Source organism: Ailuropoda melanoleuca, chromosome 5 (genome assembly GCF_002007445.2).
Source record: "Ailuropoda melanoleuca isolate Jingjing chromosome 5, ASM200744v2, whole genome shotgun sequence".
NCBI classification, from domain to species: Eukaryota; Metazoa; Chordata; class Mammalia; order Carnivora; family Ursidae; genus Ailuropoda; species Ailuropoda melanoleuca.
Window position 1 is genome coordinate 42,761,175 of NC_048222.1, and position 268,267 is coordinate 43,029,441.

The 268,267-nt window shown below is 42.2% G+C and overlaps 3 protein-coding genes across 11 annotated transcripts in view; 2 read left to right on the top strand and 1 right to left on the bottom strand.

Moving 5' to 3' along the window:
• RBPMS2 (RNA binding protein, mRNA processing factor 2) overlaps positions 1 to 18,265 on the top strand; it is a 25,864-nt gene extending 7,599 nt beyond the window's left edge. The window contains exons 1-8 of one of the 6 annotated variants that reach the window (XM_019794134.2): positions 4,293 to 4,769; positions 8,158 to 8,235; positions 9,031 to 9,069; positions 9,761 to 9,823; positions 10,355 to 10,505; positions 10,949 to 11,100; positions 16,777 to 16,846; positions 17,117 to 18,265. In XM_019794134.2, coding sequence (XP_019649693.1) covers positions 4,662 to 4,769; positions 8,158 to 8,235; positions 9,031 to 9,069; positions 9,761 to 9,823; positions 10,355 to 10,505; positions 10,949 to 11,100; positions 16,777 to 16,839 — 654 coding nt within the window. In that variant the 5' untranslated portion in view covers positions 4,293 to 4,661 and the 3' untranslated portion in view covers positions 16,840 to 16,846; positions 17,117 to 18,265. Of the gene's footprint in view, positions 1 to 4,272; positions 4,770 to 4,863; positions 5,040 to 8,157; positions 8,236 to 9,030; positions 9,070 to 9,760; positions 9,824 to 10,354; positions 10,506 to 10,948; positions 11,101 to 11,210; positions 15,082 to 16,629; positions 16,666 to 16,776; positions 16,847 to 17,116 lie in introns of those variants that run through there. The other 5 variants (XM_034660828.1, XM_019794133.2, XM_034660829.1 and 2 more) reach the window with 5 other exon arrangements.
• A 28,345-nt stretch (positions 18,266 to 46,610) lies between these two features.
• Positions 46,611 to 62,073, top strand: OAZ2 (ornithine decarboxylase antizyme 2). The gene is given in 6 exon segments (NM_001291460.1): positions 46,611 to 46,638; positions 46,718 to 46,893; positions 58,290 to 58,447; positions 59,719 to 59,894; positions 60,696 to 60,781; positions 61,038 to 62,073. Coding segments are annotated over 5 exon segments (570 nt in total). The 5' UTR covers positions 46,611 to 46,638; positions 46,718 to 46,873; the 3' UTR covers positions 61,169 to 62,073.
• Positions 49,060 to 241,962, bottom strand: ZNF609 (zinc finger protein 609). 4 transcript variants are annotated; one of them, XM_034660832.1, is made up of 9 exons: positions 241,089 to 241,962; positions 117,288 to 117,513; positions 75,109 to 75,196; positions 72,069 to 74,409; positions 70,971 to 71,337; positions 69,360 to 69,535; positions 68,901 to 69,117; positions 68,355 to 68,418; positions 49,060 to 49,313 (listed from the first exon to the last, which is right to left on the bottom strand). In XM_034660832.1, the coding sequence occupies exons 1-8, from the start codon at positions 241,833 to 241,835 to the stop codon at positions 68,360 to 68,362; spliced, it is 4,221 nt and encodes a 1,406-aa protein (XP_034516723.1). In that variant the 5' UTR covers positions 241,836 to 241,962; the 3' UTR covers positions 49,060 to 49,313; positions 68,355 to 68,359. The 4 variants fall into 4 exon arrangements, with proteins under 4 accessions (XP_034516723.1, XP_034516721.1, XP_034516722.1 ...); XM_034660830.1 differs by having other exon boundaries at positions 49,061 to 49,313; positions 68,355 to 68,433; XM_034660831.1 differs by lacking the exon at positions 49,060 to 49,313 and adding an exon at positions 61,571 to 68,037.
• Between the last annotated feature and the right edge of the window lie 26,305 nt (positions 241,963 to 268,267).

A 268,267-nucleotide genomic window follows, 5' to 3' on the forward strand; every position in this document is an offset into this window, starting at 1 on the left:
AATGGGGTGCTTAAGCTCTGAGCTGATAGAGGACAGTGCCCAAGCCCTATCCTGAGACTCCATCACCTTCTCCTGCTTCCTTGGTATCTTAACGAGATGGAGCGAGCGTGAAGGGCCCTGCGGCTAGTGCATCCTTCCTCTTTATAGTTGAAGCCCCAAAGGAAGGCTGCAAAGCCACCTGCCAGGCTGGTGGCCCGGCTGGGATTTCTACCCAGGCTCCCTGACGGTTGGTTTGAGGCTCTTTTTCTTTCGTTTCCATGTCAGATCAGCAGGTGCTTAGTGAACAGGAGGCTGAGCCCGAGTCCCATGTCTTCATTCTCAGTGGGATTTCATCCCCTTGGAGCAGCTAGAGCGGAGCTGGGTGTGATGGTGGCTGCTGCAAGCTTAGAAAGGACCTTTGGGGGTGCCTGGGTGGCTCAGTCCGTTAAGTGACGACCCTTGATTCCAGCTCAGGCCGTGGTCTCAGGGTCCTGGGATCGAGCCCCTCAGCAGGCTCTGCACCCACTGCAGTCTGCTTGTCCCTCTCCGTCCCCTGCTTGCTCTCGCTGTCTCTTTCTCTCTCTTTCAAGTAAATAAATACATAAATATTTTTAAAAGAAAAAGGACCTTTAGTATCTTTTTTTTTCTTTTAAAGATTTTATTTATATTTGAGAGAGAAAGCATGTGCAGAGGAAGAGGGGGAAGCGGCTCCCCACTGAGCAGGAAGCCCGAGGCAGGACTTGATCCCAGGACCCTGAGATCATGACCTGCGACGAAGGCAGACGCTTAACCAACTGAGCCACCCAGGCACCGCAGGACCTTTAGTATCTTTGTATCAGGAAAGCCATAAGCTGGATGCAATGCAGGCTGCGTTTCATAAACTCCCAGGGTCTGGCTGGTGGGGGTGGTGGTGGTGGATGGGGTGGCCTGGGCTTCCATTTGGACTTGGGGCTTCTAGGGCCACATGTGCCCAGCTGCCCTGTCTGAGGCATGTGTGTGGCCCTGTTCCGGCCCCAGCCTGCAAGTCAGCAGGGCACAAGGCTGTTCCCACTTAGCTGCTGGGAATCGGCAGTCTGTCAGTCTTCCTTTGACTTTCCTGGAAAGAATTCTGTTAAGGACAAACCATGGGATCATCCAGTAGGACACTCCCCCACCCCACCCCGCCCCAGATCAACCTTTTGCGAGGGGCTGTTTCTGCCCTCTTAGCTCACAGACTAAAGGCCACTTGTTTTCAGGTTGCCCAAGGCTGACCTGACTTCTGAGTAAGGGTGTGTGAGATCGAAGTCTGCAAAGGAACATTGACTCACGAGCACCTGGGGACACGGGGGCTGCTTCTTGACATGCTGGTGACCACGAGCAACTCACTGGACCCCAGGCCTTGGTTTCCTCGTCTAAAAATAAGGTTTCTTCCAGCTCAAATAGCCTGCATTTCAGTTGCTTCTGAGGGCTGGGAGTCAGGGAAGGATGTGGGAGGGGCTTATGAGAGGCTTGTTTTTCCCTTTTTGGACTTCCCTCCTCCCCCCACTCCGTTCCCTGAGTCGTGTTTTCCATCCAGAGGACACCAGAGCTCACACTAAGCTGCGAGTAGGTGGGGATTCAGAGCGAGCCCATCACTTGAGTAGTTTGATGGAATGGACAGTCGAAATAGTTTTTCCTTTCCAGACTGAATTCCAGCTTCAGAGATGCCACAGGATTGCTGCAAAGAATCCATTTTCAAATGTCATTTTTATCTCTTTGGTAGGATGTATCTATTGCCCAGAGTCAAGTTTCCCTGGGTGTGTCCTTCCCTGGTCCAGCCCTGTGAGGCAGGATTTGCCTGTAAGGCAGGAGTCTGTCTCCTAGAGCAGAGTGTTCCTGGTGGACCCGAAGGGTTTATTTGTAGGTGGGGTGGTGAAGAGGTCAGGGGTGGCCCTGATGTTTTCCTCCCTCAGCATCCTTTGTGGAGAAAGGTCTGTCCTTTGGGCGGTTGGTCCCTGAAGTCCAGACAGGGTGCTGTCTTGGAAATTACAAGGCTGGAGTTTAGAAGAAGGCTGTGGCTGTCCTTCAGAGTTAAAGGGTAGAGGGTCCATGAGTATTCCACTGCTTCTGAGAGCGGTATTTACCCGTTCTGTCTCATAATAAAAGCTGGGACTTACAGAGCCTGTCCTCTCAGCCACAGTACCCTGCTGTGGCCCTTAACTGCGAAGCTGAACTTTTAATGCTTGGAGTGAAGGGAGTCTTGTGTCAGGACGGCTGGGGCGAGTTGGAGCTGCGGGGCCCTTAGCGTCAGGCCTGTCCCTCTCATTGCAGAGGAGGGCACACACATGGTGAGGGCAGAGTGGCCAGGCCCCAGCCCGAGTGTGGGGTCCTCTTTATTGGAGGAGGGTCCCCACTGACTGCTGTCCCAGTCTTGTGCCACCTGGAAGCGTTGCTCAGCTGTTTTCTTTCCTCTGTAGAGAACACCCATCCCCTCCTTGTCCCCCGACAGCCCCCTTCCCTTAACTCCCATATGGCCTCCGTGTGAGCTGGGTCCTCTGTGTGCCCTGGGGAGGAGGGAGACCTCTGAGCAGCCACTGTCTAGAGAGCTGGTCTGGGTTAGGGGCACTGAATGACAGGTCTGCTTGGAGGGGGGGAGTGTTCAGGACCAAGAGAGATGTCCGCCTGGACTGAGAAAAACGATGAGTCCTGCCTAGAGGGCTTTCCTACAGAGGTCTGGACTTGTTCTAAGGCTAATGCCTTGTGCGTCGCTGTCCCCTCGCTCCTGAAGCCTTTTGTTTGATTTCCTTTTTTCTGAACATCTGTAAACGTCAGTTTGTCTGAAGGAAGAACATCAGACACACAGATATGAATGAGGTGGTCAGAGTCGCTTCTTCCTAGTTCTCTTTAGAAGGTAATCTTCCTCCGTGCTGGAGAGGGCTACAGAGGGCCACAGAGGGGGAGAGACCTCCAGTATGAGGCCTGAAGGAGATAGCCAGGGACTCCTGGGAGCCTGTCATGTGGGGGTTAGAAAGTGGAATGAGAGGCTCCTTTTAGGGGATATTCCCTCCACAGGGGCCTCAAGAATAATGCTGGGGGTGAGGGAGGCCGCTGAGAGATTGCCTTTCTCTGCCCCTCCCCTGGAGCGCTGGGAGCGGAGGAGGTGAGGGCTCTTTCCCCCAGCACTGTAGGGTCCATAGCGCGGAGCTAGACGACCTCAGGAAGTCTGACCTCCAGTGATAGCCTGTGGCCTGGACCTAGATGAGACCGGACCTCCTTGACCCTTGGCTCCCAGCAACTCGGGGGAAGGACAGGCAGCAGGACTTACCTAAGGAAAGAGCAGCCTCAGGAGCCCCCAAAGCCAGATGGGAGACACAGTCATGCCAAAGGCCATTCAGTTCCTCTAGGCAGGCGTGGGGCTGGCTGGGACCACCAGCAAGGCCAGGTCTGCTCCTGAGTATCAAGAAGGCCGCAATGCCATGTCTGCAGTGTCCCTTATGGGCACACCTCTTCAGCCAAGTTCCATGTCAACATGGTACTTCTAGCAGGTTCCACCAGAAGAGCTGTTCCTCAACATGTTTCTTCTTTCACGGACTTCTAAAGATTCTCCATACTTTCTCCACTTCTCCCTTAATACTCTCCCTACCCTGTTCCAAACTTACTTTCCAACTGGACTGAGGGTGTGCGTGTGGTCCAGCACCATCTACCAGTACTTGCCATAAAGATGACCACTTTAGAAGGACTGTTGTTGCCTTCACGTTTTGGGATGGGGAGATCATCCCTTGCGTTGTCTGGATACTTCTGGAGAAAGGGTGAGTGTATGGAAGGAGAAGGGCCCAGGCAACAAGGTTGGTGCCTTCTAGCAGCCTGGGATTGTGTGAACCACCCCTTCTGTTTTCTTCAAATAGTTTAAGATGTTTTTGTGTTGAATTCCTGTCCTGAACTCATAGAGTAGGCAGGACATGGGTTCTTTGTTAGTCTTTCTAGCTTGGCGTCAGCCCACACTTAGTGCCTGAATCCTTGTCTGTACCCAACCTCTTCCTTTTTCTTTTTTTTTTTTTTAAAGATTTTTTAATTTCTTTATTTGACAGAGATAGAGACAGCCAGCGAGAGAGGGAACACAAGCAGGGGGAGTGGGAGAGGAAGAAGCAGGCTCATAGCGGAGGAGCCTGACGTGGGGCTTGATCCCATAACACCGGGATCAGGCCCTGAGCCGAAGGCAGATGCTTAACCGCTGTGCCACCCAGGCGCCCCCCCAACCTCTTTCTTGAATGTTGCACCCCATTACCATGAGGCTGGCGTCGGTGGTGGCACAGAAGGAGGGGTGTCCAGGGCCAGCCTGGGACACAGGACTAGTAGGTGAGGCCTTGGAGAAGGCCCTGTGTATGTTTCTGTCGCTGCAGTCCCCTAAAGGATCTGACTGTGCCGTCAGCTTGCTCTGTCACCTTCTTATTCTGAGCCTTGGTTCCCTCATCTGCAGAGTGAAGGTGTTGAACTAGCTGGCCTCCGTGGTGCCTTCCGCCTTGGCCGTCCCCTACCTAGGGAAGAGGGACACTAAAGAACCCTGTGACTACCTAAGGTCGACGCACCTGCATTCCCAGCTCCAGACTGACTTGGACCCAATCCAGACTCGCGAGGCAGCTTTATAAAGAAATGGCTCGTGGCGGCTGATAGGGAGGTTCTGTGCCGGTCAGTGCCGTGATTACAGGAACCCTCAGTGAACCAGCATGTCATGGAGCCTCTCCTACGTGCTGGGCAGAGAGGAAAGTGAGCTCTTCATCCTGGAGGTAGATGGTATCTGCCTCGTACAGACGAAGGACCTGAGATCTGGAGAGGTGAACCCACTTCCCGAGCCAGGCGTGAAGCTGGGATGCAAGCTCTGGTGTGGCCGACAAGCACCTGCTCTCTCCCCCACGTATGGTGTCACTGGGCCAGTTCTGTCCCTGGCTGGGAGTCTCTCGTTTGGAGGACTGAGCTGCACAGAGACGGGGGTAGGGAGGGGGGTGGTTCAGATGCGGAGGCCTGACTCCAGGTGCAGTCGGGGACAGGGAAGCTGTGAGACTTGGCTCCTGTCTCTGGGGTTTTGTAGAGTCCAGCTGAAGGGGGTAAGTTTAGACTGTGGGAACAACAGAAGGCAGGGCAGCCTGGCCCCGTAAGACTTCAGAGGAAGGAAAGGGGAGTGAGGAAACAGGGGGACCCGAAAGTTGAGTGCCTGTCAGTTGGGAACCAGGAACGGGTGCGCTGAGGTGCGGCCCAAGCAGCTGCCTCGAGACAGGCCCATGGGGGCACTTGTTGGGGCCAGAGTAGTCGGGGTGGGGGCAGGACCGGGTAGAGTTAGAAGCGGGGCAGGGGTCGGGGGGCCTCTGTAGCCTCTTGTCCTTTCCACGTGCAGCTGAGCAGCCAACTAGGCTTACACTTCCTTCCACCTCCGGTTTGCTGGTTCCTTCCTGCTCTTCCCACATCATCACTCCAGCGTCCTAAACAAGTACCTGGGGAAGGGACTGCCGACCGAACGGACACGTGGCAGCTCTTTACCTATCCGTGGGGCTAATGAGGCCACCTCGGTGCCACTCCTTCTGTCCCCACAGCAAGATGGATTGCTGGTGGCACAGACGGCTAAGTCAGCATGTCCGGGTCTTACCCAGCATGGCTCCCTTGTGAGCTAAGCCGCATGAGCCCTTTCTGGACCTCAGTTTCTCTATCTGACAAGGCATCATCTGTCAGGGAGACTAGGATCGAGTGAGGACAAGGGAAGTATTCAGGCTGGGATTCCTGCTACCTGGCAGATGGGGACCCACCACCTGATCCATAACTGTCTGACCTCAGCTTGCTTCCTGCGAGCTGGCCAGAGACAGGATGGCTGCCAGATCGTAGCATTTTGGACACTTCAGAACCTAAAAGATGGAAACAGAGGAAAAGGGTCATCTGGCCCAGAGGGAAGGCTGGAAACAGGGATCCGAGCTGGGAATGAGGGAAAGCTCCCCCATACTCACCCTCAACCCCACCCCCAGCCCAAGCAGGAAATTTTGTGCTGAGAACTTGCTATTTAAGGGGGCCTCTGGGGAGGTCTGGCCAGAAAGGAGCCATTTGAGGAAGGGTTTAAAATTAGCCTGGGTGAAACGGGTGGCCCCTGGGGAGAACTGAGGCAGAGGTTTCCGTGGGGCGGCTCCGGCTCTGTGTCTTTGACCAAAACCACATCCCGGGGAGGAGGGAGTAGGACTGATCCAGGTCCGTCCAGCACGGCCCTGGCTGGGCTTGCACTCTTTCAGTCCATCTTTGAGGGGTGGGCTAGGTGCCCAAGTCCTGGCACCCAAAAGGATCCTGGACAAGTAGCCAGGAGACCTGGGTTTTGAGTCCCAGGTCCGCTGCCTTTTAAGAACAAGCCATGTGACCTGAGCACATCACTTCTGTTTGAGGGTTTACATGTAAATTAAAGGCCCTTTCATCAAAGGCCGGAAGGGGGTAGAGGACCCTTGTTCTCTGGAGTCTGGGAGCTGGGTTTACTGTACCTGGGCTTGGGCTGTCCAGTTCTTCCCAGGTTCCTCTGGAAGCAGGGTCGTGCCCGGGAACTGCAGAACTGCGTACACAGGGAAGTGAAACGTGCAGAACCTTCACCTGGGGCCTGGAAACAGAGGCGTGTGTGGGGAGGGAGAGGCAGGACCAGAGGGGGAAGATGCATCCTGAATGGGGAGGGCTTCTGCCTGGCCTGCTTCTTGTGCGAGAAACCTATGGGGAGAAGAAGCTTGTCCTTACCCATTCTTTATCAGCTGCGGGCTGGGGGTCATTCTTGGTGTGGGCGGGGCTGGTGACACTGGTTACAGCCACTCTCTGGGCTGGTTTCCTTGGCCATTCCTGGCGCTGCTGTTGAGATCTATGTATGGGTGTGTCTGTCTGTCTGTCTGCCTGCATTGGGTGTAACTTTGCCTGGCTGCTCAGGTTCCTGATTCAGGCCATGGGAAGGGCTGTTGCCTGTGTTCAGGAGGCCAGCACTGGAGCGTGGAGGAGATTCTTTGGTGCCTCTGGAGAAGGGGACGTGGCCACTGTAGGGCATCTAAATGCTATCAGGAATGGCCACATGGGGGTGGGGACAGCAGAGGCCCCTGAGCTTTCTCTTACAGTGGCAGGTATGAGTTGAGAAGACCTATGCTTGGCTTGGTGATATGAGATGCAACTTGAAATCAGGAGTCAAGTGTATCGGGAAGCTCTGTGCATTTGGGTTTTTCATGCCTCAGCCACAGTTTTAATAGGTAGTTTTAGCAGACTTACAAATGCTGGAAAATCCTCCCTCCCCATTCTAATTATTGGCCGATCTGGCCTTGCTGCTCAAGCATCTGGTACCAGCAAAGTGTAACCAGCAGTGGTGACTTAGAGCATCTGCCAAGCCTCTCAGGGGACCCCCCCCACCCGCAGTTCAGGGGGTCAGGTTTGGTTGGAGTCAGAGGATGGACACCTGGGGTCTAGGTCTGGCTTTACCACCAACTTGTAACCATGTTGAGGGCCAGGCTCATAACCGAAAGCATGTCTGCCTTGCTTGAGGCTGATAAGATCCTACTCGTTCTTCAAAACCCAGCAGAACTGTTCCATCTCTGACTCCTTAGCCAGGTCCCTTATTCAGTAAGCACTTAGTACAGCACCACGCTAAGAACGGGGCCTGGAGGCAAGAATACAACATAGGCCCTGCCATTGAAGAGCCTCTGTCTAGTGTAGGAAGCACTAGGAGAGGGATATGAACATGCCAGGCCCTCTGTTGAAATCACTCCAGGGTGTAGCGTGGCCTCAGACTTGGGATCCGTTTACATCCCTGCGTCTTCTCTAGACCGGGCAGAGCCTCTCAACCAGGGCTCCATTGGTACCTTCTGAAAACTGTATACATTTTGGCTTGTCTAATTTTGGGGGTGAGACACCGGAGCTTTCTTGAAGTCTCAGGGATCCTTGATCTGTGTGCTTATCACGCAGGGCTCTGTCCTCTGGCCGCTGTTCAGTCCGTGTACAGAGACACTCCGCAGGTGCTTGTTGAATCACCTGTGGGATGAACGCAGAGAGCAAAGTGTACAGAAAGGACTTTGAAAAGTGAAATGCTATGAAACTCCCAAGTGTTCATTTGCCTCGGCCTCCAAAGGAAGCCCAGGATATACGGAATTCCTCCTTCGTCTCTGGAAGGGTTCCTGTTCCTTCCTGAAGGAAGAGCCGTTACCCCTGTCTGCTGTGGTCTCTGTCCCCCAGGTCCGGACACTCTTCGTCAGTGGCCTCCCTGTGGACATTAAACCCAGAGAACTCTACCTGCTCTTCCGGCCATTCAAGGTGAGTCTAGACCCAGCCACCTGGGGGCAGAGCCTAGGCCGGAGGAGAAGTATCAGGAATGACTCCAACCTGGATAGGGCAGCAGAAAGCCAGAGGACAGTGTATCAGAAACTGTGATCGCGGGGCGCCTGGGTGGCTCAGCCGTTAAGCATCTACCTTTGGCTCAGGTCATGATCTCAGGGTCCTGGGATCGAGCCCCGCATCGGACTCCCTGCTCAGGGGGAAGCCTGCTTCTCCCTCTCGCACTCCCCTTGCTTGTGTTCCCTCTCTCGCTGTGTCTCTCTGTCAAATAAATAAAATCTTTAAAAAAAAAAAAAAAAGAAAAACTGATCGTAGCCCTGGCTCCCTGTCCTGGTGCTTCTCGTCCACGTGTTGCTGTCTTCCGATTACCTGGCCCTTTCTGAGCCTCTCTTTCCTCATCTGTAAAGTGGAAACGAGAGAGAACCCCAGTAGACTTGGCCATATAAGGAATCTTTGCAATTCAGTGTAGACTTTTCAGTTTAAGTTTTGAGAAAACTTTACAAGGTAAGGTCTGTGCTTCCAGATTACAAGTGAGCGGAGCAAGCGGGAATTTACGCATGAAATGATGAATGCTGCCGCGTGATGCCCGCCCCGCGTGCTAGACCATGTGATAGGGAACACAAGGGCAGAGGGCGCACATCAGTAGTGGAGGTCAGGGTGGTGGACGTGGGGCGGGGGAGTGTGAGAACGGTGCAGCCGGGCACTGGAGAAGGGGGGCTGGGATAGCACAACAAGGCTTCTGACCTTGCCCGTCATGACCGCCTCTCTCTGCAGGGCTATGAAGGGTCCCTGATCAAGCTCACATCGAGACAGGTAATTTCTCTCCAGAGTTTGTTTTCCTCCCAGCCCAGACCAATTGCTGAACTTGGACCTGAGCCTGCTGCCTTTTTCCTCATCTTAAGGCATCTGGCAGCTGAGACCTGCTCCCTCTCATCCCGTTTCTGTTTGGGGCTGGTGTAAGAGCGGCCTCCACAGCTCCCCTGTCCTTACCAGTCGTCTCCTGGGCCTCCCCCTCTGGCTTTTAAGAAGCCACAGCCTGGCCCCAGGGCTGAAGAGCACAGACATGGTGGCTGTGCTTTGGTTCCTGATGGCCCTGTGGGGGCCATTTGGGTTCTGGAGTGAACTTGCCAGAATGAAGTTAGAGAAGTTTTCAACCTATTGCCCCTTGACTGAACCTGGAGCCTTCTCATGTCCTTGATTCATTGGTGTCCCCTTTCTTGCTGGAGAAAACACTGGAACTTACTCTTAATTACCTGTATGCATTTTAAAAAAAGATTTACCAAAAGCGTGATGTTTGTGTAATGTGGTGGGATAAAGCTGTGTGGGCACCCTTTCCCACAAGTGGAACCTGGATGGGAGACTCGCTGCATGAGAAACTTCTGTTTCAGCTAAAATAGGGAGGATATAGACAAGAAGTTGTTGTTTTGTTTTGTTTTGTTTTGTTTTTGAGGGGGAGATGGAATGTTGGGAGAGATGCAAGGGTGTCCTCTCTTTTTCCTACTAGCCTGTTGGTTTTGTGATCTTTGACAGCCGAGCAGGAGCAGAAGCAGCCAAGAATGCGTTGAACGTGAGTAGACAAACAGGGCTTTCTCTGACCCACAGACCTCTAGGCAACGAGTATTCCTGTTCTACCTCCTGCAAACCTTCCCCCACTCCATGCCCCCCAAAAAAGGGCCTACAGGATTTCGCAGCCATTCTGGGGCCAAGTCCCTGGCTGCACTGTGTCAAATGCCACTACTCACAAGGTCCAAGCAATGTGTCTTCTGTCTTGTCCCCTGCATGGGTTCTTTTAGGCAAGAGCATTTCCTTTTTTTTTTTTAAGATTTATTTATTTGAGAGGGAGCACAAGCAGTGGGGGAGGACCAGAGGGATACGGAGACAGGCAGATTCCCTGCAGAGCAGGGAGCCCGACTCAGGGCTTGGTCCCAGGACCCTGAGATCGCAACCTGAGCCGAAATCAAGAGTCAGACGTTCAACCAACTGCATCACCCAGGGGCCCCCTAGGCGAGCTCTTTTCTGGGGCCCTTCTGTACCTATTGCAGTGGACAGTCTGGGTCCTACAAAGTCTTTTCCTTCCATTCCTTCCTTTCTTTTGTAGGGTATTCGCTTTGATCCTGAGAACCCACAGACCCTGAGGCTAGAGTTTGCCAAAGCCAACACCAAGATGGCCAAGAACAAGCTAATGGCTACACCCAATCCCACCAACGCTCACCCCGCCCTAGGAGCACACTTCATCGCACGGGACCCCTGTGAGTGGTGCTCAGAGCTGTCGTTTGTTGTCCTTTTACTTGGCCCAAGCTGGGGGCCCGAGTGAAGTTGCATACAGAGGGAACACATCGAATTGTCACTGAGGGAGTCGGTCCTTCCCAGGAGACTTCTTCTATCCACAGCCACTTGTCTCTAGGGTTCCTTCTTCCCCCGTAGCCTTTGCTGGACTGCAGACAGACTGAGCTCCTGAGCTGTCTGTTCTCTTGGTTGAGATGGGCAGAGGCCCATCTGAGGGCTTCTTGAAGCAGATAGGATGCGCACCGTGCCAGGTCGAGTTAACAGGGCTTGTTCCCCTGGTCTTAGGGTCCTCGAGGGAAGTCTGGCCTCAGCGGGGAGCTTAGATAGGTCCCCTTCTCTGTTTGGAATGGGGTAGTGGAGGGAGAGACCCATGCTCTGACAGTGGGGCTGTTGTCTCCCATTGCAGATGACCTTATGGGGGCTGCTCTGATCCCTGCGTCCCCAGAGGCCTGGGCCCCCTATCCTCTGTACACCACAGAGCTAACCCCAGCCATCTCACCTGCGGCACTCACGTACCCAGCTGCCACTGCCGCCGCCGCCGCTGCCCTCCATGCGCAGGTAAGCCCCTCCGGGGAGAGGCGTGTAGGGGACGAAGGAGGCTCTGAGCTGGGCCAAGCATGCCTCCAGAGCCGCAGCGGGACTGCTGTCTTCCATGACCTTGTCTTTAGGGTTTGGGATCAGACAGGGGAGGGAGAGGATTAGCCAAGAGGCCACATCAAGGACCCGTGGCAGACCGCGAGTACTGAGAGAGACCCAGCGTGGTCCCACCACCCCCTGAACACCTGCAGGCAGGCACCGCACCGCGTCCTGCCCGTGGTGACAGAGCCCTGATCCCGGTCCCAACCTGCTTGTGGCCTCTGGAGCCAGGCCGCCTGCCTCTGCCTCTCTGGTCTTCATAAACTTCAGAAAGCTTTTGGAGATTCTGTGTCTTGACTTTTTTACTGCCTGGAAGAATGAGAACGATATTCTCTGCCTCAGGGTTGTTGTGAGAATGACACGTTAGCAGCACGTGAAGTGTTAGCATGGCAGCTGGAACGTCCTGAGGGCTCCGTGAGTGTGTGCAGGAAGGAGGGAACAGTCCCTGCTTGCGGAGAGTTGGGGAGGGTGGTGCTGGGCCAGGAGGGCCCCCGGCACTGCGGGGCTTTGTGCTTGCCAAGTGCCGTGGCAGATGCCCGAGAGGCCAGCGAACCATGGTCCGTTCTGGTCTGTCACCAGCAGGACACACTGCTGGGCGTCTGGACCGGTCGCCACCAGCAGCACAGGGAGGCTGAGGAGTGACGGCAAGCCCACTCTGGCGTGTGGTCAGTAGACTGAGCAAGAGCTGAGCCTTGGGAAGAGCATCGGGGCCAGGCGCTCGGCTGTTGACGGAGGTGGCCTGGCCAGGACAGTAGGGCAGGAGGAGGAACTGGACATGAGAAGCCAGGAAGAGAGCGTTCACAGGAACCAGAAGCTGAGGTGGGAGGGGCTGGGGGCTCCTCCCAAGGGAGGACTGAGTGCATGTCTGTCTCCGGTCGTCTGAAGGGCTTAGTGACATCTGGGTCCTCCCGGTCCTGAGGTGGAAGGTGCGGACTCCCCGGCTGCTACCCTCGCGGGCTGTTTCCTTCAGTGGGGGAATTCTCCTTGGCCACAGCCACTTTAGATGATACTGAGGGCAGAGGCGTGGTTAAACTTGGCGCTGTTCCCGGCTATGCACCACGAACAGCTGGAAAATCGATCAGGGGATAGGAAGGTGGTCAAGATCCTTCCCTAGAGGGAAATGTTTGAGTATTTACCACAAACCAGGTTCTGTGGTGAGCAAAGAATGGTGAGCCGGGAAGACAGTCCTTGTCCTCTGTGAGCTGGCAGCATGTGGAAGGCTGGCAGGAGTGCTCCCGGCCAAGCAGGGACTTTCACGGCAGCAGCCCTGCGAGGCCTTGCTGGCCTCCTTGCCTCCAATCCCAGCTTTGCCACCATTGAGTTACCTGATCTTCTGCAGGTGACCTCGCCCCTGGGCCTCCGTGTGTGTCCTCGTCTGTAAAAGGAGAGGCAAGACCAGATCAGGTGCAGAAGGTCTGCCCCATCTGCTCTGAGATGCTCGGCCATGACGATGGTGAGGCAGAGGTTGGGAGCCAGAGACGTATGTCAGGTTAATAAGGAGAGGCGCCTCTGCCCTTTTTTGGGGTGGCCCCCCAGCTGGCTGGGAGTGTCACGCTACAACCTGTCCTTAAACTCCACACTGCAGGGCTACGTGCCCTCCGATTGTTGTCTTCCTTTCCAGCTTCCTCTCACCCTGTCCATGCCCAGGGGCTCCAACTCCAGTCTGGCTGCCTCAGTCCAAATCCTGGCTCTTTGAACACTTGTGTGACCTTGGGCAAGTTACTTAACCTCTCTGTGTCTCCATTTCTTTGGAATGGTGATAATCATACGTCCTTTATCAGTGTTTGTTTTTGGCCTGTTACTACAGAGGGAGAGCTAGAAAGGTGTCTGTTATCAGTTATATTTACTGTCATTCTTGTGTAGTGCCCCCTCGTTTCTCCCTGAGGCTGGAGGCCTCGTTGGGTCTCAATTCCTGCCTCGGGCCTCCCTGGGAAGGGGATGAAGGCCACCACAAAGGATAATGGCATTTTTCAGGACGCAGGCTAATGACAGGGGATTGGATCAGGTAGTAACTAGTTGTGTCCCTGCTACTCGACTGCTCTGGACATCTGTCTCCACAGCAGTAAACCACCCTGTCCGGACCAGATGCACTCGTAAGCACGAGAACATTTTCCAAGTAGTAGTGTTTGTGTTTTTACCTTCCAAGAGCCCCCTCCTTGTCCCCTGACAGTGCTGCCCAGAAGTGGAAGCTGAAAGACCTTAATAAAGAAAGTGGACGCTGTTGATCCCAAAGGCGGTATTCTGAGTGCGGAGGAACAACAGCATTGACTTTCTGTGCTTGTGGGCAAGGAGGTGACTTGGAGAGAAGGTAGTAGCAAAAGGGGGTGCAAAGCAGTCCTTCCTTTCTCTATCCCAGCATGCGCACCCCGACTGCATGCCCCCCGCCACCAGCCCAGCCTCTGCTGAGGCATCCGTGTGGGGCCACAGGGCCCAGACCTGCAGGAAGGGGCTTGGAGATGGCTCAGTCCCACTCTGGGCATGAGGCCATCTTGTTCGACCTTCGGGTTCTCTTCATAGAAGCTTCCCCTTTAAGAGGGTGAGGCATGCAAGAGGTATGGGTGGCGGGGGCACTCTGGGATCCGGAACATGCCTAAAAGCAGGGGTTCTCTGTGTCCCTTGCATCCCAGGGTCCTCCCAGACTGGACTTCATTTTCCACTTTCACCTGAGGATGTGGGGTCTTTGACCGTGGCTCTTTTCCCCTCTTCCACTGGCTCACCGCTTACTAGTGATCTTAATGTTACATGAACTCCCTTGCCTCTATTTTCTGATCTGTATAACGGACATGATAAGGTTCTCTCTTCCCTTTGCTTATTATCCTGTTCCCCCAAAAATGGCTACTTTGATCCTTAGGCTTGGTAGGGTGCGTGTATAAGATCCGTAAATGTGGATCTTTTATAATAAAAGTTATACATTTGATCTTTTTAAAGCTTACGTATCAGCCCGTTTCCTGTCGGTAAGTGTAGAGTTACTTTCCGGCTGTGTGGCAGACCCACCGTTGCGTGTGCGTGCGTGTGCTGCTCCCTGTCGATGGTGCGTTAGGTTGTAGCGCAGGTGCCGCGCTGCAGTGGACGCCCTTGTCCGCCCTGCGTGCCTGTCCTGCTGGTTTTCCTTATCATACATTCCTAGAACCATGACAAGGTCAAAGTGTAGGCATGCCAACCGGAGCGTTCCTTTAATTGACTTTCTGATGAGTGAGGCGCCCATATTTCTTGGCTGCTCCTATTTCTTCTCATGTGGAGTGATTGCTCTGTCCACCTCCTGGTTGTATGTTCTCAGTCTGTCCCAAGATCTGAGAGACGACAGAGTTCATGTGCCCCCATGCCCCTTGGTTTTGATGCTGCCCCTCTTGGAGCCGGGTCATTCTAGATGCCCATGGGCCTGTCCATGTGGGGTGGCTTCTCAGGACCCGCAGAACCCCTGTGAACACCTGGAGGCCCTGATCGCTGTGCCTTAGGTGGCCTCTTGTTCTGAGCTGGGGCAGGAGGGGGGACGGGCCTTCTGTAGAGCCCGTGCCAGCCTCTCCCGGCTGTCTGAGGAAGTGCACAGGCGGCCCCTCAAGTATGTTCTGTCCGCTTGGAGGGCTCATCCATCCCAAGCTCAGAAATGGGGGCTTTCTTCTACTTCCTCCCCGGGGAGGTGGTGGCTCATCTCAGGCTGGGGGGAGCTGCCGCTTTGGAGGCTGAGTTGCAGCGCCTAGTGGGGAGAGTGGGGGCCCCCACGAAGCAGGCTTGCCAGTGGAGCCCCTTAAGCAACTGCGGGAAGCCTCGGCCTCCCCTGTTACGAGAGAGTCAGAGGCCTCCGAGTCTTTCCCATGCTAACCGACGCTCGCACCTTGTGCAGCCCTGCAAGGCACCCAGCTGGCCGGACTTCTTGCTGCAGGGCTGCAGCAGTCTGAGGCCGGGTGAGGGGCGGTGGTCGCGGTGAGGTGGGGGGGGTGGGGTGCAGTTGCTGGCTGGATCGGGCTACAGGCTTGGCTGGTAGCCACCGTGCTGGTTTCCTCAAGTGTCCTTCTCTTGTGGGGTGAGCTCTGTGTCCAGCCACCCTTCCAGGAGAGTACATCCCACAGCTCAGCCAGGGGGAGGAGAGGCGTCCTCCCCCTCGGCTGGAGGGGAGGGAACTGCTTCCAGATGTTGTCGAGGCAGGAGAGAAGATAGTGGCCTCTGGTGAGAAGAAGCGCTTGACCTTTTTCTGTGAGGTATGGTGCTTAAGGTGGTTCTAGCGGCCCGGGGTCTGCTGTGTCCTGTTGAGAGTGGTGCCACATCCTCGGAGCCCAGGGAAGACTCTGGTGTTGGTCAGGTGGCCTAGGACCTGCTCCTGCTGTCTGCCAAGTGTCCTGCGTTTTAGGGTCACCAGCCTCTGACTTGCCGCTGAGCCTGTGGTGACCAGAGTCCCGGGGTATACAAAACACCTGTAATTTGAAGGAGACACGGGAGTTCGCAGGAAGCTTCCACCAGCCCCCGGATGACCTGGCATTGCTTGTTATCTTCTTGCTTAGAGGGGGGATTCCAGGCAGCCAAGTGGGAAACTGAGTCCACTGTTGTAGCGTCAAGAGTGTGGTCTGTGTGGCCAGCTGCTACTTTTTTCTACGCTGGCTCCTGTGTGCTGTCCCTTCCTTTCCTGAGGGGACCCCAGGCCCCCCTCTCTGGGCACTCTGCCCCTTGCCCCCGACGTGTCTTGTGATGCCATGTTTGCCCACCACTCCGAGGCAGCCAGGGGTCAGGCCAGGGCAGGCATGCTGTCTGAAACTGGGGCAGGTGGCCTCCCTGCAATCTTGGCGTGGCACCCAGTGCAGCTCACCGCCCAGGTGACGGGCCCATGGAGAGGCTGTACCTAGAAGGGGAGGGGGCAGATCATTTCCTGACCGTCTCTGGGAATCCTGCTCTGGGGTTGCTGCTCCGTAGGGCCTGGGCCATGCAATAGCTGCCAGGGCCTTACTGGAGGGTTCAGCTGGCAGGTTACAAATCTCTAGACTGGGGAGGCTGATAATGGAGGGAACAGAGGGATGGAAAGGGATGGAAGCATCCGCTGGGTCACAGCCCTGGCTTCCTTGGAGAATCCTACAAGGATAGGACCAGCATCTGGGAGTCATACCCCTTGGAGGCCAGGGCAGCTTCGGTTTCTAAGATGTCTGTACGCTGTATCTCACCTAATCCTCACCGACGCCCACAAGGATCCTCTCCGTCATCTCTGTCCTGGATGTGGATGGGGGCGCTGAGACAGAAGGAAGCCGAGCGACACTGTATTAGGTTCATTCTCCCAACGTCAGGCATCCTGCGCTCTCCCAGTTCAGGGGGAGAGGCGGGTCGCTGGCGCCAGTGCCCCTGCTGCCGAGACTCCCTTGGTTCACCCCGGTGGGCTTAGCAGAGTGTAAAACCCCTTCGTAGTGGTTCTCTCGCTTGAACCTCGACCCTGTGGAGGAGGCCGGTCAGGTGGCGCTGTCCCGTTTTCAGGATGAAGAAACTGATGCCTAGAGGTGAGTAGCTGGCCCGGCGTCTGCCAGTCAGTGACAGAAGCAGGACTGCAGCAGGGACGCGGACGGCTCCCCAGGCACGAGAAGGGACTGCACAGCTAGCTGCTGATGTTGGCTTCTCTTGCAGGTGCGCTGGTACCCTTCCTCTGACACCACCCAGCAAGGATGGAAATATCGTCAATTCTGTTAGTTCTTCAGTAAGTGCTGGCCCAGAGGCCCAGGAGGAAGAGGGTCCGAGACCCTGGCTTCCCGCGGGGCCACGGTTCCTCCCTGTGCCCGAGCCTGGCAGCTCCCTGGAGCTAGGCACCCACCTGAGCTGGTGCGCGAGGCACTCTGGCTGGTTTCTCCCCTTCTCCTCCCACCGTCACCCCCTGCCGTCCGTCTTGCAGCCTGTCATGAGGGCCAGGCCTGGGTTCTGCTCCAGTCCCAGCCCTCTGCTCACGGCCACCTCTCTCCCCTCCCTCCAGGTCTTGCCACCGCAGCTTGAAGCCCCTGCCCCGCTGGGGAGGAAGCCGCTCTGAGCTTCCACTGCCCCCAGGCGGCCTGTGGAGAGCTGCTGCTTCCTTCCAAAGACTGTGAATTTTAAGCCTGACTCAGTGGACTGCTTCCTGTTTCCTTTCTTCCCTTCCTCAGCCCTGTCCTTCCCCAAAGCCCCTCACCAAGGCCTCCCGGGAGGATTCGGGGGCCTTCTTGTGGGGATACCCAGCCCCGGCCCGGAGGTCTCGCTGGGACTGAGCAAGGCCTGACCTCCGGTCCAGACTTGCTGCTTCCATAGCTCCACCTCAGAGAAACGAGGCATTTAATTTTGCATGTTTTCTGGCATGAATTAAGACACTTAAACTGTGTATATGTGAGTGTACAGTTTGTTCTCACATTGTGTCACCATAGCAACAGGTCCCGGCCACCAATGGTTCATCATTCCCAGTCCCTCTCTCCACACCCTCCCCTCCAGCCCCCTGCTTCAGCGAGGGCCGAGCCCCGCAGCTCGCGCCACCCCGCACCCAGGGCCCCCCACCACCCCCACACGCTTCCAGGCCGAACAGCAGCCACCACCTGACAGAGGTAGTGTTTTCTTTTTCATTTCAAATCCGGGTCCTCCGCTTCCTCCTCCTAGAGGGGCCGACAACTGCTAAGCAAATCCTCTCTGCCTGGTTTGCTTGCCTCTGCACAGTGCACCCCCCTGCCTGTGCTCCTCATTCTTCCTGAACTTCAGAACCAACCAAAAAGCGAGAGTATTTTTGTACCCGTGTAACAAAATATTTATGCATCATAAAGGATTTTTCGTGTGCGTGTGCAATTAATTATTAAAGAGCCTTTGTTCGCCTTGTCAGATAAGTTTAATGTTTAGTTTGAGGCATGAAGAAGAAGAGGGTTTCCATTCTCCAGCAATGAGCCTTTGTGTCAGGCGTTAGTTTCAGAAAAATGAAGGAAAAAAAATTGTGCAATTTTTTTTGTTTTGTTTCGTGAGCACATCAGGGCTTTGCCTTCGGCCACAGCTGTGGCTGTCTTGACATTTTCAGACTTAGGAGACGAGGTGGCTGTTGTAATTGCTGATCCTGTGAGAATGTGAAGTTGGATAATATATGAAATGCAAAATAAAAAGCCATCCAAAGTAACTGCTCTCTGACCTTTGCTTCCATGGGACACAGATGGCCGCCGGGAGGGCACAACTAAAGGGTAGACGTTTCGAGCTGGGGGAAGGAGGTGAAGTGGGCCCGGGCCCTAGGGCTCGAGTAGCCTCTCCTTCCTTCCCTTGTTGTCTAACTTCAGTCCTGGAGGAAAGGGGACTTGCCAAGGACCCCAGGGTGGGGGCATATTTGCTGGCTATTCATTCAACTCCGTCCTTATCCCAGTTCTGAGGATATGGGTGGAGATTTTCCGCACCCAGAGGAAACACCCAAGTGGGACCTTTGTTTTCTCTGGGTGCTGTGCCCCAGGTGGCTGACCCTCCCTGGCCTGTGGCCTTTTCAGGCCTTCTGGCAGAAAAGGACGGTGGTGTGAGAGGATGGGCTCCTCCAGGAAGTTGTCTTTGGTGTATATCTTATACACCTCCACCTGTGAAGTGGTGGTTTTGGAATGCTCTCCAGCTCCTGGAGGGTTGGAGCACTGTCCTCCTGGCTTTGCTATTTGTCTTCTCCGTCTACACCCCACCCCCCACCTCATACCCTTCACAGCTTGGCTCGAAGCTGTGCCTAGAAAGGGAGGGCAGAAGAGGCCCCACAGGCCCCCAGCTGCACGTTTCATTCCAGTCTTGCTCTGAGCAAAACGGGAGCAGCTGTGGCTGGCCCTGGTCTCCCTGTCTCCTCCCTGCCTCACCTTTTCTGAATCCCAGCTCTGCACTGGGGGATTTGGGTCTGAGGTGTTCTGATGAGTGTCAGCTGTTAAAGGTTATGGGGTGACACATGCACCCCGAGCTGGTATCTGCACGCGAAGGGAGAACACGCCCTAGGTGTTGTGAGGGAGGAGGAGCCTGGCAGGGTGGCAGGGGGACGGTTACGGGGACCCCAGAGGGAGGTCTGGGTGGGAGGAGGGGAATTGGTGGCTGTGCTCACACCAGCACAGCAGCCTGAGGAGGGGGCTCATGCTTTTCTGTCTGTACCCCTTACCTCCCTGTGGCATCTGGACCAGCCAGGCATTGCTCCCCAGCCCAGCCAGGCATTGCTCCCCATCCCGAAGCCCCTCCTACTGCTGGTGGGGAGCCGCTCCAAGCCCCACCCGCCCACCCCCAGGGCCAAGCTGATGCCTGACCTACTTCAGCTGTGTCAGGAACCACTGGGTCTTCCTGAGGTGGTGAATTATTTAGCTGGGGCGCTGGGCCTTTCCGAGAGGGGCTAGGAAAGCTGCTCCATAATTTAAAGGCCCCCGCTCCTCTGGCTTCCCTGGAGGGCCTCCTTCACGCCTTATTGAGCAGGGCCCAGGCCTGGGTCTGAGAGGAGGAGCCAGGAAGGAGAGGGGGCCCTGAGGCCATCCCAGAGGGGCTCTCCAGCTGGACCAGGGCCTCTCCTCAGGGTGAGAGGCCTTCACAGAAAGTCCTGTCTGGACTGAACCGTGAAGCTGTGAACCCGAATAGTTAAAAGGCTTCCTGGCAAGGACAGTAAGACGGGTCAGAAGGAGCCAGGTCCTGTCACCCATGCTGGGCTTCTTCCAAAAAGCACCTTACTCCTTCCCAGAGGGGTTTAATCCTGATCTGAATACAGGTGAAAGGCTTCGCTCCTTTCCGAAAGGATTTTAGGCATCTGGGAACAACCTTCTTTGGCTTGGTGTTGGGGGGGTGCCCCTCCCAGCAGCACCAAGATCATCTCTGTGGCAAAGGAGGCCGTCTTCACAAGTGCACGCTTCCCCCTGCCCCCCACGCTCCCTTTCACACACGAGTGAGGCCTGAGTAAATGGACGCTTGTCGAGGCACTGGGGAGCCCAGGCTACCCCCTCTGCCTGGCCACAGCTGGCTCAGGATTTCCTGGGACAAAGATGGTACTCGGCCATTCTTGGGCATTGCTGTCTAAACAAGGATGTGGCTTAATTTGGAGCCTTTGCAGGAGATTAGATTCCCTCACCCACCTTTGGAACTTGCAGGCTGTGTGGACTGACATTGAGCTTCCTTGAGAATCAGCACAGGGTAAAGGTTTAGGCTCCATGGGGTCCCAGAAGTCTCAGGCAGGAAGGGGACTCACCGGTCCCTTGCCCTTTCCACCCTGCCTTGCCTGTCATGCATGTGCCCTGCCCAGCTCCATTTTCTGAGGTCTGGAAATAAAGCTTTTTTGATCTTGAGGTGCTCTCTGTCAGAATGCAAATATCCCTGAGTAATAGGGCAAAGCCCCTCAGAGTAGGGTTAGAGAAAGGGGACCCTGAAAGGGGAAAGTAAACATGGAGGAAGAAAGACTCCTACAAAGTGTCGGGAGGAAGAAGCAAAAACTTCTCCACCCAGCTATAGCCTGCCCTGCCTACCTTTTCCTCCGTGCAAAGCCTTCCCCCAATCATGGGCCACCTCCAGGAGAGCTGGTCCTGTTGGCTGATGTTTTCCCTCAGCAACGGAGGAGGGGGTGTAGGAGCTGAGGGCCCGCCTGCGTGAGCGGGGGAGAGACTGGACAGATCACTGTCCAGTCAGTATTCCAGAGCTGACAGGAAGGGGGCCTGAGCTCCTGAGGTGCTTTCCCTGGGTCTCCTTGACCATCACCCAGCCCACCCACACTCTCTGCTCAGTGCGGACAACATTCACAGGCTCCCTCCTTCTCTGGCTTCTGAATGGGTTGAGTGAGTGGGAGCCCCTGCTGGCATTGGGAGGGAGGTCAGTGAGTAAGGTCAGGTGCCCCTTGGCCATGGTCTTCATGACCTTAGAGCAAACCGCTTGGCCTGGTTTTCTGAGGGGCCCTTGACCATCAGAATCAGAATGTTAGCATGGAGAGTATTTAGTCCAGTCTCCGATTTTACAGATGAGAAAACTGAAACACAGAGAGATGAAGTGGTTTGCTCTAAGGTTATAAAAACAACGGCTAAGGCATGCTTCACTCGTATCTCCTGACTCCCAGCCCAGCTCCTTCCACCACCCCACGTGGCCATTCTAGAAACACACACACACACCCTTTAGCCCAGAGAGGCAGCAGCCCCGGGATGGCGGTAGGCTTGGAAGTCTATCCCGGCAGTTCCAGAAGCCAGGACTAGATCCCAGGTTTCCTGTCATGCCACACTCTGCTTTCTGCCCGGGTGTCTTGGTCTCGGTATGGCCTGATCTCTTTCTAGGATACTGGGTGCTGCTCCTAGATTAAGGGACAGAGAGACCTATCTACCGTCAGCCCAGCCCCATGCTGTCTTTCTTTTGACTTAAGGGGTAAGATTGTTGGGCCTGTAGGATCCATCTGGCTTTCTGCCTGTGTAAGAACCAAGATAGTGTATTTCCATTTCTGCCTGTGGTAGAGAAAATGCAACACAATTTAGTAAGACGAGTCTCAGATAAGGAATGGCTATATCATTCCATGAAAGCCTGTCTTCTCCCTTCTGAATGTGTAAAAATTCTTTATGCTTCTGTGCCGTTCTCTCAGTATTAGAAGGGCTAATGATAACAGGAATGTGCCTAAAGCATAGGAGGCACTCTAGGCACTCGGTGACACTTGGCTCTGGTTGTCTTTAGAAGAGCGCTGGCTCACCTTTCTCTCATCCTTAACAAGTAATGGAATTGAAGTGATTCTAATTTGATCCCCAGGGGATCAAGGGTCCTCAAAAGGTTTTTAACTCCACATTCTGCCTGGAGGAATGTGAAGGAAGGAGAGGGCAGAGGCCCAGGAATCCCAGAGGACATCTGCAGGCCTCCAGAGCTAGGGAAGGATCTGAGAGTTCTGACCACAGCAGCAGTCATACTTAACAGTGTTGAGTCACCTACGCCTTTCCGGTTTACAGAACACGTTCGCAGACACCATCTCCGGTGATCCTCAGAAAAGCCCTGTGATATAAGCAAGAAAAGCATTATTACCTACTTTTTACGGCTATGGAAATTCAGGTTAGAAGGGTCCCACAGAGGGGCGCCCGGATGGCTCAATCGGTTAAGCGTCTGACTCTTGATTTCCGCCCAGGTCATGATCTCGGGGTCCTGGGATCAAGCCCCACATCGGGGCTCCATGCCTAGTGGGGAGTCTGCTTCTCTCCCTCTGCCCCTCCCCCTGCTTTCTCTCTTTCTCTCTCTCTCAAATGAATAAATCTAAAAAGAAAAAAAGAGGGGGGGTCCCACGGAAAGCAAAAGGCTCAAGACCCAATTTTCTGGCATCCCTGTCCAGAGTTAAGTGCTTCTCTGTAATTGTGGGCCACAGGGTCCCACAAAGGCCAGGGCTCCTGGGAGACTCTGGAAGAGCCTCATGGGAACCAGAAAAGCCCCACTTGGGCACCAAGAAGAGCCAGTGGTTACCCACACCTTTCTAGTTACCTGGTTAAGAAAGAGGCTAACCAAAGGAGCAAAAAACAGTGGCTCCAACCATTACAGTATGTACGAAGGAAAAACCCCTGAATAAGGGTGGTCAGAGCCCAGAAATCACTGGAGGTAGACTTGTTCCCTAATTTGGCTAGAGCAGGGTTACATGCACGTATAGCAGCTCCCCGTAGCTGACTTGGGTGATCTGGTTGGCTTTGTAAGCGACTGCATCTTTGCAATGCCGCCAGAATGAGTAGTTTTTATCACTCAAGATGAATGATTTGAGTTTGTGGCTTTCCATAACTTAAAATCACGGGGCTAGGAGAGCAGGTGGGGGCTACGTCCACAGCCCGTAGTCACCAAGCACTCTTGTCTGATTTCTGCAGTTGCTCTGGAATGCGGTCTGGGGAACAACCATCTCCATTGCATGGACAGGAAGTTCAGGTCTGGAGAGGTGCCAAAGTTGTATTTGGCTCCTGTCAATGAGGGGAGGGACCACACCCTCTTACCCATTCATTCTCTCTCCGCTATTCCCTACATAGCCTGTGTTTGGTGCTCAGGTGGAGACAAAGCACAGTTCCCGTTCTGGGGGTGCAACTGTAGACCTGGACTGTGGATCTGCTTACGTCCATAGTAACCAGGAGGGGAAGATTTCGCAGTTGGTGGCTCCAGGGTGCCTGGGTGGCTCAGTTTATTAAACATCCAACTCTTGAATTTGGCTCAGGTCATGATCTCAGGGTTGTGAGATCAAGCCGGTATCAGGCTCCACGCAGGGCTGGAGCCTGCTTAAGTCCCTCTCTCCCTCTCCCTCTGCTCCCCTGCGCCCCCCAATAAAGAAAGTAGTCAACATTTCCCAGTGGCTCAGTTTCCCTTTTCCCCCTGGACGCCGCCCTCCTGTTCTCCTCTGCCTCCCCTCCCCTGAGTCCAGACCCTGCTCTGGAGCCCTGCTTTGTGGTTCTGTGCTCGGCTTCTCAGAACAGCCACGTGGATGGTTTAAGATGTGGGCGTGGAGGGAGAGGCCCCCATTTCCCACCCCAGCGTAAGTCCTCAGCTTCCAGAGCAGGACAACATAGACTTCAGCCCCTGGTAAGGGCGGCCTCTCCTAATAGAGGCTTCTCAGCTGTGCCACCTTCTCTTCTCCAGGCCCAGGTTCTCATCCCTGGAACTGACGGAGTGTGCCTCCTGGAAAGCGGCTTGGGTTTCAGGAAAGAGATGGAGAGAGAAGCACCATGAAGGGGATTTTCCCCAAAGATCAATTCCCCCAAATTTCTTTGCATATACTCTTCATGGATGTATATATTTATTTTTTAAGGTTTTTATTTTTTTTTAAAGATTTTATTTATTTATTCGACAGAGATAGAGACAGCCATCTAGAGAGGGAACACAAGCAGGGGGAGTGGGAGAGGAAGAAGCAGGCTCATAGCAGAGGAGCCTGATATGGGGCTCGATCCCATAATGCCGGGATCACGCCCTGAGCCGAAGGCAGACGCTTAACCGCTGTGCCATCCAGGCACCCCTATTTATTTTTTAAAAAGATTTTATTTATTTGACAGAGCGAGAGAGCACAGGCACGGGTGGGGGGGAGCAGAGGGAGAGGGAGAAGCAGGCTCCCCCTAACCAGGACCCTGGGATCATGACCTGAGCTGAAGGTAGACACTTTACCGAATGAGCCACCCAGCACCCCATTGTTTTTTAAAGTAATTTCTACACCCAACATAGGGCTTGAACTCATGACCCTGAGATGAGGAGTCATGTGCACTTCTGATTAAGCCAGCCAGGCGCCCCTATGGACATATATATTCAAATCTCTCCTGTCCACAGCCACAGATGAATCATGCCCAAATACTACTTTCACAGTTTGAAAGGACTGCCTTTCATGGTTCTCTAGAGCCTATGAGCTGATTGTCAAACTCAGGCATTCAGCACCCACCTCTATCTGGCTTCTGGCCCTTTCTTTACTGTGCATTCAAGTCAAGACATTTGCTGACCACTGTGCAGGCTCTGAGATACTCAGAGAGAGAGGTTTTTCCCTCTGAAATTGAGATAACTTGGGGATTCAGTGCGACCTCACCCAAGGTCTCATTTCCTGATGTATCTCTAGGTGTGTTCTGGGACTCCAGTGAGTCCCTTTCTCGATCTTGGGCTCTTTCCCTGTCCTCCCTCCTCCACATCCTCCGTTGCTCCCTTGTCCATGTCCACTCCTGTTTACATCTCAGGCGTCTTGTCTTGGCCCAGTGGCTCCCGAGGCCACGTTTCTGCTCACAGAAGACAGCACTAGGCAGGTGGCCTCTAATGAGGCCTCCCTCTTCCCAGGAGCCAGGTGGGTGGAGTGAGGCTCTGGCGCCCTCTGGTGGTCAAAAATGTTCACAAGCCTCACACAGATGTTTTTCCCTTTTGATCTCCCAGGAGGAACTCTGCCTGTGGCTACTTCCGGGTCCATATGTTCTGGGTGCCTCTGTTCGGCTAATGCCCTCAGGGGCAGAGTCGGCGGGCAATCACAAATATTTAGGGAGCATTATTAACATTGGAGCTCCTGGATGGTTCAGTCCGCAGAGCTTGGGACTCTTGATCTTGGGGTCGTGAGTTCAAGCCCCATGTTGGGAATAGAGTTTACTTAAAAAAAAAATTAAATTAAAAAAAATGCATTAATTTAGGGAGCACCTACTGTATTTGTACATAGTTTGTATTGTAGATAGCCAGTTGCTGTGCTGGCATTGGGGATATGAAAGTAAATATTTGGTCCTGAGAAACTTGATCCAGCCCCGTGCTTGCGTTCACAGGTGGAGAAGCCTTGGCCCTAAGAAGCAAAGAGATGTGCCCAAATTCACTCAATTATGCAAAATTGACATAAAACTCAGGTGTCCTGACTCACTGTTTCACAAAAGATCAAGTCAGTTACCTGTATGCCCTTCTGGCTCACAGATTAAACCCCTAAGATGTCCCTAGGAATGTGCCAGGAATGGCACAGATCTTTATAACTACCACTGACATTTTCAAAGCATATGTGTTTAATTTCTCATGTCTGGGAATGGCAGGGATAGAGCTCCTTGGAGGCTCAAATGTGGACGGCTCCTTTTCAGGGCGCTATTCCCAAATGTCACCCCATCAGTTAGCCCTGCCAGGTGTTGATATCATCTGTGTAAACCTGACTGGTCTCCACCCACACTGGAAGTTTCTTTGGGGCACAGGTCATGCCATCATCACTCACCAGCGTAGTCTAGGGCACCTGGTGGTGCCCAATACATGTCTGCTCAGTGGCTACTTCACTTTTGAGACAATATTGCAGACAAGTCTCTTCTCTCTGGACATGTGTCCTCAAGAGAATGCCATCTCAACAGACCCCTCCTGCCCTATGAAAGCAGTTGGAGTTCTCCAAAGGTGCAATGGGCTGCCTTAATAGGCAATGATGTTCTTATCTCCCAGGGTCTTCAAGCATAAGCTGGATGATGCTTAGTGGGGATATTCTGAGGTAAGTCAAGCCATGGATGACTGGCCCCATCCTGCTGTCTTTTGATCCTGCTCTCCATGAAATGTCCACCTTAGTCAGGAGCTGTGGACTCCCAGCCTGCAGGGTGAGGGGGTGGCACTGAGGGGGGCAGCCTGGGGGACTGCCGCCAGGAGGGCTCAGGCCTGCTGAAAGGGACCGTGCTTCTCAGCCCCAGAGGCTGCTGCTCTGCAGGGTGGTGGCCTCGTATGGCTTCATGTTTTGATTTTTCGAGAGAAATCGGATATTCAGATTTTAATATGCAAATTCCTGATCTTGGATGTTGGCCACTAACCCAAAAATCTAAAAACTGTTGCATGGACTAAACCATGCCCAGGTGTTGTTGGTTTGCAATTCAAAGATTTCTTTCTAGTTTTCACTTTGGGCAGTGAGTCCAGGGACAAAAACTCCCCGCAAGTGCTCAATTGCACTCAACTCATATGTTACGTCTCCCTCCTCTCCCTCCTATGTTTCTTTCTTTTTCTACAGAAGCAATTTTGGCCGTCTTCTCCTCACCCACGTCAATCCCAGATCTGTCCCATGAGAATTCGGCTTCCTTTTGACAGGAAGCTGTATCGGCAATGCCTCGAGAGGCCACCAGGGGGCAGGGTCGGGGGGCAGAGAACCTTTGGTTTTGACTGGCGGAAGCGTGAGGTTTGTATTCACCCTTCGCCAGTGGTGCCGATTTCAACCCTGAATCGGGGTTCTGGAGTTCAGGAACGTGTCTGGGGTCGGTCCCTGAGGGTATAGTGTGGCTCGCCATTCCCTGCATCACCTCTGGAGTGCGACTTTCTACCTGGACTCCCTTGCCTCGTCCCACCGCCCGCCTCGCAGGTCCTGAAACCACCCAGCGTTCACTGATGTCGGGGCATGCGCCTAAACCCACTCCCCACAGACCTTTCGAGAGCCTTCAGTGGCTCATCATTACCCACAGCTTTGCAGAAGTGGAGTGTCAAGACGCTGATCGCTATTAAGTGGAAAGGAGTGGGATGGGAGGAGCTGTTCAGTCATCTCAATTGTAATCCTCAGGGCAAGAATGTTATTCCGACTACAGACATCAAGTAGGACTCCTAAATTCAAACTGTCCTTGCTAGATAGTGTGGGGGATATAAAAACTTAAAATATGGTTTCCATCCTCAAAGAAACTTCAGTCCTTCAACAAGGACTAGTCTGTGCTTCCTAACGCCTCACCTCAGCTCCCTTCATTTCCACAATTTCTGGCCTCCGGCTTTACAAAAGAAAAGTGTGTTAACCATCAGTGCTGCTCACACATGCTCCCTGTTCTCCTTCTTTGCTTTTAGAAGTCAGGTGTTGGGGCTCCTGCGTGGCACAGTGGGTTGGGCCTCTAACTCTTGATTTTAGCTCAGATGATCTCAGGATTGCGGGATAGAGCAGGGGTTCTGTTTTGAGTTCTCACTCCCTCTCCCTCTGCCCCTCTCACTCATGCGCTCTCTCTCTCTCTCAAAAGAAATACATATATCTTCTAAAAAAAAAAAAAAAGGGGAGCAGTCCTAAGGGGAAAATACATAGCCATCCAAGCCTCACTCAATAGAAAAATCTAAAATGCAGTTTTTATATTCTCACCTCAAGAAGCTGGAACAGCAACAGAGGGACAGGCCTAATCCACTCACGAGGAAGCAGTTAACCAAAATTAGAGCAGAAATAAATGAATTAGAAACCAGAAGTACAGTAGAGCAAATCAACAGGACTAGAAGCTGGTTCTTTGAGAGAATCCATAAAATTGATAGACCACTGGCAAGACTTATCCAAAAGAAAAGAGAAAGGACCGAAATTAATAAAATTATTAATGAAAAAGGAGAGGTCACGACCAACAACATTGAAATTGGAAGGATTATTAGAAATTTTTATCAACAGCTATATGCCAAAAAACTAAGCAATCTGGAAGAGATGGAGGCCTTCCTGGAAACCTATAAACTACCAAGACTGAAACAGGAAGAAATAGATTTCTTAAATAGGCCAATTAACTATGAAGAAATTGAGTCAGTGATAAACAACCTTCCAAATAATAAAACTCCAGGCCCAGACGGTTTTCCTGGGGAATTCTACCAAACATTCAAAGAAGAAATAATACCTATTCTCCTAAAGCTATTTCAAAAAATAGAAACAGAAGGAAAGCTACCAAACTCATTCTATGAGGCTAATATTACCTTGATCCCCAAACCAGGCAAAGACCCCCTCAAAAAGGAGAATTACAGACCGATTTCTCTAATGAATATGGATGCCAAAATCCTCAACAAGATCCTTGCTAATAGAATCCAACAGTACATTAAAAGGATTATCCATCATGACCAAGTGGGATTCATACCTGGGATGCAAGCATGGTTCAACACTCGCAAATCAATCAATGTGATACATCATATCAACAAGAAAAGACTCAAGAACCATATGATCCTCTCAATTGATGCAGAAAAAGCATTTGACAAAATACAGCATCCTTTCCTGATTAAAACCCTTCAGAGTGTAGGAATAGAGGGTACATTTCTCAATCTCATAAAAGCCATCTATGAAAAGCCTACTGCAAGCATTATTCTCAATGGGGAAAAGCTGGAAGCCTTTCCCTTAAGATCAGGAACACGACAAGGATGCCCACTCTCGCCACTATTATTCAACATAGTACTAGAAGTCCTTGCAACAGCAATCAGAAGACAAAAAGGGATCAAAGGTATCCAAATCGGCAAAGAAGAAGTCAAACTGTCTCTCTTTGCAGATGACATGATACTCTATATGGAAAACCCAAAGGAATCCACTCCCAAACTATTAGAAGTTATAGAACAATTCAGTAAGGTGGCAGGATACAAAATCAATGCCCAGAAATCAGTTGCATTTCTATACACGAATAACGAGACTGAAGAAAGAGAAATTAGGGAATCCATCCCATTTACAATAACACCAAAAACCATACGTTACCTTGGAATTAACTTAACCAGAGACGTAAAGGACCTATATCCTAGAAACTATAGATCACTTTTGAAAGATATTGAGGAAGACATAAAAAGATGGAAAAATATTCCATGCTCATGGATTGGAAGAATTAACATAGTTAAAATGTCCATACTACCCAGAGCAATCTACACTTTCAATGCTATCCCGATCAAAATACCGAGGACATTTTTCAAAGAACTGGAACAAATAGTCCTTAAATTTGTATGGAAACAGAAAAGGCCCAGAATCTCCAAGGAACTGTTGAAAAGGAAAAACAAAGCTGGGGGCATCACAATGCCGGATTTCGAGCTGTACTACAAAGCTGTGATCACAAAGACAGCATGGTACTGGCACAAAAACAGACACATCGACCAATGGAACAGAATAGAGAACCCAGAAATGGACCCTCGGCTCTTTGGGCAACTAATCTTTGATAAAGCAGGAAAAAACATCCGGTGGAAAAAAGACAGTCTCTTCAATAAATGGTGCTGGGAAAATTGGACAGCTACATGCAAAAGAATGAAACTTGACCACTCTCTCACACCATACACAAAAATAAACTCCAAATGGATGAAAGACCTCAATGTGAGACAGGAATCCATCAAAATTCTAGAGGAGAACATAGGCAACAACTTCTATGACATCGGCCAGAGCAACCTTTTTCACGACACATCGCCAAAGGCAAGAGAAATAAAAGATAAAATGAACTTATGGGACTTTATCAGGATAAAGAGCTTCTGCACAGCCAAGGAAACAGTCAAAAAAACTAAGAGACAGCCCACGGAATGGGAGAATATATTTGCAAAGGACACCACAGATAAAGGACTGGTATCCAAGATCTACAAAGAACTTCTCAAACTCAATACACGAGAAACAAATAAACAAATCATAAAATGGGCAGAAGATATGAACAGACACTTTTCCAATGAAGACATACAAATGGCTAACAGACACATGAAAAAATGTTCAAAATCATTAGCCATCAGGGAAATTCAAATCAAAACCACACTGAGATACCACCTTACGCCAGTTAGAATGGCAAAGATAGACAAGGCAAGAAACAACAATTGTTGGAGAGGATGTGGAGAAAGGGGATCCCTCCTACATTGTTGGTGGGAATGCAAGTTGGTACAGCCACTCTGGAAAACAGTGTGGAGGTCCCTTAAAAAGTTAAAAATTGAACTACCCTATGACCCAGCCATTGCACTACTGGGTGTTTACCCCAAAGATACAGACATAGTGAAGAGAAGGGCCATATGCACCCCAATGTTCATAGCAGCATTGTCCACAAAAGCTAAATCGTGGAAGGAGCTGAGATGCCCTTCAACAGATGACTGGATTAAGAAGCTGTGGTCCATATATACAATGGAATATTACTCAGCTATAAGAAAGAACGAATTCTCAACATTTGCTGCAACATGGACAGCACTGGAGGAGATAATGCTAAGTGAAATAAGTCAAGCAGAGAAAGACAATTATCATATGATTTCTCTCATCTATGGAACGTAAGAACTAGGATGATCGGTAGGGGAAGAAAGGGATAAGAAAAGGGGGGTAATCAGAAGGGGGAATGAAACATGAGAGACTATGGACTATGAGAAACAAACTGAGGATTTCAGAGGGGAGGGGGGTGGGGTAATGGGATAGACTGGAGATGGGTGGTAAGGAGGGCACGTATTGCATGGTACACTGGGTGTTATACGCAACTAATGGAGCATCGAACTTAACATTGGAATCCGGGGATGTACTGTATGGTGACTAACATAATATAATAAAAAATCATTAAAAAAAAAAGGTGAGATGTGTGGCTTGCTTTGGCCCGTATGAGCAAAAATGTGTCTTCTGGGTGGAAGCATTTAAGAGCCAGTGTATGATTCTGCTTCTTACCTTCTCTCTGCCGTGGCAACTGATGACATTTCAGATGGTGGAGTCTGGATCCCCGAGTGACGATGGCATGAATCAGAACCCCCAGCTGACCTGCGATGGACACATATTGTGAGTTGGGGGGGAAGAATCTTTGTTGGTTTAAAGCAATTGAGATTTTAAGGTTGCTTATTACTACAGCCTAACTTAACCTACTATTATACAAACGGCTTATCTTTTCCCCATCCTAAGTCTTATTTTGGTGTGTTGCCTTGGTGTGTAAAAATCTGTGGGGCTCCAAAGAAACAATTTAAAGTACTGATTTCAATATTGAGAAAGTGAATGACTCAAGGTGTCTGGGTAATGAATCGTTTCGCAAATCAAAAATTTCCAATATTTTGCTTTCAACCATTGAAGGAGGTGAAACAAATTCAGTCGTTTACTGGTTGGATGATTAGGTGGTATTGAGTGACTCTGCCTGAACTTCTTCCATTCCCACGTACTTATTTATGTGAATGAGATTTCTCAGCATTATAATCTATAAAAACAGGATGTAAGGATAAAATTGATGTTGATTTCAGTCTCATTTCAGCATGTATGCAACTATCTCAGTATGAGTTGTATTTCTTACAAATTTTGCTCCTTGGAGTGCCTGGCTGGCTCAGTTGGTAAAGCTCTTGATTTCTTGATCTTGGTTGTGAGTTCAAGCCTCACGCTGGGTGTAGAGCTTACTTTAAAAATATTTTTACTGGGACACCTCAGTGGCTCAGTTGGTTCAGCCATCTGCCTTTGGCTCAGTTCATGATCCCAGGGTCCTGGGATCAAACCCTGAATCAGGCTCCCTGCTTGGCGTGGAGCCTGCGTCTCCCTCTCCCTGCGCCCCTCCCCCTCCACTTGTGCTCTGACTCTCGCTTTCTTTCCCTCAAATAAATAAAATCTTTAAAATATATATATTTTTACTCCTTATGTTTAATAATGCTCTATCAAGATTTGCAATATATTTATGTTGTTTTGACAAACAGTGAACAAATATTAATCGTAATGATAAGTCAATCCAGAAGAAAAATTTAAACTCTGGAGCCTTTTGGCCACAAAACGTAAGAATACAATTTTAATTTATATATATATATGTATATATATTTATATGTGTATATACATTTATGACAGAGAAGTATTGTTTGATGATCAATAAGAGATTTTCAACCATAAACTATATATTACATTAGGATAGCGTTATGTGGGAGAAGTAGAGAGAAAATTCTTCAAGGAGAATTCATTCACATTCACATTCCAAGAGCAAAACAGTGATGTAAATTTTCCTCTATTAAAGAAGAGCTTGCTTATGTATTTTGCAAATGGTTGATGATATCAGATCCCTGTGATTCCAGTTTTATTTTAAAATGTCAGTGCGTCCATTACACCGGAAATCATATCCTTTTCAACTGCAGTTGACCCTTAAACACCATGGGTTTGAATTGTGAGGGTCCACTTATATGTGGATTTTTTAAAAGATTTTTTTTTAAATATTTATTTGAGAGAGAGTACAAGCAAGGGGAGGGGCAGAAGGAGAGGGAGAAGCAGACCCCGCTGAGCGTGGAGCCCCTGGGGCTCAATCCCAGTACCCTGAGATCATGACCTGAGCTGAAGGCAGATGCTTAACTAACTGAGCCACCCAGGTACTCCAAGATTTTAAAGTAATCTCTACACCCAACATGGGGCTCAAATTCACAACCCCGAGATCAAGAGTTGCCTGCTGTACTGACTGAGCCAGCCAGACGCTCCTGGATTTTTTTTTTTTTTTTACAGTACTGTACTGTATTTGTAAATGTGTTTTTTTTCTTGCGGTTTTCTAGTAACATTTTCTTTTCTCTAGCTTTATTGTAAGAATACAGTATGTAATACATATAATATATGAAATACGTGTTAATGGACTATGTTATTGGTAAGGCGCCCAATCAACAGTAGGCTATCCGTAGTTCAGTTTTGGGGGAGTCAGAAGTTATACGTGGGTTTTTGACCGTGCAGGAGTTGGCACTCCTAACACCCGCATTGTTCAACGGTCAACTGTATTTAAACCTAGTTGGAAAAAAAAATCTAAATTTCAAGAGAATACATAGTTTTTAAAAAGCTGCTTTATTGAAGGGTGCATAAATTAAAATTTTGTTTAGGGTGTTCATGGGCTAAATTTTTGAAAGACTACTGCCTTGGGGGATGGTCTGGATTTGGCTTGGTAGCGGAGGCGGAGAAAGGCATTCTGGGTAGGAAGAAGAGAAAAGGTGTGGGCACAGAAACTGAGGGATGGGGAACTGTGAGTAGAGCCCATCATGGAGATAAGCATGAAAGGTGAGTTGGGGCGAGACTAACAGTTACCAGGCTAAAGCATCTCTGCTCTGAATTTTAATTCTGCAAGTTACGCATGATTATATTCTCCTTGTAAAATATTCAAGCTTTAGGGGTAGGCTTGGGACCATCGCCTCCATTTCTGGCCCCCTCCCCACCTCCCCAGAGGTGACCTTGGTTTTCCGTTTGGTGTTAGCTCCTTCCCCAGTGCTTCCGTGCATTCATGAGAGAACACCTAGGTAAGGAGTTGCAGGTTTTTCACAAGGTCATTAGCAGCGAGGGGTTGGGGGATGGGCTGCGATTGCTCTAATACATGACTTTTTTTATGGCTTACGACTGGAATTTGCTCACTGAGAAAAGGAGAATTGTAATTTGGGGGTGAGGGAAAGAGAGGAGGTTAATTTTGGCACAAAGCCTGTGACAGTGTTGTCAGAGGCTGGCATTAAGCATCACGTCACTGGAAAGTGGAGGGGATTATGCAGAAAAGGTGGTGGGAGGACACCAAATCCCATCTTTATTTGCTCTCAGATATACCTGGCTGGGTAGAAATATTCTCTCTAGAAACAGGTGGCCCTCATGGTTTCTTTTATGTCTCCACTTTTGATAGAGACAAGGGCCCAGAAAATGATGTAATGATCGTGCAAGTGTGCTGAGCTTCAGTGTTGAGGACAATGGGGGTGGTAGGGACTGTGGCAAAATGGACGACATCCCAAGCCCTTTCTACGGAAACAGCCATTACTCAGCCTACTCAGTGCTGTCTGGGGGAAACATGGCATCAGTGTCAACCATATCTTCTTCAAGAGACTGTAGAAAGAAATTGGGATTTTTTTGTGTGAAATCTTTCAGTATTGGTTCAAAAATTTCTTAAGTGCTGTGCTGGTCAAATGAGGCAGGATGCATTTGACCTGTGGGCTGCTAGTTTGTGATCTTTGTTTTAAGGCTTCTTGCCTAAAGGCAGAGCACTGGACCATCAAGTAATCTCTTGGCATGCCACCTGGCTCCAAGATTTGTGTTTATGAACTGTAGGCTTCTTAGGGAGATGCTGTGGGAATGGTTGACTTCACTGCCCATGTCTGGTTCCCACCTGCTGTCCAACATCCAGCTCGTAGTAGAGCTCTGCTAGGAAGTTGAGAACTCTGCAGAAGATTCTAGAAGCATCCTCATAAACCCAGGGAAGTCAGCCAATGTAGATTCACTAGAAGTTAAGTGGAGTTGGTCCTAAGGCCTCCAGTGTCCTCCTCTCAGGAGTTGGGGCAGGGTTCTTATGCCTCTCCCAGGGCAGAGCCCATGGGAATATAGACTGGTGACTATTTCTCAAAGGGCTTTATCCTGTGACTAAAGCCAAGCAAGGCAGTCAGACACAAATGAAAAAGCACACGCCTGCGCATAAACACACACAGACACAAAAACACACACTGTCCCCAGCACTTCCAAGACCTTTTCCCACGCAGTCCCAAGGCTGCCGGAAGGGCAGCTGGTCGTGGGAACGGACTTGAGGTCCCCTCCCCCAATGGAAGCTCTACCCTGCTCCCTTTACTCCCAGCCATGCGATCCTGGTTCCCTCCACCCGCTTACTACTTCCAGGGAAGGAAATAGCTGAACAATGCAGCAGATCAGAGACTGGGCACTGAGCCAAGGGCCCTGGGTTCCAACTTCTGGCTGCTCTACTCCCCTTGCACTCCCCTCCCTCTCCCTCTGTGTCAGCTGAAGGTTGCCTTCCTCAGACCTTCCCTCTTACCTTCTCACCGTCCCTAGGAAACCAGATGGCTAACAGGACCTTGCGGCCCTTTCCTGGGTGTGCCCTTTCCCCTCTGTGTGGTAGTCAGGGATGTCCCTCCTTCCATGAGAGTATGATTTCTAGTATGAGGGGCAGAAGCTAGGCTGTGAGGGAGATTTTGACCAGTGGGACTGGGCGTGAAGGAAGGGTCATTTTTCTTTAAGTTTTTCTCCAGAGGTGAAAGCAAGTCTTGGCAATGGAGAGAGTGTTGGAACAAGAGCCCCCCCACTCAGAGTCCTCATTCTGTCTTCGGGACAGAACCATCTCCATCCTGGCAGGAGGGGATACATGTGCTTGCAGGCCTGGGGGACCATTCTGAGAGGAACAGAAAGGAATCACTAGTCATTTCCAGTTTCTTGGGGCTGGGAAGTTGGTGGGAACCACTACTTTTGTTTTTCCTGTTGGTCTAAAATAATATTCTGCTTGGGTCCGGAACCCCACGCCCCAGGCAGTACTTGCTCCTTGCTCATTCTCCGTTCTAGTGCTTTCTACTGCCTTGCCTTCCGCCAGGCATTTCCTGCCCTGGGAGCCAAGGGGCAGGGTTCCTCACGAATTTTTGCCACCTCTCAAAGCCCAGTCTCCCCTCTCTTCCCCAGATCCGGATTCAGGGAGTAGGGAGTGGGTTGGAAACCGGAGTCTGTGAGGGCAACTCGCTGGGTAGGTGATAGCGGGCCGATCCTCAGACCCTTTCTCCTGCCACACCCTGGGTGGTGCCAGGACACGGGTGAGAGGACTTTTCAATCCCAGTCTCTTTCCCCTTCAGTGATTTCTGTGTCTGTGTAGCTTGACCTTGGCAAAGGGGCCGCTTGGAAGCCTGAAGTCTTGAGAGCTGAAAAGAGTGTTCTTTCCAAACTCAGACTGTAGCTGAGAAACTCAGGCACAAAGAGCTCGGGTGTCTTGCTCAAGATCAACAACCAGGAAAAGGGGGAGAACCGGGACTCTCAGGTTTTCTGACTCGTAGGCCTGAAACCTTCTACAGTTTCCAAAGGCAGTGTTGGCGTAACCCTGGGGGGGAACAGAAGACAAAATGTCAGTCACTTGGAGTCCTAATCTTGCTTGAGCCCTTTTAAAACCTTTATGTTTGTCTTCTTTTTTAGTACCTCAGGCTCTATTTTCACCTTGAAAAGTGGTATTTGAATTGTCTTTTGTTCTTAGCAAAGAAGCTGATGCTAATTCTTCTAAACCTCTGCACCAGAGGCCGAGCAACCCACTTTTGCACTAATTACGCCAGCTGCGTTTGCTTCCAGTTGTTTCGTGTATGTTAGGTCATGTCTCTCCAACTCTGCCATGAGTTTTCCTGCTTCACAAAGTATTCACTGAATTTTACCACAATTAAAAAGTAATCACCAAGGGGCGCCTGGGTGGCACAGTGGTTAAGCGTCTGCCTTCGGCTCAGGGCGTGATCCCGGCGTTGTGGGATCGAGCCCCACATCAGGCTCCTCCGCTATGAGCCTGCTTCTTCCTCTCCCACTCCCCCTGCGTGTTCCATCTCTCGCTGGCTGTCTCTGTCTCTGTCAAATAAATAAATAAAATCTTTAAAAAAAAAAAAAGTAATCACCAAGTGCCCACTGTAGCCCGGGCTCTTTGCTTCTCACCCTTCAAGAGCTTCCAGTCTGAAGGAGGCATGACACTGTGAGGAAACAAGGGACTAAGGATGGCAGATGTGACGGTTGCAGTGAAGGGAATGCCCGGGGCTCCCCGAGGAGGTGGCATTTCAGGTGAGAGCTCCAGGATGGGGAGCCAGCCTTATGAAGAGCTGGCGAAAGCGTGGTCTGGGCCAAGAGCAGAGTAAGTGCCCTGAGCTTGTCTTGTTTGAGACCCTGAAAAGAAGCCAGAGTTGCTCCAGGAAAGGGTGTGGGAAGCAGCTGGAGGGGATTGAAGGTTCAGGTCCTGAGAGTCTTGTATGCAGGAGTGGTGAGGAATTCAGATTTTATTACAAGTGAGTTAGGAAGCCACTGGAGGGTTTAAAGTACAGAAACCACATGATCTATATTCTGATTTTTATCTATCTATCTATCTATCTATCTATCTATCTATCTATCTATCTATTTATCTATCTACTTTTTGGGATAAATAGCTAGTATATTTGTCTCTGAGCAGGAATAAGCTCATTTCTAGCACATGGTAGGTACGTTGTGTTTGGGCTCAACATGATTGTTTTTATTATGTTCAGTTAGCCAACATGTAGTAAGTACCTCATTAGTTTTGGATGTAGCGTTCAGCGACTCATCAGTTGCGTATATCACCCAGGGCTCATCACAACACATGCCCTCCTAATACCCATCACCCGGTTATGCCATCCCCCCATCCCCCCATCCCCCTCCCCTCGAAAGCCTTGGTTTGTCTCCGGGAGTCCAGAGTCTCTCATGGTTTGTCTCCCTCTCTGATTTCTTCCCATTCAGTTTTCCCTCCCTTCCCCTGTGGACCTCTGCACTATTCCTTATGTTCCACGTGAGTGAAACCATATGATAATTGTCTTTCTCGGCTTGACTTATTTCACTTAGCATAATCCCCTCCAGTTCCATCCATGTCGATGCAAATGTTGGGTAATCATCCTTTCTGATGGCTGAATAATATTGTATATATGGACCACCTCTTCTTTATCCATTCATCTGTCAACGGACACCTGGGCTCTTTCCATAGTTTAGCTATTGTGGACATTGCTGCTCTAAACATTGGGGTGCAGGTGCCCCTTCGGATTGCTGCATTTGTATCTTTGGTGTAAATACCTAGTACTGCCATTTCTGGGTGGTAAGGTAGCTGTATTTTTAACATCTCGAGGAACCTCCATACTGTTTTCCAGAGTGGCTGTACCAGCTTGCATTCCCACCAACGGCGTAAAAGGGTTTGTGCTTTCTGTGTGTTTGGTTTTCTGGGTTTACTGCATTGTAACTGACATGCAGCACTGTTCTAGTTGAAGGTATACAGAGTAATGATGTGGGTGACGTACATTGTGAAATGGTTGTCGGAGTAAATTGAGTTCACATCTGTCATCTCATAGAGATTTAAAAAAACACAAAAAACAATACAGATATCTATAGATATAGATACATATAGATGTATTTTTTTTTCTCCTTGTGATGAGAGCTCTTGGGGTCTGCTCTCCGTCCTCTACAACTTCCTATACACCCCGCAGCGGTGTTGATTAGAGCCACCATGTTGTACGTCACACCCCTAGAACTTATTTATCTTATAATTGAAAGCTGGTGCTTTTTGACCACCCTCTTCCAATTCCCCCTCTGCCCACCTACCTATATTTTATTTTATTTTATTTATTTATTTTTAAAGATTTTATTTATTTATTTGACAGAGGTAGAGATAGCCAGCGAGAGAGGAAACACAAGCAGGGGGAATGGGAGAGGAAGAAGCAGGCTCATAGCGGAGGAGCCTGATGTGGGGCTCGATCCCATAATGCCGGGATCACACCCTGAGCCGAAGGCAGACGCTTAACCACTGTGCCACCCAGGCGCCCCTACCTATATTTTAAAAAATACTTTAAATATGAATTGTCCTGGCTGTATTGAGGGGAATGGATTAGAATAGGGTGAGAAAGGAGACAGGAGGTTGTTTGGAGGCTGCAGTGATCGGAGCAAGTGACGGTGGTGGGTTGGATCAGGGCAGAAAAGATGGAGAAGAAATATGCCCCTTTTGAGACAGAAGTGGCAGGACTTGTTATGATGGGTTGGATAACAAGAGGGGAGGGGCGAAGGAAAGAGAGGAATTGTAATGACACGTAGGTAGCTGCCTGAGCAACCTCGATGGTGGTGGGGCCATTTGTGAAGATGGGTAACCTGGACAACCTGGGGGAGGACCAGGTTTAAGGGGGCAGGTGGAATCAGGGGTTTGGGCATGGGAGGTTAGAGCCATTTAATAGAGATGTCAGATTGTCATGCTTGCCATATATCATGTCATATGGTCTCTATATTACCATCCCCAAAGGGCTACATGTTACATTTGGTGGACAATTCTTTTAAATTTATTTTAATCTACAGATTTTTCCCTCCCCACTTCTCCATCACCCCCTGTTTGGTGAAGAAATAAGTTTTTTTTAAGATTTTATTTATTTATTTGAGAGATGGAGAGCATAGAAGGAGAGTGAAAGGGAGAAGCAGATTCCCTGCTGGGCCAGGAAGCCTGATGTGGGGCTGGATCCCAGGACCCTGGGATCACAATCTGAGCTTCAGGCAGATATTTAACCAACTGATCCACCCAGGCACTCCAGAGAGATTTTTTGTTCTTTAGAAATGTCCTACATTCAGGCCGCCTGGGTCTGTCAAGCCTCCAACTCGTGATTTTGGCTCAGGTTGTGATCTCACGGGGTGATGGAGTTGAGCCCTGTGTTGAGCCCTGTGTCGGGCTCTGAGCTCAGTGGGGATTCTGCTTGAGATTCTCTCCCTCTCCTTCTCCTCCTCCCACTATTCATGCACTCTTTCATGCGCTCTCTCTCTGTAAAATAAATAAATACTTTTTTTTTTAATTTGCTACATTCAGGATTTTGCTGATTGCATTCCTATGGTAACATTTAACTGGTTCCTCTGTCTCCTTTCATTTTCTGTAAACTGTAGATAGATATGAAGGCTTGTTCTGATTCAGGTTCCAGTTTTTGTCAAGAATACTTCATAGATAGTGCTGTATCCTTCCATCAGGAGGCCCCTAACCTTCAAATGTCTTTCCTTTGTAACATTACAGATATTGGTGATCTTGATTTCAGTGAGGGTTTACAAAATGATGATGTTCTATTATTACTTCTTCTATTACCTAATTGGTTACCTTGAGGTGTGTTTTAATGAAAATCGGATTGAATGCTTGTTTCTTACTCTTAGCAGTTTTCAGAGTAAGTATCTCACATCAGCAATTTTGTTAACCCAAAGTGCAGTTCATATAAGAAAGACAAGTTAAATGCTTGACTTGATTCTCTTCCTGTATTTACCAATTTTCAGAAAAATGAGTTGGTTCCTTTGAATTCTCCAAAGGTGATCAATGAAGGTTTTTTCCTTTTATTTCTTTTCTCTCTTTTTATTTTATTATTTGCGAGAGAGAGAGAGAAAGAGAGAGAGAGCATGTGTACGCGACAGCAAGCCCGAGCAGGGGGGAGTGGCAGAGGGAGAGGGAGAAGCAGACTCCCCCTGAGCAGGGAGCCCTATGCAGCGCCCTATCCCAGGACCCTGAGATCACAACCTGAGCCAAAGGCAAATGCTTAACCAACCGAGCCACCCAGGTGCCCCTCTTTTTATTTATTTTTATTTTTTTAATTTTTGTTTTTTCTCCCCCTTCCTTTCTTTTCATGCATCAGTAAGCACTCATGAATTTTATCATTATAAATTAGTTTTTATTAGATTTTTTCTGGAGAGCAGATTTTTATTCAGAGAGAATTGGGACTGAATTTGCATTTCTGGCACATCTTCTAGATGCTGGGCTAGGTGCTTTCACATACATTATTTAATCCCCATGGTAGTCTTGGAGGGCGGGTGCTGTGGCCACCCCTGTTTTTCACAGAGGAGAGACAGGCCCTTAGTAGCCATATGACTGTTCTAAACTCCTACAGCCGGGCAGAGGCCAGGCTCAGATTTGTCTGAGCCACGTGATGCCATGTAGCTTTTTAAAATGAGATCCTACAGGGGCACTTGGGTGGCTCAGTCGTTAAGCGTCTGCCTTCGGCTCAGGGCGTGATCTCAGCGCTGGGAGCCTGCTTCTTCCTCTCCCACTCCCCCTGCTTGTGTTTCCTCTCTTGCTGGCTGTCTCTCTCTCTCTGTCAAATAAGTAAATAAAATCTTAAAAATAAATAAATAAAATAAAATGAGATCCTACAGACACTGGTTCCCTAAATAGGGTCCACTCATCACTCCTTTAGCCTCCTTCATACCTCTTGTCATATATTCTCCTCATACTTAAGTGTTTTTTTTTCCCTTGAGTTTGTCACTGTTGTATTTGCAAAAGCAGTGCCTAGGGACTAGAATACTCTTCTACCCTGTAACCTAATGCATAGCTTTTTTTTTTTCAATTTCTTTTTTTAAAGTAAGCTCCGTATCCAACATGGGGCTTGAACCCACAACCCCAAAATCAAGAGTTGCCTGCTCTACTAACTGAGCCAGCAAGGCGCCCCACTCATAGCTTTTGTGTTGTTATTGTTAAATACATTTTTATTATATTTACATATATAATTATACCTCAATGCCAACTTACCACATTATATATATTCTTCTCGAATTGTACATTTTATTGAGGTAATTGTAGAATCACAGGCAGTTGTAGGAAATAATACAGAGAGATCCCTTATACACTTTGTCCAGTTTCTTTCTTTCCTTCTTTTCTTCCTTCCTTCTTTCTTTCCTTCCTTTTCTTTTTTCTTTTCTTTTTCTTTTTTTTCTTTATTTTCTCCTCCCCTTCCCCTCCCCTTCCCCTCCCCTTCATTTGTCAGCACAGGGAGAGGGAGAAGCAGGCCCCTGCTGAGCAGAGAGCCTGATGCGGGACTTGAGCCCAGGACCCTGGCATCATGACCTGAGTCGAAGGCAGACGCTTATCCGACTGAGCCACCCAGGTGCCCGCTACACTTTGTCCAGTGTCTTTCCAGTGGTAAAATTTTGCAAACCTAACTGTAGTATCACAACCAGGATGTGGACAGTGATGCAGTCTGCCTTTCGTATTCAGGTTATGCCAGTTTTCTTGTTCTTCTGTGTGTGCGCGTGCGTGTGTGTGCGCGTGTGTGCGCGCGCGTGTGTGTGCGCGCGTGTGTGCGTGCGTGCACACGTGTGCGCGTGTGTTTGGTTTTACACCATTCCAGCACATGTATAGGTTCAGGTGTCCGCCCCTAGTGTCAAGATGCTGAGCAGTTCCTTTTCTTTTTTTCCTTTTTTAAGATTTTATTTTTTTATTTGTTGGAGAGAGAGAGCACGAGCAGGGAGAGCAGCAGGCAGAGGGAGAAGCAGGCTCCCCGCTGCGCAGGGAGCCCGATGCAGGACTCGGTCCCAAGACCCTGAGATCATGGCCTGAGCTGAAGGCAGATGCTTAGCCGACTGAGCCCCCCAGGCGCCCCGATGCTGAGCAGTTCTGTCACCACCAGCATCCCTCCGTGTTGCCCTTTTATAACCGTGCCCACCCTCCCACCTCCCCCACCCCATCCCAAACGGCTGCCAGTCACTCATTTGTCCTCTATTTCTAAAATATTGTCATTTCCAAATGTTAACAAGTGGAATCATACAGCGCAGAACCTTTTTCAGTCAGCATACTTCCCAAGAGATTCACCCAAGCCGTTACACAGATCAGTCCACAGCTCAGCCTTTCTCGGGGCTGACGAGAAGCCCGTGGTGTGGATGTGGCACATTGTGTTTAATCACTCCCCTGCTGAAGGACATCTGGGCTGATTCCAATTTTTGGTAATAATGAATAAAGCTGCAATGAGCATACGTGCACAAGATGTTTTCATTTCCCTGGAACAAGCGCCCAGGAGTGCAATTCCTGGGTCATCGGGTAGTTGTGCAGGTAGCTTTTTTTTTTTTTTAAGGTTTTATTTATTTTAGAGGGAGAGAGAGAGCAGCAACGGGTGAGGGGCAGAGGGAGAAGTGGAGAGAGAATCCCAAGCAGGCTCTGCACTGAGCATGGAGCCCGACACACGGCTTGTTCTCACGACCCCGAGATCATGACCTGAGCTGAAATCAAGAGTCAGAAACTCAACTGACTGAGCCACCCAGGTGCCCTTACCCAGTTAGTTTTCTAAGAAATTGCCAAATTGTTTTCCAGAATGGCTGTGATGTTAGTTTTCAAGGATTGGAGTGCATGCTCGTGTGCTGATGGGAAAGATTAGATTGGAGGAGCCAGGTTCTTGAAAAGTGGAGAGAGGGCGGGCCCCATGGCTCTTGTGGTGGGCTTGTGAAGCAGGGGACACTGCTCAGAGTACAAGGCAGGGAGAGGCACCGGAGGATGCCGAGGCAGATAGGTCTGCAGGTTATGTTAGGACTGAGAGGAAGCTCCCCTTTGCTTCTATTTCCTCAGCAACAAAAGAGGCTAGGGCATTGCTATACATCCAGTCACCATGTTGTACGCCCAAGCGAATAGAATGTTATATGCCAATTATATCTCAATACAGCTGGAAAAAAAAACACTTAACCTATGTCATCAGTGAAGATGAGAGGGGAAGAGGTTTTATAGAGAGAGAATCGGTATACAAGTTGTCTTGAAGAGTGGAAAAGCAAACTTATTGGAGAAGAGTTGTAGGCATTCCCAGGCATTGTTGAAAATCTGTTTGAGGTTAGGATCGTGAACATAAAATGAAAGTAATCTGCCTGGAGGTGTGGTTTTGCTCTAGCAGAAGCACTGGGAAGGCAGATGGTGGATTTAGCCAGATAGGGGTTTTGCCAGGCCAGCATAACTGGAGGAAAGAGGGCAAGAGAGTGGTTATAGTAATGGATGATGGAAATGAAGGTAATAAAGAAGGAACATGAAAAATGGGTCTAATGAGAATTGAGACATTAGTGAAGACAGGGGATCAGAACTCATGATAAAGGTCAAAGAACTGTTGAGGGAGACTTAATTAAGGAAAAGGTTGTGGCTGGAGAGTCTCCACCTTGGAATGACTTCTAGTGGGGTCAAAGTTGAGGGTGTGACCACAGCAGTAAGCAGCTGCTGTGGACTGTGAAAAGTATCGCTGGAGATGAGGTGGTCAGGGAAGTGATGGAGAGGCCATCACATGGATGTGGAGCTCACCAAATATAACAAAATATAGGCCAGCGGGCCAAGAGCTAAGTGATGGGCTGTGAGCGACCAGGAGGTTGATTGATAACATTAAACAAGATCGTATGTCCAGATGGTGAAGCTTCAAAGGAACAGGGCTTTTGGAGGAGGAGTGGGGGAAGCACTGGTTTAGAAATGGCGTACGGGGTAGGAGAGGAATATATTTACCCACTTCCTGACTCTGAGATACAGGAGAATAAGAGGAAAATAGCATTCACTTAAGAGGGCTGCTAAAGACTAAGGGGATAGCAAAGTTTCAGGTAAGGCAAGGAGGTGAAGGCAGCATCCTGAAAAAAGGCTGAGGATATGGAAGAATTTGCATTCACAGGTTGCAGAGGGCACAGAAGGACGTGGCTGAGGGCAGGCAGCTAGGAGCATCTGGCCAGTGGGAGGACAAGGATGGAGGTGATACCAAATGAGAAGGAACTCAAACCTGTGGTGATGGCTGAGGTAAACAGGGATAGGGGAATGACAGGATACAGTGCTGTTCAGAACTTTCCATGTTGATGGAACATCTGCACTGTAACCACCAGCCACATGTGATTATTAAGCACATGAAATGTGGTGACTGGGATTGAGAGGCTAAATTTTTAGCCTTATCATTTTAATTAATTCAAGTTTAAATAGCCACATGTGGCTAGTGGCTATCATATTAGACAGCTCAAGTTAGAGCAGGTGGCTTCCCGCTTTTGTGGTATTTTCACTTGCTGGCCAGGTGGCCATCAGGATGGTCACTCCTACAAACAGCAAGACCAAAGCACAGAATCAGGCAATTTGGGGTCCAAATTTTTTTTTTAAGATTTTATTTATTTATTTGTCAGAGAGAAAGAGCACGAGCGAGAGAGCACAAGCAGGGGGTAGGAGGCAGAGGGAGAAGCAGGCTTTCCCCACTGAGCAAGGAGCCTGATGCGGGACTTGATCCCAGGGCCCTGGGATCATGACCTGAGCTGAAGGCAGATGCTTCACTGACTGAGCCACCCAGGCATCTCCGGGGTCCAAATTCTAACTCTACCCTAACTAGCTTTGAATTAGAGCAAATAAATTAACTTGCTTGGTATGCATAGGCCTTCAGTAAATATTAGTTGGCAAAATCTCCCCGAGGTTTCCTTTCCTCTGTGCAATCGGAGGGGGGAGCTATTGTAAAAATTAGTGCTTTAGCATGATGTCCAATAAATACTCCGTTATTGACATGGCGAGTTCTTAGTATTTGCTGATTGGTCAAAAACTGTCCTTCAGGCCAAAAGGTTGCTTGTTCAGGGATGGGCTGGCAGAAATGAGCCATCCCAGTTCCCTTTGAGTTCCAGGTCTCTTGGATTACAAGATGGGGTAGGTCAGGGCTGGGTTTCATTGTTCAGTTCTGCTTTGTATTGGGGTAAGAACTTTCCTGACCTGAACTTGGAAGTGCAGGTAGGGATAGCCAAGGAGACAAGGTTGAAGATCTAAAGTGAGCCATGATATGGGAGCCTCTAGTCATAATCTGGGCAGTCCCCCCCCCCCTTTTAAGAGTTTATTTATTTGAGAGAGAGAGCACTATAGCGTGAGTGTGTGCTGTTGGCGGTTGGGGGGGGGCAGGGGATGGCGCAGAGGGAGAGAGAGAAGCAGAATTTCCGCTGAGCAGGACTCCAGGATCATGACGTGAACTGAAGGCAGATGCTTAACGGGCTGAACCACCCAGGCACCCTACAATTTGGGCAGTTCTGGTATCATTTACCACTTTGATTTTTCCTGAAACTCCTTCGTTTCATAGCTCCAACCTTTCTTCCATCCCTGTATCCCCATCACCTAAAAACCAAAAGCATCTTGTTTGTGAAGTAGAGTAATGGTGTCCTGAGAGTCTAATGGGAGACACTTGTGGTTTGGGGCTATAATGAACTAGGAGTCATAGTAACCTCTGATTTGGAGTGATTGTGATCACCCTTTCTGTGAAGCCATCCATAATTCCCTAGCTATTATCTCTGTGGTCTCAGGTTGAATATTTACTTCCCTCAGCCTCTCAGTGTCTCTCTGACTAGATTGTGACATCTGAGGCAAGAATTTTGCCTAATTGATCGAGTTTTCATCATTGAGTATTGAGCGCATGTCTGGAGCACATAGTAAGGAGCTGCTCAATAATTGTTGAATAAGTGAATGAATGGGATTTGAGGTGATGGCACCCCAGTGTGAGCTAAGATGATGTGACCTCTCTTGTTTGCGGTCTGGCTTGACTATGAACAGATTGTGTTGAGGTGCCCGTGTCTGTGGCTTGCAATGACTGTGATCTGAGAGGTCTGTGCACAGTGATTGTGACCTGTTGTCACTAACCTGTGAGAAGGACCAGCAGGGATAGTGAATGGAGGTGACTGTGAACCTTGCATGACTGATCTCAAGCGGCTGTGAACAAGTTAGCCACGGTGCCTTCCCCCACTGCTGTCAGGTGGCTGTGATTCTGACCCACAGAGATTTGGCTTCAGATGACCACCAGCTAGTGTCAGACTTTGACCATTGACCTGAGATGTCTGTCAGGTGCAGAGACTGTGGATCTCAGGGGGCAGCTGAGGTTACTGATCTCCGTTATGAGCTGAGGTGACTGAGATCTGTGAACCCGGGCTCAGTCTGGGAATGGCGCTAATATGTATGTACTACTCTTGGATTTGATTTTGTTTTGTATAATAAAATATCCTCCCAGGGCCTACAGATGACACACCTCTGCTTGGCCCCACGCAAACGAGGGGTAGGGACGATGACTAGATTGGGTCAATGCTCAGAACACTCTACTTGAAATACAACGAAACTTCGTGCCGCACAGCTAAGGCCACCGCCACGACCACAGCTACCCGCAAAGGCCGCTTCTCATCCAAACCCCGGCAGCCCCTCCCCCCAGCCCCTGGTGCGCCTGCGCGGAGGCGGGGCCGGGCTTTGCCCTTTGTTGTGGGCCCCAGTTTCCCAGGACACCGTGCGGCGCTGGGGTGGGGCTATGCAGATGAGGCACCGGGGGCGAGGCGGTTGCGGCGGCGGCGGCGGCGTCGGCGGCGGCCGGGGAGGGTCAGTTGGAGGCAGGCGCTCGCTGAGGCAGGAGGAGGGTTCTGGGCCCGCGGCCTGACAGGGACTTAGCCCGCAGAGATCGGCCCCGCGCGCGCGCGACCCCACACCCACCCTCTCATTCACCTACCCACTCCCTGCGCCGCCTCCTCCCACCCTGAGCAGAGCCGCCGAGGATGATAAACACCCAGGACAGGTAACGGCCCGGCCCAGGCTCCCCGCCCCCATCCTCCCCTCATCTGCTCCAGAGGGTCTTCCCCAACCCCCGGCCGGTTCCAGCCCCCACAGCGGGACTTATCGGTTCCCCCCCCCCTCCCGGGTCCTTTCCCCAGTTCAGCCACCCTAGTCCGAGTCCCCAGCCCCGCAGCAGGGCCTCCTTCCGCCCCTTAGCCCTCCAGTCCGGCCCATCCCCCTCATCCGGGCCTCCTGCTCCCGCAAAGCCCCCCTCAAACCAGGACCCAGTCTTCCAGTCAAGTCCCCATTTCCTTTTAGTCCTGTCGGACGGTGCCCCTTTCCCCAAACTGGGCTTTTCCCTCATCCAGATTCCCCAGATTATTTCCCATTTTCCCCAGATCTTTCTGCCTACCCCTTTAAGTCACTTAACCCTTCCCTTTGAATCTCTTCCCTTGAAACTGCATCCTCCAACCAAACCCCTCTCTTATCACTGCCGCCCCTCCCCCAGTCAGGCTCCAGCCTTCAGCTCTCAACTGGACTCATTACCCTTCCCCTCCCCCGTTTTCTCAGGCCTAATAGTTTTTATGGTGATTCCCAGCCGTCACTTTGGTCCCTTACTCCTGCTTCATCTTTTCCCATCTTTCCTTCCTCGACACCCCTTTCCCATTTAGGCCTCGTTTTCCTTGTCTCCCAACCTTCTTCCTTTTATTTCTCAAACACTTTGGACTTGACTCCTGTTTGCCATCCTATTCCCCCCCAACACTCTTCTGAACACTGCTACCCTCTTAAACACTTTCTCTCAGCTGGAACTCCTCTTTACTCTTATTTTTCCCTTCTTAATTGAATCCCATCTTTAGATCATTAGATCTCAGAACTCAGCCCACCCTGCTTCTGTTGATGGCCTCTTCTTATTCCCTGTACTTCCCTCTCTTTCCCAGTGCCTAAAAATCAGGCCCCATACTCTGGATACTGGGCCTTTGCAAGTTTCCTTCCTCAAAACCTGACCCCAGTCTTCCCATTAATTGAAGAGAAAGGCTGCACATCTTTCTGAAACAGCACCAGTGGTTTTATAAACTTGCCTCCTACATACTTCCCCTTGCCCAAACTAGGCAGAATTGATCACTCAGCTTCCTTCTCTCTACCTCTCTTCTTTTTCCCAAGGCAGCCCTTGTCATCCATCTCTTCTTCAAACATACCTGGTGTTTCTGCCCCAAACTCTGTGAAACTGTTCCATAATCCTGATTCCTCACAATTTTTAACACTAGTTGCTTTTTCTACATCAGAATAGCTTCCATTTACAACTTGGGTCGAATTTTCTTCCTCATTTCCCCCCCTAGACTTGTTGCTGTCCCTTCCAAAATAAGCCTGAAGCTCCTTTAGTTCTGCACACCAGACCCTTTGTCCACAGATTTGGCCTTATGGCCTCTGCTCCACACTTGGGCCTCATTGTTTTGCAAGCAGATCTGTTCCCTGTAGATCCTCCTTAAATTGTGCTGTGGTCTGTCCAGAGCTAGACTGTAGTTCCTTTTACAAACATATCCTTCCTTATTGCTTTTTTTTTCCCTCCATGGGGCTCTACCTGCCATTCAGGTTCCTCTTCTCCCTAAGATAGTCTCTGACTTGCCATTTCCCAGTCCTTCAGCAGCACCATCTTTAAATATTCCAGCTGGGTTTTTAGCTTTTCTTGTATCTCAGTGTTTCTCAACCTTGGCTGCACATTTGAAAAATCAATCACCTGAACCCCACCTTGAAAGATCTGGTGTAATTGGCCTAGGGTGGGGCCTGGTTATTAGTATATATTTTTGAAGCTCTCTGGGTAATTCTTTGTAATGTGCAGTCAGGGCTAAGAACCATTTGCCTTCTTTCCCCTCCCCCCAACCCCCCCAAGACCTTTCCCATCATATTTCTTTAGTGTCAGGTCTTTCTCTACTGAAAAGGGCCTTGTTTCCTTCAGGGATTTCTTAGTCTTTCTTCCTCAGGTGCTGTCCAGAAATACCCGATATAGCCACAACTGCCTCTTAAATTCTCCTACCTTGAGTTACTCCGTTCTCAGCCATTAGCCATTTTCATTCTCAGACTCTTATCAAGCCCCCACACCTCTGTTTCTTGCCTATATGCAGAAAGAAAATTAACTCCTTGTTTTCTTATTTGTTATGGTTGTATTTGACCCATTACCCCCACCTTTCAAAGCTTCTTTACCTACAATCCCATTCTGTTTTCCTTTTCTGAGACCGGCAGTATCCATGTCCCTTTTCAGTCCCTGCTTTTGTTACATCTTCTCTCTCCGGCCCCTCTGGAGCTGAGGAGGTGGAGATGATGAATAGTTGGATGGTGCTGGATGCCAAAGGTGTTGCTTGTGGTAAAGCTGTGTGTGATGAGGATAAGATAGCAGGTATGAGAGAGGGCAGGATGAAGTGCAGGGGTGGAGGGAAGCAAAGGAACCTGTGGGAAAATACACAAAAAGGGTATATGAGATGGATTTCCTTTTCTATTCTATGTTTTTGTCTCCACAGTGGGGTTTGGAAGGTGGTGTGGTCTCAGCAGGCATTCTCTGGAGCTCTCTGGACTGAGCTTGTTAGGTGCCAAATCTTTTGCAGGCTGAGCCTTGAGAATTGGGCACTTGGAACCAACACATAAGGGTCTTCATTGACCATGAGGTTGTGAGACCTGAGTTCCAGTTCTGACTTAGTGTGCTTCATTGTAAAAAGAGGGGGTTGGGTTTGCTTAATTTAAGATTCCTTCCAGCTTCCTAAGTGGCAAAACAGGCTTGCTCTCTCTCAAGGGCCCTTGCTTAGTGTGTTGGTAATTTGAGGGGCTTGGCCGTATGAAAGGCAGGTGGAGGGAGGAGCCAGCTGGCCTGCCTGGGCCTGGGCAGGAGCAAGGCCTTGGATCAGGCTCCTCCACTTTGGCCTGGGGGTAGGGCGGGGTGGTGTGGTGTGGTGTGTGCAGGGTGTCTGGTTTCTTTGCGTTATGGCAATCGTGTTTCCATAACATGTTTCCCAGCCTCCTCTGGCCTGCCCCTAACTTTCTAAAAGGATCCTGGTAGAGCCCTAACTAGGGATTCCGATAAGAGCCGGATGTTCTTCCCAGTCTGTGTGCTTGGTGTTGTGTATCCGCAGATGGGAGGGGGAGCTGGCTAGGAGTTTCGCTTTCATTGGGTGGGGGATGGGCTCTCTAGCTTCCCTGGCTCTAGTGAAATAGTCTAGAGGTGGAGGCTTGGTTTCCTGGAAGAAATAGTTGCAGAGGAGCCGGTAGTATGTTTTGAAAACACAGCTCTTCCTTTCCAGTTTTGTTCTGATTAGTACCTCCAGATTGTCAAATTCCTGATTGGGGGGAGGCCAGGGAAGAAGACGACACAGGAACAAGCACGTTTATTATGGTTTTTGAACATGAGGCTGAAGTCCAAGGAAATCAAACTCCATGGCCTTTCTCTCCCTGGATTTGTGGGGACAGGAAGACAGTCTGTGTCTAGCGCTGGCTTAGTACTTTGTGACAGTACATTATGTGGGGAAGACCTTGCCCTGGGTTTAGATCCATATAATAATCTTTGATGGGCTTTGAGAAGCATTTGGTTCTACAGGTGTTTCCTCTTGGGGGTGGACAGAGTACAGGAGTACATCCGAGCTACCCTGAGTATCTTCAGAGAGCTGTTCCCTGGTGATGGAATTTCTTTCTTTCCCCCCAAAGATACAGTTTTGGTTATTCCTTATTTATTGGCACTGTGGCTTGTCGGGTGTGGGATAGTAGGGAGAGCAAGTTTTCCTACCATGTACCTTCAAGGTCATTCCACAGAGAGAGATAGAGACTCCTAGTATAGTTGGGAATCCCCCCAAATTGGAGGTATGCTTCAGAAAGCAGTGTGGACTAATAATAGTAATTCCTCACTCTGCCAAGAAATCCAAATTTAGCCTTAGAGCTGCTCAGAAGTATAAAAAGGGGGACTGAGGAGTGGGGTAGAGGATGTTACATATGTGCATTTCTGGAAAAAAAAAGAATAATTCATCCCTTTTTGAAACAGTATGCGGTGCTGATTCAAGTTGGTGCCGTGACTCGGAAGGCTGTGAAGCCTAATTGAGAGCTATAAACCAGAAATAGCCAAGTCGGTGAGCGAGACTTTTGTTGCTTGAAGTGAATAAAACAGGTTGTTTTCTGTTAGCAGCATAATACAATGATTTGTATAAGATAAGCCTTAAGAAAATTTCCCAGGCTTTTTGATACTATATTAACAATGAAGTAATTCTGTCCTGGGAAGAGAGGCTGGAACTGGGTGATGAGTTTACTATACAAACTAGATCAGGGTACTTAAAATGTAAAATTAAGGTCTAATTTTGAAGCATGAGTACCTTGCTATCCACCGCTGTAGCGTATGTGTTTCTGCCTACCTTCGGCAGAAGATGTACCAATATCAGTTGTGCGATAAGATAAACAGACCTCAGAGGCGGTATTCTAGCTGCCACCACAAGTGTGTTTCTTGTGGAGAATCAACCAAAACCCAGTTTTGCTTTCAGTCTGTGATTCAGAGTGGTGATGTCATTTTCTTTATAATTGTGCTTAGCAAGTAGACTCCCTTTGGCACACAGAACAGCCCTAGCGAAATGACTTATGCCTGGCATCTGACCAGGGTCCCTTTCTCATATGGGAAGGGAATTAGCAGCTGGAAATCAGCCTCTACGGTCCCACTAGACTGGAGATGGCCATCACCTCCTACCTTTCTTCTTATTTCTTCTTAGCTAAATGTGATGGCAGCCCTGGATTGGTCCCTCTTTGCGTAGGGATTAGTCATCAGAGACCTTTCTAGTCTCATTAACAGCAGCCTGTGTGAGGGAAGTCTGGGCCTAGAGAGTGTTCTATGAGGTAGAGCCTGAGACACGAATGGATCAGAAGAGGCTGAGAGAGGGGGATAAATGTAGAATGCTTGGGGATGTGGTTTTTATGTCTTTTCATTTGATAGCACAAGGTAAGTAAGCCAGGCCATCTGACTCTCCCCTGACAGGTAATGGAAACCAGAGAGAAAGGATGCAAGGTCAGGCCACCGATTCAAGTGAAATGTGATCAAAAGTATATCAAGGAGATTATGAATTCACATATTTGTTAGATGTAGCTGAATGGAAGTCAGCCACAGAATTATATTAAATCTCTATGTAGCAGGCCATCCCCTGCTTTGAGCACACTAAATATAAAAATCAAAACTGACATTAAGTCAACTGAAAGTGATTCTTTTTTTCTTCTAAAGATTTTTATTTATTATTTATTTGAGAGACAGAGAGTGAACAAGAGAGAGCACAAGCTGGAGGAGGGGGAGAGGGAGAGAGCAGAGAGTCCGATGCAGGGGTTGATCCCAGGACCCTGGGATCATGACCCAAGCCAAAGGTAGTTGCCTAACCAACTGAGCCACCCAGGCGCCCCTCAAAGTGATTCTTTAACAGGAGATCCTTTACTCTATCAAGAGATTTAAAGGTACTTCCTTTAAATAGTAGCATCCTAGAGATTTAAAAATGGATTTGAATGATAAAAATGTGATTTACCCGCAACATTCCCCAGGAATACATCTGCATACACTGCCTGTCTGTAGCCAGTGTATGAAATTATAACTTGCTAAGGACATTTCAGTAACAGTTTCACAGAATGCTTTAAATTAGAGGCAGCAGGATGTGACGTGTCGGTAGCACTCATATGTATCCTGAGGAGTGTTTCCAGGGGCATGTCTGATAACAGCTGAGAAAATAAAAGGCACTAACAGATAGGCTCTAATCTCCCATCTCTCTTCTGAACTGACTTGGATATTTGACACCCTCATTTCTAGCATGGTATGTTTTTTTTCTTCTCCAAAGCAAGACCAGCCCAGCTGGATGTTTGGGTTCAGTCTGATAGATTTGATGATTCTTAATGAGCCTGATCTTTTCAGGCTCTAGACTGAGCTTCTTAAATCATCTTTTTGGTGGTAAAGATTAAACCATGCCTGCCCCCCAGTGGAGTGAGCAGGATGTGAGGAAGGAGTGGAAAAAGCTAGGCATTGGAGCCAGTAGAAACACAACTGAACTGAATATGAAACATAATCTGGTTTGGATCTTGTGACAGAAGAACCTGTGTTTAGAAGCCACTTTCACTGTGCAAAAGTTCCTGCAAGAGTCCCTGTTCTCTGATGAGATTGGTGGCATATTTTGTCACAATACCATTTGGAAGACTAAAGTCAATAAAAGAACAGAAGACTTTTTTTTAAAAATTTATTTTTAAGTAATCTCTGCACCCAGTGTGCGGCTCGAACTCATGACCCTGAGATCGAGAGTCACATGCTCTACCAAGTGAGCCAGCCAGATACCCCTGTTCTTTCTTTTTTTAATTGAGAAAATACGACATACTGTGTTGTATTAGTTTTAGGCATACAACATAGTGATTCAGTATTTATATACATTACAAAATGGTACCATGTGTCACCATGCAAAGTTGTTACAATATTATTGACTGTATTCCCTGTGTTCTACATTACATGTCTTACTTATTTTGTAAATGGAGGATTGTACCTCTTACTCCTCTTCACCTATTTCATCCTCTGGCAACCATCAGTTTGTTCTCTGTATCTGTAAGTCTGTTTCTGTTTTGTTTGTTTTGTTCCTTTAGATTCCACACCTAAGTGAAATCATAAAGTATTGGTCTTTCTCCGACTTATTTCACTTAGCGTAATGCCCTCTAGGTTTATTCATGTTTTCACAAATGGCAAGATTTCATTCTTTTTTATGGCCAAGTAGTATACCTATGTGCATATATACCGCAATCCTTATCCGTTCATATATGGATGGACAGTTAAGTTGCTTCTGTGTCTTGGCAGTCATAAATAATGCTGTGATGAACATAAGGGTGTGTATATCTTCTTGAATTAGTGTTTTCATTTTTTTTCAGATAAATACCTAGAAGTGGAATTGCTGGATTGTATGGTAGTTCTATTTTTAATTTTTTGAGGAACCTCCATACTGTTTTCCACAGTGGCTGCACCAGTTTGCATTCCCAACAATAGTGCACAAGGGTTCCTTTTTCTCCACATCCTCACCAACACTTGTTGTTTCTTACCTTTTTTTTTAAGAGAAGGGGAGGAGGTTGAGAGAGCAGAGGGAGAGGGAGAGAGAGAGTCTTGGGGCCCAGCCTCATGACCCTGAGATCATGACGTGAGCCGAAACCAAAAAAGTTGACTGCTCAACCGACTGAATCACCACCAACCTTGTTATTTCTTGTCATTTTGATACTAGCCATTGTGACAGGTATGAGGTGATATGTATCACTATGGTTTTGATTTGCCTTTCCCTGATGATTAGTGATGTTCAGCATCTTTTCACATGCCTGTTGGCTATTTATATGTCTTCTTTGACATATGTTATATGACAAATGTCTTTTGAGATCCTCTGCCCCCCCCTTTTAAAGATTTGTTTATTTTAGGGGCGCCTGGGTGGCTCAGTCGTTAAGCGTCTGCCTTCGGCTCAGGGCGTGATCCCAGCGTTCTGGGATCGAGCCCCACATCAGGCTCCTCTGCTGGAAGCCTGCTTCTTCCTCTCCCACTCCCCCTGCTTGTGTTCCCTCTCTCGCTGGCTGTCTCTCTCTGTGTCAAATAAATAAAATCTTAAAAAAAAAAAAGATTTGTTTATTTTAGAGAGAGAGCATGAGTGGGGGTAGGAGCAGACGGAAAGGTAGAGAAATCCTCAAGCGGACTCCCCACCTAGCACAGAGCCCGATGCGGGTGGGTCTCTATCCCAGGACCCTGAGCTGAAATCAAAGAGTCAGATGCTCAAACAACTGAGCCACACAGGTGCCCCTCCTCTGCCTGTTTTTTGATCAGATTGTTTTTTGATATTGAGTTGTATGAGCTGTTGGGTTTTTTGTTTTTTTATTTTAGATTTTATTATTATTTTTTTAATCTCTACACCCACCATGGGGCTCAGACTCAATGACCCTGAGATTAAGAGTTGCATGCTTCGCCGACTCAGCCAGCCAGGCACCCTTGTATGAGTTCTTTACATATTTTGGATGTTAATCCCTTATTGGGTATATCATTTGCAAATATCTTCTTCCATTCATTTGGTTGCCTTTTTGTTCAGTTTCCTTTGCAAGCTTTTTAGTTCTGTGTAGTCCCATTTGTTTGTTTTGTTTTCCTTGCCTAAGGAGAAAGACCCAAAAAAGATAGTGCTAAGACTGATGAAGTGCTTACCGCTATGTTTTCTAGGTGTTTTGTGGTTTCAGGTTTTACATATAAGTCTCTAATCCATCTTGAATTTAGTTTTGTGTATTGCATGAGAAAGTGGTCCAGTTTTGTTCTTTTGCATATAGCTGTCCAGTTTTCCCAACACCATTTTTTGAAGAGACTGTAATTTCCCCCATTGTATATTCTTGCCTCCTTTGTCGTAGATTAATTGAACATACATGTATGGGTTTATTTCTGGGCTATCTATTATATTCCATTGATCTATGTGTCTCTTTTTGTGCCAGTACTATACTGTTTTGCTTACTATAATTTTGTAGAATACTTTAAAATCTGAGAGTGTGACACATATATATATATATGATATGGATATGATATATGATGGATGATGAAGATAATTTCTTGATTTCTACTAAGTTTATCCTAAACCCTAGCTGTTTCTCTTAGGGAACTGGAAGTGGATCCCAGGGTGGGGACCCAAAACGCCCTCCCACCCTAACTCACACAGCTCTCGTGTAGACTTTGTTGGGGAGGAGGAGGAGTTTCTAGGACGCTTGTGTATAAGAGTAGGGAAGTAAATGATTTGTTACCATGCAGTACACTTCTTGCATTTACTTCAAGAGGAGTGAGCACATAGGTTAGTGCTGGACACAGGGCAGGCCCTAGGAATTATTTCTAGGAAGATGTAGCGGATTCTGGATCAAAAAAAGGAAAATCCACCTTACTCTGATCTTTCCAATAGGTTCGCCCATTGCTTTTGCTCTTTGCAAGTAAAAATTAGCTCAGAATGAAGATAGTGGTTGGAATGCCCATCGGGTTGAATGTAGCTCTCTCATCCAAAGACCAGGGAGGAATAATTTCCTTGGAAGTAGGAGTCTGAGGTTAGCACCAGAAGTCTAGAACTGCAGGGGGACCTGGTTGTTTTGTGAACCCATGTAATTCTGGTATACAAGGCTGTATCTCATCTGTCTACCCCAGAGAAGTCTGCCGAGTTCTTGGGTAGCTCCACTGACCAACATTTTGCAAGCCAGCTTTCTTCAGTGACCCAGCCTTCCTGATGTTTCTGCAAGAACCTCAACAGAGGCCCGAGGTGGTCGCTAGGGAATGGGAACAGAACCATTTCATGTGTGTGTGTGTGTGGGGGTGTATATACATTTGCTTAGGGAAGCCCCCCCTTAATTTTTTCTGGCCTGGACACTATTATTCTGTCCCTTAACACATTGGAACAGGAGGATGATAATAGTTTATTGTCCCTAGTAGAAAATAAGTCCCTCCTTGAAAACAACATAGTCCTCAGTCATGCCCCTTCTGCTGGTTTGTGTTGACGAGGCTAAGAGTGGGGGAGGATGAGGGTGGCCTGAGGCTTCCAGAGGAGGCAGGAGGAGGTGGGGCACGTGTTTTTTACCCCCAGGTACTGATGCTGCGCCAGGCCCACCGACACTGCCCTGGGAACTCCCATCTCCCAGTGAAATTTTTCTTTCTTTTTTTAAGGATTTATTTATTTATTTATTAGAGTATGTGTGCGTGTGCATGAGCGTGAGTCAGGGGAGGGGCAGAGGAAGAGACTCTCAGGCAGACTCCCCACTGAGTGTCAAACCGGACACGGGGCTTGATATCAGGACCCTGAGATCATGACCTAAGCTGAAATCCAGGAGTCGGATGCTTAACTGACTGAGCCACCCAGGCACCATGCAATGAAATTTCTAAGTGTAATTTCAGGCCCCTGGTTGAAATCCTTGAGAGAAAGAGGAGTTGAGCTAGAGCAGTGATGGGTTTGGACTTCCTGTCTCTGCTGGAATGCTCACACAAGTCTCTCAGTACTGAGGATCTTAGTTGGATGCCCCTTTGGTTATTGTACCATTGCCATGTTAGGTGTGAGTTCAGTTTTATCACTCTGAGCCCAAGTGAAGAACTCAAATCTGGCATGCCATGCCACATAAAGCAGAAAGTGTGAAGAATGGTGCCTTGCATCGTATTACAACTGGCTTTCAGGGAAGGAAAAAAAAAAAGCCATGATTTATGTCATTTGCTTATTTCTGTGGTGTAAATATTTCCCCTATGGCCCATTTAAGCTACCAACGTGACATCATTAAACACATAGTTGGGAAGATAGGGGCACAGTTGTGCGAGTGGGCTCTAGCATACCCCTGCAGTGTCCTCCCATATGTTCTCCATTGCATTCCAGCTCCTGGAGGCTGGGGTGTTGGGGTCATGGGACAGGCCTATTGCCAGCGCGTGGTGTACATGCACAGACCGTCTACTGCTTTCTCTGCTCCCTTGTGAAGTGAGCTACAGCTCAACCTAAGGAAACACTCATTCAGATTCAAAGAAAGCAGAGGAGCTGATTTGGAGCCCTGTTGGGTCCATCTGAAAATCATGGCATCAGTAAGGGCACACACCTGGAGGTGACAGCTCCTTTAGGAGCCTTTCACCCTCTGTAATCCATCGATTATTGGCTTCCTCACTCAGTTTCCAGCATATATTCCTTCTCCCTGATACACATGTGCCTGAGTGTCCATTCTGATCACATCAGTATTACCTAAACTCCCATGCCCAGGTCAGATTCTAGCAAAGAAGGGCAAGGAAGCCCAACATTTGGTGGCATACCAGGGACAAACTCAGACCATAATACTCTGTACTATAGTGCACTTCTTCTCTGAGAGCCAAATCCCTGGATTTAATTCAGTTCTTGACCCTGGAGACATTTGGGTTATTGATTTCTTGTCCAGGTCTTTTGTTTAGATTGGGGAGGAAGCTATTCCTGGAAAAGTGGCCTGGGGAGTTCCTCAGGGACATGGTATTCAGCCCTCATGATCTCGAGGCCCATTTGCCTCTCTAGCCAGAAGTGACTGTGTAGGTTTTGAGATTGCCACATAGGTTGTTGAAGTACTTAGAATAAGGAAGGGGACTTGCAGACAGGACGCCAAGGCCTTGAAGGCAAACCAGGATCTGGTTCCTCTCGGGGTTTGCCAGCGTCCCAGGGATTTGTTTGATGTTGAGCAGGTAATCCTCTGGTCAGATATGTCCAGCTGGATTCCCGCTGCTTTCTGGTGGGTACGTTTGAAGAGCACAGAAGTAGGTCTGGAAGCTGAAGTGAAAGGATTTGGGGGGCGGGGCAGTGGTGTAGCTTAGAGCACTTTTTTAGGGAGAGCCAGGGCAGGGGTTGGAGTGGGATGTTGTGTTAAATTTTTAAGTCTTGGTGTTTACTGTCTCACCTTCTCTGTCTTTTGCAGTAGTATTTTGCCTTTGAGTAACTGTCCCCAGCTCCAGTGCTGCAGGCACATTGTTCCGGGGCCTCTGTGGTGCTCCTGATGCCCCTCACCCACTGTCGAAGATCCCCGGTGGGCGAGGGGGCGGCAGGGATCCTTCTGTCTCAGCTCTAATATACAAGGTAAGGACGACTCTGGGGCGGAAGGCGTGTAGCAGAGCTGAGAGTCCACTCAGCTGCTGCTTGAGGCAGTAGTCGCCTTCTTTAGTCTTCTCTTGGGTCAGGCCAGTAGGGGAGTCAGGAAGGACTGTCACCTGAGGCGGCTGCTCTGTGGCTTTGGGGAGTACTAGGAGGAGATCTGCATTAAGCAAACACTGCCATCTTCTTAGCTTGGTGGTCAGCACTTCAGTGCTGGTTCAGGGTCCTGAGTGGGAAGGAGAACGCATGAATGGGAAGGGTGCAGGGTGCAAGAACTCTTTTTGGTGTGACTCCTTAGTTTCTCTTGAGAAATATCAAGCAGTGAGGAGGAGGAGCAGTTTTCCGTGACTATTAGGCATTCTGATTTCCATCCCTCACTGGCCTGATTGGGGGCAGGCTGGGTAGTGTGGTGGGGGTGAGGGGCAGGAGAAGGGGCTTTGCATCTCCATCATCTGTCATCCTGGCAACATAGAGTACATCCCAGGAGCTTTAGAGAACGCTGGCCATCTGCCCTAAGAATGATCCGGGCTGGGGCAGCCAGTCCTTTGCTGCCCTTTAATCTCCTGTGATTGAGGCCCAGAAAAAGTTGGCTAGCTTTTCCCCAAGATTGGCATTGAGGGGGTGGCAGGGTGGCTCAGTTCTGGGCTCTTGAGGCTGTGCCCGGGGGAGACAACGTGGACCTGCAGTGTACTTGGAAGCAGGCTTTGGTTGTGCTGGGCCTCAGTCAGGCCCTCGCATATATATATATCCTCATTTGTTTCTAATGTTTCTTTTTCAGAGAGAGAAGGGAAAGAACTTTGTGTTGGGGGGGACACACGAGTTTAGAGTCAGGGTGAACTGGTTTAATGTCAGCTCTGCCATTTACTAGCTATGGAGCCTCGGGTCAGTTGCTTAATTGTTCTGGGCCCCTAGTGTCTCAGATTTAAAATGGGGGTATTAATAACTACCTCAGATGCTTCTGGTGGTGACTAAAAAATGGGAAAGCACTTTGCACAGTACTTGGCATCTAGTGGACACTTGGTAAATATTTCCCTTCCCATCATGCTGACTTGTAGCTATCATCAGCTTCTCTTTATGCCTGACGAGTGATGGATGGCTCCATTTAGCCAGCATGCAGCTCTGCATTTTCAGTGTGTCCTTCATCCCATACTACGCTGAGATTGGCTCAAGAGGACTCCCAGGACCGCCTAGGTTAGGGAGCCTGTGATGTGGCCAGAGCTGTAGTGACCTGGTCCTCTGACCTGATCTCCTCCCAGGACGAGAAGCTCACTGTGACCCAGGACCTCCCTGTGAACGATGGAAAACCTCACATTGTCCACTTCCAGTATGAGGTCACCGAGGTGAAAGTCTCTTCCTGGGATGCAGTCCTGTCCAGCCAGAGCCTGTTTGTAGAAATCCCAGATGGATTATTAGCTGATGGGAGCAAAGAAGGGTAAGGAGCAGGTGCTGGGGAAGGGGAAGGAGGGCCCGTTCCAGAGAAGGGCATATGGTTGTTGGGGCCAGCAGATGAACAGAGAGTCTGCCTTCTTCCCTAGCTCTAGGTTTCCCAAGCAGATACCAGTTTGTAACAGGTTATTTTTAGCCAGTAAAACAGGCCTGCTGTAGGTTATAATTAAAGGAGATCATTATCACATTAACCAAATCCCTGTCATTTAATCACCCCATGGTTCACTCTTCTCCGCAGTCATTAAATCCCCCTTGAGCCGCCATACAATGATACAGTTCAAAAGGGCAGGAATCTCTGAGCTACAGTGGGATTTCACTGGATCGGGCAAGGCCCTGCAAGGCAGCCCCGTGTGTAAGAAACAATCTTAAAGATGGAGTTCTCTTGAGTTGCCCCTTTCTCTTGAGGAAATCCTTTTAGGCAGTGTCAGGGCCCAGAGTCTGTCTCAGTGACCGTGGTCATCAAATTTTGCAACTTTGGAAGACCCCTGAAAAACCACGTTCTCTTCCTAGGCCCCATACTCTCCTGTGAACTGCATTAGTGAAGTTGGTTAGTGTTAATTTCAGAAGAACCCTTATTCCAGGACGAGATAATTCAGTAACATTTTTCTTTGGGATTGTGGCTTTTTTCTGAACTCAGGGCTATCGAAATAGGAAGCTTCTCCCTGGAGGTTCCCTATTTATATTGCTGGCTGTAAGCCTCAGAGAAGGCTTTCTTGAGGGTGGGTGGCTGGGTGGGAAGTCTAGAGAGGTGGTAGTGGGCCTGAGTTGTTTTCTTTGCCTCTGGCAGATTGTTAGCACTGCTAGAGTTTGCTGAAGAGAAGATGAAAGTGAACTATGTCTTCATCTGCTTCAGGAAGGGCCGGGAAGACAGAGGTGAGGAATCAAAGTAGCCTGAGACCTACTGTCCAGAGAGTGGGGAAGTAGTGAGGGGGGAGGAGGGGCTCCCTATTCACTGAAGTAGGGCTCTTGAGTTTGCCATATAAGCCGTGGGAAATCATAGGGGTGGGAGGGCCTGAAGGGTTTTTAGTAAAGGCCTAGTGCTTATTTATTCCATCTTTTTTTTTTTTTTCCCTTGATTTGAACCTACTCTCATGTTTCTTATCAGAATCCTTTTTACACTCTTCTGCAGCTCCACTCCTGAAGACCTTCAGCTTCCTGGGCTTTGAGATTGTGCGTCCAGGCCATCCCTGTGTTCCCTCTCGGCCAGATGTGATGTTCATGGTTTACCCCCTGGACCAGAACTTGTCCGATGAGGACTAATGGTCATAGAGGATGCTTTGCCCAAGAGCCACAGTGGGGGAAGAGGGGAAGTTAGGCAGCCCTGGGACAGAGGAGGGGGCTCCTTGCTGTCTAGGGAAGGACGCTGAGGGGCTCAGGGTGAGGGTTGCCTATTATGTTCTCGGAGTTGACTCGTTGAAATTGTTTTCCATAAAGAACAGTATAAACATATTATTCACATGTAATCACCAATAGTAAATGAAGATGTTTATGAACTGGCATTAGAAGCTTTTTAAACTGCGCTGTGTGATGTGCTCTATCTAGCCTAGGGGAGGACATTGCCTAGAGGGGGAGGGACTGTCTGGGTCCAGGGGCAAGGCCTGGAGGGCTGGTGGGCAGCACTGTCAGGCTCAGGTTCCCCTGCTGTTGGGCTTTCTTTTTTGGTTTTTAAGACTTGTGTATTTTCTTTCCTTGCTTTTAACCCAGGGACTCCTGAGTATAGGCTTTTTGGCCCCTGGGCTGTGTCCTTGTTTTTCGACACTCCACCTGGGCTCCTCTGTGTGCATTTGTGTCTGGCCTGGAAAAACCAGGTCTGACCCCCTCCTTCTTTACAGCTTAGTGTTATTCTGGCATTTGGTTAAGCTGGCTTAATCTGTTTAATGTTATCAGTGCATTTTAAATAGGGGCATTGAAGTTCACTCCCGCCACCAGGGCTTTCTTTGGGGTGCCTGGGCCTTAAAACACTAGCTAAACTTCCAATTCTCAAATCACAGCCAGGAGTCCTTGCTCCTGGCTGCAGGCCCAGGCCCCAAGGTGTCTCCTTCCTAGGGTCACAGAGAGCAGAGAGGAAGAGGAGGAGCAGAGAGGAAGAGGAGTAGCAACTCAGGGCCTGGGGGTCGTGTGGGAATCTGTTCTTAGGGACTGGATGCCTCTGCCTGGCTGAGTATAGTGCTGATTGCCCCCCCCCCCGCCCCCGCCACCAAAAGGTTCTGAGTAGTGCCTGAGCCCCTGCCCCACAGGGCTTAGGGGTGGGACTGAACGTGTAGAAGTGGCCTGCCCTTTTCTGTTTTCAAAGAACAGCTTGTTCTAAGCGGGGAGGAAGGGGGAGAGATCTAGATTGGGTGAGAGGGGGGTGGGGGTGTCAGGGAGGCAAGTGTGTTGTGTTACTGTGTCAATAAACTGATTTAAAGTTGTGGTTGGTCTGTTTTTCATTCCTGTACCAGGACCGGCTTTCTACCACTACTCTTTTGAGTCTAGAGCCTAACGCTAGCGGGTGTGATTACGCGCATCTCAGGACAAAAGCTGTGGTGCATCAGGACAGATAAACCGGCTGAAGCCTTTGGGGCTGCATTACAGTGCAAAACACGGTTGCTAGGAGTCTGGGACAAACTGCCAGTACCCCCTAGGGAGGTATGTACACATCAGCTTCATCCAAGATAGAGGCCCTACCCAGGATCCAAGCTCAGTGTTTCCTTCTGTATAGAAGGCTGGGTCCAGAAGCTGAGTTCTGACTTTTGCATGGAGGTGCCTGACCTTCTCATTCCCGGAGGTGTTTGGAGGAAGCAGCACACACCTTCCCTAGGACAGTGTGGCTGCCATTCCCCTTGCACTCCCAGCTGATTGATGAGCTCTCAGTGGCACTGTAGGGAGCTAGAACTTTTTTTTTTTTCTTCTTTTTAAACTAGGCTTCACACCCGACATGATGCTTGAACTCAAAACCCTGAGATCGGGAGTACGTTCTGCCTGGGCCAGTCAGGTGCCCCTTAAGAAGTTCTCCTTTTTAATTTAAGGGCTTACAATAGCATTTTTCCCCTTTTGCTTCTGTTTTCCCGAGTGCTGGGCAGGTTCTTCTTCCTACAGCTTTGGAACGATTGCTCTGTTGAGCTGTGCTTGTCCTTAGTTTTTCTGTCTTTGGCCCATTTCCACAGTATTGTGTGTGGAGCTTATTTGTGTTTTCACACCGGGCCGTGTTATTAAAAGTGTAACACCTCCACCTTCCACATTATTCGAAGGTCTGGGCCTAGACATTTGGCGGGAACAGGAAGGACTCGAAGACCCCTAGAGGGTCTCCCAGCCTTTTAAAGGCAGGGACTGGAAAACGGCCACTACTGTGAGACAGCTACAGTAGAGGTCCACGTGAATGTGGACAATAGCCAAGTTAATGTAGGCAGTTTGGGATCAGGGTAAACTCAAGCCCAGGGACTCTACAAGACAAGACTGGGATAAAGAACCAAGACAAAATGCAGTCCTTTACTAGCCCTTCAAACAAGCAGAGGGGACAGGAAACACGGCTGATGTTCTGCTGCCATCTGCTGGTGGATCCCCTTTAATACAGCTAGAAGTAGAAGGGCAGAATTGGAAACCCAGGTGCTCAGTTAAGATTTCCCTTTCAAAAAGGAAAATTTTGCCAGATAAGACTGCTGGCAGGAAAGAAATCTGGTACCCAAAAGCTGCACTCCAATTAAAAAAGTAACTTAGAAAGTGTAATATTTTGAGAGGTGATGGATAGGGAGGTTATGTGAAAGGCAAACTAAGTCTAAATTTAAGAACAGGGACATTAAAAACTTTATTCAATAAATACAACAAATAATTTAAAAATATACTTCAATTCCAAAGCCAATTAAGAAAAGGAAGTAGAGAAAGGGGAAAAAAGGGGGAGCAGGAGATCAGAGGAAAAAGACAGTTCAAGAGACAGAACAATGGTTTGGTTGGGCTCTGTGTCAGAATGTACCACCCTTTAAAGTTCTGATCAAATGCTCGACTCCTAAACCCTTAGCCCTTGTTCTAATGGGGTAGCCACAGGAGTCTACCAGCCAGGAATGATTCTCTGGAATCTGGATCAGAGCACTCTGGAGGCTGGACTTTAGGGGGAGTATTAGGGGACAGTTCTCACTCATTCCTAAAAACCATCCGTTCTAACTCCCAGGCAGGTTTAAATAGTGCAAACTCTTAAGCAGAGAGCTCCCAGCTGCATAGTTTCACAAGTAAGTGTCCAAAGCCAGGGCCTCCGGGAGACAGGTCCCGGGTTCCAGGGTACCAAGGGGCCCAAAGCCACTTTGGTGAATGGGATCTAAGGGGGAAGACAGGAGAGGCTGGGGCACAGGATCAAGCCTCTGGCTAAGCCAGTGGCCAAGCCGGAAAACACTGCTGGGCAAGAAAGGGCTGCAGGGCAGGTAGTCTGGACACTGGATTCAACAGTTTGCCATGGGAAGGTGGAGCAGAGGATGCATATGGAGCAGGACCAGGAAGATAGGAAGGCTGAGGGAAAACAGAAAAGTGGGGAGGAAGGAGGAAGGAGGAGGCAGCTCAGCAGCAAACTCCAGGAGAAATAACCAGCAGCCCTCACAGATTTGTGATTGTCTCTTAAAAAGATTTATTTTCTCTTCTTGCCTGAATGTACAAAGGCAAAAAGAGTACAGTTTGTATATATATATATTTATATATATATATATAAAAAACAAGGAACTTGGTAATGTACACTTTACAGAAGGGAAGAATCAGGAAGACTGAAATTAAATCCAACAGAGCAACGCCAATGGAACAAAAGCTATGAACAGCAACACTGCCCCTCCAGCCCGGGCCTCCAGCTCGCCCCAACCTGCTCCCGATGGGGGGGCTGAGCACCAAGGCAAGCGGGTGGGCTGGGGCAAGAGGGGCTGGGGGCAGGGCCTGGGAGGGGCTTGATCCCAGGAGGGGCCCATGGCAGAGGATCATCAGAAAGCTTCCTGGGATGCTCTAGTAGTAAAACAAATGACAAAGGCCCAAAATCATGGGGCCAACTAGCTGCCCAGTTGAATCACAGGGGCAGGAGAGGAGACACTGGGATGGTGACAGGGTACATAGTATAATATGCGACATGGGTGACCTCAAAGCCTGTGTACAGTAACTCTAGCCCTTCTACGGTCTCACCCTCCCAACCCCCAAGCCATATCTTCTCACCCTCGCCTTGGAGCCTGGAGAGAAGATTCAAGAATCACCGTTTCATTTCATGGGGTGCCCTCTTAACCCTTCTTTCTGCATGTGGTCTTTTGACCTGGAGACGTGTGGAGGGGGTGAGGTAAGAGAAGGGAGCTTCATACATGTACACATACATGTACAGGCAGGGAAGGGGGATGAAGGAGACCAGCACACCTTAAATGAGGAAGCAGACGTGAGCCCTAAAGAGTAGCTCTCCAAGCTGAGGCTGTCCTAGCTGGGGGTGAGGCTCCTGCCCTCTAGCTTCTCGTGTGGAGTGAGGTCTTTGAAGAGGCCTGGGCAGGGCTGGCTCACAGTAAGCCTCGGTCTGGGGGTCGTGGCCTTAACAGCACACTTTGCCAGCCTTTCCTCATGGGGTGGGATCCTAGCTGAGGGTCTCATTTCTCTGAGCAGGTCACAGGTGCCACAGGTACCCCCACCTGGCGGCCGCCTCCCTATACGGAGTGGCTGGAGGTGGACAGCAGGTCCTTCCCTTGGCACTGGTCAAGGATCTGTTTTCCTCCACTGCTGCTGCTGCTTCCTGTTGTTTCAGGGAGGGAAGGCTGGACCTGGTGGGGAGCGGGGACCAGGGAAAAGGCAGTGCTATTCTGCCGCTGTTGCTTTCACCTGCTCTTCTGGGCAGCTCAGCTCCTACTTTTCTACAGAGCCTTGGATATAAGGATCAGAGAGCCAAATGTTTTCTAAAGAAAAGAAAAAGCTGTCCCCTTCTGCAGAACCCAAGACTGCCCTGCTAATACAGAAGTTCCTCTTCTCTGTGTTACAGAACAAAGTGGAAAGGGCAGGAATGTGGGGCCAGGCCTGCCCAACGGGAAAGAAAATTACTGCAACAGTTTCTTTACAATATGTACAGAGCACGCTGTAAGCCAGCGCCACAGATACAAAACACACAACAATATTTAAAAACAAACAGGAACAGAGATGGGCCCTTGGCTCCACCCCACAGGAGCCTGGCAGGGCATAATCAGGCTGAAATTCAGAGTCATCCTCTTGGTGGGGGTGACTCAGGTTAGGTGGGGTGAAGGCGTCCAAACCAACTACTTCCATGGATAAAAGGGAAGTCACTGCCCAGAGCACTGCTCTCCGGGTTAGCAGGAGGCAGAAGGAATGAAGGGGGCAAGGGAGGCTGCTTGGGGGCCTGCTAAGTGATCTAAAACAGTGGGTTTTGGGAGAGGCCTCAGAATCCAATTTGAATAAAAACAATGACATGAAAACCTGAAGAAAGGTCTATAGGTCAGAGGAGCTCCTCTTGGGCAAATGACCTCAAGCCATTCAGTGTAGGGCACCCGGGTTCTTGGAAAATAGCCTATGCTGGGCATTGTGCTTATTGTCCTCCACCCCCATGCCCCAAACTGAGAGCCAAGTCCTTGCTCTTAAACGGTCACTTTGGCACTCTGGTCACAAATACCCCTCTCTAGCCTAGGCTGGTGTGTGTCAGTCTTTCTCAATCCAGAAGTTCAAGGAAAGACAGCCAAGAACAAAGGCATGATACCTCAAAAGCAAAAGAAGAGCTGAAGCTCCCCATACCTTGGGGAAGAAGTGACTCCGATAAAGCTACCCAATCATCGTCACTTTCCCAGGGCCAAGAGCATAAAGCTGGACTGGCAGACTGCATTTCTACGGAGAGCGGAGCAATGTCTGCTGCCGCACAGCACAGCTCCACTGAGCGCACTGCATGTGCTACCCCAGGGTCTAAGGAACACCAAACTTCCCAGGGCCAGTGGCCCCTAAAACAAGAACATGTGTTACAAAGAAACACAGCTTATATTGGCACACACGGGGTTATAGACTGAGCTAGAGAAAATCATATACTTGTATACAGAGCAACTGGGCTGTATATAGTTGTGGCCCTAAATGAGGAGGATACTCAGATGGCTGAATGGACAGGACATCTCTAAGAACTGCTGGGTGCTCCCAGGGCCTGCCCCCTGGGCCTTGCCCTAAGGTGACCTGGCAGACTCCAAAGTTCCCCATGCTGGGGGAATACTATTTTACTTGCCTGAGTCGTAAGAGCCAAGCAGTGGAAAAGAAAAGGAGCAATCAGCATGGGCATCCCCCTGGCAAAGGCACCAAGGGGTCAGGAGGAAAGAGAGACAAGGGCAAGGAGTTGGGGGCTAAGAAGCAGCAGGACTTAGTGGGGGTGCAGGTTCTATTTCACAGACTCCATTCATGCTCCAGCTCCAGGTTACTCCCAGTATCCCTGGGGAGCCCTGTGCCAGTGTTGGGACCCCGGCCCTCTGCCTGATGGGCAGCCCAAGGCCACGGTGGGGCAAATGCCTTGGTCTTCCTTTCCAGGCTAGGCTCTGAGCATTTATATGTGCTCACGTGAGAGGGGAGAAGTCTTCATGTTTGAAGACCTTGTTTTCACAAGTACAGAGAAAACAGCCCCCAATTTCTTTCCTGAGATTCTAATTCCTCCACATGCTGCCAGTTCCCAGGGCCCAAACTGCTGGGGAGATGCAGGAATCTGGTGATTGTGGTAATGACGGTGAGAGGGGTATGGCTGCTGTGCTGTCTTCAGACCTTACCCAGTGCTTGGGAGTCCCTCCCTCGGGGTGAGGGTGAGGGGTGCTGGCACTGCTCCGGCAGCTGACCAGGGCCTTGGGGAACAGAGCAGTGACTTCTCTGGGCTGAGGCCACGTTCCCCTGGCTGCTCCCCGTGCCTTCATCTCCACATGGGCCACAACAGTCACGACTGTGGCCAAGAGAATAAATATTTTTGCTAAGTACCAGCTCTCCAGCTCCTGAGGAAGAGGGAGGGTCGGGGAGTCCGGGGATCTGGTGGAGGTGAGATAGCCAAGGGTCTGCCTTCGGTCATGGCAGGAACGGCAAACAGATGATCAACACCATTTAACTGATGTCTAAATGGCACCTCCAGCACCTCCTTGGGTGAGCCAGTCCGGGCCCGTGAAGCTGACTTTATCCGGGCACTTGGTGTTCTGCAAGGGAAACATGGACAGATAACCAGGCACTCAGCCTGCTGCTGTAACAACCACCAGGTGGCGCTCCGACAAAAAGAACTGCAGGGGAGGCCAGTCCTGGCCCCATGGGGACACTGGTGTTGGGCAGCTCTCGTCCGAGGTGCTCGGCTTAACCGGAGACTGGGAGACTCGCACAAGAGGTTTGGCCAGGGTTCCACCATTTCCAGACCACTGACCCCACACAGCTTTCCCTCACCTAGTCCCCACAGGGTTCTGTGATCCAGGTATCAACTATCCCTGCTCTATGTGTTGTCCCGAATTAAAAAGTGACTTACCATTCTCACCTCCGCGGGGGTGGGTAGAGTGAGGGAGTTGAGCCTTGCTGGCTGGCAACAATGGCTGTAGAAGAAAGCCCTGAGTGAGGAGGAGGACATGTTTAGTGTAATACTCCCAGAACTCTTTGATTAAACACTCTCTATCAGCTTGGGAGGAGTTTCTCCGTAAATTCCTAGCTCTGCTGAGTTCTGGGGTGCTGACAGAAAAAAAAATCTGATTCTTGGCCAGATATAGTGGCTGCAGACAGTATAGATAGCAAGGCTCTATTTTTCAGCTGCTTGTTTCTCTTTGGCTATGGGAACACCTGGTCCTTACTCTTTTGACTATCAAAGCCAATTTTCTACAGGAATTTTAGTCCCTAAGCTCCAGGGAAGGGAATAAATGTCATATGCTTTAATGCCTGTCTGCAGGGGGCTAAATCCTAAGATCCTGGACAGATTAGAAGCTCAACAAGAAAAAAAAGGATTCTTGCTGGGGGTCCCATTGCTGTGCAATGCTACTACGCTACTGGGATGAGTCAAAAAGAGGTAGGGAAGGAGGCTTACCTGCTGCGTAGGGTAAGTTGTACTGTGCTGGGAGCAACGAGTACCCCAAGTGGTGGTGGTGGTGGTGTGTGGACATCAGGCGCTGAGAAGGGGAGGTGCGGGGCCGATCTACACTCCTTTCTCCCCCGCCTGCTCCCCCGACGCTGCTACAGCTGCCACCACCCCCAACAACCCCACAACCTCCCCGATCTCTCTCCTGAGATGTTTTATCAGTTATCTAGAAAAAAAGCAGACACAAAAGCACTACTGTGAGACTGAGACACACACACACACGACAGCAATATGCTCCGAGCCCACATTATGACTCCTTACAAACGCGGGGCACCCAAGAACTGTGGAGGTGCCCAGTGACGCCAATGCCAAGTCGGCCAGGCTGCACTGTAGTTAAGACCCGAACTTGCCCGCCCGCCTTCCTCCAGACCCTGGATCTGGGTTTTGGTAGCAGCCAGTGCCACTTACCGTGGGCGACTTGCTCTTGTAGTGACTGGCATGCTGCTGCAAGATGTCCAGAGCTTTGGACTCTGAGCTGGATTTGCAACTGACACTGGGGCTGGCTCGCGCCTTGTCAGCATCTTCACCCCCTGAGACCTTGCTGCCATATGGGGAGAAAGAGTAGCTGGAAGGTAGGTAGGAACCTGGGGAGGGAAAAATAAAGCAGTCAAAGAGATGAGAGAAGCAGGAGAAACTGTTTCAGTGAACCCAGTTAGGCGGGCATCAGCTTTCCGAGGCACAGGTGGAGAGAATTCCCACCATGGTGTCCTCAGGCTGAAACGATTAGTTTGCCCTTTCTTTACTGAGCTCTAGAGGCAAAGCTAGGTAAGAGAGTTTAGGAACACAGCCCTCAACTTCTGAGGAATCCACTTCCCTAGAGCCTCAGCCTCAGAGATCACCTTGGAGAGGCATTACGGTAAAGTGGAAAGATCAGATCGGAGGATTTGGAGTCACATGACCTTGGGTTCAAATCTCCCTCTCAAGACTTAATAGCTGGGTAGCCTTGAGCAAATTAACAACCCTTCTGAGCTTCAGTTTCCTTCCCATCAAGAGGAAGATGCCAATACTATTCCACAGGGAAGATTAAATAAGAGAATGTACATAAATCACCAAATACAGTGTGTGGCCCACAGCAGGCTCTCGTCACGGCGAAGTGTTACTTCTATGTGGATGGACGGGGTGATGGGGAGAAAGGAGCGCCGCACGGTGGGGCAACTTCCTATTTCTGTTTGAAAAGTTTACTTGTGCTATTTAGAGTTTGCCTTACGACGTTTGACCAGGATATCAAGACTAGACTGCTCTCCGATAGGGAGGTGGGAGCTCTGAGGACTGAAGGAAGGCTCTTCTGCCCCAGAAGCATCCCACGTGGCTCTTCGGACCACAGAAACTGGCGAGTGCCGTTGAGCGGGAGCATGGTCTTATAACAAGTTAAAAACACTTACGTCCCTACTTTGTGCCCCTCCCCAAGAATGCACAGATGGCAGTGTCAAGAGCTTATCTTTCCCAGGCTGAACGTATTCTACTGGACTTTCCACCATTCTGATTTCAAGCAGTTCTTCCCCTCTCCCACTGTCTTCCAACCTTCCAGCTGAACATGATCTTGTAAATGAATGCATGATTGTCCTGGTTTGAATTATTTGTTCCATGTGTCTCTCCTGGTACAATTAAGTTGTAAGCCCCTTGAGAGGGAACTAGTCTTCTCGGTTTCTTTTGTATCCCCCCAAAGTGCCTAACCCATGGCAAAATGCAGGGTATGTGTTTAAAAAAATCCCAGCGGAGGGAAGATGGTGGTGGTAGAGAGGGAGTTTTGCCTTCAGTTATCCAAGAAAACTGACTACAGAGGCAAGACTCTAGATGGAGCAAGGGAGGGAGAGGCGGTCCCACAGAGTGTAGTCAGGGGTCATTTAAGGAGCTCGGGGCTAGACTGACCGCTCACAGAATGTCACGTTCAAAACAGGACAGTCCTCTGTCTGGGCCTCATCAAGCCTGAGGGCTGCGCAAAAACACTCCGGCCCTGCAACGTGTGCTTCATCTCCCTTCCTGGTTGATGGAGCCCAAGTGGGAAGGCGGGGGCCGTACCTGGGTAGTTCTGCATCATCACGGCAGGCAGGCCCCGGTAGCTGGGGTGGTTGGGGTCATAGGATTGGCTGTAGGAGTAGCCGTGCATGTAAGGGATGTAGGACTGGTGCTGGGTGAGGGGGGAGGACACAGGCACATGGACACTTGGTCGAGGCTCCTTGCTCCCGAGGCGGGATTCCTCAGATGCGGGCAGCTTGCAGTCACTACTTGTGCTTTCCTTCCCGTCCTCCTTGGAGACAGAGTCCTTACTCCGACTCCTTTCTTCCTTCAGTTTGCGGTCCCGCTCCTCTTTCCACCGCTCATCCTCTGACTTAATGTCCGAGTACTTGGCAGGATAGACATACGTCCACATCCGGGGCTCTGCTTCCTAAAAATCACAGGAGTACTGAGTTTTGTACAGATAAGAGAGAGATTTCAAGCCCAAAAATGCTGGAAAGAACCCAAATGTCCCTCAATAGACTGATGATACATATTTTCATATATTCATAAAGTAGAATACTAAAAATTAGTGAAAATAATTACATTGCATAGGACAAGAAAAAAAAAGGCATGACATACTGGTTCCATTTTATTATTTTTTTAAAAGATTTTATCTTTAAGTAATCTCTACACCCAACGTGGGGCTCAAACTTACAACCCTGAGATCAAGAGTCGTACACTCCACTGACCGAGCCAGCCACGGTCCCCACTATAAAATCTCTTAGAAAGTAACTCAGTCTGAGTAACCCCCTCTGGAAAATGGGAGAGATCACCATGAACTCACTCCACAGGAACCAAACAGTGGAAGAAACACTGGACTAGGGATCGAGATAACCTGGGTTCCAGTCCTGGCTCTGCTAGTGAAGTTGCAAGTTACCCTAGACGAATCAAGCTGACTTACCTGGGCCTCTCCTGTCAAATGGGAAAAACACCTTTTACTGATGTAAATGTGCTTCTTAAAAACACAAACACGATTTACAAAGATAAAGAACCCTTAAAATTAGAGACCTCTCCTGCCAATCTGTATTCTGCTGACCCCCTACCTAAGGAGAGCCCTGATTTGTGAGGAAGCGAGAAAGGCTATCAAATAGTATTTCTATTTCCTCCCAGAACAGTTACCTGTCGGTACCAGAGTATTGGATCCACCTCTGCCTGACGGCCACACTCAGCACCTGTCTTAGCCTCAGAGGCCTCCTTGCCTAGGTGGCTGGCCTCACCCAGCTTCACTTTAAGTCCTTCCGGGGCCTGGCTGGAGAGTTTGGAGGAGTCGTCTAACTTGGGAATAATGACTGACTTGGCAGGGTCAGCCCCTGGCTCCTTGGCCTTCCCGGGTCCCGACTTGACCAGGTCCGTCAGGCTGGGAGCCTTGGTGAGAGTTGGTGGAATCGACGGCTTTTGCTTCCATTCTTCCTTGAGTGCTGCCTCCCGCTCCTTCAGGCCCAACTCCGCCTTCTTGTCCAGTCCCCGCTGCTGCTGCTCCAGGCTCTGCCGTTTCTGCTGTTCCTCGTACTGCTGCCGGTAAGCCGTGTTCGTGCTCAGGAGGTGGGTGTGGTAGGTCTGGTCACTGTAGCCATATGGGGGCACGTAGGCATACTGGTTGTAGTACAGGGACTGCATGTACATGTTGGGACGCTGCTGGATGACGGAAGGCTGCTGACTGGAACTGCTCAGCTCTGGTTTCTTTTCCTCACAGACATCGTTCTTCACTTTCCCCTCTATGCTCTCAGGCTCCTCATCCTTTTTTGTCTTCAGAGCCTGGCTCTCCACTCCTGCCTGGCTGTTGGGGTTCAGAGCCCCTGGGCTGGACTGTGCATAACTCGGAGAGTAGTAACTCTCAAAGCCTTGGTAATATGGTGAGTCTTTGCTCTGCGGCTGAGGGGGGAAAAGCGTTTTCTTAGCCCCTTCCTTAACCAACTGTTCAGGGTCCTTTGATTTGACGCTGTCCACTTTGCCCTCCCCATCCTCCCCAGCATCCGATATGTCAGAGTACGCAGGGCTGTTGGTTTTGACTGAGTTGGCTTCAGCTCCATTCTGGGTCACCACATGTAAGGGAGTCAGGGGCTGGGTAGGGGTAGTGCTATCTATGCGGCTACTGCCGCCAATTGAAGGGCTGGGGGCATTGTCCGTGAAGCTGTAGATCTTGTCAGCTTCTGCCTTGATGCTAGCCAGTCGGCTTTGGTGGGGGTCTGATGAGCCATTCAGGAGCCCCTCCATCTTCATCCCATCTCCTGATGATTCCCTGAATGGGCTTTTGCCTTCTTCTGCTCGACACACCTTCCCAGGGGTCAGAGGGCTTTCGAGTTCCTTTGAAGACTCCTTCTTTTTTTTGTCTTTCTTTTTCTTGTCCTTGGCTGGAGTCAAGGCAGGGTTGACTGTGAAAGGTTCTCCCATCACAGTGGGCTTGGGCTGAATAGGCTTCAGCTGGGGGCTGTTGGGCATGGCTTGGACCACTGTGGTGGTCAAGCCTGAGGAGGAGCCTGGGCTTGCTGCTGTGAAGGTGGCAGTCTGGAAGGTGTAGATTTGCTGCGGGGGGATGGCAGGGGCAATAGGCCGCGCTGATTTTAAGCTTTTGGAAGGAATCTTTTCAGGCTTCAAACTAGAGGGCTTTTTACATTTTTCTTTTTCCATACACTTCCTTTCCAAAGAATCAAAGGCATCATTGCTTGTTTCATCCATTACTGAGGGTCCATCATCAGAGCCATCATTCGATAAGGCCCCGAGGTCTGTGTCCCCTTCCCCACTCAGCTTTTTCTTACAGAGGCCTTTTGTGCTGAATTTGCTTGAAGGAGAAGGGCTGTGGGGCTCTACGAGCCGAACTTTGGGGGTAGCTGAGCGGGCAGGGGACAAGGAACCTTTTTGGGAGACAGGTGCCCCATTGCAGCTCCCAAGGTCTGTGTGGAGGGTGGGCTCCTCTCCGTACTCACTGTCTCCATCTGCTTCCGGCTTGCTGTCATCATCTGTGTGGGCATGGGCTTGGTGGTACTTAAGTCCATTGATGTGCTTATACTTTTTGTTGCAGTTTGGGTGGGGGCAGTCAATCAGGACTGGGGAGGGACAATTTCTGTCTAGAACAGTGGGTTCCACCTTGGTCCCAGGGAGGGGACCGGAGGCTGAGCCCATGGAATTCGTACGGACACGCTTGCTCCCTTTGGAGTCCTCTGAACTAGAATTTAGCTCCATGTCTGAAAGCGGTTTGTTTTTCCGCTTATTAGCTGAGGATGGGCTGGCCTTGACATCCTCAGAGGTGCTACTGGCAGGTGGGCGATGCTCTGAAGAATTCTGGCTGCCCCGACGGCCTTTGCTATTGGCTCCTGCCCGGGTTTTGCTGCTGCTGCTGGTCCCTTTGCTGTCAGAGGCCGTGGCTGTCTCATTGACAGGTGTGTTGCTGTTGGGACGCATACGTTTGCCTCTACCCCGGCCATTGCGCATTTCCAAGTCACTGGTGGGGGAGTCGCAGAACCTTGGCAAAGGGCAAACACAACAGGATGTTATTTAAGAAGAGAAAACAACTTCAAACCAGTTTAGCTGCCTCCAGAAGAGCTGTCCAGATGGTAACTATCGGTTTCAATGAATATGATTTGTTAAAGGAACTTCTGAAAGCGTGGGAACTGCATTAAGGGGTGAGCTCCTAGGATGCTATCTGCATGCTAGCTGTACATCATTCCCCAACATCTGGGTTCCCCAAACCCTGGCAAACTGGGTATAAACAAGCTGTAAAGTGCCATTCACTGAAATGTCAACTGGAAAAGGTCCTTGTGAAACCCACATTGTCTAGTGTTCATAAAACTGAAAATGTTCTTGAGTTTCAACTCCTCGGAGATGGCTACCATCAAAAAGCATCATCAACGATTGTTTGTTTACCCACAGGAGACTCGATGGACTTGATCTCAAGGTGACTACTGGAGAGCCAGAATTCAGTAACTCCAGACAAAGGCCTAAATAGGATCTCCTTCCATCCCTATCCAACCCGTCAACACGTAATTCACTTATTCCTCTTGAATGCCAGAGCAGTAGAGTGCCTTCCCTTATCCCGACACCATCATATTCTTTAAAAGCTGGGTATCTTCAAAGGTCTCCAGCTCTAACAGGATGAAGGCATAAGGGATCACTGATTAGGGTGGCTCAGACAAATACAGACGGAAAGCTGTAAAATGCTTACCTGGGGGGTGCCCAATCATGCCGTGTACAGTCAAGAAGTGTACCCACGTATGTCTTGTTCCTCCATGTCACATTCACCACCAACATCCCTGGAAGACAAGAAGAGTCAGATATAGACAAGAGAAATCTTGCTGGCCACTGAGACGAGTTATTTTTCATTTGAGGAGGATTCTGGCTCCTGTAGGAGGGTTTAGGGGGTGCTCTGGGTCCCTATGAGACACATAGGATTGGGCCGAATATCACTATGGGAACTGCCTATTCAGCTCAATAGATTTTTAAGATTTAGTGCCATACTGACATCAGATTTCTCTTTTAAAGAATAAAACATCACAGTTAAAAAGCACTATTTACTATATTTTCAAACTTTCTATTGATGGGATCATGCTGGGGTATAACTTATCTTTCCCATTAACATTACAAATTTGAGATGTGTCTATGTTGACATGAAAAGCTTAACTTTCTTTTTTTTTTTTTTTTTAAGATTTTATTTATTTATTTGACAGAGAAATCACCAGTGAGAGAGGGAGATGAAGAAGCAGGCTCCCAGCCAAGGAGCCTGATGTGGGGCTCGATCCCAGAACGCCGGGACCCCGCCCTGAGCTGAAGGCAGACGCTTAATGACTGTGCCACCCAGGTGCCCCTAATCAATTTATTTTAACTGTGCTCACCTATGTGTGATTTGACCACAATTTACAAATTCTACTGATGGATAATTAGGATATTTTGAACATTTCACTCGTAAACGATATCACAGTGAACATTCCTGTCCTGTTCATATTACTTAAAAATGCTTTTGGGGCGCCTGGGTGGCACAGCAGTTAAGCATCTGCCTTGGGCTCAGGGCGTGATCCCGGCGTTATGGGATCGAGCCCCACATCAGGCTCTTCTGCTACGAGCCTGCTTCTTCCTCTCCCACTCCTCCTGCTTGTGTTCCCTCTCTCGCTGGCTGTCTCTATCTCTGTCAAATAAAAAAAATAATAAAATCTTTAAAAACAAAATGCTTTTGGATGGATAATATAGTCATACTCCAAAATTGAAAAGCTAGCAAACAAATCCTCCAGAGAGATTTTATTCATTTATAATCAAATATACCTTCTTCCTCAAATGGTAGCAAAATATACTGTATTTTTCATCTAAGCATATATTTTGGATCATTCTATATCAGTACACATAGAACATTTCATTTCAATGGCTGCATTTGAATGATTTCAAATTGTACCATAATTTATTTAATCAGTCCCCCGGTAATGGACATTTAGGTTGCTTCACTATTCTGCTATTCCAAATAATGCTAAGTGAATAACCTTGTACAAATATTTTATCTTACTTGTACGAGTATGCCGTAAGATAAATTCCTATAAGTAAAATTGTTAATCATAGAGCACTTGTATTTGGATTTTTGATGAATACTGCCAAACTGCCATCAAAGAAGATATACTAATTTATACACCCATCAGTAGTGCATGAGAACACCAGCTGTCCTTTTCCTTTGGCAATACAGTGTTCTCAAACTTGTTGATCTCTGCCAACCTGATAGGAGAAAAAGAATGTTTATGTAGTTTTAATTTAATGTTTCTTATCATGAGTTTGTACATCATATCATTTTAAGACATCATTATGAGATGTATTTCCTAAGTGAATTGTCTGTTCAAATCCTTTGCTCATTTTTCTACTGAATTATGTAGTCTTTTTCTTATTTGTACCTCGTAATATAACTAGAGTAAGCCTTCTGTCTGTTGTACAAATCAGGTATTTCCCCCTGGTTTGTCATTTGCTAATGGTGGTTAATGCTCTGTAGACATTCTTTACCTTAAAAAAAAAAAAGATTTTATTTATTTGAGAGAGACAGACATAGTGACAGAGAGCACAAGCAGGGAGGAGGGAGAAGCAGGCTCCCCACTGAACACAAAGCCCAACGTGGGGCTCGACCCCAGGATCATGACCTTTGAGCTGAAGGCAGACGCTTAACCAACTGAGCCACCCAGGCACCCCTATTTATTTACCTTTTTAAAGAAGGTTTATTTAAGTAATCTCTATACCCAATGTGGGGCTCAAACTCATGACTCTGAGATCAAGAGTTGCATGCAGTACTGACTGAGCCAGCCAGGTGCCCTGAAATGATTTCCTTTTATGTTGTTAAAACATTTATCAATCTTTTACGGCTTCAGAGTTTTCTGTTCTATTTCAAAAGGCTTTCCTTATTCCATCACTTCATTAATAGTTTTTTCTTATGGTTTCTTTTAGTACTTTTACAGTTTGATTCTTTATCTTTAAATCTTTGATCCATCTGGAATTCAATCTGGTAAAAACTTTTTTTTTTTTTTAAAGTAATCTCCTCATCCAACATGGGGCTCGAACTCATGACCCGGAGATCAAGAGTCAGATGCTCTACCGACTGAGTCAGCCAGGCACCCCTAAAACAACTTTTAAATTTTGTTTTTGTGGCTTATTTATCCTCTAAATATTTTTGGTTAGTTCACATTTTAGTGAAGTCAAATACATTGAGCTTTTTCTTTATGGCTTATGCTTTTTATGTCTTTTTTTTTTTTTAAGATTTTATTTATTTACTTAGGAGAATGAGACTGAGAGAGAGAGTACAAGCAGGGCAGAGGGAGAGGGACAAGCAAATTCCCTGCTGAGCAGGGAGCCGGATGGGGGACTTGATCCTAGGGTCCTGGGATCATGACCTAGGCTGAAGGTAGATGCAGAAACGGACTGAGCCACCCAGGCGGCTATGCTTTTTTATGTCTTATCACAAAGTCATAAACATTATACTGTGAGATACTTTAAAGTTATTAACAAGCTATAAATCATTTTTACATTTTTAATGGTAGAAAAAATGAAAAGGAGAACATTATGTTATGTGAAATTATATGTTATGTGATATGAATAAAGTTTTATTAGAATCATAGCCACACTTACTCATTTATGCATTGTCTGTGCCTGATTTCATGCCACAAGGCAGAGTTGAGTATGCAACAGAGAGGCTGTATGGCCTGCAAAGCCTAAAATATTTATGCCTGACCCTTTATGAACAAGTATGCTAGCTCATTTTAGATCTTTTTTCCTTTCAGATATAAGCATTTAAAGGTATGAATTTCCCTCATAGACTATGTCAGTGGCATTCCACAAGCTCTGATACGTTTTCATGATCATTCAGGTCAAAACATTTTCTAGTTTCCCTGGTGATTTCCTTTTTGATCCTGGGTTATTTAGAAAAGTGTTGTCAAATTTTCAACTATCTGGGGATTTTCCCAATATCTTTTTGTTATTCATTTCTAATATAATTTGTGGCACAGAACATACTCTATATGATGTCAAACCTTTCAAATTTGGAGAATTTATAGTCTGAAATATGATCTATCTTGAAGAATATTCCATGTGCACCTGAAAAGAATATTTTAAAATGTGTACTCTGCAGTTTTAGGGTGTTCTATAAATGACTGATGTTACTCAAATCTACTATACTGCCACTAATTTTCTGCCACCTTATCAATTACTTGCCCCCTGTTTTTGCTTACTGGAATTTCTATTTCTCTAGAAGCTGGATGTTCTAGATTAATCTTCTTTTTTAATCTCTTACTCCTGTTTTCCATTCCTTTGTCTATATTCTAAGGGATTTCTTTCATTTTCTAAATTAAATTCTGAAATTTCCATTTACTGTTGTATTTTTTAATTAAAAAATGATATCCTGGGGCGCCTGGGTGGCACAGCGGTTAAGCGTCTGCCTTCGGCTCTGGGCGTGATTCCGGCGTTATGGGATCGAGCCCCACATCAGGCTCCTCCGCTAGGAGCCTGCTTCTTCCTCTCCCACCCCCCCTGCTTGTGTTCCCTCTTCTCGCTGGCTGTCTCTCTCTCTGTCAAATAAATAAATAAAATCTTAAAAAAAAAAAGGTATCCTGTTCCTGTTCCGTATCTTATCCCTCTAAAGATATTTAATTATAGCTGACTCTTGAACAACACAGGTTTGAAGTGCATCGGTCCTCTTATGCATGGATTTATTTATTTTTTTAAGATTTATTCATTTATTTGAGAGAGAGCGCACACGTGCTCTCTCAAGCGTGGGAATGAGCAGAGAGAATCTCAAGCAGACTGCCTGCTGAGCATGGAGCCCAACACAGGGCTTGATCTCACGACCCTGAGATCATGACTTGAGCTGAAACCAAGGGTTGGACAAAACCAAGAGTCCTATGCTTAACTGACTAACCGACCGAGCCACCCAGGTGCTCGCAGATTTTTTTTGTTTAAATAAATGCAGTACAGGGGCGCCTGGGTGGCTCAGTTGTTAAGCGTCTGCCTTCAGCTCAGGGCATGATCCCAGAGTCCTGGGATCGAGCCCCGCATCAGGCTTCCTGCTCTGCTGGGAGCCTGCTTCCTCTCCCGCTCCCCCTGCTGATGGGCCCTCTCTCGCTGGCTGTCTCTCTCTGTCAAATAAATAAATAAAATCGTTAAAAAAACAAAACAAATGCAGTACAGTACTGTAAATGTATTTTCTCTTATGATTTTTTTAAAAGATTTTATTTATTTATTCGACAGAGATAGAGCCAGCCAGCGAGAGAGGGAACACAAGCAGGGGGAGTGGGAGAGGAAGAAGCAGGCTCCCAGCGGAGGAGCCTGGTGTGGGGGCTCGATCCCATAACGCCGGGATCACACCCCGAGCCGAAGGCANTTTTGTGGGCTATATATGATCTCTGTTGCAGTCTTTTTTTTTTTTTTTTTTTTTTTTTGTTAAATAAATTCCAAGGGGCCTGGGTGGCTCATTCAGTTAAGCATCTGACTCTTGGTCAGGTCATGATCTTGGGTCACGGGATGGGGCCCTTTGTCAGTCTCCATGCTTGGCATGCACTCTGCTTGCCCCTCTCCCTCCCCCACTTGCTCCTGCGTGTGAGTTCTTTCTCAAATAAATAAGTAAATAAAATAAATAAATAAAAATAAATTCCAGTATAATTAATATACTGTGTTATATTAGTTTCAGGTGTACAATATAGGGATTCAACAATTCTATTCATTACTTGCTGCTCATCATGGTAAGCGTACTCCTTATTTCTTGGCTCTCCTTCCTCCCAACCTCAGATAAAAAACAGACAACTAAAAAACCAAGCTTTGTTTTTTCAGGTCTCTTAAATCAGTACTCGTACATCTGCTTTCTAGTTTCCGAAGTTCTATTGATTATACTTGTTTGTAGTAGTATTGTCTGGTTTTTTTTTTTTAAAGATTTGAGAGAGAGAGACAGCGCGTGTGTGAGCAGAGTGCACACAAGTGGAAGGAGGGTCAGAGGGGGAGGGAGAATCTCCAGCAGACTCCCCCTGCAGGTTTGATCCCAGGACCCTGAGATCATGACCCAGGCTGAAGTCGGACACTTAACTGATTGAGCCACCCAGGTGCCCCAGTCTTACCTGTTTTTAAAAGCAACCTGTGAGTTTATACCTTAAAAACAAAATCCCTTTACTGACATTTGAATGAATTATAAAGGCAGAAACTGGGAGGTAAATATGTACTTTAAATCTACCATGTTTAACTGAAATAATGCATTTACTTTTATTTATCTGGTATATTTCAAATGTACAAACTACCTAGACAGGTTTCTAATTAGAATCTAATTCAAGAAAATTATCACCTATTATATATTCATTTATTGTCTCCCTGCCATTCTTTCAATCTCTTTTATCCCCTAGGACTCATAGATGATATGCATTAGAGCCTCTCAAGCCATTATCTCTATTTAAGTTGATCTCTCATGTATTTTTTCTTTGTGTTTGATTCTCCCAATTTATAATTTGTTCCTAGAATTTATCTAAGGTATTGAGTTAAAAAAATTTCAATGATTATAATACAAATTTCAAAGATCATCATTTCCAAAATTTTAAACTGGTTAATTTTTCATATCTACATGGCATTATTTAATTTCTGGCTCTTTGGTTCATAGTGTTATTTTTTTGTTGTTGTTGAAGATTTTATTTATTTATTTGACAAAGAGAGAGAGAGAAAGAGAGAGAGAGAGAGCGAGAGAGCACAAGCAGGGGGAGCAGCAGGCAGAGGAAGAGGGAGAAGCAGGCTGCCCGCTGAGCAGGGAGCCCAATGTGGGGCTTGATCCCAGGACCTTGGGATCATGACCTGAGCTTAAGGCAGATGATTAACTGACTGAGCTACCTAGGCACCCTTCATAGTTTCATTGTAATAGACATTATTATTGTTTCTCTTTAAAAATTCTAACTGGACTTACTATAGTCTTTTTTTTTTTTTTTAGATTTATTTATTTATTTGACAGAGAGAGAGAGAGAGAGACAGCCAGCGAGAGAGGGAACACAGGCAGGGGGAGTCGGAGAGGAAGAAGCAGGCTCCCAGCAGAGAAGCCTGATGTGGGGCTCGATCCCAGAACTCCAGGATCATGCCCTGAGCTGAAGGCAGGCGCTTAACGACTGTGCCACCCAGGCGCCCCTGGACTTACTATAGTCTCTTTTTAAAAAAGATTTTATTTATTTATTTGAGAGAGAGCACGAGCACAGGGAGCAGCAGGCAGAGGGAGAGGGAGAAGCAGGCTCCTGCTGAGCAGGGAGCCTGATGCGGGACTTGATCCCAGGACCCTGGGATCATGACCTAAGCCAAAGGCAGATGCTTAACTGACTGAGCCACCCAGGTGCCCCAGACTTATTACAGTCTTTATTTAACTGTACCATACGATAATTTCATTAGGTGTTCATTCAATTCCTGGTGGTTAAATTTTTAAAATTACTTTTTACATTTTGAGATAATTATAATTCACATGCAGTTATAAGAAATAACAGAAACCCCACTGTGCCCCTACGCAGTTTCCCCTAATGGCAACATTTGCAAAACTATAGTATGATATCCCAACTAGAAGTCTAATGTTGACACATGAAGATACAAAATACGTCCATCAAAACCAGGATACCTCCTGTTGCCCTTTTACAGCTTCACTCACTTTCCTCTCGCATTCATCCCTCCTTAATTCCTGGCAACTACTAATCTGTTAACCATTTCTATAATTTTGTCATTTTAACAATGTTATATAAATGGAATCACATAGCATATAACCCTTTGGGACTGTCTCCCCTCCTCCCCACGCCTCCCTTTACCAGCATATAATTACCTGGAGATTCATCCAAGTTGCTGCCTGTATCAACAGTTCAATCTTTTTTATTGGTGGGTGGTATTCCCTAGTATGGATGTACCAGTTTATTTTACCATTTACCTGCTGAATCTGAAGGACATCTGGGTTGTTTCCAGTTTTTGGCTATTATGAATAAAGCTGCTATAAACATTTGTGTACAGGCTTTTAGTGAACCTGAGTTTTCATCTCTCTTGAGATAAATACCCCAGGAGTGCAATTACTGGATATTATAGTTGAATATTAAGTTTTTTAAGAAACTGCCAAACTGTTTTCCAGAGTAGCTGTACTTTTTTACATTCCCACCAGCAATGCATGAGAGATCCAGTTTCACTGAATCTTTGCCAGTATTTGGCATTAACTTTTAATTTTAGCCATTCTAACAGTTGTGTAGTAATGTCTCATATTGTAGTTTTAATTTGCATTTCTGTAATGGCTCATGATGCTGAACATCTTTTTATGTGCTTATTTGCCATCTGCATATACTCTTTGGTGAAGTATCTGTTCATGTCTTTAGCCCATTTTCTGATTGGTTTGTTTTCTGTTGTTAAGTTTCAAGAGTTCTTTATATATTCTGGATACTAGTCCTTTGTTGGGCATTTTCTTCTATTCTCTAGCTTGACTTTTCACCTCTTAACAAGGTCTTTCACAGACCAAACATTTTTAATTTTGATGAAATACAATTTATCCATTTCCCCTTTTATGACTGTGCTCTTGGCGTCAAGTCTAAGAACTCTTTGCCTAACTCTACTCTTTGCCTACTGAAGATTTTCTATCAGGTTTATGTTTTCTGTTTAAGTCCTTGATCCATTCCAGAGTTAGTTTTTTGTATGAGATCCTTTTCCCTTTGTTTTGGCCACGATGTCCGCTTTTTCCAACACCAGTTGTTGAAAAGGCCATCTTTCATCCCAAGAACTGCTTCTGCACCTTTGCCAAAATCAGCTCTGTATATTTGTGTGCCCTTTCTGGGTTCTCTGTTTTGTTCCACTGGTCTGTGTCTATCCGTCTGCCAATATCACAGCCTTGATTACTGTGGCTATAAAATAAGTCTTGAAATCAGGTAGTCTGATTCCTCCTACTTTATTCTTCTTTTTCAAAACTGTTTTAGCTATTTTCATTCCTTTGACCTTCCCATGTAAATTTTAGAATAATCTTGTCTACGTCTAACAAAATATCTTGCTAGAATTTTGACAGGAATTAACATTAAACCTGGCTATCGATTTGGGAAAATTTGACATCTTTACTATGTACTCATCATTCATTTAGATCTTCTTTGGTTTCTTTTATCAGCATTGTATAGTTTCAGCACATAAATCTTGTTGGTATTTCGTTAGATTTACATCTAAGGATTTCACTTAAAAAAAAAAAAAAGCTTTTATTTATTTTAGAGCTAGGGAACGCACAAATAGGGGAAGGAGCAGAGGGAGAGGGACAAGCATACTCCACGCGCAGTGCAGAGCCTGACATGGCACTTGATCCCAGGATCCTGAGATCATGACCTGAGCAAAAATCAAGAGTTGGATGCTTAACCAACTGAGCCACCCAGGTGCCCCACAGATTTCAGTTTTTTGTTTTTTAAGATTTTATTTACTTATTTGACAGAGAGAGAGAGAGACAGCCAGTGAGAGAGGGAACACAAGCAGGAGGAGTGGGAGAGGAAGAAGCAGGCTCCCAGAGGAGGAGCCTGATGCGGGGCTTGATCCCAGAACGCCGGGTCACGCCCTGAGCTGAAGGCAGACACTTAACGACTGAGCCACCCAGGCGCCCCAGATTTCAGTTTTTTGAGCTATTGTGAATGGTATTATATTTTTAATTTCAGTGTCCATATGTTCGTAGATAGCACATAGACCTAGAATTGATTTTTATATATTTATCCTATATTCTACAACCTAGCTGAACTCACTCATTAGTTCTAAATTTTTTATATACTCACTGAGATTTTCTATTTTGACAATCAGGGGAACGTGCAAATAAGCACACTTGTATTTCTTCCTTTCTGATCTGCATGCCTTTTATTACCTTTTCTTGCCTTGTTGCGCTAGCTAGAACTTCCAGCACTATGTTGAATAAGGGTAGTGAGAACAGACATCCTTGCCTTGTTCCTGTTCTTACTGGGGTAAACATTCAGTCTTTCATTATGAAGTATAATGTTTGGCTCCATGTTGGGGATACAACGCAAAAAGAAAACCCAGAGAATTTACCATCGTGTTGTTTCACAGGATTTGAGGTCTCTAGATGGTCTGCCTTCTTTTCCCCACCATCATAATCTTTTTTTTTTTTTTTTAAGATTTTTATTTGTTTGTCAGAGTGAGAGAGAGCGAGCGTGCGTGTAAGCATAAGCAGGGAGAAGGGCAAAGGGAAAGGGAGAAGCAGGCTCCCCAATGAGCAAAGAGCCCAATATGGGAACGTGGGATCATGACCTGAGTCGAAGTCAGATGCTTAACTGACTGAACCACCCAGGCGCTCCCTCAACAGGTCTTTTAATGGCCTGTGCCATTAGAAGAAATTTAGGATATCACAGTTCTAATCATTATACCAGAAGGCAGCTTGACATACTTCTTCACCACTCTTTAGGCTTCCCTTCTCCCCCATTCAATTAACTTTCGGAAGTCTTCTTTCATGAGGCTGGTGAGGGGATGGCATCTCCCCTGGCTTCAAGTTCTATCTCTTTATAGGGCATTTTAGTATCTAGTTACTGCTCAAAATCTCATCTCTCAGGTACCATTCTCTATCTCCTGGAGGCCAGCGGGCCCACCGTTTCAGCTTCACCCAGTGACTTGCTCTCCTATATTTGGTCCATGAAGGTGGTTATTTTGTTTTTGAGCCCAAATATGTTGATTTCCACTTTATATGTTTTATTTCTTGTTATGTGTCTGGAAAACAGGGGATATGTCAAAAGTTTGAACACAGTAAATTATCTTGATTGGAAGTCCCAAAGTACATTTTCTATGTAATTTATCTATAGCATAAGTCTGGGGACTCTAGAATTAGCCTTTTCTTTGTCTTTGGTCATACACTAATAAAATACTATTTCACCCAGCACTCCCAGGGTATATCTATAGTAATTCACCTATATTCATTTTCTTCTTTGATGTGGAATGCTGTCTAAAGATCAAGGGACTTGGAATTAGAAAACATTAGTCCAAATCCTCACTCTGTTACAGTGTAACCTTCCTTGGTCAAGTCACTTAACCTCCATGACCCTCAGATTTTTAATCAATACTCCAGGATTAAAATGGAAATAAATGATAAGATTGTCAAATTAGATAACTAGCCCACAGTAGGCTTTCAATAAGTGAAAGAGAATGCTTTAGACAAAACCACAGAACATCAGTACTTGAACCCTGAACTCTTGAGCACGGCTTTGAGTAAAGATCTTATTTTGTCCCTGTTTTCTTCAAATCCAATTTTAGGATGCTTGATCGTAAAACCAGATCAGACAACGGAGTTGGTAGAAGAAGGAAAAAAAATGGATTATCTTACCAGAAAGTCTCACTACTGAAATTAGGGCAGAAAAGAGCTTTGGTTTAGCTAATTCAAACATTTATTGCACGTCTATTATGTGCTAGGTGTTTTCATACTCATCATCTTATCAAATATTCACAGCCTTGTTCACTTTTTTGAACAAGGCAGGCCATATAGAGAAAGCACAATCCTTCCAACAATCCTGGTCAGTGATTGTTATAGCTACTTTTTGCAAACAAGGAAATGAGAGCCAAGAAAGGTTAAGTAATTTTTCAAAGATCTCATTATTTATTAGTGGTCAAGGTATCTATCTGTACAGTTATCCGTAATGGATTCTGATTCTTTTTACATAATTTCCTTAAAATGTCCCTTTATTTTCATCTTAGATAGAAGACATACAGGATTGCGGGGGGCCATCCAGAGAGGAAAAGGACAGAATTCCTACCCCTTTCCAGGGCCCTGACATCTTAAAGGGAAATGGCAAACCCCTTAAGAAAGCAATTAGGCTAAATTCTCTATGACCATTAGCAAAATGAATTCAAATGGATGTCTCCTCCCAGTGATGGGCTCCTCTGATTACTGCATTACCAATTTGAATAGGAAAAGAGTCCGTTTATTTCTAGACAATGTAAGACAGACTTAGAGATAGGCACCTCATTAATAAGGGCAGACGAGCACAGCTGTATATAGAAAGCAGCCATACAATTTGAAGATGAATGTTACTCCTGTGCTCTTGAAACAGCTGGGCAGGAACACATGTTTATAAATCTGTCTTCTTCCTTTGGTATAATCTGCAAACCTTAGCAATAATGAATGAGTTGAAAAGAAGACAGGTCAGACAGAGTGCTGGAAATGGGAGAGGGGAAGCGGAAAAATTCTAATATGGAAAAACAAAATGGAGGCTTGTTTAAATGTCAAAGCAAACACATTTTTCTGAAGTGTAACTGTCTTCCTACGAGGTTCCGAGTTGAGACAGCTGGAAGAATAAGAGGACAGGAAGGAAAAAGCAGAAAATAACACTTAACAGACTTAGTTTCTCTATTAGGGCAGCATGTAGGCTGAAGAGAAAGAGAAAAATTGGTTTCCATTTTAGAAAGTTGTTTTTTTTTTTTAAACCAGATCTGCACTTTATTGAGGTTTTGGTGTGTTTTTTGTTTTTTTTTAAAGGTAATCTCTACACCCAACATGGGCCTTAAACCAACGACCGCGAGATCAAGAGTAACACGCTCTACCGACTGAGCCAGCCAGGCACCTCTGAAAACTTCCTATTTTAAATCAGTGTTCACAAAATAAGGAAAGGTTTGGCATATTTAAAGATAGTAATGCTAAAAATAGTAGTAATAAATAGTGCTTTGTTTGTTTCTCTAGGTGGTTAGTTTCCAAGGGTCTTACAGACGATCTCATTAAATATTATTGAATTTTAAAGTGCTGCGTATTCTCTCTCCTTACAGGTGATGGATACTGGAGCAAAGTAAAGGGGAAATGACTTAGTATGAGGCAGCAGTCAGGTTCTGCCAGCTCTCAGGAGGAGTGGTGTTGAGAAAAAATCCAATCCCAGAGCAGCACTGCTTTGTTTCAGAGGATAATTCAAAGCCTCAAAACAGTTGCACAGCCAAGACTGATCCAAGCACAATAGTGGGAAGAGTAAATTTTTACCTCTGGGGCCCTCATTTTTACTACTTCTGCCAGCACCCTGTTTCTCTCAGGGATCTAGGACCTTCATGCTCACATGACTCTCTTTGGGTTTTGGGTTTTTTTTTTCCCCACACATTTTAAAAACGATTTTATTTATTTGAGAGTGAGAGCGTGCAGGGGGAGGGAGCAGAGGGGAAAGTCAGAGGGAGAGAATCTCAAGCAGATTCCCTACTGAGTGCAGAGCCCAATGCAGCTGATCGCAGGACTCCGAGATCATGTCCTGAGCCTGAGCCGAAGGCAGATGCTCAACTGACAGCCACCCAGGTGCCCCTGACATTACCTTTCAAAAAGCACACACTCTTTGACCCAACAAATCCTCTTATAGGTATTTAACCATAAATATTCTCAGTGTAAAATATGAATGAGGTATTTGCTGCAGCAGTGTTTAATAGCAAAAAATGGGAACCAAACTAAATGTCCTTCAATGAAGGAACAATTAAATCCATTTTTGTACGTCCACACAATGGAATACTATGCAGCTGTTAAAAAGACCGAAGCAACTACAAATAAATTGCTATGGAACAAATTCTAAGATACACAGGTGAGTGAAAAAGAAGCAAGATATAGAACAGTAACCATAATATGTTACCATCTGTGTAAAAAAAAAAAGTTTATAAATAGGTATTTATAAGTGCATAGAAGGTCTCTAGAAGGATAAATAAACTAGCAATAGCAGTCCTGCGCAGGGAGGGAAACTGGGTGGCTGGGACTCAGGCAAGGGAAACTTGTTTTTCACTGCATACTCATTTTACCTTTGAATTTTACACCATATGCATGTCTTATGTATTTAAAAAAAATAACAGTTATGAATTTTAGTAGGAGACTTTCAAAGATGTTCTAAAAATTCTTTTAGGAGCACGTGGGTGGTTCAGTCGGTTCAGTGTCCAACTCTTGATTTCGGCTCAGGTCATGATCTCAGGGTTGTGAGATCCAGCCCCGCTCAATTCTCTCTCTCCCTCTGCCCCAACCCCTTCTCTAAAAAACAAACACCAACCAACCAGCCAAACAAAAAACTCTTTGTAGGCAAAAGTGCAGGCAAAACTGGACTTGAAAAGGGCATACAAGTGGCAGGATAGACACTATTTCTAAAAAAACCTGTCTCGTTTCCTCTATATGGGTAACTTCTCTTTACTCAATTCAGAGTATCAGAGTGAATGTGGCAGTTTTAAAATATGTCCACAAATTCTTTGATATTTCTCCCTTCAAAAAGGTGAGGCCTAATTCTCCTCACCTTGAATGTGGGTTACCTAGCAACTTGCTTCTAATAAACAGAATGTGGTGGAAGTAGGTGATAAAAGGGATTGTGGTCTCCTCCTGGCTTTTTCTCTTGGATTACCTCTCTTGGGGAAGACAGCCGCTGTGATGTGAGGACACTCCAGCAGGCCACCCTATGGAGAGGTCCATGAGCCTAGAAACTGAGGCCTCCTGCTAATAACCATGTGAGTGAGCCAACTTGGAAGAGGACCCTCCAGGGTTAGATAGGCTTTCAGATGATGACAACCCCGGGTACCATCTTGACTGGAACCTCACGAGACCCCCTGAGACAGAACCAGTCACCTAAGCCACCCCTGAACTCTTGAACCATGGAAACTATAGGAGATAATATTTATTTATGCTTTGGGGGTAATTTGTTACTTTATAATAGACAACCTAGAGCAGTGTCTTACCCTGAGTAGACAAAGAATTCATTTAATTTATTACTTCCTGTAGCAAATATTTACTGAGCCTCTATTATTTGCCAGGCATTATGCTAAGTATTGAAGTTACAAAAAACAGCTACAAAGATACTGAGGTCCATTCCTGGGCTAGGAGCAAATATTTATTAAAAGCCTACTCTGTGGAATTCACTGGACAAGGTACTGAAGAACAAAGGTTAGTAAGGCCAGCTGCCTGTCCTCAGCATAGGGACTGATAAAGGGAAAGGGCAGGGAGAAGAGCTCACAAGTTACTGAATGCTCCAACAGGCTTGAGTTTTCAAATGGAAACATTAGCATTTGCCTATGTGCTTTTTTAAAATTTTGTTTTATTTACTTGAGAGAGATATAGCAAGGGAGAGCACGAGGAGGTGAGAGAGGGAGAGGCAAGCAGGCTCCCCGCTGAGCAGGGAGCCCGACATAGGGCTTGATGCTAGGACCCCAGGATCATGACCTGAGCCAAAGGCAGACACTTAACCAACTGAGCCACCCAGGTGCCCGGCCTATATGCTATTTAAATCTTATTTCAATCCCAATTTTCAATCCTGGTTGATGCTGGCAACTATTCCCTGGATAAAAGGCAGGTTAGCATGCATGTCTCTCTCTCTCTTTTTCACATTATTGGTTCACTCAACAAATGAACACCTACCTACTCTGGGCCAGTCACTGTTCTGAAGTGATGAGATACAGGAATGCACAAAACTGACAGTCCTTGCTCTTACATGCAACTTATATTCAGATGATGGGAGACAGACAATAAATAAATGAACAAGTAAATATATGTTAGATGGTGGTAAGCCCCATGCAGAAAAATAAAACAGAAGCAGACGAAAAGCGAATGTGAGGGGCGGGGATGTCGCTCTTTTATAAAGGAGGTCACAAGAAAAGCCTTATTGAGAAGGTGACATTCAAGCTAAGACACTTGACAGAGGGGAGAGCATGAGCTGTGTGGAGATTAGAATGAAGAACATTTTAGGCAGAGGAAAATACAGGCCCTGAAATGGGAATGTGCCTGGCATGTTTTGAGGAACTGCAAAGTAGATATGCGGCTACAGGGGAGTCAGAGAAAGAGACGAAGTCAGGGACACGAGGGCAGGCCAGATCATGTAGGTCAGGGGTTGAGGGACACAAACAGGCAGCAGACTGGATTTGGCACCAGGGCTGTAGCTTCCTGACCCCTAGCTCTGTGCAAGGCAAATAATGGAAGCCAGAGGGAGATAGTATATATGCCCAGACTTCGGCCTCAGCACGTATTCTCCCACCAAAACAAAGCTATACGTTGAGAGCTGAGATACTGTATTGATATTAGGCACTCAGAAGTTGTTAAACAGGGGCGCCTGGGTGGCACAGCGGTTAAGCGTCTGCCTTTGGCTCAGGGCGTGATCCTGGCGTTATGGGATCGAGCCCCACATCAGGCTCTTCTGCTATGAGCCTGCTTCTTCCTCTCCCACTCCCCCTGCTTGTGTTCCCTCTCTTGCTGGCTGTCTCTATCTCTGTCAAATAAATAAATAAAATCTTTAAAAAAAAAAAAAGCAGTCTAATACTTGATGCTAAATAAATACTTGTTAATTGTTTGATTGGTGCACGAATCCATTAAGTTATAGATAGAATATAAGATAAAAACTTTTCATTGGTGTGTGCTGGGTTGCTTAATTTACCCTCCCCCAACAACTGTTACTTATCTACTGTTTTCTAAATATGGTGAGAACAAAGGTTATGGTTTTCAGCCTCTTTTTGTTAGTCACTTGAGTCATGTTACACAATTCCCGTGCCCCTTCTTCCCAGTAGCCATTCTTTATGTTTAATATACACATTTTTGTTTATATACATTCATATAAAATGTGTATTACTGTTTTGATCTCATGTATTCTAATTTACATATATAGGATTATGTTACAGACTTCATTCTGCTTTTTTTTTCAACTGGGCACTATGCTGTTAAGAATCATCTATATTGGGGGCGCCTGGGTGGCTCAGTCATTCAGCATTTGCCTTCGGGCTCAGGTCATGATCCCAGGGTTCTGGGATCGAGCCCCGCATTGGGCTCCCTGCTCAGCGGGAAGCCTGCTTCTCCCTTTCCCACTTCCCCCCCTTGTGTTCCCAACACCTCTTGCTGTCTCTCTCTGTCAAACAAATAAATAAAATCTTAAAAAAAAAAAAAAAAGATCAGAGGGGAGAGGGGTGGGGAATTGGGATAGGCTGGTGATGGGTATTAAGGAGGGCACGTATTGCATGGAACACTGGGTGTTACACGCAAACAATGAATCATGGAACACTACATCAAAAACTAATGATATACTACTGTATGGTGACTAACATAACATAATTAAAAAGTTAAAAAAAAAAAAAAAGAACCATCTATATTGGGGCACCTGGTTGGCTCACTTGGTTAAGCGTCTGCCTTTGGCTCGGGTTCTGATCTCAGGGTCCTGGGATCAAGTCCCCCATTGGGCTCCCTACTCAGCAGGGGGTCTGCTTCTCCCTCCCCTCTGCCCCTCCCTCTGCTAGTGCTCTCTAACAAATAAGATCTTTAAACAAAAGAATAATCTATATCTAACCCATGAGGTTATTTATAATGTCTATACCTATCATTTAATAATCAATATATAAAGAGTTCCTATTAATTAGGGGCTATGGTAGAAGCCATGGTCCCTACCCTATCCTCATGTATATTACAATCCAGTTGGAACAGATAAACACACACAAAAATAACATGCTATCAGGTAGTGATGGATAAAGACAGAGTAAAGTTCAGTTGAGTAGCTGAGTGAACTATACCTTGCCATAACATGATATATTTAGTAGAAGAGGAAAGACAGGAAGGATGTGGCATCTAGATTTAAATGAACTGATATGAAGTTGTAAAATAAAGTTTTAAACATTTCTAGACTTTCCTCTAGATGGTGCTAGAGCAACCATATTATCTTTATAACTGAAGTTTCCTTCAACATTATATAAAGGGTAAGAGGTAATTTATGCTCATTAGCAACTTAATAGCTCCTCTACCAATTTTATTGCCCTTTCTTTCCCAGTCTTGGGCAGTGAGAAATCCTGGACATTGCTAAGAAATTAAAACCACAGACAACTCAAACCCCAGTGGTTTCTCATCCAATCTACAAAGAGCTATAAATTCAAAGCAATGTGCTATTTGTGTGTGTTGGGAAGCAGAGGAATGGGATTGAATAATTTTCAGTCTCTACTTCCAGGAAGTTTATAACCTACAATGAAGTAAAATGGGCAAAACTCTTAATGTAAAGCAGAAGACATCATTACCAGCAACGCTTACCACTACTAATCCAACACATAACAGGGATGCATAGAATAGGTAATGAATATTCTAACCTGCTCAAGGAAATAAGGGTGTGTTTGGGGACTAGCAGTGAGTTTTTAAAGATTAGCTTCAAATAAAATTGTTGGATATCCATATAACAGCCACTCTAGATTCTGTCTGTTATATATTATTAGGTATCTGGACCAAATGGAATTCCTGTTTAGGAACAGCCATGCTGTTCATTCTGTACAGACTTTCAGTATCTTAGGTAATATGACATAACAACAGAGAGATGTGAACGGAACTTTAAGATTTCATGTTATGAGGTGTTTGGTGTTTTTTTTTTTTTAAGATTTATTTATTTTAGAGAGAGAGAGTGTATGTGCATGCAAGAGCACGCGGAGGGGAAGAGGGAGAGGGAGAGAATCTCAAGTGACTCAGTACTGGGTGAGGAGCTGGACTGGGCCTTGATCCTATGACCCTGAGATCATGACCTGAGCTGAAATAAAGAGTCGAGCACTCAACCAATTGAGCCACCCAGGCACCCCATTTTGGTTTGTTTTTTAAAAATACTCTGGGGGTGCCTGGGTGGCTCAGTTGTTAAGCGTCTGCCGCCTTCGGCTCAGGTCATGATCCCAGGGTCCTGGGATCGAGCCCCGCATCGGGCTCCCTGATCAGCGGGAAGCCTGCTTCTCCCTCTCCCACTCCCCCTGCCTGTGTTCCCTTTCTCGCTGTCTCTGTCAAATAAATAAATAAATAAAATCTTTAATAAAAATAAAGATTAAAATAAATAAATAAAAAATAAATAAAAATACTCTGAATAACTGCCCTTCCAGTACATAGAGATGGTGATGACAGCAATGGTTAATGGGAGCAAGATATGAGAGAGTTAACACATGTGAATAGAACAAAACAGCTTCTACCTCCCCCTCAAGAGGAGAGCATCTCCAGAAAACAACAGTGTTGGTATCTGGAAAACACCTGTGACAAACTTCTACCTGTGGCTCCTCCATCAGCTACTACTGCCAGGACAGCTTACAAAACTTTAGGTCATCTCATACCCTTGCTATGTCAAGAATGCTTTCTCCCTGTATAGTCCTCTTGACAGCTCTCTCAGTCTTTGCCCTCCAATGCTAGTGATGAATGGGCTCGGAATGGCCCCACCGAACAGAGGCTGAGCAAAGGCTCACTGCTCCTAATTAATAATAGCATAATATTAGGCATCAATTTCAGTTACCTGGTTTCTTAGTAAAAACTAGCCTAGTAAAAACTAGGCCAATAAAGAGTTGGTGTGGACTGCTCAACTGCTTTATGCAGAGTCGCCCTTTTGGGAAAAGCTGAAAACTGAGCTCTATAAATTTAGCCAAAAGTGATCTCTTTCAGTTCTCAATTATATGGCATCTGCCGAATGTATTATTAATAGGGCTCTTCACACACGCTATTTGGTGGGATAGTTATTTGCCTATATTTACTTGAAAATACTTCAGTTGTAAGATTTCCTGAAAATGAACTCCCATATACAAAGCAAATGTGAAAAAACAATGCTACAAATCTCAAAAAACAAAGCTGTTTATTTGGCATTGCGTGGCAAAAATGTGACAGGGTATAAATTTCTTTTCATTCCAGCGCATTGGAAAGTAAACAGGACTAGCCTTAGGCAAAGTTGTTCAAGATGTTCTCTGACTTAGTAAAGGTTTACATTTTAATGTAACCAAATCGGTCGATCTTTTTCTTTGTGATTTCTTCCATTACTTTTATGGTTAGCCTTGTCATCTAGAAATCTGGAATTTATGTATTATTTTAATTAAGTGGCTTTATAAAAATGAAACAAATGTGTACCTCTTTAATAAGTCTTAAATTTCTATATGTATATGTACATATGTTTATACATACAAACATACATGCATATGCATAAACTTTTCTATTATGGAAATTATTATTTTTTAACTTTTTAAAATTAAAGTATAATTGACAAAATTGTAAGATATTTAAAGTGTACAATGTGATGATTTCAGATATGTATATATTTGTATAAACTTAGATTAACAAACATGGGTCTCAAAATCAACTTTTTTCCTTCACAGAGAGTCTCCCCAATACTTATTACTAAAAGATCCTTCCCATTTCCATTGGTTTGCTTATAAATAAGGGTCTGTTTCTAGACACCCAAATTGGTTCTACTGGGCCATTACCAAACAATATTTTTAGTTTTTATTAGTTTTAAGTAAATGGCAAAAGATTTCCCTCTTACCAACCCCAATACATATATTGGACTAAATGAGTATTCTACCATGTTAGCTATTTTCAATATCAGGTGAAGATGTAAATCCTGTAAGGTTTTTCCTCAAAGTTCCATAGTCTCCTTTGTCAATGTTCTGTGTAATGGTCTCTCTCCCTTTACAGATGCCAACTCCTCAGCCTCCTCCTTGCAGGAGGTTGAGATGCTAAAGACAAGGTACTGGAGTTTGCAGAGGATCTCTTTCTCTTTAACACATGGTTGTCCTACTCTAATACAGGTATCTTTTGCTTACAGATTTTTTTTTCCTGTGGATTTTCTATACCTCCTCTAAACTTAATCTAGCTTCAATCCTCTAAGCCCCAAGACTTCCAGATACAAATTTTAAGCTGTCTATTGTGACTGAACTTGATTTAAAAAAAATTTTTTAATTTTTAAAAGATTTTATGTATTTGACACAGAGAGAGAGAGAGAGCACAAAGCAGGGGGAATGGCAGGCAGAGGGAGAAGTAGGCTCCCCATGGAGCAGGGAGCCAGGTGTGGGGCTTGATTCCAGGACCCTGGGATCATGACCGGAGCTGCAGGCAGATGCTTAACCAACTAAGCCACCCAGGCGCCCCTGAACTTATTTGATTTAGAAATTAATGATTTACTTTTTGTAATTTCTTATCTGGTATCTCAAAATGTATCCCTGTGCTTGCTATATTATTTCTATTTCTAAATAAATGTTCTGATTTAAAATATGATATTAATAACTATACTTTGAAATTTTAACAGCTGTCTCAAAGTAGGTAAGCAGGGGAGGAAGACTTACTTTCTATTGTCTACCCTTTTTGCATCTTTTGAATGTTGTGCCATTTCATGTATGCATGTAAACAATAAAAAGTGGCACCTGGTCCTCTCCAACTGCCCCCTGCCCCCATAATATTGCTGTATTAGAACAGATAACATCTATATTTTTCTCTTTTCCCTACATAAATATTTAGCAGGTACTCAGTAACTAATGAACAGAATGAATAATCCCAATACTGGCTTAACCCATCACACAGGGTCTAGATAGGAACCAACTTTCATCTCTGGCTGATGAGCCAGCTGACAGAAGAACAGGAACTCCTCAACTACTTACTCTTCCTTCTTTGAAGGAAGATTCTCAAAGAATCTTTGAAAGAATCAGTTGGTTTCTGATTCTCAACCCTGTGTGGTTCAACAAATTTCTAGCAGCGTGGGTATGGCTGTGTGTGTGTGTGTGTGTGCGTGCGCGCACGCGTGTGCTGGGGGTTCAGGGAAGTTCAGCAATAATGAGTTTATGTTAATAAAATGTAATGTAAAGATCTAGAATTTTTAAAGAAACCACAAATAAACTAAGCTGAATCCTATATTTCTGATGCTTTGTTTAAAGTTACAACAATTCTACCTTTTCAAAACTCATCTAAGGGTTAACACTGACTGTAAAAACTAAACCCACTATACATATTTTACTTCACTGGGCTCACATTTAAAAGCAAATGTCTGAATTTGTCTGACAGTCAATTTGAACTGGAGTCAATTCAAATTCTTGCCTTTTATTTGTGTTCTTGCTGCCAGACAAAATTTGTTGCAGAATTTGCAATAAGCATCCATCTTCCTCTTCCATTTATAAGATGAACCATCAGGAACATCCTAGACCTTAACTGTTACCATACACTGAGTCTGCCCACTCAGTTGAGACTTAGGCTCTAATATAATCCCACTAAAGTTGTGGAGGAAGTCTCCAAGTCCTAATGATATAAACGATGCTCAGTCCCAGACATAACAGGTTAAATCTTTTGTTGCTTTTTCTGACTTTTTTTGTTGGGGGGGAGGTGGTGGGATGGGAATGTACAGTATTTATCCTTGATGGTTTTCAAGATAATAGTTACTACTTACTGGGATGAAAAGTACAGCATAGGGAATACAGTTAATAATATTATAATAATGTATGATGACAGATGGTAACTGCACTTATCGTGGTGAGCACAACATAATGTACAGAATTGTCAAATCATTATATTGTACACCTGAAATATAACACTGCATGTCAACTATACTTCAATAGAAAAAAGCATTGCTTTTAATTAAAAAGTTCCATTTATTGTGTTGAAGAGTCTTCCATATATATTTTTTAAAGATTTTTAAATTTATTTTTTATTTTTTAAAGATTTTATTTATTTATCTGACAGAGAGAGAGACAGCCAGTGAGAGAGGGAACACAAGCAGAGGGAGCGGGAGAGGAAGAAGCAGGCTCCCAGCGGAGGAGCCTGATGCAGGGCTCCATCCCAGAACGCCAGGATCACGCCCTGGGCCGAAGGCAGACGCTTAACGACTGAGCCACCCAGGCGCCCCTATTTTTTTTAAAGATTTTTATTTATTTATTTGACAGAGAGAGAGCAAGTCACAAGCAAGGGGGGAGGCAGAGGGAGAAACCTGGGGTCAAGACCCAAGCCGAAGGCAGACACTTGACCAACTGAGCCACCGAGGTGCCCCCCCCTTTTTAATTGAAAAATTTTCTAGAGTTTTCCATGGGTTAAAAATGGCGCGTTCTTTGTGTCCTCAGACCTCTCCTCATCTTGTTGGCACTCACTCCCCAGGTAATCCTGCCCAGTCTGATGACATTAAGCACCATCTGCTGACAACTCTCCATTTTCCATCTCCAACCTAGACCTCTCCCAGCAATTCCAGACTCACTCATACCCAACTGCCTGCTTGACACCTGGTTGGCTGACGGACATTTCAAACTCAGCATGTCTTTTTTTTAAAAAAAGATTTTTATCAATTTATCACACACACACACACACACACACACACACACACACACACACACACACACAGAGTGGGGGGGAGGGGCAAAGGGGAAAGCAGTCTCCCCACTGAGCAGGGAACGCAATGCAGGACTCGATCCCAGGACCCTGAGATCATGACCTAAGCCAAAGGCAGATGCTTAACAGACTGAGCCACCCAGGTGCCCCAAGTCTTCCATATATTATCTCATATGTAATCCTCTCAACAATCTCCAAAGTATTATCATTCCCACTTTACAGATGAAGAAATACAAGGTTAGAGCAATCTGTTCCTATGTTACACAGCTAAATAAGATACAAAGATAGGATCTGAATCTAAATTAGTCTGACTCTAAAGCCTGTATTTTTAACTGTTGTCTCACAAGATGAGGATACACTTTCTTGGTTCTCAGCAGCCCACATTTCCAGGTGTAAAACACTAAATGGTCTGTGTACTGCACTTGAGAATAAAATTGTGGACTAGAGTGGAAGACATCAACGCTTGTAGGTTTATTTTTGGCTGAGAAGCAGGTTATTGATTTTATGTTTGACCTCTCTCTACCAGAAAAGAAATAGAATCAGCAATAAAGCTGCATACTGGTGGCAAAGGGGAAGACATACAGAGCAGAAGAGGCAAGACGCAAAAAGAAAATGTCAAAGTAAAAAGCAGCAAGAGGAAAGAAACTGGAAAAAGAGCTAGGGGACAGAAACTCAACAGTGCAAAGCTGCAAGGTTATTATGAGACACATAATGTGTTTCCCTTTGTGAGTATTTTATTGATGATATGAAAAACAAAGCTCAATTCTTACAGTGCTGGAAAATTTCAGAAGTGTCTTTAAGTCACAAAAAAAAGGGGAATGTAACTTGATTAAATCAACCAGGGTACATCCTTAATATAGAATGTGGGGTTTTTAACAATGTTACAGGAGACAATTTAATATTATAGGAGAATGTTCATTATATATTCATCCATAAACAAAGAAGATTACAAATATACAGAGACAGGTCCCAATATGTTAAAACTAAAACCAAAAAAAAATGTATGTATAATATAATAAAATCATAACAGTAGTTATCTCTTCTTTGTGATTTATGATTTCTTTTTCTGTTTCCCAGATTGTCAATAAAAAGTTACCAATTTTTTTGAGAACTATAATTACTATCTATTTTCAAAAGTTCTTCACCACCTCAAACAGAAACTCTGTAACCATTAAGCAATAACTCCCTGTTCTCTCTGCTTCCTAGCTCCTAGTAACTCTATTCTACTTTTTGTCTCTATAAATATGCCTATTCTAGATACCTCTTCTAAGTGGAATCATATAGTATTTGTTCTTTTGTGTCTGGCTTATTTCACTTAGCATAATGTCTTCATGGTTTATCCACATTGTAGCATGTGTCAAAATTTCATTCCTTTTCACTGCTGAATATATTCCATTGAAAGTATATACTACATTTTGTTTATTCATCTGTTGATAAACATTGGGTTGTTTCCATCTTTTGGCTACCGTAAATAATTGTGCTACAAATATTACATTCGTGCACAAGTTTTATTTGAACACCTGTTTTCAATTATTTGGGGTATCTATCTAGGAATGACATTGCTAGATCATATGTTAATTCTATGCTGAACTTTTTGAGGAATGACCACACTGTTTTCCACAATGGCTATGGCACTTTATGCTCCCATCTATAATCCACAAGGGTTCCAATTTCTTCACATCCTCTCCAACACTTGTTATTGTCCTTTTCTTTTCCTTTTTTGTGATAATAGCCATCCTAGTAGGTGTAAAGTATCTTACTGTGGTTTTAATTTGCATTTTCCTTGTGATTAATAATGCTGAGCATCTTTTCACGTACTTATTGGTCATTTGTATATCTTCTTTGGCAAAATGTCTATTCAAGTCCTCTGCTCTTTTTTTTTTTTTAAACTCTTATTTATTTGAGAGAGTGAGTGAGAGAGAGCAAGAGCAAGGGGAGGGGCAGAAGGAGAGAGAGAAGCAAGCTCCTTGCTAAGCAGGGAAGCGGACTTGGGGCTTGATCCCAGGACTCTAGGATCGTGACCTGAGCCGTAGGCAGACACTTAACCGACTGAGCCACCCAGGCGCCCCTCCTCTGCTGTTCTGAATTGGGTTGTTTGGTATTTTTGTTGTTGGGTTGTAGGAGTTCTTTATATATATTCTGGACATTAATCCCTTATCAGATATATGATTTGCAAATATTTTCTCTCATTCTGTTAGTTGTCTTTTTAACTTTCTTGATAGTATCTTTTGATGAATAAAAGTTTTTAATTTCAATGGAATCAAATTTAACTATTTATTTTATTGCCCGTACTTCTGGTGTCATATCCAAGAAACCAGGCATTTTTAACTCAGTAAAAAACATAATTTAAAAAAAATCAGGTGAAAAAAATAGTTGCTAGTAGTGGGATAAAAAAAATGCAGAAGGAAATTATAGCTTACTGCCTCTCATCATGAATTCAAAACACAGTACAAAAAAAGCTCAAAATGAAGACTTTTAAGCACCCACATTCCTCCTCTTACTAGAATGTGACCTAGTAGAGGATCTCTTAGTCTAAAGATACATATAAAAGCTTCTCTACTTCAAACTTTCAACTTAATAACTTTCATAACAAAAACAAATTTACCCACTGGATCAAGAACTCATCAACTTTGGGGGCACCTGCGTGGCTTAGTCGCTAAGCGTCTGCCTTCGGCCCAGGGCGTGATCCCAGGGTCCTGGGATCGAGCCCCACATAGGGCTCCCTGCTCTGCTGGGAGCCTGCTTCTTACTCTCCCACTTCCCCTACTTGTGGTCCCTCTCTCACTGGCTGTCTCTCTCTCTGTTAAATAAATAAATAAAATCTTAAAAAAAAAAAAGGAAACAAAACTCATCAATTTTGCCCACCATTTACAGATGACATATCAGATCATTTACACAGTTAAAAAGCAAGTGGACTTAGGGGCGCCTGGGTGGCTCAGCGGTTAAAGCGTCTGCCTTCGGCTCAGGGCGTGATCCCGGCGTTATGGGATCGAGCCCCACGTCAGGCTCCTCTGCTATGAGCCTGCTTCTTTCTCTCCCACTCCCCCTGTTTGTGTTCCCTCTCTCGCTGGCTGTCTCTATCTCTGTCGAATAAATAAAAAATCTTAAAAAAAAAAAAACAAAAAACAAAACAAGTGGACTTAGCAAGAGCCTTTTGGTACCAAACCATTTCGTATGTTCTATGCAATTTACAACTGACTCCTAAGACTCACATCTCAAGTCAGAAGCCATGGTAAAGGGATTTATTCCTGGGTGTGTAAACATCAGCTCTATCATCTGTTATTTTTAAAAGACCCTTTTCTTTTCTTTTTAAAATATTTTATTTATTTGATAGAGAAAGAGAGGGAGAGGAGAGAAAGAGTACGAGCAGGGGGAGAGGGAGAAGCAGGCTCCACATAGAGCAGGGAGCCAGACACGGAGCTCAATCCCGGGACCGCAGGATCATGACCTGAGCCAAAGGCAGACACTTAAAAGACTGAGCCACCCAGGTGACCCTAAAAGACCCTTTTTTCTTTTTTTCCCCTTCTTTTTTAAAAAAAGCTTGTCACCTTAAAAAAAATTCCCTTGGAAGCTGTATTTCCTTAGTGTGGTTGGAAAAACAAAAAGAGCTAAGCTAATGTCCAGCGCTAATGGGAGTAGTTAACAAGAAACACTAATGATTGTTGCTAACACTCTACACTGATGCCCAAGTGTGGTACAATTTAGTCCTTTCTCTGAATATACCTTCAGTTGTCCTCTTCTCTTTGCTTTCCTAGTAAAGTCCTCTTTATTACTCCCCATACTTCCTATATGGGCCAAAGAGCTTTTTAGCCACCACTCAATGATAAAGAACCTGTTAACTTGGGGCGCCTGGGTGGCACAGCAGTTAAGCGTCTGCCTTCGGCTCAGGGCGTGATCCGGCGTTATGGGTTCGAGCCCCACATCAGGCTCCTCTGCTATGAGCCTGCTTCTTCCTCTCCCACTCCCCCTGCTTGTGTTCCCTGTCTCGCTAGCTGTCTCTATCTCTGTCAAATAAATAAATAAAATCTTAAAAAAAAAAAAAAAGAACCTGTTAACAGGGCTCTGCAGAGCACGAATCTCTTTCTAAATGAGAATGACAGACATGTCTATCAACTGGTATTGGGAATGTGGGCAAGAAGGAGGAGGGTGCATCTGCAACAAACAGCTCAACTCCCAGCCAATACGGATTTTAGGTTTTCTAGTCCTCTGTAGAGACGGGTGGAGCAAAGTAAGTCACAGTTTCTGGAAACCTGGAAGCATAGCTGCATCTTGGGCTGGAGCAGTACACCATAGGAAATTGGTAGACTGAGAGGAAAGTTACAAGAGGATGCCTATGAAGAAGGCTGGTTTGAAACTATTACCTCTGTGGAAATTCTAACTGGTGGAACACAGAAATTGTTTACTTCTCATAGCTGATCTCTGATATACTGTCTAATGTTTAATCTTGTCCTGTGATTAGAGATTAGGCAAATTTTGAGCACTGCTTATTCCAGGGCTAAAGTTCAAACCAGAGGTGTAGGAAAAGGGTGAATATAATTAGAAATTCATGCAAGGTAGTCACCTTCAGAAATGAAAAGACCAAGGAAAATTAGGGCCATCTGTGGTTCATCTACTACCTAAGATTTTTTCCCCTAAATCGGTTGTATTCTGAAAACTATTCTTTTTTTATGGGTTTACCAGTAGTAATATCAGGAACTTTGATAAAGAGTGCCATATTTTAGGTAAAACTCTAGTCCGAAATTTGTCTACTGCCATGAAAATTATTAGAATGCTTCACTATGCTATAAATTCTTAGGTCCTACCAAACCTCAAGCAGGCAGAACCTCAAATCAGCTTAACAGCAATACCCCCAGGTTTTTTTGTTTTTTTTTCCAATCTCACTTATCCTGGCAATCCATTCATTTGCAAGTCGGGGATCTGACTGTAGGGAAGGATCAAATCATGTATGAGTCTTCCAAAACCAGAACCCAAAGGCAGAAGAGTGTGGTTATTATTCCCTTAGAGATGATACTTCTAAAGAGAATCTATATTTCCCAGGAGCCCTTTATTAATACTCGAAGTATAAATCTCTGAGATTATCCCATAAAGCAATTTGGAATAAAGTCTTTAGCCGAAATGTTTGAAGTTTATGGAAGTTCCCCAACTTAGTGCACATGGGATGCACCCCCAGATGATTAAAAATACTGACATCTGGTTCCCACCTGCAGACACTGTGATTTAACTTAACTGGACAAGACCTGGGCATCAGGTCTTTAAATCCCTGCTCCCACATTCTAATGTGAGAAAAATTTGGGAACAACCGTGTCTTCAAATTTCTTCTGCCTTCAGTTCTGGGATTGACAGGAAACAAAAATCCTAAGTCCTTTTTTCTGGGATTTTTTGGGGCTGAATGAACCAAGAAAGCACAAGGTAACACCCACCATCCTGGAACCATTTTCACATGACCATGGTATTTTCTCTCCACAGAATTTCAGGCAAAAGTATAATAGAGGGCCAGCTGAAACCACTGTCAAGCAAGTACCAATTTGGGGAGTTGGTTAGGTGATCTGTTACTGCTAAAACTATAAGCAGGCGAAGAACTGGTATAGGGTGGAGATAAAAGGCCAAAGTGCGACATCTATCAAATGTAAGTCACTCCACCCACAGACCGTGGGGGAGGTTGGGGAGGAACAGCAAAGATCTAATACAATTCTTCCTCCCATCTGTAAGTTCCCACACCATGGAAACTTTGCCTAAGTGCAACAAAGCCTGACTCACCACACCCTGAAATCTCACATCCTCCCTTTCTTCTTGCTGAGGTAACCACACACTGTACCCACAGTGCGAGGCAGCTCAGCAGAGGTCATCACGCCCTCAGCTGTCCCGCTGGAGTCACTCTCTGAAAGCTACTGGAAATAAGAAGGATGGTATCATCTCAATGGGACAGCTTTGAAGAAATACTTGCCTGAGGCTGAGATGGAATCACACTTGTCCACAGTTTTACTGCTTTATGGCCTAACAGGAGGAGGAACCCGGATAAGAACATGGCTAGGGGCTAGTCTACATGAGGCACTTTTCCTTTCAGCCTTCTTCAGCTAGAGGCTGATAGAAGCGGCTAACTGCTGAAGCCTCTTTTTTTTTCTGGTAACCTCCACTTGGCATTTTCAAGGTTTGTTAACAGAGCAGAACCAAACCACATTGTAGTTCTCAGTGCCAAAAAGAGGGGAGATAGTAATGTAGAGAGAGGAATGGCTGAGATCAGAGGGTGGATGATCTTCTGCCCAGTGACTTTGGGAAGCAGTGTCTCATTATTATAAACAGTTCTGGATTTCCTTCCTCTCTCTAACCTGTGACAGTAGTTATTTTGAAATTTTCAATGGCTTTTGTTTTGGGTTGAATTGTGTCCCCCACCCCCCAGTTGGTTGAATTGAAGTCCTAACCCCTAATAGCTCAGAATGTGATCTGATTTGGAAACAGGGTCTTTACTAAGGCAATCAAGTTAAAATGAGGTCATTTAAGCGGGCTCTAATCCAATATGACTGGTGTCCTAATAAAAGGGAAATTTAGACACACTGACAGACACACAGAGGGAAGAAGAGATGTGAAGGCACACAGGGAGAAGATAGCCATGTGACTGGAGTGATGACATCTGTAAGCCAAGGGATGCCAAGGATTGCTGGCAAACACCAGAAGCTAGAGGCAAGGAAACATTCTTCCCTAAAACATCAGAGAGAGCACAGCCCTGCTAACACCTTGATTTCTGACTTCTAGCCTCCAGAACTGTGAGACAATAAATTTGTTTTAAACTACCCGGTTTTTGGTACTTTGTTATAGTAGCCTTAGGAAATACAGCCTCCAAAGCAGACCTGGTATTGATTAAATCAGTCAGATTTTACTTCAATTAGCCTTAGTGAATTACTGCTGCTAGCCAAGATTATAGTCTAGGTCAGTGGCTCTCAAATAGGGTGGGTGGAACACAGTAGTGATGGTAGCAAATCATAATTCCTTGGGAAGTTGTTTCATAATAAATACCTAAGCTCTATACTGAGCCCGCTGATTCAGAACACAAGGAGTAAGGGATAGTCAACATATCTTGTAAACAAGCTCCCCAAGTGACAGCATTGACTTGCTCTGATCTCATGCACCACTACGCCACCCTCAACTGAGTAACACAAGCTTAAATGAAAGAATAAAATTTTGGGTTTTCCCCAAATTTATCTGTAGATCTAATGTAATCCCAATCAAAATCTCATCAGTTTTTCATAAAAACTCACAAACTGATCCTAATATTTATATGAAAATGCAAAAGGCCAAGAATACCCAAGGCAATCTTGAAGAAGTACAAGAGAGCTGAAGAACTTACAGTACCAGACACCAAGCCTCGTAAAGCTATAGTTATTAAGACAGTGTAGTACTGGGACGCCTGGGTGGCTCAGTTGGTAAAGCGTCTACCTTCAGCTCAGGTCATGATCCCAGGGTCCTGGGATCAAGTCCTGAGTCGGGCTCCTTGCTCAGAGGGGAGCCTGCTTCTCCCACTGCCTGCCACTCCCCCTGCTTGTGCTCTCTGACAAATGAATAAGTAAAATATTTAAAAAAAAAAGTGTAGTACTAACACAAGACTAGACAAATGGTAGAGTGGAGCAGAGGACAGGGTCCAGCAATAAATGCACACCTATGTCACCTGACATGACAACTGTGAACTGCAATGCAGGAGGGTGGGGGTGAGGAGGATGGCCTTTTCAATAAGGTGCTGGGTCAGTTAGGTAACCATATGAAAAAAGTAGAATCTTGACTCCCAACTCATACCCTAAACAAAAATCAAACTCAGAATAGACTGTAGATCTACATATGAAAATTTAAAAAAATAAAGTTCTCAGAAAAAATACATAGGAGAATATCTTCATTACCTTGGAAAAGGCAAAATTTCCTTAAACAGGGCACAATGCACTTACTATAAAAGAAAAAAGATAAACTAGACTTTATAAAAATGAAGAACTTCCATTCACGAAGTTACCATTAAGAGAAAGGGCAAGATACAAAATAGGAGAAGACATTAACAATACATATATATCTGATGAAGGACTCATAATCAGAATATACAAAAAATTCCTGCAAATTTGTAAAAAACACATACAACCCAATCCAAAGTTAAAAGGATTGAACATGCACTTCAAAAAAGATTTCCAAATGGCCAATAAGCACATGAAAAGATATCTTGCTCAATTTCATGATCTTCATGGAAATGCAAATTAGTATCACACATACACCAAACGCGATGGCTAAAATGAAAAAGACAAGTAAGGTCAAGTGTTGATAAGGATGCAAAGCAACCAGGAGTCTAACCGGAAGAAGGAGTATAAATTGCTTCAAACACTTTTGAAAACTGGCAATATCTACTGGAGCTGACCATATGTGTACCTAAGACTCAGGAATTCCATTCCTAAGTATATACAGACTAGGACGGTGTACATATATTCCCCAAAAGTCACATGCAACAATTTTTTCAGCAGCAGTTTGCACTATAGCCCCAAACTGCAAACAATCCAATTGCTCATCAACAACTAAATAGTGTTACATTTACATAATGAAATACTGTAAATTAATGAGAATAAACAAAGTACCACTACATGTAATAACATGGATAAATTTCACTGGCATAATATTGAACAGCTAGACATAAAAAAGTATACACTGTAATGATTTTATTTATATAATGTTCAAAATGGAGAACACTGTGATACTGGCAATCAGAACTGATTTTTTTTGAAGGGGTTAGCTACTGGAAGGGAAGAATGAAGGGGCTTCTGGGGTTGTGGTAATAATGCATTTCTTCACCTAGGTACTAATACCACAAAGTGGGCTCACTTTGAAAATTTGATGACCTTCATGCTTATGATTTGTGCCCATACTTATAGTTCTATTATTGTTCGGTAAGACCTATTAACATAAAAACAAAAACACCTGGGTTTGTGACTCCTGTGTATCAGTACCAGGATCAGCTGAGATGCAAGTTAGTTCTATACTTTGGGCGGTCTGCCCAAACTCCAGGGGAGCAGACCAGTCTAGTATCTAATGCAACTGCGCGTGGGGGTAGGTGGGGGAGGGTTTCCACTTTCTTCATCCATTCTTACTCCATACTGATACTGGATTCTGGGAGATTTTTTAATAGAATAATTCTAAGAAGCAGGCTAAAAGCTGAAAAGCAGAGGGGAGCTTGGTAAATGGGAATATGCACAGTATTTCAATGTACTGAATGATACAAGAAAATTTTCAAAAGATGGGCATAATCAGAGTGAAGGAGAAGGCAGGCTGTTCACTGACACAGTTCAGAGTTAAAAAGTTTCATTTGATTTTGAGTTCAATGGGGGTAGAAAAGTATTTGATAGCAGTCTTTTAGGCTTTTAAAAGACATACTAAACAGAAAATAGAGTACAGCTTGTGGGAGGGGGAACTACTCAATTTTTCACCATAGCCTTTTGTCACAGAGCTTGTTGCTATGGAGAAGGCCATGAAGGCAGCAACTAGGAGAAATAAAGGATCTGGCAGGAGTAAGTACAGTGAGAGTGGATTAAACAAAAATTCCTTGAGCAATTAGCAAGTAGCAGGGCCTATAAATGACACACTTTCCATTTTTTTCCTAACCCCTACCCTTCTAAAAGTACAGGGGCTTGGTTTGCCACTATAATTTAACTCAAATACAGAGAAGGCTGAATGGGCCTAACAAAGCCTAAGCCTGGCAGACAAAACACAGGCCATTTAGCAATGCTGCCTCATGCCAGGGGGAATGAGCTACCTACCCACCCCTATCCTGGGGAAATGATCTCCAGCTGCCTAAATTATAAAGTTGATGCCCTATGATTTCTTTGTTCGGTAAAGCCTGAGGGAGATAGGATAATGAAGTATCAGAAGAGGTGCAGAACAGCCTCTTGTTTCATAAAGCAGTGAGGGACAGAGAGAGAGGAGAGAAAGAGGGAGTTCTTACTGGTATCATTAAGAGGCAGCAGCAGCGACCTGGGAGCAAAGCTCTGCCTGAACTGGTCTGAAAACTACTGCTGTGGGAGAAAAGGCTGGTTGCCAAGTTTGTTAATAGCTTCTGCCCATCATTGTTACAGCAGCTTTATCAACCAGGGCAGGGCCAGGACCTGTTTTTAGCAGTGTAAGCACCAAGACCAGAGGGTTCAACAACATCTTCCAGCAGATCTCACCACAACCAATGATTAACAAAGACAGTTCTCTTGTCTGTCCCACACAAATGATCACAGAACTGTAAATATCACAGCTGGAAGGACCACAGAGATATGTAGTCCAACCTCCTCATTTTACAGATGAGGACACTATGGCCCAGGCCAGTTAAATGACCTTATCTCTTTTACCTCTTGGAATCATACGCCAAAGCTAAATTAACTGGGGCTAGTCATCAGTCCCAGTTTCTAACAGACTGTATTTATTGCCTAGGTATCACTTATTGGGTTCATACATAAGTATCAGGAACTAAATTATTTGTTAAAGGATGACATTAATAACAAAATAGGTCTGTCTCTGAACCCATCTTAGAGTAACAACTGAAATATCAAAAGAATCTCATCTGAAGCAACCTTGTTTACCTGCCAAGTCCACAGTCTGGCCAACTGTACCACTCACTATGCTTTGCTGGGGTGAAGGAGGTGGTGGGTGTCAGTGCACAAAAGGACATCTCTCTCCCTTGGAGATTAGTTTATTTTGCAGTTTGTGAAATGAAACTAAAAAAAGTCTGTAACTGAAATTTTTTTCTTAGGCTTCAGGATTTAAGTATATGACAGTGGGCAGATAACATAATCCACAACGGTATATAGACACATAACTGACCTAAAGCATTCCCTGGGAGTAAGCTGCTAGGTGGGAAAAATGTGTTGGCTGATGTTTTGGGTGGGGGAGGGGTGGGAGAAAGTAAGTATTGATTTCCCTAATGTTTCCTTTGTGTGGCTGCTGTTGCCATGTGGTGGTCTGTTGCTATGAAGATTTGTGGTGCCAGACAATGGCTGCTAGACTCTTTATGACTGTGGTATTGGCAGAGCTGTTTCTCCGGGAGGCAGGCTAGTAAGCAACTGGCTAAACAGTGGAGAAAGCTTGGTCACTGTGCACCATCTCCTTCCCCAGGTAAGTCCTGCGTGAGGCAAGACTGAAGGGGAGGGTTGTTAACTATAGCCAAGGAAAAAGAAAAACCAGAAGCTGAGAACTAGTGTAACTTTCCAGTATAAATATCTAAAATTAGATACTCCACAGTTCACACACATACTTTCCTACATCAGAATCACACAGAATATATCAAGGGTAACTACCAAGGTTATCATTTCCATGAAAGAAGATTAACGGACAGCCCCTCCTTTTTAGGGAGAAGGATAAAGACTCGCAGCTGGGATCTGCAATCAGATGAGGATGAAGAACTGCTGAGGCAGGTTCTCAGTGGAGCTACCACAGGCAAACGAACCTCCTGCTAAGCAAAACCACTGCCTATTACTCTGATAATGAGAAAGCTGCAACCCACAGACCAGAGCAAAAGGCTCATTCACAGAGTTTGAAGCAGGGCCAAATGTTCTCCCAGGTAACGGCGGCCAGAGTCATAGAAATCACCTTGGGTCTGTGCAAATGTCAGCTACTTACCCACCCTCTTCATCCTCCCATACATTTACTCTTCTTTCTATCTCACAGTATATTTTTACACTGTATAGTATAGTAGTATATATAATGTAAAGCTCGTCTAGCCCCTATGCTGTCCAATACAGTAAACCACTAGTGACATGGGACCATTTAAACGTAATAATCCTCAGTATCATGTGCCCCATTTTAGGGTATTCAGTATCACAGGTGACTAGACTACCATTTTGGACAGCATATTTCCATCAAAAAAGTTTTACTAAACAGTGCAGATCTAGTCCAAGCTCCCATAAATTAGAAATCTAACGCCAGGATAAGTTAAGAGAATTACCCCAGATGACACAAACTAGCTAACGGTACAATCTGCTCTGGGATCCAACTCCCTTGACACTAGTTCAGATATCTGTTCTGTACTGCTATGCCAGTTATTTTCAAACAGTTCCTGACACTCTTAGTTGTTGAACAAAAATGTGGAGATAGGGATGCATAGCCTTTCTATGTCTGCTTGTGCATATATATGACAAACCTTTAATGGACACAAAAATTGAAACTCCCTCCTCCCCACCAAATCTTTAAGCTGGAATTCAGCTTCGAAGATGGACCAAACTTATAGCTTTTCATGACATACAAGGGAGTTGTACTCACATTAGCTTCAAAAATATGGTCTTATAGCCCTGTAACTTCTGTCTTTCTGATTTTTTTTTTTTTGTCTTTCTGATATTCTGGTAAAAGACCAATTTCACAGATGTTAATAAGAGCAACTGGAGTGGGAAGGTGAACCCAGATAAATGATATCAAAGCTTTTTTTTAGCAGAAGAATCCCTTTCAAATATAGTATTACAAAGGAGCCTAACATATAAATCACCCCAAAGTAGAACTATTCTGGGTTGCATCTGGTGGGGTAGCAGAGGTAGAGCCCAGGGCCTGCCCACTCAGCACCCCATACTCCTCTTATGACTGCTTCTGAGGTTCCTCCATCCTTTCAAGTTCCTCAGAAAATAACTTCAAACCATTTCCTTTGAAGATACCTAAGGTTCTATCTCTGACTTTTATAATTTCAAAAGATTGGTGGTAGAAGACATAAGAAAGAAAGGAAGGGAGGAAAGGGAGAGAGAGAAAGGAGGGAAGGGAGGAAGGCAGGAAGGAAGAAAGAATGAGGGAGGGAAGGATTACAAAATCCCTCATTATTTTTAGCCAATATATACCAAATGAACCCAAGAGAGGTTACCAAAAAATTACATTTTTACGTACATACCTGAAATGCATAGGCACAAGGCACAGGCAATTTCATTAATCAAATATTTACTGGTTATTTTACTTTTTGCATAAAGACTGAACTAGTTCTTGGGGGGAAAATGATATGTAAAATGCAATTTCTGGCTTCAGCTATCTTACAGTCTAATAAAGGAGAAGAGACACATAGGAATCCTAGGTGGAAACTAACAAGGACTGGCTTATATTTATGTTACTGTAGTCCTAAAAGGGCAGGAGAGAGACGGTGGAGCAGAAAAAATGTTACAAGTAATGGCAGAAGACCCCCAAAATTTGACAAAAGACAAAATTACAGATTCAAGAAGCTAAGGAAATAAGGCCCCAAACAGGATAAACACAAAGAAATCCACAGCAGACACATCATACATCATAATCAAACTGCAGAAAATGACAGAAAAACTTTGAAAACAAATAGAGGAAAGTGACACATTACTTACAGGGGAACAACGACTTAAGTGACTATGTATTTCTCAGAAACGATGGAGGTTGTAAGTGGAAACAGAGCATTTTTAAAGTATAAGAAGAAAAGAAATGTAAACCTAGATGTCTGTATCCAGAAAATATCTTTTAGAATTAAGGTGAGACAAAGACATTCTCAGAGAATTAATAGCCAGTGAACCTGCTTCAAAAGAATTACAAAGAGATTTTTCAGACAGAAGGAAAATAACAGAGGTGATTGGAACATCAGGAATGAAGAAAGAACAACAGAAATGTTAAGTATATGGGTAAATATAATAAATTGTTTTCTTGAGTCTTTAAAATATATACCACATGACTGAAAGGAAAAAATTTTTAAAGATTGTCCGATGGGGTTTTCAATGTATTAGATGTAATACATAAGACCAGGAGTTTACAAACTTTTTAAAGAAAAGACCAGATTGTAAATATTTTTTACTTTGTAGGCCATATGATCTCTTTTGTAGATACTCTGCCACTCTAGCACAAAGTGGCTGAAAATACGTGAAGTGAGTGTGCCTAGGTTCCAATTAAACTTTGTGTATGGACAATAAAATTTGGATTTCATATAATCTTCACATCTCATAATATTCTTGTTTTGATTTTACCAGTTCTTGGCAATGAGCATAAGACAATTACAACATAAAGAAGGGAGGGTAAAGAAGCTTAAATAGTGGTAAGATTTCTACATTCTACCTGAGGTGGCAAAAAAATTCAAATTTTAAGTAGATTATGGAAAGTTGAATACATATAGTATAATCCCCAGAGTAACCACTAAAAAACTATACAAAAAGATGAAGAATAGGTGGCTCAGTGGGTTAAATGTCCGACTCTTGATCTCACCTCAGGTCTTGATCTCAGAATCCTGACTTCAAGGCCAATGTTGGCTTCCACACTGGGTGTGGAGCCTACTTAAAAAAAAAAAAAAAAAAAAAAAAAAAAAAAAAAANAAGAAGAGTCAGAAATAACTCTAGGGAGGTTTAAGCCTAGAAAAAAGGTAGGATGGTAACACAGGTAATGAAAGTAGGTGTGATAAAAAGAAATAGTGAAGAGGGAAAGAGAAGCAAAATTTCAGAATAAAGATTATTCTTTTTCGACATTCTGAATTTAAGAAATCAGCTTCTGGTGATGTATGAAATGGGATTAGGCAAAAGGTCAAGTCTAGAGATAAAGATCTGGGGACTGTTCATGCAAGGGAGACAGATGAAAAGCTATGAATATAAAAGACTGCACTTACTAAAAGAAGCCTGCTGAAGCAATGACTTCTGGGAGTTATGACGTATGAAGGTTATGCAAAAAAGAGCAGCAGAGCAGGCTGCTTCCTCTTCTTCCTTAATATGACTGTATTTTGTGTGGGTAAATAATGTATCCGGTTAAAACATGACGTTTCCTTGTCTCCCTTGCAGAAGGGGTAGCCAATGAGATGTAGGCAGAAGTCTTATATCCGGTTTCTGGGAAAGCTTGTCAAAGGTGAACAGATTAGGTGGCAAGCTGAAGCTACTTTACGCTTCTCCTCCATTTTCAAGACTGGAAAGTAAATGTGATGTCTAGAGCTACATTAGCAATTTTGCAATGAAGAGGTAACTTTAAGGAACCTGGAGCACTGATTACATTAGAAGTCATCATACCAGCCTTGGACTGCCTACCTTCAGAATCTTTTTATATTAAATTATTAATACTTCATCTTCTGTTCCTAGCAGCCAATTTCCATTTAACTCAATGTTTTCTCAACTTTCACCACTATGGCATAATAGTATGTGAAAAAAATATATTGTGGATAAGGCTGTTTGTCTGGGGGAAAGGAGTGGGACACCAGTTGCCACAGTCTCTCCCTAAAGGCCAAAAGAACAGAACTGACAAATATTTCAGCATCCTAAAACCCTTCTGGAACTTCTGACTAAATAAAAACAAGGAGGAAGAGTGATTGACACAAAACAGAGAATAACCAGTCAAAAAGAGAAATGAGATTTTTGAGAGGTGTGATAATGACAAGAGAGGTGAGTTTCAAGAGTAGAGAAATAGTAGAGCTTCTAAAAGTCTAGGGCAGACTGAGAAAAGACCTTTGGAAAATAGATGATCATTGGTATGAGATCGTTTCAGTCAAATGGTGGCAGAAGAAATCTGATGGCAAGACGGTACATGACACTGAGTAGGTAAAAAGAGATTGTAAACAGCAATAGCAAGTAGTGAAGAAAAGAAAAGAGGTCAATAGTTTTTTCAAAAGGGTAGCAAGGATTAGGAAAATACTCTAACTGTTGCAGAGGGAGTTCAAGCAGAAGGGGAAAGCATGAAGATGAAGAAGAGCAGATAAAATTCATGGTATAAAGTCTTAAAGAATCTTCAGAATAAGGAGAGAAAAGGGAAATAATAGGACAAAAAAATCATTTTAAGAAAGAGGAGGGAAGCTGGGAGGGTTTATAGGCAGGTGTCTTTGATCCTATTTGCTTAAGAGCATGAAGAGAGAATGAATTGGGCAAATGAATCTTGAAAATGAGGTTAAGTAGTGGGAAATGTGAACGTAGTAAGGGTGATAAGGGATTGCTAAGCAGTACTGCGAGCTCAGCTTATGTCAGCCAGCATATACTTGCATCAAAAGCAACTGGGTTTTGTGAATTCTTCCACTTGTCAGAGTAGGATCAGAAGTTGAAAAATGTGGGTGGAGATCTTCTGAATGGGAGACTGGCAGGTGAGTAGTTTCATTTTTCTGAGAAAACAACTCTATATAACAAGTGTATAATGAAATTTCATCATTGATATTAATATTTTTTAGTTTTGCTATACGAACCTGTTCATTTTCAAGGTGCAATAGTCAACTAGTATACGGCTGTCCTGTTTTTCACTCCAGTGCTCTTTCCACTATACCACAGATTCTTCCAGAAAGCACACTTGATAAAGTAGTGCTACACTTAGTGTGGCTACTTAAAAAAGGAAAACCTATAGCATCTCCCGGAATTCTTAAAGACAGCCTTGCCTTTCTTAAAAACACCACAGAAGCCAGGAAGCAATTTTGCCTCAGCAAAAGAATATGGTCTGCCTTAAGGATTCTTATATATTGTTTCCAAGACCCTGAGTTAAAGTAAGCCCTGAGAACTAGGAATGGATTTGGGACCTGTTATTTCGATTTTTTGTTTGTTTGTTTTAAAGTAGGTTCCATGCCCAGCATAGAGGCCAATGTGGGGTTTGAACTCACGACGCTGAGACCAAGACCTGAGCTGAGACCAAGAGTTGGACACTTAACTAACTGACCCACCCAGGTGCCCCTGTTATTTTTATTTGAACTGAGGTGGGACAAAATGAAATCAGGTGGAATCAGACCTCTGCGTAAGTGCTAAGTCTCAAAAAAACCCAAAGAAAACATTCCAAGTTACACTTGGGTCTTAAAAGTCCTAAGATGGAGCCTAGGCAAGGAGGATCTTTGCAGTGCTGGCTGAATTATGAGCAGCGTAAAAAGAGATGGAATCTGCAGGAATTTAAAAATGTCTCCAAGGCAAGGTCTGCACTGAGAGATAGGGAAGAAAGAAGCACACTGCAGGACAGGTAGGCAAAGAAACCAGGAAGAATTGAGGTCTTGACCCCTACAACTGTTCTCAGCAAGGTGGCTCAGTTCTACAAGGACCTCGTGATCTTCCATTTCCCTCAGAGGCCAAGCATTCACAGCTTCTCTCTAAGCTCTAAGGATTTTTCCATTTGAAGATAGTAGTTTGCCGGGCAAAGAGACAGACAGAAGTACAAAGAGTCGGGTGGCAGACAAAAAGCCTAGAAGGCTGAAGGATTTTTTTTTCTAAAGTATCTGTATATAGTTCTTATTATTAACTTGAGGACTGACTCAGTATGCTAGATCTTAGAGATCTGCAGAGAATGATCTTTGCAGGAAATCTCTGTCACCTGAAGATGAAAAGGAATGTAAACCAACTCTGATCCCAATTCAGACCTTTGCCAACTGATGGTTCAGGTGAAGGCCCTCTGGGAGGGTGAGAAAGCAGAGTACAGTGTATAATTGCAGAACAGTTCTCTTCCCCTTGTGATGAATGAAAAAGAAAGAGGAGAGGTACTAAGCCCTGAAACACAATATAGTAAGTGGGAAAAAATATGGTATTAAAAGTAGGAGACCTAAAAATCTTACAGATATAAATAGAGTGATCTCACTACCTGGTGACAATATTTATTCTGAGTTTCAGAGAAGGTCTAGAATTTTGTAAAGTATTTGATATGGTTTCTAAGTTCAAACAATACTACAATATCCATCAGATATATGTTAACATAGATCTAGAAATGACAAGGACTAGATATAAGCATTCATTCACTCAAACATTTTTGAGGGCCTACTATAGATGCCAAATGTTAACTATTAGATATACTGAATGTTGAGCAAAAGAGAGTCTCTGAGCTCAAAGAATTCTAAGACAGTGGAAGAGATAGATGGTATTAGAAAAATAGAATTATATAACATTATGAACTGTGATAACTATTGTGAAATAAAATGCAGGGTGCATTCCAAATGTGCAACAGGGGAACTTGGTAATAAGCTGCCGGTACAACCAGAGAGGTTTTCAGAGGAAATAATTAAAAAAAATTTTTTTGTGTGTGCTAATATCCCCTTGACAGGAGGGAGAACAGGGATGCTTAGATTAAAAAAGTATCCATTGTTCTCAGGAGAGTGAAAGGGTTAGCCTCACTTTCCTGCAAAGTTTTCATCAGGTTCACATATGTGAAAAGCATCCTGCCCTTGGAGAAAAGTCACCATCATAAAGATGGATAGAATAAATAGGCAGGAAACTGATGTCTTCTATCTTCAACATATTGAGGTAACAGGCCCCGAAGGTTGCTTGGTGTCACAGAGCTGTGGTCTGGACATGTTTGTCATTCCAACAGACTCTGTGGCTGTTTAGATATTTGGCCATAGGCAGATGACATTTTTAAAATTAGAGATAGGGGCGCCTGGGTGGTGCAGTCATTAAGCGCCTGCCTTCGGCTCAGGGCGTGATCCTGGCATTCTGGGATCAAGCCCCACATCAGGCTTCTCTGCTAGGAGCCTGCTTCTTCCTTTTCCACTCCCCCTGCTTGTGTTCCCCCTCTCTCGCTGTCTCTCTCTGTCGAATAAATACATGAAATCTTTAAAAAAATAAATAAATAAAATTAGAGATAGTCACTTGTGATTTCCAGATTGTATACTGAATACACACACCCAGAATCAACCTCTAGGGTCAACTTCTTTCTCCATTGTCTCTGCATTGGTTTCTAACACAACAGGATTTTTAAAAAAAATTTTATTTATTTTTTTGCATTATGGTCTCAGGCACACAATAAAACCTCATCAGCAATGTTATTCTGAAAGCTGAAGCTTTACTATATTGCTGTTTAACAATGAGAAAGCTAAAAACACAGAATTCTTAACATGTATCACCTCAATGCCTACTGCATGGTAGACTTTAAATAAATACTGAATCACAACAAAACATTCAGAGGAACAGACTTTGATTTGAATGACCACAATGAAACGCCTGAATTTCCATGGGCAAACTGACAAAATAGCTTATGATAATTAGAGATAATGAGCTGTGTTCCTCTGGGCCTCTAAACTCCAGAGTGGGGATGCTTTGAAAGTCTGGTTACTGATGCAGAGACCTGATGGGACCCTGAGGCCCAGCCTCTCTAAACCACACATACTTTAACAAGAACTTGGATTCTCCATAAAAAGAATGTATATGCTGCAATCGAATTGCCACAGATGGTACCAAGGGATCAGAAATACCTGGTTAAGTCCCTTTACACCCCTATTTTTTCAGGTTTATGAACTTCCAAAATAGAAGAGATTCTGTTCTCAGGGGCAAATGCAACGTACAAGAAGTCTGGATGGTAGCCTCGGGCAGAAGCACCCTACAGTGAGCCAACTGCTTAGTGGATGCCTGAGAACAAGACCATGTAAACATTTCCCCTGTTGCCTAGGCCTATAAAATCTGTACTAAGTGACAGATGCATGAAGTGGCGTGGGTGGTTGGGCAATGAGGCAACCAGTGGGAAGGAGCTGGCTGCACCTCCAGGTGTTAAAAAAGGCAAGAGTTGCATATTCAATGAGCCAACACTAAGTCAATTTAAGAGTGACTGTTTTCCATTTCCTTGACTCCCACAGCTGTCCTTTCATTACTTTTTTCTCTTCAGGTCTGACCCAAAAGTTCATTTACATTCAAATTCTCCCATATAAAATGATAAAGAGGAATATGGAGAGTATAGACACAGCTTTAATTACCTGGCTAGCACTTACCAAACAACTGCTTAAATACCAGGGTCAACATTGTTGAATGATATGAAGGGGAGATAATTAATTTTAACAAGTGGCAATCTCGAGAAGCTGGGCGATTTTACTAAGAAGTTTGCTGCGATCCTCTGGATAGGTATCACAAGCAGACTATGGTCACTTGAGACTCCTAATAAATACTTGGTGTTATTTACAACGATAAGCCCATGTTGGCAGAAGCAGGTTGAGAAGGGATGGGACAGTCACGCATAGCACTTACCATCTTCTGTTTCCTGCCACACAATGCCCTCGAGGTTGACGCTTGTCCCAGGTTCACAGGGGCCCAGGCACTCAGGCTCTGTAGCTAGAGCCACATCACATGTGTTGACCCCAACTGATCGGGTACGAACCATGATCTGCTCACAGGGGGATGAGATGTCATTACTGACCACTGGTACCAAAAGGTGCAGTGGCAGCACCGCTGGTGTAGAGACAGGGGACTCCATCTGTGAGGGAAGAAAAGGAGTAGCTGAGTTGCAGAGAGAACATTTAGAGGAAATACCTTCTCTATATTTAATCTAGTCTTACATTCTTTCCTGCCAGTGTGGAAGGCTCTAAAATATAAGACTTTGGTCCTTCCTTTCAGGTTCCAGCTCGTGATGCCACTACAAATCTAGTGGTTTATATGAGGGCACCCTGTGGTAGGAGAAGCTCTATTTCTTATTAATGATCTTCCTTAACTAAAAGTGTATTTCAAAATACTGTCTCGAAACTGTGCTTAACTAAAAGTATATTTAAAAATACTGTCTCGAAGAAAGAGAAATTAAGGAGTTGATCCCATTTACAATTGCACCCAAAACCATAAGATACCTAGGAATAAATCTAACCAAGAGACAAAGGAGCTGTACTCAGAAAACTATAGAATACTCATAAAGAAATTAAGACACAAAGAAATGGAAAAATGTTCCATGCACATGGATTGGAAGAACAAATACTGCAAAAATGTCTATGCTACCTAGAGCAATCTACACATTTAACGCAATCCCTATCAAAATACTATCAACTTTATTTTCACAGAAATGGAACAAATAATCCTAAAATCTGTATGGAACCAGAAAAGACCCCGAATAGCCAGAGGAATGTTGAAAAAGAAAACCAAACCTGGTGGCATCACAATTCCGGACTTCAACCTCTATTACAAAGCTGTAATCATCAAGAGAGTATGGTACTGGCACAAAAACAGACACATAGATCAATGGAACAGAATAAAGAACTCAGAAATGGACTCTCAACTCTATGGTCAACTAATCTTCGACAAAGCAGGAAAGAATATCCAACGGTAAAAAGTCTCTTCAACAAATGGTGTTGGAAAAATTGGACAGCCACATGCAGAAGAATGAAACTGGACTGTTTCCTAACACCATACACAAAAACAGACTCAAAATGGATGAAAGACCTGAATGTGAGACAGGAATCCATCAAAATCCTTGAGGAGAACACAGGCAGCAACCTCTTTGACCTCGGTCGCAGCAACTCCTTCCTGGATACATCGCCAAAGGCAAGGGAAAGCAAAGGCAAAAATGAACTACTGGGACTTCATAAAGATAAAAAGCTTTTGCACAGCAAAGGAAACAGTCAACAAAAGCAAAAGACAACTGACAGAATGGGAGAAGATATTGCAAATGACATATCAGATAAAGGGCTAGTATCCAAAATCTATAAAGAACTTATCAAACTCAACACCCAAGGAACAAATAATCCAATCAAGAAATGGGCAAAAGACAGGAACAGACATTTCTGCAAAGAAGACATAAAGATGGCCAATAGACACATGAAGAAGTGCTCAACATCACTCGGCATCAGGGGAATACAAATCAAAACCACAATGAGATGCCACCTCACACCAGTCAGAATGGCTAAAATTAACAAGTCAGGAAACAACAGATGTTGGCGAGAATACGGAGAAAGCGGAACCCTCCTACACTGTTGGTGGGAATGCAAGCTGGTGCAGCCACTCTGGAAAACAGTATGGAGGTTCCTTAAAAAGTTGAAAATAGAGCTACCCTATAACCCAGCAATTGCACAACTGGGTATTTAACCCAAGGATACAAAAGTAGTGATCTGAAGGGGCCCCTGCACCCCAATGTTTATAGCAGCAATGTCCACAATAGCCAAACTATGGAAAGAGCCGAGATGTCCATCGACAGAAGAATGGATAAAGAAGATGTGATGTACACACACAAACACACACACACGAATATTATGCAGCCATCAAAATGAAATCTTACCATTTGCAATGACATGGGTACTAGACATAATACTAGAGGGTATTATGCTAAGTGAAATAAGTTAATTGGAGAAAGACAATTATCATATGATCTCACTGATATGTGGAATTTGAGAAACAAGGCAGAGGATCATAGGGGAAGGGAGGAAAAAATGAAACAAGAAGAAACCAGAGGGAGACAAACACATAAGAGACTCTTAATCTCAGGAAACAAACTGAGAATTGCTGGAATAGAGGGCGTTGGGAGGGATGGGGTGGCTGGGTGATGGACATTCGGGAGGGTATGTGTTGTGGTGAGTTCTGTGCATTGTGTAAGACTGATGAATCACAGACCTGTACCCCTGGAACAAATAATACATTATATGTTAATAATAAAAAGAAAAGAAAAGTTAAAAAAAATCCTGTCTCATTTAAAAATCTCTAGTGATAGAGAACCAGGTCCAGATTTCAACAGTATTAAAGCAAACAGACTGATGAAAAGAAAAGCCTTCTAAGGCATGTTCTACTGCCACCACTGTGTTTCCCACTAATCTATCATTTGACAAATAATACATGTATAACATCCAAGAATATGGATAGCTATAAAGAAGGGGAGAAAGTATCCAGATCCTAGAAATGTCACTTCAAGAAGACTAGAGCTTTAATTCATCTTTAGCTAAAAGGACATCTACTTAAAAGTTACAGGAGGGCTCAGAGCAACCTGATAGGGGTTTCTAACCCTTAGAGATTACAACAGCTACCGGTTAATTAGAATAGCATTTTGGAGCATGAATCCAACATCAAATTAACTTTAAGAAACAGCAGGTGCTGTTACTATCTAGAAGCCAACTCATGGCAGTCTGCAGATGAAGTTGATTACACACACAGAGACAGAAATAGGTGAACACAAGAACCAGCAATCTACCTCTAAAACTAGAACCTCTCACAAGAATGCAATTACCTAGAAACCAAAAATTCAACATATCCAGAATTAAAAATTGTAATAAAGAGGGTAATAATACCTTAACTCTTTGAATCCTAGCATTTATCAGACTGATGAAAGTACTGAGTCTACAGTGCCCAGATCCTAACTGAACAGTGTCCTGCATATGCAAAAGCACTCAATTCACACACTGACTAGTCTTCCCTGAAGATTAAGTATGATACCAATCAACAGACCCAGAAAATGAGAGTCAAGGACAGTGACTTTCTTCTCCTTGTGAAAGACTTTTTATTTTTTTATTTTTTATTATTTTTTTTAAAGATTTTATTTATTTGACAGAGATAGAGACAGCCAGCGAGAGAGGGAACACAAGCAGGGGGAGTGGGAGAGGAAGAAACAGGCTCATAGCGGAGGAGCCTGATGTGGGCCTCGATCCCACAACAACGGGATCACACCCTGAGCCGAAGGCAGACGCTTAACCGCTGTGCCACCCAGGCGCCCCTGTGAAAGACTTTTTAAAAAGATTTATTTATTTTGAGAGAGCGTGAGCAAGCACAAGTGAGTGGGGGAGGGGCAGAGGGAAAAATTCTCAAGTAGACTCCCCCCTCACCAAGCCCAGAGCCCTACCCCGAGATCATGACCTAAACTGAAATCAAGAGTCAAACACTCAACTGACTGAGATACCCAGGTGCCCCACAAAAGATTTTTTTAGTCCAGTTTGAATGTATTCCTTCAATGGACCTACATCCAGAGAGCCACATATGCACCCATAATCCAAGCTGCTGGACAGTTCTCCAACAGAACTCTGGTTTTACTGAATGACCACCGCTCAACCTATAATCCACCCCCCTCCTCTTAACACATACATTCCCCCGCTCTGTCACACACACTCCTGGTCTCAGATACTACTCTAGAAGCTGAGATCTGGGTATTGCCTCTACTCAACTCAGTTAGCTCTCACTTCTTGGCTTAGAAGTCACTGCTATTTGTGAATCATCACTGTCAGAGTCCACTGAATGCTAGAACACGGATTCTGATGAATTCTGGTCCCTGAGAGGCTGCCAAAACATTATCCTTACCTGCTTGTTGTCACGCACCCACCTTCCCCTGCTCCCCCAACCCTGTACTTCTCTAACTCCACCTCTTTCATAAAATGAAAGTCAAAGCCTGTATAATGAATTTTCTGCATCAGGGTCAATGCCAAAAGGCATCTTTGCTTTCTTTTTGCACTTCTGAAAATCAGGCATTGATCATTTAATTTGGCAACCTTCTTGGGATGTGGTAATCCCTGAAACACCTGTAAAATTTCTATGCACAAATTTGAAGGTAAAAACACAGAAAAAGTAAGCTCAACTCTCTACTACCCCTGTGTATGGCTGGAATCTGGGTCTAACCATCAAGCCCTTTCAGGAATGCTTCAAGAAGGTAGCTCATAACTCTTTATTTATTTTTTTTTAAGATTTTATTTATTTATTCTACAGAGATAGAGACAGCCAGCGAGAGAGGGAACACAAGCAGGGGGAGTGGGAGAGGAAGAAGCAGGCTCATAGCGGAGGAGCCTGATGTGGGGCTCGATCCCATAACGCTGGGATCACGCCCTGAGCCGAAGGCAGACGCCTAACCGCTGTGCCACCCAGGCGCCCCAGCTCATAACTCTTTAGAAAGAAAATTTCCTGGAGATTTTACCCTCAAGAATTACTAAAAAAAAATATTAGAGACAGAGTACACAGATCATCTTTACCCTAGGCCTCATGTCTGTTTTTCTTTTTTTTTTTCTCCTGGGGAAGAACTGAGACAAAAACAATTTCATAGTCAGTATGTGCATTTCCTTTGCTTGTAGTTTGTTGTCTTTTCTATATCATCCTTCTCCTAGCAAGAGAAATTCCTGCAAGGTCCTCTTTCTTGGACACAGATTAGCCTGAATCTTTTAGGTCACTCCTCTGAACTTTCTGACTGTCTTGCTTAAGCATGTCCTGTTGTTAATCTGTTCCATCACTGAGGTAGCAATCCTAAACACAGAAGGAGGTAAGTCCCCAGGGAGTCTCACACACACACACACACACACACACACACACACTCTCTCTCTCTCTCTCTCTCTCTCTCTCTCTCTCTCTCTCTCTCTCTTTTTCTCTCTCTCTCAGCCATCAAGGGCAGCTGTATTCTAGAAGTGGTTTCATTTCCTGCTAGGTTATTCAGTGCCTCTGGGAGGCCAAGAAGAAGGGAAGTGTTACTACTAACACTGTAAATAAAGCCAAGCCCCCAGTTCCGTACTGACAGATCCAGAAAACATCTAAGATGTAAGTAGGAGACACCCTTGTTGCATTCAGTTTGCCAGATTAAACCCTGCTACAGAATACATGTAGAGAAGGGACTTAGCAGAAATGATTAGTTAGAAAAACAGAATATACAAAGAGCCGATTAACATGTATATGCACCAAACTACTCTTACTAATCAGAGGTACTAAGTACAATTCAGATCTCTGTGTGAAGATGAATTTATTTAGTCAGTTAGTTAATTAAAAGAGATTTTGGTGGGTAGGAAGAAGTAAAGAAATCCACCTATGGTTTGGAACTATTCAGTTTCCTACTTTGCAACAGAAATCAGAGGAGAAATCACAGAGCAGCACAATAATGTTTAATTACAGCTCTTGCTCTGCTAATTACCGTTTGGTCACATCTATAATCTACATTAAGCCATAGCGCATAATAAGCAGCTCTGTGATATTCATCTAATAACCTAGGTGGCTTTATGGGATTTCATATTCTACTATTCACTGGAACAAGCACAGCTTCATTTACCACTCTCCAGGAGAGGATAAAAATCAGAAAAGGACTTACTTTGCCACCTTTCCCATATACCTAGGATACAAGGAGCAGGAATTGTCAGGAGACTGGAGCCAGCAGGGAAAATCGAGTAACAGGCATATAAAAAGTTAAGGTCATTAAATACCTTAACAGCTACAACAACAATAAAAGCCGGGCCAATTCTCCACCTCTGAAATGCTAAAGTGCTGGTGGGGGTGGGGGGGGGGCGGCTCCTGGGACTCAGTGAATGGGGAGATAAACAACAAAACAAAAGAAAAACCTGAAAAGAGAGAATTTAAAGATGGAAATATCTTAAGTTTCCCAACAGTCATGCCCTTTATCTTTTAATGATACTTCTTTTCAATTCACCTTTAGATATTACTCTTAATAGCACCTATTAGAGATCTAAGTGCTGATAGGCAGGTGATGCAGAAATGAGAACTGGAAAGAATAAAGAAAGGCCAGAGCCATTAATCTCCCCTCAAGAAGTAATTATACACTGACTTCAGCTGCCTCCCACACATGAGAGGAACTGATGGTACAAAAATTTCAAGGCTGCAACATAATTTCGGGGGTAGAAAATACAGCAAAGAAATATTTGGGACAGATCTTTCCCCCTGCCCTTCACAAATATGAGTCTGATACCTTCACCTTCACAATCAAAAGGCAGAGAGAAAGATGGTTCCACTGATACCCGCGGTAACTCTAAGAAACTCCCTTTATCCAAGACTGAAAGATAATTGGAGATAATGGTTAATAAATGTTCAGATTTATCCAGAATGATTGAATAAGATTATATGGAAAGTAGAATGTCATCAAATATACTGAATACTATGTTAATAATATGTTCTCTTTGGTAATTCCAAAGGTCCTTCAAGATTTTATAGTGACTCAGCATCAGCAATACAAACAATAATATAGATTCCTGATTCATGGATAAACATCTAAGTACTCCCCTAAAAAACTTGGTTTACAACATTTTTATTGTGGTTTTGTTTTGTTTTTGGGAGAGCACGCAAATGTGGGGGAGAGGGAGAGAATCTTGAACAGGCTCCACACCCAGCATGGAGCCCAACATGGGGCTCAATCTCAAGACCCTGAGATCATGCCTGAGTGGAAATCAAGAATCCAATGCTTAACCAACTGAGCTACTCAGGTGCCCCTATGGTGGGTTATTAAAAAGAACTGGTATTTTTAAAATTCCACTTATCAGATTTATTTTTTTTAGATAGTATGGTGGGGAGGGGCAGAGGGAGAGGATCCCAAGCAGACTGCATGGTGAGCAGGGAGCCTGACAGGGCAATGGGGGCGGAGGGGCGCTTGATCCCATGACTGCAAGATCATGACCTGAGATGAAATCAAGAGTCAGATGCTCAACTGCTGAGCCACCCAGGCAACCCCTATTTATCAATTTATTATGTTATTTGTCTCTCAAATTAAAATACAGAGAAAAAAAATCCTCAGCTATTTGAACTGCCTCCTGTTGACTGACACTTTGAGATAAAATAAATTTACTGTATTTTTTTAATAATTAAAAGATTATCTCTGCTTATCCTGGAAGATCAGTAACTGCTTATTTGCAAGAGCCTAGAAGGTAGAAATCACAAAGTAACTGAGGACGGAAAGAGAAATCTGAATTCCTCCTTTCCACAAAGCTCTTAATAGAATATAATAGAACATTCCAAGTAAATCACAAAACAACACAACATTTAAAAATTAGTGAAGGAGGAAATCATCTCCTTTCAAACACTCTTTGACCCAGACTGTTGGAAGGAAGAAGGAAAAAGAAAGCATAGACTGCGGGTCTGCTGAGCTTCCAGATTTCACTTGAGCTTGCTTTGAAAAAGAATTTGATTGTAGGGGCGCCTGGGTGGCTCAGTCGTTAAGTGTCTGCCTTCGGCTCAGGGCGTGATCCCGGCGTTCTAGGATCAAGCCCCACGTCAGGCTCTTCGCTAGGAGCCTGCTTCTTCCTCTCCCGCTCCCTCTGCTTGTGTTCCCTCTCTCACTGGCTGTCTCTCTCTCTGTCGAATGAATAAATAAAATCTTTAAAAAAAAAAAAAAGAATTTGACTGTAACTCTGGTTAATTTCCAAGACATCTTGTAGCAGAAGGCAAGGAGGGAAAAGTGAAGAAGAGTGAAGAAAGACAAGGTAGCTGGCACCACAACCAGTTCTTTGAAGCTGCATATTCTGCTATTCACAGACAACTTAGTTTAGCACTCAATTTTAACCAATCAGCCTGGCCGAGGTCAGCAGTGAAGGCTGCTCCAGTTTGTACTAGAAAATGCAAGTGCAAGTGAACATATAATTTGAAGACTGCAAGACTAGCCATAGGGAGGTCTCCTGCAATGATCCCTATAGAATCTCAGGCTCAAACCCAAAAGACCTCTTCTGGTAAAGAAGACATAGCAGATTGAATGACCCTAAAATTCAAGCCTAACTTCCCAGTGTGTGGGAATGGATATATTATGCTGGAAATTTAACAAAGGAAGAAAATCTCATAAATGAAATCAATGCATAACACAAATCACATGGCAGTGTCCATTACAGTGGCAAAGGTTTTTTGTTGAGAGAAGCATCTATTCTGCTCTTCTAAGTCTTCTCACAGCATAATCTTATGCCTGCCTGCTTGAAATTCACCACATTTTTCCTTCAGCAAAGCTATTAACTTTGCAGCTGATGAGTGATGATAGGGACCTAAGTACTACCTCTATTTCTTTTTCTTCCACAGAAGGTTGATGATCCCTCCCATTCCTGTATTGTTCCAAGGGAAGCACTAGAATTAGCTTTTCAAGAATAAAGAATGAGAAAAATTCATTCTTTGGCTGCAACTACTTCCTCTCCTAAACACAATTCTTCCTTCCTTTCTCATTTCCTTAAAAGTCAGGGCTGGAGCTTGTCATCTTTACTCCATTCTCTAACCCCATAGGATATAAAAACAAACAAGAAAATAAACAAAAAATAAGGGGCGCCTGGGTGGTTCAGATGGTTGAGTGTCTGCCTTCAGCTCAGGTCATGATGTCTGGGTCTTGGAATCGAGCCCCACGTCAGGGTGCCTGCTCAGCGGAGAGATTGCTTCTCCCTCTCCTGCTGCCTCTCCCCACTGCTCGTGCTCTGTCTCAAATGAATACATAAAATCTTAAAACAAAACTAAACAAACAAAAATAACCCACAGACAAAATAAGGTGAATACAACAGAAAGCTAAAGTCTTTTTTTCTGAATCATTCAGAATCACAGATGTCAGCAGAAAAGTCTTAATTTGGATGGACCAAATTGTACTAAAGAACCTATCATCATTCATAGTGATGGTCCTATGAGAAAACATGAGAATTCTAAATTAAGACATCACAAACCACATCTTGTGCTCTAGTAGCTTGGGAAGGAGAAATGGGAATGATTCTCCCTGCTTCAAGTCAGCTGTTCTTAAACATTTGGTCTTGGGAAACCTTTATAGTCTTAAAAATAGAGAACCTTACAGAGCTTTTATTTATGTAGGCTTTATCAACTAGCATTTACTGTATTAGAAATTAGAAGTGAAAGATTCTAATATGTACTAATTAACTTATTTAAAACAGCTAATGATTGAGGGCTGCCTGGGTGGCTCAGTGGGGAGCTGGCTTGAGATTCTTTTTCCCTCCCTCTCTGCTCCTCCCCCTGGCTTGTGCGCTCTCTCAAATAAATAAATAAATAAATAAATAAATAAAATCTAAAAAAAAAAAGGAATCACCAATGACTTTGAAATGACAAAATTAGAGACACACAGATGTGTTCTGGTGGGAGGTAGAGGGTAAGAGTACCGTTAGAAAGGGCAACACAAGGGATCCTTATAGCAATGGAGAGGTACTGTATTTTGGCTGTGTGGTAAACAAACCAAGCCTACACATGTGATCGAATCGCACAGAATTAAATACACACACACACACACAGAGAAACATACACAAGTGAGCACAAGTAAAATGGGAGAAATCTTAACAAGATAGGTGGATGGCATTGATGTCAATATTCCCTTTGCAATACTGTACTGTAGCTCTGCAAGGTGTTACCATTAGGGGAAACTAGGTAAAGGGTACATGAGATCTCTCTGAATTATTTATTACAACTGTTAATTATCTCAAAATAAAAAGATTAACAAAAAATTGAAGACCCAACGAGCTCTGATGTGGAATATATGTACTGATATTCACTATACTAGAACTTAAAAAGAAAAAAATGGATATGCATTAACTTGCTTAAAATGAAACTTAAAAACTTATTATGTACAAAAGTATGTAATATTTTAAATAAAAATAGCTATAATTTTTCAAAAGAAAGGGAAAAAAGAGCAGTGGCATTTACATTTTGTAAATCTCTTCAATGGCTGATTTAATAGAAGACTGCTAGATTTTTTTTTTTTTAAAGATTTTATTTATTTATTTGACAGAGACAGCCAGCGAGAGAGGGAACACAAGCAGGGGGAGTGGGAGAGGAAGAAGCAGGCTCCTAGCGGAGGAGCCTGATGTGGGGCTCGATCCCAGAACGCTGGGATCACGCCCTGAGCCGAAGGCAGATGCTTAACGACTGTGCCACCCAGGCGCCACAAGACTGCTAGATTATTATGTCTGTTTCTGCATTCAATCTGTTGGTGAAATGTGTTGAACTATATAAAGAAAACTGGCCTCACACAGATTTTATATAGTATTCTTTTCAAATAATTGTGGCTATTCTCTGATATGACACCAAAACTGAACAAATGATAGTTCTTAAAGGTTAGTGGCAATGTGGAATCTGAAAGTATATCGATGAATTTTTTTGTACTCTGTTACATTATAATCCATTGGTCTGTCTAGTACTTTGAATGCTTCTTCTACCCATGCATGATTTTTAACATATATTAATCATTTGGAAAATACTGGTTCACTGAGTTGTACAGCTCTTTCAAATACTGACACATTCCATTAATATACAAAAGTCATATTTGCGGATATTGCCTCTGAGCTCATCAGAAAATCCTTTATGTATTGGCAGGCTGTCAAACTAATGGGGGGGGGGACACAAATTTTCTAAAATTACAATGTTTGCTTGAAAGGTCATATTTTATCATTAATAACAAATAGTGTCGATTGTTTTCCTTGGAGTCACAGGCTCATTTCATTTACTTTTAAGAAAATGTCTGCCAAATACCCAACTCTGAATACCTATACTTTTAGTGGTACTTTCAAGTAAAAATGACATTCCATATAAAAAAAACTGGCAAGGTCAACTTGCAACTTAGTTGCAAAAGTGCCTTACCTAGAGAAAAATACCATACTTTGGCATGCAGCAGAAATACTTTATGTGTACGTACCATTTTGTCACATAGAATATAAAATGACATGTACTCAAAAGGTGAGATTTTAATATATATATAAAGATAAACTGGCTTTTTAAAGACAGCTTTTTTCAACATTTTGACTCCTTCACTCGTTTCTCCCACCCCTATTCCCTGCTTCTGGCAACTGCTAATTTCTGTTTTGAGCTTCTTTTAAAAAAGATTCCACATATAAGAGAGATCATGTGGTGTTTGTCTTTCTTTGTCTGACTTATTTCACTTAGCACAAGGCCCTTGAGGTCCATTCACGTGGTCACAGATGGCAAGATTTCCCCCACTTTTTTTTTAAAGGCTGATTTTTTGTTTTTTATTTAAGTATAGTTGACATAGGAAAATGGTAAGATTTAATTTTTTTTGTGGCCAAATAATATTCCACTGTATATATACACCATGTCTTCTTTATCCATTCCCCCACTGATGGACTCTTAGGTTGTTTCCTTATCTTGGCCACTGTAAGTAACGCTGCAGTAAACATGGGGGTACTTATAACTTTCATGATTTTATTTTCTTCAGATAAATACCTAGATTAAAACTGCTGGATCATATTGTAGTTCTATTTTTACTTTTTTGAGGAACTTCCATATATTTTTCATAGTGGCTGCACCAATCTATTTTCCCACCAACAGTGAACTTTTTTCCACTTCCTAACCAGTATTTGTTATTTCTTGTCATTTTGGTAATAGCCATTCTCACAGGTGTGAAGTGATAAGTTCACTGTAGGTTTTGATTTGTATTTCCCTGATTAATGATGCTGAACACCTTTATACACACACACACACACACGTTGCCCATCTGTATGTCTTCTTTGAAAAAATGTCTATTTAGATCTTCTGCCCAGTTTTTAAGAGGATTCTTTCTGTCTCTTTTTCTTTCCTTCCTTCCTTTTTTTTTGCTATTGAGTTGTATGAATTCTTCTTACATTTTAGATATTAGCCTCTTATCAGATATATATGCTTTGTAAATATTTTCTCCTATTCAACAGGTTGTCTTTCATTTTGTTGATAGTTTCCTTTGCTGTCTAGTTTTTTTATTTAATGTCATTCTACTTGTTTATTTTTCCTTATGTTGCTTTTGCTTTTGGTGTCAGATTTAAAAAAAATCATTGCCAAGACTTACGTCAAAGAGTTTACTGCCTATGTTGTCATCTAGGAGTTTTAAGGTTTCAGGTTTTACATTCAAGTCTTAAATCCATTTGGGGTTAATTTTTGTGAATGTTGTAAGATGGTGTTCAAGTTTCATTCTTTTACAAATGGCTGTCCAATCTTCCCAACACCATTTACTGAAGAGACTGTTCTTTCCCCATTGTATGTTCTTGGCTCCTTTGTCATAAATTAATTGACCGTACATGCTTGGGTTTATATCGGGGCTCTCTATTCTGTTCCCTGTTCCAATGATCTATTGTTTCTACGGCAATACCATTCTGTTTTAATTACTGTAGCTTTTTAATGGCGTTTAAAATCAGGGAGCATGATGCCTCCAGCTTTGTTCCTTCTTTTTCAAGATTGCTTTGGCTGTTGGGGTCTCTTGTGGTTCCACACAAATTTTAGGATCGTTTGTTCTAGTTCCATGAGAAATGCCATTGGAATTTTGATAGTGATTACACTGAATTTGTAGACTACTTTAGGTAGTATGAATATTTTAATGATACTGAGTCTGCCAAACCATGAACATGGAATATTTTTCCATTTGTTTGTCTTGTCTTTAATTTTTTCATTAATGTCTTGTAGTTTTTAACATATAGGTCTCTCACCCCCTTGGTTAAATTTAGTCCTAGCAGGGCACCTGAGTGGCTCAGTCGCTAAGCATCTGCCTTTGGCTCAGGGCGTGATCCCGGAGTCCTGGGATCGAGCCCCACATCAGGCTCCTCTGCTGGGACCCTGCTTCTTCCTCTCCCACTCCCCCTGCCCGTGTTCCCTCTCTCACTGGCTGTCTCTCTGTCAAAGAAATCTTAAAAATAAAATCTTAAAAAAAAAAATTAGTCCTAGCTATTTTATGCTTTCTGATGCAACTGTAAATGGGATTGTTTTCTTAAATTTCTCTTTCTGATATTTTGTCATTAGTGTATAGAAATGCAACAGGCTTTTGTATTGATTTTGTATCCTGCAAGTTTACTGAATTCATTTATTAGTTCCAACAATTTTTTAATGGAGTCTTCAGGGTTTTCTATATATATTATGTCATTTGCAAATAGTGACAGGTTTTTTTGTTTGTTTGTTTGTTTTTTTTCACTTCTTCCTTTCCAATCTGGATGTCTTTTATTTCTTTTTCTTAAATAATTGCTCTGGCTAGGACTTCCAATGCTATGTTGAATAAAAGAGGCAAGAGTGGGCATCCCTGTCTTGTTCCTGATCTTGGGAAAAAGCTTTAAGCTTTTCACCATTGAGTATGATGTTAGCTAAGGACTTGGCATATATGGCCTTTATTATGTTGAAGTACATTCCCTCTCTACCCACTTCATTGAGAGTTTTTATCATAATCGGATATTGAATTTTGTCATATGCTTTTCCTGCATCTATTGAGATGATCATATAATCTTCACCCTTCTTTTTTGTTAATGTGTTGTATAACATTGACTGATTTGTGGATGTTGAAATATCTTTTTTTTTTCTTCAAAGATTTTATTTATTTATTTGACAGAGATAGAGACAGCCAGCGAAGAGAGGGAACACAAGCAGGGGGAGTGGGAGAGGAAGAAGCAGGCTCACAGCGGAGGAGCCTGACGTGGGGCTCGATCCCTTAACGCCGGGATCACGCCCTGAGCCGAAGGCAGACGCCCAACCGCTGCGCCACCCAGGCGCCCCAATGTTGAAATATCTTTGCATCCCTGGAATAAATCCCACTTGATCATGGTGTATGATACTTTTGAATTGTTGAATTCAGTTTGCTAAAATTTCGTTGAGGATTTTTGTACTCGTGTTTATCAGGGATAATGGCACATAATTTTCTTTTCTTATGGTGTCCTTGTCTGCTTTGGCATCAAGGTAATGCTGGCCTCATAGAATGAGTCTGAAAGAGTTCCCTCCTCTTCTAAAAACAGTAAAGGTAGTGGATTAATCATATATAAAGCTAGTATAAAGGCTAAAAGACAAAAGTAGGAAACATAACTGTGATTATAATAATTAGTTAAGGGATACCCAAGATAAAAAGATGTAAATGTGACATCAACAACAAAACCTGGGTGGGGGAGAGTAAAAATATTAAGCTCTGGAATGGGATCAACTTAAAATACACTGTTATGGGGTGCCTGGGTGGCTCAGTCGATTGAGCATCTGCCTTCGGCTTGGGAAATGATCCCAGGGTGCTGGGATCAAGCCCTGCATCAGGCTCCCTGCTCAGCAGGGAGTCTGCTTCTCCCTCTCCTGCTCCCCCTGTTTGTGCTCTTTCTCTGCCAAATAAGTAAATAAAATCTTTTAAAAAAATAGATGTTATAGGGGCGCCTGGGTGGCACAGTGGTTGAGCCTCTGCCTTCAGCTCAGGGCGTGATCCCGACGTTATGGGATCGAGCCCCACATCAGGCTCCTCTGCTATGAGCCTGCTTCTTCCTCTCACTCCCCCTCCTTGTGTTCCCTCTCTCGCTGGCTGTCTCTATCTCTGTCGAATAAATAAATAAAATCTTAAAAAAAAATAGATGTTATAGATATAGGTTGTTATGTATGTAGGCCTCACAGTAACTGCAAAACAAAACCTATAGTAAACACAAAAGAGAAAGAGTATACCAGATCATATGTTAGACCACAAAACAAGTCTTAATAATTTAAGAGTATACCACTAAGTATACCACTAAAGAAATTTAACAAACCACAAAGAAAGAGAGTAAAAGAAAGGAACAGAGAGGAACTACAGTAACAGCCACAAAACAAATAACAAATGGCAATAAGTACCTATCAATAATTACTTTATTCTAAATTATTTTTATTTACTTTTTTAAAATTGAAGTATAGCTGACACACAATGGTATTAATTATTAAGTATCAATGATTACTATAAATGTAAGTAGACTAAATTTTCCAATCAAAAGACATACAGAAGCATTCAGGATGAAAAAATAAGACTCATCTATATGCTACCTACAAGAGACTCACTTTAAATGTAAGAATACACGCAGACTGTAAGTGAAGGGCTGGAAAAGATATTCTATGCAAATAGGAACCAAATGAAAGCTGGAGTGGTTATAACTCATACCAGACAAAACAGTCTTTTTTCTTTTTTTCTTAAATAAACTCTATACTCAACATGGGACTTGAACTTACAATCCCGAGATCAAGAGTCACAGCACCCCCAGAAAAAACAGACTTTAAAACAAAGAGACAAAGATGGGCATTACATGACAACCAGGTCAATCCAGCAAGAGGATATAATATTTGTAAATATTTATGCCAACAGAGGAGCACCTAACTATATAAAGCAAATATTAACAGACCTAGAGGGGGAAATAGCAAGACAGGAACAGTAGAGGAGTTTACTACCCCACTTACATCAGTGGATAGATCATTCCAACAGAAAATCAATAAGGAAATATCAACCTTAAGTAACACTTTAGACCAGATGGAGTTAACAGATATATACAGAACATTCCATCCAAAAGCAACAGAATACATATTTTTTTCAAGTGCATATGGAACATTTTCCAGGAGAGATCGTATGTTAGACCACAAAACAAGTCTTAATAATTTAAGAGGACTAAAATTATATCAAGCATCCTTCCAACCACAATGGTATGAAACCAGAAACCAACTATAATAAGAAAACTGGAAAATTCACAAATGTGTGGAGATTAAACAACATGAACCACCAATGGGTTAAAGAAAGAAAAAATGAAAAGAGAAAAAATACCTTGAGACAAATGAAAATATAAATATACCAAAATTTGTAGGATTCCACAAAAGCATTAAGAGGGAAGTTCATAGTAATAAAAACATCTACCATAAGAAATAAAAGTCTTAAATAAACCACTTACCTAAGAACTAAAAACTTGAAGGAATTAGAAAAAGAGCAAATGAAGTACAAAGTTAGTAGAGGAAGTAGATTAGAGCAGAAATAAATAAAGACTAAAAAGACCCATGAAATGAAGAGGTAATTCTTTGAAAAGATATACAAAATTGACAAGATTTTAGCTAGATTCACAAGAGAGAGACACACAGAGAGACAGAAAGGGAGAGAATTCAAATAAAATCAGAAATTAAAGAGGACATATTACAACTGACATCACAGAAATACAAAAGGTCATAAGAGACTTCTAAGGTAATTATACGCCAACAAACTGAACAATCTAGAAGAAACGGACAAATTCTTAGAAACACATAACTTATCCAGACTGAGTCATGACGGAGTAACAAGTGTGCACAGACCAATTCCTAGTAAGGGAACTGAGCCAGTAATCAAACACCCTGTAATGAACAAGTCCAGGACCGCACACCTCCAATGATGAGTTCTACCAAACATTCAGAACTTAATACCAAACCTCAAACTCTTCCAAAATTTTTACTTTTACTCTGAGGGACAGCAGTTAAGAATGTGATGGCTAGTAGTACAATTTGGTGCCATTTATCTGATTTGTGCCAAGATACTAGCCATTTTACCCACCACTGCTTTTGCAGTTAGCAGTGCCCGTCAGAGTTTGTCAACAGAGTGAAAAGGGCAAATAATGTCTTTTACTATCATTATGAAAATAATTCTGACCTAGAGAATCTCTGAAAAGCTCTCAGAGATATCTACAGGTCAGAGGATCATATTTTGAGAACAAATCAGGTTTCATGTTCTGGGACTGAAGAAGTAATCAGCTTTTCCAGAACCATATGCCCATCTGATTCCTGAAGAAAACTGGGATTCTGGTAGCCAGGAAGTTGAGGGAGACTGTGATTAGTGGGCAAAGTGTCTGCCACAATGGGGCAGTTTGGAAGTAACGGTGAAGGAAAAAGAGACGTGAAGGCAGGGAACACTATTAGGAAGAGGGGAGTAGGAAAGAATGCTCCTAGGATCCACAGACTATGCATTTTGTAAGTAACGTATGTTTACAAGTTAGGTAATAATAAATTTCAGTGGTTGGGCAATGAGTATTTTAAACATTCGGGAGAATGAAGAGCTCAGCTAATGGTTTAGAAAATGGACAAATGAATGATGGTCATTAGAGAGGAAACTGACCTTACCCTTATGGGAGGAGGGAAAATCAGTCTCTCTAGTGACTATTTGTTTTCAAATTACCAAGGATAAGACTTCTTTGAAAATACAGCTTAGTAGTTCAGAAGTTAAACACACCATTATCTAAAAGAAATTTTAAAATGGGTCTTCAATTAAACAGGAGCCATCATTTCCTAAACAAGTCTTCCTTGTCTATGCTATTTAAACTAAAGGTATTAGAGTTCTAAAACTTCAAAGTGGTATGAAGGGTATTGTGCCGTATGGATTAACTCCTGATTATGGACACCTTAGCACTGTTGAACCAAGTGGGAAATGGCCATCTGCTTAGAAAGGGTTCATAGCCTAAGTGTCTCCCAGGTAATTTTATGCCCTAGAAGGTCACAGAATAGTGGGTGATTTTGTATAACAATGGGTAATTTCAATGAGACATCATTCATTCTAAAGAAAGCACCTTAAACAACAAAGCTGATTTGGGTTCCTAAAGAGCATGTTTATACCATAGCATCTCATTTTCTATCACGTATATGTTCCTAAAAGAATATGCACAGAAAAATCACAGCATCATATTGTGGAAGAATCTTAAAGATCATCTAACTAACCACTCAAGGGTGAAATATTTTCCATAATGGGTAGTCATAAAAACCTTGTTCAAACTCCATCCCCACCCATGTGGGAGGAGAAAATAACCCTTACTCTACTAGGGTGGTTTAAAAGATTAAATTCTTTAATAGGGCAAGTGCCTAGCAAAAGGTATATAGTATTTTGGCAATCTCATTATTAGTTACTATTATAATATAATTATATTTATATTATATATATTTATATTATTATATAATTATAAATATATATGATTATAATAATAAGTCATTATTATTCTAATAGTCAAGTCACCCTTGGAAGCTCATACTGAATTTCATATTTATTAAAACTCCCTAGATCTTTTCTACTCAAACTTTGAAAGACTTCTTTCATTACTGACCCCTAGTTTCCTTTCCCAGAAGCAACCAATGTAATGCATATGTATTTGCTTGCTTATATGTAACTTTTATTTTTTTAGACAAATGACAGTGTACTATATATACTGTTTTATACCTTGTAACAAAAATGTAGATAATGATTTTAAACGTTTTTAAATTTTAAATGTTCATCTTCCTAAAAGGCATACTGGTTGAAATCTCAGCTCTATTTTTTTTAAAAGATTTATTTGAGAGAGACAGAGAGCAGAGCAAGCCAGAGAAAGCATGAGTTGGGGAGACGGGAGAGGAACAGGGAGAAGCAGACTCCCTGCTAAGCAGGGAGCCCGATGTGGGGCTGGATCCCAGGACCCTGGGATCATGACCTGAGCCGAAGACAGATGCTTAACTGACTGAGCCACCCAGGCTCCCCTCTCAGCTCTATTATTTAATAGCCGGGTAACCACAGACACAATATGCAATCTTTCTATTTTATTCTTTAAAATAAAAACATTAAGAGTACCTGTATTTCATACGGCCATTGTAGCAATTAACTAAATGTGAAGTGCTTACTTAACAGTGCCCAAGACACAGTAAAAGTTCAATAAATATTAGCCACTGCTGCTGATAGTAATAACAATATCTTGTTAATTTGTCTCTTAGTCTCTAATGACATTGTCAATTTCTACTCAGACATGCAGTGCTTAAGCTCTCCATATGTAGTGGTTTGTCATGGTACAGTTTTGACTTTTTGTCATGCTTTCCCTTCCTTCTTCTGGTAGAGGAATTTCTCTTTTCTGTGAGAAATGCACTCCCCTAACCTCATTCCACTATAGCAGTGGGCTGAACTCTACACAAAATACATGAAGTAAGTTCTCCACAGACCATAGAAATTCTTTCTTCCTCTGGTACCTTAAGCTGGAAGGACTAAATTAAAACTGGAGCTGCCAATATCCATTTCTACTAATACATAACAAAGGCTTGACTAAGAATAAAGCCAATTCAGGGGAAAGGAGAATAGGGAAATGAGGAAAGACAGAATCCTTTTTTTTTTTTTTTTTAAGATTGTATTTATTTATTTGAGAGACAGAAAGAGAGAAAGAGAGAAAGGAAGAGGGAGAACATAGAGGGAGAGTGAGAGAGAGAAGCTGACTCCTGGCTGGGCAGAGAGCTGGATGCAGGGCTCAATCCCAGGACCCTGAGATGATGATCCCAGCTGAAGGCAGACGCCCAACCAACTGAGCCACCCAGAAGCCCCTAGAATCCTGATGACATTATTTGAGTCCTTGCTGGAAACTAATCAACTCCATTTGTGGGAACATATAAATTCCTTGTTTGCTTAAACTAGCTTGAGCAAGGTTTCCACCACAATTGAAAAAGTCCTAACAACTATACATCACCTACAAACTTATATACCTAATTTATATTTAGTCATGGAACTTATAATAAAAATGTTGAACAAAACTAGACCAAAGGCAGTGTTGTGGTACACCACCTCCAACCTAGCTGACAAACACCTAGTAATCAATACTCTTTAAATATAGCTTTTCAGCCAGCTATAAAGTCACCCAACTATATCACCATCCAGTCCACATTTCATCAACATGTCATCAAATATCATAAAAGTCTTCTTCAAATTCCCTGAAGAAATCAAGGTACTCCAATCTATCTACCTACCCAACAACTGTATTGGGAACAGAGAGAGAGAGAGAAAATTTACAGTACCTTGTTTAAGGACTTAATTTGGTTTCTAATAAGCAAAAGTTTTCTGGATTCCTTTCTTCATTCAGAAATATTAAATAATTACCATGGTGTCAGGACAGTATTATGTCAAGTGATAAATCTTGTGGGGGGAGGGACAGCGGGAGAGGGAGAAGCAGACGATGGGCTCGATTCCAGGACCCTAAGATCATGACCTGAGCCGAAGTCAGACACTTAACCGACAGAGCCACCCAGGTGTCCCTTAAAGCACTCTGTATGTATTCCTCAAAACCATCCACTGTGGTAATTAATATAGTAATATAGTATCTCCTTTTAAAAAAGTAAATGAAAATTTATTTTTACTCAAGTATAATTAACAAAGTGTTAGATTAGTTTCAGATGGACAATATGATTCAACAATTTCACACATTCTCGGTGCTCATCAAGATAAATATACTCTTTTTTTTTTTTTAAGATTTTATTTATTTGACAGAGAGAGACACAGCGAGAGAGGGAACACAAGCAGGGGAGTGGAAGAGGGAGAAGCAGGCTTCCTGCTGAGCAGGGAGCCCGATGCGGGGCTTGATCCCAGGACCCTGAGATCATGACCTGAGCCGAAGGCAGACGCTTAACGACTGAGCCACCCAGGTGCCCCATTATACTCTTAATCCCCTTCACCTATTTCACTCCCACTCACCTCTCCTCTGGCAACCATCAGTTTGTTCTCTATATTTAAAAGTTTGTTTTTTTGTCTCTTTTTTTCTTTGTTCATTTTGTTTCATAAATCCCACATACGAGTGAAATTACATGGCATTTGTCTTTCTCTGACTTATTTCACTTAGCATAACATCCTCTAGGTCTATCTCCATTGTTGTAAATGGCAAGATTCCATTCTGTTTTATAGCTGAGTAATATTCCATTGTACATAAATGTGTGTGTGTATATATATGTCTGTATATACACATATACCACATCTTTATTGATTCATTTATTGATGGACACTTGGGTTGCTTCTCTATCTTGGCTATTGTAAATAATGCTGCACTAAACGCAGGGGTGCATCTCTTTGACTTAGCATTTTCATTTTCCTTCAGTAAATACCCAGTAGTGGGATTATTCAATCATACAGTAATTCTATTTTTAAGTTTTCAAGGAACCTCCATACAGTTTATGACAGTGGCTTCTCCACTTTGCATTCTCACCAAAAGTGCATGGGGTTCCTTTTTTACCACATCCTCGTTAAGTAGCCTTATTACTGGTATCCTTGTCTAATATTTGTTGTTTCTTGTGTTTTTAATTTTAGCTATTCTGACAGGTGTAAAGTGATATTTCATTGTGGTTTTAATAGTACCTTCTCTTAAAGATGAAATGTACTAAGGCTAAACAGGTTAGGTAACTTGGCCAATGTCATACAGCTACTAAGTGATAAAACTGGGATTCAAACTCGAGCAGTTTGGTTCTAGAACTCATGCAGTAATAAAGAAGTGAGAATCAAAACTGGATGGTGTCACAAGAAGTCAAGTGAAAAGGGAGTTTCAAGAAGAAAATGGGCTAGTGTTAAACAATCTTAGTAAGAAGTTGAAATTGCAGCAAGGGTAAAGCACAGAAGCTAAGAAGCTAAACTGACTGCACTGGGTAAAGAAAAGCATGAAGTGGTGAAGAGAAGATAATTAGAATTTATTACGAGTCTATTGTGTGCCAGGATTTCTACATATGTTAGCTCATTAAATGTCCTAATTTCCCTAAGAAGTAGATGATAGCTTTGTTTGACAGAAAACAAACAGAGCCCTGGGAAGGTTAACTGATTTTTTCATAATTACTCAATTATTCAGTGGCAGGGCCAGGAGTTGAATCAAGGTATGTCTAACTCTGAAACTTATACTCTTCCCCTTTAAATTATGCTACTCCAAAGAAGCTTAGGCATGACCAGGAAGAAGAGTACAAATGACTCACAAACTATCTATTTAACACTTTGTTCTAGGATTTTGCTAAAGATTAATGTATAAGTTTAATGATCTATAATTTTGAAAATCTGGATATTTGCCTGTCCAATGTTCTCCTTCTGGTTTTCTCCCATTTGCCAGGATTCCCTAAACAACAGGATCACTGACTCCACATGCAAATTTTTTCAGTATTTTCCAATATGATTAATTTGGATTTGGACACTTCCACTCCGTCAAAACTCAAGATGCTCTGTCACAGAGGAAAAAGGATACTTGCTCCTTCGTAGTCCTCTGGTAAAGCAAACGTACCTTTTGTAAAAAGAACAAAGATTGTTCAAGAGTTTTAATCTGTTTTTGGATCTGGGTTTGCACATTAGTTCTGGTAAATCCTTAGTTCCATATTTTGATTTCTGCTTAAAGTTGCATAATATGTTTCTGATTTTTCAGTATAAATATCCTCTGAAGTGAGACTGAAACATGTCATAACGCATTCATGCCTTGCTAAACTATATTTCATTTTTTAACAACTACTCCTTAGCTCAGCTCTTCTAAATAAGACCAACAAAACCCCAAACACTAAATAACAACACTACATGAAATTTAGAATTTTGTAGAACATGCTTAACATATGAGGCTCACGAAATCCTATAGAAATTGAGAGGGGCAATTCATCTTTCAAGGGATAGAAAGATTCTTTTTTTTTTTTTTAAAGATTTTATTTATGTATTCGACAGAGATAGAGACAGCCAGCAAGAGAGGGAACACAAGCAGGGGGAGTGGGAGAGGGAGAAGCAGGCTCATAGCGGAGGAGCCTGATGTGGGGCTCGATCCCATAACGCCGGGATCACGCCCTGAGCCAAAGGCAGACACTTAACCACTGTGCCACCCAGGAGCCCCAAGGGATAGAAAGATTCTTAAATACCATAACTTAGTAAGACATCAGAGTACTCTAATATTGGAAAGAACTCTGTCCTTAAAAACGTCTTTAACCAAGGTAGTGCATTAGTCAAAGCCAACAATGTTAGAGTAACTATATTCTAGTTAAAGGTTTTTATTGCCTTTACTACTAAACATGGTCCTTATTCTAATACAAATCCATTCACCCAAGTAATAAAATGGAGAATCACACAACTCTATAAGGCTCAGAAAAACAGATGTATCCTGCATTTGTAGAGTTAATACGAAGTTTATGTCCTTTCTTGCAAAACTTCATTCTAGATGAGAGGACAGACTGGTAAAAACATAATCACAATAAAGATGAACAAAGGGGTGTAAGTACCCTCCGCAGGTAGTGACTGCCAGAGGGAACAGAGAAGACTTCATACTGGAGTGGACCTAGGGCATAAGTAAGAGTTTCCCAAGAAAAGAACGCACACTCCATGCAGAAGGAACAACCACTCAAAGGTGCATAAACAAGAACAAATATATTAAAAGAACTACAAGTTGCTATATTTGGTTGGAATAAAGACTGCAGGGAGAGTAAAATTTGGATTTAACTTTCCAGATATTAATAAACTACTAAGGAATTAAAACAAGGGAATGATGTTATCAGAGCTGTATATTTAAAGGTAAAATTAAGGGGCACCTGGGTGGCTCAGTCATTAGGCGTCTGCCTTCAGCTCAGGTCATGATCCCAGGGTCCTGGGATTGAGCCCCATATCGGGCTCCTTGCTCAGTGGGAAGCCTGCTTCTCCCTCTCCCGCTCCCCCTGCTGGTGTTCCCTCTCTCGCTGTGTCTCTCTCTCTGTCCAATAAATAAATAAAATCTTTAAAAAAAAAAATTAAAGGTAAAATTAATGGAAGGCAGTAGACTAAAAGAGATTGAAAAGGAGGGCTCCTAGCTAGATGCCTGCTGCAATAAACCCAGTTAGTCGGAAGGAGGGGAATGACAGGAAGGATTCAAGAGACATCCGGGATGTATGAGCAACCTGACTTCATGAGACATCAGACATATAGGTAATCTTAAAAGAGTCAGGCATGATTAGAATTTCAGGTTCAGACAGTTGAGAGATTATTCCACAAATATTTACTGAGCACCTAATACATGCCAGGCACTATTCTAAGCACTCAGGATATGCTATAAACCAAACAGACGAAAATCCCAGTCTCTGGAGCTTAAATTCAAGTGGATGGTATCTTATATCTGAAAAAGAAAGAAAAAAGAGGAGAGACAAACAGGTTTTTAGTTTTGATTTGGAGAGAGGCTGAAGAAAGATGAATGAGATTAGTCTTTTTGGTTTTCTTTTAAATTTTCCTCAGTTGCCAGTACTCTAAGAAAAGAAGTAGGTTGGTTTTCAATGCACAATCTGAGGGACATCAGAATAATATATAAATACAAATGAAAACAATATAACTTTCCACCTATCTGACTAGCACAGATAAAAAAGTTGAACAAATACTCAAGTTGGCAAGAGTAGGGAAAAAACCACGCATTCTGTTGTAGTTGGTAGGAATATAAATTGGCAGAAACTCGGTGGAGGGCACTTTGGCACTATGTACAAAATGTAAATTGCACATGCTCTTTGGTCCAAAATTCTGTTTCTCTAATTTATATAAAGACGATAACAGGACAGGCACACAAAGATGTATGACAGGGCGCCTGGGTGGCTCAGTCAGTTAATTGTCTGCCTTCAGCTCGGGTCATGATCTCAGGGTCCCAGGACTGAACCCCACATCAGGCTCCCTGCTCAGTGGGGAGTCTGCTTCTCCCTCTGCCTTCCTCCTCCCCTGCTCAGGCTCATTCTCTCTTTCAAATACATAAGTAAAATCTTAAAAAAGAAAATATGTATGACATACAGTTTGTTTCAGTGTTGTTTTTAATAGCTAAACAGAAAAGGCCCAGAAACAATGCAAGCGTCCACCACAGCACAGACCTCTATCAAGGACAGATATCCACAGCATACTTTTGAGTGAACACAAGGTTACAACACAGCATGTACTAGATGAGCCCATAAATGTTAAATTGATGTCTACATTAAGTATATATGATTCTTTAACAGTAGGTAGATGAGAAATTAGAAATGGAAGTTGAGATCTGGAAGGATGTTCTTGCAGTCATCTCTGAGTAGTAAGAATCTAAATGATTTTTAGTTTCTCTTTTATATTTTTCAGTATTTGATTTCTCATTATATTCAGAATTTGGAGTTTTTAAAAAAGCTATTTTATTTTAAAGGAAAAGGGAGAGGTGTTTACATATGTGAAGGTTTAGGTTTATTATTATTTTTTAAAGATTTTATTTATTTGCTTAGAGAGAGAGAGTACACAAGCCAGAGGAGGGCCGGCGGGGGAGGGGGGGAGTGGGTGGAGAAAGAATCTCCAGCAGAGAGGGGCTTGATCCCACAACCCCAAGATCATGACCCGAGCCAAAACCAAGACTGGGATGCTCAACTGACTGAGCCACCCAAGAGCCCCAGGTTCAGGTTTATTATAAGACAAGGGGCTGGGGCTGATGAGGAGATGGGCAGGTAGGTGAAAAGAGCAGCAACAGTGGGGCACATAAGTAGAAGGGGAAGGCAGAAAGGTAAGGAGATTAGGTCAGTACATCCACTGTAGAGGTCACTGGGCAACAGGACTGGTCCCAAACAGCTGGGTGGCTCCTAAGAGCTGGGGAAACAGGCAGTTCTATGCAAACATCTCTATGACCTTCGTAGGCAGATATTCATAACCGAGAAACTACCTATTTTCACTTGATTCTAGATGTTGAGAACTGACCGGCATCTTTCATGCCTGTGCAAATATGTAAAATCTTTGTTGGGAAATAAACAACAATCCCAAACCTCTCTCCGTGGCAACCAGAATCCTACCTGGAACAAGGCCAGAAAAAGCCATGTCTCCAGCACTTCTGAGAAAACTGTGGTTGCTGTTTATCAAATTAAAATGCAAAGCAGCTCACTCCAGTGTCACTGAGAACTGTCAGAAAGGGATTATGGTTCCCACCCCAACGATGCAGGTCAGCTAAACAATACCCATCTTCTGTGCTGGGAAGGAGGGAGAAGGAGAAAGATTAGGCCTGTTTCCAAATAGCAGTCCCGCCTGCTTGTTACCGTGGTAACCTCCTTTCCCTGAGCTGCTCTCATTTGTCTCTCTCTGCCTGACCTTCATGTTGCTCTGACAGTAACTGAGGAGGAAAAGGTGCCCGTCTGCCAGCTCAGCACTCAAGTTGAGGGCACTGAGCAAGAAAAAGAGGCACTCAAAGTCCATCTCATTCTAGACTCTGAACGGTGACCTTAGAGCGATTGGAGTCCTGAAAGAGATTACTGGTAGCCCCTGTCATTCCATCCTTCCTCCCCTGCTCTCAGGCCACCTCACTTCTCTGATATACCGTTTTAGTGTGAGGATTCTGAGTCACAGTCAAGTGGGTAGGTGAGGAGTCACAGAGAAAAGAAAAAACAAGGCATGACAGGCTGAAGAATAGAGGTAATAAAATATTAACTCAAAAATGCCTGAGAAGATTATCAGCATAACAGTTAAGTATAGCTTTTAGTTTCCTCTCTCTTCAGGATTCATGCCATATGTTCAGTCAGTGGAGGTGTGAGAGCAATTAAGGTACTTAAGACACAGCTAGGGGAAGGGCCCAAATACTCAGTGTTTTTTACTGTTTTTCTTCAAGCCACAGATACAAAAAATTCAATCATTTAACAAATAATTATTCAGTACCCTCTATCTGTAGGTCCTTTGCTAGACACTGGGTATGGAGTGGTAAAAGAAAGAGACTGGTAAATAAATAGGAATTGGAAACCTACTAAGGACTAGACAGGGCAAGTGATAAGAGAACATGTGAGCTGTCTACAGTAGTCAGGGATGGAATCTCTGAAGAGGTTGGATTTAAGCTGAGACCTGAAAGATGAGCAGATATCGAGAACCTGGGGATAAGCAATAAAGGCAGAGGAAATGATATATGCAAACCCCTAAGGAGGAAAAAACTTACCATATATTTGAAGCCCATATTTCATTTTATATTACCAGAAACATCCACAGAAAAATGCCTGAGTCTGCTGATTCTAGAAGCTTAGGAGGCCCAAGGAATGGGCCTAGAATAGCTAGCCAGATATTATCCACTAAGTTCACAGATGACTGAGTTATGATGATATCAGTCATGAAATGATATGGTCTACGGACAGAACTCTTATCCAATGGTTTAGAAAAATAAGGACTACACAACTGGAGTCAGTTCTCTACCAAAAGCAGTCACTGTCTCTCCAAAAGACACGCTGTGTAAGAGTGGGGCTGATTTCCATTAGTTTATCTTAAATGGCATCCCAAACCCACTACAAACCCATTACAGACTTTACCCTAAACCTGGTTAAACTGATTTATGTTGGAGTAATGAGCTTATAAAGGTGGTGGCAGGGACAGGTTTTCATTGTAGTTTCCACCATTTATCTGTATAACTTTAGGCAAGTCAGTTCACATCTCCAAACTCCAACCTTATGAAAAAAGTTGGACTTTCTCAGTTACAGGTGACAGAAAACCATAGCCTGACTGGCTTAAACAAAAAGGGAATTTAGTAGCTCTCATATAATTAAAAAAAGTCCAAATTAGGCATTGCCTGACATAGGGGCTCAAATGATGTCATGGAGGCCTAGCTTCTATCCTTCCCTCTCTTGGTGCTGCCTTCTCTGGCCCAGCTTCATTTTCAGAAAGGCTTTCCTCCTGGTTGACAAGACAGCTACAGCAGTTCAAGCTTTACAAGCTCTTAACTGCCAGCCCAGTTGAAAGATGTGTTATTTTTTTAACCACTCTAACAAAAATCCAGGGGCACCTGGATGGCTTAGTCAGTTGAGCATCTGCCTTCGGCTCAGGTCATGATCCCAGAGTCCTAGGATCGAGCCCCTCTTCTCCCTCTCCCTCTGGCTGCCGTTCCCCCTGCTTGTGCTCACTTCTCTGTCAAATAAATTTAAAAAATCTTTTAAAAAAATCCTGAAATTCAGTCCAATTGGACCAGCATCTATAGTTTAAGAGCCAATGTCCCCTAAAATCTTTATAATCTTTTTATTTTGTAAATATTTGAGCATGTTCCAAAGTCTTCGCATTTTCAAGTTTAATTTTTAAAAGCCACTGTATACATGCAGTTTGGTCTGCCTCATATCCCTCTTTCCTATAGGAAAACTGCCCCCCTCCCCCGGCATCTTACTAGAAACTAGTAAGATGGGCAATCACAGTCTCTCTCCAGTCGCCTGGCTCTAGGGTGGGTTCAGCATCAATTTCTTCTAAAATATTAGAAGCTGTTGATAGAATATTTCATTTTTTTAGAAGGTGAAGCCATGCTTAATAAGCCTGTTCATCATATAAAACCCTTTGCACCTGTCCTGCTCTTAAAAGCATTAAATTTTTGCATGTTCCTCAAATAAAATACTTGAATGATCATCAAGGAGTTCCACCACAAAAGTAGTATTATGGCCAGGCAACAAACACATCCATTTCTATTACATGAATAAATTATGGCTGGATCATCAGAACATTCTGGATTAATCTTGATTATGGGCACTTTCTTGAAGACCAACTGGAATTTTCAGATTGCAAAAAGCCATATTATCAGGATTTCACTGTATCGTGAACATTTTTGTATCAATTAGCTATTAATTTAAAACAATTTTAAATGTTTGAATAGAATTCCTCTGAACAAACCAACCATATTTTGTCGACCAATCCTTTACAGGTGGATATTTAGGCTGTCGGAATTTTTACTTGCTCAAAATAGCTGAGAAAAATATCTGAATGGCTAAATCTCTTGCACCTGTTTCACTATTTTTACAGGGCTAAAGTCCTACATATGAGAATAGTGGCGTAAAAGGGTATGTATATTTTAAGGCTTTTATACACACTATTCTATCAAACTTTCAGGCAGTCTAAGTTGAAAAAAAAAAAAGTCTATAGTATTGCCTACCTTTCCAGGGCAATTTATTTACCCTTCTCAGGACCTTTTTAATGTGTTACTAAGAGTGTTTAAAGTATTCTACTTTGAACTTATTTTGTCTTTATCCCTAAAGGATGATAACATTTTCTGTTCTGTTTTTTTTTTTTTTTTAAATAAAGATTTTATTTGTCAGACAGAGAGAGCCCACTGTGGGACTTGATCCCAGGATCCTGAAATCATGACCTGAGCTGAAGGTAGACGCTTCACCCACTGAGTCACTCAGGTGTTCCTAACATTTTCTCTTTTGAATGTCTCCCTAACTATAACCCTGTAAATTGACATTTATAGCTCTTGCTCTTATCTTAAGGATAAATCCACTAATTTCTGGATTCCTTTTCTGGGTTACAAATTACTACTCAAGGGGCGCCTGGGTGGCACAGCGGTTAAGCGTCTGCCTTTGGCTCAGGGCGTGGTCCTGGTGTTCCGGGATCGAGCCCCACCCACATCAGGCTCCTCCACTATGAGCCTGCTTCTTCCTCTCCCACTCCCCCTGCTTGTGTTCCCTCTCTCTCTGGCTGTCTCTATCTCTGTCGAATAAATATATAAAATCTTTAAAAAAAAAAAACAAATTACTACTCAAAACCCAGATATATAGAATATATAATATTTATCTCACCCCCCCCACTCCCGTATGCATGACTCTATATTTAATCTTGGGTAAGATTCAAATAATTCACACTAAGAGTGTGAATACTGGGAAGAGTCTGAGTCCCTTGCAGGCCAGGGCAATAAAAGGCTGGATTTCTTAGAGCACAGGTTGGCAGTTGAGATTTCTTATCAGCAAGCAGCTGGCAGACAGTAAAGACTTAAGTTCATAAATTAAATGGGGCCATGCACAGTATGTGTTTTTTCTTCCTCTCTCCAACTTCTCCTGGCAGCTCTTTGACTTTATAGTAAACTTGAATGTTTTAGCCTTTACCATAACCAGTATGATCAACCATACCACATTAATTTTTTATCAGCATCTATCAGTCTCAGTTTTCACTGTGAATTCCATTAAGAGCCTTTTAAAAGGAGTTTTCCTGACAAAATCTTTATAATGAATAAAACTCTTAAATTTCTGGGTCTGTTTCCACTATGTAAAATTTCTTAACTATTTTATTTATAACTTTAACCTTGTAGAAAAGAAAATCTCATATAAAAGAATATCCCTGAAAACATCCATAGATACGGACTGTTTTAGGAAGGAGGAGAAGAGGATTTTGGTTTAAGAATGGATAAGGGAAGAAAGACTTCTTCAGACAGATGGAAAGGGTAAAGATAAGTAGAAGATAATGAAGGGAAATGGACTTTGAAGATAGCCAGCCAGCCTGGGTTCAAACAGATCCTCCACTATTGGCTACTGCAATTTTAGGCAAGTCATTTAACTTCTTTAAGCCACCATCTTCCCATTAGTAAAAGAGAAATCATACTAGTACATATCTCACAGAACTAATGTGAGAATTAAATGAAATATCATATAAAAGCATTTAGCATTGTTTCCTGGCACAGAGTCTGGTAAATGTTAAATGCTGCTGATGCAGTTTCTGTTTTTATTAAGTGTGCCCTAGGGATCCTCCAAATGGCCTTTGTCCACTGACCTTTACTTCAGAACAAAGATTAGAAAGTTTACAAGCCACATAGGAGCTTTTTTCAGGCTTAAAGCAGGCCAACAGTTGGCTACTAAATCATTAATTTAAAAAGTCAAATGAGTTTGTCCCCTTTTAGCTTTTCAAGCCCATCCTCATTTCGGGTTGGAACATGTGCATGTAAGGTGAGTGCACCTTCCATAATTCTTGTATTACGCTACAACCGGGCTCCATAAGAAGAGTTAAAATGGAACTTCTAGTGATCATCTGAGCAAGCCAGGAACAACCCCAGGAGAGAAGGTCCCAAAATGACATTCTGATGTGTAAACCACTTGCTCTATATGAGTAGCTAAAACATTATCCTTCTTGCATTATTAAGTCTGAGAAAGAGGTTGCCATAATCTCCAGTAGTCTGTATATCCTTTTCCTTATTGCAGCACAAACTGCATACTGCTATATAAACCACCCGTCCATAGTTTCCCCAAGCAGATAAAAATGGGGAGCAGGTGACAAGTTGATAATAATCCTATAATTCCCTAAGGAGTTAGAAAGAAAGCACTTAATCTCCACTTCAATGAGGCGTTTAGCTAATCACTGGCCTGAGAAGGGAACCTTTGGAAAAACAAATGGGTGGGACAGCTTCTAATAAGGGGAAAATGCCCACAGCACAAATACTTTAGCTGTCTTAAAAAAGATCAGGGAGGTCTCTCTCCCTCTCCCTCAATCTGTTCCTCTTCTGCAATCAGACCTTAATTCTTCCAAGAAAGCTATCCTAGCTCCTATTACTTAGGTGTCTAGCACCTTCAACATATCCATACATTAGCTGTGGTCATTTAAGCTCTCTTGGCCTCAGCTTCCTTACAAGATTAATAAAATGCTAGATTTTTAGTGAGATATGTACTTAATTCAATTCCTGCCTAAATCCAAACTGGTATGACTATCTCGGGCAGCTATCCTTAACAGCACTGATATTAACTTGAACTTCATCAAAATGAAAACCTCTACATTCAGACAAACATCTGCAGTACAAAAATTAAACACTGCCAACCAGGAACCTCTTCAAAACGATCTAAATAAGATAAAGGCAGCACCTAAAACACAGTGGCTCTGGACTGACATTAGGCTTAGGGTCCAAGCATGACAGGTGTTAGAAGAGGGGTTTTTTTGAGCTCCATAGAGATATGTGTATTTCTTTTCTTTCTTTTTTTAAAGATTTTACTTATTTATTTGAGAGAGACACAGTGAGAGAAGGAACACAAGCAGGGGGAGAGGGAGAAGCAGGCTTCCCACTGAGCAGGGAGCCCAAAGCGGGGGCTCGATCCCAGGATCCTGGGATCATGACCTGAGCTGAAGGCAGACACTTAATGACTGAGCCACCCAGGCGCCCCGAAATACCGAAATACGTGTATTTCAAATAAAACACATAGTGAAATAGTTCAGATGCATTTATCCCTCAGGCAATGTGATATCTTCTTTCAATCTAGGAAATATTAAAATGGCCTACGTTGGAATGTTCTAATGTTCCAGAGCCTAGTATGGTTTCCTTTCTTCTCCTTATAGGTTTTGCTCAGGTTGCCAGAAGAGATTCTATGGATTGCTAGCCTCTATGTTGGACTGATCTGATTGAGTAAAAGATCAGAGTTAGAGAGCAGGCATGCGCATGCAAGAACTAGCAAGAAACTAAATAAACCAAATCACAACTGTCAAGAGGGAGGAAGAGACCAATACAGAAGAGAAATACTACTTTAGCATTTCTAACAAATACATGTGGCAGAAATACATGCTTTTCAACTTCATTTACCTCAGGTCCTCAAATCAACATCCAATTAACTCCAGTCTAAAGAGAAGCTCCTAGTAAAAGTTCACTGTGGGTATCATTCTATGAGTAACCACCAACAGGCCCAAAGCAAATCTTTCTGTTCTCCCTCAAACTAAGGTTTTACTTAACAACAAATCAAGGAATTTCTTTTTGAATCTCCTATAGAAAGAGGGAAAAAAGTCACATTCTAAGAAGTTCCTATTTCGTATACAGTATTTCAAGCCATGTGGCAAAGTACCAAGTTCTTTCTTTTTTTTTTTAAAGAGAGGAAGAGGGGGGTGTAAAGGGTGAGGGAGAGAGAGAGAATCTTAAGCAGGCTCCACGCTGGGCTTGATCCCACAACCCTGAGATCACAACTTGAGCCAAAATCAAGAGTCGGATGCTTAACCTACTAAGCCACCCAGGTGTGCCAGCAAAGCACCAAGTTATCTCATTAAGAGGTAACGAGATTTTGCATTCAGAGGGAACGTCTATATTCACATATATTTAGAAGGATGTTATCTTAGTACACTGTCTTTGTTTCATAGTACCCAGGAAGTGATCTTTGAATCTTATAAACCTTGGGGTAAGGCCTCAGAATTTTTAAACTCCCAGCCCTATATTCCTTTTTGGGGTTGTTTCTCTTAAAGAATGAGAATAACAGAAAGACAAGACAGACTTCGTTATACAATATACTGATAGATGCTCACACTGTCCTTAATCACTTGTTGGCTGTAATTAAGACAGTATTATGCACCTACCATACTGGCAAAAATTTTTAAGTTGACAATACCAAGTACTGATTAAGCAAAGCTGGTGAAAGGATAAACTATTGGTTCATAAACTGGCCCTACCTGGTAAAGCAGAGGATGTGCACATACTACTACCTAGCAACTCCACCTCCTAGGTTTGTACCCTAGACCCTTGTACATGTACACCAGGAGACATAACAACAAGGTTCACAGCAGCGATGTTTATATAGCAAAAACGCTGGAAAGAACCCAAATGTCCCTCAATAGACTGATGATACATATTTTCATATATTCATAGAGTGGAATACTAAAAGTAGTGAAATAAATTTCACTGCACATATCAACATGGGACAATGAAAAAAAAAGGCATGACATACTGGTTCCATTTATTATTTTTATTAAAGATTTTATTTTTAAGTAATCTCTACACCCAATGTGGGGCTTGAACTTACAACCCCAAGATCAAGAGATGCATGCTCTATTGACTAAAGCCAGCTAGGCTCCCCCATAATGATCCCATTTAAATCAAGAACAAAATCAGAAAAACCAAGAAAGATTGCTCAGTGATACAAACAAATGGAAAAAATATAAAGATAAGCAGGTGAATGATTAATATAAAATATCAGATAGTGGGAGGTAAAGAGGAAGGAGCAGGTGACTCTCATTAGGAAAGGGTCACCCAGGAGGTTCTAAACCTTAAGTGCTGTTAATACTTTACTTCTTAAGGTGGGTAACGGATACAGGTGTTCTTTTTATTGTTCTTCATGAAACAGTTTAAAACCAAGAGAAAGAAAGAAATTGTACCCAAAGGCAAAATACTCCTTATTATCTAGTGCCTACACATTACTACAATGAGGAAACTTGCCAAGCTTTCCTGCTGACCTCTTCAGGTAGTACAGAGATTCTACCAACATTAGTTCCCTAAAAAATTAAGCTACAGTGTCCACTTCCATAGCACCTCAGAGGTCTAATTTTCCTTTGTAGCCTTATCTCACACAAAATGACTTTTTCTAATGTCTCCCTCCCACGATAAACTAGAAATTCCATGAAAAAGGGTAACCCCTCCTTCAACACTCTATCTCAGGGCCTTAGCACAGTGCCTGATCATGGGAAGTACTCAACTATTTTTTGAACAAATGGATAAATGAATGACTTGAAGAATCTAATTAAGTTTGGTAACTTTTACTAGTCTCTCCACAAATGTAGGAAAACACACTACAGTTTTCCAGCAACTTGATGTTTTATCCCTTATTAGGCATTCCGACCACTGTCCAAGAACTTGGTAGTTACTTCGGCATTTATATAACTTTATGTAACAGCATTTAAGTTTACTGAGGCCCTCCTGTAAGTGCTGAAAATATGGCATTGCCATGATTGACATAGTCTCATTTATCTACATAATAATCACTCCATGTAAAAGGAAGATGGTAAGATAGCCTCCCTCCAACCCCCCACAGACCTCTTAAGACACTGAAATGTGTACAAAGACAAAACTCAGATTTCAACAACTGGTGGGTGGCAAGGATCCACACTTTGGAGAACAATGGGCTGCTATTTCCTTCAGCTGCTCTAAACGAACTAATTCCTTTAGTCTTTGCCATCCTTGTGAGTTAAATTAGATCATTCTTTGTTCTGCAGAGTGCGTCTCATAAAATATTGAATAAACAGCAAAACACTGTCCTTCTGGAACAACTTCTAGAAAACAACAGGCAGAGACAATCACTCATAGGAAAAAAGCTATAAAGGAAAGAAATTTTATCTTGAAGATGAACATCTCTGTTCTGGAGATAAAAGAGAGGAGCCATAAGTTGCCACACTATAGCTGCCACTCTGCCTCCAATATACGAGAAAGGTTAAAATTAGAGAAAACTAATGAAAAAGCATTAAATGGTGGTTCTAAAAAACTTGAGAACGATTTTATTTCACTAAACTCAAGACTTTTGCTGCCTTTCGTTCTGTTTCAATACAGTCATCATTCTACCAAGCATTCTTTTAAAGGCCATGGTAGAAAATGCTGATAAACACCTATTATCAGCTCAAGTTATTTCTGACATCCTTCTTCCATAAGACAGCCAACCTAAAAGTTAAGAAATCAAAGATGGTGGGGAGTAGTGTGGTTAGGGAGGACATGAAGGGAACAACCCGCACCCCTAAAGATAAACTCTGTTTTCTACCATCCTAGGCAATCAAGTTCTCCTTGAAAATTTAACAAGGTTGTCAGTAATTTAACTCCACAAGGCATATTTCCATTTGTACATTATCTCAGTTAAAAATATGCATTTCCAGGGGCCCCTGGGTGGCTCAGTTGGTTAAGCATCTGACTCTGATCTCAGCTCATGTCATCTCAGAGTCATGAGTTCAAGTCCTGCATTGGGTTCTATGCTGGGCGTGGAGCCTACTTAAAAAATGTGTGTGTGTGTGTGTGTGTGTGTGTGTGTGTGTGCGCGCGCGCGCACATATGCACACATGCATGTCAAAATCTCTTAGATTCAGTCTCCTCCTCTGTGAATCACTGTTTATGGGAAAAGAATTTAACATTCTGAATGTTGACATAAACTAAGGATACTAAGCACCCAATTAGGTGCTAAGTAGCTACACAAAAAACTAGTTAAGATTTAGAAATAAAACATATTTATTACTATATTCAAAGGGAATACATACACAATTAACCAGAAACTGGTAAACTGAACCCAGTAAAAAGCACTCACAGTTTGTTACAGAATTGAAAAAACTCTCTATTACATTCAAATTATCACCTAAAGACAACAGCAACAAATATATACCCAGGGTTACCACCAGCAAGCATATGGCCTTTGTGAATGAGAGAGAAGTTGCCTTCCCGTGCTAACCAGGTTTAAAGCATGGTGAAATCAGACTGGATTTCAACCCTTAATTCAACCTCCCTCAGGAGAAGACCTTCCTGAAGGCCACCCTATATAACTGAGGGTGACTGCCCTACATATACATGTTTCTCTCTTCTCTCTTCCAAAAGCTCAAAGCCTTGAGCACAAGGAGAGCAAGAGAGATAAGAATAGAAGACATGAGATGTCAGAAACATTTTGGAAACTAGAAAGCAGATGGAAAATTGTTAACCTAGCAGACCAAAGGAAGCTAAAACCTAAACCTGTAAGAGACCTAAGCCTGTAAGCTGGAAGTGAAAGAACTATGCTAGCAAACATTCAAAACTCAGGAAAAGCTTAGCAGCATCAGGTACTTCTTAAAGCGGGTAAAATTCAAAACAAAGATCAGCTCATAGTCTTTAAAAGATACAATCAGACCTCTAGACTATCTCTACCACCCAGTGCAGCCTCCCATTTCCCTACCCTACCCCTCGGGACTCTCGCTGAAGTCTGAAGGTTTACTCTCTGGATATGCTGGACATCCAGGCTCTGTACTCACCTACACCAAGCACAACTGAGAATAGGAATAAAGTACAACACTGAGAGCACCAGTGAAACACAAAACCCTTTTCCCTTCACTGGGCTCTGAGAGAGCAGGCAAAAGATTAGTTGATTCCTCTGAGGGAAAAATGACTTGCCTAAGACAAAAGGACCTGCAGATGCTGGCAGTTGAATGATCCCCACATAAATCATCAATCACCCCTACAGTACAGCCCACCAATTGACAAACCCCACCAATGAAAACAGAGTTTCTAAAAAAGGACTGTAATGTCTCACTTTTATGATTTTTAAAGATTTTTAATTTTGAATCTTTTAAGATTTTATTTACTTATTTCAGAGAGAGAGAGAGTGCGAGTGCACAAGGAGGAGGAGCTGCAGGTAGAGGAAGAGTGAGAGGCAGGCAGAGGGAGAGGGAGAAGCAGACTCCCCACTGAGAAAGGAGCTCCATGCAGGGCTTGATCCCAGGATCATAACCTGCGGCAGATACTGAACCAACTGAGACACCCAGGCACCCCTAGTTATTTATTTTTTAAAGGTTTATTCATTTGGGAGGAGAGAGAAGGGAGGGGGGAGAGGGAGAAACAATTCTTAAGCAGACTCCGTGCTCAGCACAGCTCAATCTCATAACCCTGAGATCACGAACTGAGCCAAAACCAAGAGTCAGATGCTTAACCAACTGTGCCACTCAGGCATCCCTGTAGTGTCTCACTTTTAAATACAAGTAGATAATCAAGACTGACAAGACATTTGATAAAAATCCTCTGAGTCGAAACTAAACAATGCTATGAACTCATAGCAAATAGACAATGCAGGGAGCAGGGAAAAAAACAACAAAAAAACTATAATATCAAACAATTTATTATCCATGGAACAAGAACAAGAGAGTATGAAAAAGCATTTGAGTATAATAAGGAAGTTGTAGTAATTAGGTTTGTAAAACTAAGAATAAAGAGGAAAAGGAAATTTATTTTTAAAAAAGGAAACAACAAAATGTACAGATATAAATTTCTAGATTGAAAGGGCTGTCTAGAATTTATCTACTAGGACAGATGAAAAGAAACTCATACCAAAGCACATCATAATAAAAGTTCAGAATAACAAGAATAAAAAGATAATACAGTATCTTCAAAAGGTAAAATTATTAGTTCAAATGAATGGAACTATCATTTTTGTAGGCCAAAAATTGCTAATAGCAATTACTTACAGCTCAACCTACTCTTTCCAATCTTGAATTTAATATCTAAACAAACGTTCTGGACTTGTAAGTTCTCAAAAAACTTATCTCCCATACCCCTTTTCTCAGAAAACTACTAATGGAAGATGTGCTCCAGCACAAGGAAATAAATCGAGAAAGAGGAAGACATGGCATCCAGAAAGGAGAAGATCCAACATAGAAGGAAAATTTCAAGGATAAATCCTAGGACAAAAGCTATGTAGCTGGCCTAGAAACACACAAGTCCACATTTAGAGAAACAATGCTCAAGGACTAATGTCTCTAAGGTGAGAAAAAATACCAAATATGTTTATAACATATCAAGAAGAGATTTTTCACTTCTATTGAAGAGTCTGGAGATGAATTACTGATGGAAAGATAAAACTCTAAGCAAACCAACAAAAAACCAAATCCAGGAAACAAAAGACTGTGCAAGAAAGGAAGCATAAGAGAGGTAGTATGCATGTGATGGATTAGGGAGGGGCAAGAGGACTATATCTCATCTTTTATCATAGTAAGTTATTACATAATTTAATAAATTAGAAATATTTAAACTTATAGAAGAATAAGCTTATTATCTGAACTCTATGGAACTAAGTACCAGAAGAAACAACTAAAAGACTTGAAAGTGTTGCCCCTGGGATGGATGGGAGGAAGAGACAGGGCATGGAACTGTTCTATTATAAACCAAGTTGTACTTTTAACTTTCAAAACTATATACAGATACTGCTTTAATAATAGATTTATAGTTCAAAGTGGTATGCCAAATTAAATATAATCTCATTAAATAACCTACACGTAAAGCCCTTAGTTACAATAACCTAATCTTTTTTGGAAACCATCTAAATTCATCACTTCAAAAAACTACACATCAAGAGATCCCATATAAAATACCAATCAAATTAATTCGAATGACCTATATAAATATATTTAACAGTGTGGATGTTTAAAACTTGATGGCGTTTTCCTCAGATGAATTTGGTATGACTAGCTGATGAGTCCGTAATAAAAATGCATGTTGCTGAGCTTATTTCTGGAACTATTTATCACTTTCATTCATCCCCAATTCTATTTTTTTCTTTTTCTTTTTTGGCAGGGTGGGGGGTGGTGGTGGTGGGAGTACCAAAGACAAATACTAAATACCATTAGAGAATACAAAATTAATACCTTAGTTACATGTTTTCTTGGGAAATATTTCCATCTTAGAATTGACTATGAAGTTGGTCACCATTAAAACCAGAATTTTTTTTTAAATGATTTTTTATTATATTATGTTAGTCACCATACAGTACATCCCCGGATTCCGATGTAAAGTTCGATGCTTCATTAGTTGCGTATAACACCCAGGGCACCATGCAATACGTGCCCTCCTTACTACCCATCACCAGTCTATCCCATTCTCCCACCCCCCTCCCCTCTGAGGCCCTCAGTTTGTTTCTCATAGTCCATAGTCTCTCATGTAAAACTAGAATTTTACATTCTAAAAACAAGTCAGTGTGTTTATAAGCATGCAAGGTCTTTAAGATACTCTTCCTAAAAATCAACCATCACTTTTGGAAGGGCAACATCATGAAGCTGTAGATTTTCTGTCCAAGAATGAAAAACCTCCCTTCCCACAAGGTGCCTCATAGGTTCTTCTAAACTATATTAGAGCTAATAACTATTTTTAAAATTTTACTTAAGGTTACATTTGCATAACAAATAGTTTGTGGCAAAATATTTTAAAACACAGTAAAGTATAAAGCACTAGTAAACTCATTATCAAACTGTAAATATTTTTATATTTATCTTTAAAAGAAAGCTAGGCATACCAAATATACTGATTAGTTTTTTCACTCTCACATGAACAGTCTCCTCTGCCTTTGAGAATATAGTTTTTTGTCGCTGCGTAATATTCCTTATACAGATAAACTGGAATTTATCTCACTTGCTTCCTATAATTAGAATTTTGGGTTGCTTGTATTTTTTCCATAGTCATTGCAAAATGTTTCAAATTACTTACTTGTGATAAGCTCCTAACAAGTGGAACTGTAGGGTATAAACATTTTCAATACATATTCTTGGGGCACCTGAGTGGCTCAGCTGGTTAAGCGTCTGCCTTCAGCTTAGGTCATCTCAGGGTTCTGGGATCAAGCCCCACATTGGGGCTCCCCCCGTTCAGCAGGGAGTCTGCTTCTCCCTCTCCCTTACCCCTGCTCACACTCTCTCTCTCTCTCAAATAAATAATAAATAAAATCTTTTAAAAGCTACATTTCTTGGGGCACCTGGGTGGCTCAGTCAGGTAAGCATCTGCCTTTGGGTCAGGTTGTGATGCTGGAATCCGGGGATCAAGCCCCTTGTCAGGCTCCCTGCTCGGCAGGGAGTCGGCTTCTCCCTCTGCCCTTCATCCTGTTTATGCTCTCTGGCTCTTGCTCTCTCAAACAGATAAATAAAATCTTTTTAAAAAATACATATTCTTAAATTGTCTTCTAGTAAAGTTTTATCAAATAACTTTCTAATAAGAGGACATGAGATGCTTTACATCTTATTTACAATGCTCAGTTTTATTTTGTTTTTGTCTTTTTTACATGAACTTTGTTAAGGTATAACTGACACACAATGAATCGCGCAAACTTAAATTATACAATCTAGGGGAGCCTGGGTGGCTCATTCAGTTAAGCATCTGGTCAAGGCTCACTCATGATCCCAGGATTCTGGGATTGAGTCCCACATCAGGCTCCCTGATCAATGGGGAGTCAGCTTCTCCCTCTCCCTCTGCCCCTCTCCCCACTCATTCTCACTCTCTCTCAAAAGAAATATTTTTTTAAAAGATTTTTATTCCTTTATTTGACAGAGAGAGTGAACAGAAGCAGGGGGAGCAGCAGGCAGAGAGAGAGAGGGAGAAACAGGCTCCCCACTGAGCAGGGAGCCCGATGTAGGGCCCAATCCCAGGACCCTGGGATCATGACCTGAGATGAGGGCAGATGCTTATCCGACTAAACCACCCAGGTGCCCCTCCAAAAAAAAAAAAAAATTCAAAAAATTATACAATCTAATAATAAGTCTGACGTGTATAATACTGTGAAATCATCACCATAATCAAGAGAGTGAATATATCAGTCATACACTGAAGTTTCTTCACGCCTCCTTGTAACCCTCCATTCTGGTCTTTCTCAGTCCTTCCAGATCTTCCCTGGCCTTCCCCGTTCCATTCCTAACCAAACATTGATCTGCTTCTCATCACTACAGTTTTCATTTTCTAGAATTTCATATAAACAAAATCATACAATATGTACTCTTTATATAGTTTCTTTTGCTCAGGATTATTATTTTGAGATTCATTCATGTTGTGTCAATATAGCATTCCTTTTTGTTGATAAGAAATAATTTATTGCACAGGTACACCAAAATTTGCTTATCCACTAACCAGTTAACGGACATTTGAGCTGTCTCCAGTTTAGGGCTATTACAAATAAAATTTCTATGAATGTTTATGAATAAGACTATGTGAACAAAGTAAATACCTTGCAAAGGAATTACTAGGTTACATTAGTAAGTGCTTAATTTCTTTTTTTTCTTTTTTAAAGACTGATTTATTTCTTTAACAGAGTGAGAGCAAGCACGTGCAAGCAGGGAGGGAGAGGGAAAGGAAAAACCCAAGCACATTCCCTGTCGAGTGTGGAGCCCCATGTGGGGCTTGAACCCAGGACACCCTGAGATTATGACCTAGCTGAAATCAAGAGTCGGATACTGAGCCACCTAGGTGCCCCCTAAGTGCCAATTTCTTAAAAAATTATGAAACTGTTTCCCAAAGTGCTTCTATCATTTTATATTCCCATTAATAGTATAAAACAGTTGCTCCTCAAAGACACTGGGTACAGTCAAGTCTTTTTGATTCTAGATGTTCTAATATAGGAATCTAGCAGTGTCTCATTGTAGGTTTAACTTACATTTCCTTGTTGGACAAAGATGTTAGACATCTTTTCATGCACTTATATTTGGTGAAGTTAACTGTTCAAATTTGTTGAACATTTTTTTTATCAGATTATTAATTTTCTTACTACTGAATATCCACGGTTCTTTATATATTCTGGATACAAGTCCTTTATCAGATATGTGATTTGCAATTATTTCTCCCAAAATCAGTGGCCTGCCTTGTCATTCTCTTAATGGTGCCTTTCAAAGAGCAAAATTTCCAGACTTGAATCAAGTCCAATTTATCAATTTTTCATTTTATAGACTATACTCCTAAAGTCGTATCTAAGAATCTTTGCCTAACCCAAGGTCATAAAGGCTTTCTACTATTAGGATTTTCTCCAGAATTTTTATATTCTTAGATTTTACATTTGTCTAAATCCATTTTGAATTAAATTTTGTATATGTTGTGAGGATTAGTTACAACTTCACTTTTTGGAAAATGGATATCCAATAGTTCCAGTACCCTTTGTTAAAACTATCCTTTCTCTGTTGAATTGCCTTTACACTTCTATAGGAAAATCAACTGACCACTTACGTATAGGTCAATTTCTGGACTCTTCCATTGATCCACATATTTGGCTATTTCAATATGTTCATGTCACACTGTTGTAATCATTATAGATTTAAAATAAGAATTTGAAGTCAGATAGTTTAAGTGCATTCCCTTCTGAATTTTAAAACCTGCTTGTCACTTTCTATTAAAAAGCATGCTAAGATAACGTATGGTTTTTGGTGCTATTGTAGATGGGATGGATTTCCTAANGCTAATAGAATCCAACAGTACATTAAAAGGATTATCCATCATGACCAAGTGGGATTCATACCTGGGATGCAAGCATGGTTCAACACTCGCAAATCAATCAATGTGATACATCATATCAACAAGAAAAGACTCAAGAACCATATGATCCTCTCAATTGATGCAGAAAAAGCATTTGACAAAATACAGCATCCTTTCCTGATTAAAACCCTTCAGAGTGTAGGAATAGAGGGTACATTTCTCAATCTCATAAAAGCCATCTATGAAAAGCCTACTGCAAGCATTATTCTCAATGGGGAAAAGCTGGAAGCCTTTCCCTTAAGATCAGGAACACGACAAGGATGCCCACTCTCGCCACTATTATTCAACATAGTACTAGAAGTCCTTGCAACAGCAATCAGAAGACAAAAAGGGATCAAAGGTATCCAAATCGGCAAAGAAGAAGTCAAACTGTCTCTCTTTGCAGATGACATGATACTCTATATGGAAAACCCAAAGGAATCCACTCCCAAACTATTAGAAGTTATAGAACAATTCAGTAAGGTGGCAGGATACAAAATCAATGCCCAGAAATCAGTTGCATTTCTATACACGAATAACGAGACTGAAGAAAGAGAAATTAGGGAATCCATCCCATTTACAATAACACCAAAAACCATGCGTTACCTTGGAATTAACTTAACCAGAGACGTAAAGGACCTATATGCTAGAAACTATAGATCACTTTTGAAAGATATTGAGGAAGACATAAAAAGATGGAAAAATATTCCATGCTCATGGATTGGAAGAATTAACATAGTTAAAATGTCCATACTACCCAGAGCAATCTACACTTTCAATGCTATCCCGATCAAAATACCGAGGACATTTTTCAAAGAACTGGAACAAATAGTCCTTAAATTTGTATGGAACCAGAAAAGGCCCCGAATCTCCAAGGAACTGTTGAAAAGGAAAAACAAAGCTGGGGGCATCACAATGCCGGATTTCGAGCTGTACTACAAAGCTGTGATCACAAAGACAGCATGGTACTGGCACAAAAACAGACACATCGACCAATGGAACAGAATAGAGAACCCAGAAATGGACCCTCGGCTCTTTGGGCAACTAATCTTTGATAAAGCAGGAAAAAACATCCGGTGGAAAAAAGACAGTCTCTTCAATAAATGGTGCTGGGAAAATTGGACAGCTACATGCAAAAGAATGAAACTTGACCACTCTCTCACACCATACACAAAAATAAACTCCAAATGGATGAAAGACCTCAATGTGAGACAGGAATCCATCAAAATTCTAGAGGAGAACATAGGCAACAACTTCTATGACATCGGCCAGAGCAACCTTTTTCACGACACATCTCCAAAGGCAAGAGAAATAAAAGATAAAATGAACTTATGGGACTTTATCAGGATAAAGAGCTTCTGCACAGCCAAGGAAACAGTCAAAAAAACTAAGAGACAGCCCACGGAATGGGAGAATATATTTGCAAAGGACACCACAGATAAAGGACTGGTATCCAAGATCTACAAAGAACTTCTCAAACTCAATACACGAGAAACAAATAAACAAATCATAAAATGGGCAGAAGATATGAACAGACACTTTTCCAATGAAGACATACAAATGGCTAACAGACACATGAAAAAATGTTCAAAATCATTAGCCATCAGGGAAATTCAAATCAAAACCACACTGAGATACCACCTTACGCCAGTTAGAATGGCAAAGATAGACAAGGCAAGAAACAACAATTGTTGGAGAGGATGTGGAGAAAGGGGATCCCTCCTACATTGTTGGTGGGAATGCAAGTTGGTACAGCCACTCTGGAAAACAGTGTGGAGGTCCCTTAAAAAGTTAAAAATTGAACTACCCTATGACCCAGCCATTGCACTACTGGGTGTTTACCCCAAAGATACAGACGTAGTAAAGAGAAGGGCCATATGCACCCCAATGTTCATAGCTGCATTGTCCACAATAGCCAAATCATGGAAGGAGCCGAGATGCCCTTCAACAGATGACTGGATTAAGAAGCTGTGGTCCATATATACAATGGAATATTACTCAGCTATCAGAAAGAACGAATTCTCAACATTTGCTGCAACATGGACGGCACTGGAGGAGATAATGCTAAGTGAAATAAGTCAAGCAGAGAAAGACAATTATCATATGATTTCTCTCATCTATGGAACATAAGAACTAGGATGATCGGTAGGGGAAGAAAGGGATAAAGAAAGGGGGGTTAATCAGAAGGGGGAATGAAACATGAGAAGCAAACTGAGGACTTCAGAGGGGAGGGGGGTGGGGGAATGGGATAGACTGGTGATGGGTAGTAAGGAGGGCACGTATTGCATGGTGCACTGGGTGTTATACGCAACTAATGAATCATCGAACTTTACATCGGAAACCAGGGATGTACTGTATGGTGACTAACATAATATAATAAAAAAACATTAAAAAAAGAAAATAGAAAAAAAAGCATGCTAAGAATTAGGACTCGCTGGTTTATCAATTAATTTGAGGGGGCACCTGGGTGGCTCAGTCATTAAGCATCTGCCTTTGGCTCAGGTCATGATCCCAGGGACCAGGGATTGAGCCCCACATTGGGCTCCCTGCTCAGCGGGAAGCATGCTTCTCCCTCTCCCACTCCCCCTACTTGTGTTCCCTCTCTTGCCGTGTCTCTCTCTGTCAATAAATAAAATCTTTAAAAAAAAAAATCAACTTGAGGAGAACTGACACTATAACACTGTTGAGTCTTTCTATCCATGAACATGGTAAAGCACTCCATTTATTTAGGACTTTTTCTGTTACTTTCAGTAATGTTTTGTAGTTTTTATTATAGAGGTCTACACATGTTTTGTCAGGTTTACTTCTTAACTATGTAATACTTTTGATGCTATTATAAGTGGTATTTTTTCCCCCAAGATTTTATTTATTCATTTGAGAGAGAGACAGACAGAGCACAAGCAGGGGGAGTGGCAGAAGGACGAGGAGACTCCCCATGAGCTGGGAGCTAGACATGGGGCTCAATCCCAGGACCTGGAGATCAAGACCTGAGCCGAAGGGAGATGCTCAACAATCTGAGCCACCCAAGCGCCCCTCTAAGCGGTATTTTAAAAATTTCAATGTGTATATAGAAATATAATTGACGTTTATACATTGAATTTCTGCCCTGTAATATTGCAAAACTCACATTTGTTTTAATAGCTTTTTTTGGTAGCTTCCTTCTCATTTTCTACATAGATGATTGTATCATCTATAAAGACAGTTTTATTTCTTCCTTTCCAATGTGTATGTCTTTTATTTAATTTTCTGGTCTTATCAGACTAGCTAGAACCTTTGGTGTAATGATGGATAGAAGTGCAGTGTAATAATGGACAGAAGTAGTGAGAAAAAACATCACTATCTTGGTCTTTATTCTAAGGCAAAAGCATTCACCATTAGCTATGATATTAGCTGTAGGTTTATGGCACATAATCTGCATCAGGAAGAGATTCCCTTCTATTCCTACTTTCTTGAGCAAAGTGAGGCAAATGAGTCAAAGGAGGCATGAAAAGTACTCACCTCATGCGTAAAAAATTTAAAGTAGTACCAAAAAACTCAGTAATCAAGATAAATGATATCTTTTTTTTTAAGATTTTATTTACTTATTTGACAGAGAGAGACAGCCAGTGAGAGAGAGACCACAAGCAGGGGGAGTGGGAGAGGAAGAAGCAGGCTCCCAGCAGAGGAGCCCGATGTGGGGCTCGATCCCAGAACGCTGGGATCACGCCCCGAGCTGAAGGCAGATGCTCAACGACTGAGCCACCCAGGTGCCCCAACATAAATGATATCTTAATGCAGTATTTTTTAAAGCTCAAAATTAATGCAAAAACCCACAATGAACAAAATGTCAAAACTTAAATAAAGACTGACTGGACTGTTAGTGATTTTTCCTTTTGCCTCTGGCTCCAGTATGGCTCTGCATGGCACAGTTACTGAAACCATGCAGAAGACTGGGCACTGCAGGCAGAAGGAAGAGCACAACCAAAGGCCATAAGGTTGGAATGTGCCTGGGGCATCTGAGGTATATAAAAGAAGTCAGTATGACAGGAAAAGAGTGAGAGAAGTAGAGGAGAGAATAAAGGAGGTCAGAATGAATACAGGGGCTAGATGATGTCAGCGACTATAAGAACTTTGAGTTTTTTTCTGAATGATATGGGAAGCCAAAACACAGTTTTAAAGTAGAAGAGTGAAATAATCTGGCATGTTTTAAAAGAATCACTCTAACTGCTACGTTGAGAAAAGATTATAGGGCGCTAAAGGCAAGGAGACAAGTTAAGAACTATTAAAATAATTCAGAAGAAGTTAAACGGTGGTTTGGACCAGCTGGTAGCAGTGGAGGTAGTGAGAGGAGGTTGGATCCTAAATATATTAAAGATAAAGCCAGTAGGATTTTCTGGAGAAGGAGGACTGTATGTGGGGAAGGAGAGGATAAGGAGTCAAGAATGATCCCTAGGCCCAAGGAATTAGACAAATGGGATTGCTATTTGCTGAAATGAGTAAAACTGAGGGAGGATCACGTTTTAGAGAAAAATATCAGGAGTCTGATTTTAGACAAATCAATTTGAAATGCTTATCAGGTATCTAAGTCAAAATGTCAAGAAAGCAGATGAATATATGAGACTGATAATTTTGAAACTGTCAGCATATAAATGAGAGCAGAGGAGATAACAGAGTGGTGCGACAGAACAAGTAGTCTGAGGACTGAGCCCAGGGGCACTTCAATGTTTAGAGGTTGGTGAGATTAAATAAGATGCAAAGGAGACCAAGGTAAAGCATACAGTAAGGTGAGAAAAAGAATCAGAATGTGGTATTCTGTAAGTCAGGTGAAGAAAGTATATAAAGGAGAGAGTAATCAAATCAAGTCAAGTAAGATAAAGGTTGAGAACTGAGGACTATCAAGAAAGTGAAAAGATACTCCATTAGAATATGGGAGAAAATATTTGTGAATCGTGTATCTGTTAAAGGACTTGCATCAGGAATATATTTTAGGGCACCTGGGTGGCTCAGTTGGTTAACCGACTGCCTTCAGCTCAGGTCATGATCCCAAGGTCCTGGGATTAAGTCCTGCATCAGGATCCCTGCTCTGCGGTGGGGAGCCTGCTTCTCCCTCTCCCAGCCGCTCCCCCTGCTAGTGCGTATGCCAAGGAAAGGGAAAGGGAAAGGGAAAGGGAAAGGGAAAGGGAAAGGGAAAGGGAAAGGGAAAGGGAAAGGGAAAGGAAGGGAAAGGGAAAGGAAGGGAAAGGAAAGGAAAAAGGAAAGGAAAGGAAGAGGGAAGGGGAAGGAAGGCAAGGCAAGGGAGGGGAGGGGAGGGGAGAAGGGGAGGGAAGGGGAGAGCAGGGGAGGGGAGGAGAAGGAGAAGGGAAGGGGAGGGGAGAAGAGAGGGGAGAGGAGAAGAGAGAAGAGAAGAGAAAGAATACATTTTAGGGCCGCCTGGGTCGCTCAGTTAGTTAAGCATCTGCCTTTGGCTCAGGTCATGACCCCTGGGTCCTGGGATCAAGTGCTGTATCAGGCTCCCTGCTCTGCGGTAGGGAGCCTGCTTCTCCCTATCCCAGCTGCTTCCCCTGCTAGTGCAAACGCCAAGGAAAGGAAAGGAAAGGAAAAAGGAAAGGAAAGGAAAAAGGAAAGGAAAGGAAAAAGGAAAGAAAAGGAAAAAGGAAAGGAAAGGAAAAAGGAAAGAAAAGGAAAAAGGAAAGGAAAGGAAAAAGTGAAGGGGAGGGGAGAGGAGAGGAGGGGAGGGGAGAAGACAGGAGAAGAGAAGACAAGAGAAGAGAAGAGAAAAGAAAAAATATATTATAGGGGCGCCTGGGTGGCTCAGTCAGTTAAGCATCCACCTTTGGCTCAGGTCATGATCCCTGGGTCCTGGGACTGAGCCCCACATCGGGCTCCTGCTCAGTGGGGAGCCTGCTTCTCCCTCTCCCTCTGCTGTTCCCCCTGCTTATGTGCACTCTCTCTCTCCCAGATGAATACAATCTTAAAAAAAAAAAAAAGAATACATTTTATAAACTCTTACAACTCAACAATAAAAAGACAACCCAATTAAAAATGGGCAAAGGATCTGAATTGATTCTCATTTTTTTCCTAAAATCTTCACTTATTTTTCCAAAGAAAATATATAAACAGCCAACAAACACATGAAAAGATGCTTAGAAGGGTGCCTGGGTGGCTCAGTTGGTTAAATGTCTGCCTTTGGCTCAGGTCACGATCCCAGGGTGCTGGGATCAAGCCCTGCATCGGGATGCCGGCTCAGCAGGGAGTCTGCTTCTACCTCTCACCCCAGCTTAGGCTCTCTCTTGCTACCTCTCTCTCATAAATAAATAAAATCTTTGGAAAAAGAAAAGATTCTCAGAATAATTAGTCATTAGGAAACTAAAATCACAATGTGGTAACTATTTCATACTCATGAAGATGGCTAAAATAAAAAAGAAGACATTAAAAACTGTTGGTGAGGCTGTAGAGAAGTTGGAACCTTCTTACACTGCATGTGGGATTGTAAACTGGTGCAGCCACTTTGGGAAAAAGTTTGGCAGTTCCTCAAAATGTTAAACAGAGTTATCATATGACTCAGCAATTCCACTTCTAGGTATATACCCAAGAGAACTGAATACATACATCCATACAAAATATGTACATGAATGTTCATAGTAACGTTAGTCAAAATAGCCAAAAAGTAAAAACAACTCAAATGCATCCATCAATTGGTATATGGATAAATAAAATGTAGCCTATATATCCATACATTGGAACATTATTTGGCCATAAAAATGAACAAAATACAGATGCATGCTATAAAATGGATGACCCTTAAAAACGTTATGCTAAGTTCAAGAGGCCAGGCACAAAGGCCATATACTATATGATTCCATTATATGAAATGTCCAGAATAGGCAAATTCACAAAGATGGAAAGCAGAGTAATGGTTCCCAAAAGCTAAGGGAACACAGGAATGTAGAGTGACTGCTGACAGGCACAGGGCTTCTTTTTGGGGTACTGACAGTGCTCTAAAATTAGACAGTAGTAATGGATGCAAAACTCTGTGAATATACTAAAATCCTCCAAATTATACTTTCAAAAGCTGAATTTTATGGCATGTGAATTATATCTCAAGAAAATTATTACTTAAAAAAAATTGAGAATTGATCATTGGGTTTATCAATGGAGAGGTCACTGGTGACTTTGACAAGGGCAGTTTTTGTAGAATGGCAGAGACAAAAGCCAGATTAGAGCTGACTTAGGAGAGAAAGGGAGGAGAGGAATGGAGATGGTTGTGTAGATCTGTCACTGAGTCTATACTATAACTGGTGTATAGACTGCTCTTTGAGAAGTTGTGCTGAAGGGAGCAGAGAAATAGGGCACTTTCTGGTTGATGTCTGATTAAGAGAGGCTGTTTTTAAAAGATTAGAGAAATTTAGTGCATGTTTGCTGCTGATGAGAGCGATCCTATACATGGGGAAAAATTAATTCTACAATTGAGTAAAAGGAGAAAGTGAAGTCCTTGAGTAGACAAGAGGAACAGATTTTGTGCATAAGAGGAGAGATTAGTTCTAGATAGGAACACAAGCAGCTCATGGTCAAAGACACAGATAAATGGGTACATGTGAGTAAAAATAAATGGAAAGATGTGTATAGAATGGATGGAAGCCCTTGCTTCTATTTTTTCAGGGAAGCAGCAAGTGAAGTGAGAGTAAGGATAGGAGAGGGATGCAGCAAGTTTGAGGAGATGAGAAGGTGTGAAAGCCTGAATAGATAGGGAATGTAGTAGGACTGCTGTGAAGAATTAAAGGACCTCTTAAGATTAAGGATCACGAACTTAAAGTGAGAACAGGCACAATAGTTGTGTGGTTTTCTCCAGCCACCTTTAGATGCATACATAACAAGCATGCAGAAAGCCGAAAGTCAGATTTAACCACGGTCTGGGTTCTGTCAATGAGCAATTTAAAAATGTATAGAAGGAATTAATTATAATGTGAGGAGTTAAGGGTAAGGAGGGCAGTAAAGATCTGAAAAAAGTGAGATGCACAGTGCAAAAGGTGGTGAGGTTAAAGAATTGATGCAGTTGAGATTCTAGAGGAAGGGAGCTGCAAGAAAAAGGGGGGAGGATGGTTGGAGAACAGGATTCTTGAAATTGAGATAATGGAAGAAATATAGCTCTAACCGACTAATTTTAAGGCAGGAGTCTGTGAGCTTTTTCTTTAAAGAGAATAAATATTTTAGGCCTTCAGGACCAATGGTCTCTACTGTAACAGCCAACTCTGCTGTTGTAGTCTGAAAGAAGCTGTAGACAATACATGAATGAAGGAGCAAAGCTGTATTTAAATAAACTTTATTTACAAAAATAGACAGTTTGGCCCAGGGACACTGGTACAGGAGCAGTAGCTGAGAGAAGATGGAGGACAAAATCACTGCGAGAGAGGTGGCCAAGGAACTAAGAAGCAAAGGCATGGGCACAACTGTTAATAATTCATCAAGAATTAAGCCCAGGAACAACGCTGGAGACAGTGGCTGAGAGCCAGGAGTTAAAACCTTTAAAGAATGGGGGGGGGTGTGTGTGGAAAAATCAGCAAAAATGGCAGAGCAAAGATCTCTGAAAATTCCATCCTCCATGAAAGCAATAACCTGACAAAAATCATCAGAATCAAGTTTTTCAGAATTCTGGAAATTAACCAAAGGCTTGTAACAATCTGAGGAGCATTTATTAAAAAAAAAAAACAAAACCCAGCTCATATCATATACTGAGATTCAAATCTGATATTGAATCTCAGTTAAGAACAGTGACCTTTGTGGCATCTTAACTTGCCCTATTCCCATCCTCGGGGCTGAAAAAAATCAATAGCCTACAACCACAGTGAAAAGTAGCAGCCTGACAACCACTGAAGGAGCGGAGCACGATTGAGACTCCTATCCAGTCTCATTGCCAAAGAATTCTCACTATATGACCTTTCTTGTGGTTTCCTGGAGGATCCCACTTGTAAGTTTGTCTATATTTGACCAGACTTAGAGTTTGCTCATCATGAAAAGATTTTTCCCTGGTAGTGGGAGTATCTGTTGAAAATACCTGCAGGCACGTGTTTAACTGTGGCTGCCTGAGACATTGGGTAACAGCTGAGGCAAATAACAGACTATCCAAAGCTCTTTATCCAAAGAGCTTAAAAAGAAAGCTAGGAAAGGAGATGTCCATAGGGGCTTTGAAAATTATGACGTGGTCCTGGGAATCTAGAAGTCCACATGCATGCAGAAGGCTGTGTGCATGCCCAGGGCTGAGCACATACTTAAGAAAGGCCCTGAGGCACTAAGCTCTCACGTCTGGTTGAGTTTGAGGCTTTGCACAAGCAGAAAGTGAAGGCTAAACCAGAGAGTCAATTGTGTGGCTGAGTGTTGAATTCTATATGCAGCAAAACTAGTCTTCAAAAACCAGGAGAAATTAAGATATTCCTAGATAAACAAACACAGAGAATTCATTGCTAGCAGACCTCCCATACACGATTTGCTAAGAGAAATCCTTCAGGCTGACATGAAAGGACACTAGATCCACAGGAAGAAATAAAGAACACCAGAAAGTTAACCCCATAGTTGTATTAATTTTCTATTGTTCTACAACATACAACCGCAAAATTAGAAGCTTAAAACAACACAAATTTACTATAGTTCTGGAGGTTGGAGGTCTAACATGGTTCTCACTAGGCTAAAATCACTACGTCAGCAAGGGCTGCATTTCTATGTAGAGGCTCTGGGAGAAAATCTGTTTTCTTGTTTTTTCCATTAGAGGGTGCCTACATTCCCTGGCTCAGGGCCTCTTCTTCCATCTGCAAAGCCAGCAGTATTGCATCTTTAAATCTGTCTCTCTTACTTTCCTGCCTCTCTCCTTCCCTTATAAAGATCCTGTGATTACACTGGGCCTACTGAATAATCCAGGCTAATCTCTCTCTCATTCCAAATCCTTAATCTAATCACATCTATAAAATCCCTTTTGCTATGAAAGGTAACATATTCACATGGTCTGGGAATTAATAGATTGTTTTTTAGGGGATCATCATTCAGCCTAACACAGTAGGTAAATACAAAAAACCAGTATAAATGTATTTCTTGTTTGTGACTTTTTGTTTCTCTTATCTGATTTAAAAGACACTGCACAAAGCAATAATTATAATTTGTGGTGATGGGCACAAAAGGTTTAAAGATGTCGTTTGTATGACAATAACAGCACAGGAACAGAGCTATATAGAAACAAAATTTTTACATACTACTGAAATTAAGTTGGCATTAAACCAAACGAGATTATAAATTAAGATATTAACTGTAATCCTTGGGGCAACCACTAAGATAATAGCTCAAAATATTATATTAAAGGAAACAAGGGAATTAAAATGGTACACCAAAACATATCTATTTTAACACAAAAGAAGACTGTCATGGAGGAACAGAGAAAAAATAAGCTAAGACTTATAGAAAATAAATAGCACAATGGCAGACATAAATTTTAATCAATAATTACAATAAATGTAAATGAATTAAACATCCCAATTAAAGAATGAAAAGTAACCCCAGAGTCTACAACTAGAATAGACAAATGACAAAACTAACAAACCTAGGAGGTTTTAGAGAAGACAGAGAGAGAGACAAGGATCTGCAAGCGATGGGAAAGAAAAAGGAGGACACCAGTCCCACTTTTAGGTTTAGTGGTATGATGAATGTGAAAGAGAGGACTACACTCTAGCAGGATCCTTTGGGGATATTTATAATCTTTTTTGATATAAAGAAATTAACAATTTTTATTTAGTAAAACCTATCAATCTTTTCCTTTGTTTCTTCTCTTTGCATTCAGGCTTAGAAAGTCATTCACATGGTGCCTGGGTGGCTCATCTGCCTTTGGCTCAGGTCATGATCCCAGGGTCCAGGGATTGAGTCCCCAGTCAGTCTCCCGGCTCAGCAGGGTGTCTGCTTGTCCTTTTGCCTTTGCCCCCTCCCTCCTGTTCATGCTTTCTCTCTCTCTCAAGTAAATAGATAAAATCTTTTTAAAAAAAAGTCATTCACATCCTGACAGCAGATAAAAAAATACTCACCTACAGTTTCTTTTTATATCCAAGTTTCTTAAATTAGGCCCTCAGTTCATTTAAACCTTACTGTAGACTCTGCTGTATAGAACTCTCTTATTTTTCTTTCACAGAATCAGAAGGAAAGGAGAGTAAAGGAGACAATGATACATCCTAGAAAGAGCACTAAATTAAAAGGTAGTAGTACTGACATTTAATCCAAACTCCACTACGAAGTCATTGGGTAGCAGCAGTTTGATCTCTAATCTGCCTCCCTCTTCCCCCACTACCACAGTTGAACTCCCTATCATCTCTGGTCTATGGTTACAGGTTATTGCAATTATCTCCCAGTATGGCCAAGTTGACAATGTTCTCTCCTTTTTTCCAATCCAATCACCATAAAGCCTAGAATTATAGGCTTTAAAAAACCTTAAAATGAAGGATTCATATCTATTGTTTATATAAGTCATTCCTACAAATCATTAAGAAGAATAAACAATTCAATAGAAAAATGAGTAAAGGGGACACCTGGGTGGCTCAGTCAGTTAAGTGTCTGCCTTCCGCTCAGGTCCTGGGATCGAGTTCCACACCGGGCTCCTAGCTCACCAAAGAGTCTGCTTCTCCCTCTACCTGCCACTCCCTCTGCTTGTGAGCACTCTCTCTCTCTAACAAATAAATAAAAAATTTAAAAAAAAATGAGTAAAGGGTGTGAACAAGCAATACACAGAAGAAATAACAAATGACCAATAGATACATTTTAAAAATAACATTCGACCACACTAATAATTAGGAAGGCACAAATTAAAATGACAAAGCATCTCTCCCATCAAATTAGCATAATTATAAAGAATAAACACCTAGCTTGGGTAAAGATATGTAGAAAAAGAAACTTGTATATTAAAATCTTGTTTACATTAAGGAGTTTTGTTGTTTTTTTTTTTAAAGATTTTATTTATTTATTTGACAGAGGCAGCAAGAGAGGGAACACAAGCAGGGGGAGTCGGAGAAGCAGGCTTCCCACTGAGCAGGGAGCCTGAAGCAGGGCTCGATCCCAGGACCCCAGGATCATGATCTGAGCCGAAGGCAGACGCTTAACGACGGAGTCACCCAGGAGCCCCAATATATTAAGAAGTTTCATACTTAATAATAAGGAAATCCAAACTCCTTAAAATAACTTAAGGACTTTCACAATCTGGACTTGGCTTATCTTTCTCATCTCTGTACTCTACCCACCCTGAGTTTTACCCAGGTACGAACACAAACAAAAAGCAATGGAACATGTCAGATTTTTCATCCCCCAGCAATCAGGGTCATGCTGTTCCTATTATCTGAGATGATCCTTTCCCTTCATCTCATTAATGCAAATGATATATTTCCTTCCCAAATGTAATTCAAATACCCACTTCTATGATGTCCCCAAATGTAGTTGTCCTCTCCTTTGTGTTCTCCAGCAGTTTAAAACTCAAGAGCCTTTAACATTCTTCTACTGGAAATTATCTGCTGATAATTGTTTTCCCAACGGAAAACATTTTATCAATATGTGCTCTTAGTAGGTTAGAAATAGAAATAATGCTGTCAGAAGTAATTGTGCAAGATAATTGACTCCATGTTGATAGACTGAAATTGGCCAGGGTAAGACTATTTATGCTGTGGAAATTGGTAAACACTACAAATAAACCCTGTCCCCTTCTCCAAGCTGGTTAAACCAGCACACCAATGGACAAACGTATATTTATGCTAATACGACAGCACCGTGTCTAGTTGATGAGTAAATAGTAGTTCAAGTCTTCCTCCTTCTTCAAGGAGCTTCCTAATTAGTCTAAATGCACGTATCTCCCCTAATTTAAAACATCCAAAGTACTTCTATGTCAAAAAGTTTTACTTACATTCATCTAATTCATTTAATAAATATTTACTGAGTACCTTAACACTGTCCATACTGATGATTAATTGTTTTACCCACTCATTTTCTTCTTCTTCTAAACCTTAAAGCTTCTTGAAAGAGAAGTAGGTTCTCAGTAAGCACTTAATAGGCAATGACTGGCACAGCAGACATTATGGTTCACTACCAACATCCATTTCATCTGAGATAATCAGTCAAAGACAATCACTGAAATCTCATTCCCCTGGTCAGTGACTAGTTCAAAAGAGTGTTTACGACCCAGTTAACAGTCAAAGAGATATGGAAGTAAAAGTCTGCTGGGAGCTTCTGGGAAAGGTTTCCTTGCTCCTTAGAAGCAGATCTCCCTTCTTAATCTCAGTGTGGTATTTGGACAAAATATTTATAAAGCTGCAGCCATTACATTATCCAAAACAAACAAACCACAACCACAACAAAAAACCCCAAACCTGACCTACCTCTGAAATTGTTATGATTGATGAGAAATTTCCTTATTAAACCATTTAAAATTTAAAAAGTTTCTATTACTTGTAGCTAAAAGCAAATTAACTGACAAAACAGAAATGTGGACAAAGATTTATGTAGTGAACTGGATTCTCAACACAGTAAAATTTGTTAGTAACTAATTGTGTGGGTTTCTAAAAAAGAGAGATTTTAAGTAGGCTCCACAGCCAATGTGGGGCTCGAACTCATACCCTGAGATCAAGGGTTGCATGCTTTACCAACTGAGCCAGCAAGGCACCCCAATTTTGTGTATTTACATATGTATATATGTATTTTATTTTAACTTAATTTAATTTTATTTTTTAGAGGGGGGAGAGAGAGAGGAGGAGGGGGGGAGGGGGAGAGAGAATCTTAGGCAGGCTCCATGTCTAGCACAAAGCCCAACATGGGGCTCGATCTCACAACCCTGAGATCATGACCTGGGCCAAAACCATAAGTTGGAGGCTTAACTGACTGAACCACTCCAATTGTGTTTTAAATTAAGTTTTTTCCTTTAACATTTTCCTCCAAGGCACACACCTATTTTTTTTTTTAAGAGATCAAAGTTAAACATGCACATGATTTAATAAATCAGAGTTCTACAAAGTTTGTAAGAAAAACAGTAGCCCAGGGCGCTTGGGTGGCTCAGTCTGTTGGATGTCTGCCTTCAGCTTCTGTCGCGATCCCAGGGTCCTGGGATGAGCCCCAAGTCCCTGCTCAGCGTGGAGTCTGCTTCTCCCTCTCCCTTTGACCCTCACCCCACTCACGCTCTATCACTCTCTCTCTCTCTCAAAAAATAAATAAGAAAAAAAGAAAGATAAACAGTAGCCCTCATCTCTGTTGCTGTCCCATTTCTAGTTTCTAGAGGCAAACCACTTGCACATCTTTCAAGTGATTACTTTAGAATTCATCTCCGTGTTTCTACATGACATGCTCATGTTGTTACCTCTTAATTTTTCAGTTTTGGGAATTATCTATTGATTTCCCACTTTGAAAGATGATGATCTAGATCTCTCTTCTCCTGTACCCATCATACACGTGCATCCTTTCTATCTCAACTATCCTTTATAATAACGCTATAATTTTTATTAGTTCACTGTTCAGTGTACATTGTAATGACTTTGTAAGCCTATTCACATTTGAGCCATATAGTAAACCACGATTCCTTTTCCTTTTCTGCACAACTTTTTGCTTTTCCTGTAAGCTTTATCTTTTTTATTCATTTGCTTAGATTTCCATGTATTTATCATTATTTTAACCCAGAAAATTTTTGTCAATTGTCTACATTTCCACTCCCAAGACATTCAAGCCCACCAACTATTCTACTTCATCTTCCTAAAGAAGTCTCTCTTCTGGAGCCTTCAAACTTTCTCCAGTCAGGGCTGGCTGGCCATTTAGTGCTGGCAAATTATTGTTTATCTGAAGCCTCCCATTCACTATCTGGAAGAATCCCCTAGCCTGCCTCCCTTTCTTTTCTTTCTTTTTTTTTTTTAACTTAAGTATAGTTGACATATTAGCTTCAAGTGTACAATGATTCAACAGTTATGTACATTATGAAATGCTCACCAACAATAAGTATATTACAATATTCACTGTGTTGTATTTTTCATCCCCTTGCTTATTTACTTTATAACTAGAGGTCTGTACCTAAGATTTTAATCCCCTTCACCCATTTTACTCATCCCTCCACCCTTATGGCAACCACCAGGCTGTTCTCTATATTTATGAATCTATTTCTGGCTTTTCTTGTTGATTGGATTTTCTGTTTCCTCCATCATATGTCTTCCTCTTTCCTGGTTTAAACCCTTATTTTGTGGAGAATATCTTAAACCAGCTTCCTAGAATGGTGCATGGGAAGTACATTTTTTGAGACATTGCAAGTTTATTCTAGCTTTTCATACAAGACTGATAGTTTGGCTGAATTAAAACACACACACACACACACACACACAAAAAAAAAAAACAAGGGATGCCTGGGTAGCAACAACAAAACAAAAACAAGGGATGCCTGGGTATCTCAGTTGGCTAAGCATCTGCCTTCGGCTCAGTCATGATCTCAGATCAAGCCCCGCATTGGGCTCCCTGCTCAGTGGGGAGCCACTTCTCCCTCTGCCTGCTGCTTCCCCTGCTTGTGCTCTCTCTCTCTGACAAATAAAATCTTAAAACACACACACACACAAAACCTCTAGGCCTGTTCTTGGATACAATATCTGACAATTATGTGTACTGACTTACTTTATAACTTTTAGAACAAAAATTTTATGATGATTTCTGAATTAACACAGGAACTGAGAAGCACCTGACTATAGAAGTCTGTATCTGAATTAATTAATTAATTTTTAAGATTTATTTATTTGACAGAGAGAGAGAGAGACAGCCAGCGAGGGAGGGAACACAAGCAACAAACAGGGGGAGTGGGAGAGGAAGAAGCAGGCTCCCAGCTGAGCAGGGAGCCCAGTGCGGGGCTTGATCCCAGGACCCTGGGATCATGACCTGAGCCGAAGGCAGACACACCTAACGACTGAGCCACTGGCGCCCCTGTATCAGAATTTATAATACATTTAAGCTAGCCTATAGTTAGTGTTAATAAAATTAGCAGCAAGTAGGCACTGAATAAATGGTAGTAACAAAATCATATTTATATCTGTGACTTCTGATATGCATAAAGTAGATAACTTTGACCCAAAACTAAAAGAGCAGATTTGGCTTCTCAAGCTGCGTGATCTTGATTAGTCTCCAATTTTATTAACTTCTCAAACATATCTAGTAATTTTTTTTGTATTTATATTTTCTCTGTTGGGTAAAACCAGCTTGCTTGGTTGGATTGTAGATTAAACTCCAAACACTGAAAAAATGACTATGTCTTTAAGATTACCTTGCTAAAACCTCAAAATCTTTTTGTAAACACACACAGGTTATACTGCCCAGGATCTCAGTAACTTATATAATTAACAGCACACAAGAACCCTGAATAAGAAAAGGGAATTCATTATCAAGAGAAAACAAAGATGTCAACCTCCCCAAGGACTCAACATAATTTCCTCAATGGCAGTTATTCCAATTCTGTCTCCAAAAGATTCATATTGCTAAAAATTTCATAAGAACGAATCAAATCTCCTTTTTTGATTATAGACAATTCTGTTTCTCTCCTCTTCTTTCTTCCCCTCCCCACACCCATCCTCTAAGGAGTCAAGTCAATATTCAAACCACTGGTGTTCAGAGGAAATTCTTTTTCTCCCCTAATGAAAACTGTGAAAGCAGGAGGCATTCTAGCCTTCCCTTGGTTCCCTGATGTCTTACCACTTATCAATGCTTACAATCAATCCAGCATTCTCAAACACAACAGTCAAGGCTCAGTATTAGGAAAATCTCTCAGACTAAGGGTCAAGAGAAATTTGATTAACTTCATACAACTACATAACAGTACTAAAATATTAGTAAGTATTTGAAGGATCAATATAGATTATGTATAATATAGTCTCAACCTCTGTGAGAACTATATTTATGTTTAACAGCAACAAAAATTTTATTTACTAATACTAGAATATAAAATAATGGGAACAATATGTTTGTTTAAAAATAATGGCCCCAATATAACATCAAGGAGCATGCCTAGGGCCTAGATCTTTTTCTCCTAGTATTGTTCTCTAATAATAGGAATCAAGTCTCTTTGGAGAAATGAGCTGATTCTAGGACTAAGGCAGAAGTATATAAGATGAGTCTACCTCATCTTATAGTGCGAGAAAGCGAGGAAGTGTTAAAAAAAAAAAAAGCGCGCGCACACACACACACACACACACACACATATATCATATGACAAAAGAATGTGGAAACTGACTGAAAGGGGTCCCAGTGGCTGAAGCCAGAACAATTTGAGCAAGAAAATAAAGTAGTATTGGATTCTAACCCAAAATATAAAACAAATATCCATGAGTCCATAGTGGTATCTAAATAAATGCTTGAGTAAATGAATAAATGGGGAGAAGAGACAAATCTCCCATGCAGAAGAATTCCAAATAATTTATGTGGATACTCTGCCCGCAAGGAAGGAGAGCAAAACTCCCTTCTCTAGGCTGTGGACAACACACAGTGACTTCTCTCCAGAGGGTACAATATGGAAAGGGAAGAAAAAGGGAATAACTTTATAACGAAGAATCTGACAGACACTATTTCAGCCAGGTGATCAAGGTCAACATCGACAGTCACAAATCATGTTTAGAATATGTACGCTGATATGATGTGATGAAAATGGCACTTTACCTCTGTGGGTACCTTCCCAGTAACTCATAACCCCAGTCTTATCATGAGAAAACAATAAGACAAATTCGATAGTAGGGCATTCTACAAACTACCTGAATAGTACTCCTCAAAACTGTGAAGGTCATCAAAAACAAGGAAAGTCTGAGAAACTACCATGGCCAACAGGGGCCTCAAGAGACTCAACAACTAAACATACTGTGGATCCTAAATGGGATTCTGGAACAGAAAAGGGAAAAGTAGGTTAATCTAAATAAAATACAGACTTTAGTTAATAATAAGAATTATAATATACCAATATTGGCTCATTAAGTGTAACAAATGTATTATACTAATAATAGAGAAAACTGGGTATGAAGTGTATGGGAATTCTCTATGCTATATTCTCAACTTTTCTATAAATCTAAAACTACTCTAAAAAATAAAGCCTATTTAAAAAAGAAACAATACTGATCCCTGCTGCCAGGTCAGAAGGTGATCTAACCACTGTGAGAGGCAAACTGAGGACTTCAGAGGGGAGGGGGTGGGGGAAGGGGATAGCCTGGTGATGGGTAGTAGGGAGGGCACGTATTGCATGGTGCACTGGGTGTTATACGCAACTAATGAAGCATCAAACTTTACATCGGAATCGGGATGTACTGTATGGTGATTAACACAATATAATAAAATAAAATTTAAAAAAAAAAAAAAAAAAGAAGGTGATCTAACCAAATCAGAGTGGGTGAAGGAATTTAGTAAATTAGAGTTCACAAAGAAATAAACATCGCACATTTCCCCTTTGTTAGGAAACAATTTAGAACCCGTTAACCCAGGTACATAATATCAGATCAGTTGTCTCATCATAAATATGACATTTAAATTTCAAGGTAGCTACATCTTTGCATATCAGAATCAAACACCCCAACAGATATACAGCTAGCAATAAACATGGATGATCTGACATGAGATCTGTGGGGAGAGGGTGGCTGAAAGTAAAAAATTCAGATACTAACAGACTAGCTTTGCTTGAAAGTAAACGTGGATAAAAATTTTGGAATCTATCACAACCTAAAAGAGAACTAATCACTAAAAAATCAAATCAAATTAACAAGTATTGAGTCTCAGCTATGCATCAGGCATTATCCCTCGGCCAGTACTACTGTGTCTCTAGACTGGGCGCATCCGCACATCCTGGGGACCTGTTAAAAATACAAACAGACCTCACTCCAGGTTTAGTGAAGCAGAATCTCTGGAGATGAGCCTAAAAATCTGTTTTAACATGCTCTCCACATGATTCCTATGCACACTAAAGTTTGAGTATCACTGTGGCAGACAGTGTGATCCCTCTATAAATATGGCAAATGCATACATGGTCTGGAAGACAGGTAAGCAGATGAAGAATTCATGTCACACAGCAACGTACCTTCTATATGATTACCAAGCAGGACGGGTAAAGCAAGCAGTCAACCCTCCTCTATCAGAAACTGAGTAGAAACACAACAGTTAGATCCTCTGAGCTTTTTACAGCAATTTCAAAGACAAGCAAAAGGGAAGAGAAGTCAGAGTCGAGCTGAAACGCTAGTCAGGAGGGAAACACACATAATAGAAGGTGTAGTGTATATTCTACCTGGTGACCCAAAACAGACTAAGTGTTGAAGTCCAGTTTGCTTAACATCAGGTTCTTATTTTCCATGGAAACCTGTGGATTTGGTTTTGACTCTTCTGCACTTTGAGACTGCTGTTTCCATCTTGTTCTTGCCTACTTAAAAATGAAAAGCACCTTCTATATCACCAACAAAAGCAATTCAGCAGGATTCATTTCTATATACTGTGCTGCCAAATATAAGCCCCATTAATGAACAGCACAAGGGACTGAGGGCTTGGCTTGGTAAAATGATTAGAGTGTCAGGAGAAATCTAGCTCTGCAAGCTGCTGCTTTAAGAAAAACACATTTAACTACAGCCACAGGTCCCTCCCTCCTCTTGCTTCAAAATCAGATGTTCACTCATCCCTAGCAGCAAGATGAAGACCTTAGAGAGAGGGCCCTGACAGCAAACCACAGAGGCTGCAGACACATCTCGTTTTAATTGCATCATCAAATGCAAAGCAATTAATGAAAGACAGAAAGAAGGAGGGAGCATCAGGGCAAAGAGAAAAGAGACTTGAGCAACCATGTGGAAATATTTCATCCTCACCCCAATGAGAGCAGGTTATTTATGGCAGCTGCACAGAGCATCAAATCCTCGCATCTGAACTCCCAGGCACTTTCCAGGCAGCAATAAAGCTACATAGTCTAGATTTCCTCTTGCTTACAGTTTTATATCTCCCATATTCCTCCTTCTAGCCACCAACAAAGATGAGGGAGTGGAGAAAGCCAACAGATCAAGTGGGTGATTTAGCTATTAAGTCCCTTGGGCAGATTCTGCTTTGCATATTCTGGGATATGAGGATCAGTCAATACTAAATATGAACAGCAGTGATTCATCAGAAGCATGCACATTCTAGGCCTAGGGCACGGTGGGGCAGGAACTCCATCAATAAACCTTTGCAGTTTCCTTCTTTTTCAAGCTGTATCCTTATCCTATCATAGAAGAGAAAGGCAATAAGATAAAAACTGCCAACAAAAATCTCTCAGAGAGAAAGTGAATTCTCAAATGTGACCTGGGGTGCCAAAAAAAGAGCAGCATGAAAGAGAAACAAAAGCTCAAATAGTCATTCAATGCCAAGATTCCAGCTGTCATTTCCACAGTGAACAGGGAACTCTAAATAACATCAGTGAAGGTTGGTGCTCTGGGGGTTAATGGAGTAAGCTGATGAAAAAATTAGATGGTCCTGACTAACTCATCTGGGAAATTCCTAAACAGAATAATGTCCAGGTACCCTCGTTTCCCCCTCACTCACTTTAGTCATGAAGACCACAGGTTCTGGGTTTTCTACAACAACCTGACTGAAAAATTCTACCCTACTGTGTCTGGATTTGAGGTTACAAGAAACAAGGGTCATTTCATATACAGCTTATCCCAAAGCTCCTCACACAGATCTTTTTTTTTTTTTTTTTTTTTTTTTAAAGATTTTATTTATTTATTTGACAGAGATAGAGACAGCCAGCGAGAGAGGAAACACAAGCAGGGGGAGTGGGAGAGGAAGAAGCAGGCTCATAGCGAAGAGCCTGATGTGGAGCTCGATCCCATAACGCCGGGATCACGCCCTGAGCCGAAGGCAGACGCTTAACCGCTGTGCCACCCAGGCGCCCCTCCTCACACAGATCTTGATAGAACATGGTAAACCAACATATGCAGGCAAAATGCAATGCTAAATAGACAAGGGTGAGATAAACAGGCAGGAGAGATCTCCCTGAGGCCAAGGTCTAAAACTACTGAAAGTTGGACTTCAACTAACTTGGCCTACTACAGAACTACTTGCACTGCTTATTAAAAATACAGAAGATTATGATTCAATGAAGAGTGTTCCAAGGGACTTCCCAGATGACTGCTGTTAGGGGGGAAAAAGCAAACAAACAAAAAGCAAACTCCTTGGAAGTCCCTACCAGATCTGGTTTTTGCCTACCTCTCCTCTCATAACCACTCCCCCTTCCTCACTCGAAATTAGCCTATCATTCTACAAATATTTAGTCAGTGACTGCTACATGCTAACATAGCTGTATGTACTAGGGATGCATATAGGTCTGTCATGTAATGGCTGTTCAATTCCGTCCTGTGAAAGGGCTCCTAACTGAGGAAGTAGGAAGAGGCTGCAATCCAGAGCATGCTTTGCTAGTTAAGTAAGTTGTGTGTCCTGGCATGGGGCTGCGGTCTCTTGGGAAGGAGACTTGTTTCTAATTTTCTGAAAGAAGGCCTATGGCCTAAGAGAGGTTCTAGATACAGTGAGAAACAAATCAGACAAAAATCCCTGTCTTCATGGAGCTTATTTTCCATTTTGAGGGAAAACAGAGGAACCAAAAGAAATGATACAGTATGTGAGACAGTGATAAGTGTTAAGGAGAAAAAAAAACAGAGGGGCGCCTGGGTGGCTCAGTTGGTTAAGCGTCTGCCTTTGGCTCGGATCATGATCTCGGGGTCCTGGAATCGAGTCCTGTATCAGGCTCCCTGCTCAGCGGGGAGTCTGCTTCTCCCTCTCCCTCTGTCTCTCCCCCCTGTTTGTGCTCTCTCTCTCTCTCACTCTCTTTCAAATAAATAAATAAGATCTTAAAAAAAAAAAAGAAAAAAGAGAAGAGGGAAAAGTGTATAGGTGTGTAATTTTAGAGTATTCAGTTAGAACTCAATGAGAAAGTGACATTTCTATGTTGAGAACCTTACCAAATCCATTCTTCCCTTCAGGCCTTTGCACCTGCCTTACTCTCAACCTAGAGGTCCTTCTGGCACACCACTCCACTCCCCCACCCCCGCCATTTTTGTCTGTTCCCTTTTTATCTTTCAATTTCAGCCTAAATGTCACCTCCTCAAAGGGCGCTTCCCTGGCTACTCTAAGTAAATAGCTACTCAATATATTTAGGCATTCTTAACCAAATGAAGACTCAACTACGCAGATTAGAGATTTTAATTCTATTTCCTAAGTCAACCTCTGGCATTTAGCTTCCCCATCTGCAAAATGGATAAAAATAGTATCTACCTTATAGGGTTGCTGTGAAGATTAATTACAACCACCACCACAAAAATATAATAATAAAAATGAGAATAGTAGCTATTACTTATATAGCTACACCATGTACCAGGCATTATTCTATGCGTTCTGCATTTATTAACCCACTTAATCCATTCAATTAATACATTTAAAGTGCTTAGCACTGTATTTAGTGCACAGTATATAAATATTTGCTGTCATTCTCATTATCACTCTCATCAAAGGCAGCCTTATGAGCGATTCAACTGAAGTATCTATTATCTATCTAAGCCTCTGCCTGACTTTCTGCTCCACTGAAGGATCTATGCTGAAAAGTTCCTTATATTCCCTTCTAGGATTAACAGCCTCTGGAAGGAATATATGTATCAACTTCAGCATTCATTTTGTGCAAAGTGATATCTCATTCCTGGCAATGGCATGGACCTTCAAAAAGAGAAAGACATAAAACGGTCCTTATGGATCATAGGCTACAAGAGTCTGTAGAGGACAAGTAGTAAGGTAATGTGGAATTACAAGTCAAAATTCCTGGATTCACTGATTCACAGAATGTTAGAAGTTATCCAAATTAATCTCTCATTTTATACATGAATAAAATGAAGTTCAGAGAAGGGAAGTGATTTGCAGACTTGCCTAGTTACTTATTTATAGTTAGTTCATTACAGCCCTGGAACCAGAATCTAAATCTTTCATTTCCCAATCCGGCACTTTTCTTTTTACTCCACAGAACCACCAGTTCAAAGTGGCCACTTGGAAAATAACAGAAATGAACTTGTTCGTCCTAGAAGTCTCTCCTCAATCTGTTCTAATAGTGTAAAATTCTAATGGGAATGCAACCAAAAAAGAGGTAAATACAGTCCAAAACAAACTTCCAATCTGGGGAAATATTAAGCTTTTAACATGAGATCAAAGTTTAGAAGGCAACAGGGTTGAATCCAGAGGATTCACATGGCATCAGGTTCATGGCAAAGGGATAAGGAAATATAAGACCCTGGGAGGAGTAGAGTTATTGGAGTAAGGAGAAACAAACAAATAAAATATCTTGCTACACATGGATAACAGATGATATTAAGGAATTACTGTGTAGTATAATAGTGGTATTTTGGTTACATAAGCAAATGTCCTCATTTTTTGGAATGCATTTTCAAGTGTTTAGGAGAGAAACATCATAATGTTTCAGGCTCCCAAACTGTTCAGCAAAACAAATAAAAAAATACACATATATAAACAAAGGAAATACGGCAAAACTGTAACGAGGTGATAGGTGGTAGGTGATCATTTTACTTCTTTTAACTTTTCTGTATATTTAAAATTGTTCATTAAAAAAGGGCAATTGAGAGAAAATACCTTGCCACAATATAGTTAATTATATTTCAAAAGCTGTCTTGGCAATTTTTTTTAGATGGCATGCTAGGCTCCTTAAAGGAGGTACCAGTTCATGCTAGTCCAGTTGAAAATTTAAAATAAAAACGTGCTTTTGAAAAATTTTTTTAAATATTTAAAGTTTTTTATATTTTCTCTCAATTCTACTTAGCAAGATCTTTTTTAATCCTTTATTACTTTTTAACTGTATAATAGGTGAAACTCACACCCTCTACAGAGTTTATGATGTTACACTCTTTCTGGGAATCAGATTTCCCAAAGCTTACAATTAAAGGCCTCCATGCAATCAGAAGCTTCAGGGTGCCTACCACTGAACAGTCCTCACCTCTGAATGACACTAAGAGATACCACTCCATGATCTGGAACAGAATGGTGACCTCCAGCAAAACTGAGTTACATACTACTAGGCTGTTATACAATCTTTCTCCACTAGCTCTCAAAAGTAGCTCACAATTATTGAACTGTAATTAGGGTCATCCAAGGTAAAACTGGGAAGAAGGTAGTACTGTCTCTACCGCTCCCTCCGCTGGCAGTTTAGGACCCTCCAATTCTAAACGTTTCCCCATCTCTTCCACATCTGTTTCCTTTACTCACATTTAATTTTAACTGTATATCGACTAAATAAATTAATCCTAATTAATTAAAAATGTTTAGCTAACTGGTCTTTTAAGAAATGGTTAGAATTTTTGGCTCTTAGCTGTCTCGTCAAATCACATTCTTTTTTTTTTTTTTTAAAGATTTTATTTATTTATTTGACAGAGAGACAGACAGCTAGCAAGAGAGGGAACACAAGCAGGGGGAGTGGGAGAGGAAGAAGCAGGCTTCCAGCGGAAGAGCCTGATGTGGGGCTTGATCCCAGAACGCAGGGATCATGCCCTGAGCCGAAGGCAGATGCTTAACTACTGAGCCACCCAGGAGCCCCTCAAATCACATTATTCTGATATACATTACATACATACATATTCTGAAGGACCGACCTATAGAGTCTCATTTGAAGTTTCTATTAAAACCAAGTCTGCTGGGGCACCTGGGTGGCTCACATGGTTAGGCGTCTGCCTTCAGCTCAGGTCATGATCCCAGGGTCCTGGGATCGAGCCCCATGTCTGGCTCCCAGCTCAGCGGGGGTCTGCTTCTCCCTCTCCCTCTGCTGCTCCCCCTGCACATGCTCTTTCTGTACCTCTCTGTCTCAAATGAATAAATAAAATCTTTAAAAAATAAATAAATAAAACCAAGTCTGATTTTCAGACAGTTCAAGTGCAGACCACAGATGAATCATGCTTACTTCTTTTTCCATGGCTACTCATGGCTACTCACTTAAATAGAAAAGTCCCTGATTTAATGTATAGGTCAGCATCAAGTGAGTACTTCTTGCCCTCCTTACTTTAACCGAAACTCATGGTGAATTTTAATAAGAAAAAAAAAAAGAGAGAGAGAGAAACTTAGCTCAATATTAAGGGTGCTTATTTTAGTATCATTCATATCTTGGTTCTCTTAAGAGATGATCAGAATCGCCACAATGATTGCTTCAAATGCCCTAGCCAAACCAGATTTTGCTGGTTTTCCATTCTGTATTCAGTACTTCTAAAATTAAAGACGCTTAATTCATTTGCTAAAATGTTTATGTAACTTAGTGGGCATTCTTAGTAGCTGAAGCAGACATTATGGGTAAATATGAAGCAGTTTCATAAATTATCAATAAAGAATTTACTTTATCCTAGTAAAAGGACAAACACAAAATTAAGGAACTATCAGTGGATAAAAAGATTTGTTTAGTGAGCAGTATGCACAGCAATGGATCAGTGACAATAGTGTTATTCACTATAATCTAAACGTACCAAAGGAAGTGGCTGAGTTTCACATGCTCTTTTATACAGCCAGTTTAAAAAACTCAACGGATCAGACTGAAGCCACACAAAAATGGGTATAGTTCTCTTCACTTGCTCTACAACAAAACATAAAGACCCTGGTTTCCCTTGTATGACAAAATACCATAGAGAATCAATTCTCACTGAGGGATGAATATCATTATGCCTGACAACAAAACGCTTTTTATTCCAAGTGTTGTAAAAAGCACAAATAAGAGTCAAAATAAACCTTCAATGTTTGCTCTCAACCTCTTAATGTTAACCTCTTCCTTACAAACCCCCGAACTTAAACAGGACCAGAGAAGCAGTAATAGAACACTCAGCATGCTTACAGCTCTTCTTATGTGATCTAGTGCTATAGTGGATTTCATAACAAGCAGCTTCCCTAACCACAACAGCTCTCTCTTCTCTGAGAGAATTATTGTGAATATTACTCATCTGGCTTGTAGACTGTATGGTATACTTAGTCATCATAATCCTTTTTATAAGTATAGGTCATCCCTTTCTTCCAATTAGATAATTAGTAATCACACTCTCTTTCTAGGCAAACACACAGACACACACACCACGAAGTTGCTGCTAATGATAAGATTAAATTTTTGCTGGCTTCAACTTCTGAACTTTATTATAAACTCAGGTTACTGTTTAATTATGACAATCATGACATTATTGCAAATAAACAGACTGTAAATCCCCTTCCTATTTGTCTAGCACCATTAGTTAAATTTGAGAAATTTGATAGAATTATATAAAGTTAGCCAGGAACTCTAAGAATGTATGTGGCTGTGATACAGAGAGATTATTAGTAACATATGAGCCCAGTGTGGGTGTCATATTAGTGCCTCCACCAAATTAAATGATACAGGCAGCCAAACATTATGGTAAAATGACCAACTTTGAAGTCACACATATCCCTAAGGTGATAAATCAACCTCTATTCATTTCCAGTTGTGTGATCTCGGGGAAGTAAATGTTTCTAAGTCACAGTTTCTTCAAATTTAAAATGAGACTAGTTACCACCTTCTTGTCAAGGTGGTTGTGAGATTACCAAGATAAATTGTTGCCTAGCACAGTCTCCTTTGATGGCACTCAAAATAAATGACAGCTATTATTACTAATTACAATGACTTTCAGTGAACAGAATTTTTACATTTATTTGGCAACCAACATTTATCAATATCCTTGGTACTATGCCAAACTAAGAATGAAAAGTGGATCTTGGAGAATGAAAGGACTGAACTGAAATGATCAGGCTTTACACTAGGATCTGAGACTTATTCTCAGGAAGTTTGCAAGGAGTGTGGAAATCTGTAAAACTCAAAAGGATAATTCCGATGTCAGATGGTACATTAATAAACATAATACCAAATTTTTCATAGGCAGCAGGATGTATACCCTCATCTCACTGAAACTTGAACTCCAGTTCTTAAGGTAGCTTAACAAAATGGCATGCACCAAGCCTGCTCTGAAAAATAACTGAATGACTTTCATCCTCATAATACCCAAACACAACAATGTTTAGTTCCTGGTTCTCAGAGGAGAGAAAACACAATGTTAACAGTGATCAGTTGCCTAGGATAGGTTTTTGGCTATAAGGCCTTGGTACATATTAGTTTGTCATTAGATACCAGTTCAGAAAGAGCCAGGAATGAAAACCATTATGAGAGAATCCATTTTGCATCATAAAAAGGGAGTTAGAATACAGAAAGACTGCTTAGGTCTCTAAGCAATCCAATCTTAATAAGTAGCATTACTATTTTTTTTGAAGTTAAGATCTATCCAATTTTGGTTTACTATGTTAAGACATACATACAATAAGAAGGCTGGGCAATGGGACTTAGCAATCAGTGGACAAGGACCAACACTCACAAAGATTTCTCTAGAAGACAAACACTGTCAAGCAAGAAAAGAAGACAGTTTCAGAAAGTGGCAAGTAGTATTACAAAAATAAAATAAGGTAATGGTTAAACTATGAATAACTGGGGGAAGGTACCATTAGATAAGTAAATCTGGAAGAATGGATGGCTGAATGAGGAGTAAGCCAGGTACTAGGGAGAAGCAACCAGGCTGAGGGACCATAAAGTGACGAGGTTTAGCACTTAAAATACACATTCTATAGATTCCAGTCATTTCTGACCTGTTTCTATTCCTTGCTTCCCTAACCCAATCACTTAGGAAGTCCTGCCAATTCCTCTTTCATAATAGTCATTTATTCCTTTTGCCAAACATCCCACTTTAAAATCTTTTCCATCTCTTGTTCTTTTCCCGACCTTCCCTCAAACACGTGTATGTTTGCACAGATATGAGGAGAAAATTTAAGAGATAAGCCTGTCAGAAAGGGGAGGTCCCTGAGCTTTCTATGTCAGAATCTAAATAATGAGGATGAAAAAGTATATCATTTCCAGATATAGAAAATGAGCGGTTCCCTAGGTAAAAGAGGAATATAAACAAGGAATAAATAAACTCTATCGAGATGGAATAGCATCTGATGGGTTGTAGAAAGCCAAAGGACCCTTTGTTGAAAACAAAACAAAACAGGGGCACCTGGGTGGCACAGCGGTTAAAGCGTCTGCCTTCGGCTCAGGGCGTGATCCCGGCGTTGTGGGATCGAGCCCCACATCAGGCTGTTCCGCTATGAGCCTGCTTCTTCCTCTCCCACTCCCCCTGCTTGTGTTCCCCTCTCTCGCTGGCTGTCTCTATCTCTGTCAAATAAATAAGTAAAATCTTAAAAAAAAACAAAAACAAAACAAAACAAAACACTAGGGAAAGAGGAAGGATGCTGAAAGCATGCGGCTACTCTAGATCCAGGACAGAGGTATGACAATTCATCTGGCGTCAGATATGGCTACAAAAGCTCCTAGTTTCCTCTACTCTGTTTATCAAAACCTTATTCTCCTTAAATGGCCTGGTTCAAAGGCCATGTCCTGAGAGAGGCTTTCTGTGAACTTACCAAGCCAGAATTCATTTTTTTCTCCTTTTTAATCTCATATTTGAACTTCCACTTAATTCAATTTATCCTGCCTTATGTTATACTGTTATTCTAATGGATACTGCTATCACCTTGCTTACATCACAGAAGGGATAGACAGGAGCAAAAAACAGAATATTAAATGAGCTGTCTATGAAGGCACTTAGTAAACTGGGAAAGGTTAAACAAGTTCATTTATTCAGTTAATATTTACTAAACAACTACTATGTGCCAGACATAAAAGTAGACATGGTCTGTGTTCTCAAGGAGTTTATATCCTTGGAGATGGCTGGGAAATGTTGGCAGTTATTAATATAATTATTCATTTATGTCCATCTTTCCTACTAGATAGTGGAATTCTCTAAAAGGCCATATCATTTTTTTTTAAATTCCCCCTAACAATGACCACTGCACCTAGTACACAGCACGTATGAAATAAATGTCAGTATTGGGAATACTTTACACAAAGGCATTTCTAGTGCCCAGTCACAAGGCCCCTTCTAAAGATCCTGACTTGGCCACCAGTGTTCTCCTTCTTGCTACAGACCCTAAGTCTTCAGCCAATCATCCTTTCCCCTTAACTGCTGCTACTCACCATTTTTATCTTTCAGGTTCTCCCCCACTCCATCCCTGGCTGACTGACCAAGGTCAGTTTTTGGCTCTCTGCTTTTCATCTCCAGGACATGAGTCTCACTAGCATCACATTTTGATTCCATCTTAAGCCAATCTATCTTATCTTTCCACACAGACGTTACAATTAAGGCAGAAAAAATAAGCACTTTCTTGCTCTAAAATGAAAAATCTACATCTTTGAAGCTCCACATTAAAATAGTTCATAAGGTTAGGGCCCACCCTGGGAATTATCCTCCCTGGGAATTTCTTCATAGCCAAAGCCAAAGGGGGAATTTAACTGCAAATGCATGAACTCCTCAGATGCTAAAAAGGTCACTTACTACAACAGCTTGATTTCAGACTGAGGGACAAAAATAGGGTGAAACAGAAAAAACTTAAATTCTAGGGTGAAAGTCCAGATGAAAGACTTGCTGACTAAAAGGGAATGGCTGGTTACAGCGGTGGGGGGGGGGGGCGTAATTTCAAAAGAATGAATCTGAGCTATCCCCAAGAGCCAGAGTTTCATTTTTACCAAAAACGTCAAGAAGAACTATCTTTAATACTAAATTATGTTTACAGAATGGGTCTAGATTTTAGGTATAATTATCCTATTTCCTCTTCGAGGTTTTTTTTATCTTTAATGCTTAAAAGTCCTACTGTAGGTCTCATTTATTGTAAATTGCACAAAATCCTTTTTCTAAGCAAATAGGATATAAATGATAACTTAAAAGTTCTCACAAGTGGTGAATAACTTTAAATACATATTAAATCTAGTCAGTAGGAAAAAATTTTAATAAACCTAGGTAATGTTACAGCCATTAAACACACTGTATGTAACATCTGAGTACTGGTCAACATTATGTCATGAGGCTATAAACACATTAAATACATTAGTATGCCAAAGACTAGCAGTATTCAGTATTAGTGGCTAGGCAGGAAGGATAAAATTTGTATATTAACGGGGCATCTGGCTGACTCTTGGTTTCAGCTGGGGTCCTGGTTTCACCTGGGCTCCTGGGATCCTTCAGCCGGGAGTCCGCTTGAGGATTCTCTCCCCTTGGCCCTCTGCCCCTACCCCCACTCACACCCTCTCTCTCTCTTTAAAATAAATAAATAAATCTTTAAAAAATATTTGCATATTACATTTTTAGTTAGGTTTGGAAAACTAACATTTATTTAACATTTCTGTTACAAAATATCTGAGGGTTAAAGTTAATGCATATGAAGCATTTAGAATAATACTTAACATTTAATAAGCACTGTCATTATTGACAGATTAATTGTAATAAAGGGCTCATACAAATTATTAAAACAGAGATCCACAAAGTCCCAAAAATAAAATGAAAACAAAAATCAAAACAGAATTTATAAAAATATAAACAGGTAAAAAGCATTTGAAAAACTGTTGAACCCTATTCTACTTCTAGGAATATACTCAAGAAAGAAAATAAATGCAAACAATGTATGTATCAACATGGCCACTGTAACATTATTTATATCTAAGAATGTATCCACAACAAAGAAATGTAGATTAAACTGCCTATTCGAAAAATCCAGAAAATTTATTTATAAATAAAAAAATTGAAAACAGCCCTAAAAGTTTAACAGTAGGGAATTAAGGAAATGGATAATTTATGATACATCCTTGACTCCGGAATATTTAGCATTAACCAAAAAATGTTTACAGGGAATTTTTAATGAAATAAAAGATAAGAAAGCAGTACGAGGTTAATGGTACATAGCAAAATGCATATAATAAGGGACAGGTACCCAATGTTAAAAGTGGTTATCACTAGGGGCGCCTGGGTGGCTCAGACGTTAAGGGTCTGCCTTCGGCTCAGGGGTGATCCCGGCGTTATGGGATCAAGCCCTACATCAGGCTCCTCCGATGGGAGCCTGCTTCTTCCTCTCCCACTCCCCCTGCTTGTGTTCCCTCTCTCGCTGGCTGGTCTCCCTCTCTGTCAAATAAATAAATAAAATCTTTAAAATAAATAAATAAATAAATAAATAAATATAAATAAATAAATAAATAAATAAATGTGGTTATTACTAGAGGTGCTCAGTCAGAAGAGTGTAATTCTTGATCTGGGGGTTGTGCGTTCAAACCCACGTTGGGTATGGAGATTACTTAAATAAATAAAATCTTTTTAAAAAAGTGGTTATTACTAAATGTTAGATTATGAATTTTTGTTCTCTATACTTTACTGTCTTACAAGTTTCTATACAAGCACAGGTCAGTTTAACAATAAAAAATTAAACATTTTTAAGGTGGGGGAGTGTCTGGGTGCTCAGTCGGTTAAGTGGCCAACTCTTGATTTCAGCTCATGTCTCAATCTGAGGGTCTCACGCTGGGCTCCAGGCTGAGCGTGGAGCTGACTTAAAAAAAAAAAAAGTTGGGTGGGGGGGAGGCGCCTGGGTGGCTCAGTTGGTTAAGCATCTGCCTTTGGCTCAGGTCTTGACCTCAGGGTCCTGGGACTGAGCCCTGCTTTGGGCTCTCTGCTCAGCGGGGAATCTGCTTCTCCCCCTCCCTCTGTGCTGTCTCTCTCAAGCAAATCAATAAAACCTTTCAAAAAATTTTTAAGGTGGGAGAAAAAAAGAATCTGAGGGTTCCACTCTGCAGAGAATTGGAGACACAATTATAAATCCTACTAAATAATCCCTATAGTAATTCCTACTACAGTTATTAATTTACAAAGTTGTATGGCACCATGTCATTATTTATTTATTTATTTATTTATTTTTTAAAGATTTTTTTTAATTTATTTATGTGACAGAGAGACAGCCAGCGAGAGAGGGAACACAGCAGGGGAGTGGGAGAGGAAGAAGCAGGCTCCCAGTGGAGGAGCCCAATGTGGGACTCGATCCCGGAACGCCGGGCTCACGCCCTGGGCCGAAGGCAGACGCTCAACGACTGCGCTACCCAGGCGCCCCATTATTTATTTATTTTTTTAAAAAATTTTATTTATTTATTTGAGAGAGAGAGATAATGAGAGAGAGCATGAGCAGGGGGAGTGGCACATGCTTAACTGAGCCACCCAGGTGTCCCAGTGTCACATATTTAAAATAATAAAAAGTTGTACCAAAGTCAATGGCTGTAAGCTGTATGGCTGGCAGTAAGCTCAAGTGATAGTTTTTTACTTGCAGCACACCTCCAATAAAAACATCTTTTTAAGAAAGAACAAGCAGGAAGGATGAGATGATAGTGGAGGGAAAGAAAACACATACTCTATCCTAAGTTTAGATTTGCACAAAAAGTCAGCAGGAGGGAAAGAGATCTTTTTTTTGTTTTTCTTGTTTTAGCCATGTACTAAACATACATAAAATTTCTCACAACGCCTTTTATCTCCATAAACACTGCTACACTATGGATTCTGCTATCATTCTGAAATGCCTCATCTTTAGGATATTAAATGACAAAATCTTTCTAATCATAACCCCTATCCCCTTCTCTCTAGGCTTTTGGTCCTGCAGGTTCCCATGATCCCTTACTTGGGAGCCGCTGGAGGACTCCAGTACTTTGATCTCTCAGTCATACTCCAGCTTCACCCTGACGATCACCAATACTTCCCTTGCCACTCAGCCTGATTTCAAGACCAACCATTTAAATTAGATCTCACTATGGTGGATTTCATAGACCACAAACTAGTTCTAAAAAAAAATAAATAAAATTAGAAGACTAATATATGGTTGACAACTTTTTATTTAATCAAAAAAGGAGAGTTAAAAAAAATCAAATACCATCATCTATCATCATAATTTCATAAAAGGGCATTTAAATTCCAAAAGTAGGAAGGTCACTCTCAAAAGAGAGTGTGGTCCCACGGAGAAAGGTAAAAAGAATAAAAACAAACAAAAAGAGGGGTCCCTGGGTGGCTCAGTCGGTTAAGCATCTGCCTTCAGCTCAGGTCTTGATTCCAGGGTGCTGGGATCTAGCACCACACACTGGGCTTCCTACTCAGCAGGGAGCCTGCTTCTCCTTCTCCCTCTGCCTGCCACTCCCCCTGCTTGTGCGCTCTCTCTCTGTCAAATAAATAAATAAAATCTTTAAAACAAACAAAAAGAATTAAATGTTTGCAAATGTAAAATATTTTAATTTTCAAATTTAAAGTTTCCTTTATAATATTTTTTCTATGTAATTACTTTCTTTACATAAGAAAATCAATTTGCAAAGCTATATTCAGCAGTGCCACCAGAATTGAAGCTTATGAATGTCAACTCAGAATTTTTAGGGTGAACAGAAGGCAGTTAAAGGACATTAGTCTCTGTGCTTCAGCAATACTTGGGACTTTTCCCTGAAGGGCTGGGATCGCAGAGCAAGTCTGGAAAAGGCTCAGAGCCATCTTCCATCACTCATCATGAAGATGACAAAAAAAAAAAATCAAATGACAAAATCATCCCTCTGAAAGAGAATTTAAAGACCACTAACAATAGACATGGATACCTTGTTTTAGAATACATGTTTTAAGAATCTCTCCTTTGAAGATAATTTCCCCACTTTAGTATGGTTCTTCCTTTCCCCCTTTCTTTAAGAAATTTGCCCCTATCGGGCACCTGGGTGGCTCAGTTGGTTAAGCATCTGCCTTTGGCTCAGGTCGTGATCCCAGGGGCCTGGGATCAAGCCCCGTGTTGGGCTCCCTGCTCATCGGGGAGTCTGTTTCTCCCTCTCCCTCTGTTCCTCCCCATTGCTTGTGCTCTAACTCAAATAAATAAATAAATATCTTTAAAAAAAAAAAAAGAAAAGAAAAGAAAATTTCCCCTATCTACACCAACCTCCTCCAAGGCCACTTATAATAACTAAATGGACCATGTGGGAGTAGGAGGATGGGAGGCATTAAAGACTTAACTTAGAGGAGGACCACGAAACGATCGGAGTTAAACATTTGATAATTTGAAACGAGAGATGGAGAGATCAATGGTTCTCAATTTATTTGACCGTAACATACAGTGAAAATTACATTTTATTTCATCACCTCTCACTTGATTATATTTCTCTCCCAGATGGGTCTGCTTCAACCCTTGACAATCTTTAGTCAGTCCTTAATACAGCAGCTAGAGGGATCCTGTTAAAAACTAAATGATGACACTTTCACCTCCAGCCAAAACTGAGTAACAGAGATCAGATTTACCCTTTCACCTGAAACAAAGAAAAAAAAATGAAAAAATATGAAATGCTTTTCAAGACAATGGACATCAAGAAATGCTTGAGATTGGACACCTGCATGGCTCAGTCGGTTAAACGTCTGCCTTCGGCTCAGGTCATGATCCCAGGGTCCTGGGATCGAATCCCACATCGGGCTCCTTGCTCAAGGCGGAGCCTGCTTCTCCCACTGCCTGCTGCTCCCCCTGCTTGTTCTCTCTTTCTCTGACAAATAAATAAAATAAAAAAAGAAAAAGAAAAAAACGCTTGAGATTCTCTCTTTTCCTCTCCTTCTGCCCCTCCCCACCACACTTTCTCAAATTCTAAAATCAATCAATCTGAAAAAACAAAAAATGAAAATAGGGATTCCCCAAAAGATTAGAAATAAGTGAGGTAAGCTCTACAACTGCCCCAGCTTACTGCCTGAACGAATTTCTAGGTGATTACATGGGGAGGAGTAAACCAAACAGAACCCAGCAGTCTCTCAGAATTGCAAGTTTAGAGAGTGTCAAAAGAGCTAGAGTTTACAGGGCAGAGTACAGAAAAGGAAAGCATGGCACAAATTTTAGAGATCTACAAAAGGTCTCCTTCAAGTTATTAGCTGAGTGCTGGTCAGCACATGTGTGTGAAGGAACAATCTAAGGCTGAGAAGAGAAACAGTCAAAGGTAATGAAGGAAAAATACCTGTAGCTCACACAGGACGGGGAATAGTGCCTGCTCCCACCACCAGAGAGCAAAACCTCACTACACAGCATATGTAGGCACCCTCTCACCTCAATACCTTTGTACTTGCTGTTTTTACCCCCCACACCCACCCTTCCCTGGTCATTTTCCCTCCAGATATCCTCTTAACTTGCTTCCTTATCTCCTTTAGGTCATTTATCAAATGTCACCTTCTTCCACTCCCTCCCAAGTCACCCAAACCTCCTTCTCTGCTTTTTCTCCACAGCACTCATCACCATCTAACACACTATATATTTATTTTGCGCATTGTCTGTCTCTGCCGGCTAGATTATAAATTCCATAAAGGTAGGAATTTTTCCTCTAGATTTTTTAATTATTTAAAATCCCTATGTTATAGTTTTAACATCTGGACAATCTCTAGGTCTGGTTGTATTTACACTGCTTCTTTTGTATATCTCCTAATTTTTTACTGAACTAGATATTACGTCTAAAAGGTAGAAACTGAGGAAAACAGTATTTATTCCTGGAAAAAAGCACACCTGTTTCTGCCAGGCCATCAGGGTGGGGATCTGAATCAATCTAGTGCATAGGTGAGACGGGTTTGGTTTTACTGCTGCTTTTGTTAGCTTCAGTGCATCGCAGGCTTCAAATTCTTCCAGTGGTAAACTGACAATACCTTGTGTTTTAGTGTGAGGAATGGAATACTAGAGACTTTTTCTGAGAGTTTTGTTTCATCCTCAGTTTTTATTAGGTAGGTAGGTAGGTAGGTAGGTAGGTAGGTATTTATTTATTTATTTATTTATTTATTTATTTTTAAAGATTTATTCACTTATTTGAGAGAGACAGAGACAGAACATGAACGGGGAAAGGGAGAGAAAGAATCATCAAGTAGACTCCCAGCTGAGCATGGAGCCCAAGGCGGGGCTTGATCCCAGGACCCTGAGATCATGACCTGAGCCAAAATTAAGAGTTAGCTGCTTAGGGGGCGCCTGGGTGGTGCAGTCGTTAAGCATCTGCCTTCGGCTCAGGGTGTGATCCCAGCGTTCTGGGATCGAGCCCCACATCAGGCTCCTCCGCTGGGAGCCTGCTTCTTCCTCTCCCACTCCCCCTGCTTGTGTTCCCTCTCTCACTGGCTGTCTCTCTCTCTCTGTGTCAAATAAATTAAAAAAAAAAAAAAAAAAAGAGTTAGCTGCTTAAGTGACTGTGTCACCCAGGCACCCCACAGTAGATCTTGTATACCAGTGCATAGAGTAGGTGCCTCTTCATGTTCTTGCCTCCGCCCCAAGTGGTACACTGATGCTGCTTGTTACTTGGTAAAAGACTAGGGGTGGGAACAAGATTCTCTTGCTCCAGGTGTGGCCTTAGGCAGGTCCTGTACACCGGAACCTCAAGGGTAGAACTCATTCCAGGGGCACACAACCTCTGTTTCCTACTCAGTGGAAGATCTATATAGCTCAGGTTTCCTACAACCCTTCTGTCCCTACCCCTTGCACTGACCCGTTTCCCTCCGCATGGGGCAACTGAACTGCTCCTACTCTGCCTTGTATTCTGAGAGGTTCTTGGGCAGGAGGAAGCAAAGGGCAGGGATTTTGGTTAATTTACTAATATATCCCCATTTGGCACATAGCAGACACTCAATAAATGTGATTAATTTTATGTTGCAATAAATATGCATTCAAACACACAAACAGCTTAAAATAAACTTACTAACTGTATTGAATGGCTTTTTTAAAAAGCTGGTTGCACCAACTTAATTCATTTTATAACCCACTAATGAGTCAAATCTGCAATTCATGAGGAGGGTGGGGACTTATACAAAGGAAGTACCGTGTCAGTCATGTATGTATAGCCATGTGTAGAGTAGGGCACTCAAGAAAGATACAAGTCCCAGAGATGTCTAACTGTGTTTCTGTCTATGGTTACCCTTATGATTGTCTAACTGTGAAGAGATGTCTAACTGTGTTTCTGTCTATGGTTACCCTTATGATTGTCTCCTGAAACCTGACAATAACTCCCCACTGACTTTTGTTAGAGTAGACTTCTTGTCCTTACAACCCAATTATTCCTGATACAAACTTAATCCAATATTATCATTCAATTTTTTGCTTTTATTTTGTTTTTATTCTTTTATTTTTCTCCTGGCTACAGAGCAATCCTAGTAAATTCATGTAATTGTGGTATCTTGCCCAACAACAAATTCCTGACAACCATCCTTTCGTGGCTCTTCAATGCTATTCAGCAAAGTCTTTGTTTCTGCACAACTCCCTATCCTGAATCTGTCAAACTTTCCAACCAATTTGAAACTCTCAAAACCACCCCCAGTACTCCCAATCCACCCTTAGCAAATGACTTTGCCACCAAAATGAGACTAAGATTTATCTGTCCTGGGGTCCCTCAAATTTCTGTTAATTCAAAAGTCCTTTATAAAAAAAATCTTTTTCACCTCTTCTCTCTGTCCCCCTCCTACCTTAGAGGAATATTTCAACCTCCCTTTGATGTGGCTAAACTTTCTAAGCTTTATTCTTTTATGTTGTTTATTTTTTTTTATTTTTTAAATCTTTTTTTAAAAAGATTTTGAGAGAGAGTGCACAAGTGGGGGGAGGGGAAGATGGAGAGGGACAAGCAAACTCCCTGCTGAGCATAGAGCCGGATGCTAGGCTCAATCCCAGGACCCTGAGATCATGACCTGAGCCAAAGTCAGATGCTTAACCGACTAAGCCACCCAGGTGCCCCTTACGAACGTTCTGTTTATTTTTAAGTTATTTTTATTATATTTCGAACAGATAAAAATGAATATCATAAATACCCCTGTACCCATTGACCAGCTTTGTTGAATCCTAGAATTATGTCATATTATTTCAGACATCTCTTTTTTAAAAATTAAAACATCACAGATTGAGGCCTTTCCTCAATTGAGGCCTCCTATGTACCCTTTCCTCACCCTGTTCCCATTCTGTTCCCAAGGGAAACCATTATAATGAATTCAGGATTTATCATTGTCAAGCACAGAATTTAAGCATTTGCTACATATTTATATATCCATAAACATTATATATTATTGTTTTCCAAGATATTTTTCATCTTAATATTTTTGACCTCTCCAAATTTTCTCCAATGAACATATTAAAGAAAAATATTCTCGGGGCGCCTGGGTGGCTCAGTCGTTAAGCGTCTGCCTTCAGCTCAGGGCATGATCCCGGTATTGTGGGATCGAGCCCCACATCAGGCTCCTCTGCTGGGAGCCTGCTTCTTCCTCTCCCACTCCCCCTGCCTGTGTTCCCTCCTCTCGCTGGCTGTCTCTCTCTCTGTCAAATAAATAAATAAAATCTTAAAAAAAAAAAAGAAAGAAAGAAAGAAAAATATTCTCTACTTAAAAACAGCATTCTTTTTCTTTCCCTCCCCCTTCTAACTACTGAGATTTCTAAATAAGTAATCTATACTTGCTACTGCCACCTTCTTACTACCTACATTTCCTATATCCATTATGCCAATTCTTTAAATTGAGGGTGTGTGTAAAGACAATAGGTCAGACATTAAGCCATAGGATAAAATTTGGATCTTTACCTTAACCATATGCAAAAATTAATTCAAAATAGATCAAAGACCTAAACATAAAAGCTAAAACTATTAACACTCTTTGAAGAAAACACAGGGGACACTGGATTTGGCAATGACTTCTTGGCTGACACCAAAAATGCAGGCAACAAAAGATAAATACATAAATTGGACTTCATCAAAATTAGAAACTTTTACACATCAAGAAGTGAAAAGAAACCTATAGAATGCGAAAAAATACAGATCATAGATCTAATAAGAGATTAATATCAGATTATGCTAAGAGCTCCTATAACTCAACAACAAAAAACCCAATGCAATTCAAAAATGGGCAAAAGATTTGAATAAATCTCTCTCCAAAGAAGATATATGAAGGACAATAAGGACATGAAAAGATGCTCAACATCACTAGCCATTAGGGAAATGTAAATCAAAACCACAATCAGGTATACTCAATACTCATCAGGATCTGGGATCTCTATTATAAAACAAAACAAAACAAGACAAAAACAGACAATAACAAATGTTGGTGAGGATGTGGAGAAATTAAAACCTTTGTGTGATGGTAGGAATACGAAAGATGATGCGGCTCCTTTGGCAAACAATATGGCAATTCCTCAAAAAAATTAAACACTGAGTTACCATATGAGTCAGCAATTCCCAGTTCTGGGTATATACTCCAAAGAATTTAGAGCAGGAACTTAAGCAAATATTTGCACACTTAAATTCATAACAGCATTATTTACAGCAGCTAAAAAGTGGAAGCAACCCAAATGTTCATCAAAAGATGAACAGATAAACAAAATGTGGTATAAACCTATAATGAAATAAAGCAAAAAAAAAAAAAAAAAAAAAAGAAAACCCTGGAAGGGTCTTTGTCTTGGGGACCAGCAATNGCTTTGCCACTTCCTACTAAGGGACCTTGGGTAAATTACCTAACTGCTCTTTACTTCATTTCCTCAGCTATAGATGGGATGACATTTATAAGTACCTACATCATCAATTTGTTGTGATGATTACATTAGAAAGTATATATAAACTCCCTACAACAGTCCTAGCACACAGTGAGTTCTATTTTTAAGTGTTTGTTATTATTATTAGATTCACCATTTTGAAAACATAATTTAAGGTGGAATTCAGGCCTATGGGTAAAACTGCGTTTCTCTTATGCAAAACTGAATAGAACAATTCATATGCTGCTTTCAGGTGAACTCCTGAAACAAAGGAGCACCACCACTTACACAAACTGAGGAAAGAGTTCCATAATATCTTATTTTTTCAAAGATTACATTTATAATTTTGGATATTTCATCTTAGTTTGCTTTAGTTGATGTACAGAATGTTCTATGAATTTCTGTTCAGAGATTCTAAGCAGTGCTATTTACTGGGCACACTTACTAATATCTACTGATTAATCAATCTGTAATGAAAAGCATGGATTTAATAGCCATCTGGTATAGTGTTGTTTTTATGGCATTTGATGTTTTACAATGTCCAAAGTAGAATTATTCAAAAGTGGCACCTTTTCTGTTTCTTTGCTGATCTCGAACTTAATATTGACCATTTCTAAGCAAGATGGTAAAATGAACAATTCTACAACCGTGTAAGGCTATCTTTCCTATTTTGTGTTTGTAGATGTTGAAAAAATTCTAATTTTTTTCCTGTGAAAAATAGGATATTTTGTGGTAAGGGATCAGTGTAGTTTGCTTGGAACTGCTTTTTCTGCAAACTCTTTCTTACAAATAAGACAATTAGGTTAGAGAAGAAAATCATTAGGGAATACCTATCTAAACTTGAGATAATCCTCATCAGAGTATCATCATTGACTGAATAATTATTAATTAACTGTTTTTCCTAGGACTTGTTTTGTGAGATGAATCTGATGCCTTTCCAGCTTTAATCAAGTAGTCTACAGGGGTCTTAAAAACAATGTACTTCCTATACACCCACCCCATCCTTGTTCTCTACCTAATTTTTCTCCAAAGCCCTGTTCACTATAAATAGCTAGACAGACAGATTTTTATGCCTAATATTTATTGTGTATTTCTCCCACTAGAATGTAAACAAAACAGGGATTTTTGACTGTTCACTGGTGTATCCCCAGTACCAAAACAGTGTCTGGTATCTGGTCGGCACTCACTCTTACTAAGTATTTGTCCAATGAATGAATTATAAGTGGCTTTACAAATGGCCAGAGGTAATGCCATTATCCTCTGCTGTACCTTGGTTTTATGAAGTGCTTTTTTTGGGCTAGAGCCAAATTTTATTGTTCTTCAGAGCTCAGGACCTTCTTTCTAAATATTCAAAACCCAGAAGGCAAAACAGCCTTGTTTACCATCTGCCATGCCAATTCTACATATGATTATTACTGCAACTGTGTTCATCCACTTCATATTCATGGTTCACACTTCAATTATGTCATCCTAACATGCATACAGAGGCCTATAAAGATAAGGCTTTCAAATATCCAGAAAACTACACAAGCCAAAGATCCAGATTATGTGGATTCTATGCTTACTGCCTAAAGTTGAATAAGGTAAGTGCAATATCAACACCAAACTGTTTATGTAGAAAATACTAGGAAATCTAAAACAAAACACACAAAAAACCAAAAGATTGCTAGAGAGAACTAAATGACTTCGACATAAGGTCATATACAATATTCAACTGTATTTCTATATGCAACAAAAAAATGCAAAATGAAATTAAAAAAGAAACACAATTTACAACAGCATCAAAAAACATGAAAAATTAGGAGCACCCGGCTGACTCAGTTAGTAGAACATGCACCTCTTGATATCTCAGGGTCATGAGTTCAAGCCCCATTTTGGGTGTGAACCTACTTTAATTAATTAGATAGCTTTTTAAAAATGAAAAACACGAAAAATTAAAATCATAATGAGCCATAACTCATACCTACTAGGATGCTACAATGAAAAACAGAGACAATATCATGTTTTGGCAAGGATTTGCAGTAACTAGAACTCTCACACATTGCTGGCGGAAGTGTAAAATGGTGCAACCACTTGGGAAAATAGTTTGCCAGTTTCTTACAAAGTTAAATATATACTTATATAACCCAGATTTCCACTCTTTGGTATATATTCAAGGAAAATGAAACCCAATGTCTATGAAAAGCAATGTATATATAGATATTCATAGCTTTATTTCTAAAAGCCCAATACTAAAAATAACCCAAATTTCCTTCAACTGGTGAATAAACAAATTGTGGTATATCCATATAACAGGACTCAACAATAAAAAGAAACAACTATCACATGCAAAAACATGGACAATTTTCAAAGATGTTATACTGAGAAAAAGAAGCTGGAAACAAAAGAATACACACTGTGTGATTCTTTTTATACAAAATCCTAGAACAGGTAAAACTAATCTATAGCACCGAAAATTACATTAGTGGTTGGTTGCAATGGGGTGGTAAGAGAAGGCTGAATGCAAAGGGACACAAAGGAACTTTCTGGGGAAATTTAAATATTCTACATCTTTGTTTAGGTAATGGTTAAACAGGTGCATTCAATTGTCAAAAATCATCAATCTGTACATTTAAAACGTGTGATTTTTTAGTGTATGGATATTATACTGATTTTTAAAAATCCTGATTATCTGGATCCTCTTTTCACCAAACAACACTTTTCTCCTCCCTGCTTTTATCAAGCAGATCTGGTTGCAAAATAAAGGGCTGAAAGTACCTCCTACAGACACAAAGGCATGAAGAAGGAAGTAGGTTTCTACTCTCACTAATCTTGATAAGTAGCCAGTCTTAATCTCTTTTACCTGCTAATCAGAATCACAGAAACCACAAGTACACAGTTCTCTCATAATAGGGAAATCACAGCTTTCTGCGACTGTTCAGCAACTGGGGGCCACAGTGAAGTATGCCACACAACACCTACAACTTGATGGGCCAACAGCAAAGGACAAAGCACTGACTGGCAATCTGCAGACTGAAAACTAGATGCCCTTTAACAACCAATGTACCTGCCCTATATTCCTAGCTCATGGCTTTCATGCTAGGCTGGTAAGAAGGGGTTTGTTTGCTGACAGCTTAGAGGATTTATGAGAAGGGATTAGTCCTGGCAGTGCTGTTGTGAAAACTCTGGGCAAAGTCTGACAGTAACCCATGGCCTTCCTGGAAAGGGGTTTCAGATGAAGCTGTAGAAGAAACAAGGTCTTCATCATGAACAAAAAAGAATGCTGCCTGCTGTTTCAAAACAGTAAGCAAAAGCAGCCTGAAAAGAGAACTTCCAACCTTAGCATCAATTGTTTGGTTGACAAGAATCACCTTAACATTCTGCATGAATCTGGAACCCAAAAGCCAGTGAATATATAAAGCACATCAAACTATATTCCAATGGGCCCCAAAATCCTTTCAAATTCTTTGATTTTGTTGGACTTTGGGTCTAAGTAATTCCATTACTTGGAATAAATGGGTCCAGAGCTCAAGTTGAAAACCTTTCTGTTCCACTGAAATTTTTTTCTTTTTCAGATGAATGAGATTCAGTCAATGAGCATTTATGGAGCAGCTACTTGGAACCAGGTGCTGTGTTAAGTAATATGGTGCCTAAGATAAAGATGACACAACATTTTCCTCCAGAAGATCTTATATAGTCTGGGTAGAAAAGGGTAAGAATTGGATTATGTAGCATGGTGTGATAAATGCTATGACACAAATACATATGAGGTCTTCAGAAACAAAGCTTCCCAGAGTAAAACTTCTACTGATTCCTGAAGAATAGAAGAGAAAGGTGTTCCAGGCAGAGAAAAAAGTATATATACAAAGGCACAATGATATATGAAACAACAGAAGGTACAAAACCCCGTGACATGTCTAGGGAACTGTGAGTACTTTATATGGCTGAAAAAAAGAAAGAGTGGTAGATAAAGCTAGGAAAAAGCAGACTGGAATGGGTTTCTGAAGGACTATCGTTTCTTAAAATTAAGGAAATGAAATTTAATCTAGACTGTTGTGGGAAATAATTAAAATATTTTATGTAGGAGTCTGAGGTCATGCTGTCATTTTGGAAAGATATCGCGGCAGCAAAGTAGAGAATGGTCTGTAGAGATACTAACCCAGAAGCAGGGAGACAGACTGGGAAGTAACTGGGATGATGCAGGTTACAGTAAGTGATAAGCTCCAACTTAAAGCACAGAAGTGGAGATGGAGTGGAGGAGAAAGGATATTTTTAAGAGTAATCATTCACAGAGCTTATGACTTCTGAAGAAGCGAGAAAGAGGGTCTAGGACAATTCTGTTTCACCTTCAGCAACTGAGATGGTCCATTAAATATTACCAAGCCATGGAATATCAACAGACCAATCAGGTTTAGGTACAAAGATAAGAACTATTTTAGACAAGCTGATTAAAATATGAGTATTTGGGCCTGTAGTGCACAGAACCATGAAAGGTGACAATCTTTAAATCTTATTTTAGGGGCAACTGGGTGGTTCAGTCATTAAGCGTCTACCTTCGGCTAAGGGTGTGATCCCCGAGTTCTGGGATCGAGCCCCACATCGGGCTCCTCCGCTGGGAGCCTGCTTCTTCCTCTCCCACTCCCCCTGCTTGTGTTCCCTCTCTTGCTGTCTCTGTGTCAAATAAATAAATAAAATCATAAATAGATAAATAAATAAATCTTATTTTAGTATTACACAGCTGAAGATCCATTCAATGATAGGAGAAATATCAGAGAAATCTTCAGTCAGAAAGGAAATTCCAGGAAAAAAAAGTTTAAATCTCATAGTTGAACTGAGAAGTTATCATTTCTGCCTCCTTCTCTCACAATAACCACTTACAAAACAATTCTAATAAATTCAGGCAAATCATACCTTAAATTTTTCCCAAGAAGTCTACAAATATTATAAGGCAAGTTCAAAGTCTGAGAAAGAAGGGTGCCTGGCTGCCTCCATTAGTAGAGCATACAACTCTTGATCCTGGGATTGTGAGTTTGAGCTCTACAACGCTGGATGTAGAAATTACTTAAATAATAATAATTATTATAATAAAAGTTTGAGAAAGACTGGTTTTAGACTATTTTCTTTTTTTTTTTTTTTTAAAGATTTTATTTATTTATTTGACAGAGATAGAGACAGCCAGCGAGAGAGGGAACACAAGCAGGGGGAGTGGGAGAGGAAGAAGCAGGCCCACAGCAGAGGAGCCTGATGTGGGGCTCGATCCCGTAACGCTGGGATCACGCCCTGAGCCAAAGGCAGACGCCCAACCGCTGTGCCACCCAGGTGCCCCTAGACTATTTTCTAAGCTTCCCTACTCTCACACTGCATAGAAAATATATACTGGGGAGCAGGTTCTGGGCTCACCCTTCTCAAAAGGACCCACTTAAACTGAAGAGAAGAAAAGTCTCAGTTCACTAAATAGTAAGACCTAACAGGCAAGGGCAAAGAGGAGAGATTCCACCTGGATAACAATTCCCTTTCCATAAAATCATTTACAGTCCCAGTGCAACCCATTTGCAATGTTCCTCTCTGCCAATTTTTCTCCTTCTAGGGAAATGCAACACTATTCCATTTTTCTATATGTTCTATTTGATAGAAAAGAGGAAGGGGACAACAAATGGATTTTGTTTTTCTGCTAGACTTGAGTTTTTCAGAGGCACCTGGGTGGCTCAGTCAGTTAGGCCTCTGCCTTTGGCTCAGGTCATGATCTCGAGGTCCTGGGATCAAGCCCCACAGGCTCCCTGCTCAGTGGGGTGTCTGCTTCTCCTTCTCCTCTGCCCCTCCCCCCACTCGTGCTCTCTCCCCCTCTTGGTCTCTATCTCAAAATAAATAAAATCTTTTAAAAACATAAAAAATTAAAAGCCTATATGTTTTTATAACGATTAATGGCTTATTCTGCATTACTGAACACAAAGTCATCAACAACTGACACAAAGAAAAGAGGTATTAGTGCCCCAATGCGAGTCTCTTCTTTTGACCAGCCTTTTTTCTCTCCAGCTTTCAAATCCTCACAAAGTCCTGCCTACTCCTACTTCTCTAGGAATACATGTTTAAGAAAGAGAAGATAAGGATGGGGGGAAATGGGAGAAAAGAATCTTTTTTCTACTGTATTACAGGGCATAGGAGAGATGCAGTGGTTTATGCACCACTAGTATCATAAACCAACTGGTATTAAAAATGCTCACTTTACAGATAAAATTTAAAAAAATTAAACTCTCTGATCCTATCCTGCCTATAGCCAAATTCACCAATTTATTAATAAAATATATTTTAAACCAGTCTATGAGCTAAACCAAAAGCCTCACATATTTTGATCAAAAGTCACCAAAATTTCCAAAATTTTAAAATGCCAAGATGGTAATATCCTGTGTTATATGCTGACAGCCAAGTCTCTTACCTTAGAGATCTAACAGTAGATACCAACATACTATTTGAACACCTCAACACAGAAGTATTTTATTTATTTATTTATTTTTTAATGATTTTTTATTATATTATGTTAGTCACCATACAGTACATCCCCGGATAACACAGAAGTATTTCTAAAGGGAATCTAACCCATCTGAAAATACTTTGCCCTCCTAATGTAACAAAGGAAGGCAAGTAACCTAACTAGAACACTACTCTACAGTACGCATTCTCAATGAGAATAATATTGTGCCTGAGGGGTTTAAAAAAAAAAAAAAGGATACTATCACCGGTTTGTGTTCCAGATATAAGGTATACTTTGGTATAAAATTTCATGGGACGGCAACTAGGGAAAAAATGTCTAAAAAAAACTCTTTAGGAAACAACAACGAAGAAAGAGTGAGAAAAATTGTTCAAGACCAAGGGCAGGCAAATCTTTTCTGCAAAGGGTCAAATAGTAAATATTTGAGGCTCTGAATTCTGTACAGTCAGTCACTATTCACCTCTGCAATTGTAGCATGAAAATAGCCACATATCGTATGTAAAGAAACCAGCATGGCTGTGTTTCAATGAAACTTTATTCATGGACAACAACATTTGAATTTCATATAATTTTCCCATCATAAAATATTGTTCTTCTTTTAATGTTTTCAATCATTTAAAAATGTAAAAATCAACCCAAATGTCCATCAAATGACAGTTTTTTAAAAGTTAAAGAGAGAGAATAGCTACATCTCCCTGCCCCTTAAAAAAAACTGTTGATAGCCTTCAGTGATTTTGAAAAAGAACTGCAAAAATAAAGGCCTATATATTCTTCCACAGGTCGACCTGTAACACTCCCAGTTATACTCAGTCATGAGACTATAAATAGTGAAAGCACACACTTTTCTGGCCCACTTAAATATATAATCCTAATATTCCCCCTTTCTTTTTTTTTTTCTTCCTATTTTTGGACAATATGAAGCAGAAGTATCTAATTATTATCAAAAGTTCTCAGTGAAAATGAAACAATTACATTTCCCTGATTGCCTTGCACCTTTCTGAACATTTTTCTTTCTACCCAAATTCTAAACTTGCCATAAGTCCCACTTTCTCTATAAACCTGTTTCCAAATATTCTTCCACAGATTTTTCCTTTGTTTTATCACTTACAAACTGTGTTATATAAGCTATCACATTTCTTTGTAATACAGACCTAGTATTTCATGAGTTTTGTCTCAATAAGATATATACTTCTTTAATATGTACTATGGTTTCTACTCTCAAAATTCAACCACTATTTGATTTCATGGTTGACTGACAGAACTCCCTGGAAGTCTGGAGAATTAGGCTCAGAAAACAAGCACGCACAGGAAGAAGCTATACAACCAGAACCACTTACAAAATCATGCTACATTATCAGTCTAGTAAGGATAGTGCTGCCTCCACCACTGAACCACTGATAAATCTGGAGACTGGATGGTGCTGTCATCACCACCACTATAAACAATTTTCCACTGTCCCTTGGCATCAGAGACATGAAAATATCAGGGATGATATATGTGGTTAGTGAAGCTTGGGTCAAGGTCTCAAACTCATTGCTAAGAAAGGTAGTAAAGTAAGCATCTGGCATTTTCTGATTTTATAGTAGACATTAAACTCATAAGGTAAGGAATTCCCCCAAAAGGCAGCGGCTCAGATAATTGGTAGGAAAAAAGAAAAAGACATTGTATGTTCATTACACACACTGAATTATTCCATCTTCCAAAGTATTAAAGGTGCGTCTATATAAAATACTACATTCTAAATAAAAGCACAGTATCCTAGAAGAAAACAAAAAATTCTATTTAATCAAAATAACACAAATAGTACAAAAAGAAGTAACAGCAATTACTGTTATATATGGAAGGAGATATGTGACCTTTCTCAGTAACTTAAATCTAAATACTGTCGGGGCACCTGGCTGGCTCAGTTGATAAAGCATGTGACTCCTGATCTCAGGGTTATAAGTTCAAGCCCCACATTGGGAGGAGAGGTTACTTAAAAATAAAATCTTTTAAAAATCTAAATACTGTCATCTAGTGAAAGCAGCAACAATTACATCTGAATAGAAGCAGAGGGATAAACAATTCTATGCTAAAATGGAGAAGACAGATTTGGTAAAGAAAAAACTCTAGCAGCTCTCTCAGTATTTCATCCAATATCTTTTTTCATCCATAATTTTAAAAGATTTGCATATCAGACACTGGGGATACATACAGAACCTTAGAGTCTAGTAACAGAAAACAGACATAAAAAACAACCAAATGTAATAAAATGTTACTGGATGCTAAATACTGCCATGAGGGGTTCAAAAGGAAGATGCCAGGGTGGGGGTGAGGTGGAATGAATAAAGTCAAAAGGCTCTGAAGAGGTGCTCTTGAATGATGAGTAACACAGAAAAAAAGACAGGGGCAGGAAGAACAACAAATAAAATTAAAATACCACCCTAGGGGCACCTGGGCGGCTCAGTCTTAAAGCATCTGCCTTCCGCTCAGGTCATGATCCCAGCGTTCTGGGATCGAGACCCGAATCGGGCTCCCTGCTTGGCGGGAAGCCTGCTTCTCCCTCTCCCACTCCCCCTGCTTGTGTTCCCACTCTTGCTGCCTCTCTCTCTGTCAAATAAAAAAATAAAATCTTAAAAAAAAAAGAAAAAAAAAGAAAACGCAAAAATATGTCTATGGTAGTTTCTAAGACAAAAAATCACAAATTCTTCCCTTCCCTGAACCCACCCACTTTGCAATTCTCTCACCAAGAGACAGAATTCGACTTGATTCTGTGCTGGCCTTGTGACGTGCTTTGGCCAACAGAAAGTGGAGGAAGCAAAAAAGTGCCAGTTTTCTGCCTCATCTTCAAGAGGCCTGGCACACATCCTACACTTCACCTTGAGGAGGGAGACCACCATGTGAATAACCCTTATATAGCCTGTGAGAGAATGCAAAACCACATGGAGAAGATAGGACTGGGCAGTCCCAACCAAGGTAAGCCAAATCTGGTGCAGATCACCAGAACCATCTAGCAAAATCCAGCCTAAATTGCTAACCCTCAGAATAAATAAAAAGCTAAGTAAATAGTGGTTGTTTTAAGCCATTAAACTGGCATGCTTATATATAGAAACAGCTAATGAGGTAATGGGTTTGGTAAAATTTCTAAATATTCACTATTATGAAATTTCTAAAGTAGAGATGATAAATATTGTCAGATTTCCTCATCAGTATATTTCAGAAAATGTCCATAGACCTTTTAGTATTAAGAAAAACTGGGCGAGAAGTACTCTGAAAAGTATAAACGCTCAAATACTCATCAACAGTAAAACAGTTAAATAAATTGTGGTATATTCTCTCACAATGGACTACTTCAGAGCAACGAGAATGAACAAACTGACTACATGCAATTATGTATATGACTCTCACAGGCTCAACGGTATATGACTCCCCACTTATATAAAAATTAAAAACAAGCAAAAAACTCATGTATGTTGTTATAAGTCAGCATAGTGGTTAGCCGTAGGGGGCTTATGACCAGAAGGCAGCACAGAGAGTTTCCAGAGTCTAGTAATGTTCTGTTTCTTGATCTGGGTTCTGGTTACATGGGTGTGTTCATACTGTCAAAATTGACTGAGCTGTAAGCTTATGACTAGTGCACTTTTTTTATGTATAATAAAACCTTTTTTAAGAGGTGCCTGGGGGCGCCTGGGTGGCAGAGCAGTTAAGCGTCTGCCTGTGGCTCAGGGCGTGATCCCAGCGTTATGGGATCGAGCCCCACATCAGGCTCCTCTGCTATAAGCCTGCTTCTTCCTCCTCCCACTCCCCCTTTGTGTTCCCTCTCTCGCTGGCTGTCTCTATCTCTGTCGAATAAATAAATAAAATCTTTTAAAAAAAAAAAAAAGAGGTGCCTGGCTGGCTCAGTCAGAAAGGCATGCAACTCTTCACGTCAGGGTCGTGAGTTTGAGCCCCACATTGGGTGTAGAGATTACTAAAAAATAAAAACTTAAAATAAAAAGTATATATTACTTGATATAGTTGATAGCTATTACCTTTATTTACTTATATATATACTGTTTTACCTCCAAAATGTTAATAAAAACTTCTAACATATGACAAAAATAGAATAGTACATATTGCTATACTTTGATTAGCATCTCTTCTGATTTTTTTTTTTTAAGATTTTATTTATTTATTTGACAGAGATAGAGACAGCTAGTGAGAGAGGGAACACAAGCAGCGGGAGTGGGAGAGGAAGAAGCAGGCTCACAGCGAAAGAGCCTGATGTGGGGCTCGATCTCATAATGCTGGGATCACGCCCTGAGCCGAAGGCAGATGCTTAACCGCTGTGCCACCCAGGCGCCCTTCTGATTTTTTTTAAAAGATTTTATTTATTTGAGATAGAGAGTTAGAGAGCATGGGGTGGGGGCAGAGGGAGAAGCAGACTTCCTGCTGAGCAAGGAGCCTAACTTTCTTAGTCAAAATACACAGTTGATTTGCTTTTTATCCTTAATCCACTCCTTCCTAGAATAAACATAACCACCTATCAAACCTAAACAACTGTGGGGGGAAAAAAATCAGGAAAACAAAAACAAGCATGGTTTAAGGGCATTTGTATATATCTCCTATAGTCCTCACTGGAAACAGTCTTTTGTCCTACTTGTTATTTCCTTGAAGCCATTAACTGATACATGCAGGCTAGGGATTGGGTTTGGGGCAGCTCACTTACACATAATCAAAACTAGTTTTTCCTTTAAAGTTGAACAATCTAAAATGCAAAACATCCATCAGATGTTAAGAAAAACTGAGGAAAGAGGGCAGTGATTTTTTTTTCCAAAGATTTATTTATTTGAGAGAGAGAGAATGGGGGGAGGGGCAGAGGGAGAGAATCTTCAAGCAGACTCCCCACTGACTCCCAAATTTCACTTGTGTTATTACCTTTACATATATTCACTCAATATTCATATATATATATTCACATGTGTTCTAAATATCATTATTACTGTTCCAAAGATTATCATTCCTTGAGTTTTTCTTTTTTATTTACTCAAACACTCATGCACTTTTGGGTGAAAAAAAATGAGACAGTACTGAGAAGACTGGTTTAAACCACCCACGGAGATGCAAACACCTGATCTAATGATGTAGTCTACAGCATCATGGTTTTATACTGTTGTTGTTCTAGGGAAAAAGCGAGCCAATAATATCACACTCGTGAAGTTTATGTAGGTCCCAATATTTCTCTCTCTTTGTGTTTTAGACTGGATGAGAACAGAAAACAATCTCCAACTGTTAAGCCCAGAACTGACACAAGACTCTAGACTTGAGTGAAAGAAAAAATACACCATGTTCTTAGGTGGTAAGCCAGTATCATATAATGACAATTAAGTAGTTTATTACATTATTGTAAAGATCATTTCTCCCTCAAAGCTATAAAGTCAATGTAATCGGTAGCTGAAATGGATTTCGGGAAGAATATAAGAAAATATTTTTAAATCTAGTCTAGAAAGAAGGACTATGAGGACAACTTTGCCCTGTTACAATAGCCTAACTCTTAACATGGCACTTACTATATTACCTAGCCTTTAAAGAGCTTTATATGTATTAATGCATTAAGCCTCACAATAACTCTAAAATTTATATAATATTATAATCCTCATTTTGTAGATGATACTGAGGTCCAGAGAATTTAAATAACTCTCATTAAGTCATCTAGCTGATAAATGGTACAGCCAGCATTCAACTAGGCAACTAGAGTCAGACTCTTAACTATGCTATGCCTCCTCCTAGATACTACAATGTCTCACAGACCCATAACAGATCATTCAAAAGTATGATATGATGATGCAGTAGGTGACTGGACAGACAAGATGGCCCAGAAACAGACCCAAATATATATATATATAACAATTTAGATTAGGATAAAGTTGGCATCTCAAATCAATGAAAACCTATGAATAACATTCAATAATTCAGTAAATAATAAGAGGACAACTGACTCTCCAATAAGCTTAATATACATACATATATATTTTTTAGATTCTGATAACGCATCAAAATAAGTATCAAATAGTTTAAAAAACTAAACCTAAGGGGCGCCTGGGTAGTTCAGTTGGTTAAGTACCCAACTCGATTTCAGCTCAGGTCACGATCTCAGGGTCGTGAGATTGAGCCCGGTGTTGGGCTCGTACTGGGTGTGGAGCGTGCTTAATATTCTCTCTCTTTCTCTCCCTCTGCCCCTTCCTCCTGCTCTCTCTCTCTAATAAATAAATCTTTTAAAAAGATTAAAAAAAATAAACTACATTTAAAATCAAATATTTAAAGAAAAAATAGAGGTTAATATTTTCATAATCTTGGGGTGAGGAACTTCTTTTTAAATCATGAAATTCAGGGGCCCTTGGGTGGCTCATCCGTTAAGCATCTGCCTTCGGCTCAGGTCATGATCCCAGCATTCTGGGAAGAGAGCCCTACATCAGGCTTCCAACTCAGCGGGAAGCCTGCTTCTCCCTCTCCCACTCCCCCTGCTTGTGTTCCCTCTCTCGCCTCTCTCGCTCTCTCAAATAAATAAAAATCTTTAAAAAAAAAATCATGAAATTCAGGAGTCATAAAAAGAGATGACCAACAGATTTCATTAAATATAAACTTTTATAAGACCAAAACACGTAAGTAAACTTAAAAGACAGATGTCTATTCTCCTTATAGGGCAATTACTATCAAAATCCTCTCAAGGTTTTTTATAGATATAGATCAACTAATTTTAAAATTTATATATAAAGGCGTTAGCCTAAGAATAACTAAAACAATCTTGAAAAAGGAAAATAAAGTGAGAGGACTCACAGCACCCTATATTAAGGCTTATTAAATAGCTACAGTAATCAAGGCACTGCGCTACTGGCAGAGGGAAAGACACATAGATCAATGGAAAGAACAGAGAACCCAGAAATAGACATGTGCAAGTTTGCTCAAATGATTTTTGACAAAGTTGCAAAAGCAATGGAGGATAAAGAAAATTAGCCCTTTCAAAAAATGGCACTGGAGCAATTGGATATCCATAGGTTCACACACACAAAGTGAGCCTCAACCTAAACCTCACACATTCTATAAAAATTAACTCAAAATGGATCACAAACTTAAGTGTAAAACATAAAGTTACAGAAGTTTCAGAAGAAACAGGAGAAAATCTTCAGGATCTAGGACTAGACAAAGAGTCCTCAGGACTTGATACCAAAAACATGATCTATAAAAGGAAAAACTGATAACTGGGCATTATCAAAACTAAAAATATTTTTAAAAACTAAAAATATTTGTGTTGTGAAAGCTCATGTAAAGAGGATAAAAATATAAGCCACAGACTGGAAGAAAATATTTGCAACCATATATCTCACAAAGGACTGGATCTCGAATATATAAAAAACCCTAAAAAAAAAAAAAGTGAAAAAACGATTAGAAAATGGGCAAAAGACATTCAGAGACATTTCACTGAAGTGGATATACAGACGGGGTGCCTAGGTGCCTCACTCTGGTAAGCATCTGCCTTCAGCTCAGGTCATGATCCCAGGGCCCTGAGATGGAGCCCCTCTGTTGGGCTCTCTGCTCAGCAGGGAGTTGGCTTCTCCCTCTTCCTCTTCCCCCCTACTCCTGTTCTCTCTCTCAAAGAAATAAATAAAAAAAATTTTTTTAATTTTATTTTTTAAGATTTTTTATTTGACAGAGATACAGTGAGAGAGGGAACACAAGCAGGAGGAGTGGGAGAGGGATAAGCAGGCTTCCTGCTGAGCAGGAAGCCCGGGGCTTGATCCCAGGACCCTGAGATCATGACCTCAGGCAAAGGCAGACGCCTAATGACTGAGCCACCCAGGGGCCCAAAAAACATTTTTTAAAAGAGGATATACAGACAAAAAACAAGTACATGAAAAGATCTTAACACTGTTAATCATTAGGGAAATGCAAATTACACCCACAATGAGATACCACTACACTCCTGTCAGAATGGCAAATTTAAAAAATAGCAGTAACACCAAATACTGGTAAGAATGCAAAGAAAATGGACCTCTCATGTACTGTTGGTAGGAATGTAAAATAGTACAGCCACTCTAGAAAATAATTTGGAAGTTTCTTAAAACACTAAACACACAATTACCATATGACCCAGTAATTGCACTCTTGGGCATTTATCCCAGAGAAATTAAAACTTATGTTTGCACAAAAACTGTACATGAGTGCTCACAGCCATTTTTCATAATGCCAAAAACTGGAAACAGCCCAACACCCTTCATCAGGTGATTGGTTTAACAAACTCTGCAGTGTACACACATATATACCACAGAAGCTCAGCAATAAAAAGGAATGAACTACTGAAAAATGCAACAACCTGGATTAATCTCCAGAGAATTATGCTGATTGAAAAAAGCCAATGCCAACAGGTTACACGCTGTATGATTTCATTTACTGTCACATTTCTGATAGGACAATTTAGAAATGGAGAACAGATTAGTGATTGCCTGGGATTCTTCAGGTGGGGGGTGTATATAGAGAGGGAGGTGGCTATGGTATAAAAGGACAATATATCAGGGATCCCTGATCCTGATGCAACCGTTCAGAATCTTGACAGTGGCAGTAAAAAGACAAAGCTACACGTGTGATAAGACTGTACAGAACCAAACACACACACACGAACAAGTAAAACTGGTCAAATCTGAATAAGATCCATGGATTGTATAAATTTCAATATCCTGGTTTTGATATTACACTACAGTTTTGCAAAATGTTACTACTGGGGGAAACTGGGTAGTGTTCAAGGGATCTCTGTACTATATCCTGCCACTGCATGTGACTCTACAATTATCTCAATAAAAATGTCAATTTAAAACAAACAAAAGACAAACGACAGATAAGAAAATAGCTACAATAAATTTGGTAGACAGAACCACACTAAAACCACAATAAAGGATTTTCCAAAAGACTTAAACCCGCAAGGAAGAAAAGGAGACAAAGGCAACATTTTGGAATCTAGAAAGCAAATGAAAGAATGGCAACTGACTAAGCAGACACAAGAATCTGAATCCTAAACCTGCAGGAGGAAAAGCTTCCAACTGTACCAATCAACACCTCCATCCCCACCCCAAGAGTTCAGGAACTGTTAGCAGCAGGTAATTCAGCCTGGCGTGGGGGACTGGTAATTAAGAGTAAGACTGACTGAAAACTGTTTAAGCAAGTTATAAACAATCTTTTTTCTCACTCAGATACTCCTGCCCACCTCCAACTCAGGAGACTAGAGGTTTAGTCTCTGGAGAGGGTCAAATAGAAGATCTCAGGACTAGGGCACTTGCTCCAGGCATAGGGGAGGATATGAGGATCATACTTAAAATAAGGGGATTAAATGTGGATTTAAACACAGTGAATGGGGATGCATGGGTGGCTCAGTCTGTTAAGCATCTGCCTTCCTCTCGTGTCATGATCCCAGAGTCCTGGGATCGAGTTCTGGAGGTCTGCGTTGTTGGGCTCCTTGCTCAGTGGGGAACCTGCTTTTCCCTCTCCCTCTGCCTGCCGCTCTTCCTGCTTATGCTCTCTCCCCCTGACAAATAAGTAAATAAAATCTTTAAAAAGTAAATAAATAAACATAGTGAATTTGGAAGGTTGAGGCCCAAGTTCTCTTTTTTTTCACTTGGCAAAAAGAAAGCTAGCAGTTAGTCCTTACCTTGAGGAAGACTAGAAGAGGCTTTCCTAAGGAGTCTAGTAAACCCATGAGGAAAGACCTAAAGACACTGACATGTAGGGTTTGCCAATTTAAGAGCCATCTCACTGTGAAGTTCACCATAAATATACCCTGTTAATGGCACTCAGAGCTTCCAATCTTTTAGTGCCCCATCTTTTTTTTTTAAGATTTTATTTATTTACTTCTTTGAGAGGGAGAGAAAGCGTGAGGAGGGGGAGGAGCAGAGGGAGAAGGACAAGCAGACCCCACGCTGAGCGCAGAGCCTGACGCGGGGCTCAATTTCACCATCCTGAGATTGACCTAAGCCAAGTCAAGAGTCTGACGCTCAACCAACTGAGCCACCCAGGGCCCCTCAGTGCCCCAAATGAAGATGTTTAAACCATGAGCAGACAACCAGGAACTACTAGATACTAAAGAAAGCCTCCAATATAAAAGATAAAGATCAAAACGAGCATTTTGTAAATGAGTTAACTGAGGCTCATATCAGCCAAAAATGAAATCAGTATTCATCACAATGGACAACCCATCCATATGTTTCACAAATATTTAATGGGCCAGGTAGTATTAAAGGCACTTGGAAAACTAGGGTAAACAAACTAAAAGAAACAAAAACCATCTCTTCCCTGGTAGAGCTTACATTCTAGCAGATAGAGTCAGATAATAAATAATAAATGTAATAAGTACACATTTAATAAATTAGTAGATTACTGGTTTGAGAAAAAACAGTGGAACAGGGCAAGGGGGGCAGTGTAGAGGCAACTGCAAATTTAAAATAGGGTGACACAGTTGTAAAAACTTGAAGGAAATGAGGGAGTTGACAATACCGCTATTTATGAAAAGAGAATTCTAGAAGCTGGAATTTTCAGTGTAGGAGCCCTAAGGTAAGAGGAGCATGCCCAAGATATTCAAGGAACAGCAGAGTCTGGTATGGCTGAAGAAGTCAGTGAGAGAGGAGGAAAATAAGAGATAGGCCACAGAGGTATGGCAGGAGAAGCAGAGATCACATATACAGGACCTTACAGACCACTGGCTTTTTCTCTGAAGGAAATGAAGGGCTGATGGAGGGTTCTGAGGAAAGATGTGCTATTGACCGGACAAGTTTTAAAAGAATAAGTATGGCTGATGTGTTATAACTGCGTGAAAGCAGGAAACACCAGTTAAAAGGAGAGATAGGATGGAGTCGCTCAAAATTTTAGAACTGACAGGGGCCTTGGAAATAATTTTTCCATGTCTTTCATTTTAGAGATAAGGAAACTGAGGCCCAGGAAGCCAAGTGAGTTTTCCAAAGTCCCATGTTCAAGTCTGGAATAAACCACTTTGCATTTGCGTATCCTTTTCAGTGCTTTCAGGTTTATCATCTCATTTGTGCTCAACATTCCTCTGGGAAGTTCATAGGGTAGCTGATAGCTGATAATCATTTATCAGGTAGCTGGCCAAAATTAGAGACCAAGTTTAGTATTCTCTCGGTACTCAATATACAGCTATTAACTATCTTTACAGGGACTCTGCAGTCATGCCTCTAATATCATGAAGTACTAAACAATCCAACTAATTTAGACCTTCAAGTAACAGAAATGACTCACTCTTACATGATCTAATCCCATGGTTCTACAGCACAGCCAAGGTTACCAAATGTTGCCGTGATGTATCAGGTGGCATGATGTCCATTACAAATTAATAAAAAGAGTAAGTAATTTTGAAGCAAATAGGAAATAGTGATTTTATTCCCCATGATACTGTACGCTCAGGTCTCCCCTTTCTTTCTCACCCAGTCTTATTCTGCAACGTCTTTCTCAGATTAGAGACCAGCTGATAAACAACTAATTCCCATAGGATAGTTCTTGATACTAGTACAAAGTATTCTCTCTCCAGAGGAGTGTGTAACTTTAATAGGAAACCCAAAACCTTCAAATCCCCAAGGAACCACAGTCAAGTTAGTAGGGAATATATTATTGTGAAGAAGACCTCCTAGCATTTTGTCAAATCACTTTAAATAAATTCAAACTCAACAACTGTTTATTGATGAATGTGGTTCTTGCCATTAAGATGCTCAGCCTAGTGAAAAGAAGACAACACAGAAAATACTAGCTTTAGCTAACTGAGTGTCTGCTGTACATTAGGCACTGAGCTAATAATTATTTCTTATAAGCAATATGTACCTAGTATTGTACTCAGCTCAGTGTTTAGCAAATAATAAATGTTCAATATATTGTGGCCATGATTACTATAATCATTACCTTCATAATTGCATTCAATCTTCACTTCTGCTCTATGAAATACTTATGAGCTTTAGTTTAAGATAAGGAAATGGGAGGCCCAGAGAGGCTGAGTAATACGCTTAAGGTTATCATATAGCTATTGAAAGCCAGGATTCAAACTCAAGTCTGTATAATTCTACAACATATGCTGTTAATACCTATACAATATTTAAAACTGCCACAACATTAATAGAAAGATGTTTAATTTCACCTGGAAGTTGAAAAGTTGGCTAACAAGAATATGCTATAAAGAGGCAGTGACATTTAAGCTGGGTCCTGAATGACAATTAATTTACCAAGTGGGAAAGAAAGGGGGTGAGAAGAGAGTGTGGTCGAGATAAAAAATAATGACAGTCTGAACAAAGGAAAGGGCAGCAAGTATAAAGAAGAGGGAAGTAACAAGAGATAGTCTCTCAAAATGGTCTTTGTGATACACTAGATGTGAGCAGTGAGAAAAAAGAATCGAGGTGACACAGAATTTTTAGACTGGCTGAATGAAAGGAAATAGTACTACTACTGAAATTGAGAAAGCATGGAGAAAAATGGGTTTTAGGGACAAATTATGATTTTTTTTTTTGATACTGTGAATTTGAAGTATATTTGAGACAACCAAGCAAAGAAATATGTTAGGCAACTGGAAACCATGGTCAAACTTAGAAAAGAGGTCAGGACAGAAGATTTGGAAGTCACTGCTCTAACTATAATGGCTTGAAAAAATGAGAATATAAGTGACTGACATATATGTAATACTTGTGCTACATACATATAAAGCCATTCTGATGATACCATACTGAACTCAGAAAATAAGCAGGTCCTTGACACATGCTTACAAATCAATGAATACCCAACACCTCCATCTTCACAGATAAAAAAATTGAGGTTGTTGAGATAGAGTGTAAAGTTGCACTACAGTGCTATCCAGACAAAGACCTCAGCCTTTTTATTTTCACCCTTGTGTCCTCAAATACATATCTAGTAATCTAGATGTTCAATAAAAATCTGATGAACAGAAAGCATGAATGAAGAAGGCACAGGGAATACAAGAGAATACCCAGTTCAAGTGGTAGAATGGACTGTAGAATCCAGATACTCTCAATCTCATATGCTTTACATTCCACAGGTTTCTCTAACCCCCCTCCCTGACACAAACAGCTGTGTGCACACAGATGCACACACACACACATCCTTAGCTCAAGGACTTTGTTGTGAAGAAAAAATACTCTTAAATCTCAAACAAGTATAAATGTTCCCTTTAAAATTCCCTATTAACAGAGAGCACCTCTGAAAAATCCACCATTAACATCATACTGAACAGTGAAAGACTAAATGTTTTCCCCTGCAATCAGGAATAAGCCAAGAATGTCTGCTCTTGCTTCTACTCAACATTGCACTAGAGGTTATAGCCAGGGCAATTAGGCAAGAAAAAAGAAAAAAAAAGGAATCCATATTGGAAAGGACGTAAAAGCATCTCTATTTGCAAATGACATGATCTTATAGATAGAAAGTCCTAAAGAATGCACACATAAAAAAATCTGTTAGAATAAGTTTAGAAAGGATGCAAGATACAAGACTGAGAAATACAAATTAACTGTATTTCTACAGAACTATATGAAATTGAGGAAATTCCATTTGCAATATAAATACAGATCCAAATACAATCTAAAAGAACAAAATACTAGAATAAATTTAACAAAAGAAGTGCAAGACTTGTATTACTGAAAACTGTAAAATACCACTGAAAGAAGTTAAAGAAGACCTAAATAAATGGAAAGAGATCCCATGATCATGGATTGGAAAACTTAAAACTGTTAAGACTACAATACTCTCCAAATTGTACCACAGATTCAACACAATCTCTGTCAAAATCGTCAGTAGCTTTCTTGCAGAAATTGACAAGTTGATTCTAAAACTCATATAGAGGGGTGCCTGAGTGTGTGTGGTGTGTGTGTATGAAAAGGGGGGGGGAATAGGAGACAGACACTGCTCATAGGTCCAAAGGCTTCTTCCTGGAGTACTGAAAATATTCTGGAATTGAGTAATGGTGATAGTTGTATAACTTTGTGAATACACCATGAAAGCACTGAATTGTACATTTAAAAAAAGGAAACGGGAATATCTTCATTTTTAAAAACTCTTTTAGTTAAAAAAAAAAATCCCCATATATAACCTGTTTAGCTCACTCATCCCCAAAATTCTCCACTACCTATCAGTCATTAATGAGTTCTGGAAACAGATTACTTTCTGCTTTTTGACAATAAATAAAGGCAGAAACATTAAAGCCTGATCTGATAAACATGCAAAAGCAGAAATTCTGCCTATAGGTAAGGCCACCAGACATTATTTCTCAATCTTCTATTCATATTTAAGTTTTTCATATGGAAGATTTTCAAAGATTTTCCTAGATTTCCTTAAATTCTTAAGTCAAGCTGTTGGTCAAAGCTTACCATTAGATAGTCAATCCTGATTTGATTTCTTCGAACTAAGTGCTGATGATAGTTCCAAAGGTTAGTCTCAGAGCCGCTAGACTAATTATTTTGATTGGAAGTTCCCTCTCCCCTATTATTTAGAGAATCCATGTTAAATGAAAAGAAAATCTATCATAATAACCCATCAGTATAGAATGCATATGTTCAGAGAATACAAATTATAATGTACCCAGCTAGCATCTCTCCTCATTTCTGTCCTATTATAAGATCATAAGGGTGTATTAATAATGAAGATCTCTTTTGGGAATGGCTACACCTGATATTGCAAATGCCAAAGAGTACTTTTAAATATTAGTCTCCTATAATTCCCTCTCATTTTAAAATTAAGGAGGAGTAATAAATATGTCCAAAATACATTTCCCAATTAGGCCAAGATTTCCATTTTCTTTACCACACACCTCTAAGAGTTAATAATCTAAACATCTAATAAGCAGACGCTCCAGCCTAGACAATATAAATCCAAATAGGAAATTATATAGTAAAAGAAGTAGAATTGTTTCCCTGTAGTTGCCTTAACTGAAATGTTACTCTAGGGGAAAAGAAAAAGTCCCTGTGTCTTGGTTTGTCTCAAGATTCCACAAGACAGACCTTTTCTACTTACACAATAAGAAATCTCACAGGACTTTCTTGACCAAGCTCATCAATGAAAGCACATGATTATGTGAATTGACACCACAGATAACCTCTTTCCCAAAAGAAGAAAGTGGGTTAACACTCAGCTTTTAAAAATAATAAAACCTTTCCCCCTACACATTCATTTATTAAAGACAATCACAGATAAAGATAAAAAGTTGGCTTTGAGACAAGTTATAAAAACTTAAATATAGATGATAGAGTTTCATACTCCAGGGTGAGATTTCATCAAATGTAATAAAACCTAGCCAAGCAGGGCCAGACCAGGTCAGTTCCCAAATGGGAAAATTAAATATGCTTAAGGGAACAAAGTTGAGATTCATGAGGTATAGGTCATGTCCAAGCCAGTCCTGAACCAATAACCTAGCCGGATCCACAACATTAAAGAAATTCTTCTGCTAAGAAAATATGATAAAACTAAATATGATTTTTCTATTCTTCCTTTTACCTTTCTGCATTTTCCAAAATTTTTATAATAAAGCATTTATTACTTCTATGACATTTAAAACTTTTAAAAAAATTAATAGTTTTTTCAAAGAGTAGCATTCAACACCTGAACGCTGAAATGTCACTAGCAGAAAATAATCTCAAAGAAACACAGGACCAAGTGGACAGGTTGCTGTAATTCACAAGGTCAAGACGGTCTTACTTGCCAAGTAGACAGTTTACCCTGAGGGTATCAGAGATAACAATGCTTGTACTTTGCCCCAATCTTCTCTCTGACAAAATAGGCTTTTGTCTATAGTCACCAGATGCCTCAGCAAGTGCCTTAGCCAAATGCCAGAGGCTCAGAGCCTAGATAACACAGCTGAAGCTTGGTACTCCCATACAGGGATTAAGAAACAATCCCCAGCCCACAATTCTATTGAGCAAGCTTTGGCGGTTGCCAGAGCCAGTAAAGAATAATGAGGGGATAAGGGTCCAGAGGCATAGTTGTACCTCTTTCCCATACCAATGCTCTCCTTTTGTTCTCAGATATTTCACTCTGTTGCAACTTGAGGTCTTACTGGTCTCCTTGGTTTAGCCACCATGACTGTCCATCCTCCCGAAAAAATCATGCTGGCCATGATAGGATTTTAGCAACACTTCCAAAAAAACTGAGGGCACCTTGATTAGGCACTTTCATAAAAGTTATAAGCCCTGATTCTACCTAGTTAAATCCCTTCTGGCTTTCGTTTTAGCAGACCAGAATATTAATAGGCTGTTCTAGAAGAGTTGTAAAACACTCAAAATCCAACTATTTCCTGTACCTTGAAATGTTAATACTAAGACAGAAGGGGGAAAAATACAAAACAAGAAAAGGAAGGGAAAAAACCCTTCCTCTCAGGGCAATGGCCAGACCCCAGGGACTAGGTCCAAGCTCCCTCCCTGCTCAATTTCCAGCTACCCTACAGCCAAAGCTAAGAACAAACCTTCCACACTTTTCTCTCCTCAGCCAACTCTGGAGCCAAGATGAGAGAGACTGCTGGCACATGCCAGTTCTTGTTTATGAGCTGGTTACCACCTCAAAGGCTGCTTGGCCCAAGGCCTGCCCTCTCTTTACAGGATCTTTCAAACTTCAAAATGGGATCTTTTCTTGGACTCCTGTCAAGACAATGAGGTGGGTTACTTAACCTACTGCTTTCAGCTTGGTTCCTATCCAAGGACTTCTCTGGGGACTATACTCTCAGGCAGCAGTCAGCATCACCCAATATGGAAGGACATTCTACCCATCCATACAAAGACAAAAAATAAAAGATTTTATATTAAAGGTAAAAGCAAACACTTTCAGAAGTAACTTCAGTGACCATCAAGAAAGGGCTCATAGAGTTGAAGTGACCAAAATAAGGTGATCCTCTCTTTTGCTGTCACAGAATAGCAGAGAGGGTGGGAAGGAAGATACTTGTTTTGCTGATAATTCAACTCTGTCCTATGCCCAGAGCTTATTTCTGAAATCTTGTAATAGAAATTTACCTAAGTTGAATTCCACACCCTACTGGCCAGGAGTTGAATAGAGATATTTGGATGCCAATGTTTCAAACTGTTTTTTGCTGCCTTTCCATCCTATCATGGACCCCTTTCTTGCCTGAATTCGACCTCACCTTTTAGGGATTGAGGGAAAAAAAAGAAAATCTAGACATAATTAGATATCATACAGCCTGGTTCTCTACTGCCTTTGGTGAAAAGTATTTTAAAAACTTCCTATGAAAACATAACATTCACAGCAGAACACTGTACGTATCACATGTACAACTCATTGAATGTTCATAAACATACATAGCCATGTAAGTAATATTCACATTGGAATAGTGTTCTAGCAAATAGTTCTCAAATGCAGACTTTGCTCTCTGGGGGACATCTGGCAATGTCTGGTTGCCTCAACTTAGAGAAGATGTTACTAGCATCAAGTGAGTAAAGGCCAGGATGCTGCTCAAATCCTGTAATCCACAAGACCGCTCCCACAACAAACTACCTAGCCCCAAATGCCAATGGCGCTGTTGCTGAAAAAATCAACAGTGTTAAAACAATGTAGAAACTCCACTGTACTTCCTCTCCAGAAAGGACTTTACCACTTGAAATGTAAAATTCCTTTACCCCAGTAGAAAAGCTGCAATTACATGATGCCACAGGGAGGTGGGACAGAACTTCAGTGATCACAGATGAAAAAACTCACCTGCCTGGAAATACAGGAGAGCCTCCAAGAACGAGAAAAGTACACACATTTGTTGCTGGCCAACCATATACCACATATTCAAATATACTTTTAATCCATACAAAACTTAAGGAAAATGAGATTCAAAGGTAATTAGCAAGATTCCACACCTATTAAGTGAAAGTGCTATGACTCAAACACAGGTCTAATTACAAAGTCTATGTTTTGTAATTATGTAAAACTGGAATTAAGGAAGTTGAGACTGAGGAAAAGGCAGTAAAAAGCAGGAAAAATATGGGAAGTGGTTAAAGTAAGAAACAAAGATCACTCTTTCACTGTTTATAAGCAGCATGGGAAAGGAACTTTCCCTTAAAGCATGACTCAATACAGGGGTGCCTGGGTGCCGCAGTCAGTTAAGTGGTGGACTCGGTTTCAGCTCAGGTCACCATCTCTGGGCTGTGAGATGCAGCACGTCAGGCTCTGAGCTCAGGGCAGTCTGCTTGAGATTCTCTCTACTTCTCCCTCTGCCCCTCCGGCTTGCGCTCGCTCACTCACTCTAAATAAATAAATAAACCTTTATTATTTTTTTTTAAAGAGTTTATTTATTTACTTGGGAGAGAGCAAGTGAGAAAGAGAACAACGACTGAGCCACCCAGGCGCCCCAGTAAATAAACCTTTAAAAAAAAAAAATGACTCGATCCAATAAACCAAATCTAACTACAGAACCAAGCAAGTTCTGTAATACCTTTCAGAGGATTTTTTAATATTTTTGTAGACATGTGCTCCCAGCTGTAGTTTCATATGCTCTCCATTACACAGAAAAGCACTTCTTAATATGCCATCTAAGTTAGCTACCTTGTTGGTGTTCCTCAAGGATCTATCCCTGAGCCTCCTTCCTTTCATCTCATTCAACAGACACGTTCGCCCTGGGTAAGCTCATCCAGTTCTATTGCATCAATTACTATTTACTGGTTCACAATAACTTCTATATTTTCCAATTCTGTATTTCCAATTCTCTCTCATGACCTCTAGACCTTAAGGGACTTTTCTTCTCAGCTGTTCATTCATTTAACTCTCTCCTCCAAATTAGTTACTATTCATCCTTCAGTTATTTACTCAAACTTCTTCATGGATATTTTCTCTGACCCCCACCCTGTTATACATATGATTATGAGTCCATTCTGTCTCTCCTACTAGACTGTATGCTCCATTGGACTTATTATACAGTAGCTTGCAAGATGAACTTTGGAAATTTTTGTTTTTAAGATTTTATCTTAAGTATTCTTAGGCACCTGGGTGGCTCAGTCGGTTAAGCAACTGCCTTCAGCACCGGTTGTGATCCCAGAGTCCTGGGATCAAGTCCAACATCTGGCTCCCTGCTCAGCAGGGAGTATGCTTCTCCCTCTCCCTCTGCCTGCTACTCCCCCTGCTGTTATCTCTCTCTCTCTCGTAAAGATAAATAAAATCTTAAAAAAAAAAATTTTTTTTAAGTATTCTCTATACCCAACATGGGGCTCAAACTCACAACTGAGATCAAGAGTCACACACTTCTCAGACTGAGCCAGCCAGGTGCCCCAAACTTTGGAAATGGTTTTGAAAGATACAGAAACAGGGGTGCCTGGGTGACTCAGCCAGTTAAGCATGTGCCTTCTGCTCAGATCATGATCTCGGGGTCCTGGGATTGAGTCCCACGTCGGGCTCCCTGCCCCATAGGTGGTCTGCTTCTCCCTCTCCCTCTGTGCTCTCTCTCCCTCCCTTGCTCTCACTCAAATAAAATCTTAAAAAAATAATAATAAAGTTCTCTGGTCTTTCAAACAAAAAAAAAAGAAAGAAAGATACAGAAACATATATGCAGGGGAAATGTAGTAAGAAACCATCCCTAAGATACGATCAATAAAAGAATATTTAAGAAAAGATAATTTTTTAGGGGTGCCTGGCTGGTTCAGTCAGTAGAGCATGCGACTCTTGATTCACTGTTGTAAATTAAAGCCCCACAATGGATGTAGAGACTACTTAAAAATAAAATCTTAAAGGGGCACGTAGGTGGCTCAGTCAGTTGAGCATCCAACTCTCGATTTCAGCTTAGGTCATGATCTCAGGGTCGTGAGATGGAGCCCCACATCGGGCTCCACACCGGGATGAAGCCTGCTTAAAATTCTTTTTCTTCCGGGGTACCTGGATGGCTCAGTCAGTTAAGCCCCTGACTCTTGATTTAGGCTCAGGTAATGATCTCAGTGTTGTGGGATTGAGCCCTGCATCGAGCTCCACACTCAGTGGGGAGTCTGCTTGAGAGTCTCTCCCTCTGTCTCTCTCCCCACCCCCATCCTGTGCTTTCATTCTCTCTCTCCAAATAAATCTTTAAAAAAAAAAAAAAAAAGATTCTCTCTTTCCCTCTCCCTCTGTCCCCCCCCAATATCTTAAAAAAAAAAAAAAGGTAAGTTTTATTAAATGAGCACCACACTAAAATCTAAGTTTCCTTTAAAAGTACTATTTGTGTGGGGCGCCTGAGTGGCTCGGTCGTTAAGCATCTGCCTTTGGCTCAGGGCGTGATCCCGGGGTCCTGGTATCGAGTCCTGCTTCGGGCTCCTCTGCTGGGAGCCTGCTTCTTGCTCTCCCACTCCCCCTGCTTGTGTTCCCTCTCTCGCTGGCTGTCTCTCTCTGTCAAATAAATAAATAAATAAATAAATCTTTAAAAATAAATAAATAAATAAAATAAAAGTACTATTTGTGGGGCTCCTGGGTGGTTCAGTTGGCTAGGTGTCTGCTCTCGGCTCAGATCATGATCCCAGGGTCCTGGGATCGAGCCCCACATCAGGCTCCCTGCTCAGCAGGGGCCTGCTTCTCCCTCTTCCTCCGCCTGCTGCTCCCCCTGCTTGTGCTCTCTGTCAAATAAATAAAATCTTAAAAAAAAAAAAATAGTACTGCTTGTTTCTTGGGAGCTATTATTTAGACCAAAGACATCATTACTTGCTATCAACTCCTAATCTATCCTAATCTCAAATCCCTAGTCAAAACCCTTTCTAAAGATAAACCAGTCATTTGCCATTGTCTTACCAATAGCAAGTAAACAGGCGGTGGGGAAAGTACTAAGGTTAGTTTGTTGTTGTTGTTAAAAATAAAAACAGGGGCACCTGGGTGGCTCGGTTGGTTGAGCCTCTGACTCCTGATTTTGGTTCAGGTCACGATCTCAGGGTTGTGGGACTGAGCCCCAAGTTGGGCTCCACGCTCAGGGTGGAGTCTGCTCGAGATTCTTTCCTACTCTCTCTCCCTCTGCTCTTCTCCCCCACTAGCGCACTCTTCCTCTCTTTAAAATAAATAAATAAAACCTTTAATTAAAAAAATAAAAATAAAAGTAAAAACAAACCATCAAAGTTTATATTCAAGCACCCATTCCCCACATCACAAAGCCCAACACCACTATGTATTCACTGCCACTATCCTCCAAACATACTTCTCAGGCTGTCATCAGTTCATTTGGACAAGCTTTTACCAGAACTTTTTTTTAAGATTTTATTTATTTATGTGACAGAGAGACAGCCAGCGAGAGAGGGAACACAGCAGGGGAGTGGGAGAGGAAGAAGCAGGCCCCCAGCCGAGGAGCCTGATGTGGGACTTGATCCCTGAACGCCGGGAGAACGCCCTGAGCCGAAGGCAGATGCTTAACAACTGCGCTACCCAGGCGCCCCTACCAGAAATTTTTTTTTTTAAATAGAATAATTTTTACTTAGTTCTTCAACATGAAAACTTCTGTTTATCCTGTCCCATAGGGCAGGTGCAATGTTCTGTCCAAGAGCTGCCACTAGTTCACAACTAAAACCATAGCACTGGCACCAAGCTTTCAAATAAGGTATACTATTCACAGCAGGGCTATCTCTAAACAGTAGCTAAGCAGTAGCTTAATAGCAATTTCAAAGAATGAGTAAAACCTCATTGTCAATAGTACAGTGGTTTTCTTGATAAAACCAATGCTGTGCCCAGAATGTAACAAATGCCCATGTAGAACATAAAACACAGTTACTTTTTTCTGGTTAATTATTTTCAATAGGGGAGGAGGAAGAAGAAAAGACCTCTCTAAATCTGTATAACTAACCATAATCCCACCTGGTCAAGACAGGACCAATAACAAATGTAAGAGCCTCACAAGTAACAAAAAAATAATTTAAAAGACAGGATTTTTTTTTTTTTTTTCAAACATGGTTTAGCTGAAAGTCAGAAAAGGATAGAAAGTGAAGAGTAACTTAGAGAAGTTACCAAAGGCACTAAGCCTAAGAGGCACTAGGCTTAGGGATATTTACGCTGGTAAGAAGAGAATAGCTCTGTTCTTCCCTTTGCCTATAGATGACCCTTGTTTAACTCAAGGGTAAGACCTGAGGCTACCATACAGAAGACCAAGGGAGCCTAAAGAGAAAGAATTTGTGGTTATTGTGGGGAACATTAAAGTTGGACTTGAAAAGTAAATGCTAAAAAGAATATTCATTATATTAAGCTGGGTTCAATCCAAGGACCTGTAAATTTCCATTACAGAGAGAATCTGCACCCCGAAATTTCCTCTATCATAAAATACCTTTGTATACTAAACAGATAACTAGATATATACATTTAACATAACCAAATAAACTATATGTGGCTGGCAATAAAAAGAAAAGAAAGAACGATCTGAATGGTTTGGGCCTCACAGTTATTCCACTCATTGGGTATACCCTCTGGAGGGAGCCAGAGAGGGGAGACTTGAACTGTCTGTTCATTTACCTGGTTTCCAATCCCATGCGCCTCTCACAGTGTAAGTATTTAGCTAGGGCTAGGGGAACTCTAGTATCTATGAATACATATTTTTCATCAATACAGTCCTTAAACACAAGCCAGATTTTAAATGAGACCTCAAACTGAAAAAGTAATGGTTTCAATGCTGGAGAAAAACTTGTTTGTGTTGAATTTATGAAGCCAGTATGTCAATCTCCAACATGGGGACAGCCAAAGTAATTTTCAAGACTATTTTCTCTCTCTTTTTTTTTAAGATTTTATTTATTTACTCATGAGAGACAGAGAGAGAGAGAGAGGCAGAGGAGGGAGAAGGCGGCCTGATGAGGGACTTGATCCCAGAACCCTGGGATCATGACCTGAGCCGAAGGCAGACGTCCAACCAACTGAGCCACCCAGGTGCCCTCAAGAATATTTTCTGATCAAGTGCTTCATACCCTGACTTTAGAACCTAATCCTTGAAAGGGAAGGGAAAGGATAGGAAAGATAGCAGACACAAACAAAAATGAAAAAACTTCTCAGCCTCTTTCTGAAATTGTAATAAGCAATCAGCTTGTTTGATTTCAAGTCTCCAAATTTTCAATCTAAGCACATATGTATAAGCAAAATGAAAAATGCCTTATGGCATATTTTATCTAAAACAGACACTCCACCAGATGTTTAGGAATCTGCATACTGACGGATTTAAGATCTAACCTAATATGGTGTATATAAATGTGTAGTCACATCATATGATGACTTCTTCCCCAGATTTGCCATTTTTTCTCTTCCTATTCAGTGGTATATATATTTGAAATACTCCAAAACCTAGAGAGATCCACCTGAAGTACGGATCAATATAAATTCTAAGAGCACAGGTAATACATGTACCAGGATTAAAAACCATATTTTAAATTTTATTATATGAGAATTTAAGGCTATAAAATTATAGTTTTGGCCAAAATATGTCATTCCATGATGTTTTTAACTGAGTTTGCAGCATATTCAAGTATGTGTTCATCTCTGATAACAACTGTAGCATTCTAATTATTCTTTCTTAGGTATGAGACTTAAAATCCCAGCAGGGAAATACTTTGTACTCATACAAAGAGAAATACTTTAATTCTCTTATTGACTTCAAAGAAATAGTACGTGTTTATTTAAGAAGCAAAGAACTTGGGGGACTTCTACTGTTTATGTCAGGTGATGTTCTCTCTTCCTAAAACAGCATGTTAAATTTGAATGTGACCAGAAACATGCTCAGGAATACGGTCGTTATTGGACAGCTACATTATTTTATTCTGTGATGCCATGAATTTCCAGAAAATTATGAACACCAATGGTCTAATAAACACAGAAATACTTTCACAAATAGATTAGAAAATAGACTGCTTTTGGATTAGCAATACATTTATCTAAACCTGTCTTCTACTCCCTTCTATTTATATTTTTTAAAAATATCTCAAGTTGCCTATATGGCAAATATATCTAGTCATAAGAATTTTGCTCAAATTTGGGGCACCCAGATGACTCAGTCAGTTAAGCATCTGCCTTCAGCACAGGTCATGGTCTCAGGGTCCTGAGACCAAGCCCCACATCCAACTCCCTGCTCAGCAGGGAATCTGCTTCTCCCTCTGCTCCTCCCCCTGCTCACACGGTCTCTCTCTCTCATAAACAAATACATAAATAAATAAATAAAATCTTCAAAAAAGAATTTTGCTCAAATTTGCCTTAAAAATTCTGGAACGATAATTTAAAATTGAATTAGTAACACTGATATGGATGTCCTCCTTTAAAAACTATAACTATCAGAAATTCAGGAATTAGTTCTCCTAATTAAGGGAATAAGAAGTCAGATTCGTTATAGCTGTATTCTGAAATGACTGACCTCAACACAATGATTGAGAAATGAAAAAGGAGAGTTGGAGGAGAATCTTAGAATCAGATGATATCTAAAGTGCAATGCATAGTTCCATCTGGAAATGGCAAAAAAAAAAAAAAAAAAAACCAAGGACAACTTCCACAATGATAGTGGTTTTTAACAAAGAGGCACATGAAAAGCATCCACCAAAGTTTTAAAAAATATGTACATGCTTGCACTCCCCAGCTCTAAAGATTCCACTTCAGTAGGGCACTTTTACCTTTGTGGAAGTTCCAAAATAATTCTGATATGCACCTCCAGTAGAGAAGCCTCCACACTAAGAGACTCTTCAACTTGAATGTTAATTTCTCTAAACCTCACATTACTTTGCTTGGTGTATGATGATCACTAAGGATTAATTCAGTGAAGAGTTAAATACTTAACTTCTGAAGAAACATATCTAATAGGAAATATCAACTCTGAGTTGAGTGGGCTGGGTACCAGTTTACAAAAAAACTTTTTATGATGTCAAGAACCAAATAACAGGGGCGCCTGGGTGGCACGGCGGTTAAGCGTCTGCCTTCGGCTCAGGGCGTGATCCCGGCGTTATGGGATCAAGTCCCACATCAGGCTCCTCTGCTGTGAGCCTTGCTTCTTCCTCTCCCACTCCCCCTGCTTGTGTTCCCTCTCTCGCTGGCTGTCTCTATCTCTGTCGAATAAATAAATAAAATCTTTACAAAAAAAAAAAAAGAACCAAATAACAAAAATGGAGGCCAACAGAAGACATACAGATGGCCAACAGGTACATGAAAAGATGTTCAAAGTCATTAATCATCAGGGAAATGCAAATCAAAACCACAATAAGGTATGACCTCATGCCTGTTAGAAGAGCTATTATTAAAAAGGTAAGAAATAAGTGTTGGTGAGGTTGTGGAGCATAAGAAACCCTTGTGCACTACTGTAGGAATGTAAACTAGTGCAGACACTATGGAAAATAGTTTCCTCAAAAAACTAAAAATAGAACTCCCATACAATCCAGCAATTCTACTTGCGGATATTTACCCAAAGAAAACAAAAACACTAATTTGAAAAGATATATGCATACCCATGTTCACTGCAGCATTATTTACAATAGCCAAGACATGGAAACAACCTAAATGTCCACCAGTGGATGAATGGATAAGAAAATCTGGCATGAGTATATGTATATAAAATGGAATATTTTTCATTCATAAAAAAAAGTGAAATCTTGCCATTTACAACTACACAGAGGGACCTTGAGGGCATTACAGTAAGTGAAATAAGTCAGAAAAAGATAAATACTATATGATCTCACTTATATGTGGAATCTATTTTTTTTGAGAGAGAGAGGACGCATGCATGCATGAGTGGCGTGGGGGACGCGGGTGTTGGGAAGAGGGAGAGGGAGAGAGACACTCTTAAGCAGGCTCCATGCCCAGTGCAGAGCCCAATGCAGGGCTTGATCTCATGACCCTGAGATCATGACCTGAGCCGAACCCAGAAGTCAGACACTCAACGGACTGAGCCACCCAGGCACCCCTATATGTGGAATTTAAACAAAACAAAACAAAAAACCATCCAAGCTCATGGATATAGAGAACAGATCGGTGGTTGCCTGAGGTGAGGAGTGAGGAGTGGGTGAAATGGGTGAAAAAGGTCAAAAGGTATAATCTCCAGTTATAAAATGGATAAGCCATGGGGATATAAGTAATGTATGGCATGGTGACCATAGTTAATAATACTGTATTACAGATTTGAAAGTAGCTAGGAGAATAAATCTTGAAAGTTCTCATCAGAAGAAAAAGATTTTTGTAACTTTATGTAGTTATAGATGTTAACTGGACTTATTGTGGTGATCATTTTGCAGTATATACAAATACTGAATCATCATGTTGTACACCTGAAACTAATATATTATGTCAATCATTCCTTAATTAAAAAAAAAAAAGACAAAAAGTTTAATGGCCAGGTCTGGCTCATCTAAACACAATACAGTATTTGCTATTAGGGCTGGAATCCAACGGTCTCAAATTTAAAAATATTCAATTAGTGTATTTTTCAGGCACACAGTCAAATTGTACTTTCCCAATGGACAATATTTCAAGTTGAAAACTGACTACCAAAAATCTAAGAACTGCCTTTTTATTTACTGCAGCTAGTAACAAATTCACAAAAAGAAGTACCTTAATCCTCATTCTTCTTCTACTGTTCAGACAACCTGTAGCTCTTAATCCTTTAAAAGGCTAAAGTCTGGGGGCGCCTGGGTGGCTCAGTTGTTAAGCGTCTGCCTTTGGCTCAGGGCATGATCCTGGAGTCCTAGGATCGAGCCCCACATCAGGCTCCTCCACTATGAGCCTGCTTCTTCCTCTCCCACTCCCCCTGCTTGTGTTCCCTCTCTCGCTGGCTGTCTCTCTCGGTCAAATAAATAAAATCTTAAAAAAAAAAAAAAAGAGGCTAAAGTCTGTACTCCTTAAGGATTAACAAAAGGGAAAAAAACTTTCTGAACTAAAGCAGTCATGTTACATTCATTTCAATCCTTAGAAAAATAGTTCAGAAGGTCTGAATATATACCAAAAAACCTGACTTTAATGGGAAACAGCTAAGCAAGAGCCATAGTTCTTTTTTTTTTTTTTAAGATTTTATTTATTTGAGAAAGAAAGCACCAGTCGGAAGAGAGGCAGAGGGAGAGGAAAAAGCAGACTCCCCGCTGAGCAGGGAACCTGATGTGGGGCTTGATCCCAGGACCTCGAGATCATGGCCTGAGCCGAAGGTAGATGCTTAACCGACTGAGACACTCAGGTGCCCCAAGAGCCACGGTTCTTCAACCAGAGATCAGCCCTGTACCAAAAGGAATCCAACAAACACTTCCAAACTAATCAATCAAACACTATAACTCCAAACCTCAATAGCTTCAAATGCTCTGAATCAATCTCTCTCTCCTCAAGCCTTCCTGGAAACCAGGAGTTAAAATATAAGCTATCGTAAACTCATTCTTTTCCCAAACCTTCAGGTGCTTAACTCTTTAGAATCTCTATAGATATCCTTTCATCTTAATTTCACAATGACCTTGTATCTCATAACTAACAACATTATAATAGCAACAGCTAACATTCACTGCGTAGTTACAACATGGTAACCACTGTGCTGGGTGCTTAATGTTCTTTATCTGATCTAATCCTCACAATAAGGTCAGTTCCACATTACAGATGAGAAAAGAAGCTCAGAAAAGTTAAATATTTTAAATATCTCTACTGCTCTCAAAGTCCCAAACCCTTAGGTATTCCTTCCAATTTGATCCTCGTTATTAAAAAGGGAAGGTGCAGGATGCCTGTGGCTCAGTCGGTTAAGCATCTGCCTTTGGCTCAGGTCATGATCCCAAGGTCCTGGGATTGAGTCCCGCACTAGGCTCCTTGCTCACCAGGGAGCCTGCTTCTCCCTCTGCCTGCCACTCCCCCTGCGTCTGAGCTCTGACAAATAAACAAAATCTTTAAAAATAAACAAATAAAATAAAAGGTGAAGGTGCTCTATGACAGCAGATCTTAAACTTTGGTGTGTAACATGGTCAAAGAAAGAGCTAATGTTAAAACACAAATTGTTGGGCCTCAACCCCAGAGTTTCTGTTTTGGGGGTCTGGGATGGGTCCTGATATTTGAATTTCTTCTTCTTCTTTTTTTTTTTTTAAGATTTTATTTATTTATTTGACAGAGAGAGACAGCGAGACAGGGAACGCAAGCAAGGGCAGTGTGAGAGGGAGAAGCAAGCTTCCCGCCGAGCAGGGAGCCCGATGTGGGGCTCCATCCCAGGACCCTGGGATCATGACCTGAGCCAAAGGCAGACGCTTAATGGCTGAGCCACCTAGGCGCCCCTGATATTTGAATTTCTAGTCTACGGCCATACCACCCTGAATGTGCCCAATCTCGTCTGAATTTCTAACAAGTTCCCAGATGCTGCTGCTGCTGGTACAGGGACTACTGCTTTATAAAAAGGTTAAAAGGAAGTAATCCCCTCTCACCTTAGCTATCATTTTCTCATGTGAAAACACTTCTCTACAGAGTACTTCTAACAAGAGAGACACTTAGAACTTAAAAAAACCTCCAGGGTCTGAAAGCTAAGACTTCTTTTTTCCCCCACTTCGCAAAGGCCCCAATATCATCAATGACATTAAGATAGTAGAAATCCAAAAAAGGAAAATTAAGAACAGAATGACTGTAAAATTCTGCTCAAGGGCCTGTCACCATCCACATTTTACTTCTTCAGCCTGAAAGTGTTTCCTTTCGGTGTCCTAGGGCCAGAGACACGCCAAAAGAAAAAGGAGGTAGATTGTTTTGTAATACTAAAAAATCGAGGACAGGTTCTAAAAATATAATAGAATTTTGCCCTATAAACAGAAAATCTCAAAATGCTATAAATTCCTTTTGTCTATCTCTCTTTTGTCACACTATCCTCCATCTCAAAGAGCTGTTCTTCTTAAGCAAGACTGATCCAAACTTTATCCTTTCTCAGGCAGCTTAAACACTGATTATGTCAATGTCATCTAGGATGAATGACTTCAAGCATAGGATTTGTTAAAAATGTCTCTTCAGCCTGCCAGGGAAACTTCTTACTTAGGTGGGTGCTGTCAACCATGACTAAACTGTACCAAGAGAAATATATTTTAAAATATTAATATGGCTTGGCACCTTCCTGATGCTAATCCTTCCAGTTCCATCCCAATGGCACAACTGGGAAATTAGCCGAAGAGAAAAAGCAATCTTCCCTCTGCTCTCTACTTTCAGATGCTCCTCCTGTACAGCTCTGCCACGCAGACTCATTCTATACATATACATAGAGATAGAACACGCGTGCACACACACACAAATAACTCTCGGCAGGAACCAAAAATCAAAGCCTAACCCCATGGTTTTGAAGTGAGCAAGTCCAATTTCCTTCTTTGTAGCCCTTGACACATGCTGGCTGGGAGCCGTCTGGATTTTTTTCTGCCTTGTTCCTGCACCAGAAGGCTCTGCACTGCAGGTCAGGGGATGATAAGGAAATGAACAGTGTAATTTCCAAGGCCTCTGAACACGGCCCTGTCAGCAGCTCTGGAGGCGGGTTACTCAAGCATGGCTTGAAGAGTGAAAACCACAGAGAGGAGGGCTCGGCCAGCCAGCAGTGGCAGGATCTCAGCTGTGTATGTTACTGCCACCTCCAGCCTGAAAGCCCAAGCCCTGCTGCCTCCCTGGATGAGCTCTGCTGGTAAAAGCTCTTATACCCAAATGGCAAAAATACAAGTTCGCACTGGGGGAGGAAGATTAAGAACTGGGACTTAGATTTTCCATGCACTCTTGTGTAGAGACAAAAAGCATTTAGTGCTCTTCCAGCATACATGATGAGATTGCACAGCCAGGCAAACCCACAATAACATCTATCCAACATACCAAACCCCTATCAGGGATATGGCCAGAAAGGAAACTCAATTTATATGAAATGTGAAATTCAACAGGCTACTTCAAGATCTTTTAAAGCCAATTTTCAGTCTCTCCCCTTCTCCAAACCCCACTATAAATATCAGGAGCTTTAGAACCCATCACCAGCACGAAAATTTCCCAACCCAGGTTTGGATCTTCTTCTGACCACACACAGTGCTCAAAATCTTAGTCAACATGTTTATCTATTTATACTGGGCTTCCTATAAAGGTGGAATGTGGTTATATTTCAGCCCATTATTGCCTAGGGCAGACTGAGACATATTTTACATCATGTTTTTCTAATATTTATTGAATGCTTCCTAATGAATGCCACACATTGTTCAAAATGTTTTATATGCATTAACTAATTTAATCTCATAACAACCCTACGTAGGAACTACTGTTTTCCTTATTTTGCAGGTGAAAAAAACTGAGGTAGAGCAGTTAAGGAACTTCCTCAAGATCACTCAGTTAATAAGTGGCAAAGCTGGGATACAAATCAGGTAGTCTGGCTCCAGAGTTTATACTCTTAACCACTAAGTTATACGTAAAAGTTGATGTGAATTTTTAAGTTTAGAAAGAAAGCTAGCGTTTTATGTCAGAAGTGGTTCCCAATTCTCAGCTGAAAAAGAAAATTCACAATGGTTCTCAAATGTTAAAGTACATAGCGATTATCTGGAGAGATTTCTGGAAGAGTTTTGGGCCCCTACTCCTGTAACTTATTTAGAACTGGGTAAGGGTCAAGAATCTGCATTTTGACACTCGGGTGATGTGATACACATGGTTTTACGGGCCACACTTTTAGGGACTCTACTATAGATGGTCAACTATAAGATCCAAAGAGCACGAAACTTCTCTGTTTTATTCACTAGTATATACTGAGCACCAAGCAAAATACCTGGAATCTAAAATGCACTCAATTGTCAACTATACCTCAATAAAAATTTTTTAATAAAAATAAATAAAATGCACTCAGTTAATGTACTGGATAAATGGCATTCAACAGTATATATCATGTCTTTATGAACTGTTAATATTCACAATACATTTAAGGTCTGCCTACTAGTGACATGTCCAAGAATGGAAATTTGAATGCAATATTCCAGAAAACACACACACACACAAAACCAAGCTCAAAGTAGCAGTTTAAAAAGTAACTTTCCCGGGGCGCCTGGGTGGCACAGCGGTTAAGCGTCTGCCTTCGGCTCAGGGCGTGATCCCGGCATTCTGGGATCTAGCCCCACATCAGGCTCTTCCGCTATGAGCCTGCTTCTTCCTCTCTCACTCCCCCTGCTTGTGTTCCCTCTCTCGCTGGCTGTCTCTATCTCTGTCAAATAAATAAATAAAATCTTTAAAAAAAAAAAAAAGTAACTTTCCCTTTTTATATATAATAGGCTAATAGGATAGGTTTAACACCAGCTGTAAATAGTTCTTTGCAAACACTGTCATCATACCAAAGAAACCTAAACTCAAGGATCCTTTGTTTACTAAGCATCTACAATGTTAAAAGCAGTATGAAAAACAACGAAAACAGTTTCAAGAGTATCTGGGAATTCACATCCAGTGTTTCTAAGGTAGTTTTTAGAGTGGAAAAAAGAGAATCCCTCATAACAGCTGAAGACTTCTTAATAACCCCAGAGTAAAAATATGCCATAAGAACTCGGTCACCAAAAAACTGGTTTCTAAGCCTGGCTTTGTTACCGACTACCATGAGAGCCTAGGCAAGTCACATGACCTCCCTGGTCTTAGTTTCTTCTTCCATAAAATGAGGAGATTGGACAAGATAATTTTTCTGTGGGCCCTCCTTGAATTACAACACACAGATGGAAAACAGAGCTACTGAAGAAAAATAAATTAAGCTCAGGCTCTGTTGCATCTCTGTCCCACAGAAATATCAACTTTTTAATTTTTTCCATGTAGGAAAATGCTTGAGGGCATTTGGCTTCAGGAAGCATGGCTGACTGCTACACCATCAATAGCTGAGAAAAAACAGCTAGTGAAGGAGGAAGGCTTTGAGAGAGAAAGCCTTGGATCAGAAGGAAAAAAAGAGACCCGACCTTGACTGGGCAATGAGGGATTTTAACACGAGAGAACTGAGCTGGGAGGCATAAACTAGGGCAGGAAAACAAAACCAAGGGCAAAGGAAGATGCTCTTAGAACACAGGATATGATAGCAAGCATGATGAGGGGAAAGAGCAAAGAGCACACTTAATGGGGTGGGTTTTTTTTTTTTTTTTTGGTTTTTTTTTGGTATCCTAAACTAAGGGGGGAAGTGGTAATATACGCAGGGGCTCGGCTGAGAGTAGCAGAAGCTGAGACCCAAAACGGGGCGGGGCGGGGGGAAACGACTGCAGACTGTTCCTACCTTGCAAGATCAAAAACAGCTGCTAAAAAGGGCCAGAGGAGCTTCTGGCTGCAAACCTCTAGATCCTTTAGCCAATAGAGCCTACTGGTTACTATACATGATTTGAAAAAATGAGTCTCACCTTAAATTCCTGGCTTAAGCCCTGACTCTGACAGGAGTCTGTACTGCAGGGCAGACTCAGCACAGATACATCACTGCCTTCTGTGGTTTGTAAATTCTTTTTTTCTTGCCTGTCAGAGTGGCAATGCAAGCACTAAACTCTAAGCTTGGAACATTCAGGCAGGCACCCTTTCTCCCCTTCCATCCCTAACTTAACAATCTATCAATCAAACCAGAGGCAAGGGAACAGGCAGGAGCCAAAAAGCTCTGTCTTGTTTATTCCTCAACATTCCCTCCCCCATCTCTTCAGCGGGCAGGAAGTATGAGCAGGAGTGTTCAATAACAATTCAGGGCAGCAGCAGTTGCTAAGAGCCATTTCTGGTCTCTTAGAACTCTGGGAAACAGCACAGTGAGCCCTTCCAGAGAAAGGTGTGGTGGAGCCTAAGTAGGATTCCATGAAGGGAAATTCACATCCTTGGCTGATAGGAAATTCCCTCATCCACGACCTAAGATACCTACCTAGATGAGAAGGTCCTCAGGTAGATAATTTGAATACTCAAATCTCCCTCATTAGCTAGTGGTAGACATGTGACAATTCCAACCTACACCACAAACTCTATTTGTCTTCTCCCCTATTTCCAAGGTGGTGGTGAGGGGGTAGGCAGACATGGTTAGGGCAAGACATCAGTCAAGACATTTCCCAAATTTTACGAGTTTTCTTTCTTCCTGAGAGCTGCCAGCTCAAAGTATATAATTCCCAGATTATATCAAAACATGTGTTTTGCTCTTTTAGTTCTATTGGTTCATATAGACCCCACATAGAAGGAACATTCCAAACTGATCGAGGCATAGGCAAGCCCATTATCTCAGAGAGAAAATCTTAAAAGTTTTCAAAGCCTTAACATATAAGCTATAGTAGTAACCATCACTGAGCCCCTATTATGCCCTAAACCCTGGAGTCCTTGTTTCCCAAAAGTTGATTTGCTCTAAGATTCCTAGCCTTCTTTTCCCTTAAGTCTTCCCCTCCTCCCATTCCAGAAACATTCTCTCCCTGCACAGTGTTTTCATCTCCTAGCAACTTCCAAACATTTATTTAAATAATTATTTCAATGAACAAAGGCTTTATGGAAAGGAACCCCAGAACCAGACTGTTCAAAAGGGTTGAGGGAACAGGGAAAGAATTGAGAAACCAGGTTTTGGCTTATAGTAACATCAAGCTGCACAGCAACTTTCTGCTTCTAAAAGTACTTCCCAGCAATTTTATCTTTCTTTCAAAAACTGAAGTGGTCTTTCTCCCTTTTCTCTCTCATTCCATTGCCCCACTGTCAGTCTCCTTGGGAGACAAGGCTTATATACCACAGGTACATTATGAAGGGGCAAACCTCCCTGGCACCAAGGTGTTTTCTTAGCTGAATACGCCGCATCTTTCAGCCGAATTATAATCTGAAGGGCAGCCACCCAATTGGTCGCTGGACCTCCAAGAGAAAACGGGTTCCATTTGCTACTCTGTTGGAGACTATCATGGACATTTAGACTTAAATCCAGCAGGAAGCTCAGCATCATTAATCCTTTCGCCTGCAGATGACTACTGGGCCTACAAGACTGCATGCAACATCAGTCAAGAGTTCTAAACAAAAAGGAAAATGAAGTCCACTCTCAGAAGTGGCCACTTTTCGGAGAGCCTGGGTGGCTCAGTCGGTTGAGTGTCTGCCTTTGGTTCTGGTCATGATTCCAGGGTCCTGGGATAGAGCCCCGAATTAGGCTCCCTGATCCATGGGGAGCCTGCTTCTCCCTCTCCCTCTGCCTGCTGCTCCCCCGACTTGTGCATGCATGTGTGCTCTTTCTTGGTCAAATAAATAAATAAATCTTAAAAAAAAAAAAAAAGAAGTGGCCACTTTTCAGCACAGGAAGAACAATAATTATGAACATGGATATATGGCAAGAGTTTATTGCAGCCAGATGTAGGGAACAGTCTAATGGGCCTGGAACAGAAGCAAGAACTCCTGGTACTCCTAGGCCTCTTTAAAACAGTATTATCCATCTGCACCCCAGAGAAAATGGTAAATCACAGCCAGCACAGGACGAGCCATGCCAGTAGCCAGCTGGAACTTGACGCTGCTGAGGTGGACTATAGCATCTGTCACCTAAACATAGGCAGCTTCTCTCTGGCAGCTGCCTCTGGTGAAAGGGAATGAACCATTGTGTTATTAGTGGAAGAAAATTCACAGCCCTGTTACCAGGGAAGCCCAGATGTTGCTAAGAGCTACAGATGTGCCGGAGGCAAAGACCAAAATACCTACAGCAAAGAAAGCACAAGCTACCACTGGAATCCAGGCACGGAGAGGGCACCACCACACAAACATACACATGCAGCCTCTATTTATTAAACTTACATATGGAAATAGGTATTCCCTGTTGCAGCTGATGTAATTACAGAGAAACCAATTTATACTGCATCTGCTGGGGTCAGCTGAAAGCACAGGGTGAGCAAAACACAGAACGGAAAAATCAAGAGCCCATGAAGAGCTCATCATCAGGCCGGCCACTTTGCAGGAAATTGTAAGCTACTGAAGTTTAAGGCAGCCTGAGCTGACCCTACACTCACACCTACTCTGCTCCAGCCCTGCAAGCTCTATTTCCTGAGACATGAACTAAGACCATCTTCCCAGAGGAGGAGAGCCCCTCCTGGGGCTGCAAGCACCTGTCCTTCCAACTCAAGCAGAAGGTAAGGTATCATTACACTGTTTGGCAGCTATTAAACCACCAGGACACTTTGATCACCAATAGTTGAGGGAGATACTTGGCCACGAACTATACTTTTAGTGGCCAAAGAATCTCTTTTAAGGCCAAACATGCACAGCCACAACACTAACTCATAAGGCCTGATTACGTACCTCTTAGTACAGTCAGTACCTCCTGCTCCCTTATTTACCTGCCCCTTTGCTCGTTGGTAGCCACCAATAGAACACTTGGTAGATATCATACCATGAACTTATTTAAACTTTTCTCTTCCAAAAACACAACAGCGCCATTTATTCCATTAAGAACAGCACTCAATCGAAAGCCTATCATCAACTTACTAAGTTTATCAATGACTCTGAGGATGAAATACCAGCAAGCTGGGGACCACATAAAGGTTGATGCCAGTCTCCAGCAACAAGTATCTGAGGGTGGGACAAGGACGAGGTGACGGGTTCTCAACTTGACTTAGAGAAAATTCATTCTACCAAGTAGCTGCCCCCAACAATAGATATTCTCCCAAATGCCCAGGCCTGCTGTTAATGAATCTGTAGAGAATCCCCTAATTTGGAACAAAAGCACATTATCATTACCAGCTGCTCTGACCTTGTAATTGGTCATTACCCACAAACTAATGAGCCTCCCACAGAGTGCACAAAGCATTTGGTGGTTAGTCCAGGGCAGTTCTGACTGGCAGTAGGCAGCCAGATCTGGCCACCTCTTACCTTTTCAGACTTGACTTTCTTTAGCGGGCGACACTCATTCTCCCCTTCCTCTGGCTCCGGTTTAGCTCCCAAAGGATTGAGCGCTGCCCCAGGCTCAATAGCTATACTCCCAAGTGGCTCCACAGTTCCTGTATCCACCCCTGCACTTCCATCATACTGACCACCCCGTCCTCCCAAGGGAACTGGCTGGAGGACCCCAGGATCCTTTTCTGAACAAGTCCCCAATCCTTCGCTTCTCTCCTTCTTGCTCTTAGATGAGCTGTTCTCCTTCTCCTTTTTGGAGCCGGCTATACTGCGGGATGCCTTAGCGGCCTTCTCTGAGCCCTTGGGAGCAATAGCAGCAACCAGGCTTCCTGCATTGGCACCATCTCCTGAGCGTCCCTGCACCTCTTTCTTGCTAGCTGCCCCCTCACTTGGAGTGAACAGGGAAGTCCCTGGAGTGGGTTTGCTAGTGTCTTTGCCACTCTTATTCCTTTTGGATTTTGATTTGCCTTCCTTCCCTTGAGGACCTGGCACTGGGGTCACAAACTTGATGTTGTCTGGTAGTGTGGCCACAGCATTGGGAGCCGGTATCCCCACCTCCTTTGAGCCTGACATTTCCAGTTTCTGCTGGTCCTTTTCCAGATCGGCGTCCAGGTCAATGATGAGATTCCCTACTCCAATGTCCCATTCATCCCCACTGTCGTATGTCTCAACCGGGTTTGCATCCACTCCTTTCCCTCCGGAGGCTCCACTGCTCAAGGACATCTTAGAGTCAACGTCCCACCTCAAGATTCAAGGCTCTTCCTTGCCCCCAGCTTTCCTATTTTCAGCTTCAGCTATGTTCTCAGACCTGCCACATTGGTCAGTACATGCCCAGTGGACAACATCATTGCTGGAAAAAGAAAATTTAAAGAGCTGTTAAAGGAAACAATACAGGCAAGGAGACAGCCTGAAATAAACTCCCACACAAAACAGACTGTTCCTAGGGGGCTATCACATCACAATGGACAAGACAAACAGGTTCAATTGTATTTCTAACCAAGTCACATTGGACCAGGGAAAACTTAATTCCCTTTCCATCTCCCCAGGGGAGAGTACAGTATTTCCAAATGCCCGGAGATTCTGTGTAAGTCTTAACTAGGAATCCTCTAGAGTTAGTTTCCCATTCCCAAGAGACTTATTTCTACTACCACTGCCAGCTGGCAATCCTCCCTCAATCAATACATGCCCTGGCACATACCGATTCAAGCTCTAGCACAACTTTACTCATACCCCCTTTCTCCTTGCTTCTTCTTGAATTATCAGAGACTCAGAACATGGACTTGCAAAGGCTGTGAAAGCCCTCTATGAACAGGGCCTGTCCCTACTAAAAATAATACGGATTCCTTGTCATTCTACTGTTTTGGCGGGAAAAAATCTTACTATAGATAAGAGTGAAAGAGAAAAAGCAAGCAGAACTAGGAAAAATATAACATCAGGATAGAGGACAAATATTGCAACTAAAGGAGACAATCCTTAGAGAGGACTCAACCAATCAGCTTAATTTCAGATAAATAAACCTTATTCAACTCCAGGTTTCAAATTATGTCCAAACAGCATAATTCAGTGTAGCCTTTGAAGTCTATAAAGACACACACACATAAACACACATGAAAAAATTTTACCCTGACTGAACACCACTAAAACCCCTAACAGCAGAGTGTGAAATAATTCTTCACATTTTTATATAGATTGGCGGCATGCTATTGATAAATACCAAGGCCTCACCACATGAAAACAGGCTGGCTAAAAAAGTGGGGGCGGGGGGGGGAGACAATTTATAACTCTCTGGTCTCCCAGCTCATGAGACTTCGGGAGTGTACCATCTAGAAAACCTGACAGCCAACAAATACCATCCAGGTATTACTTTATGACAAAGCGAAAGAATTCTGTTCTTGCTCACTCCCCTGTCCACCATCTTTCTACATCCATTTAGAAAAGAATGCTCATAAGATAACAGAGCAAAGAGCAAACCAGTAGTGGCACAATGAATCCTACAAAGTGGATTTCCAATTATAAATGCTACAGATAGGATAGAGACAAGACAAATTGTACTTTTTCACCTACTCTCTCAAGACAGTATCAAAGAATGAGGGTGCAGTTACAAAAGAAAACATCACCCCAAGACAGCAGAGCTGTACCAAGTAAAATGCCTGCTAGTAACTGGGACTTAAGAGAGAAAGGTGTGCATATTAATTTGCCATTTAACTGTAGATCTGAGAAGAAAATACGTCCTTTACACAAGTAGAGAGCTTAGTACCATTAGGAACAACTATTGCTGGCACTGAGTCTACAGAGATCTTACTTTATAAAAGGAAGAACAAATGGGGGGGTGGACATGATGTAGGAACTATGAAAAAATGCCACCCACAAGGTAAAGGAAACATTACCCCTGAAGTCAGAGAAATGATACCTCTGAAAATATCTAGAATTTTATTTTTTAAAGACTTATTTTATTTATTTGAGAGAGATAAAGAGAGAGCATGAGTGGGGGTGGGGGTAGAGGGAGAAGCAGACTCCCTGCTAAGCAGGGAACCTGACACGGAGCTCAATCCCAGGATCCTGGGATCATGACCTGAGCTGAAGGCAGACACTTAACTGACTGAGCTACCCAGGAGCCCCAAATATCTAGAATTTTAAAGAAACTTTTTATTAAAATGTTTGTTTAGAATTCTCAATACCACCGAAGAAGACTTGGCCCCCAGTAAATACTAGTATAGCACATCTTCATTCATTCAAAAAAATTTGTATTTATTACCTACTATGTGCTAGAATCTAAACCTAGGTGCTGGGAATACAGCAGTAAATAAGGCAGTGGAAAATGGTACTGAAAATAATTCTATTATGAGGGACAGCGACCATTTCTAGACAAGGGAACGCCAGCTGAAACTGTACTACAGTGCATCAATAAAGCATAGTTCTCTCCAACACCATAATTTATTACCTCTGCAATCTTCGCAACTGTGGCTAGGCTTAGAACATTACAAATTCACATTCACCTAAGACTCACCCACTTTTCTCCCAAGCTGCACTATCATCAGTATGTAATTCAACCATTAAAACAACCCTATGTTTGTTTAACCTTGGAAAAACAACTTTTCAAAAGACCTTCCTCTAAAAAACAGAACAAACACAACCTTCCTCAAAAAAGAGGACTGTGATGGAAGAGAGACTCTGGAGGAAAGAATATAAGGTATATAAAAATGATAGTGCTCAGAGAGCTTATGACAGTTCTCACTTTACTATACTGGCTGACCTGTCATATGGAGCAGGATAAATGAAGTATGCCAGCAAGGAAGAGATAGCATTAAGAAGAAAACAGGCAGAAATGAAAGGATATGAACTTAGACAAAAGGAAAAGAGGATATGACGTTTTTTAAAAAGGAAGAAGGAAACAAAAAATGCACTACCTATTAAAATTCACACAGAAATCAAAAAAGCACAGAACTGAAATTGTGGGAAATGATTCAATAAACTACAAGAAAACGAGATATTTTTCTAAAACATGATCAAAAAGGACAGCAAAAAAGAAAAGAGAAATTGAGAGAGATATACCATTTAATAGCACTGAAAAGAAAACTGAGGAGACTAGAACAAGTGGGAGGAAAGCAACCCATTAAGACATAATAAATGAATAATATCTAGAGCTGAAAAAGATCCTGCATGCAGATTAAAAAGGTTTACTACTCTTTCAGCAAAGTCTATTTAAAAAGCCAAACTTGCACACACTGTGGCAAAATTCTTCAATTATAAGGACAAAAACTGGGCAAACCTCAGACTGCTCTGCAATTTTAAATGTTTAAAAAGAATGAAAAATCTACAGAATTTTGAAGAAAAAAGGTTGTTAGTCAAGTCTTACACAGAGTCAAGTTTTCTGTCATGTATAAAAGTAATAGGGGCACCTGGGTGGCTCAGTCAGTTGGGTGTCCAGTTCTTGGTTTTGGCTCAGGTCATGACCTCAGGGTCCTGGAATGGAGCCTGTGTCAGGCACTCAGTACAGAGTCTGCTTGTCCCTCTCCCTCTGCTCCTTCCCCAGCCCCCTGCTCTCGTGCGTGCTCTTTCTCTCTCTTAAATAAATAGTCTATTAAAAAAAGGTAATAGATTTTCAAAGAACATGTAGTATATATCTGTCTTGTTAAAAACTATCTGAAGCCCTAAAATCAGTTCAGTAGCATAAATGTGAATAAACATTTGTAAACACAAATACCAACTGAATTTTGTAATCTGAAGAGTAAACTGGATGCAGATATTAAAAATTATTCCTAAAAGAGATCTGAGGTAAAATCAATGCCTATAATAACGTAGAACCCAAAGTTCAGCCTTAACACTAGTAAGGAAAGACACTTCCTCAAATTCCTCTTGTCCCAATTCTGTATGTCCTGGCAAATTGTTTTGTTTTTTTCTAGTAAACAAGATATATTGCCATTACTTTTTTTTTTTTTAATATGATTCTTCTCAAAGGGGAGCTGGAGATGAAAATTTGAATATCTGGTGGTCTGTGCTCATTTCCAGGTTCTACATTTTAAGTGATATTCATTAAATAGAAGGATATCCAAAATGGTACACTGAAAGATCAAAAAGCCATTTTTCATCAAGAGCAAAGGTCTTACAAATTGGTATTCCTTAGTCTGGAAAGGAGAATACTGAAGGGAGACAGGCTGGTGAGCTTCAAATATCTGATGGTTGAAATGTGGAAGAGAGAAACTTATCCTGTGATCCTGAGGGTAGAAACAGGACCAGTGAGAAGAAGTTATAGAATGACAGATGTTTTAACTCAGGAAAAAATTCAATAACCGGAGATTTACAACAATGGCCCACGATGCTTAATGAAGCCATATCTTTATCACTGAAAGTACTGAGCAGAAAAAGCATAATGATCTGTCAAGCAAATTACATAAAGAATTCCTCTATGTGTGGTAGGGGGTAGTCTGGACATGCCTAGGGCCTTTTTCAAATCTACAATGCTATTAATGTATCTACCAAAAAGTGCTTTCCTTCCTAGAAAACTACCCAGAATTTCTGGACCAGGATGCAAACAAAGAAAACATATCCTGATGACTGATCTTTAGTAGTCCCAACATTCTTTAGAGAGTCACTGTCCTAGATCTGAGGGTATTAAGAGTTTTCATAAGTACTACTTTTAACCAGGTGACTTCTTAGAAATCCAGTTTTCCAAACCCTGCAGGCTTCACAGTAACTTTAGTGGTACATTTCCAAAGATAAACTGTAAAATTGCCAAGGATTCTTTAATCAGCCTGACTGCAGCAGCCAAACCACTTCCCATCTGTTCCCTACAGCATCCCTGGCTTTAGACTGCTAATAATCAATTCTCTGACAGGTCATTGCAGAGATGTTTAACCCCAGGAGGTAGGGCAACTAACATGCTTGCTGGAAATGAAAAGCACTGACCTCTTGCTTCCATGGCAGAGAAAGTGCAGAATCAGAAGAACCAATACCTTACAAAGACCACAAGGCACATTCAACTTGTAAGAACGCCTGTAAATATTTTCCCCTCTCTTCTCTCCTTCTGCCTAATTGTACTACACTTTCTTATTTAGGACCACAATTCACCAGCCTCTGGAATTACTTATCAGTACCATTTATTCTTTGTTCTTGCACCTGATCACCAAAAACTCCTCTCTGCATGAATATAGCTAAGGGACCAAGATAGGCCATGACAATCACTCCCTATATTCTGTACCTATAACAACAAAAGTTCAAATCCAAGTCTCCTCTCTGGAACCCAATTCCATCTCTCAGATTCCCAGCCCGCAGACTGGTTTGTAATCACATATTTTGGGTCGTTATTTACTTTTTTAAGGCACATGTCATAGATCACACTACTTTCCTACCTCAGGAATGAACAAGGACTTCAAGATGGCTAAGAATGAGAAAGAGTCTGCATGTGAGGTCTCCTCCCTGCCCAGAGGACATAAGCAGCAACTGACCCTACTGATGTTCACACATAGTAAGGACACTACTTCTCCCTAGAGGACTATAAAGAGAGAGTATCTCTTTAACTGACAATTACCACAGGTAATCTGGTCTAAGTAGCAAACAGTCCAATGCCGTTCTACTGTAGATTTATCTGTCCACCCCTCTTCTTACGGGTTTTGGATCAATCTTCTTATAGGCTTTGGCCTGAGTGAATGACAGCCGTATATGAGTGTGTATAATCTGCTTGGGACCATACTGGTCATACACATTTAAATGTGAGGGTGATCTGTCTGGCTAGGTATTTCCCTCCAAAAGCTGTATGGTAAAACAAAACAAAACAGGGGCGCCTGGGTGGCACAGTGGTTAAGCGTCTGCCTTCGGCTCAGGGCGTGATCCTGGCGTTCTGGGATAGGGCCCCACGTCATCAGGCTCCTCCACTAGGAGCCTGCTTCTTCTTCTCCCACTCCCCCTGGTTGTGTTCCCTCTCTCGCTGGCTCTCTCTGTCAAATAAATAAACAAAATCTTTTAAAAAAATAAAAATAAAAAAAATAAAAAATAAATAAAATAAAAACAAAACAAAACAAAATAAAACAACACACACACACACAAAAACTGCTATACTCAATTTTAAGAAGATAGCATGGTGTAGAAAAAAGAGCACTGAACTTCGAATCAAGATACGATTTCTGGGGCACCTTGCTGGTTCAACTGGAAGAACATGCAACTCTTAATCTTGGGGTTGTGAGTTCGAGCCCCACGTCAAATAGAGATTACTCTAAAAAAAATAAACTTAAAAAAAGAGTGATTTCTGGGGGTACCTGGTTGGCTTAGTCAATAGAGCATGAAACTTTTTTTTTTTTTTTTTAAGATTTATATATTTATCTGAGTGTGTGTGGCGGCAGGTGGGGGGGCACGGGGGAGATCTCAAGCAGACTGCACATTGAGCGTTGAGCCTAACTTCAGGCTCAATCTCGTAACCCTGAGATCATGACCTGAGCTGAAACCAAGAGTCAGATGCCTAACTAACTGTGCCACCAAGCACCCTTTTATTTTTTTTTTTTTAAGATTTATTTACTGGGGAACCTGGGTGGCTCAGCTGGTTGAACATAGGACTCTTGATTTTGGCAGGTCATGTGATCTCATGGGTTGTGAGGCTGAGCCCCCAGTCGGCTCCATGCTAGACAGGGTGTCTGCTTGAGATTCTCTCTCCCTCTGCTGAGTAAGGTGAGAGAGAAGGAGAGGGAAAGCGAGAATCTCAAGCAGACTCCCTGCTGAGCACAGAGCCAGATGTGGGGCTTGACCTCACCATCCTGAGATCATGACCTCAGCCCAAATCAATAGCTGGAAGCTTAACTGACTGAGCCGCCCAGGTGGCCCCTAAAACATGCTACTCTTGATCTCAGGGTGAGTTCAGGCCCTGTGTTGAGTGTAGAGTTTAAAGAAAAAAAAGAGAAAGAGAGATGTGATTTCTGGACTCAAATTTCCACTGACCCTAGCCAAGCTGCTTCATTAAATATTTTCATTTATAAAATGGAGGGAGAGGAACCTCAGTGGCTCAGTCAGTTAAGTGTCTGCCTTTGGCTTGGGTCATGATCCCAGGGTCCTGGGATCGAGCCCCATGTCAGGCTCCCTGCTCAGTGGAGAGCCTGCTTCTCCCTCTGTCCCTGCCCCTGTGTGTGTGCTCTGTCAGATAAATAAAATTAAAATTAAAAATAAAATAAAAGAAGCATCCATCATGGTTCTAAGCGTATTATGAGAATACAGATTTGAAAAATGTAAGACAACTCAAAAATATAAAATGACTCAATCTTATACTGTTCTAGTGTCTGAACTTAAAGAGGACTGTTTCACAATTAGACCTTATACAGAGTATCAAGGTATTTACAAAAATAAAGGAAAAATGTTTGAAAATTTTCTGTAAATTAAATTACAGGTAGTACTGATATCAACCTAAGTTCTATGAAAGAAAAACGGCAATCCATTTTTCTTCCATGAACTCAGCAGTCTGAGTTTTCTCTTTAGGATACTCCTTATCTTCAGGTGTTGCTCAAAACCCTACACTACAGGGACATACAGACTCCCTCTTCCTTCAAAAATCCCTCAGGGCCAACGTACCCATCTCAAAGCTCACGGTTTCAACATCTGGACTCTCTTTTTGTCACCTGTTCCAGTCCACTAGGGTGTTGACCCCACTGACAGGACAGGAATTCCAATCCAAACTGTATGAGAATGGTGGGTTTGATGCCTCTGGGAAAGGTCAACAAAACCAATGGGATACAACAAAGCTGCTACAAGAAAACCATATTATACCATCTTCCCTAAATTCCAGAGGCTACCCTGAAATCAGTTTGTGCTTAGCCAGCCTCTGGTGAGGCAAGTACAACACGTAAACTACCCTCAGTGGCTCTGAGCTTACCCAGCTGGAAGAACAGGCATCTCCCTCTCCACCTGCCACACTTCATGGGAGCTCACTAATCAACTGAATTTCCACCTAGGGCTCTAATGAGAAACAATCAGCTTTCCTTTGGGTCTCTCCCTTAATTTATTACATTAATTACTGTAACAAAGGAACTGTGTCATCTCCTCAAGTACCATAGCTCTCAGCTTATATCTCCAATGGGGGATCAGATAAAGAAGAGACTAACAGTGCCAATTCGAGAGGACGGATCCAATTCAACAGGGCTCATCTGACCATGTGTCACCAAAGGACAGAAGAGTAAAAAGTATAGTGTCTCTCAGTCCCTGAGTGTTTTTATGCTGCATCTCATGAACAGTTTTATGGTCCTCACAGGCTGTTATTCTCAGACAAAGATTATGAGGCTTGACCTGTTTCATTTCTCAGAAGCAACTGACACTTCCACCAGGACATAGCTATTTAACAGGGCTCAGGCTCAGAGCCTTCGTGTTTGCTGATACTGCTCTGTGCCAGGATACATCTCGCAATAGGCTAAACAGCATACTGAATATGTAAATAATTCAGTCCCAGCTCTACAGAGATTCATTTGGTGGAACTATCCACAGAGAAAACCCTTACCAAGACCTATATGTAAGTAGGCCAGAAGCAGAAGGCAAAGATCATCTAAATAATAAAGCTCCACCATCCCCCTTTCCCCTAATAATCAAAGGACTACATAGCCTTTATAATTTAGTTCTAATCCCCAGAAGTAAACTTTCTGTGCTAAAGAGAAAGAGGCGGTCAAATTCTCAGGAAAAAAGTGAATAGTGGAGATGGCTAGGAATCAGCCCTCCACACAGAACTGCTGTGTGAAAGCTTTTCTCCGTGTCAACCTTCTCATCTCTAAATGGGGGGTGATAATGTGGGACAAGCTTATGGGCATGAGTGAAAGGAAGTAACCCAAGCATTTTCAGGAAATCCAAGGAATTACCTTCGCATTCTATAGACCTCGCCTCCCTTCCTCAATCAATCGTACACAAGAGCTACTATGCTCTACTAACTCTGAAGAGCAAAGAAAAACTCTGTCAAAAGTTACTATCTACACTGTTAGCCATTAAAAAATGGTGGAAACCACATATACACGTGTAAGGCTATCTAAGCCAGGTCTACCCTGCTTCTCCAGCCCTATCTCAGGGCCACATTGTCCTTTGCACCACACTCTCACCTTACTGCCTCATGGCTTTTACCTGAAAGGCATTCCCTGTGCACATCCTACCTCCCAATATGTGTGATGACTTGATTAATATTTGTTTCATCCACTCGACTGCAAGCACCCTGAGGACAGGGGCTGTCTCCTTTGGTCACCACTATATCCTAATAGTGTTTGGTTTACAGTCAGCCCTCAATAGATACTTTGGTCAATAAATGAGGGAGGGACAGATGCCTGGGAGGCGCAGTTGGTTGGGCATCTGACTCTTGATTCCAGCTTGAGTCATGATCTCAGGGTCACGGGAAAGAGCCCCACGTTGGGCTCCGTGCTTACCACAGCATCTGCTTGAGATTCTCTCTCCTTCTCCTTCTGCCCCTCCCACTTGTGCTCTAAATCTTTTAAAAAATAAATGAATAAATGGAGGCGCCTGGGTAGTGCAGTCGTTAAGCGTCTGCCTTCGGCTCAGGGCGTGATCCCGGCGTTCCGGGATCGAGTCCCACATCGGGCTCCTCTGCTGGGAGCCTGCTTCTTCCTCTCCCACTCCCCTGCTGTGTTCCCTCTCTCTCTCTGGCTATCTCTCTGTCAAATAAATAAATAAAATCTTTAAAAAAAATGAATAAATGGATGGATGGAAGAATGAAGGAATGAAGTCGTAAACACTGCTTTCTCCTCAATAGGCAGAATCATAATGGTGCCCAGGCTGCCATTTCTCCTCTCTATTCTTACTTCAATTTCAATTGTGTCTAGTTACAAACTGTCTCAATTACCTGACAGTCTTCAAACTTACTAGAACAGAATAGGGATTCCTCTCTCTAGGATAAAGGATGCAGGTTCATCAAGAGTTGAGGGGGAAGGTTAGGAAACAAAACAGTCTCCACATTTCTTAAAATACCTATGTGCTCCTGAGTATTCTCTTAACCTTCAAATATTTTCATCCATACACAACGCAGGTGCTTCCCAAAATAGGGCTAGTACACAAATCAGGCGTTCTGGACATAACCGACTCTTGAGAACCCTCTTAAATGTATGATAAATTCTATCAGACTTGAACCACTCAGTTTTCACATTTTAAACATCTATAAATCAAAGATGACAGAAGTCAGAAAAGTAGTCATGTCTGTGGGGGTGGTGGTTAATGACTGAGAAGAAGCATGAGGGAATCCTGTGGGGCTGGAAACTGGATGGGCTCGAACTGGATGGTGGTTATACGACTGTACAAATACATAAAAATTGAGTTGTACACTTAAGATTAGTGAACTTAATGTACTTTATTACATGCACATTATACTTAAAAAAAAAAAAAAGTAAAGTAGTAAACACCTATGAACAAGAAAGCTGCATTCTGGATCATGTTCCTGGTCCTAACGCAGCATTTTACGCAATCATGGTAAAAGGGAATCAAGGCATCAATCTTCACAGGCTAGGATATTTAGGGAGAATGGTAAGAAGGAAAAGAAAGAAAAAAAAAAAAAGAAAGGAAGAAGCTAACTACTTAAGCATTATCCTATGTTTGACGATATTGGGAGGAGATTTACAAATCTGTGGAAGAACCTGAAAAAATTAGTGACAGGGATGTAACAGCCAAAATAAAGAAAGTAATTAATATTAAATCACAGAAAAAACAAAAACTGTACAAGGAAACATAATAGCAGTATACTTAATGGCTCAACAGTAAACAATATGTCCTTAACAAAATAATGAGTACTTATTTAACCAAAAATGTGACACAAATACACTAAGAGGATTTGTTAAGAAGAGGACAGTGGAAAGCATATCGTTATTTTGATACAGGAGTAAATCTAAGAAAAAGACTTAAGAAGTGTAAAGCTGTTACCTATTGGGAGTAAGACTTGGTAGTGGGAAGGTATAAAAAGTGGATTACTGCTTTTCATTAAAAGCCATAATACTACTTGATTTGCAACATGAAGTTCATGGAAAGACAAAAAAGAAAAAGGTCTATTAATTTGATAAATAAAACTTTTTTTTTTTTTAAGATTTTATTTATTTGACAGAGAGAGAGAGAGCCAGCGAGAGAGGGAACACAGGCAGGGGGAGTGGGAGAGGAAGAAGCAGGCTCCCAGCGAAGGAGCCTGATGTGGGACTCGATCCCGGAACGCCGGGATCACGCCCTGAGCCGAAGGCAGACGCTTAACGACTGAGCCACCCAGGTGCCCCAATAAAACACGTTTTGAAATAATTATATAAAAAGGATATACTGCCCCAAACATCCCTGGATTCCCTTAATAGGTTATCATAAGGGGTGCCTGGGTGGCTCATTGGTTAAGTGTCTGCCTTCAGCTCAGGTCATGATCTCAGAGTCCTGGGATCAAGCCCCACACTGGGCTCCCTGCTCAGGGGGGAGCCTGCTTCTCCCTCTCCCTCTGCTGCTCCCCCTGCTTGTGCTCTGACAAAAAAATAAAATCGTAAAAAAAGGGGGGGGCAATGTGAGAGACCTTTGTGGTGATAAAACTGCTTTGTATCTTGAGTATGGTGGTAATAAAACTGCAGAGAACGAAATATATAAACTTATAAATGGGTACAAGTAAAACTGAAGAAATCTGAACAAGATGGGTAGACTGTATCAATGTCAGTATCTGGTTGTGATATTGTACTATAGTTTTGCAAGATATGACTATTGGGGGAACCCAGGTAAAGGGTACAAGGGATACCTCTGTATTATTCTTACAACTGCATGAGACTCTACAATTATCTCAAATTTAAAAGTTTTAAAAATCATTGAAACAAGAGCGCCTGGTAGCTCAGTTAAGCATCTGACTTGATTTTGGCTCAGGTCATGATCTCACGGTGGTGGGACAGACGCCACGTTGGGTTCTGTGCTCAGTGGGGAGTCGTCTTGAGATTCTCTTTCCTCTCTCTTCCTCTGCCCCTCCCAGAGTGGAACCCAACTAGGGCCTGAACTCACAACCCTGAGATCAAAACCTGAGCTGAGATCAAGAGTCGGACATTTAACCAAATGAGTCACCCCAGCTGCCCCAATAATATTCCTTTTTTAAAAGATGAATTTTTTTTGACAGTTCTTCATTAAAGCCTTTACCTCCTTTGGGCATCGGCTCTGGTATGTATTTCTTGGAGAACAGAACACACACGTTATCACAAACATAAACAAACCTTGGTTTTGTGGAGAGATGTTTATTTTTATCTTTATTTAGTTCTGATTCTTTTCCTAAAGATGCTCACCATTTCTCTGGCAGCACACCAAGCTAATTTTTCTAGGGATAGGCTTACCGAGATTCCTAGTTTCTTTGGGGGCTACAAGGATTAGCTAGAAGTTACTCATGCTAAGAAAGTGGTTTGGACTTTTTACAAACTCTTTTAAAATGCAACACTTGTCCACATTGAAGCTCACCTATTTTTCATCTCCCCCCACCTCCAACAGCCAAGATATTCCTTAAGTTTATAATCTAAACAATCTGGGAACCTAACAACTGAAAGAGCTTAAGGTCATGGGAAAATCTGAATATGTCACTTCTGTAAAACATTTATTAAAAGGTCAAATAAGATGAGTGTTATTGTAGAAGAACTTATCAGGATGGTTCCTGGAGGTAATATTATGAGGAACCAGCACAGTACAATGCAAAAAAAACCCAAAACAAAACAAGGGAAGAGGCAGAAAAGCTCAATCCTACTTTACTCTCCCTTAGATGTGTAACAATCTCAGGCAAGTCACTGCACTTATTTGAGCCACAGCTGCTTCACCTGTAAAAAGGTGAGATAATTAATACACCATATACAGTGCAATACTGTCAGCAGAAACTGGGGCAGCCTCTTAACATTAAACTCACTGATATTCCTAAGCAAGATGAATATTTACTTGAAACAGAACAATAAAAAAAGACTATGAATAGCCTCTTAATAGTTGAAATCAAGTTTGTGTCTACCTTACAAAAGCTCAGTTTTCATAGTTTTTGAGTTTTAGAACTGCAGAGAAGGAACTATGGACCTATGAAATGCTTACTGTCAGAAAGTCAGTTTGCTAATGCACAACAAAACGTTTTCTCCCATTCCATGAGCAAAGTTTTTAAATAGCCTTGGCCTGACTTTAACAAAAGTCTTTTCTAACTAAACAATGTCCACTGGTAACAACTCTGTCCACCCACAACTGTTAATGATTTGTCACATGTCACTTGTTATGTAAACTAACCTATCACCTTAGCCCCAGTAAGTTACATGACCAGTACCAAGTCAACTCAATCTTTAATTTGTATTTTATCGATTTTCCAATATAGTTTTTAGTCTCTCCACCTCCAGACCCTTCTTACGGACAGAATCACATCTGAAATCTATGCCAGTCCCTTAGTGAAGTGACCACGCCACTTAAAATTTGAAGTAACAGACTTTCACTAAGAGATTCACAGTTTATCCTTGAATTCTTTCTAAAATCTTAGGTAGATGTACTTGATCTAATCAAGTGTACTGATGTGATCAAGAAAAACCTAGGCAGCTGGGAAAAAATGTGTTAGAAATACTAAATAAATGTTAACATTTCTGGGATAATTCCTGGGACTTTATATTTTTCTGTACTTTCTGTGTTTTGAAAAAGATTAATTCATGTTCTAGTCAGAAAAAAAAAAAAGTTAAGCATCTATCATCATTTGACCTAGAAACTTTAATCTGCTTAGGAGGAGGGGAAAAACAGAAGTGGAAATTCTCTAATGTTTTCATTCCTGAATAGACCCTTCACACCATGATCAAGTAGTCTTACCAATTTTCTAGCTGCCTTTTCCATTTTCAACAATGTCCCCTTAAAAAAATAAAAACAAACAGGAAACTCTTACCATCAGCTGTGCAAAGAGGCTTATCGAATTTCATCATTTTTTTCTTTCACCTAATTTTTAGGTGGCACTCACCCATCATCACTTTGTGGGCTTCTTTGGCCTCAAATGTAAATGCCTGTTTTTTAAAGATAGCTTTCTTCTCTCCACAGTCTCTAAGACTATGCCAAATAACCATCTGTTTTGTATAGTCCTTTTGATCCCTAGCTTTCTTTTAACACAGATTTCTAATACAATGATTTTTAAGCCTTTAAACTTGCAGTGGGTTATTTGCTTTCTAAAATCTTTCTACTTTTCCTAATGTACATACTTGATCATAGCTCCGTTTCTTAAAACTGAATTCCCATGTAATAGAGCTTGTTCTTCCTCACCCTGAAGAATGCTGAGCTTAGTCAATATATGCTTACTATTTTTTGTGGTCGAGAATTAGATGAGATGATTTAATTAACTGGCCCAATGAGATGCGTCCACAGAGTCCACCACAGGAGTGGTGCTTGGTACACCATGGCTAGTACAGTAATTCTTGAGGCTTCCCAGTTGGCTGGGAGGAAAAGAGCCAAGATATGATTACTATTAAATAGTGCTGACCTACAGAAACCTTTATCAAAAGTAAAATGCAGTTTCTTCCTTTGCTTTATAGGTTCTAAAACTGCCAACTGAAGAAGCAGTTTGTTTTACTCAAAACCGTATCTTCACATTTGTTCCCAATGAAGTATTTAACCATGTATAAATAAACTGCATATTATTATTATTAGGCCTAATTTTGCAGCTTCTTTAATCTCCTTGAACAGTTTCAACTCAGTCATATTATTTTGATTAAGAATGTGACATTTTTATTTAAGCAAGGATCTCAATCCTTATAAAAATGTAATACCTTGCTGTCTCTATCATTCCTATCAAGTGCATAGCCTAGCAGCACCACATTTTAACAATTAGTCTCCTTCCATCAAGTACCTGAGACGTGAATTAAATTATCATTATTTTGCCTACCAAGAAAGGAGAAGGAAAAAAAATTATAAAAGGATGACAGAAATGGCACTAATCATGTTTATGTCAGTAACACTTTTAAATAAATCTAATGCTTCAGATCACATATTCTGGTTTTGTGGAGGGATGTAAAACATATTATATATCTGTTGCTCGAAGAAAATGTCACTTCACCATTCTGTCACCTACCCCGAAGGGACCTTGTTAAAACTGAATTTCTTTCTTATATAAAGGATTAAGAGAAAGAATATTGCCAAACACTGCCCTGCACTTCTCCCTGTCAGCGTTATGGAACTCATCTGAAATCCACAATGCCAAGATTTCTAGCTCTGCTAGGACTGGAAGGGCCAACTAATACAAACCACAGAAACATTACTACTGAAAAAACAGTTTTCACTAGCAAACTAAGCTATATTAAGGCATTTTTACTAATAAAGCAATACACCTTGGTCAATTAAATGGAGATCCTTTCCAACCACTAAAGTAAAAAAACAACATACGCTTGAATTAACAGCTGCTGGCCTTAAAAGTTCACAATATCAGTAATGTATTATTTACCAGTTAAGCACATGTAGTGAGAACCCATGACTTCAAGTTTGATAAACAGCAAATTCAGAGAAAAGCCATGTGAAATCTGCTTAGAAGCCGACCTAACATTACGATCATCTGCTTAAATAAAACAAACTTTTCTTAGCATGGACCTGAGCTCATTAAGAACCTTTATTCTAGAATTGAAGAATTTTTTTTTTAATTTTAATTTTGTTCTTAAGCAATCTCCACACCCAAGGTGAGGCTTGAACCCACCACCTGAGATCAATAGTCCCATGCTCCACGGACTGAGCCAGCCAGGCGCCCCTAAGAACCTTTAGTATAAAATTACAGATCAATAAGAGCACACTTCTATGGAACAGCAAGGTCTCCTTATGCACTGCAACTGCACAAGGTGATGTATAAGTAACTAAAAACAGTGTTCAGGTACCATGCACCTCAGCTACCTCAAATAACATACAGTATAAGCAGCTGAGAGCTTGATGTCCACAAGCTGCATTCTACATAACCCAAGGACAGAAATAAGACATTCCATTTCTTGTATATTAGGTAGGAATCTTAGCTTCCAGCCGATCACCAAAGTGGCAGTCTGGTCTAAGGGATTTCTGTTTCCTATCAGCTTCATGTAAGCAAAAAAGGAATGAGGTAACAGGAAAAATAATGAAGAAGTAGAAGGGTGAGGAAAGGGCAAGCAAGGAAATTATAAGAAAATTTATAATACACAAGTCAAAGAAGAGAGCATCCAGACATCATGAAACATCTTCATCCTCAGGCTAATGCATTAGGTATTGAGACTTCCAGAACACAGCTAGCTACGTGTTTAGAGGAAGTCAAAATACCACAAACCTGAAAATTTAATTTTTAAGCTGGGAGCAGAGTGCATACTCCTTGAAAGCTTATTTTTAAAGAGCTACCCTAAAGTTGCTGAGGCCTCACCACAAAGGTTATGATATTGGACTTTTCCCCTTGAGGCAGGAGATAACTCAGAGGCCTACCTCACCCTTTACGAATCCAAGACCCAGTCAGCAAAAGGGTAAATCCCACCCCTCAGGAAACTGGCTACAGGGCCTCCAGTTCTACCCCTGGTGTCTTCCAGACATGACCGACTGCAATTTTCACCATGATTAACTTCCAGGAATGCCAGCCAGAGGAGCAGCCAGGAGAAAAGAACATAAGGAGTAGCTGTTTCCCCCTCTATGTCAGCTGGACTCTTTGGAACAACTGCAGACACTGCTTCTTTCTCTCTGCTAGCAGAACAGCATTCAACAACCTCAGCAAAGTGCCTAACAACCAGTAACACCACCACCACACTTCTCAAATATGCCAACTCTTATTTTTTTAAAAGATTTATTTGAGAGACAGACAGACAGACATAGCAGGGGGAGAGGGGGAAAGAGAATCCTAAGCAGGCTCCACACTGAGCCCGAGAGCCCAATGTGGGGCTCGATCTCACGACTCTGAGATCAGACCTGAACCCAAACCAAGAGTCAGATGCTTAACCTACCGCCCCAGCCAGGCACCCCTGACTTATTCAAAGCTGCAGCCCTCCCACCTCTCTCGCCTATCCTTCCTCTACACTCCTAATCCCCCTTACTATGCTTTATTTTTCTCACATCATTTATCAGCTTCATAATAATGTATAATTATCCATTATGCTTATTACTATATCCTTCTGTTTAAAGATAAGATCCATGAGGTTGGGGGTTTTGGGGGGTTTTTTTGGTCTATTTTGTTCACTGATAGATTTTAAGCAGCTAGACCAGGACCTCACATACAACAGGAATCCGATATTTATAGAATGAAAGTAGTAAATAACAAAAACTAAAAAGACCTCCCAGAGGTCAACAATACCCAGAGGGCCCCCTATATTCCTCTAATAGAACCAGTCTGGTTCCCATGTCTGACCTACATTGCCTCCACCTGCCATGTACTCCTCCTCCCCCTCCCCAAAGTCTTCCATCAGCTAGGATATATGGAACCACAGCACTGCTGCAGGCAGTAAAAGCAACAAACGCTTGTCCTTGAGTCTGAAGGATTTCTGAAAGCTTTCATAGTCTGCCTTGTTCCTAGGTTATTCAGTTTGGGATAAAATGTGTTGAATGAAAGTTACCTTAGCATAGGAGGCCTGAAAAAAAAATTACAAGAAGTTTCTGTTTTCAAAAATTAAATTCCAATTCAATTCAGCAAGCATTAATTAAGCATAAAGTTATATTCAAAGCATTGGGCTAGAAGCCATGAGGAACAGAGAAGACAGAGGTGTCTTAGGCAGTTCCGCACGAGGGAGGAAAAAAAATAAATTCACAAATAATTAATTAAAGACAACTTGTGAGAAAGTGCTATAACAGCAAAGAGAGAGATATAGAGGAAGAGGAAATCAATTTTGGAGATAGGTAAGGAGGAAAGGGTTGAAAGAAAGGCTTCCAGAAGGAGATGAAATTTTTTTTCTAGGTTGCAGGAAGGGTCAGATTTGGAGTTGAATCCTTTGGAGCAGGGAGAGTCATTCCAACAGAAAAGAAAAAAAAATAAGGCGTTGAGAATGAAAAATGTAGGGTAAGTTGAAGGAATGGCTGTAAAAAGAAAGAAAGAAATGCAATAGCGCTGAGGAAGGCCAAGGTTGGTCAGATTACAGAAGATGTTGAGTGCTGGCCTACGCAGGCAGTAAGGAGCCATTTAAGGTTTTTCAGCAAGAAGTGAAATGATACGAATTTTATTTTAAAAAATCTACACTGAGGGGATGCCTGGCTGGCTTAGCTGGCAGAGCATGCAACTCTTGATCCTGGGGTTGTGAGTTCAAGCGCCACGCTGGATATAGAGATTACTGAAAAATAAAATCTTAAGGGGCACCTGGGTGCCTAAGTTCGTTAAGCGTCGACTCATGATTTTGTCTTAAATCATGATCTCGGATTGTGAGACTGAGCCTGGCATCGAGCTCTGTGCTGGGTGTAGAGCCTTAGGATTCTCTCTCTACCTCTCCCTTTGCCCGCTTCCCCCACCCCATTCAAAGCACTAGAATGTGCTTGCTCTCGCTTTCTTAAAAAAATAAAATTAGAACAAAACAAAACAAAAAACAACTGGGGCACCTGGCTGGCTCAGTCAGGGGAGCAGGCAACTCTTGATCTTGGAGTCATGAGTTCAAGCCCCAAGTTGGGTGTAGAGATTACTAAAAAAAAAATTATTAAATAAAACTTAAAGGGGCACCTGGGTGGCTTACTCGGTTAAGCAACCAACTCGATCTCAGCTTAAGTCTTGATCTCAGGGCTCTGAGCTCAAGCCCTGTGTACAAAACAAAAAGATGAAACAACTACACTGGGGTTCCTTGTCATATACTCTTCTAGAACCAAACTCTTTGAGAGCACTTTAGTTCATGATCATACATTTATCAGTTGATTGTTGATCTCCCCAACTACATTTACAAGTCCTGAAAGGAGAGGACCACGTCTGGCCTGACACTTAAGTGCTCAATAACAATCAGTTAAGCAAATAAATAAAAATTATAATAATATTGGGGCACGTAGCTTGCTCAGTGGTAGAGCTTGTAACTCTTGATCTTGGGGTTGTGAGTTCAAGCCCCACATTGGGCATAGAGCTTACATTAAAAAATTATAATAATATTGCAGCAGTCTGTGGTAGGGAATACAGAAAGAGGCATTAACCATGAGGTTACTGCAATAATATACAGATGAAGGCCTGAACTAGGACAGGTAAGAAAGCAAAGCTAAATGGCAAGGTATTTAGAATATTCTAATTTTAGTGAATGATTAGATGAGGTAGCAAGGAAGAAAAAGAACCAAATATGAATCCAAGGCTTTGTGCCATGGCAACTGGAAGAAGTGTAATGCTTAGGAGAGAAAAGGTAGGCGGGTTTCAGAAATGATGGACTGGAGGTACATTCAAAAGCAGTCATCAAATAGAAAAAAATTTCCCTCTTACTTGTACACCTTCCAGATTCACATATCCCAAAAGCTGCACAACTGCAATTTCTCTTCCTATAGTTCCATTTCTAATACCATTCTTTAAGACTGCTCTAGAAGGATCAATTCCAGAACAAAGATAAATGTTGAGTTTCACACCAAATTTCAGAATTTGTAACTGAAATTTATAAGGTACATTCTTCAACATCCACTTCTGCTCACATAAATGAAAGTTCATCCTAACAAAACCCAAGTGTCCACCTAGAAGTGTTGCTAGGAACATTGCTGGTAATATGCCAAAAGCCACTAGCTGTACTTTGTACATGGAATAGAGCAGACACTGCTGCATTCCCCTACAAATACTGAACTACGGCCTAAGAAACTATAGATACAATATGCAATGCAATACCAAGCATGCAATGTGGCCTAACTGCCAGGATCTGGATTTCATTCATGGTATGGTTTGATTTCCAAGGGTTGCATGGGCATCTACTCTGGCCACTTTCCAATTCAATACCCTATGTCACCTGACACCTAAAAAACAGAACAAAACAAAAACCCACCTACGACAACTACTTATGTTTCTCATATAAATCTTTCTAAAATCGTATATTCAAGTAGAGCACTTTCCAAAATAACCTTTAGATCGCCCAAAAATTAGTAATATGCTGAAGACGGCTGGGAACAAAGCAAAGCACTCCCAGGACTTTTTGTGAGTCCAAAACAAACAATTAGTTCCATCCACCAAATTTTTCTACTACAGACGATGGATGTTTTAAATGCAAATTTAAAAACCATGAATGCTTCTTCCAATGTTCAAAGTAGATTAAACGTGATTTTTGCTACATTAAGAAAGAAAGTAAAGACTAAAAGACCACCATCTTAATACTCAATAAATACCTGCTATTGGAAGTCCCCCATCCAAGAGTTAACTAGGAAATGCTGATAAAAATCCTCATTTGGGGAATTAACATGGTTATGCAATTTTATTCCTTTAAACTGCTTGAAAGCAAAGATTTCTTAATATTATTGTCAATTCCAAGTTCCTACAATCACCTACCACCTTTCTATCCCTCATTCCCCTTCCAGGGCATTTCAGGGATCCTCCTTGTTAGTCATACTTCACCAAATGTCATCAATTTAAAATTTTTGGCATTAAAAAAATCACATAATTTTATTTTCCAAAGAAAACACAGTAGGCAATCATATTTAATCCCAAGAAGTTAATTCAAAGCAAGTTTTCTACTGATTGGTCAAAAGTACCCAACCCACTTCCACGATCAGTCCCATTTGACTTGAAGATTTCAGATGTAAGAGATTTAAAAATCTTAGATTGATGACTTAACACACAAAATTGCTTCTGGCAAATCTTTCAAGGTAGTTTCCTTCTCACAATCTGAGGTTCTTTTTCTACAGCTTTCTGATTCCCATTCCTATGGTTTGAGCAGACTAGAAAAAAATATGTTTGACAAGCTGGTGAACCTGCAGAATAAGGGTATAAAAGCCTCTAAAAGAAGATGGCCTTGTAAAAAATGCAGAGCATAAGCTTTACAAACATATCAGAGAGGAGTGAGGGTCAAGCCCCAGGGAACTAAGCCTGTACTCATTAGCCTTCCTGTATACTGACTATATTTGTGACACAGTAATAAAAAACTGCTCACTATGTTAACCAATTTGCCTGTTCTTCTATCACGATCTCAGTATCATAAAATTCTACAGCTAAATGGAACCTTAAGAGATGATCTTGTTTCATGTACTCATTTTACAAATAAGGAAAGTGAAAACAGTGGAGTGACTACCACAAGGTCACGTAGCTAGTTAGAAGCAAAATAGTGATGAGAACCAGGGTTTTATGATACCCTACTCTATGCTTTGAAAAGCTGTATTAGCAAAGAAAACATAACACTCTTAAATCAGACAATAACTTAACTGTAACTGTAACTAAGCCACACAAAAATAAAATTCATCCACATAAGGAGAACAAAGGGTTAGAACAGGAAGTACCCCAAATTAAAAAGAAAGCAACAGCATTTCTGCATCCAATCCAGGGGTTTCTTAAGGGCACAACCTCCCACGTATTTTTGCAATTTCGTAATTTTATTAATTACTACATGCCAGGATGGGTGTCCTGCGTGCTCGTAAAATGTACCTCCTTAAGACGAGACCACAATGACCCTAGTGGCAAAGGTCTGAAAAATGATAACTTTTGATATAGATAACAGACAGCCCTACAGGAACCCACAAATGTAGTGCCAACAATCAAAAAGGACTGAACTTGAAGGGGGTAGAGATATTGCTGGGAACAAGTAATCATGAAAACGGTGTAAGAATAAAAATCCAAGAGAGCAAAGTTGGCCATACACTAATGACCAGAGAGCACAATAAAAAGAAGGCAGTTTCAGAGCTTGCCTGGCATCAGACAGCTCCCACCTGCAAAAGAAAGGAGGAAAAAATTCTCACAGAGACAAGAGAAAGATCGGAGGTTTGCTCCTGAGTGATGGACTAGATATGACCTAATAGGTATTTGCCATCTCTTATTTCTGGGACTCTGATCCAAGAACAAACAGCAAGAAGACCATGAAAAATCGGCCCTGTTGGATCTGGAGTTCTGCCTTGACAAGATATAAAGCTCATTCATAGATCTGACTGTGCTCATGAGACTGCAGTTCAACTCCTGCTGCTAGAGCAAGGGGAGGGGGAAGGAAGATAGAAAGGGGTGAGTGGGAAGGAGGTGGAAGATCTGGGTTGTGACTATAATAGCTACAGTAATTAGAGTGTTTCCAAGCTGCTGGAGAAGTCTTCAGAGCAGGGAACTAGGATGAGAGATGGGGGAGGGGAAAAAGCATGAGGAAGCAAACTACTGAAAATGCTAAGAAAGTATATGGTGGTTTGTGAACAGTTTACAAAGGACAAACAACTGTGATGACTTCATATGGGTAAAAAAAAACAACTTTATATTCTCTCCTAGAAGTTAACACTACACAAATAACTGCTAGGCTCCCACTTAAAGATAGGTTACGAACTAGGTTTAAGTAGATTATTGCAAATGTCCCTGTCTTTGCAGCAGTCTACTGGACCCAGCCTTACACGGTTGCTTCCCTTTCCCCTAAATCAATCAGTCAATATATCTAAAGCTCTCTTTGTATCCCTCTGCTCCGTATCCCTCTGACAAAAAAGTTAGAGCCTTGGAAAAGGGATTTCTGAACTCTAAACAGTTAATATCACTTATTTCCCTTCAATCAACTGTTAATTAGTCCAGTGAATTCAATGAGAGAAAGGAGGGGCGGGGGTTCAACAGAAGCCCATAGCCTGTTGTGTTGACCTAACACAGAAAATGACTGGAGGGCCCTAAAAAATCAGAAAATAAACACCCAAGTTATTTGCTCATACATTTTTGCTCTACAGCACTGCCTACTATAGTCGCACGAAGATGTGAAAGAAAAATAATATATTCATGGAAGATGATGATGGTAACCTACAAGAAAAACCTGGGAATTAGCAAAAATCCTAAAAATAGAAAGTCCTCCTCCAAGTGGAAGTGCTATACTTGTTTTTAAGATAAATAAGTAGTTGAGGTATTTCCTTAACGTGATTTGGCTTGAGGTGATTTGATTCTAACAAGCGATGTTAATCTCAATGCCAGAGAAAAGAGTTATAAAGGTGCTAGGAGAAACTAAAAATGGAACAGGACATCTGAAGAGATGCAAACTACATATGGAGATTTACATTCATAAAATAAAAAAACATGCAAATTTCTTGAGGGAGGCATGTCAGGTAGACCTACACAAAAAGTCAATTATATCCTTTGCATAAAACCTGCTGGGTATTCTCCCAGTGGGCTAAATCTTATACTGAAAGCAAAGAATTTTCTCCTTCCCATTTCCCCCTAATAAACAAGCACTAGAAAACTGAAATTAGCACTATTTCCTTCCCATTTATAGGGCATAAAGCCAGAAATCACAGAAATACAACAGGGCCAGCTAGGACCATGTCTAAGGCATGTTACTCAGTATTCTAAAAGAAACACAGAGAAAGAAGAATCTCTTTTCTCTATTCCATTATCATCTCACTAACAAACCTGTATCAGGCATTAAGAAATGTGAAACAAAGAGCAATTTCACACATATGAACTGAACCTAAACCACGGAAGACCCAGTATTTTCTTGTCACTGTGGCATGTGATTCTTTAACCACCTGCTCAATAATCCCTCTTCAGCTGCACAGCTGCTGCCAATTCCACATGCCCAGCTAGGCAGGTGCTTTGGTGAATTACCTGTTCCCTCGTGAAAAGAGTCCTTCACTGACACTTAGTGGGCCCAGAACCTGCCAATCAGCATCACCGATCTTCATTTTGTCTGTCACAGCCAACTTTTACGAGAGCTATCTTGAAGGCATATTTACCACACTGTGTGATTTTGTATTTTGTGGGGTTTTGTTCTTGTTGCTGTTGTTTTTTAAAGGAAACGGATTTTTAAAAATCACAAGTAGAAGTGAAAATTCAGCTGCTGAAAAGAAAACTTGCCACACAACATAAGGCTGCCTTATCTCAGAATGGCCCCATCTGTCTGGCAGTATTCCCATCCATGACTGGTTTTCCACAAGGGAAATAACAATTGCTCAGCTACCTTTGTAGCAGAAGAAAGTGGCAGTTGGGAAGTGCATGGTACCAGGGCGGAAGGAGAGGGGAAGAACTTCTGGAGATCACACACCATCCCTGTACTTCTTAAGTCTCCATGGCTAAGCCCAGGCAGTAGTGTTCCGAGTCAGATAAATAAGGAGTGGCACTTCTACTCATCAGAGCAATTGCTAAACCCCTCAACAAATTATCCTGTTCCAGTCGTTTAGTTGGTATATGCTAATTGCAACATAATTACTACCAGGAGCCAAAATTATGCTCCTATATCCTCACACAAAATAAGCACTCATCTGCCCAGCTAACTAAACCTCTCACAAGGAACATTTTCTACCAAGAAAACCAAAGTGCTCTCTGAAAGATGGTCACAATCAGAAGACTCACAGGACTTTGGGCAAGGGCCCAACTCTGAAACCACTAAATCTAATCAGGGCAAACTTAATAGGAGGCTTCTGCCTTCACTGTCACCTGACAGGATTCAGAATGAATGCCCACAACCCAATAGCAAAATGCTTTGGCCTCAGTTTAGCTGAGGCTTCACTCAGAGACCTTGGACAGGTAAGCTGGAAATAGTTTCAAGACAGACAACACTTCCAGTAAGACTTTAAGACAGTTTTGTCATCAAGAACAACATGTTCCCTCCCAACAAAGCCCAACGCCTAAGTGGCAAGTCATGATTTTAAGAAACTCATTGAAATAATGGGATGAGGGAGGCAACATAGTCAGACTCAGCATCTCAGAAGAAGACCTCTACCAAAACCAAAGGCTAAAGCTCCTATTCAACAATACCCTATAGCTATGGTGGCTATTGTGCACACAGGGCTTTGTGTGCGATAGCACTCTCACAATGAGTCTGATTTCTAATCTCTTCTTAAAAGTTTTCTTTGATACACTAAATGGAAACCTCATTTCTAATCCCAAATAATTTTTTACCCAACTAATAGTACCTAAATACTATCTGGACACTTCTATGAGGTATTTACAAGGATAGGGTTTCTTCTAGCTTGTTCTCATCCTTCTCTCATTAATAACCCCCAAGACCTCAAATGATTTTTATGTTCATCACTTTGACAAATTTCTCCCTAATACAAAGGTAGAGATGGCCTTCCTGCACAATGAGCAAGTCATCTCTTTTCATCAGAATTAAAATAAAGATTAAAAGGAAAGTTGTTTTGTTTCCATAGCCCTTGCCCAGATAGGCAAATTCTGTGGCTTTTTTGTTGTGCAATTATTACTGACCAGGAAGTCACCATTAAAAAGGTACTGGGTCCTTGACTCCCTATCTTAGCCCTGCAAAGGTTTTTAGTGGTATTCTTAAACAAGCAAAAATCATTGTTGAGTGTCCCATCTCTATAAAAAGAATTAAATAAGATGGCTCAAACAAGAGTGGAAACCTCCCCTTGGAGTCTTCTTCCTACAAGGTCTAACACAAACCTCGGGATTGAGTCTCCCAGACACGATTCCTCCACAACTTAGTACAGGCTAGCCAAAGAGGCAGGCACAACATGGCTGGCATCCCCTATTCTTCTGAAAAATGTGTGCCAATGAGCTCTGCATTGTTCCTCACTCAAAAAGAAGAGCCTTTCTGTCTGGCCTCCTCCAATGGCAAGCCCCAGTCTGGAAAAGGAAGAAAATGGCACTGAGGAGCCTGGGAGATGGAGCATATCCAAAGCTCTCAGACAAGACTTGAACCTATGACCTTCACTGTGTACACAATAGGCGGGTGAGAGGGACCGGTTTATCTCTGCAGCAGCAGTTCTCAGCCCTGGGGTAGCACTCCCGATAAAATGACACAGACTATTGTGTGTGGCAGCAGAACAGTCATCTCCTCACAACAGCCTAAACCAGCACTCCCTCCCCCAAGACAAAGCAGCAGGGGTGAAATTAACTCAAGGCTGCCAAGCAAAGCCTAGTACAGAAAAGAGAGGCCTGTGGGGGATTGGGGACTCTCCTCAACCCCTGGGGCTCTGGACACATGGCTGAAAACAGACAGGCTTTCTCCCCCATCTTTCCCACTCTCATTTAGGTAGGAAGCTGTTTCTTAGAGAATTTAATCATCTGTGATTTGTTCAGAAATATTCCCCCTGAAGGGCTCTGATCTCTCCACCCTGTGTGAGCCTAATTCCTAGAAGCTGAAATGACTGTTTGCCGCTGCCTGTTTCACAAACACACATTAATTGGTCAGATGTGTCTCCTCCTCCTCAACCCCAGAGGGAGGAAGGAGAATCTGAGCAAAGCACAGAGATGATCCAACCGTAATTACACATAAAGGGAAAAGAGGGCAGCATGGGTTTTTCCAAACAGGACAGGGTCACAAATCCTCCCGGGGGTACAAGGAGAGCAGTTAAGGGCCAGGCCCAGGGATCCCTCCATCTTGAAGAAAAGGACAGGAGTAAATGTGACCCGAAGACTGGAAGGAGCACACACCCACAACCTACTTACTGCACACTCCCGGGCACCTTGCTGCCCCCCCCACCCACTCAGGGCCGCGCACACGTCCTGCTCCCAACCCTTCGCCCTGAAGCCCCCTAACTCCCTGACTAGCCCCAGCCGCCCTAGGCCCCCTCGAGATACCCAGACTCGCCACTGAAACTCTCTGGCCTGTCCCCACAACCTGGCCAGACCCTAATCCTCTCTTGGGCACCCCCTACCCTGGGGCTGAACCGGCCCCGGCCACGCTTTGAACTTCACCCCGCGCCCCGCGACGCCCCCTCCCCCACCCACGCAACGACCCCCCCTCCCC

Bases quoted from the DNA above. Each gene is read 5' to 3' on its own strand.
- ZNF609 (XM_034660830.1), bottom strand. From the start codon at position 241,835: ATGTCCTTGAGCAGTGGAGCCTCCGGAGGGAAAGGAGTGGATGCAAAC. The intron at 75,197-117,287 runs GTAAGTGCTATG...CTTGTCTTCCAG, and splicing joins GTGGCAGGAAACAGAAGATG to GGATGTTGGTGGTGAATGTG. The intron at 69,118-69,359 runs GTAAGTGGCACT...CTTTTTTTCTAG, and splicing joins ACAAGAGCAAGTCGCCCACG to ATAACTGATAAAACATCTCA.